General features: G+C 41.6%; 5 protein-coding genes across 7 annotated transcripts; 2 read left to right on the forward strand and 3 right to left on the reverse strand.

Annotated features, from left to right (window-relative positions):
- Positions 1 to 37,149: 37,149 nt before the first annotated feature.
- Positions 37,150 to 37,557, reverse strand: LOC134290694 (putative GATA zinc finger domain-containing protein 25). The gene has a single exon (XM_062857872.1). The coding sequence runs from the start codon at positions 37,555 to 37,557 to the stop codon at positions 37,150 to 37,152; it is 408 nt and encodes a 135-aa protein (XP_062713856.1).
- A 23,148-nt stretch (positions 37,558 to 60,705) lies between these two features.
- Positions 60,706 to 63,638, reverse strand: LOC109422259 (uncharacterized). 2 transcript variants are annotated; one of them, XM_019696871.3, is made up of 5 exons: positions 63,413 to 63,638; positions 62,603 to 63,337; positions 61,312 to 62,043; positions 61,050 to 61,253; positions 60,706 to 60,824 (listed from the first exon to the last, which is right to left on the reverse strand). In XM_019696871.3, the coding sequence occupies exons 1-4, from the start codon at positions 63,533 to 63,535 to the stop codon at positions 61,053 to 61,055; spliced, it is 1,791 nt and encodes a 596-aa protein (XP_019552416.3). In that variant the 5' UTR covers positions 63,536 to 63,638; the 3' UTR covers positions 60,706 to 60,824; positions 61,050 to 61,052. The 2 variants fall into 2 exon arrangements, with proteins under 2 accessions (XP_019552416.3, XP_019552415.3); XM_019696870.3 differs by having other exon boundaries at positions 60,706 to 61,253.
- Positions 63,639 to 67,664: 4,026 nt separating this feature from the next.
- Positions 67,665 to 70,439, forward strand: LOC109422260 (nischarin). Of its 2 annotated transcripts, none has more exons than XM_062860090.1 (5): positions 67,665 to 67,772; positions 67,849 to 68,746; positions 68,819 to 68,940; positions 69,499 to 69,901; positions 69,968 to 70,439. In XM_062860090.1, the coding sequence occupies exons 2-5, from the start codon at positions 67,996 to 67,998 to the stop codon at positions 70,183 to 70,185; spliced, it is 1,494 nt and encodes a 497-aa protein (XP_062716074.1). In that variant the 5' UTR covers positions 67,665 to 67,772; positions 67,849 to 67,995; the 3' UTR covers positions 70,186 to 70,439. The 2 variants fall into 2 exon arrangements, with proteins under 2 accessions (XP_062716074.1, XP_062716073.1); XM_062860089.1 differs by having other exon boundaries at positions 67,740 to 67,778.
- Positions 70,440 to 78,728: 8,289 nt separating this feature from the next.
- On the forward strand, positions 78,729 to 82,348 carry LOC134290695 (uncharacterized protein K02A2.6-like). Its single transcript, XM_062857873.1, has 3 exons — positions 78,729 to 79,933; positions 80,023 to 80,305; positions 80,477 to 82,348. Exons 1-3 carry the CDS (start codon positions 78,729 to 78,731, stop codon positions 82,346 to 82,348), a joined length of 3,360 nt encoding a protein of 1,119 aa, XP_062713857.1.
- Positions 82,349 to 91,335: 8,987 nt separating this feature from the next.
- Positions 91,336 to 180,940, reverse strand: LOC109422261 (protein patched). The gene is made up of 7 exons (XM_019696875.3): positions 179,544 to 180,940; positions 96,509 to 97,059; positions 95,960 to 96,440; positions 94,537 to 95,898; positions 94,256 to 94,463; positions 93,913 to 94,184; positions 91,336 to 93,834 (listed from the first exon to the last, which is right to left on the reverse strand). The coding sequence occupies exons 1-7, from the start codon at positions 179,679 to 179,681 to the stop codon at positions 93,115 to 93,117; spliced, it is 3,732 nt and encodes a 1,243-aa protein (XP_019552420.2). The 5' UTR covers positions 179,682 to 180,940; the 3' UTR covers positions 91,336 to 93,114.
- Positions 180,941 to 288,358: the final 107,418 nt, after the last annotated feature.

Here is a 288,358-nt window from a genome sequence, read left to right on the forward strand (position 1 = left end):
CACCATTTTCTTTTACCACTACATAACAATACAATTTCCCATGGTGTGATTTCTTGAAAAAAGCCCATTCCTCCCATACCCATGTGCATTGTATATAGCATATAGTATCTATACTATTTGGTCGTACCATTCTATCCATATGTTTATGAATAAATAGTAATCCATGTCGAGGGCAACATATACGACGTTCTTGCCCTATATGCGCTAGGCTGACTATGCAGGGAAAATGTAATCCCACCAACGCGCATAATAGTCAGTGCAGAGGTTTATTGCCTTGACACCATTACGGTGTGACTATATGTGTAAACACAATAGCTGACCTTTAAAATATTTTCCATTTATGGAAATGACTGTTTTGTACGTACATTACTCTGCAAACGTTTTGATCACTCCATCAAACTTATGGAAATGGTTTTCGATCGTAACTCAGTCTATATTCAATTCATATTCCTATGTGCTTATTAAAAATATTAAGAGTTAGTTTGTTGGTGCAAATCATATGTTTTTATCAAACATTTTCTGCTAAGAGTGCAGAAGTAGAGTGATAAAGTAATAAGAAAGGTTCAATAGAGAAGGCTCTACCCCATTTGGCATAATGCCATTTGGCATAATGACATTTGGCATAATGGCCATTTGGCATAACAAATATTATGCACATTCTTACCAAGAATGCTGTTCTTCGTGTTATGCCAAACGGCATTATGCCAAATGGCATTATGCCAAACGGCGATATACCAAATGGCCTTATGCCAAATGGAGTAGAGCTGTAGAGAAAAGTGAGGCAGATTCCTTTACATTTACCAATCTGCCAGTATACCTCTGCATTTTTGTAAAAGTTACTGAAAGAAAACATGGTAAATAGGGTCAATTACATGGATCATAAAATTATCTTTAAAGAAAATATCCATATAGGGCACTGCATTATTTTGATTTTGTAGTTGGAGAAAATTCCAATGCAGAACCCGTAGTTTCCGGGATGGTAAGCCCATTTCCCTGGGTTAATGGGTTGGTATCAGGCCCTGCGAGTCAGCCATAAAAAAGCGACGCCTGGAAGAAGCGGAGTGCGAGAAAATGGAACTGCTGTGCCGTTCACAAGAAAATACCAGAAGCTCAAAGCATCCCGCACAGTCTTCGTGCCGCATGCCGAATTCTGCAAGGATAAGGACGGGAGCCTCTTGGCGGACGGACGTGAGGTGATCGAAAGGTAGAAGCAGCACTTCGACGAGCACCTGTATGGCAAAGCGAATGTAGGCACGGGAGATCAAGGCAGCGTTGATGCAGCAGAGGACGGGAACGAATCAACTCCCACGCTGAGGGAAGTTAAGGGTGCCATCCACCAGCTCAAAAACAACAAAGCGGCTGGTAAGGACGGTATCACAGATCGGTATTAAGATGCAGGCCCGGAAAAGTTGGACATCTGTCTGCACCGGTGAGTAGTCAAGATCTGGGGAACCGAACAGCTACCGGAGGAATGGAAGCAAGGGATAATCTGCCCCATTCACAAGAAAGGCGATTTAGAATGTGAGTACTTCAGGGTGATCACTATTTTGAATGCTGCTTACAAAGTGCTATCCCAGATCATTTTCCGTCGTCTGTTACCTAAAACGAATGAGTTCGTGGGAAGTTATCAAGCCGGTTTCATCGACGGCCGGTCGACAACGGACCAGATCTTCACCGTACGGCAAATCCTCCAGAAATGCCGTGAATACTAGGTCCCAACGCATCACCTGTTCTTCGACTTCAAGGCGGCATACGACAGTATCGTCCGCGCAGAGTTATGGACGAAAACGGCTTTCTTGGGAAGCTGATTAGACTGATTAAAGCAACGTTGAACGGTGTGCAAAACTGCGTAAGGTTTTCGGGTGAACTATCTGGAAGGTGTGATGCGACGAGCCGGGCTCAACAGCCGGGAAACGATTTTCACAAAATCCGGTCAATCTGTGTGCTTTGCGGACGACATGGACATTATCGCCAGAACATTTGGAACGGTGGCAGAGCTGTACACCCGCCTGAAACGCGAAGCAGCAAAGGTCGGACCGGTGGTGAATGACTCAAAAACAAAGTACATGCTGGTAGGCGGAACCGAACACGACCGGATCCGTCTGGGTGGTAATGTAACGATAGAAGGGGATACTTTCGAGGTGTTGGAGGAATTCCCCGAGTAGAAGTAAAAATCAAAACAATATCATCATTTGATATTCCTCAGTGAAGTACTCAAGATCATAATTAGCTATTGGTTTGTTTGACATAAGAGATAAAAAATCATAAATAAGATCAAAAATTAGTATAGGGAAGAACATAATAATATCTCATTTTGATGTTATAAGATCAGACTAATATCTGGGGAGATCTGGGCTGTAGCACATCTAACCAATATCATAAAGTGATCTGACACATTGATTAGAGTGAAAAAAAAAAATGGGCACGACCAGAAGCAAACTTGTGATTTATGAGCAGTGACATTACCACTGCACTACGACTTATATCTGAAAATAGAAGGTAACAAGAGCATCAAGTTCTACGTTTTCCAAGGTGTTAGCGAGTCATGGTAGTTGTGTTGGTTTGGTCCCGCCATGTTGTAGATGAGTGTGTGAAAGAACTAATTATGATCTTGAATAGTAGTTTTCAGATCTTACAATTTTCGGATGTTATAGATGAATGTGTGAAAGAACTGATTTTGATCTTGGGCAGTATTTTTTAGATTTCCCTATGATAAATGTTCTATTGCAGAATATCAATACAGTTTCCACCCAAAGTTTGCAAACCGACGTGATAGTATGGAAAATAAAAATGAATTAAGGCTAAATTAGGAATTGCACATTTTCCTAAACTAAGAGAGCACTTTTCTCTAGATGATTTCACATTTTATGCTCTTTCTCTGAATTGTTAACAAAGCTAGTGGTCCAAACTTTAAAAACGACATGTGTAGAAACATGTTTGGTTTATTTTGCGCCTAAAACAGGACGAATTTCCACCAATAGGAAATAGGTCGCAATCAGTGAAGTACTAGATTGTAGTAATGAACTGAATTTTTGTATGGTGATGAGGTAAATTCTCAATCTCTGCAACGAAATGACGCAAAAACTCTGGCTATTATAATTCCTTGCCTAACCTAATGGTGTTTAAGCAAAACTTTGGGTAACTGTGTTATTGTTTTCTAAATTTCTTGCAACAAAGTTTTCCAAAGTTTTATTCCAACAGCACCAAATAAGGCAAGCAATCATAATACCCACGCCTCCTGCATAATTTCGTTGCAGAAACTTTTATGCCTTTTTTTAAAGAAAAGCAAATATCGATTATATGCATTTTTTTGTGCCGATTACTCTGTTTTTTTTTGGTGCAATTGCCGCATCCATAAACCCGCTTATTGAAAATGAAAGCCACATCTACTTCCTTTTTGTCCCAGTGCTCGTTTGTAAAATTTTTGTGGTGTACATAAGAGAACATCTATTTTTTATTATGTAACCCTATCTCCTGAAGCGTTACATTATTTGGGGACGGCGCATAATGAAAGTTGAAAACTTGAAATAGATTTTATGCGCAATGTTGGGAAATTTCAACATGTATACAGCGGGTTGCTCTAGGCTTTCCAAAGATCAAATTAAGAACTAATTTTGAAATCATATCACGATGAGATATTGAGCAGATATTTGGCAAAATTTGATCGTTCCAAGATATGATTATGATATTCACGTCTACCCGGGTCGTCTACCTCGGATCCTTACTGACGGCTGACAACAACGTGAGCCGTGAAATTCGGAGGCGCATCATCAGCGGATGTCGGGCCTACTACGGGCTGCAGAAGAAACTGCGGTCGAAAAAGATTCACCCACGCACCAAATGCATCTCTACAAAGCGCTAATAAAACCGGTGGTCCTCTACGGACACGAGATATGGACGATGCTCGAGGAGGACTTGCAAGCACTCGGAGTTTTCGAGCGACGCGTGCTAAGGACGATCTTCGGCGGTGTGCAGGAGAACGTTGTGTGGCGGAGAAGGATGAACCACGAGCTCGCTGCACTTTATGGCGAACCCAACATCCAGAAGGTGGCCAAAGCCGGAAGGATACGGTTGGCAGGGTATGTTGCATGAATGCCGGACAACAACCCAGCAAAGCTGGTGTTTGCAACTGATCCGGTTAGCACAAGATGGCGTGGAGCGTAGAGAGCACGATGGGCGGACCAGGTGAAGCGTGACCTGGCGAGCATTCGCCGCGACCGAGGATGGAGAGCGGCAGCCACAAACCGAGTATTGTGGCATACTATTGTTTATATCTTTTCTTGAATGTGATGTTGAACAAATAAATGTTTGTATGTAAATATGTATGAATTGTGTCGAAACTGGGCAGATTTAGGATTGTTATGAGAAAAGATGTCAAACATCACCCGAAAATTCATCAAGTTTCCACAATACAAAAATCTAACCGAACGTGGATTGTGTACTTGATTTCTAGGTATTTGTAGTTCGAGCTCAACGCCACACCACTCCCGGCGTCAGTCGAGTTTCATTCGTGGGACAGACTTTTGGCGGATCTGCATGAATGGTTGATAAAGTTTTTTTGGCCACCGTTCGACCGAGTAGTCGAGCTGCACCGGACATTGCTGGCACCCGTTCAAAGCGGTCGACGTTTGGTTGTGACGTACATGTTGAATTGTCGCAATTTCAAAACCCAGACCCTCGTACCACCTTCGTTCTGGGTGGCAGGTTCGATGCTGCCCGTCAGTGCATTTCAACGCGATGCTGTCGACGACGAGGACGGCTGGGCTGGCTGGTTGGTGTGAATGTGGTGAAAATTGTAATTTATGTCTGCCAAAATCTCACTAGATTAGTCATATTTCTGTCATATCCACATAGAAAATTGTGAATATTCCCGGAGGGCTGAGCTAGAGGTTTAGACGGACAGACGCATGGCGCAGCTGCCTTTTGTACTAAAATAAGAGCGCACTATTGTGAGAAATGTCGGATCATTTATTTTTCATCAGTCGTCATAATTCACGTTGTCCATTTTGATACTCATTAAGCAATAATTAGCTGTCGGGCGCAGACGTGTTAGGTGACCTTAGGACGGAATGTGCCTCATGAAGGACAATCGTTGATTTTCTGGGTCAGAACCTAATAGTTTAAAACGTTGTAAATTGTTGGCAGTCTCTGCCTGGACTGTGGCAAGTTCCAACCCAGCAGCACATCGCGTGACTTCATTGCCAGCATGGTCGACGTCAGCACTATGGTTTTTCCTTTTTCCTCGTCTGATCTGTTTCCGTTGGCAGAACGCCTCCCTTTCATGCGCACATCACATGCAGGCAGACAGGTGGCGTGGGAGTGCTCCTACATTTGATGTTTTCCCTTTTTTCTAGTGATTCATACCTCGATAAACCACAATCAAATCCGATTGGTTCAGAGTAATGGAGACATAAATCTTTGGAGGACGTTGGAACTGCCAGAGAAAAGTGTGTGCAGAGAAAATGAGACAACTCAGAAGGGATATTTCTGTGGATCTCCTATGTATGTGGGTTGCTGGCAAGGGCAACCGAACGGAAGTGATCAATTAGAATTTTAATGGGTGTTTCTGCTGGTTCAAAAGCTGTCGCACGAACAAAGTTGGCTGCAGGCCAAGTTTGGTTTCGGTGAATGAATTTACTATCAAAATCGATGAACTGCCAAAAGTGTGGGCTCAGAAACACCGTGCGAATATATTGAAGCACATTATTGTCGTTTTGTGGCAAAGAAGAATTATATTTAGTAAAAAATAGGTTTACGGTAAACGTACCAATTGGTTATAGCTCCCTGTAGTAAAATAATTGAATAAAATTGATAATGCCACAAAACTAAGACTTTTTTATAGAATGAGAAAATCTGCTGATCAGATACCCAAGAGGTGACTCCTCGGGTTATGTGGGTTTCGACCCACTAAAACTCATTCTCTTTCTTCCTTACCATATCTTACAGGCGTACCACTATTACGGATGACTTCGAGAAGGGGGGACCTTACATGAGTGCTCACTATTGGTTAGCGTTCCACCAGCTACCGTCTGAAGTTGTCCTCTCTCCCCTGGAAGCTTGGGCCCTTTCTAGTAGGTACTATAGACTACCCGTTGGACTCAAGTTCCCGGATGGGGAAGGGACCAACTCAACTTATTGTTGGTCGGCACGCTATTCTGGGCATGTGGGGGAGCATGTACCACTTAAAGCACCCATGGTCTGACAGAAATTGTGCCAATTGAAAGTTCACCTCGTCATGAGCCTGTGCGTTCATCTACCATTGCTGGAGGAATCCCATTTCCTCTGCCACTTCAACACAGACGATGTTCTGGTGATCTGTCTCGCGCTTCTTATGCCACGTCGCTCAAAACACTCTTCGTCATCTGAGTGTCGCGGACTGACTCAATATGCTTTCTCATCGGGAGCCAAACATCGGGAGCCAAACATTGAAGATGGAGGTTATGTTAAACCTTGTTGAACCTGTGTGATTGATTGAAGAGTATTGCTATCTAGGTGCTGCGGATATAATCAAAACTGTTGTCAGGATATCTCCATTTGCCGCTGTCAAGCCGTTGGAAAGCGAGGAGAAGGATAAGCCTATTTTAGCTAATTTTGTAACAACTATCCATTAAAATTTCCATCGCGAATGGAAAATAATAAACTTTGAACACGAGAACAAAATCGGAATAATGGTGGATTGATCATGTTTACTTTTTCCGAACAGCGTCGCGACGGCGTGTTTGACAACCACGCTGAGAGAAGTGGTTGCAAGAAAATTGAACGCTCGTGCGTGTTTACAAGCTGTGTGCCGGGAGTGTGTAGGTGTGTGTTAGCTAGCTTGAAAAATAAAACCGTTTCTATTCGCACCACCTAGTTCGTCATCAGTCACCACTATAGTGCTATGGGCATCGTGACCACTAGCACGCAAAACACGTCCTTGTGTGACCGTGCGGTATGCGCCGACCACTTTAAGACGTATCACCCTGTGGGTACTCTCGAGTCGCTTCACGTTTCGGTTCACCTCAGTTCGGTTAGCGTAGTTTTCTTTTTGTTGCCTACGTTCGCAACATCCAAGTTCAGTCTAGCCATAGCTTCGAGTAGAACCCAGCCTCTCACGTTAGTTAAGCGGCTACCCCATTCAATCGCCCGGGCGTTGAAGTCTCCACCGATGACCATGGGACTCAATCCCACTAGTGCGCTTATTAGCGAATCCAACACAGACAAGAACTGGTCTATCGGCCACCTGAGGGGAACATAACAACTGCAGTACTACACTCCGTTGATCTTCGCTATTACGAAGCCCTCATGTGACGTGGAAATTATTTCCTGGACCGGAAAACGACCGGTCGTACAGATCACCGCTTGCTTGGCCTTATACGCTACCCAGTTCTCGTTATCGGGAGGGATGCGGTATGGGTCCGATAGTAGGGCGATGTCTGACTCCGAGACTGTCTGCGACAGCAACTGTTGTGCGGCTTCACAGTGATTCAGGTATAGCTCTGTAACCTGCATTATCGTAGGTTGGTTCAACCCTGCCCGTCGTGTGATCCTTGTTCGTCGCGCAAATCAGCCATTTTGGTTGCATTCCCTGGTGATGTGATCTGCCACTCCGCACTTCCAACAGTTTGTTCCTGTCGGGACATTTACACTCCTACGACTTGTGTCTTTGCTCGAAGCACGCCGCTGGCGGCTCGTAAATGCTGAACGGGCACACTGACGAGCCTACCTTGATCTTGTCGACTACCGGGAGCTTGATTACCGCCCAGTGGTGAGACGTTTTTCGCCTCGTCTCGGCGTACGAGTCTGCCTCGGTTTTTAAGATCAGCACATCGCTCCTTTCGCGTTTGCGGGTTGACTTCACTTTTCTCACAACCTTCTTCTTTCCGATCATAATTCAAGGGTTCTCATTCCCTTGGTCCGGTTGGTCACCGTTTCTCTAAGGATTGACTTCTTGGGGCTTGGATTTCCTGCCCCTTGCGCGTTTCGTAACCGACTTGGCAGCCTGGTTACTCGCACTGGCCGTCCCCTTCTTCCTCTTCGGCTTCTCACGGCCGCTCCTCTGCAGGCCAATCCTCCTCGCTCGTCTAAAAACTTTAATTGGTAGTTTATCACTTATTTTTTTTTTAGGTAAAATAAAAAAAAACCATCGTTAATTTTATATTTTTGTAATAAACCTGCACTATCTATAGGTACATGGTTCCTATAATAGTGGTAAAATTTAACATTGATTCCTATAATGACACATCCCATTGAATTCTTATGGGACCCAACACTACAGCAACACTACCACCACTGTAGATGCAAAATAGGAAAAACAATTAAGGCGCCTCTGGTGTTTCTTCTTAAGCACGGTCGTCATCCAATCCGGCATCTGCGTGAACTCCTCGATCGGCCCACCGCGGAGGCGCATAACAGCTAGAGAAGAAGATCACACATCTGTGTTTTAATGCAGACTGAAACTTAACTGGATTATCCTTCAGAAACGCACTAGACTAGAACTCTCTTGAAATTCCCTTTGTTTCTTGATAGGGATCATTCCAAAATTCCGTAAATTTCCAATATTTGCCCTAAACAGACCAGATTTTATAAAACGCCCAGCGCGCCAGCGCTATCATGAATCTACCAGGATTAATAATCCCCATTATTCTTTGCTTTGCTATATATCCGGTTATATCATAACAGGTACCAAAAACTGACTTGTGCTCTTAATAAGTTTCAGGCGCTACTCTAAATCAGACTAATTTTTCCAGTCATCTATGCTCATGCCAATAACTTGCAGATCAAGAACTGTGAGAACGCCCGAAGAATAATAATATTGATTTACAGACGCGCCCAGCTCCAATGAAATTTTCGCGTTGCTGAAAAACAACGGATTCTTTCAATGGTGTATTTTTATGAAGCGAACTACCAATTAATTAGCGTTGTTGGTAAATATTGACTACAGATCTAGCGATCTCCCGCAGTCTAGACAGAACCGGAAACGCGAAAAAAAGCGGGAAAGCATGTTGTTAGATGATGAGTAAAGAACATGTTGAATGACCGGTAATATTTTTAGTGAACACGCGAGTGAAAGCAACCACCTACGCCCTTTATTTACATCGCCCGCGCACAAACGTGTGCTCTTCATGGAGGCCCATGACCACGCCAAAACCACGTTTCTGCTGGCTAACATCTGTTGGCTTGGCAGCCAAGTCACTAGAAGGCGGAATGTATCGGTTCCAGTTCATTGGCGGTTGCAATCAACACCATTCATCGGCCGGAGGAGAACTTTGACGTAGGTCATTATCCATCCATGTTGATGGATGTTGTGCACCACATCGATCGGTACCGAGAATTGCCATACAAATAAACACAATTAACCGGTTGTTTTCCATGGAATTATCATTTGGCGTTACGTTGCGATCAACCACGGCACGTCGACAGCTCATGTGTGTAGACATGTGTTTCAAATACGCTCTATAGGGGGTGCGCGACATGGTGGTCGACCACTCACAAAAGCGAAGTGGTGTTATTTGCATATAAAATTACAGCACGCGAATCTGTATTTTTACACCTTACTGAAAATAGGTTGATAAAATAAAGTCAAGATCACATGCTTCCAGGACTGATTGATGTGATAAAACACGTCACACGTTGGAGATATTAATTTAGAACTCGATACATATCAATAAACGGCGATGCGAAGAGTTTCGTGCGACAAGAAGCAGTGCTGTGAAATGTCGTTACATTCACCGAAGCAGGATTTTCTAACCAGCTTCTGTCGGGTTTCAATCTGTTGCTCATTTTCTGCTGACACACCACCATTTACGTTGTAGAATTTCTGTTGATAGAAGGTGCCATATACCGTTAAATTTAACGCTTGTGATCAGAGTTGTGCAATTTCAATATGGTCAATGCCTAAAGACACTCACTGTGACTCGCAATTCAAATGACAAACGCCGCACAGTGTAAAAATTCGAGCAAAAAAAACGGACGCAATTCAGTTCCGGCCGCTAAGCAAACGACAGATACCCATTCCTAAGCAAAAAAACTCCGGGGAATCGAATGGCGCCAACCCCTTTCCTGACAACCATCGTCAAGTGTCTCATTTTGGCCATTTTCCCCTAAATTTGTCAAAAATACTTGAATATATCAAACTTAAATCCAAAAAAGATGGGAGGAACAATGAATATTTCAAAAAAAAATCATGTAGCAATGTTAGACAACTTGGTTTAGTAAATGTTTTTCACTTTTGATCACAATAAGGACTGTTCATTAAAGAAAGTGGACATCTGTTTACCAATAGTTTAGAGTTAAAACTAAACAAAAAATTGTGAATTTTTGCTCAGTGTGTAAAAACATTGTTCACTTCGGCAATACACTCAAAGAAAACGGAAAAAGTAAGAAATTTCGAGCGATAGGTCGTATTAGCTTTGCGACTAGCAGATTAATTCTGCACAAATGGTGTTCCAAAAAGTTGTCGTTTCGAGAATTGGCTTACTAATACACTTCCGGGACCACAATTTTTTAACGCTAAGCAGGGACAGTTGTGCCGGATGATGTAGGGTACATCAGAACTGAAAAATTTGGGAAAAAGTTTTAGTGTGGCAAGCCAATTGTTCATGTGGCTTGAAGAGTTCTTCGTATTTCACAACGGGAACAATCAACGGTGAAAATAACAGAAAGGAATGCATCAAAAAACGACTTCTACTTATCTACCGAAAACATACGGACCCTCTTTTGTTTTAGGTGAATCTGGCATCCGCTTATTACGCTTCTTCTACACTAGAGATGCTCAATACGGAAAAAGTCGATTTTGTCGAAAAATGGCAAAATCCACAAAACTTCTCTGAACAGCGTCCTGTGGAAAGATACTGGACAATAATTTAGCGGCATCTTAAGAAAGATGGAAGAGAAGCAAGCTCTGTTGATTGGTTCAAAAAAATTTGGCCTGCGGCACAACGAAAAGTTACGGAGAAAGTTGTGCAGAATCTAATGGGAGGTGTCAAGAGGAAAGTCCGAGCGTTCTTCCGAAAAGCGAAGTAAATGTTCAAACTCACGTGAATTTGGCCACATGTATGTTGATTGTCATTTATAAAAAATAAACTTATGAATTTGTTCGAAAATACATATTTTCTATTGAAAAACAGGTGTCCACTTTCTTTAATGAATAGTCCTTAAGTGTCTCATTTTGCCCAATATCCCCTATAAATTTTATAATTATTTGAGAATTTCGGATGAATTGTAACAAAATACCATGCAAAGTCGTTAAAAGTCATGCTACTGCATGGAGAAACGCCAAACGGGTTGTGTCTTGTCCATCAAATTCAGCGATGATGTCTCATTTGATTGTATAACATTTCGCCGAAAACCATTTCGCGGAATTCCTTTTCGCGGTGTAACATTTCGCGGAATGTCATTTGGCGGAATGAACCATTTCGCGGAATGCACCGTTTCGCCGAAAACCATTTGGCGGAATGTACCATTTCGCGGAAAATCGTTAATAAGAGCAAACAATTTAATTTATCGAGAGACAACATCATGATGAGATTCAAAATTCAAATTAGCACATGAAAAATGGAATACTTCATATCAAAAATTCATTTTTGTAGCAGTATACTTTGAAAGAACAGCCTATGTATGAAAGAAGGGAAATTCTCTGGTAATATTAATTTAGCAGGTATGGCAAAATAAGTATAATGCATACAATTTATGAAAGAACAGTTTTGACCAGAAGAAGAAAAAGTTTCGTATTGAACATAGCATATTTGTTAAAACAGTGTTTGTTTGAAAGATGAAAAAACCATATATAATACAAAAATAAGATTTTTTCTAATATCTATTACAACAGTTTGAGTTAGTTAGAACATACAAACAATAAATAAATGAGAAATCTGGTAAAGTTATCACTAAGGAGTGTTACTTGGCTTAAGGGTTACGCGGTAACACTGTTTACAAATAGCATCATTTTGGCATATTTACAATGCTTTCAATCAATAAAGGTGAAAGTGATGAAGCTGATAAGCAGATTCAGTTCCTGAATTATGATTCTGGGTCATTAGACCGAAGGAGATTACACTGAATGGACGTTGGCCGAACAATCATTGGGCTGAATAGATGTTAGATCAATAAGATAATAGGCCTCGAAAGATCTAAAGAACATATCTCCCACAGAGTTAGCAATAAGACCGCCAATAGATAACTCCAGTGCAACTTGAATGAACAGCCCTTGTTTTAAAGAAGGATAAATCTCGAACGTCAGCAGCCTGGCCACCAAAAAACTCACCAGCAGTGTTACCATAGACAAACAGACGTCGCACTCTACTCACTTCTCATCGTTTCCTTTTTTAACGGATTATTCAAATATTCTGTAGTTCGCCAATCGCTTGCTCATGGCGCTTGCATCGTTTTTACTCCTGTTTGACGTTTACTAACTACCGCCATCTACTCAGTGGGTTTGCGAACCACAGCATAATTAACATTGGGCGATTATGTTTTCGTGACGATGATTTTTATCGCATTTTGTTGCAAATGATACGTCTGTTGTCTGTAGTATTACTCTAAAGATCACCCCATTTTTGACAGAATGAAAAATCTCAGATAAGTTATAAGTTCGGTCACTAGCCAACATTTTTAACAGTAAAATTGAAAGAACAGCCTATTATCAAAAGAAGGTCAAATATCCTATAGAGATATCAATTTGATCATTAAAAACTACACACCACATGAACAGCCGTTGAAGAGAAGAAGGTATGTAAATGATGAAAAATTTAACAATTCAGTCACCAAACAACAACGTTACTGGAAAGAACAGACTTGTTTTAAGGAAATCAAAAACTCTGAAAGAGTTAGCAATACTATAAGCGCTTGAAAGTACAACTTTTGTGACAACGATGGCTTGTTGGTCATTGCGCCTAATGTCTATTCGGCCGCATTTCCATTTGACCTAAAGACTTTCGGCCGAATGGCTTTTGGCCTGACGTTTAGAATTCTCAAGAACAGCCTACGAATCAAAGAAGGTAAATTTTTGTCCAGAAAAGTAACAGATTTAACATCAATTAGTACAATCGTAGAGCTGAGGTGATTATGATTGCGCATGAATCGGTGATGGATCTAGTAAAGTTTAGCAGAGAAAATAATGTGTTATTCCATTATTATTTGCAAAGTATTACATTCCGCGAAATGGTATTCCGCGAAACAGTACATTCCGCGAAAAGTCGTTCCGCGAAATGGTATTCGGCGAAATGGTGCATTCCGCGAAATGTTACACCGCGAAAAAAAATTCCGCGAAATGGTTTTCGGTGAAATGGTATACAACCGTCTCATTTTGTCCAATATCCCCTATAAATAAGGAATATTTGAGAATTTCGAATGAATTTCAACAAAAAACCATGCGAAGCCGACTTTTGAACGTGATACTGAGTGGAGAAACTCTAAACAAATCATCTCTTGTCCATCGCATTCAATGATGTTATCTCATTTTGCCCAACATCCCCTATAAATTAAGAATATTTAAGAATGTCAGATGAATTTTAATAAAAACCATACAAAGTCATTCAAAAATCTGATATTTTTTGTCTTTGAATATTTTTTTTGTATTTTTTAATTTGTAGGGGAAAAAGGACAGAATGAGACATCGTTTCTGAATATAATAAACAAGAGATGATCTGTTTGGGGTTTTACCATTAAGTAGCATGACTTTTCACGGTTTTTTTTTATGAAATTCATGTGTGAAGAATTAGCTTAAGTTAAAATTCACAAATAAAAAAATATGAAATTCATCTGAAATTCTCAAATATTTTTAATTTATAGGGGATATTAGATAAAATGAGACAACATCATTGAATGTGATGGACAAGACACGATTCGTTTGGGGGTTTACCATTAGGTAGAATGACTTTTGAACGACTTTGCATGGTTTTTATTGAAATTCATCAGAAATTCTCAAATATATTTTTAATTTATAGGGGATACTGGACAAAATGGAACAATGGAAATCATGACGAGACACGACCCGTCATCATTTCTGAATATAATAAACAAGAGATGATCTGTTTGGGGTTTTACCATTAAGTAGCACGACTTCTGAACGACTTTGCACGGTTTTTTGATGAAATTCATCTGAAATTCTCAATTTTTTTTAATTTATAGGGGATATTAGATAAAATGAGACAACATCATTGAATGTGATGGACAAGAGACGATCTGATTGGGGTTTCTCCATTCAGTATCACGACTTTTGAACGACTTCGCATGCTTTTCTATTGTAATTCATCAGAAATTCTCAAATATTCTTTATTTATAGGGGATATTGGACAAAATGGGACATCATCTCTGAATGTGATGCACAAGAGACGATCTGTTTGGCGTTTCTCCATACAGTAGCATAACTTTTGAACGGTTTACATGGTTTTCATTGAAAATCATCCGTACTTCTCAAATATTCTCATTTTATAGGGGATATTGGACAAAATGAGACACTTATTGTGATCAAAAGTGAAAAATATTTGCTAAACCAAGTTGCCTGTCATTGGTACATGAAGTTTTATGAAATATTCAGGGTTCCTCCCAACTTTTTTGGGTTCAAGTTTGATATGTTCAAGTATTTTTGACAAATTTAGGGGAAAATGGCCAAAATGAGACATTTGGCGACGTTTTTCTGGAAAGGGGTTGGCACCATTCGATTCCCCGGAGTTTTTTGCTTAGCAATGGGTATCTGTCGTTTGCTTAGCGGCCGGAACTGAATTGCGTCCGTTTTTTTGATCGAATTTGTACACTGTGCGCCGTTGTTAAAATACGAACCACGTCAAAGTTACTCAAACTAGCCCTCGTTCCAGGCAGCATCAACAACATTCAACAGCAACGAACGTCTCTTTGTCTTAAAACACACTATGAAACAAGACGCTCTGACTGCATGATTTTTTACGCCTTACATTTATTTTCACATGGCGTACTGTTTTTTGAATAGAATAACTAGCCACAGAAGTCCAATGTCGCGACTGTTTGCGTGACTAACATCCTCTACATCGTCAGGAGCGGTACTAGAAGTGTCAAATCAATTTTGTTTACCAAAATAAAAGCTGCTCTACAAGATGAGCACTTAAAAATAATCAATTAATTTAAATAAAACTATTAAAATATTTAAATAGAAAAAGTGACTACAGCGCCATTGGAGTTCTAGTGTATTTCTATTGTTTTTTTTTTGTGATTGTAGCGCCATGCATCAGTGGGCAGTGTTGGTAAAATCACACTCAAAGCACACTCATGAACCGCTCCTGCGTGAGCTAACTCGCGCGCGATTCTGAATCATTTTCTCACGCGCGAGATTTTCATGCAAAATCTCGCTCTCACGAGTCAAGCGCCGAAATCTCGTTCGCTTGTAAAACGAATCCAAAACAATTTGAATGACATCCAATGTTATTGTACGATAGGTTTGCTGTTGTTCTATCATATAATCCTAAAAACATCGATGTAAGTAATAAGAATACCAAGAAATGAAGCAATGAGTGAAATCGCGAGTCAACTCATGCATGATTTTTTCGGCGGTGAGTTTGGCAAGTCAAGAATCGCGCGTGAAACAACTCAAGCATGAGATTTGAGAATTTGAGTTTTTACCAACACTGTCAGTGGGAAGCTTGATGTGATTTTTCGTTTACATCAAACACATCGTTAGTGTGTTCGACTGTTTTATGAAACTGTTTCGTGGTGGCTTTGTCAGTCTTGACCAAAATAAAACAATATTCTGTTTTGTCCGACTTTTCGGTCCGTTTGAGACCTTCTTCAGGGATTTAATAGTTAGGGGCTGTTCATAAACCACGTAGACTTTTTTTAAGGAAAGGGGGGGGGGGGGGGTCTGGCCAAAGTCCACGCTCCATACAAATTTGAAAATTTTTGTATGGCCTAAAGTCTACGAGGGGGGTGGTCAGAGATGACCAAATTTTGGTCAACGTGGTTTATGAACAGGCCCTTACAGTGTTCTCGTCCAGTGTAGTTTGGTAGAATCTGTCGTTACAATTCGGGCTCAGTAGGAACGTAGCGTAAAGTGCAGCCGTATCTACAATTAATAATGTGCGAGAGACGAACCAGTCAAGGGCTGAAAGTCTCTATAATAAAGATAAATCAATCAATTAAATCAATAATGTGTTGGGGTAGGTTCTGAATAATAAAAAACAAAAACCAAAACAAGTTAATTAGAGTAGCAAGAAGAAAATACATCGTAGATACAACATCTATTCAGCTGCATCAGTAAATTACCAAATATTACACGTAAGCTCATAATAAACGTGATTTTCGTTCGAATCGCACCCAAAAGCTACCGCCCCTGATGGTTGGATATAGGAGCACGTCTCATATGAATAAAAATAGCGTATCTGCTACTATTTACAAAACACAACTCTCTTTCACTGGACCGTTAAAAATAGCTGCCAATTCGGGCGGGCGTCTCAAAAACTGCCACAAAGAGCACGTTATAAATGACCGGTGAAGTGTTTAGCGCGCCATACCGGTCCGGATGGAAACCACCGTCATTTCAGAACCTCAACATCAGTGGGTGTGCACCAGCGCACGAAAAGGCCTGTCCCAACAAGCCACATTGGTCGGGCTCCATACAAAGGGGCGGCCAAAACTCTCAAAAAACTAAATTGATATTTTTAAACTTTATTTCACCTTATAACAAAGTTAATGTATTGTACTTTTATGATTCTTAATTAAAAACATACCAGCTTTTGTATTTCAATGACATTTTCACTGCCAAAGTGGCCTAAGTCATAAAATTGAAAAATGAATTATTCGAAAATAGTATAATAATAATATTTTGAGAATGCAATATATGTTTTAAGTTATCCAGCATATGAAAGCTTGTTATTGGACTGTTTGAATGCACGTATGGTGCAAAATTAATATGTCACAAAACTTTTCTAATTTTCATATATTGTACCTTAGAAATTTTGGTAATTTTTAAGTTAAAAACCGGTTCGTGTCGTCACGTGTCGCCGCAATTTCGAATAGTACATCTTAAACATCATGCTTAGAGCTGCCTAAAAACGTTTAAATATTTTGCAGAAATTTGCAGTTTTTCAAATTAGAGCTATTTAAAAAAGTCATGTTTTTTCATATATTTTACGTTATTTTCCCATTTTTTTACTGAAATAAAATTTATCTTTCCACATTTTTCACACGTTTTGAACAAACTTGATTGGATTTGATCGAAAGATGATCATTTATTTAAATTCGAATTGATTTTTTAGCAAAAAAAACGCGAAAAATATGGGGTTTGCTGATGTTCACCGTTTTTGAAATTATTGAAATTACGTAATTTTTTAATGCCCCTTTTTAAATACTAAAAATACTATATAACATATCTAGGCAACCTATAACTTCGATTAAACACATAAAAAGAGTTTTGGCCGAACTTTATCTTTTTCCGACCATTGTGCAAGCGTCACAGGAAAACCCACAATTTTGTGAAACCGGTAAACTTGGGAGCACACATAAATTTAGTTATAAATACAGAAACTGTACAAATCAAAGTAAGAAACGACACACTGTCTAGCGCATTTCTGATAATGAGCGTTAATATTTACAAACGCTTCGAAACAGAACTCATGGAACTTTTAAAAATACTTCCAGCTATACAACACAACAACACGAATTATAATCAACAGGTGATTATTGAACTTGTTGTGTGGAAAATTTTGCCGTAAATATTTGTGGCTGCCAGACAATCACTGACTTCACTATCACGCGAAAGGTCATCGTCGTAGAAGAAGGCAACTGGTACCAGCGGCATTCGTGACTGTTTGGTCGCTCGCCCAATAACCAATGTGCGTAGTCTTTACACACAGTAACTTTCGTAATCGTTGTTCATTCATTTGCATTGTTACACGCGACACGATAAATATAAAACGAGACTTGCTGTGTATACTCATCCGTCGTATCCTCGGCAAATTTGTCAAACAAAGTAAAAATAGATCCTCGTGTTTGACAAAACGTCAGGCGAATATGCCATTCTTTTTATCAATCTGTTTTAGTCGCCTTTGCTCCCGTGTCTTTTCAAGAAACAGTACAGAAACATCACTAATCGCATAAATTCATAGATCTGGATAAGATCTGAAACTTTTTGTTTTGTTAACCTTTCTTAGTCCCTGAAAAAAAAAGTTACAAATAAGACCCTGGGGTCAGTGGTTTGTCCGATTTTGGATCTCTTTGTCTCAAATGAAAGGGGCACATGTCTAGTTTTTAAAACCACCGGGGAAATCCGGATTTGGCCACTGTGGCCACCGGGAACCTGCTTCAATTGAAAAGGTCGTCGTATACTCTCATGAAACCACTTTTTGATTGTAAACTACTGTTGGAGCCTAATGAATGGAAGAATATTCCAGAAATGAAAAACGCCAGAAAGTATACCGTAAAATGGGGTGTTAAGGGACGGAAAATTGTTTCGTCTCCATTAATTCATGGGTTCTACTTCTTAAAACTTTCAGGAAAAGCAGTCCAATCATTGTCTTGCTGCCTGCTACGCATATAGATTACAAAATTTGACGGATTTTTGATGAAATTGAAAATATTTAACAAAATGTGCGAATTTTTGAAAAATATGAAAATGGGGTATTAAGGAATTAGAGGGAATGAATGTAAAAGTTCTTATATTTCAAAGAAAGATAAAAATTGATTAATTGTAAACAGTGACTGTAATATTTCTTGAACATCGCCGAAAAAGATTATCACATTCCTGACAGTTTCATTATCATCTACTTTTGTATATGAGTTTTTTTTTGTTAAAGCCTCGAAATTTGAAAAAATACATACTGTAAATTGTACCTAAGTGGGTTTAGTTTTTACCAAACACATTATTCACAGTTACTATTTAGAGTAACCAAATTGAATAGTTCAGACTGACCAACAGGTTGTAACCTAAGCATGTGTATTTACAGTTTTTTGTTCACTTAAAAACTCATTTATATTGAAATGTTTTATATGCAAGCATCATTAGATTTAGATAGCCCAGGGTGTAAACTGTGTATCAATGCTGATATTTGTACTCTGGAGCATCACTGATGGGTCGTATTTTAGATTCTGAGATATTTCAGCAGCCATGAGTCATCTTAATAAATACTTTCTTTTGCAAGAGTTAGTGGCTGTCTGGTTTACATAATATATGGATTGAGCATATTCCACATTTTCAAAAAGCTGTCACGTTTTAGCGCCAATAAATACATACATACATTTATTTGTTCAACATCATTAAGACAAGACATTATCAACAATAGTACGCCACAATACTCGGTTTGTGGCTGCCGCTCTCCACCCTCGGACGCGCCCAATGCTCGCCAAGTCACGCTCCACCTGGTCCGCCCATCGTGCTCTCTGCGCTCCACGCCTTCTTGTGCCAACCGGATCCGTTGCAAACACCAGCTTTGCAGTGTTGTGGTGTTGTCTGGCATTCTTGCAACATGCCCTGCCCACCGTATCCTTCCGGCTTTGGCCACCTTCTGGATGCTGTGTTCGCCGTAAAGTGCAGCGAGCTCGTGGTTCATCCTTCTCCGCCACACACCGTTCTCCTGCACACCGCCGAAGATCGTTCTTAGCACGCGTCGCTCGAAAACTCCGAGTGCTTGTAGGTCCTCCTCGAGCATGGTCCATGTCTCGTGCCCGTAGAGGATCACCGGTCTTATTAGCGTTTTGTACATGGTGCATTTGGTGCGTGGGCGAATCTTTTTCGACCGCAGTTTCTTCTGGAGCCCGTAGTAGGCCCGACTTTCGCTGATGATGCGCCTCCGAATTTCACGGCTCACGTTGTTGTCAGCCGTCAGTAAGGATCCGAGGTAGACGAATTCCTCCACCACCTCGAAAGTATCCCCGTCTATCGTAACATTACTACCCAGACGGATCCGGTCGTGTTCGGTTCCGCCTACCAACATGTACTTTGTTTTTGAGGCATTCACCACCAGTCCGACCTTTGCTGCTTCGCGTTTCAGGCGGGTGTACAGTTCTGCCACCGTTCCAAATGTTCTAGCGATAATGTCCATGTCGTCCGCAAAGCACACAAATTGACCGGATTTTGTGAAAATCGTTCCCCCGCTGTTGAGCCCGGCTCGTCGCATCACACCTTCCAGCGCGATGTTGAAGAGTAGACATGAGAGTCCGTCACCTTGTCGCAGTCCCCGGCGAGATACGAATGAACTGGATAGTTCACCCGAAACCCTTACGCAGTTTTGCACACCGTCCATCGTTGCTTTAATCAGTCTAGTCAGCTTCCCAGGAAAGCCGTTTTCGTCCATGATTCTCCATAGCTCTGCGCGGTCGATACTATCGTATGCCGCTTTGAAGTCGATGAACAGGTGGTGCGTTGGGACCTGGTATTCACGGCATTTCTGGAGGATTTGCCGTACGGTAAAGATCTGGTCCGTTGTCGACCGGCCGTCGATGAAGCCGGTTTGATAACTTCCCACGAACTCATTTGTTTTAGGTGACAGACGACCGAAGATGATCTGGGATAGCACTTTGTAGGCAGCATTCAAAATAGTGATCGCCCTGAAGTTCTCACATTCCAAATGGTCGCCCTTCTTGTGAATGGGGCAGATTACCCCTTCCTTCCACTCCTCCGGTAGCTGTTCGGTTTCCCAGATCCTGACTATCAGCCGATGCAGACAGGTGGCCAACTTTTCTGGGCCCATCTTGATGAGTTCAGCTGCGATACCATCCTTACCAGCTGCTTTGTTGGTTTTGAGCTGGTGAATGGCATCCTTAACTTCCCTCAGCGTGGGAGTTGGTTCATTTCCGTCCTCCGCTGCACTGGCGTCGTCGTTCCTTCCGTTTCCGTGGGCTCCCGTGCCTACGTTCTCCACGCCGTTCAGGTGCTGATCGAAGTGCTGCTTCCACCTTTCGATCACCTCACGTCCGTCCGTCAAGAGGCCGCCGTCTTTATCCCTGCATATTTCGGCTCGCGGCACGAAGCCGTTGCGGGATGCGTTGAGCTTCTGAAAGAACTTGTTTCTTGGGAACGGCACAGCAGTTCCATTTCTTCACACTCCGCTTCTTCCAGGCGGCGCTTTTTCTCCCGAAAGAGGCGGGTCTGCTGTTTCCGCTTCTGTTTGTAACGTTCCACGTTCTGTCGAGTCCCTTGCTGCAGCATTACCGCCCTCGCTGCGTTCTTCTCCTCCAAAACCGTTCTGCACTCTTCGTCGAACCATTCGTTCCGTCGATTCCGTTCCACGTACCCGATGGTGCTCTCGGCTGCGTCGTTGATGGCTACTTTCACTGTACTCCAGCAGTCCTCTAGAGGGGCCTCATCGAGCTCGCCCTCGTCTGGCAACGCGGCTTCGAGATTCTGCGCGTATGCTGAGGCGACATCCGGTTGCTTCAGTCGCTCTAGGTTGTACCGTGGCGATCGCCGGTACCGTACATTGTTGATGACGGAAAGTTTTGGGCGCAGTTTGACCATCACCAGATAGTGGTCGGAGTCGATGTTGGCGCCACGATAGGTCCTGACGTCGATAATGTCGTAGAAGTGCCGTCCGTCAATCAGAACTTGGCAGGGTACGCAGAATATGACACCGCAAGCGAAAAATAGGCAACAAAGAAAGCACGGCAACAACGCTTTGTTTTTTCGTTAGCAGATAATGACAAAGATCGCTCCCGAGTTTGTTTGAAACAAAAACGGTAGGAATATTTGTCTCGTTCTGTTCACATCGTGATTTTCGCATTATTTTACAACTGAAACTCGACTTTAAGGTTTGCAAGAGTCTTAATCCGTCCAAATGCGTATGAATTTGATGATGTGGGTCGAAAATTTCCGCAGAAAAGCCGGAATACACGCACGGCAAGCGATGTTTGTTTTATTGCTCCCATCGCCTGACATGCGCTTGTTGCGGAGCGCCTTTGTTACCGACATACACCGTTTAGGACAAAGCGTTTGTTTTTCGGCGTGATCCGTTTTTCGTACCCTGGAACGTGGTCGATTTGAGATTCCGTCTGCTGTGGTGATCTCCAGGTGTAACGATAAGGGAGGCTGTGTTGGAAAAAGGTGCTACGTATGGCCATATTTTTGGAGGCGGCGAAATCAATGATTCGTAGGCCGTTTTCGTTCGTCTGCTGGTGGGCACTGAACTTACCAATCGTCGGTCTGAATTCCTCCTCCTGGCCTACCTGAGCGTTCAAATCTCCTATGATGATCTTGACGTCGTGGCTTGGGCAGCGATCGTACTCGCGTTCGAGCTGCGCGTAAAATGCGTCCTTGTCATCATCAGTACTTCCGGAGTGTGGGCTGTGCACGTTTATTATGCTGAAGTTGAAGAATCGGCCCTTGATCCTCAACCTGCAGATTCTTTCGTCGATCGGCCACCAACCGATCACGCGCCTCTGCATATCACCCATCACGATGAAAGCTGTTCCCAGCTCGCGTGTGTTGCCGCAGCTCTGGTAGATGGTATGATTACCTCTAAACGTTCGCACCATGGATCCTGTCCAACACACCTCCTGCAGCGCTACGATGCCGAACCCGCGGTCCTTCAGTAGATCGGCGAGTATGCGGGTGCTCCCAATGAAGTTGAGAGATCGGCAGTTCAACGTACCGAGTTTCCAATCGCAAGTCCTTTTTGTTCGCTGGGGTCGTTGCCGTTGGTCTCGGTTCGTATTATTCTGTTGCTGATTTTCCGTTACAATGGTTTTTTACGGCTGGCTCGTAGGGCCTGACACCAACCCCCTACTTTCCGGAGGACCATAGTGCACAGTTGAGCTTAGAGTCCTTCCCTGGCACTCGGACGTAGATCAGCCGCCCCTAACATGGGGATCAGACGCTGTTGTGAGCCGCTCCTCCTGGAGAACAGACGCTCAGGTTTGCCGAAGCAAACCCCCCTTCCCTGTCAGCCTACGACCAAAGTTCCCACCGGGGTTGGTTACCCGATCTTCCCTAAGGTTGCTCATAGTTTCCGGCCGGTACCGCGTGGAGGTAGGGATAGGAGTTGCTGGGCAGAGGCTAGTGGATCACAATGGAATCTGAATTGCGCAGCATACCCAGCCTTTACCGTGCCAGCGCCAATAAATAATAATATCCAAATAAAAGAACTGACGGAAAATCTATTTTGAAGAATACGCCTTCGTTAAGACATGACAAAACACATAAAGAACACAAACTTCTGTAAAGAGGGGACTAGTGTGGCATTCAGTAATAAATATTTGACCAATTTTCTAATTATATGTAATCTAACACTTGTTTCTTAAGATCTATATTGTATTAGTTGAAATTATCATCCATAGCAACTGTTGGGATGTCTATGACCCAAAATGAAATCCGATTTACGTCATTCAGAATAGTAACTGTTATATAATGAATCAATCACCTCAAAACTTCATGATTCAAATTAAAATGTTACATGAGAAATTTAATCCCCTAACACCCCACCAGTTTATGAAACTAAACTTTTTTCACAAAAAATGTCGGTGTTCGAAAACCACCTTAGTTACATCAAATATTTTACCCTAGTTTCGTTTGAAATGAGTTGTAGAACACCTTATGATTACTCACATATTTTTCTTAATAATATTACTGATCTCACAAATGAATGTTACAATGGTAGCGAAATTCAGAAAAGGCAATGCCGTTCTATTTTTGATGTCCAGTGTCCAGTTATAAACGTACTTTCATGAGTGGTAATCCTTATAGTATGCCTTTATTTCCAACACACATTTGAAGCGAATTTGGAATAAGTAAATCAATTTTTATACGGTTCGGCGATTTTTCAAAGTAGGGTAATTCGCTAATTGTTGAACACTACCCAAATGTTGAACAGTTTCTGAATATTTTATTATAAATCTTACTTAAGTAATTTTCATCCAAGGTAAACGTATGATGTAAATGCATATACATGTGGGTCACGATATTGCTCTAATTAATTTACAAAATTATACATATTTTATGTCAAAAAAAATCGATTGAAAATTTAGTACCGCTGATGACACGAAAACTACACGATTCTTAGGATTAATGTTAAGAAGTTGCTGTTACGAAATCAGCTTTGCGGGCAAATCAACCACAAATATCAAAGGCACACCATAGTTACAAGAACTATAAGGATGTCCTTAACAGCTTAACATTGTTAAAAATCACATTTTCATTGTAATTTAATTTGAAAAAAATATTTTTCTTATCACACAATCATTATGCATCCATGATCCAATTGTTGAACACTGGCATAACCTACGATGTTAGCATAACTGCTAAAACTTTTTTTTCACTTTACCTAACCGTGCATTTCATGGGGTTCCAAGGGCGTTCCAGGGATGTTCTAGGGTATTCCAGTGGGCTTTAGAAAGATTCCAGTGGGTTTCAAGGGCATTCCAGAGTTATTCAAGAGGAATTCAGAGTGTTAAGGGGGTCCCAGGAGTATTTCAATGCGTTCCAGGAGGTTCAGGAGCAACCCACGTGTTTTCAAAGGATTTCAGGGTAGTTCCACGAGTGTTCTTGGGGGTTGAGTGGGTCCCATGGGTTTCCAGAAGTGTTTCAAGGGCTTTTAAAGGCATACTTTTCTTATGTCGTTTTCGCTTCTAATCAAATCTTTTCAGCCATTTTTGCATCTAGTCATGTTTAAATCGATTTCAGTCCACTAGAGCTCTCTTCAAATGAGTGATTCTTTGTCATTTGAATAAATTGTCACTAGCTCGGACTAGCTGGGCACAAAACACCGCCAGAGTGAAAAAAATATCGGATGTCGGGTCAAAGTCGGGTCAAATTATATCAAATGTGTGACCACTGTTGGACTCACATCGGATAACTGTTGGATCTATATTGGGTTTGGTGGCCAAAATAAAAACAGGTTAATGATAGGTTGATGTCGGGTTATACGTCATCAATTACGAACAAAACTTCAACCGTTCAACAATTGGCGAGAACCGTCCAACATTAGGATGAGCTAGCTTAAGGAAGCGTTCAACATTTGGGTTACAGACTTCCCATACAAATGTTCTATTTTCTCTTAGAAAATGGAATTTAAGGGAAAACAAATTTAATGGGCAGTATACGGGATGAGTAGATCTAGACGTTCACTGGATATTTTTCAACTAAAGCGGAATTATACACGGAAAAACGAACGAAAACCAAAATGCCAGTACTAACCGTTCAACAATTGGCGAATTACCCTAGTGTGTGAAGATGAATCCCTTAACACCCCATGAGTTCTTAACACACCATTTTACGGTACTTCCAAGTAAACACCTATGACTCTTAAATGACTGTTCTAATCCCTCAAATTGAAAGAAACTTCTAGAAGCTTCTCAAGACTTCTTAGGAAAATAAATGTTTGGGGCGCATAGAGCGGAGCGGAAGCAGTAAACTCGCGGGTGTTTAGCAAAACCATGCTGAGGGGGACGGGTTCGATTTACGGTCGTCCCTGGAGCTTTTTCACAAATAAAATTTCGAATTTGGACGTTTTAGTTCTTCATCTTCTTTCTGCAGCGTCCAGAAACTTCTGGGAAGTTCTAAGAATATTCTTCTTTTTTCTGAAACTTTAAGTAAACTTTGGAATTTTGAAAATGTTAAAGTTTCAAAACATTCCAGAATGATCTTCTTTTTATTATTCCTGCAGAGTCCAATAACTTCCAGAAAGTTCTCGAACTTTTTAGAAGCTTGATATAACTATGGTGAAACAATTCAATGAAATATTTCAAAGCATTCCAGTGATCCAGTTCTTGAACACCGGTACAGTCTAAACTTTCCAAGATTTTTTTTTTTTTTTTTTTTATCAGGGGCTTTCAGGGGGTTTCTAGAAGCGTTTCAGAGGTGCTCTAAGGAGTCTTAAGAGGTTTCAGGAGGTTCTAGAGGGTTTCACTTCAGGGACGTTCCATGGGAATTAATGAAAAGGTAAAAGACAAAAAGCCAAGAAAACGAAAGAGCTGAGCGTAAAATTTGGAAGGCCAAAAGGTCGATGATTTATTTTCAAAGAAGGCTGCATTTCTCTGCATTATGTTTGAACTTTTTGTCTTTCGACATTTTGTTCTTCGATGTTTTGTCCCTAATCCGTTCTATAGGGTTTCAGAGGATATCATGATTGTTGCAGGGGTTCTCTGGGACATTCCACAGTTATTCCGGATGTGCTCCAGGAAATTTCAGGTGTGTCAGGGATATTACAGGGGCTCTCAGAGCGGTTTCTGAGGAGTTCCAGGTGGTTTCCAGGGAATTTCCAGAATCTCAGGGATGTTCCAGGAGGTTTCACGGGACTCAAAGGGCGTTAAAGGTTGTTTCAGGGGATTTCAGGGGCTTCAAAGCGGATTCATTAGGTCTTAGGGGCGTTCCAGGGATGCTTCAAGAGATTTCAGGAGTGATGTAGAGGGTTCTTCTTTTTAGCGTAACGTCTCAACGTTCAATATATTTTCAGGGGATCTCCGGGACGTTTCTATGGTGTTCAAGAGGCTTTCCAAGGGATACCAGAGGGTTTCGGCGACCCGTAGTGTTTCAGGGACGTTCCAGGGGTTTTCAGGGTTGTTCCAGAGGGTTTCAGGATTCTAGGGAAGTTCCAGGTGGTTGAAAGGATTTTAAGAGCAGTCTAGGGGTTTTCAGGGTGCTTCTTGAGCTTTTTTAGAGAGACTTGGGTAATTTCAAGGGAGTTCCGGTGGGTTTCAGGAGGTTTCTGGGGCTTTACAGCGAGTTTCAAGTAGTTTCATGGTTGTTCCAAGGGGCTTCAGGAGTGTTTCACGGAGTTTAAAAATTTTCAGACGAGATTGGAACCTCTAAAACAAATATGACACCACCTACAGACCCCTGGAGCCCCCCCTGAAACAAGGAACTCCGTCCTTTCACGCACCCCTGAAACTTCTTAAAAGTTTAAATTATGTTGGTTTTTACGTCGTTCAATCTTGATGATCAAGACATTCTGAGCTCCATTATATCGTTTTTCTTTGGAATGGCTAAATATGAAAAGGATTCTTCAAAAAATTTCGGCAGTTTCGAATGAAATTCTACTTGTGATTTCGTCGATACAACCGTAATAAATTCCTCTGAAAGTCCTTAAATTTCTGCTTGAAATTCATCCAAAAATTGTGTCCGTAAAAGATTTCTCTAAGAGTTTTCTCGGAAGACACTCGTCAAACTGGTACCATGAAGTCCTGAACTTCAAATTATTAGTCGAGACCAAGCGATTCAGGTGCGTTACTGTGGGACTTTAGACCGGCAAAATAAAAGTAACAACATCTCATTAAGCTGTTGTAACTGATTAATGGTTTGTCTATCGTTATCGCTTGCGGTCGGAGTTATTGCCTACAATATTAAATTCCCAAACGCAAACCACTAAATCCACTCGCATCACGCTAGACTTAACAAATGGCATGCATATGGTGCGCCGAATGCTGAGTGCGAAACCCGAAATGATTTATTATCGCGATTTATTTTTCTCTCCCTCAGGTGGCTCAGGCACATCCAACGGAGACGTTCTACGATTCAACTTGAGAAAAGAAAACATTGATTAACTGACAGGATTTTATTTTTACTTTCTTTTGCGTTCTTAATTGTATTTTTGGAATACCTTGCTCAGATTTAATAACGTCCAGTGTGACACCACTCTTTGAGCTACCGTCATGACCTCCGGGGGTTTGAGAAACTGAGTTTTTCGGCGTCAATAAACTTTGAATGGGCAATGGGATACATTTTGAATAATAAACATATAATTCCTAAGATTTTTTTTAGACGGTGCTTCTGTTCCCTTTGGTCCTCCGGAAGTTTATGGCGTTGATATTCGGCCCCCCGGCCCAACGAGCCAAAAAAAGTTCAACGCCTACCTGCTGATGATCGAAAATGATCTCCAGAGGACTGCTGGAGTACAGTCAAAGCTGTTGTTAACGACGTAAACCAATAGCTGTTACAGTCTGTTCGGGCTCGTTTAGAAATTGAACATCAATGTTATTTTTTTTCCTGATCAGCCTAGATAGTCTAGTAGCCTAATAGTGTTGGTAGCGGTTGCCTCAATTGGCTAAGAATAACACTACGGACAACCTGATCCAGCGGTATGAGTCCACTAAACCCAATTTATGGTGTAACGAGGCTTTATACTTACCATTCCAAGCAATGGATGGTTAGGGGGAGAAGGAGGTGTCTAACCAAAACCTAACCACAAACCTGAGGAAAATTAGGGCGTCCTCCACAGTACGCCCTTACTGCACTAACAGGAGCATTTTAGTAGGGTAACTTCTAAACATTTTAGTAGAGTAACTTCTGTAGAGGTTATCTTGTAAACCCTGTTTTGCTTCTTTCATTATATTTACTTGAAATGGTGAATTCGCGTGTAATGCCTCGAGTATGCTATATTAGCGTGGTTCAAAAAACCGTTTTTGCTCCACACCGCTTATTCGATTCCTAACCAGATTATATGCCTTCTCCGAAAATTTGTGCTCATTTGGTTGAAAATTTAAACTGCACAAGCCCGTCAAAGTTTGTATGGGAATTACTATGGGAAAACGATGTTTTTCATTCAATTGACCGTAGCATTTCCCCAAGTGCTCTAGTGGGTTAGTCGATCCTTGGTAATCGTAGGCTAGTCTATCAGCTACAACTTTGCCGAAGACCGCATTCAAATCAGACGCCTCATTAATTAGTTATCCATTTGTATCCAACTGGACAAACTTTAACAGTGATCCTCCAGCTTCCCAGCAGGCAACATTGCTGCATATGGCGCCAAAGATAGCATACGGAAATCATGGCTACTATGTTTCACTGCAAAATGCAGTGATGCCCACCAAATAGTTTAACCATCATGAGTAAAGATTTCGATTCTGAATAAAAATTGGTAACTAATTAATGATGCGTCCGATTTGAATGCGGTCTTCGGCAAAGTTGTAGCTGACAGAGTAGCCTAAAATTACCAAGGATCGACTAACCCACTAGGGCACTTGGGGAAATTCTACGGTCGATTGAATGAAAAACATCGTTTTCCCATAGTAATTCCCATACAAACTTTGACGGGCTTGTGCAGTCTCAATTTTCAACCAAATGAGCTCAAATTTTGGGAAAAGGCATATAATCTGGTTAGGAATCGAAAAAGCGGTGTGGAGCAAAAACGATTTTTTGAACCACGCTAATGCTATATGTACTTCAGGATAACGTCAACAGTAGGTTAAACCTTTCTTTATGGATGCTTTCAAACAAATGCTTGTCGGCTGTTCGAACTCGTATGAAGTTGATCATCAATATTAACATTTTGTATCGATCAACCTAGAGAGCTGTGTTGTGTCGGTAGTGGTTGTCACCATTGGCTACGAATAATACTACGTATCGCCTGTTCCGGTGGTAAGAGTCCAATAAATAGTTGACCCTTAATTCATGGTGTAAAGCGGCTATATGCTTACCGTGTCTAGGAATAAATGTTTCTGCCTTTCTCGTACACCAAGGTGTACCGAAAGGCTATATGTTCACTCCAAAAATTAAATTTCGATAGAGCCCCCGGAGGGGCAAGTCTTATATACCAATCGACTCAGCTCGACGAGTTGAGATGTCTGCGTGTGTGTGTGTGTGTGTGTGTGTGTGTGTGTGTGTGTGTGTGTGTGTGTGTGTGTGTGTGTGTGTGTGTGTGTGTGTGTGTGTGTGTGTGTGTGTGTGTGTGTGTGTGTGTGTGTGTGTGTGTGTGTGTGTGTGTGTGTGTGTGTGTGTGTGTGTGTGTGTGTTTTTTCCTCCCAACCTCCCAAGCAGAGAAAACCGATTGGAAAAACTCTGCTACACCTTGACGCCTCGATCCCCCTGGTACCACTGATATGCGACTGCTTCAGGGGGGGGGGGGGGGGGCAATGCGCTCATGCGCTCTTCTGCTATTGTGCTCATGCACTTTTTGTCGCTTCTAAATTTGTTATTCTAGTCGTCCTCGTTTGCGTACCTAACCTATCGCCATTCAGCGACACAGTTAGAACAAACATACACCAAATTTGTTATTCTAAAATTAAATTTGTTATTCTAGTCGTTCTCGTGTTCGTACCTAACCTATCGCCATTCAGCGACACAGTTAGCACAAACATACACCAAATTTGTTATTCTAATACCACCAGCAAGTACTTCGGATCATACTAAGTTTCTCCGAGGAACGGTGCCGTTTTAGCACTCCAGTTTTTCGCGCACGACTCGGATAGTCCCCGACGATGGATCTACCCTACGCCGACAAAGACTTCCCCGGCAGTGGAACATCTTCCGAAACCGTTTCTTCCCGGACAGGTGCCGAGGTCTCTCCTGCGATTCCGGTTGGAGACTGGCTTCCGGTTCACAGGCGCCCCGACGACCAAGTTCCGGTGCTTCTCCGCGATATACTCGGGCTAGTCCCCGGCGGTGGACCTAGCCTACTCCGACAAAGAAAAACCCCGGCGGTGGAAGTTCTCCCGACACCGATGTTTCTATCCCGACCAGTCAGGTGCCGAAGTCGATCCGACGATTCCGGTTGGTGGTGCACTTCCGGTTCACCGGCGCTCCGACGACCAAAAACCGGTACTACGCTACGGACGACTCAGTCATGTCCCCGGCGGTGGATCATGCCTACCCGGATCGCGTTCCGGCGCTCTCTGGTCTTCGCGCCACTTCCTTTGCAGCGCGGACAGCATCCTCGTTACCGCTCTGTCGACAGCGTTCCACGTAGCTTCGTCGCGACACATTTCTTCGACAATGTTGTCGACTGTCAGGCCGCGCATATCCCTGCGCATCTCCGAGAACCTAGGGCATTCGAAGACGACGTGCGCCGGTGTTTCCTCCACGTTCACACACTCCGGACACAGAGGGGAAGACGCGTGACCGAATCGAAACAGGTACTTCCGGAAACAGCCGTGCCCTGACAGAAACTGCGTCAGATAGAAGTTCACCTCTCCATGCTTCCTGTTCACCCACGCCGACACATTTGGGATCAGTCGGTGGGTCCACCTTCCGTTCGCCGCATTGTCCCACTCTTGTTGCCACTTCACCAGCGAGTCCATTCTAGCAGCTGCTCTCGCATTCCTTACGTTACTCCGCCGATAGCACTCGACGTCTTCCTCTAGGGTGATGCAGATGGGCATCATCCCAGCGATAACGCATACAGCCTCCGACGAGATCGTTCTGTAGGCACTCGCGACTCTCATAGCCATGAGCCGGAACACACTGCCCAGCCTTCCACGGTTTCTCTTCGTTTTTAGCGCCGGAGCCCAGGCTGACACTCCATATCTAAGTATTGAGGTTGCAACATTTGCCAAGAGGCGCCTCCTACTGCTTCTTGGACCGCCTGCGTTTGGCATAATCCTCGCTACTGTGTTAACCGCCTTCGCCGCCTTTTCGTGTGTGTGTGTGTGTGTGTGTGTGTGTGTGTGTGTGTGTGTGTGTGTGTGTGTGTGTGTGTGTGTGTGTGTGTGTGTGTGTGTGTGTGTGTGTGTGTGTGTGTGTGTGTGTGTGTGTGTGTGTGTGTGTGTGTGTGTGTGTGTGTGTGTGTGTTTTTTTCTAGGAGTCCAAAAATCTTCTAAAGACGCTGTGTGGGATTCGAATGTGCGCCTACCCACTAAAAACACTCTCCTAGTTCACCTCCACCTTAAATTCCCCTCCGGTACCACCATGCAGTATTTCTTCGGAGGGGAGGCGTTATGTGCCTTGTGCACCATCACCAATTTGTTATCCTAGTCTTCTTCATGCTATGCGCACCGCTTCGTTAGTACCCGGGTAGACGAGAATATCTAAATCATATCTCAAACCGAACACTTTTTGCTGTCATAGCTCGATGTGATTTTGATGAGTTATTCAAAAATCTAGTGAATACCTCACGAATAGCTCAAAGTGATATGATATCAGTTGTTGTTCTTGTCTAAATAGCTGAAAATTTCTACATAAGAACAAGTTTAGCTCTTCTGCGCGAAATGGAACACATACACCCATAGAGATGGCTCAATGTTAGTGAAATGCCATGTGCCTCTTTCTGAGCTGTGGATACGAAGAACCGCATGCTATTATTCTCATGTCATTTACAACAGCGAGCCACAGTTGAGTGGTAAGCATCGCCGCCTGTGAATCCTAAGGTCGTAGGTTCGATGCTGGATGCTGCCATTTTTTCATTTTTTTTTCTAGAAAAAAGTGACAAATCTTGCCTGCTATTGTTTTGATCTTGTAATATCTCAACGAGATATTATTGAGTAGTTTACCATATTAGATTTTGCTATTATTTCTGTTCTTTTACCTCTTATATCAATCAAACCAATATCAGTTTTTGCTCTTCAGTAATTCAATCAATCATAACTGAATATGCTATTCATCAGATTTTTCCACCTACTCGGGTATGCTGTTAATATTCCAGTATCGCCACTAAGCGACATACATGCTATTTTTCAAATTTGTTATTCTAATCGTTCTTAGCCGTTCGGCTCCGGTTAGCTTGTTATTGCTTAATGTGCCGCCATTGAGCGGTAAACTCTATGTTAGTACCACTTCCATCAAATTTGTTATTCTAAAGCCACGCTGAGTTCATCGGCTCCTACTAATTTGCCCCGAGAACGTTGCCCTCCCGGTGCCGCCCGAGTGCCAATCAGCACTCGAGGTTTCCGCGCACGACTCGGATAGTCCCCGACGGTGGATATATCCTACCCGACGAAGAGTTTCCCGACACTGAAACTTCTCCCGCAACCGACTTCCCGGGCAGATGCCAAGGTCGGTCCTGCGATTCCGGTTGGAGACGGCTTCCGGTTCACAGGCGCCCTGACGACCATGCTCCGGTGCTTCTTCCCGATCGCTCTACTCTGACAGTCCCCGGCGGTGGATCTGTATTACTCCGACAGAGAAGTCCCCGACGAAAGACGTTCTCCCGTTACCGCCCATGTGCCATTGAGCACAATGACTTCACGCGCACTACTCGGATACTCCCCGGCAGTGGATCTATCCTACTCCGACAGAGAGTTCCCCGACGTAGGAAGTTCTCCCGAATACCGACCGAGAGCCAGTAAGCTCCACACCTTAATCGCTCACGACACCGGTAGTCCCCGACGGCGGATCTACCATACGCGGACGGAACTACTACGCTTGTCCCGGATTGTCTCTACGATCATTCATTTGCTGCTCTCGCCATTTCCGCTGGAGAAACGACATTACCTTTACCACCGCAGCATTCACCGCGTTCCAGCAGGCTTCGTCGCGGCACATTCTAGTCACAATGTTGTCGGCCCTTATACCAGCACCGCAGATTGCTGTCATCTCGCTGCGCTCCACAGTGAAACGTGGACACTCGAAGACAACGTGTTCCGGCGATTCCTCGACATCTCCGCACTCAGGGCAGAACGGCGACCCTGCGTGTCCGAACCGATGCAGGTATTTCTTGAAGCAGCCATGACCTGACAAGAACTGCGTCAAATGGAAATTCACTTCCCCATGATCTCTGTTTACCCATTCTACCAAATTTGGAATAAGGCGGTGGGTCCATCTTCCCTTCGCTGTGGTATTCCACTCGTGTTGCCACTTCGCTATCGTGGCGACCCGCGCTGCCTTCCGAGCTCCTCTTGTGCCCCTGGCCTCGTAGCACTCTTTGTCCTCTTCTAGAACGAAGCCGATGGGAGCCATCCCGGCAATCACGCACACCGTATCCGATGATATCGTGCGATAGGCGCTTGCCACTCGCATGGCCATCAGTCTGTACATGCTGCAGAGCTGAGCGCGATTTCTCTTCGTTTTCGTTGCGGTCGCCCAAGCTGGACCAGCGTACCTTAGAATCGATGTAGACACGCTAGTTAGTAACCGCCTCTTGCTACTGCTGATTGCTGAGTTATTCGGCATGATCCTCGCCAATGCCGTGATCATCTTTGCTGCTTTCCCGCATGCATAATCGACGTGGCTGTTGAAGTTTAGCCGGTCGTCGATCATAACGCCGAGATGCTTCAACTCCCGCTTAGAGACTATGGCATGTTCCCCGACTGTAATGGCAGCCTTTTGCACCACCTTGCAGTTACTGATCAGCACCAGCTCCGTTTTCTGGTGGGCTATAGATCGTTTCTTCCCCTGCATCCAGTACTCAACAGCGTCTACCCCCTCCGTTGCGAGTATCTCCACTGCTTCTAAAGTCTCGCCAACTACCACCAACGTGATGTCGTCCACAAATCCAACGATTTTGACGCCTGTCGGTAGCTCCAGTGGCAGTACCCCGTTGTACATTGCGTTCCACAACGTCGGACCAAGGATAGACCCCTGTGGAACGCCCGCACATATCGTAACGTTCTTCTGACCTGCACTTGTATGGTAGCACAGGGTTCGGTTGTCAAAGTAGTCGCTGAGAATCCTACAGAGGTAGTCCGGGACCTTCATCTCGTGCAGCGCTGCTGCGATGGCTTCCCAGCTTGCGCTGTTGAATGCATTTTTCACATCAATTGTGACGATGGCACAGAAGCGGTTACCCCGTCGTTTTTTCGTCCTCGCTTTGTCGGCTGTAGCAACAACTGTCTGGATGGCATCTATCGTCGACTTCCTTCTTCGGAATCCGAATGGCATCTCCGAGAGACCCTGTTCTCCTTCTGTGAAAGCCGTGAGTCAATTGAGGATGAGTTTTTCCAGTAGCTTTCCTAGCGTATCCAACAAGCATATCGGCCGGAACGAGCTTGGTTCGCCAGGAGGCTTGCCTGGTTTCGGTAGCAGTACCAGTTTTTGTCTCTTCCATTGAGACGGAAAACGTCCCTCATCCAAACAGATCTGCAGAGATGTCCGGAATATGTCTGGGTTGGCCTCGATAGCAGTTCTCAGCGCTATGTTGGGAATACCATCCGGGCCAGGCGCCTTTTTGACCTTCATCTTCTTGGCCGCTGCTATGAGCTCGTCAATGGTGATACTCACTCTCTCTTCTCCTGCATGGCCGTACGGTGTCGGCGGCCAAACCGTAGGTTCGTGTTGAGGAAACAACCCTTCGACGATCACTCTTAGCTTCTCTGCACATGTTTCAGGGGGCACCGCTGGGCCACTGATTTTGGCCATCGCCACTCTATATGCGTCTCCCCAAGGGTTTGCATTCGCATCACGGCACAACTCCATGAAGCTCGTTTTCTTGCTCCGCTTGATCTCTTCCTTCAAAGCGGCTTTCGCAGCTCGCAGCACTACTCTTCGCGCTTCTCTCTCTTCGTCGGTTCTGGTTCTTTGCATTCGCCTCCTGGCTTTGAGGCATTTTTTTCCGGAGATCGTGGATCGCTTCATTCCACCAGTATGCAGGGCGACGTCTGTGGCTCGGCTCGACCTTCCTAGGCATGGTTGTGTCACATGCGCGCACTAGCGCTGCCGTTAACTCCTCGGGCCTCAAATCCGATCCCAGATCTTCTCTTCTGAGAGCTTCGATGAAAAGATCCTTGTTGAACTGCTTCGTCTTCCACATTCGATCGCGAGGTTGCCTTCCTGTCCATGTACTCCGTGACCGCACTCCAATCCTATACCGGACCTCCTGGTGGTCGCTGTTAGTGTATCCGTCGCAAACCCTCCAGTTCATGGTTCCCGCGAGCACGGGGCTACAGACCCAAGTAACACACTTGTCACCGAAGAGTCACGGCGGCGCAGGTTTTTGTTGCGCATAAGTTATTGTGACTTACTTCTAACAAATAAACACTTACTTGCTAGAAGTAAGTCACGGTAACTTCTGCGCAACAAAAACCTGCGCCGCCGTGACTCTTCGGTGACAAGTGTGTTACTTGGGGAAGGTGACGTCGATAATCGATTCTCGACCATCCCTTCGGTAGGTGCTGATGCTTCCTTCGTTAGCCAAGTCTACGTCGAGTTTTGCTAGTGCTTCTAGCAGAGCACGCCCTCTTGGGTTGGTGCAGCGGCTGCCCCACTCAACGGCCCAGGCGTTAAAGTCGCCAGCAATTACGACCGGTCTCCGATCGGCTAGCTCGTCGGTTAGCTCATCCAGCATCTGGTTGAACTGTTCTACTGTCCATCGAGGGGGTGCGTAGCAGCTACAAACAAAAACTCCATTGATTTTGGCGATCACGAAGCCTTCGTTGGCCTGATACACTACTTCCTGGATGGGATACTTTCCCATCGTCCAAATAGCAGCTGTCTTTGCCTTATCCGCGATCCAGTTGCCGTCTCCAGCTGGTATACGATACGGCTCAGAAATAATAGCCACATCGCACTTCGACTCTGATACGGATTGCCACAGCAATTGCTGTGCTGTGTCGCAGTGATTGAGGTTTAGTTGAGTTACCTCCACTGCGGTTTAGTACCTGTCGTCTGCTTGAAGGCCGGGCATCTGGGGCCTCCCATCGCGTGTCTGTTGCGACTTTTGTCGACACAAAACAGACATCTCTGTTCGTTGTTGCAGTCTTCCGCCTTGTGACCTTCCTGACCACACCACATGCACAGCTTACTTCTGTCGATTCCTTTGCAGTTCCGCGCCAGGTGGCCGTATTCTAGACACCTGTAGCACCCTTCCGGTCGCTGGGAGAATCTCAGTGGGCATACTGAACAACCGACTTTGATTTTTCCGATTGTCATCGCTTTGTTGGCTGCGTCAACTGGGAGCTTTATCGAGGCTGCCTGCGTTCCAAACGGTCCCCTTCTCAGGCGTACTGTCATGTCCACGCCTTCCAAGTCGCATTGCTCTCTCATGGCGAGTCTCACTTCTTCCTCTGTGGTAATCTCGTCCAAATCCTTGCATTGGATCGTCGCTTCGGGGCACATGGCTTTCACATGCACCTTTTCATTCATTACTCTCTCCGTCAGCTCTTTGTATGCTGAGCTTTTGTTTTTTGAGTCTTTTTTCAACTCAAAGATCATGTCTCCCGCCTGGGTTCGTCTGATCTTCTGGACGTCAGCACCAAACTCCTTGAGTTGTGGGTCTGTTCTCATGGCTCGCAGGACTTCGGCGTACGTATCTTCGCTGGTTTTCACGATGACCGCTTCCCCTTTCTTCCTCCTCCTGATAGGTTTTTGCGTTTTGACGTTAACCTTCCTGTTTCTGTCCTTCCTGTTCCGGACCTCGCGCCAGGGGGTGTCTCCTTTTCCGCCGGTAATCGCTTCGTTGGCCGGTCTGGCATCCACATTCTTTGGTTTTTTGTGTGCTGCCAACCTTTCATCTCCAGGTGATGATCTGGTTCTCTTTGGGGTGAATACCGGTGTGGTTTCCGTCCCCAATGACTTTTCCTTCGCCTTAGTACCTCTACCGGGAGCAGTACTGGTTTTCGCCTGCTGCAGTACCGCTGCCGCCAGGGCGTTCTTAGTCACCGTCAACTCAGATTCTGCGGCTTCCGCTCTCTGCATCAATCTTCTCCAGTCTTTGATGGCTGACCCAAGGCTTCCTTGAATTCTTGCACGAGATCCTTAATGTCCTTGTGCACGTTATGTCTCTTGTCGACGAACTCACGAAGCTCGTCCGCTTCAGTTTTCGCAGCTTCCACCTTCGACTGCCTTGGGAGTGAATTCCATGCGCTTCGCAGCTGCCGATGCTGCTGCTTCTCGCCTGGTTCATGCCCGCGCTGCTGCTGCTCGCACTGCTCCTGCTCTCGCTTCTGCTGCTCGTGCAGCTCTTTTTCCCGATCCTGCTGCTCCCGCTGCTGTTGTTGCTTCTGCTGGTTCTGTTCTGTCAGCGACCTCGCCAGACCGCTTCTTGCAAACGGGTTCTCCACACTTTCGTCGTTGATGTTGATGTTAACGTTATCTTCCTCCATGCTTTAAGGGTCCCCCCTCCGAGCCGCTATCTCCACTCGTCGTAAGTAGTCGTATGTGACAGGGAGGCCATGATAAGGTTGTCGTGATCCTTCATGGGGTACCGTGATCAGAGCCGATCGACGCTAGTCAGGAATCTTCAACTGAGCCTACTTTCCACCAGCAAAGGTGGCGAGTTTTGAACGTACTAGGAGGCCTGCCACGGTTTTAACGGGACGGGGGCAAGCGTACCATTAGCCCACCTGCCGTTTCAGAGTGGTGTCACCCATTCTTACTGAGGAGATGGAATAGTACGGATACCAGCTCCATAGCGTCGTGTTGATTGTGTCCTTGGGCGTGTCCTAATCCGTGCAGCCAGTATATCGTAATTAGGGCCTTACTGGTATCGGTCCTAATGTGCTCAGCGGCACGCCTTCTTTTGAGCCACCTATCGGGTTAGGCGCTCGGTCACTTTTCCGCCGCCTGTTGTGTGCTGGGGGCAGAAAAAGTGCCAAGTGTGTGTGTGTGTGTGTGTGTGTGTGTGTGTGTGTGTGTACAAAAAAGGTCATTTAACTTTTAGATAGTAAATATCAACCAATTTTAACGACCGAGGGCTTATTCGACGCGGAATCTGGTCCCATTGTTTCCTATTGAAAATGGTTCGAATCGGTCCAGCCGTTTCGGAGTTATGGCCATTAAAGTGTTCCGCACCGGTACCAGACATGAAAATACAATAATCCCATGCATGCGACACATCACACTGCGGCACTTTTGATCAACCATTCGCAAGAAAATAGTTTCAGGATATATCTGAACCGGTATTGTTCCCGAACCGATTCCGGGTGTCCCGCAGGAAGTGGCCAAACATAAAAGTGAACCAAACCCATGCATGCGACACATCAAAGCGCAGCTTTTTTGAAAACCTAATGAAAGGAAAGCAAGAAAATAGTCTGAACCGGTTCAGGTTGTCCTGCCGGATGTGGCCAAATATAAAAGTAAACATGACCCATACATGCGGCACATCAAATTGCGGCATTTTCGATAACCTGGTGAACGATTAGCAAGAAAATAGTCTCAGATCATATCTGAACCGGTAGTGTTTCAAAACCGATTTCGGGACTTCCGAAATTTAGTGTGAAATATGCTAGTAAAGATGTGAAAAAATAAGTGCCTTCTTCGAAATCGTTAATAAAACTAATAAAAACAATGTTTTTTATATGCTTGAAAAAAATCACAAAACAAGAAAATTTCAACAATTCAATATGTCGGTGGCGAAAATATCTATTTTTCTATGATGTCCAGTTTGCCTTCATAAAAGCATCATTTAAAAGTCGGAAGTCCAACTTTGATAAGGCATTTCTCGGCCGTTTTTCAACCGATTTTAAAACTTTTTTTGCGATGGAACCGGACAGGTTTCAAGAACAGCGTCCATCTTAAAGATTTCAAAATAGATGCGTCTACCCAAAGTTATTAATAACTTGATGATTTTGTGGCTATATCGGTCTCTTTCTACTCATAGTATAAGGGAGTAGAGATCAAAGTGGATAATGAAATGATAGATATGATAGAATTCGCTAGGTAGCGAACAAGTGTGAAATTTTTTATAGAAGGTGAAATTAGGCAAGTAGGCCATGTATTGAACGAATACATCGAATGCGTGAAACTTCTGCCGTGCGACCTGTGCTTTTAAACAGATCGGCTTGGTTGGTAGTTTTCATACCACCTTACCAAGACTGGCAAAAGTTTCAGGCACCCGACTGCCTAATGTATTGTTCTGTTTTCATCACAAATTCTATCGATCGGTAGCTTTTTCGGAATTCGCACTCCGTTCATAGGGGTATGCCTATATCGCGGCGTGTTCTTCCTATTAGCTTTTTCGATCTTATAGGATAGAACACTTTTCTTTTTTTTTTGAGCCAAACTTTTCATATCATATGCTGATTTATCGACCGTATTCTAAAAGCACAGGTCGCACGGCAGAAGTTTCACGCATTCGATGTATTCGTTCAATACATGGCCTACTTGCCTAATTTCACCTTCTATAAAAAATTTCACACTTGTTCGCTACCTAGCGAATTCTATCATATCTATCATTTCATTATCCACTTTGATCTCTACTCCCTTATACTATGAGTAGAAAGAGACCGATATAGCCACAAAATCATCAAGTTATTAATAGAATACGGTCGATAAATCAGCATATGATATGAAAAGTTTGGCTCAAAAAAAAAAGAAAAGTGTTCTATCCTATAAGATCGAAAAAGCTAATAGGAAGAACACGCCGCGATATAGGCATACCCCTATGAACGGAGTGCGAATTCCGAAAAAGCTACCGATCGATAGAATTTGTGATGAAAACAGAACAATACATTAGGCAGTCGGGTGCCTGAAACTTTTGCCAGTCTTGGTAAGGTGGTATGAAAACTACCAACCAAGCCGATCTGTTTAAAAGCACAGGTCGCACGGCAGAAGTTTCACGCATTCGATGTATTCGTTCAATACATGGCCTACTTGCCTAATTTCACCTTCTATAAAAAATTTCACACTTGTTCGCTACCTAGCGAATTCTATCATATCTATCATTTCATTATCCACTTTGATCTCTACTCCCTTATACTATGAGTAGAAAGAGACCGATATAGCCACAAAATCATCAAGTTATTAATAGAATACGGTCGATAAATCAGCATATGATATGAAAAGTTTGGCTCAAAAAAAAAAAAAAAAAAAAAAAGAAAAGTGTTCTATCCTATAAGATCGAAAAAGCTAATAGGAAGAACACGCCGCGATATAGGCATACCCCTATGAACGGAGTGCGAATTCCGAAAAAGCTACCGATCGATAGAATTTGTGATGAAAACAGAACAATACATTAGGCAGTCGGGTGCCTGAAACTTTTGCCAGTCTTGGTAAGGTGGTATGAAAACTACCAACCAAGCCGATCTGTTTAAAAGCACAGGTCGCACGGCAGAAGTTTCACGCATTCGATGTATTCGTTCAATACATGGCCTACTTGCCTAATTTCACCTTCTATAAAAAATTTCACACTTGTTCGCTACCTAGCGAATTCTATCATATCTATCATTTCATTATCCACTTTGATCTCTACTCCCTTATACTATGAGTAGAAAGAGACCGATATAGCCACAAAATCATCAAGTTATTAATAGAATACGGTCGATAAATCAGCATACAAAGTTATTAAGCAAAAGGCACTTCCTTGTTTTTTGAGAACGCCTTTTTTTGCATACTTTGATCAATAAAATAAAATTTAAAGCAATGTCATATGATTTTTTTCGACCCTAAATCATGCGTACAGCCGGAGTGAACATGTTTATGCAAAATAAGTGATTTTTCAGTACACTGATATTTTAAATTACTGAAAAAACTGCTAACATACCCTATTTTTCACATAAAATAAGCAACAAATCAGCGATGACATATCATTTTTTGGTCTCAAATTGTTCCTAGGATTGTACTGGACATTTTTGGTTAAAAAATAAAAATGTTTTAATTACACTCTTATTTTGTTTTACCCGAAGAACTATGAGAAATCCATTTTTTTTTACAAAAAGTAGTCAACAAAACTAAAATTAAAACGATAACTTGTAGTTTTTTTTTAGCCTTGAATTGTTTTAGTAGTTTGGGGGACATACTTGAAGAATAATAGTGATGTTTTTATTGCACTCATATTTTGATTTACTCAAAAACCACCGAAAACACCACATTTCTCACACAAAGTGGTTAACAAATAAAAATGGCTTACAATGCATTGCCGTTTTTTGCCTTAAAATTATCCGTGAAAGAGTTCAGGACATATTTGATGAACAATAGTCACGTTTTTATGACACTCTTAATTTATTTTACTCAAAAAGTTACAAAAATACCATAATTTTCATACAAAATAGTCAAAAAACCAAAATTTAAAGCCATAACATGTAGTTTTTTGGCTTTAATTATCCAATAGAATGTACTGGACACGATTTTGATAAAAATTTTAAGTTTAAATCTCACTAGTATTTTATTTTATAAAAAAAATGTACGAAAATATCACATTTTTACACAAAAAAGCCAAACATTTAATCAATGACATGTAGTTTTAATACTTTGAATTAATCGTAGTAGTTTAGTGGATTTGTTCGAACAATACTAGTGATGTTTTTATAACACTCATATCTTATTTAACTCGAAATACTAGAAAAATACCGCATTTTTCACACAAAGTTGTCAACAAATAAAAATTGGAGGCAATCAATGTCACGAAATTATTCGTAATAAAGTAATAGACTTGTTTGATAAACATCTTTCAATGCTACTCGTATTATATGTCACTAAAAAAAAACAGAAATACCATATATCTATAGAAATATAAATCATAATTTAATGCGATAGTATATAGTTTTTGGTCTTGAAATGTTCGTAAGAGTACACTTAATATTTTTAAGTGCATACTCACACTTAACGAAACAGTTAAAAACGGAAAAACATATTTTGCATTCTGGAAACATCCTTGTATGTACATGGAATTTACACCATCGTATCAAAATCAACAGCATACCGGAAATAGCTGCTAGAGTGCTAGATATAGGAGCCCTCTTCTTATTCCCCTAGCACGGTTGAACAGATTCTTTCTTCATTTAACTTGCTTTTCGAATAACACAAGTTTACAAAATAAAACGAAAGTCGTGAACTTCTGTCAACGACCAAAATTTTTGAAGCACAATTTAGTGCTGATTTCGAAACCGACCTTCAAAAAATTTAAAGTAGAACAGTTTTTGAGTTTTAGCTCAAAATCGAGTTTTGTAACTTTTCAAAATATGTAATTTACTAAAATTCAAATATATTGCGTTTAGTTCAACCAATTTTAAATCTTTTTCCATAAATTAAAAGCTGAATACAATACCATTTGATCATCTGAATACAGGTTTTGCGTCAGATTGATGAAATTCAAGATATTGGCGGGTTTTAGAGACAATCTTCTTAAATTTTAGCAAAATTCTTAAAAATTTTTGAAGAAATGTATTTTTTTCAATAATAAAAAAACAACTTAAAAATTCGTTCTCGACGTTTATTTGATATATCATATGTAGGCGAGTTACAGTAAAAATTTTAGCTCAATCGGAGCATTGATTACGGAGAATGAGATGTTTGAAGTGAGTGACTTTGCTTAAAAATAGAACAAAAATCGATTTCAAATCATCAACCTTGTATGGAAAGTCGAAAAAATTTCCGCTCTACTGGAATTTTTTTCCTTCGCGTTTTCAAACTCAGGGCATGATTCTACACCAAAAATGATCATCAGCTTACCGAGTTCAAAAATGCTGTAAACTAGTGTAATCATCCAGAAGAATCTTCAACTTCTTCACGGAACGACACGCTTCTAGTAAAAACCTTCAGCATTTCGGGAAAATATTTGTTTGACACTTCCTACTACAACAAAGTAGTAGTAGATGCTCATATTCGAAAGAAATGAACACTAGACAAACTTTTGAAAAGTAACAGATGGGACGGCCTCGAGCTGAAAATCTCTCAACTAAAGACAGATAACCTAACCTTAACTTTGGAAAACTTGTTTTATTCATACCAGTAAAGTTCGTAACTTTTTTTTTCATTTGTACGGGATTTCCGTGTATTTCTGGTGATTGCTACTTTAAGTTCAGGAGACGCAAATGGATGTCGACAATTTCGTCTCAAGAGTACTGGAACTTGTATAATTTAGTGAGCTTGTTTCTGTATATTCTTAATTGTGCCTAAACTTTGACCAATCATATTCTTTGGACCTTCCATTAACACCCGTGACCCCTAGCCCTAGAGAAACTACGTCAATCTTAAAATATAGTCAGTGATAAGCCCCAAATATCTGTGCTTTGGTAACGGACGGAAAGAAAGCAAATCTCATAACAGCGCAGAGTTAGCATTGTTAAAATTCACAAATTAAAAAAAGGTTTCCCTGTTAAATAAAATTCCCCGATTTCCGGTTTCCTTTGTATTTTTCCCAGTAATATAAAACCTAGAACTGGTACATAAAAAAACAAGAATACAATTCTGCATGTTTTTGCTTTGAATTTTGGAATATTGGCTATTTTGTGTGAAGATTTTTTGGGCACACTCGTGATTTTTTTAGTTGAACAAAATGTGAGTGTAATGTTAACATCAAAATTTTATCAAATGCATGCCTGGTACATTCTAACGGAAAATCAAAAGCCAATCAACTATATGTAATTGCTTTAAATTTTTGTAAAATATATTATGAGTGTCATGAAAACTTCACTATTGTTTATCAAATACGTCCAGTATTCTTTCACGAATAATTTAATAATAATTTTTAGAGCATTAGTTCTGGTATAACTAGAAAGAACCTATATGTTTGCTTACCAAGAGCACCAAAATCTACTTGAAAAAGGTAAACATTGTTGAGCGATCTACACATCACTCAAAATATATCATAGAACTTCACACATGGAATTTGATTGTCTGACTTGCGATCACTTCTGGAGCTCGATTTGAATAGGTCGTATGTGCTTTTGTCGATATAAAATTCGATCAGTTTATTTTAGTCATTGTAGCAATATGGCAGATATTTTGCAAACTTTCAATGACGGAACAGAAAGCCTGTTTTGTGAGGATTCTGCTGTTTGTATCAACTTTGCTCATTTTCAAAGGTTTTTGCTATAATAAGCGAATCCGACTGATCGAATTTTTAATCGACAAAAGCACATACGACCTATTCAAATCGAGCTCCAGACTTATATTATTAAAATATCGCAGCTAGCCACTTTTTGAGTCTTTCTTTGAACCGGTAAGCACAATCAATGTAAAATTATCAAAGTAACCCAATTATTTCTGAAAATCTTCAAAAATGTATACTTGCATAACATAACATGGCAAAAACTTGTTATTTGCTTTTTTTGCATGGTAGTCATAGAAACTAATGAACAAAAACAAATAACATAAGAAAATCCGATTTTTTTCATTGATTCTGTTATCATTAATATTTTTTGATTGAGTTTTCATGTATGGAACTATTGTTGCTAGGACCCCAATCTATCATTCTAAGGGTGAGCAAGTTAACTTTTTGACACTTTTTCTATTTTGGGACACCCTAATGCGCATCAATGTTTTGGTGGATCGTGGTGGATTCCTTGTGCAATATTGCATTTAAAAATATGATTATTGTTAACTTCCTCCCCGTTTTCTATATTAACCCTCAATCTGACTCTTGCACACTGAAGATTACTGTTATTCCAAAGTAAGAAAGAATTCTTCTTAAGGATCTTGAAAGATAACATCTGCGCCTTACCATGGCAGGACCAAAGTATAACAAAATCTGCTTACGGAATTATTGCTCGAATGGATATCAAATTTTTAAGATTTTTCTCGTGCTACTTTTGAAAGTGACCCACATGCTCTTGGATCCCACCAGAATCTAAGTTTTTTTAGTATACCGTAACTGGGTTTAGCATTTTCAATTTCATAAACCGTGACCATGATAGATAAACAAATTCACACACGATTTAGCCTTGGATTTAGCCCTCTGGTAATTTTGTGTACGCCTCACCATCACACGCCGCAAGGTTTTTCGCATCTCGCCCTGTTGGTGCTCTAGTGGCAGAGTAAACAATCCCGTGTTGGTGCAAGCTGAAACATATTTTGGCTAACTATTATTTTAAGATTCAAAAATAATAAACTGGTAATCTACACTACACTGCTGCACCGATGACCAGAGACGTCGAGAAGATGCATGCAGTGAGCAGTGAGTTGGCGGTTGCGCCGGTGATGCACTTGTTTGTGCACACAATTACGTACACGCTGTTGGAATTAGGAAGAGCAGACGTCTAACCGGCCAAATGGTTTCTGACATTATTTAGTGAGGGACACAACGTAACATCGGACTATCGTGGTTTGAGGCGGGAAGAGAACCGGTGACGATGTTCTTAGCGGAATAATTATTTTGCTTTGTTTCTGTTGCATGGATCGCGTCCCAAAGCCATTCGCGAAACAACATGGTGCCAAATTTTGCCATGCAGCTTGTCGCACTTTGGGAATGGCGTTTGAATTCAGTCCTAGGACCACATTCATACGAAAGATATAGTTATTTGTGAATCTCAGATGGTACACCGCACAATGATTGCCTGAATTAATGGTGTGGCTTGTTTATATTTATTACACTTAAGGTGATTATTGGATGTATTTTGAGAGCTTTACGACAACCAGATTTGCCGAAAAATATCTCTTCCTACAGCTACAGTTGTCAACGCTGAACTTTTTCTATTTGTAGTACGTTAGTAGCCACTTTTGAAGTTCTTGGGAAATATATGAGTCAACCGAAGAATTCTAGTTTTTTTTTCTATCAACTCAAAGTACACTCAGCCATATTGTTAAATAAACCTAAGATTATCATAAGGTCTAACTTATAAAATGGCCTTTAAACAATTCATAACGATTAGAGCGATTTTCATAAGGTCGCTTTATGACGCAGAATCGACTCACAGCTTGGCACTGCTACGCATTTAGCAACACGATATTCTCAAGCGTCGATAGCCGTGTGGGTTGTACACGAGCTCAGCGATCTCGACCTTCATGGGTCGATTCCAGACTGCATTATTTTACGATTTTTCTGCTCTTTGCATAAGTTTGTCTTATGTAATTAGGTCATAACAATTTTCATAAGGTATTCTTATCGCATCCATATTTTACATAATTACATATTTATGGTCAATAAATTGTATGAAAGTTAAGGAAATCTGCAATAATTAAACTTTTTTTTCCATTTCTATCATTAGTAATTCAGTGTTGGATGCATAAATTATTGTTTTGGAAAACGTTACCTGCGCTTTTCAGCTTTGCGTTAGTTCGTCAATATTATATTATAACTTTTCCAACTAAGCTATTTACCGAGCCAATTAACTACACGGCCTTGGCCAGGGCATTTTAGTAGTTGTAAGGCCATCCAAATCTCATCGATCATGCTTCATCATTCTTGAAGGGGTTATATATGTTGAAGTCGGAAAAAAAATGTTTTTAGTCTTTTATCTTAAAGTATGGGTTCTTATGAATGCTGTGTCAAATTTTCATAGAGATCCAAGCAGTAGAAGCAAAGATTTAGCGTTTTGCGCCTCGCTCCCTTATGGGCACGTAGTGTATATTTGGAAATTTAAACGCGATTATCTAGGAATTATGTTTTTCCAAAAACGACGATGCGATGATTACGAATGCGGAGAGTTCGCTTTTTACCTAGGACGTGTGAAAGTCTAGTGATTTTGCTAAATATAAAGGCGTTCCACACATATTGTAATGAGTGGAAAGGCCATCAAAAATAAAGTAATTTGAATGATACGTAATTTGTCAAACATACATTAGATAACACATTGTCTCAGTCATCAACTAATTGCCGAGAAGGACAACTTTTCTAAACTGGATGACCGAACACCTGAAAACTTTAACTTGTAGGGAATCGCGCCACTTGGGCGGTGGTTCTATATTCGTCTGTTTTCCACTATAACTCAGTCAAATTTGAACCGATTGGCACAACTTTTGGAATGTGGTGAGAGAGGTATAGTATCTACCCGTGTACAACATTTCAAGTCAATTGGTCCAAAATTGACTGAGTTATAGTGGCAAACAGACGAATATAGAACCACCGCCCAAGTGGCGCGATACCCTAGAAAAGTTGTTAGGGCACAAATCGAATCGAAACGAAATAATTTGGCGAAAAGTTGTTGAAACAAATCGAACCCACAACAATCTCATTGTGAAATAAACGTATAACAACCCAGATCACGGGAGGTCTCAACTTATTCTATTTATCTGTTTTCAGAGTACATTACATTGGCATGAATGTTTTTCCATGTTCCTAAAAGGAACTGGAGAGATGGATCTGACAGGTGGTCCAAAATATGTCCACATCTGATTATGTTGAACATATTTTGACCATACCTCAAACTACCATTTTAGTAAATATTATCGCTCCACCGAGGTTAAGAACAGTTTATATTGAGTTCTACATTTACATGAAATAAATATTTATTTGTAAAATTTAATACCTCTTCGAAGCCGACTACAAATTTGTCACCTTCTTTGTTTTTGGTGCTTTCCCGTGCGTTTTATTGAAAGTGAATACATTTTCTCCATTTTTGATATTGAACACCACATTTAACTGACATCCAAAATAAAGGTCATCACACAGTTGAATGCTTTTCGTGTTCAAATAAGAGTTTATGTGATAAATATCATAAAACTGCCTAGGTGGGCCAAAATACCTGCCCGGTCCAAAATACCTCCACTACCCTATGATACGTTTTTGTGTAATTGTCCAATAAAGATGATAGAAACGATTATATCGAACTAGCAGCTTAAGTCATAACAGCAAACTTTCTACGAAAATTATTACACCGTAATACAATCAAAACATGAAGATTATTTATATTTAAGAATGTGATGGAACAAATGTTGAAAAAAAAATGATTCATAAACGTTTCTTAAATATAACTGCACCAATAAATTAGCAAAAAAAAATATTGTTTTACATATTTCATATTTTAATTGATCATACCTAGAGAAATGCATGCCAATTACATTTTTATGGAACAAACCACAACAATGACAAGACTCGAACTCGGGACCTACTGCTTCACTGCTGTCTGGATATGCTTTTTTTCCAATCTGGATTACATGTATTGGAAGATTTAAAGCAGTATTTAAAGATAGAGCCGAATACATTTTCGTTCATGCGTTGCATAAACAGCGCTTAAGTATTCCTATTCAACTAGCTGATCAATGTTTGAATAATCTCTCTCTCTCTCTCTTCTTGGCGTAACGTCCTCCTGGGACAAAGCCTGCTTCTCAGCTTAGTGTTCTATGAGCAGTTATTAACTAAGAGCTTCCTCTGCCAATGACCATTTTGCATGCGTATATCGTGTGGCAGGCACGAAGATACTCTATGCCCAAGGAAGTCAAGGAAATTTCCTTTACGGACCGACCGGGAATCGAACCCGTCACCCTCAGCATGGTCATGCTGAATTACCGTGCGTTTACCGTCTCGGTTATATGGGCCCTCTTATGTTATGTTTGAATAATCATAACCGCTTATTCATCAGCAGAGCTACTGGAGCTTCCCGAGCGAAGTCTAATAACAAAATGATTCTTCTTCTTCTTCTTCTTCTTCTTCTTCTTCTTATGTATGGCTTCTCTCCAACTTAGTGTTCTTTAAGCACTTCCCCAGTTATTGATTGGAGGGCTTTCTTTGCCTGCCATTGCATGAATCTGTATATTGTGAGGCAAGTACAATGATACACTATGCCCAGGGAGTCGAGAAAATTTTCCCGACTGGAACGGGAATCGAACCCGCCGTCTCCGGATTGGCGATCCATAGCCTTAAGCACTAGGCTAACTGGAGACCCACAAACAAAAATGATAGCAAATCTAAAACTCGATTTGTATTCAGCAGTAAATTGATACCGTCCCTACACAGTTATGGATCACACACAGTTACGGATCACTTTGATGTTTAAAGTCGAATATCTTGCTCATTTTTAAAGTCGAATATCTTGCTTCATTTTTGTAGCATGACCCTATTTGTTTTCTGAGATAAAAAGTCATTTACAAGAGTTCAATCTAAAAATAAAATGTATTTTAATGCAACGATAGTGTTGTCCTCTTACATCTGCCAGTAAACAGCCGATTTTCATAAGAAGCTACTCCTGCAGCGGTAAGCTCTAAAAGTGTCGAAATCCATCAATTTTGATATAAAAATCGCTCGTACACGTTGGATAAGATATGTATGTATCTATTAAAAGAAGTTTTGTTTCATTTTGGGATTCAAATACTAAAATAATGTGACTTTCAACAGTGATCCATAATGTGACTCAAAAACTGATCGTTTGACGCTATTATGGATCACTTTAAACAAATATAGATTTTTGTTCCACTCAACGCTCTTGATACAATATTCTTACCTTAAAGTCTCAAAAGTATCATTAAAAAACATGTAACCTTGAAAACCAGGTGTCTTGAAACACAGAGTGGTAATAATAACACTTAAAATGGAGAGCATCACTGAACCCTAGTGGCGCACCTCTATCGAAGTAAATGGATTCGGAACTTTTTATTGTTTTCTCTTTATTCCTGTTGTAAAATCGGGTACGCCATCAGTAAAATAATGAATTTACTGCGTAGTTTAGCCTTACAAACGCAAATCTATTATTAGAGTTGGCAATTTTGCACTGATCCATAATATGGCAAAAATTGATCTATAATATGTGGGACTCTGTGAAGCTGATCCATAATAGGGCATTTTGTAAACAGTGAAATATTCCTTTTTTACGCGAAAATGACTTGCGATTATACTTCAAATGGATCGGTAATGAAAAGTTCGAATCAAAACATAGCCAACGGTGCTTTCAAAGTCGTAGTTTTTGTTTTCTTTTATTATTAATTGAATTTTGAAGGTCAAAAATACCACTAAGTGATCCATGACTGTGTACCCACGGTATCACATTTTGGTATCAGTTTGTCTTGACTAAATTTGATTTCAGTTTTCTGTCACGCCAATTATTATAAAGTTATTATGTTTTTATGTTATTTCAAAACTACAAGGCATCTCTGTATAATAACTCTTAGAATATACCATTAGTGCAATTATCTTATTGCATTGAGGGTTTTCTATCAATCGAAAAACCCTAATATTTAACGATTTTTCCATTTTTCGTACTGATATCAAAAACTGTTATCAATTTGCTATCTCTGATAGAGGGCATCCATTTAGTACGTCACGCCGAAAATGGGATTTTTCAACCCCCCCTCCCTCCCCCCTTCGTACGGGTTTTTCCTATACTTAATACCTTGCTTGTCACACTTTTCAGAAACCCCCCCCCCCCCTCATCCGTCTAAACGTGGCCAAAGTCTACGTTCCATACAAATTTCGAAATTTTTGTATGGACAAAAGCGTACGAGGAGGGAGGAGGGGGGGGGTCTGAGAAGGCCAAAATTTGGTCTACGTAGTTAATGAACAGCCCCTAGTTGCGCATCCCGTTGAATTCTACTGGAACCCACCACTATAGGCGCAAAGGAGCAAAACAATTAAGGAAAATATAGCGCATTTAGTTCACCACTGGACTATCACACGAGTTTTCAAGAGTGTGAAAACGAAAATAAAAGTGTGCGATTGCAACAAATCAACTCGGTGTGTTCAGAGCACTTATTCAGCATAAATCAAAGAAATAGTGCGCCGAAGACAACAACTGGATTTGATGCAATCGCGCACTTTTATTAACGGTTTCGCACTAGTGAATACTGAGTGCGCAGTCCAGTGGTGAACTAAATGCGCATTAATTGTTTAAAATAGGTTTTTCAACTATTTCTGAACATGTCATGAATTAGGTATGATGCATCTATTAAAAATATAATTTGCGAACTTTTTGGTCGAAATAGTGCTAAATTGCCACTACCACCCACCACTATTGGTACTACCTCCACTAAGGGAGAGTTTACCCTTACCCTAATGGCAAATTAACGAAATAGTGGGAGAACTACTCGTCGATGACAGCCAGAGCACATAACATAAGTGGAACTCTGGCTCAGAAAGTTGACGCCTTTTCGCTGGTATAGGGAACACCGAAATGTCAAATGCGTTATACCATTATCACCATACTGTTTCTAAACTGGTAGCACGTGGAAATAATAATAAAACATCAATTGTGAGGAAACTTTGTAAACTTTGGTCTAGAATACGTTATTCTAGGTATAGTTTCAAATAAAAACAAAATTTGATATGTAGTACATGGATGTGTTATTCCGTAGATTTTCATCATTTTATGACTTAAGGACAAACGTCTTGACATCCCGCTTCAACACTGCATCAAAACTTCAAACGCACAAATCTCAAGAAGAAAGCGTTACACAACAAAGCAGTTTATTATTCTGTTCTTGCTCACTTGTAATAAGCTTAAAATAAGAAGATCAGGTGCGCTGGTTTTGTTTACGAAGAGATTTGTGCCCTCGAAATCGTGAGTAGGTGCCAAAGTCGGCCATTGTGGCGGCCATGTTGGGATTCTAACAAGTCTGTCCTTAATGAGTAAGTGGGCTGCCAGCAGCAAATTTTGCGCATGTCCCAACTGCCAATCTTTATTTCTGTGGTCTTTATTAAAACTGGACTACTGCTTGGATCAGATGTTTTTAGTGTAGGTACCAATATCAATGACAGTTTGATGTTCTCTACACTAGATATAAGTAATGTGTGTTGGAAAAAGGGTGCCATTTTTTCCTTCGTTCTGACTATGGAGTTCCACTTATGTTATGTGGGCAGAGCAGAGTTTAAAATTTTCATTTTCGATGAGTGAAATTCAACGTGAATATTGAAAATTCTCAACTGAGGGATCAAAATAATATTCATTTTGGTGAATGAATTTTGACACTTGTTCATTCATTTTTCTGTCACTGACAATTTTCACTGAGAAATTAAACTGGACAGTAACTCCCGATTATACATCCAATCACCTCAAAACTTGTGTACCTATAGTGATTAATTACAATTTTGCTATCTGTATTAACGAGATTTTTAGCCCTAGGCTAGTTCATCTCGGGACCGATGCTTTGCTTCCCTTCCGATAGAAGAACTCATGTTTTGCGAGTTTGTCGGGAGTGGGATTCGATCCCAGGTCCTTGGCGTGATAGTCCAGTGTCCTAACCATCACACCAGGTCCGCTCAACAGTTAATTACAATACTAATTATCTGCTCTATTTGTCCATTAAGTCAAATTGTGCGTTTGTTAACAGAAATTGGACATTTTACGACGTGCAAAAAAAATACTCGTGACAGAGAATTTAATAAAAAAGAGAGGCATTCAGCTGACAATGAATGTGGCCAAATACGAATGAAAAAATGAGAATGCCAATCTTCACTTTCAATCTTCGATTTTTTTTACACTCTGGACCAGAGGATACTCTTCAGTTGCCGTTTTTTTTTTTGAAGCTCGGTGGTTTCCGTAGTTTCGCTGCTGTTGGTTAGTACATGAGTTGTGATGTTTTAAAAGTGTAATATATATCATTATATGCTGTTGCAAGGACCTTGTGTGCCTTGTGTGATGATCAATCCTGTGCAGCCGGGGATGCTCTTCTTAGACTGCTAATCAGCAATCATGTAAACAAATATAAACATGGCGAACAATGACAATTAAGTGATACTAGGGTATTGGTTTCCTTATTAAGCCACTTTGATCAACACTTGTTCAACTATAGGCGCTCTTGTAAAACATTGGTTAAACTGGCATGTTTATTAATGGTTCTGAATTGTTACTTGGGAGTCATGCCATGCCTCTTGAAAACACGTTTTACAGAAATTATTATCACTTTGGTAATAAATACTATTTTTTCATGTTCCCAAGCTGATCCCACATATAAATTTCCAAAAATATTTATGTCTACATAGTTTTACAAAAATTCAAATTATTACTTATTTGCTCGCAACTCAACATAATATATCCCCTTAAGGTAGTCCATGTTCCAGTGAGAACGTTTATCCAAAGATAAAATTTATCTTATTTTTTTTTATTATTATTATTTGGGTAATAATTGAAGAAGCTTGCTTTTATTTCATGAGTGTTATTATCGTCGCACCACCAAATCGAAGTCGTCGCTAGAAGCACATGCGAAGTTGCAGCTGCGAAGTAAATTTGAATCTATTTTTTCTGTTGCGCATCATTAAGCTAATTAAGAGCAATAATATGCACTAATCCAAATTGAGTTGCGACATTTCTAAGTAGGTTAAAAATCAATTTTCGCACGTTCGGTCACTTCGTATTTCGACCAAAAGCATAATATTTACTGAAAACGTAACGTAATTTATGAAAAGAACTTGCATGCAAGTAGCTGTATGTGTGGGAAAAAGCAAAAATTTGGATTTGCGTTGCATCTACCTACTTACCTTTACCGCTCGTACGCTTCGAAGTATTCGCTCATTTATTTTATGTACCAGGACACCAATTTTATCGAACAATGCTACATTCAATAGCAATATTTCGACAATCACTTTTTAAGAAAACAAAGCCAGACATATCTATTACACAAAAACAATCGATCTTCCTCGTTATTATTCGCTTTCCAATTGGATCAGTTGAGATCCCGTCCGTAAGCGCCCAGCTAGATACTGATTATTATCTTCAAAGGATATGCACAACAAACACTACGTAGCTTAGAGACTGTATTCACATTGATATCTACGTCTTGCTTGATTGCTTCTTTAAAACGCACTACAGTTTTAAAATATGACAATAAAACTTGTCTTGCACTCGGACAGAATTTTCCACCTTGTTGATAACACAGGATGCACTGAATGCACTGGCTGATTGAAACTTGGAGGCAGCGAATGCACGCACACCGGACCTGTAACGACGCGACGCCCGACACGACGACGCTGGTGCGGCGGACCGAAACGTGACTTTTGACAGGACGCTTTTTACCTCTTTTACCGACACAGTTAAGGTGGTGTTACTCTATAGTTTTACCACCTCGTTACCGTCAGGGATGCCAGTATTTTTAATATGAATTAACAGGAAATTTGATTGTTCGACTACAAGTTTGACTAGGATTATTAAATGATTACAGCGTCCGATCGCTTGTTGCAACGCTTTTTAGTTGCAAGTCCGCTAATTGCAAAATTTGACAAGTTTTCGCAATTAAAAAGCAAGCATGTGTCAAATTCGTGCTGTCAGTCATGCTGTCAGTGCATTCCGATGCACTTTAGTATCAAATTGACGTTGCAATTAGCGAATGGCATTCGCTCGTTGCAAAGTAAACGGCAGCGGCCGTTGCGCAATTCAGATCCCATTGTGATCCACTAGCCTCTGCCCAGCAACTCCTATCCCTACCTCCACGCGGTACCGACCGGAAACTATGAGCAACCTTAGGGAAGATCGGGTAACCAACCCCGGTGGGAACTTTGGTCGTAGGCTGACAGGGAAGGGGGGGTTTGCTTCGGCAAACCTGAGCGTCTGTTCTCCTGGAGGAGCGGCTCACAACAGCTTCTGATCCCCATGTTAGGGGCGGCTGATCTACGTCCGAGTGCCAGGGAAGGACTCTAAGCTCAACTGTGCACTATGGTCCTCCGGAAAGTAGGGGGTTGGTGTCAGGCCCTACGAACCAGCCGTAAAAAACCATTGTAACGGAAAATCAGCAACAGAATAATACGAACCGAGACCAACGGCAACGACCCCAGCGAACAAAAAGGACTTGCGATTGGAAACTCGGTACCGTCTACCCCCGTTGGTTTGACCTCATCTAATCTGAACACTTTTTAATTTGACCCCCTCTAATCTGCACATCGTTCAAACTAAAAATGGTTCAAACGTCATTCTGTTCATGGAACGGGGTGAAACGGAACGCAGAATCAAAACAAAAGGGTTACCATCAGTGTGTTTTTCGATGCTCACAGGGTTACTAGAAGGTCAAATTAAAAAATGAACCCCGTTGGTTTGCATGAGGTGTCGTTCAAACCAACAGGGGTAGACGGTACGTGGAACTGCCGATCTCTCAACTTCATTGGGAGCACCCGCATACTCGCCGATCTACTGAAGGACCGCGGGTTCGGCATCGTAGCGCTGCAGGAGGTGTGTTGGACAGGATCCATGGTGCGAACGTTTAGAGGTAATCATGCCATCTACCAGAGCTGCGGCAACACACGCGAGCTGGGAACAGCTTTCATCGTGATGGGTGATATGCAGAGGCGCGTGATCGGTTGGTGGCCGATCGACGAAAGAATGTGCAGGTTGAGGATCAAGGGCCGATTCTTCAACTTCAGCATAATAAACGTGCACAGCCCACACTCCGGAAGTACTGATGATGACAAGGACGCATTTTACGCGCAGCTCGAACGCGAGTACGACCGCTGCCCAAGCCACGACGTCAAGATCATCATAGGAGATTTGAACGCTCAGGTAGGCCAGGAGGAGGAATTCAGACCGACGATTGGTAAGTTTAGCGCCCACCAGCAAACGAACGAAAACGGCCTACGATTCATTGATTTCGCCGACTCCAAAAATATGGCCATACGTAGCACCTTTTTCCAACACAGCCTCCCTTATCGTTACACCTGGAGATCACCACAGCAGACGGAATCTCAAATCGACCACGTTCTGATTGACGGACGGCACTTCTCCGACATTATCGACGTCAGGACCTATCGTGGCGCCAACATCGACTCCGACCACTATCTGGTGATGGTCAAACTGCGCCCAAAACTCTCCGTCATCAACAATGTACGGTACCGGCGACCGCCACGGTACAACAACTGAAGCAACCGGATGTTGCCTCAGCATACGCGCAGAATCTCGAAGCCGCGTTGCCAGACGAGGGCGAGCTCGATGAGGCCCCTCTAGAGGACTGCTGGAGTACAGTGAAAGCAGCCATCAACGACGCAGCTGAGAGCACCATCGGGTACGTGGAACGGAATCGACGGAACGAATGGTTCGACGAAGAGTGCAGAACGGTTTTGGAGTAGAAGAACGCAGCGAGGGCGGTAATGCTGCAGCAAGGGACTCGACAGAACGTGGAACGTTACAAACAGAAGCGGAAACAGCAGACCCGCCTCTTTCGGGAGAAAAAGCGCCGCCTGGAAGAAGCGGAGTGTGAAGAAATGGAACTGCTGTGCCGTTCCCAAGAAACACGGAAGTTCTATCAGATGCTCAACGCATCCCGCAACGGCTTCGTGCCGCGAGCCGAAATATGCAGGGATAAAGACGGAGGCCTCTTGACGGACGGACGTGAGGTGATCAAAGGTGGAAGCAGCACTTCGATCAGTACCTGAACGGCGTGGAGAACGTAGGCACGGGAGCCCACGGCAACGGAAGAAACGATGACGCCAGTGCAGCGGAGGACGGAAATGAACCAACTCCCACGCTGAGGGAAGTTAAGGATGCCATTCACCAGCTCAAAACCAACAAAGCAGCTGGTAAGGATGGTATCGCAGCTGAACTCATCAAGATGGGCCCAGAAAAGTTGGCCACCTGTCTGCATCGGCTGATAGTCAGGATCTGGGAAACCGAACAGCTACCGGAGGAGTGGAAGGAAGGGGTAATCTGCCCCATTCACAAGAAAGGCGACCATTTGCAATGTGAGAACTTCAGGGCGATCACTATTTTGAATGCTGCTTACAAAGTGCTATCCCAGATCATCTTCCGTCGTCTGTCACCTAAAACAAATGAGTTCGTGGGAAGTTATCAAGCCGGTTTCATCGACGGCCGGTCGACAACGGACCAGATCTTTACCGTACGGCAAATCCTCCAGAAATGCCGTGAATACCAGGTCCCAACGCACCACCTGTTCATCGACTTCAAAGCGGCATACGATAGTATCGACCGCGCAGAGCTATGGAGAATCATGGACGAAAACGGCTTTCCTGGGAAGCTGACTAGACTGATTAAAGCAACGATGGACGGTGTGCAAAACTGCGTAAGGGTTTCGGGTGAACTATCCAGTTCATTCGTATCTCGCCGGGGACTGCGACAAGGTGACGGACTCTCATGTCTACTCTTCAACATCGCGCTGGAAGGTGTGATGCGACGAGCCGGGCTCAACAGCCGGGGAACGATTTTCACAAAATCCGGTCAATTTGTGTGCTTTGCGGACGACATGGACATTATCGCTAGAACATTTGGAACGGTGGCAGAACTGTACACCCGCCTGAAACGCGAAGCAGCAAAGGTCGGACTGGTGGTGAATGCCTCAAAAACAAAGTACATGCTGGTAGGCGGAACCGAACACGACCGGATCCGTCTGGGTAGTAATGTTAGGATAGACGGGGATACTTTCGAGGTGGTGGAGGAATTCGTCTACCTCGGATCCTTACTGACGGCTGACAACAACGTGAGCCGTGAAATTCGGAGGCGCATCATCAGCGGAAGTCGGGCCTACTACGGGCTCCAGAAGAAACTGCGGTCGAAAAAGATTCACCCACGCACCAAATGCACCATATACAAAACGCTAATAAGACCGGTGATCCTCTACGGGCACGAGACATGGACCATGCTCGAGGAGGACCTGCAAGCACTCGGAGTTTTCGAGCGACACGTGCTAAGAACGATCTTCGGCGGTGTGCAGGAGAACGGTGTGTGGCGGAGAAGGATGAACCACGAGCTCGCTGCACTTTACGGCGAACCCAGCATCCAGAAGGTGGCCAAAGCCGGAAGGATACGGTGGGCAGGGCATGTTGCAAGAATGCCGGACAACAACCCTGCAAAGCTGGTGTTTGCAACGGATCCGGTTGGCACAAGAAGGCGTGGAGCGCAGAGAGCACGATGGGCGGACCAGGTGGAGCGTGACTTGGCGAGCATTGGGCGCGACCGAGGATGGAGAGCGGCAGCCACAAACCGAGTATTGTGGCGTACTATTGTTGATTATGCTCATGTCTTAATGATGTTGAACAAATAAATATATGTATGTAACTTTTTAAATAGCGCCCAAAAATTTTCAAATTTTGACTGCTATTTTCTCAATTAGTCAAAACTTGTAGGAAACTTTTTGAGAAATTCTAATCATTTGCAAACTATTATAAACTTTTAATTAGCGTCGCCCAGAGGTGAAATCTCACGTCCAATGGTTAATCAGCTATAAGTCTTTGACTTATCAAACAACTTTGCCAAAGACACCAACTCTCTAAGTCATGGTTTCCCAAAATGTGGGTCGCGACCCCCCAGGGGGGTCGCCGGCCTTCATCAAGGGGGTCGCGAGGGGCAGTAGTATATTTTACTGTAACTGGCAACAAATGGCGGAATTTATATGGTGGGTCGCGAAGAGTACGTCTGCTGGCAAAAGGGGTCGCGAACATGAAAGTTTGGGAACCTATGCTTTAAGTAATTAAGATGTTTAGGTCTGTTAGGTCTATTTGTCTCTGAGATCACAGAAGTTGATCTTAGGGTCCTAAGTGTTATGCAGATCCTCTGGTATGCCTTTGGTTCAATAAATTCTCGCACACATCTTAAAGCGTTTTTACTTGAATTGATGACATTGCATAGATTATTGAAGAAATGTATATCTCGATGGCGTGATGAGTTCTATGCTGAAAAATCTAAATATCTGGTGGTGCAAAGTAACGGATCTCAGCGGTCTAGTCTTTGGGACAAAATTAGAAGAATATGGGTGGTACTAAGCTGAAGATGAGTGCCGGTGTGAAGGTTGATCATGAAGGAGTAGGTATTCATACTGCTGATAGCAATAACTTGGCCCTCTGAGCCATTTATCACAAAACGGATTTTTAATAGAATAAAGTTCCCCTTGAAGCAGTGAAGATAATGCAATAATATATTCACAAATTCGGGCAAATTCGGCTGATTATTCTGATTCTAACGTGATGTGCATTTTCGTGACGTTACAACGCGAGCAGGACCCTGTTTGGCACAGAACGAGCGTTGTAACGTCACGAAATGTAAAAGTCGATTATCCAAAAACAAATCCGGAATTTATATATTTTATTTCATTGAATTGAAGAACAAACCAATAAATTTCAATGGTGGAAAAAAAATTCAGAATAACATAAAAATCCGATCAGATTTTTTAAGATGTTGGTAGCGTGGAGGAGAAGGTCGGATTCTAGCGCGTTGTAACGTCACGCTACAAATACGCATTTTAAACACGTTTTTCTGTTCAATAGGTCAAATATATCAAAAATTTTACAAGGAATCCGAATATGAAAAAATATTTTGAGGTTTACAATCGTTTTCATGAGTTATAGTGGAGAATCTGACTACGAATGCGTCAAAACGTTGTAACGTCACGGTAGAATGTGTCTGCATCATTTAATATTCTGCAACGAATGGAAAATTGCGATACTTCCGACCGACTGGATGCAAGGCGTCTTAGTAAAGGTACCCAAAAAGGGTAACCCGACTGTATGCGATAATTGGCGGAGCATCATGCTACTGTGTATCGTTCTCAAAGTCCTCTGCAAAGCAATCCTTAACCGGATACAGGAGAAGATTGACGCAACTCTCCGGCGGTAGCAAGCAGGATTCCGTGGCGGACGATCCTGTGTGGACCATATTGTTACGCTCCGTATCATCTTGGAGCAAATCAACCTGCTGTTCAATGACTACGGAAAAGCTTACGACCGTCTCAATCACGAAAATATGTGGGTAGCCCTCAAGCGCAAGGGTGTCCCTGAGAAAACTATCGGCCTCATTGAAGCACAGTACAGGGCATTTTCGTGCAGAGTACTGCGCAACTGATCGTGAACCAAATCGTGGGTTGCTGTGGCAGCCCATTACCATGGAGCACCTAATTGACTTTGAGCTGGCTGATGACGTTGCTTTCCTAGCTCAACGGCGCCCTGAAATGCAGACATGTGTTGCCATCAACGTCAACAAGACATAATCGTTGGATGTGAACACGGTCAACCCTTCCAGCTTTACGATAGTTGGACAAGCAGTGGAGAATGTTGAAAGCCTTCAATATCTTGGTAATGTCGGCCGATTGTGGCACCTAGATCTACATAGGTGCACTGGTCAAGAAGGCGAGAACTGCTTTTGCGAGTCAGATTAGGCCGGAACAAATCTCATTTTCTTCTTTTGTCACTTTGCTCGTTGTCTCGTCAAGGGGGTGGATGATAAAAAATAAATGTATTTGATGAAAAATTACCCAAACAATTAGGCAAAATCGTAAAACTTATCGGATTTGTTAATAAATTTTCTCGAAGACTCTAATTTCACTTTAATTTTTTTTAAATTTCCTAAATAATTTATTTATGTCCCCCCTCAAGATGTCAAAAACCGACAAAAAATTTCCGAGGGGGGGGGGGGGGGGGTGACATTAGAGAAAATCGAAATTTGTGTCAGCCTTAGTCGACGCACCAAAATCCGAATTTTCAACTCAAACATGAAATCTGTGCTGTTGTACGCCAGTGAAACCTGTTGTGTATCAGTGGAGAACACTCAACGGTTGCAGGTATTCATCAATAGATGCGCTATACCTATAATTCGTGCAAAGGTGGCCTCACAATTGGATCTCGAATGTAGAGCTCCATCTTAGATGTCATCAAAAGTGATTGAGATTAACAGCAAACTGTGAAAGTGCAGAACTTCTCAAGACATGATTTTTTCTTAAAAAATTTAACACAGACGCGAGCTTATCTGCTGTCCGTTTTTATTCATATTTGATTTCGTTCAAACTATTCCTAATGAAAGGTTCTGTTTTATGATCTATCTTTTATTGTAAAATAATATGAAACACTTTAAATTAAAAGAAAGACTATGAAGTTAACTGTGTACAACTATTAACATGATTATAAAGTATACGATACCATGTTAACCTGCAAAGAAAATATTTGATGAAATCAAACCTCAACCAAAGACGAGCAGACATAGCAGATTATCGAAACATTACAATTTGAATTGGTACACATATATGCAATCACTGTGATACTTAGTGATACATGCGCAACCATTAAATCGTTGTTGGTCGGTAACCAAATTCGAATCTTATGCCTTTTGTAACTGTAGTTGAACTATCATATCATCAAATTTAGGATGTTTACCTCTTAATCTTCCTCAATCAGCTCCTCATACTCAAAGTCTTTGGTTGGCGTTCCTTCCTGGGCGCCAACATCGTCAACTATTTCAATTAGGTCATCCTCGTTTATGTCCATGCTATCGTTGTTTGTTGGTTGATCGTCCGAACTGTTGATTGAATTCAGGAATTGATACTTGTGCAGAAGTTTCTGACGCCTTTTTGCTCGATTCTAAAACGGGATAAAATGGTCAGTTTCAAAATGATGCCGCGAGTTGTACTGGCCTTACCTTGTGGACGATTTTCCGACAAGCCTCAAAAAGCTCCGGCAGAGCTTCCATCGGCGTGAACGCTTGCCCTTCCTTGTCCGGCAGCTCCGGATGGCTGTGTTCGTAGCGGCGTTCCAAGGTTTTGTAATCGTTGGTAACGCACACTTGCGCAGGGCAACGATACTTGCGGCGATGCCGGCACTGCCAGTAGGTGTAGCGTTCGGTGAACAGAGCAGAGTGGAACCGCTCGCCGTAATACACCAGGGTGAAATAGATGGAACGGGGACCCTTTTCGAAGAAGAAATAGTCCGGGTAGGAGTCCTGTAGGACAAGCATCTCCTCCAGAGTCGGACCACCGCTGGGTCGCTTCGGGACATTTAGGGCATCGCATTCTTGTTCGATTTGCTCCAGATCCAACTCCTGCTCTTCGTCTGGATCTAAATCAATGTCCTCATCGCATTTTGAGTCATCCTCTTTAGGCTTGACTGGTTTAGGTTCTTTCGCTGCTTGTTTCTTCTGTTGTACATTTTTACTGCTTGGCTTGGGCTTCTTCTTCGACTGAACCTCAGTATCTGAACCAGATTCTGCTTCAGAGTCCGATGAATAAATATCAGAATACTTTTTCTTTTTGACTTCTGGACTCGCAGTTTTATTTGCAGCATTGCGCATTGATTCCTCGGCAAACTCTTGAAATTGACTTTCAAAGGATTCCTCCTTTACGTCTTGTTTCATATTGTACTGTTTTATTTTTTTCTGCATATCAAAGTAAATAACGGTTGAAATTAATAAAATATAATGGGATAATTGAAATGAGAATTGATTCATACAAAATCAAACTTATCGAATCGAAGTTCTAATCAAAATCGAAGTCTTAATTATCGAACATGTCGTATTTCACCATGAGCTTATGGAAAAGCGGTATGGAAAAACTAGGCCAAAGATGTTAATTTGAAGAAAAGATTGATTTTTGCGTGACATATAATTTGTGTATCACCCCTTAAAAAACCGGAGAAAGTTCTTGAGGAGTTTCAGAAGATCTTAGATCTTAGAATCTAAGAAGGAATATATCTGGGAAAATGCTGAGAGGGCCTTATGTGTAAAATCCAGAATAATTCCCTTGAGGAATTGATAAGGAACATTAAATGTAAACATCTAAACATATTATGTTTAATTCTCATAAGGAGAAAAAACCTCAGATGTCAGCAGTTCTGACAGGTAGGTAGGTATCCAAACAAAAACTTCTTATGGAAATGTTGAACTTAAGTGAAATGAAAAACACATTGCAATCTTAACACTTCACATCCTCTCTTACCTGTTCCACGATTCTCTTGCAGATTTTGAAAAGTTCCGGCAGCGCTTCGTGCGGCGTAAACGCTTGGCCTTCCTTTTCGCGCAGCTGTTTGTGTGTGTGTTCGTAGAATCGCTCAAACGACTTGTAATCATTCGAAACCCTGACCTGGGCCGGGCACGTATACTTCCGCCGGTGAATACACTGCCAGTAGGTGGTCCGTTCCGCAAAAATTGCCGAATTGAACCGTTCACCGTAGTAAATCAGCGTGTAGTAGATCGAGCGGGAACCCTTCTCGAAGTAGAAGTAATCCGGATAGGACTCCTGCAAAACCTGCAACTCATCGAGGCTAGTTTTCGGAGACTTATCTTTGGCGGGTTGTTCCATCTTCGGTCTTTTGGCTTGTACCGGCGTTGTAGGTTTCTTAGCGGGAGTTTTCTTGGGACTTACATCTGCAGCCTTCCGCTTCGATTTTGCGGACTTTGCCGGGGGAGACGGTAGCGCATGAAACACCTCCTCAGCCTCGCTAAGTTCAAGACGATCTTCCTCTTCCATACCTTCATCGTCTTCGGCACCACTCTCTTCTCTATCGTCCTCTTCTTCTTCCCCGCCGGACGACCCGGAATTATCCGCCTTGGGCGGAATCGTTTTCACGAACTCATCATTAACATGGCACTGCTCCTTGAACTGATGAAATCCTTCCAATGTCACCACACAGTCATAACAGACCACGGCGTCCGGTTCGTCGTTTTCATCAATCTGTGAATAAGCGAAAACACCCATGAATGCCCCGCTTCCACATCCGCGTTAAAACCCTAAAGATGCCCAACTTACCTCAATTTCGATCAGCCTCAGCAGACTCTCCAGCAAGTTCCCTTCGGCAAACACCGGCACTTTGTCTTTCGTTTTCGACAGACAAAGGCGACAAAAGGACGCCAAACGGACTGGTTTGCTCATAGTGACCACAAGCTTCTACGGAAATTACATGTGAATACAAAAATCTTTCCAAAAAATTTCCGAGCAAGCGCGAAAACTGTTTACGTTTTGATGAAACTGAAAAAAAAAACTTCAGTTCGATGACAGTTGGAATTTTTATAGGGGTGCTCAAAATTTTGAAAGTCGATTATTTTTCTTGTTCGGGTTTACGAAATCGACAAAATTAATAATTATATTTTGATATCGGTTTTCACTAGTTTACGATGTGCTAAACCATTGGAACAGATTATATTTTCACATTTTCATGGTTCAAACCTATATGGTTTATAACAAAAAATGGCAATGTTGTTCATTAATAAAAATAAGAACGACAAAGAGTTGATCGACGAAAAAACCTTGCAGCACACCACTAATTCGTTTGCCCGCATCAGAATCGTTTGCCAGGGTTTGCCAGCGATAGCCAGTTTGAAAGGCTTTTTTAAGAGCTGCACAGTGCACACTGCGAACTTGGCATTACTCTTTAAAGTATATATAAAAAGTACCCTCTTTTTGCAGATGTATGAAATGTCAAAATAAAGGGTGATTTGAAATTTTGCAAAAAGAGTGATTTTCGCCCACTTTTAAGTTCGAGGTATGTACCCTTTAATAGGTGAAAAACTTGTTGAGCTTTTGCAGTTGAAACCTTTGCCGCAATTGATAGCAGAAATCAAATATCTTTAAATTAAATTATTGAATAATAATTAAAAGTGCAGGTGAGTACAATAAAATTCGATCATCATTGCGATCTAACATAGAATGCACTTTATTAGATTGGCTGGAATTCGTGATCGGCAATTGGAGTCACCTAGTCGAAGTCGATTCGTTTTTTGCAAGGCTGGCAGCTGTAGGTAAGAGCTATTTATTTAATCTTTTCTTGAACGGGTGAAAAAATCGAATCTTGTTAATTTACAGCCTTTTCATTGATGTAGGATGAAGTATGCCAAAGAACGAGTGAAGAGCAGAGAAAATAAGAAGCTTCCCTTCCATAACCAGAAAGAGGCATGAGAAGACGACTATTATGAAATTTAATGTTTTTAATACATTTTAGAATGATAATAACGAGGATAATAAATACAATTTTTACGTGAGAAACAGTTCATTTGTCAATTTTACATTATTGTCGCGCTTATCTTTTATTAGAGTCCTGCGGCGGTCGTACGCTCGCAAGGCATACCGCCGCATGACAGTCGCAAGGCAAAACAAAAGAAAAAGTGTTCCCGCCAAAAACAAAAGCACGTGGGTTTTGCGAAGTGACAGATGTTTTTGAATGTATTTGTGACGAACGGCAAGAGTGGCTCAGTTGAATGAGTGTTCTTGCTGTCAAACCCCATATAAGGGAAACATATACTTTTAAATCTGGTGACGCTGTTATGATTAGTGACTGTCGCGCTTATATCAGAAGCCAGAGGCAGATAATCGCCATATTCTGATTTTTCTTAAGAGGCATAATAATGAACCCAAAAATTCTGAAAACCGCCACGAGATAATAAAAGAGAGTAAATTTTACTCTTCTCCCAATATATGGGTAAAATTTGCTCCTTATTTTGACGTACACTCAGCGAAAAAAACTAGCGATATTCATCGAAATACCTTATGAAAATTTGCTATAACTAATTCTTATGGATGACATAAGAATACCTTATGAAAATTGATCGTGCTTGCTATGACAAATTTCATAAGATAGACTTATGAAAAGAACAAAAAAATCTTAAAATGATGCAGACTGGATTCGATCCATGAACGTCGGGATCACCGAACCCGTGTTTTATCCACACGGCTACCGACGCTTGAGAATTCCATGTTGCTAAACATGAATAAAAGCCACGCTGTGAGACGATTTTACGTCATAGAGTCCCGCATAATCACAAACAGTAAATGCATTGTTTCTCATACTGTATGTGATCATTAGCAATTGTCATTCAACCATTTCTCAGACTGCCGGAGATAACAGTAAGCTAACCATTCCATGTACAGATTTGCCTGTTTGACAAACGGTAATCCGCCAATTTACAGTATGTGGAATAGGCGGTTAAGATAGGTTACCATAAAAAATCGCCCATTTTCCCGAACAAATTTTTCGCAAAACAGTAAAGCATACGGTCAATTTATAATCCACTTTTTCAGACAATTCACTGCATAGCAAATGGTTAAAGAGCAGTTAAATAATAAACCATAAAAGAGAATGAACACTGTATGTGGTATTGTTGATTTATTGTCATCTATGGTATTTGAAATGTATGGTATATGGTTATATTGTATTGAAACCGTTAAAATAAAAAGCTAATTATTTCCAGTGATTTTTTTATTCAATCAAATTTTTCATATTTATTATCGATCTCATCCTCAAGATCTCGTCCAAAGCGCATTACTTTTGTCGAATGTCCTCAACGCATAAATCCAAGCGGTGGATCTTGTGTGCATGAAATCCTCCTCGAGCAGCTCGGGTGATTCCGATCGGATGGCCAATGATGATGTCCATGGTGATATCTGCTGGAGCTGGAACTATCCGACTTGCGAGGCATCCGTACCTGGACCCAGTAGCATCTATGGTGATTAAAGCCCACTGGGGATCTTCCTCCGATGGGAGCCGATTTCCCATACAATTTAAACATTCAGCAGGATGACTGTTTTTCATCTCTTTTTTGCGGAACCCCGCAAAGTTCGTGAACTCTGTAAAATAATTGATTCGATGAGTTATACATACCAACAAAAACAAAATAAAATAATCACGCAAAACCTACCTCTGTTTAATGCAGACCGCTCCGCAGGCGCTTCAAACCGTTAACCGCAGCAAACTCCAGATTGTTTTTCACTCAGCTGGCAAGCGACCTCACGAAAGATTTTGTATTTTTTTCCAACAAATCTGAAAACTCAAAGTCCGGACGTTACAAATACCAATGTATGCAACTATTTGGCAAACTGTCGAATGTATGTGGCATACAGTGAAATACATATGTGTAGGTGTGTTGCGCAAATATAATAACAAACCGTTTGAGAAAAGGTTATTCTATATTGCCACCATGCCTCCCGAGTTTTCATCCTTATATTATTTGACAATTTCTGCACAATAAGATATGTTGTTACAGATTGGAATGGATTGCATAAACCGTTCTTTATGATCGAACACTTCGAGTTTCATAGTTTCAACAGAAAATCAACAGTGCGTGGTACAGTAATAGTAACATATAAAGGAGACATACTGTGTGGACTGTAATACAAATTGTATTTCTCTATGCGGGGTGACCTTATGAAATTCATCTGAATCATTATGAATTATTTAAAGGCCGTTTCATAAGTTGGGCCTTATGGAAATCTTAAGGTTATTTGGCTGAGTGTACAAGTGATTTACTCTTTAATGAGTACACGTCGTTTACACGGAAAAAACAAACTACCTAAAAAATACGTTAAAAGAACGCAAAAATAAGTAAACCGCTTGAACTTTTTACCCAGCAGTGGGTTGTTTCCTCGCTCTCCCCTTCACAATGTTGTCAAAAACAAAGCGAGAAGCAGCTACCTAGCCGATAATGTCCGTGCGAGAAGCCAAATTTGGGTTTTTTGCCGTTTACCCAAAAGTGGGTTTATTTCAACCCACTAGGGTACTTTCGAAAGTCTACGATAGGTAGAAAGAACTTTGCGATGGGTTGCAATTTTCTGCCGGGATCAAAAGGAAACTACCCACTCAGAGCTTTACCGCGGTTTAGCCAAATTTGGGTTCTCGCACGGAAAAGCCGATATGAGTAAAAAGAACCTATATTTGGGTTGATTTCTGGTTCCGTGTACTCTTTTTAAGAGTTCACTTATGTCGTTTTCGTTTTTGATTCAGTTCCAACCTGGGTTCACAACCAGATCACAGTTTCAACCCCAATCCGACTTCGGTTTCGCTTGTACTAAACTTTGTTTGACGTTGTTTGTTTACACATTTTCCGCCGATCCAGTTCCAACCCAGGTTCAAAAACGAATTCGACATTAGTTACTCTCAGAATGGGTGAAAAAGTACTCTTTAGAGGGTACTTTAGTGTACGCACGAACCTGTCAACTGAAAAGGCCTTTACGAGATTTTCATCTATAAATCTGAATGTCCTAGATCTTCCTAGATGAGCGTGCCGAAGGCCTTTTCAAGTAAAAAGAAAATGTGAAATGCATTCCACGAATCAAAACAAAAAGTGAGAACTGCATCCAAGTGCATCGTCAGTCCAGTCGCACCTGAAACGTCAACATTGTACGAGTAAATTTGATGAATTAAATATTCAGTTTTAAGCGAATACTCTAAATAATCATTAAAATCCGATCCTTAGACCCAAATGGATTATAATAGTTGAAAAGATCACGGAGAAGTGGCGTGTCTGTGCGTAAAAATTGAATTCTTAGAACGGGCCCCTTGCATAACGCCCCGCGCCGTCCTGATTAGGTGGCTGACCTTGGCGCAGTTTTAAGATAACACAATGTCCAACTATCAGCTGCACTCGAACGAGACCAGTATTTCGATTCCGCGGATTATCACCGTGGACAGCGTCAACTACTATGAGGTGTTGGTAAAGTGTGGCCACGTCATGTGGACCGTCAACCGACGGTATCGGGACTTTGACGATCTTCACGCCAAATTGGTTCAGGAGCGCAGTGTAGCCAAGGACAAGCTTCCACCGAAGAAGGTGATAGGCAACAAAAGTCCCACCTTTCTGAAGAAGCGCCAGGAAGCGCTGGAACAGTATCTGAAAGAGATGCTCACATTCCTGAAGGTAACCATGCCCAGAGAATTTGTGGAATTCCTAGAGTTCCACCGATACGATATCATCTTTTTGTCGCAAAACCTGGCAAACTGCTTCTTCCTTCGTGGGGAAAGCTTTCTAGCCAAGTCGAAAAAGTATGGCTTCTCCGTGCTAGAGCTGCACGCCTTCAGTGAGAGACTGAAGATTCCCTGCCCTTCCACGGAAGCAGCTGACGGGGCGTTGAATTTTTCCCACATAATGGACTTCTGCTCCCAGCTGGAAACGGTCATAGTGCTACCGACCAAAAACAGCCTGCCGATGATTCTGTACGACGACGATTCCGATAAGTACATTCCGCACGCGCTGCACAAACCGATCGGCAGTAGCAATATTATTCCGTCCCAGTTGCGTTACGATCTGAGCGTGTTCCGAGGGCTGAAAAATCTCATAATTTATGGCATTTCAACGGAGAACATCGAGAACGTTGGTAAGTGTGTGGATATTTTCTGTTTATAGAATAATAAGAACAAGAGTTTAATCATATCTCTGTGAATTGTAGGTGGCCTTCGGGAAAGCTTGCTCCGGATTGAGATCTACAAAAGCGAAATCAAGCACATCCGGCAGATCACCTTGTGCGATGATATTCACCGGAACAGCACGGAGGAGTTGGATCGGTCGAAGGTAAGTTTTAATTGTAGGAATTCTAACATCTATGCAGGTTCGGATTCACAAGTGTGAAACCTGAGGGGCCCTCTTTTTTAAAGAAAATTGTTCGGGTTTTATAATCTTCAAACATCTTTTAGCATCATCCCGGTTTAAATAGCTTGTGGGTTTCGTATAGCGAATAAAAAGGAAACGATAGTTTTACTCACCGTCAAACGGGGTGACTTGCAACACTTTTCAGCTTCAATTAACAAAAATGTTAATTAAACTCAATTTTAAACTTCAAAGTATTTGTAACAAATAACGAGTTAATTTTTATTTCGTTCTAACTGAACCACGAGCTGTCAATGACTGACGTCTTCTTCTCTTGATGTGAGCGATCTGTGTGTACAGGAAAATAGAACATAGGCGTTTTTTTAATTTTAATGAGATTTGCCAAGTTATTTTTTTACTATTTTTCATAAACAATATTACCAAATCCGACAGATTGACATACCTTCATAATCGAGAAGCCTTTGCCCCTTCAAGTTCTCGTACGTCTGATCGGTATTGCACATTTCCATTTTTTTTTTTCAGATATGGAAAAACCTGCGACACGCTGTCTTCAAGGAAAATCAACTGATGGAAATCGATCACTCGATCCGATTGTTTCCCAATTTGAAAGACCTGGTATTGGACAAAAATCAAATAGAAAGTATAGCCCACCTAAGCCATTTGAACAACCTGCAAGCGCTGAGTTTACGTTGCAATCGAATAGCGGAATGTCGAGACTGGCACCTACAGCTGGGAAATTTAGTAAGCCTGAACTTGTCGCAGAATAAAATCCGACTGCTGGAGGGCCTATCCAAACTGTACTCGTTGGTCAATCTGGATCTGAGCTGCAATCAGATCGATGACATCAACGAAATCGATCACATAGGCAATCTACCGTTGTTGGAAAACTTGCGATTGATGGGAAACCCTGTCGCCGGTAGTGTTGGTAAGATTGTTCAGGATTATTTTGTGGTGTTTTGTAATTTGATCATTATACCTATTTTTTCCTTAGATTATCGAGCTCGCGTTTTGTCTCGATTCGGAGAACGCCTCCAGGAGATCTACCTGGATAATGAAAAGGGAAATCAGTTGGAATACGATACGGCGCTGGTGCTGTCGGCTTTGCGAATATCAGCGCAGAATTCTCAACGAAAGCTGCACAGTCTGCTGGATACGGCCTCCGCGGAGGACAAACTGCCCGGAACAAGTGGCTCCAGTGGGAGCAGATAGCCCTAGCATTTGCGGATGTATGCATGTAAGTTCCGGACTTTATTAGTCGAATGTTATATGTGCGTTTATGTATGATGCCAAGATAGGGCAGACGTATCGAGGCGGATAATGTTTTATGTTAGAAAGTTAGAAGCAATACGGCCTTCTGTATCTATTGATATGCATACGAATTAGGAACGTGATGTAAAGGCGTTTGTATGCATGTGATCTATATACCTACTGATGCTATTATATGACTCTGAAGATGAAACAAAGTATAAGTAGATATAAAAGAAATGCGTCAGTCTGTGCTGTGCATATCACTTCCCTTTATCTTTCAATATAATATTCTTGCTCGGGACATAATATCTAATTGTGTAACCAGGTTTTGTGAACGGTTCAGTGAAAGTCGTTATCGATTGCAACAATATTGCTATCTAGTTATGCTCCGAGTGATTTAGATTCTATAACATCCCCCAGAAAACCATTCCCCAGAAAACCAATCACCAGAATTCCATTCCCCAGAATGTACCATTCCCCAGAAAACCATTTCCCAGAAACCCATTCCCCAGAATGTACCATTCCCCAATATGTACCGTTCCCCAGAAATCCATTCCCCAGAATGTTTTTTTTAGTTTTTATTAATGTGTATTTTAAATTATACACTCTCCCCAGAATTTCATTTCCCAGAATGTACCATTCCCCAGAAAGAAAATAATACTATTGTTTTATTTCTGAATGGTTTATAATAATCGCTAAAAATCAAATATTTATTCGTAAAAAATCACCGGAAGAAACAACCTGCCAAAAGTTTTTTTTTGACAAGAAAAACTTTGGAAATAAGCATGATTTGCCTTTACTATTGAGGCTATTGGTATAATTATTGGCTTCGCAACTGCTTATTTTTTCAACATACATTTTTCCTTCTTTTCTGCATAGGCTGTTCTTTCGAATTCCACTTTTCAGTAAATTATCGGCATCAAAATTTCTTACATTTTCTACGTAGTTTTTTCTACAGAGATGTATGTCAAAAAAACACAGTAGGGTAGGACGGGGCAAGATGAGCACCCCTCCGCTTTACTACTTTTATGATGAATTTTGTTCAAACAACATCATAATCCGTTAGAATAAAGATCATCCTGTTTGTAAACCTGAAAAAAGGTACTTCATAATGAACAAATTGAAAAATATCGTCAAATTAGTCAATATCATGGAGTTTTAGCATTTTCTTATAAGAAATCATCAGAATAAAATAAGGTTTTTACGTCAGAATCAAATTTTTACCATAATTCTGGTTATCAGCCAACATTACTAGCATACTACAAAGCATTTTAAGTTATATTAGAAAATATTTTCTAACAACAAACATTACAATTTATTCAATTTTAGTTATTTCTCTATATTGGGGCAAGATGAGCACCCCTGATGGGAGTATAGAAAATATTTTGAAATTATTGTAATCCACTCAATAGTGCCAAACATAGGTTTCCGTATTCTCTGTAACTCAAGCTGTAACTATTTGGTTGCGTAAATCTCTAAAAATAAACCACTTAATAATCGTTCATTGTTTTTCGGGTCATTTCGTACAAAGTATAAAGTAGTATTATAAAACCGCATTTTGACGTAGGACTACGTCTCTCTTTTCTATACCGGGTGTCATTCTAAATTTTCAGAAATCGGCCGCGTTACGTTTGAAGTGGAGATTTTGAGCGTTAATAACTCAGCCATTTCTCGTTGAATTTTCAAAATTTTGGCTCCAATTGATTGGAAATCTTTACACCAATTATGTCCAATATTAACATTTACTGATTTTCAATAACAAACTATTGAAAAATTGGGAAAAGTGAACCTATGTTTATTCCAGCCAATCACGATCGAGCACATTTTGGATGCTCCCGTCGAATATAAAAGCTACTGCTTCTTCGCATCTTCCCTCATTTGTCTTTGTCGTCTCGAGGTGAACGCATCGAACGAGAGCTGCTCACTTTCTTTGTTTGCGTTTTCGCTCATTCTTCTTTGACGGCCGTGTCGGCTCGGTGTCGGTGCGGTGGTTGTCGGCAAGGGTGCTGTTGTGCATTCGCCTTCTAACCGTCTAACGCAACAGACCAAGGAAAGAATACTTTTCATCGATTGTTCGGCGGTGGTGGCAGAGGCAGCAGCAAAATCCGGAATCGCACCCACAGCAGCAAGCGGCGGGCCAATTTTCGACGGCTTCCAGCAAACAGCACGGAGAAATCCAACACGCATTGCATGGCATGATAAATTCATATCAATTTTCTGCCTGAAATCGTCCAATATTCAAACGGTTCTTTTCAGGACCATAGAAAATTATTCCTCAAGAGTTGTGAATCAGATAATTATTTCATTCCATCGCTCGGTAGAAGTGTGGTGCAACCGAAAAGTGAAAAAATTGTATGCTTGGTGACCCCGCAATAATAATGATGCTGGCCACTAATGATTCCACCAGGAATTTAGCAACGTTTTATCATACCCAGACCATTTTTCGTGAAACATTGTTTGATTTAACCATTTTTCGAATTTAAATTATCCAAATCTTCCAATATTTTGGTTACTTTATTCGTTAAATGAAAATTTCCTCATTTCTCGGTTGATTAACCGTCTCAAGCATCTGGTGCATGCGGGGCGGGGCATGCAATCGAAATAAACTGGAATCCAGTCAAATGGGAGGAGCTTCATCTGATAATCTAGGGACATAAAAGCTGTTCCCCCTGATTTCTTTCGTCATTTTCGTTGGATCAGTCAAGCAGGGTGGATGTCACCTCCACAGCTGAGCAGTGGCACATCAACCCAGCCGCAACTCTCGGCTATCGTGCGGATAGCACCAGGAATCTCATCCATGGCAGAAAGCGACGTACCAGTTTTCGGTGGCATCCTGTATTTAGCATTAAGGAGAAAACCAACACGCATTGCGTGACATGATGTTTTCATGCCATTTCGTTCCTTAAATCGTCAATTAATCGAACGGTCCTTTTCAGGACCACCGAAAATATTTCCTCAAGAGTTGTAAATCAGATAATTTCATTCCATCAATCGAGAAAAATGTGATTCAATCGAAAAATGAAAAATTGAATTCCGGCCACTAATCGTTCCACCCAGAATGTAGCAACGCATTGTCCTATCAGAACCATTTTTCGTGAAACACTGGGGAGCGTCCAGAAATTACGTCACGTTTAAAGGGGGGGGGGTCAGCAAAGTGTGACAATCCATACAAAAATTTCAGAGGTCCCATACAAAAAGTGTGACATAGGGATGAGGAGGGGTTGAAAATGACTAATTTTTGTGTGCCCTAATTTAAGGACGATCCCTTGTTTAATTCTAGCATTTTTCGAATTAAAATGATCTAAATCTTTTTATATTTTGGTTACTTTATTTTGTTAAATGAAATTTTCTCTCATTTCTTGGTTGAAAATCGTTAGAAGCGTCCGAAGCATGCGGGACGGGTCATGCAATCGAAACAAACTGGAAAGCCAGCCGAATGGGAGGAGCTTCATCTGCTATAGGGGCATAAAAGCTGTTTCCTCTGATTTCTTTCGTCATTTTCATTGGATCAGTCAGGGAGGGTGGAGGTGGATATCGTCGGTTTCCTGCAATAGGGGCACAACTCAAAATTTGTCATTTTTGAGATTTTGATGGCAAATGATGAAAAACTATGTAAAATTTCATCTCACAAAGACCCGTTCCAAAATTCGTTGTGAAACGCGAGATTTGGGCATTTTCACCAATTTTCCGCAATAAGGGCACAACTCAAAATCAGCCAACTTTTTCAATAGTCGTTGAAAAATAGTAGTCAAAAATTCATGAAACAGATAGTCTTTCAGCCCCTTTCAATGACACAACAATCAAAATTTGTTTACTTTTGTCAAATGATGAGAGAAATAAGTGAATTTGCAGGAGGTGCTTCATGATTGCCAATTTTCAAACGCTTATTCTGAAAATTCACATTTTTTGAGTTGTGCCCCTATTGCAGGAAACCGACGATATCACGTCCACGGCTGCGCAGCAGCACGTCAACTGCGACGAGTGATAGCACCAGAAATCTCATCCACTGATCACGGCTGCGGTGGGCCCGGCAATGGAAGTTACCTCCGCAGCTGGGTAGCTGCGCACCAACCCAGCGACGGCTCTAGGCTATCTATCTGATAGAACCAGGAATCTCATTCACGGCAGCAGGCGGCGGCAGTTTTCGATGGCTTCCCGCATTCAGTGCGGATAATTTTCAATTGTCTTTCTAAAATCAACCGATATTTGAACGGACCTTTTCAGGACCAGAGAAAATTATTCCTTAAGAGTTATGAATCGGATAATTTTTGGATATATTTCAACGATCGGTAAAAGTGTAGTGCATTCGAAAAGTGAATGGTTGAATGCTTGGTGGCTCAGAAACAGCAAAATCGATCACTAATCTTTCTACCCGTAATTTAGCAACGCGTTATCTTATTCGGAGAATTGTACCTGAAACATTGTTTCATTCTAATGTTTATCGAATTAAAATGATCTTAATTTTTCAATACTTCGATTAGTTTATCCGTTCGATTCGAAATTGTCTCAAAGAACGGTTGCAGTAGTTTTAAGCGTCTGACACAATGTGGGCGGGTCATGCAAACGGAATAAACTGGGAAGCCCGCCGAATGGGAGGAGCTTCATCTGCTAATCTAGGGGCATAAAAGCTGTTTCCTCAGACCATTTTCGTCATTTTCCATGGATCAGTCCAGGAGAGTGGAGATGCCACCTCCCAGCTAGGCAGCAGCACACTAACTCAGCGATGACTCTCGGCTATCGTGGTGGCAGCACCAGGAATTTCATCCACGACAGCAAACGGCCGCATTCAGTATGGGTAAAATCGCATTGCGTGATGAATTCATGCAATTGTCTTGCCAAAATCTTCCGTTTTATAAACGGTCTTTTCCAGGATCAGCGAAAATGATTCCTCAAGAGTTATGATTCGGATAATTAAAAGCGACAGATTGAAAGCTTGGTAGTTCAGCAATAGTGAAGTGGCTACTAATGTTCTTCCTAAATGAAAACAACGTATTGTCGAAAGAGTTTCACGTTAAACTTTCGTTGAAAAGATCTATTTAACGCCGTTCAATTATCTAATAATTTATCCGCTCGATGAAAATTCTCTCGTAGAACAGTAATTTAACCATTTCTCTTCAAAACGAAATAACTCTTGAACTAGTCAACATCTTCCCAAATAACAGAACCAGCTGAATAACAGCTTCTTGAGCTAAAGTTAGCTTAAGAGTGATTTGTTTTACTCTTATACAGCAAAAATGTGTGTCGGGTTGTGAATGCGTTCAGCGAAAGCGATCACACAACAACTTTACTCAACACATCAGTCCACCATTTGTATTATCATAACAACAAACATTGTATTAAGGAAATATAAAAGTCGGAATCTCGTTCCAGCCTTTGTCCTACGTCAACATTGCGGTTATGTCTCAGACATTACCCACTTCTAGTTTTTTAATAATCTAAACAGAAACTGATCATTTTGGAACGTGATACCATAGCTATAAACAAGATTTGCTATATCAATCACTGTATGGCCAATTTATAGTTTAAATATTGGGTTTTCAATGAAGTGCTCTTCTTGCCCCGTAGGGGTGCTCGTCTTGTCCCGCAGCATGTTCGAGCTGACCATAAAACATCTTTTTTGTTTAGTCAAATGAATCATCCTTATTGTGAATTTTGAACCCTACCATGTTTATGAGTGGTAGAAAACATGATATAGAAAAGAACTACTGAGATGTACCTTGCAAAATTGTATTCTCTTTCAATAAACTCAACGTTATCTTGCCCCGCCCTACCCTATACCCTATCTCTTCGTCTTCCAGCAATATTTTTTGCTGAAAGCATATCAGCAATGTACGTATTTACTGGACTTCAGCACTTACATTAGTGTTTCACTGATATTCAGCATTACTATTTGCTGAATTCATTTCAGCAATAATGTTTTTGCTGGTAATCAGCAAAAAATCTGACAATTAGCCATCGGTTTGAAATATCGCCGAAAATCAGCAAAACATATTGCTGAACGCATATCAGCAATGCATTGTCTTGCTGAAAATCAGTAAATCGCTTATCTGTCAAGTTGAAATGTCAACACCATTTTCACGTTGTGCCACGACTGCTGTGTAAAAGTTTGTTCCTCTACAAAGATTGTTCCTCGCAAAATTAATTAGAACCATAGCTCCATAGGGCGGAGTACACTGAAGTTTTTTTTTTACGACGGTAATGGTCCCGCGTAAAAAAAAACCGCGTTATTTCAAGACCCGTCGTAAAAAAAAACCGCGTTATTTCAAGACCCGTCGTAAAAAAAAACCGCGGTATTTCAAAAAACGTCGTAAAAAAAGTCAAGCCACGTTAGTTGTGGTGCTGACTATTTTACGCGTGTTTTTGAAAAAACGCGGATTTTTTTTACGACGGTTTTTGAAATAACGCGGTTTTTTTTACGACGGGTCTTGAAATAACGCGGTTTTTTTTTAGGACGGACCGCGTAAAAAAAAACCGCGTAAAAAGAAACCGCGTAAAAAAAAACTTCAGTGTAGTTTAATGGTAAGTACAAAAAACTTTCGAATTGTATACGGAGTGTTTATAATTGTTGCCGTTATTGCAGGAATGGCATGAGGTACGATATTCCTTCGGTGATGAAACGGCGAACCTGCCCATGATATTTTTCTGAGGTTACGGTAAAGTCTGCAATTGTTTTTATTTTTATAAATATAAATTAACAAAATACATTTGTTTCTGTTGATTAATTCATTTTGAGATAAGACTCTGGGTTTTATTTCATATCTTTCTGGATATTTGCAGTAATTAAAGTTGCTGTAATACAGCAATATTTTTTGATAATCAGTTGCTGGTTGATCAGCAAACACGATTCCGTTTTGCTGATCTATCAGCACAACATCTGTCAAATTTTGAAAACTCTACATTGCTGGATGATCAGCAAATTTTACTTTGCTGAATGGATTGCTGAAAGAACAGCACAAAAAAATCAGCAAAATTTTGCTGACTTCCAGCAATAAAAATTTGGTGTGAGGCAGGCAGAACGACGTTTGCCGGGACAGCTAGTATTAAATAAATAATTTAGCTATTTTAACACCGGTGAAGGCTGCAATGCCCATAATTTCCTGAAAAGTGCAACTCGAAAGAACAGCCTATGCAAAAGAAGGGGAAATTATTGATGAACATATAAGCAGTTGTAATGCCAACAATTCTTATAAATAACGATTCAAACATTTTTTTAACAAAGAAAGAAACGTAACACTGGTAACTGCCATCGTACATCGGTTTAACGGTTTTGTTGGTTACTGACCAACGGTACTTTAAGGGTCGATTCCGCAATTACAATCCCCGTATTAAAACACGTCAACAGAGTGTAGTTTAACGATTGATAGTAATTTTCCTGTTTAATGTACATGAAATTGGATGTTTTAGCATGTTGTATAGTAAATTAGCATAAGTTGTGTTGTGTTGCATGTTTGTTTTGTACATAGCTATAGTCATGTCAATTCTTGTGTTTTTCGTATCGTTAATTTACGTTTAGTGCCTTAGATAGTCGGTTGTCGGATTGTCTACCTTCGGTTGTAGTTTAGTCGCTAGATGTAACTTAGAAGAAATTCAATTAATAGTTTTCTTACCGTGATTATGCACAATTCTAATTCCAGGTTCACGGCAGTTGTAGGTTATACCTGTAGGTGTAGTGTCGGTGTAATGACCAGGGGTTTAAAGTACGGCGATGCTACGAACATATCACACATACATTCAAGATTGTAAAAGAGGTACAGAGAATAAAGAAGCCAAGAGGGCAGTTGAGTACAGACTATCAATCGAGTCGGACGTGGTTCTATGTGTATCCGAGTTCTTATACGTTTAGTTGTCCGGGGGCCGATATCACAATTCTGGTGACGAGAAAAAGCGAGGAGTGAATTCTTAAACGGTGAAGAATAATTGTGGAGAAGGTGAGCGATTCTGGGTGTTTCATGAAAAGTTTATATTATTCACGTCGGCTACCGCAAAAAAAAAACTTTTTGTCTTATTTCTTTAGGATGGACGTAAGACGCGTGCGGCCGTTTGAGATCGTAGCTGATAGATCTCGGCTGCCAGTTGAATGGCAAAAGTTGAAACGCGAGTTAGAACGGTATTTTGATGCCTGTGGAATAACGGCCCAATGGGAAAAACGATCACAGCTGTTGCACTTAGCCGGCCCTGATCTTCAAGAAATTTTTGATCATTTGCCGGGGGTTGAGGATATTCCTCTTGTTGTTCGGGATCCTCCTTACTACGATGTGGCAGTTCAGAAACTCGATGAACATTTCGAGCCCATGCGTAGGCGTAATTATGAACGGCACTTATTTCGGCAGATTTCACAGAAGATGGACGAAAGGTTTGCCGATTTTGTTTTGCGACTCAGAATCCAGGCAAAACGGTGCGAATTCGACCGTTTTAACCCGCAGGAAGTGGAGGACAGATTGATTGAGCAAATTGTGGAGGGCTGCCAGTCAAAGGAATTGCGACGGCGAATTTTGGCAAAGGATATGGCTCTGGCCGACATTGTAACATTGGGCACTACCTTGGCCGATGTGCAGCAGCAAATGAAGGAGTTGGATCGGTCTCATGCGGAAGCTAAGCAGGAGGTTGTCAGCCGAGTGGTTCGACGTCCGCCGGCTCCAAAAGCAAGATTTCAGCCTGATCGCCGTTACAACAACTCCAAATGGAGCTCGACTGAGTGGGTTAACAGATCTTGCTTCGCTTGCGGTAAGAAGGGCCATTTGAAGAGTAATGCTAATTGCAAAGCGAGGAATGCTAAATGTTTGAAATGCGGAGAAGTTGGACACTTTATGAACCGTTGTCTGAAGCGCACAGTTGGAAATGACCAGGTAGGTCCACCGTCAAAACGGATTCGCTTAATCGAGGACGAGCAGCTGGAGAACGAGAAAGAGGAAGCAATTTTTTTCGCAATGGGGAAAAACAACTTCGAGTTTGTCGTCGGAGGAATCAAGATTCCCATGGTGATCGATTCGGGAGCAGATGCCAACATAATTGGAGAATCTACATGGGATCAAGTCAAAGCGATGGGAATTAAGGCAACGGGAATCACAACAGATGTGAACCGAAAACTTGTTGCATATGCAACAAAACAGCCAATGCAAATCAGGTGTATGTTTTGGGCAGAGATCAACGCCGGCAATAATCATTCAACCGCGAAATTCTACGTAGTAAAAGGGGGTCAACAGAATTTGCTGGGGGACGCGACGGCGAAGGAACTCAAAGTCTTGAAGATTGGATTCGATATAGCATCAGTTGAAGCGATGCGTGATTCGGGTTTTCCGAAGATCAAGGGAGTTGTGGTAGAGCTACCCATAGATAAAACGGTACAACCAGTGCGTCAACCCTATCGCCGAGCACCAATTGCGTTGGAGGAGAAAATACACGATAAGTTAAAATACCTGCTTGAGAAGGATATCATCGAGAAAGTTAATGGGCCATCATCGTGGGTTTCTCCGGTGGTACCGATTCTCAAACAGTCTGGGGAGATAAGGCTGTGTGTAGATATGCGCCGGGCCAACCAGGCTGTACTTCGAGAACCGCATCCACTTCCGCTTATTGAGGAACTGCTGGCGGGAGTGAATGGTGCAGTGAAGTTCTCCAAACTCGATGTGAAGGACGCGTACCATCAGTTGGAGATCTTCGAGGAGTCACGGGTTATTACGACGTTCATTACAAAATATGGACTATTCAGGTAAAATTACGAAGATTGTTTGGGCATTCGATTTTGGGGCAATAAAAGATCTAACCAACTAACATGTTTTTTTTAAGTTTCAAAATCAGATACAAACGACTAATGTTTGGCATCAGTTGTGCACCAGAGGCCTTCCAAAAAGTAATGGATGAAATAGTAGCGGGTTTGGAAGGAGTGATTGTTTACCTCGATGATGCTATGGTTTGGGGAAGATCGCAGGAAGAACATGACACTCGTCTGGAAAACCTGTTGAACCGTTTGAAGGAGTACAACGTGCTTCTGAATGAGGATAAATGCCAGTATAATGTAGATGAGTTGGAATTTCTAGGGCATAACCTATCGTCAGACGGGGTAAAACCAACAGATAGTCGGGTGAGAGCTGTAGAACAATTTCGCAGGCCAGAAAATATTGCTGAGGTTAGGAGTTTCCTAGGGTTAATTACCTATGTGAGCAGATTCATTCCTCATTTGGCATCCAAAACTGAGATGTTGCGGGCGCTTTTGAAAAAGGAAACAAAATTTCAATGGACTTCTGCGCATCAGTCGACATTTGAGGAAATCAAAGAAGCAGTGTCGAATATTGGCTATCTGGGGTTTTTCAATCCAAAAGATAAAACAATCTTGGTGGCCGATGCAAGTCCCGGTGGATTAGGAGCCGTATTGATGCAGGAGAATAGCAGTAAACAGGGACGGATCATTGCGTACGCCAGTAAGGCGCTGACAGAGCTTGAACGCAAATACTTCCAAACGGAAAGAGAAGCACTAGCGTTGGTGTGGGCGGTGGATCGTTTTAAGCTGTATTTGCAGGGCACTACGTTTGTGTTGATCACGGATTGCAAACCGCTACAATTCCTGTTCAGTCCAAGGTCGAAACCGTGTGCCAGGTTGGAACGCTGGTTATTGCGTTTGCAATCCTATAGCTATCGAATTGTTTATCAGCCTGGACCAACAAATTTGGCAGATGCGCTATCACGGCTATCAGTTTCGGATGAGGCTAGGGAAAGTTTCGATCCTGAAAATGAGAAGTACGTTCAAATTTTGACTACGCTGTCAGCACCTGTGGCAATTACGGTAGCGGAAATCCAAAAAGAGTCGACCAGCGATGAAGAAGTACGAGGCGTCATTGAGGCTCTTGGTCATGGAGACTGGACAGGAAAAGCCAAACCGTACAAGCCGTATGAGACAGAACTTTGTGTTTCTTCTGAAATACTGTTGCGTGGAGAGAGGATCATCATCCCCATAAGGCTGCGTCGTCGAACATTGGAACTGGCACATGAAGGGCATCCAGGGATGGTAGTCATGAAACGACGACTCCGCCAGAAAGTTTGGTGGCCGGGTTTGGACGTGGAGGTCGAGAAATTCGTCAAATCTTGCAGGGATTGTACGCTGGTGTCGAACGCTACTGCTCCGGAACCCTTGATTCGCTCTGAAATGCCCGACAGACCATGGGTTCACGTGGCGGTAGACTTTATGGGTCCACTGCCGTCAGGTCATAATCTGTTGGTTATAGTGGACTACTACAGCCGTTTTGTAGAAGTGGTTGTGATGAAGGAAATATCCGCAAAAAGTACAATCCAAGCGTTACATGAAACGTTTTGCCGTTACGGAATTCCGGAGAGTATGAAGTCCGACAATGGACCTCAATTTGTGAGCGATGCTTTACAAGAATTCTGTAAGGAATATGGAATCCAACTGCGAAAAGTCACACCCTATTGGCCACAGGCCAATGGGGAGGTGGAAAGGGCAAACAGGGCGCTCAAGAAACGGTTGCAGATCAGCCAGACGACAAAATCTGATTGGAAATGGGACCTACGTATGTACTTGTTGATGTACAATTCAACGCCGCATTCGACGACTGGAGTAGCTCCGTCCGCGCTCATGTTTGGAAGAGTGCTTCGAGATAAGCTACCTGGGTTTCCATCGGCTGGAATGAAAACAGTTGAAGAAGTTCGAGATAAAGATCGGGAGAAGAAACTTAAAGAAAAGGAGTACGCGGACAACAAACGGAAGGCCAAGCTAAACCCGTTGAAGGAAGGAGACATAGTAGTGGCAAAGCGAATGACGAAGGAGAATAAGTTGGCGTCGAACTTCAGTCCAGAAGAACTGATTATACTTAGTCGAGGGGGATCAGATGTCACGCTAAAATCTATGGAATCTGGAAAAATATTTCATAGAAACGTGGCACATTTAAAGCTAGTCGTTCCAAGAACTCAAGTGGATGTGGAGAACAGAGAAGGCATGCATTTGGACGTAAATGATTCCGGAGATCCAGAAGCACAACAAAGCATCGTACCAACACGTAACCCGGAGATTGTTCCAGAGTCGATCAACAAGGAACGACCGCGACGAGAAACAAAAAGACCGGAATATCTGGGGGACTATCTTTTGTGGGCAGAACCAGAGAAGTTGTTATAGAGAAGCGCGAAGAGAATTTTGGTTATGTTTATTTACATCACGCCCAATAACAATCAATTTTTGCGGTGAACAAAATTATATTTTCGCGTGCGTGTTAGTTAGACCTGTCCATAAGATGTCAAGCAAACAAGTGACGTCATGCTTTGCACTAACACGCTTTCATGTGCTTTCATGTTGCGCTTTGTTTCCTATGTTTTTCTATTTCCTTGAATTTGCTCGATTGGGACCGCGTTTGACGGTTCAATTGGAACCTTTGGTTTCAGTCTTCGCGCATCTCTATAACAACTTCTCTGGGCAGAACAACACTATTGAGAAAAGGGGGAGTGTAGTGTCGGTGTAATGACCAGGGGTTTAAAGTACGGCGATGCTACGAACATATCACACATACATTCAAGATTGTAAAAGAGGTACAGAGAATAAAGAAGCCAAGAGGGCAGTTGAGTACAGACTATCAATCGAGTCGGACGTGGTTCTATGTGTATCCGAGTTCTTATACGTTTAGTTGTCCGGGGGCCGATATCACAGTAGGTATTTCAATTACAAACCTAGTTGCAAGCACGAATTCATTATTTTAAATGCGCATGATACAAGTAATTCACTCTAGATTTAAGTATTTACCTAGGAGATAGTTTAGATGTAGGAAATATCACTTAATTTAGGAATAATTGTTCAGCAATAAGCTACACGTTTGTCTACTTTGTTTATCGTCGAATTTTTTCCTTCTACTCACCGATTGACAGTCAGTGAGCGCTACATGTCATCGCAATGAACGCTGATGGTGTTTGTGGTCCACGGTGTACATATTAAAGGTACGCGCTGGCAGTGCCAACAGGTTTATTTGAAAATTTGAGGTTCGACCGACTGCCAATCCACGGCACTCGCATCGTTTTTGTTCGAGTTTGACGTTTGCTCACTACTGCCACCTAGTTGATGGTTGGCCAAATTCAGTCCTTTTAGAATTAAGCGAAACTGTTTCCGAGACTAAAATTTGAATCGAAAAATGTTCGAAGTGTTTACATCTGTTTGTCTGAAGTGACATTGTTTTCCTTTCGGCATTCAAAAACCCAACACTGTTCCTTTTTTTCAAACAAGCTTTTTTTTAGAATTTAGGTAATTGGTACAATTAATGGAATTATAACTGCATTTTCAACATTCCAAATGATCGGCATCACAACTGCTTACTTTTTCAACATAGATTTTCCCTTCTTTTCTATGTTACTATGTTTAGGTAATTATCGGTACCACAAGCACAGGTGTTTAGAATTTTGAAAAAGTATATAATGAATAATAACAGCAATTTAACACCGGTTGTTGTAATAATGCCCATAATTTCATGAAAAGTGCAATTAGAAAGAACAGCCTATGTAGAAAAGAAGGGAGAATCTATGTTGTAAATGTAAGCAGTTATAGCGCATTTAGTTCACCACTGGACTATCGCACTAGTTTTCACGAGTGCGAATACGCTAATAAAAGTGCGCGATTGCATCAAATCAACTCGGTGTCTTCAGAGCACTTGTTCACCATAGATTGAAGAAATAGTGCGCCGAAGACATCAACCTGATTTGATGCAATCGCGCACTTTTATTAGCGTATTCGCACTCGTGAAAACTAGAAAAATATTGTTTAAAAAGAAGGAACATTGTTGGGGTTTTGAATGCCGAAACAAAAAAAATAATAATACTGTTTTTCTTTCTTCATTAAAAATATTTTTGAGTTGTTATAAAAATTTTTGGCATTTAAACTGCTTATATGTTAACTTTTTCTATTCCATAGTATTGGAATAATGATAAAAGCCCTTCTCATACCGCATGAATGAAAGGCCTTTGAAGCGAATAATTAGGAACAGTCATTGGGATGGATCCCTTCAACCATTTGCGTACACTCAGGCAAATAAACCTATGATTATCATAAGGTCTAAGTTATGAAATGGTCTTTAAACAATTCATAACGGCTAGAATGAATTTCATAAGGTCGGTTTATGACGCAGAATCGATTCACAGTTTGGCTTTTATACACATTTAGCACCATGATATTCTATTATTCTTAAGCGTCGATAGCCGCGTGGGTTGGTAACGAGCTCAGTGATCTCGACGTTCATGGATCGATTCCAGTCTGCATCATTTTACGATTTTTCTGCTCTTTTCATAAGTTTATCTTATGTAATTAGGTCATTTACGGTTAATTTACAAAAATATAACAGTGGAGAACGTATCACAATTTAATACTTTTTTCTATTTCAGATTTACAAGCAGGCAATCAGCGATCAAAACGACGAAGTATCTCTTTCTTTAGAAAGGTCAAGATTACCGTACGATACAGTGACAAGTAGACCACGTTTTCCGCGTCGATTTATTCGTGCCGAGTTCCATAATTTCGATTTCTTTTTCGAACATTTACGATAATGTATTTTTGTTCATCACACCTTGTGTGTGTGTGTGTGTGATCCAACTAACACCCACTGTCCGGCAGTGATATTATGGAAGAAAGTTTTCTGCAATATCATTTTGATGTTACTGCAAAAAGCTTTAGTCCGGGAGTTAGAAGGTGATAGCTCTATTGCAGATTCAGAGACCCATTTCAGAATGGCTGGAGAGACACGTCCATTCAGAAGTCTCCTTCACTTACAATAAGCCCCGCATGTGTACATTACCGTTATCATTTGGATAATGATAATGCAAACACACTTCCTGATTCAAAGAAAATCTTCGAAACTGGCGCGTATTTAGTTCATTTTGTTGTAGTAATAGTAATCAGAACATTCTCACCGGAATCCATCCAAGGTAGCGCTGCCATCACCATGGAAACGTCTTCATTGCGCAGTCAGGCTTTCTCCTCGTCTCGCCACCGTTGCGCATGCAGCGCGGCTTGCAGTCAGTCATCATTTGAACACACGTCACTTTAGATTCCACGCAATTATGAATGTTAAACCACAGGGGATGATTCTGTAATAACTCGCGAATCATTGATGGCATGGCGGTAGTTTAATAACCACATATTTACGTAAAAAGAACACGAAAAAACAGCAGTAAATTACTTTACAATGGAGAACTACCGGAAGGCGTAGCGCCATTGACCGTTCTATGAGAAAACGCGTAATATGCGGCACATTTCTACACTCCCGAAACGAATTTCAGCACCGTATGCGAACCCGAACTACTTTAGCAGCGGCATTCAAACACACACAATCCTTGAAACCTTCCGCTATTGCACGATTCGTATGGAAATTATTAAATTTTGCGAAATCAATCAATCCATTTCTTTCTATTAAAATTTTCACCGGACAAGCACTCTTTCACACGCGGAAGCTATCCGGATGGCGTAGCACCGGCCAAACCGTCAGCAGAATCACAAAAAATTGGCGAACGCGAAAGAAACGTGACGAGCAAAACCATATTTTTGTTCATCACACCTTCAACTTATATTACGCGTTGCGAACATTCGCGGATAATGAATATGTACAACGGTTTTATTATCCGCAATCTTATTAACACGGGAACGCGAAAAAAAAAATAGAAGAACATAGATGAAACTCAAAAGCAACGATTCTAGTTGTTTAGTTTTCTCGTAAAGCTACGGCGCGGGTTTCGGTTTTACAGCATTGGCAGTAACACTAAACGAAATTGCATACAGTTTATTTTCTGACTGAGAAACGATAAGCTTAAAACGTGCGAGTTGATCCGACATAAGCGTGGTTTAAAAATTATTCATACCCGGTATATAATTAAATTTAATACACAAACATACAATAAAATTATTGTATTCTTCCGACAGCCGGCTGGCGGAAGACTAAATCATATCAAGGGTTGCATAGCTCACATCACTTACCAATGTGAATCCAGATCTATGTAACTTTCTATCCCTTCCCTTCCCACTAACAAACTTCCTTCCTGTGACAACCGTGGGGATGCGGAGGTACACACGGTCTCTAGTAGCAACGGATGTCACACCAACATTCCTTCCCTTCCCCGATGACCGTAAGGACGTGGCCGGCGCCGGTACTGACAATTTAAAGTTTTGAACCTTCAAAATTGCACATTGAGGATGGAAAGCTACACCCAGGCCCCATCCATTTGGTTCCCTGTGCAATGTTGACTGTTCTGGTCAGTAACGGAGTAGCAACTACGAATTGTACGGTCATCTCATGCTCATGCTCATGCTCATGTAATTAGGTCATAAGCATGTTTAATTTTCATAAGGTATTCTTATGGCATCTATGCTTTACAGTTATGGCTAAATTTCATAAGGTATTTTGATGAATTTCGGTAGTTTACTTTGCTGAATGTAGAAAAACGTGGTCAGTTGAGTCTTTCCGAATAACTCAAAGTTTTTGACAGAAATTTTTTTTAATATAAACCGGCCATAAACTGGTCCATTAGCATCTTGTACATTGGACAACATCAAAAGAAAATGCGTTTTCTCTGTAAATTTTGCACATCACAATTAAAACGTTATTCATCGTGAAACAAGTGCTGCACAATTTTCACAAATCTGTCAAGAACAAAACATTTTATAGCAACTGGAATGATGACAGTTTGTGAACTTTCAAGATAGGTTTAAAGATCAACATGCAACTGTATATAATGGTAACACTAGTAGTTTACAGCATTTTTGAACTCGGTAAGTTGATGATTGTTTTTGGTGTAGAATCATGCCCTGAGTTCGAAAACGCGAAGGAAAAAAATTACAGTAGAGCGGAAATTTTTTCGACTTTCCATACAAGGTTGATGATTTGAAATCGATTTTTGTTCTATTTTTAAGCATCGTCGCTCACTTCACACATCTCATTCTCCGTAATCAATGCTCCGATTGAGCTGAATTTTTTACTGTAACTCTTTTTAAATTATTTTATTTTCTTATTGAAAAAAATACATTTCTTCATATAATTTTGGAAATTTTGCTAAAATTTAAGGAGATCGTCCCCAAAACTCGCCAATATCTTGAATTTCATCAATCTGACGCAAAACCTGTATTCAGATGATCGAATTGTATTATATTCAGCTTTTAATTTATGGAAAAATATTTAAAATTGGATGAACAAAACGCAAGATATTTGAATTTTATTAAATTCCATATTTTAAAAAGTTGTAAAACTCGTTATTGAGCTAAAACTCAGAAACTGTTCTACTTTAAATTTTTTGAAGTACGGTTTCGAAATCAGCGCTAAATTATGCTTCAAAAATTTTGGTTGTTGACAGAAGTTCACGACTTTCGTTTTATTTTGTAAACTAGTGTAATTAAACGTTTGAACCATTGTAGAACATTTATATTATTTATATGGATATGTATGTATGCATACATTTTTTACCTTAATTTGTTACATACCCGGGCAGAAAAGAATTACAAAACAATTGCAAGTTTTACCATTCAAAAAGAATTACTGAATGGTAAAAATTGTCATTGGTTTGTTTGAAATAAGTGACAAAAGGGCAAAAATAATAACTGACATTGTTAGATAAAATAACTAAAAAATGTCAAATTTTGACATTACAATGGCAAACCAAGAACAAAAAAATTAGGATTGAGAATTGCAAAATATACCATTATAAAGTTATTGAAAATAGAACAACATCAAAATTAATTATTCCCTTGTCATATAAAAGAAGGGTATATTAAGTTGTTTATCCCAAAAATGAAAACTTTTTGAAAACTTTTTTTTTCTTGAACTTGAAGTTTTTTGGATGGAAAGTAATTGCAAACAAATATCAAAATTTACCATTAGAATAACCAAAATTCAAATTTTGTCATCATGTTGTTCTTGATAAGTGCCAAAACTGCGAGTTCATCAAACTCGCAAAAAGTCAACAATATCTCACCAATTGCAAAATTTGTTATGATAGCAAAATAAGACATTCAGTAGTTATTCTTCCAAATTTTAAAATGACAAGCGAATGGCATATTTTGATATGATATTATGCTATTCACATGTTGTTTTAAGCTCTTCATGAAGAACTCATGAATGACAAAATAAGTTATGACAATAAAATTTGTTATTCTTTTGTTTTTGGTTTGCCATTCACCTCTACCCGGGTATACCGTATACGAAATAGATATTTGTGCGTAATAAAACTATAATGTTAAAACCATTGCCTATGACATGTCATTATGATCAACATTGTACTGTTTGTGTATCGAATTATACTTTTTAGCAGAGTATTTTAAGCTTTTCTGGAGAATGGCACATTCTGGGGAGTGGATTTCTGGGGAATGGATTTCTGGGAAATGATACATTCTGGCGAATGGTACATCCTGGGAAATGGTTTTCTGGGGAATGGAATTCTGGGGATTGGTATTCTGGGGAATGGTTTTCTGAGGAATGTGATAGGATCAGGGTTTCAGTAACAATCGTTACCGATTGCATACTTCAACGATATGGCTATCTAGTCATACTGCGTGTGCTTCAACCAGTAGGATGTAATCAGGATCTTATTGTATGAAGTAGGGTTTTTTGCGAGTGGCACAAATTCGCTGTGGCTCCAGATAACGAATACGAGCTGCGAATCATTCTACCGTTGCATTCACAAAATCATCTCCTGTGTCCGCAAAATCGTTAAATTCTCAAAAAATGTTGTACAGCAATCTAGCTAGGTTTACTAGTGACATTGGAAAACAAAAAATATCGACATTTCGCATCTAGACGAGTGTACGAGCTGTTTTTGAGAATGTGTAACTGTAACACATTTTTGTGTGGTCTGGAAATTATGCACTTATGAGTAGGGCTTACACATTTTAGTGCTGAGCGGTTTTACTGTGTAGTCCAGACAAACAGACGTAACACTCTGATAATTCCCATCGTCCACCGGTTTAACAATATATTTAAGAGATTCAGTGGGCTTTCACTAAGGAGGAGTGTTGAAGTGGAGTAGTGGCAACCCCCTAGTAACATATGAAAAAGTGAGATAGTGTCAACCCCTTGCACAACTGACAGTTGACTGGCTGCTTAAGTGTGTTTGTGTGAGCTAGCGACGAAGCATTTTGCCGATGAACTTTGTTTTTGTTTATGTATCTTTAGTCCGTACTACTCACCATTTGTAAATAGATGTTGTCGCGAACGCAATCGTAGTTTGTGAATAATTTGATGAATCACGAAAATCCCGGGACGGGTTTCGGTCGGTCGGTTCGATTGTGAGACCATACGCTGGGATTCCAACAGGAATTACTTCAATGATTCCGTCTGGGATTTCTTCAGGGATTAAGGGACAAACGTCTTGAATCTCGCTTCAACAGTGCATCAGAACTTCAAACGCACTAATCTCGAGAAGCAAACTTCAAACAACAGTGCATTTGATTATTCTGTTCTTTCTCACTTTTAATAAGCTTAAAATAAGAAGATCAGCTGCGCTGGTTTTGTTTACAAAGAGATTTGTGCGCTCGAAATCGTGAGTAGGTGCCAAAGCCGGCCATTGTGGCGGCCATTTTGGGATCCTAACAATTCTGTCCTTAAGGTTCCTGCTAGGATTTCTTCTGAGAAGCTTGCGGGTATTATTTCGAAGATTCCTTCAGGCAATTTTGTTAGGATTCTTTCCCAAGGAACATTCACTCATTTAACTAACATTGCAATGACATTTTTATTCCACATTTGATTGAATTACAGTTTAACATTATTTCATCACAGCTTGTAATCAAGCGTTGTTCAAACAAAAGTGGAGAAGTTATTCAGCAATCTTTTCTGCAAGCGCGATACAGGCTTTACAGTCGGAAGTAATCTGTGTCATATCAGCCTCATATTAAACTTGTATTCAGCTATAATAACCTGCTGCGAAAACAAAAACAATTTGAAGTGCGAGGTGCAATTATAGTCCAATCATGTTTATTTGTCGCACCTCAACGCATTTATAACTCACAAGCTCTTCTAAAAATTTCTCAACTTGGGATTTGAACTCGTGATCTCCCAATCACCCGTCGCATGCCTTGCCGACAACGCCATCCTGGAATTGGTAAGTTGCTCGCTGAGAGTGTAACATCTTCACAATGCTGTGAAAGATCAAATTGGAATGTTTTGAAAGTGTTATGGAAGGTTGTAAATATTTATTTAAAAAAAGTTGTGAAGATGACTGCAACTTTGAAATTGCTACGAAAATTATCAAATGTTTCGAATATTTTGCATTGGTGTGCAACAAACATCAATAAATATTTAATAATGAGGAACGTTCCAGTACTGCTCTATTGTAATCACTTTGACCTGTTGTTCAATCGAAAAGTGATAATCGAACAAATAAATCATAAACCCGTTTAAACAGCTTACTGTTAAGTCATTATTCAACGTTCCCACAATAGCTGAAGTATTAACATCGCAAGCATTTGTTCAACTTATGTAGACCACAATAATCAGCTATCGGAAACTGTGGAACATAAGCTTTTTAACGTGTAGAAAAAAGTTCTTCTTCAGCTTATATTAAAGCTAGTACGGGCAAATCGAACAAACAAAAATTGCTGACGTTTGTTAAGCTTATAATTAAATTGCTGTTCACATACGTGCCAAATGTTGCATTTTGGCTTATTTACAATGTAATTAGCATCATTTCAGCTTATCATTCAGCATTTGGTATTGTTCAGCTGCGAATGTTATAAACCAACAATAGTTCGACATGTATGCTTATTAATGACTTTGAATTGTTCCTTGGGTTTAGTTATTCGTGCCAGGATTTTTGCTAGGGTCCATTTCGCGGTTGTTCGGCATTCAACAAGCGATTTCTCCAATATTTCCTTCTGAGATTTCTTCATTGTTTCTTTCAAGGATTCCTGCCGATCTTACAGCCGGGATTCCTTCCGTGATTTTATTAAGATTCCTATTAGGGCTTCTGTACTGGACTTCTTCCGAGATTACTGCAGGGATTTCTTTTGTGACTTCCAGGGATTCCTCCAGGGAGTTCTAGAGGGGATATTCCTTTAGCGCAGTGAGAGAGTAAGAGAAAAAAAGAGAAACAACTGAATCGGGCAAATGGAACGCTGTGATATGATCCAAGATTGTTAATCACAAACACAATTGCTTTTATTTAGTGACAGGTATTACCATGCATTTATTTTGCAGCATTTTCTTGTTTTATTTGGAAACACGTTACCGTACACAAGTATAAAACTCAAATAATATTAACCTACTAGACTCGTTAAGAATTTTCCGTTTTTGTTTCTTACCTAGCGTACACTTTGTTACTACCGACCACTTCTTACTACATCTCAGTCGTGCATCATCCAATCAGTCCGATCGTTCAAAATTTTATTCTTTACACGTTTGGAATCACACGGATGTAACTACACTACAGTGATACAATGGTTAGTTACATCAGCATGATTCAAAACGTGAGAACCTTTCAATCAACCAATCACTCAATCCCCCATACCTAAATAAAACCAATTTGTTTCGTTTAAACCTGTTTCACTGCACCTAATTACAGCAAATATCATCCTTCTGATCAGAAGTTTATGTACTGTGGTTCCATGGTCCATGGATGCCTTCTCCAATTAGCTCGATCAACAAAAAATAATGGTTTTCATTTTATTTTTAAGTTACTACCTTACTTTTGCGCCTGAGCAACGGGCAGAAAATAAATAAATAAGAGTTCTTAAGAGTTTGTTTCAGGGTAATAATGTTTGTTTGCCTTAACGTTTCTTGTTTTTCGTAATAATAATAGTAAAAAACGATTTTGCATTCTGTTTGCTTTTTTAAATGGACAAGAGTAACACCCCAAAACATTCGATTTTCCGCGTTTTTTTCTGTTTCGATCATTAAGTTTCTACTGTTGCTTGTTTAGGTGTTGTTCAAAATTGGTAACATCCTTAATTATGATAGAAATATGTTTTCATTGTACACTTAATTTTTTGTTTTACCTTTTAGTGTTCCTTTATAATATATTAGTTACTATCTTTTTTTAGAAGATATAATTTTGAAAGAATAGAAGCCAAACAATCTCAGAATTATGTAACAATAATTTGTAAGGTTTGATTTGTTTTTGTTGTATTTTTTCGTTTCGTTTTTGTAACAATTGGATAATTGCTGATGAAATGCGTTTGGTTTCTGTCTTTAGTTCATTTTCGGTATACATTAATTGGGTTTTTATTTAAAGTTAAGTTTGCCTTGCAGTAGATATGGTACAGGGTAAACGGCTACGCTTAAGTACATCTTTTGTCAGGAAAAATATACTTTCTATTTTGCTGTTTTATGGGAATTGTACACGTTTTTAAAATCTTGGTTTCTATTTACACATACATAGTTTTAGTGCAGTTTAACGGCAAAATAAGCTATAGGAGTAAAATTTCGTTTATAAAACTGAAAATATTTGGCCTTAAAGCATGCATCTTCGTGTCTCGAACCCGCAATTGAATATAGATAATATAGTTAGGATTTGTTTTATACATGATTAGAATTTTTTGAGAAACAACATTTTGATTCTCTGTTTCTATACTGCAGAAGATACGAGTCTTACGAGTTACAGTCGTACTAACACTAGTTTATTCAGTTCGTCGTTGCTTTCTTTTGATCTTTCTCTTCGAATAAAGTGGGAGGAACAAATTTCAAGCTGCTATACAAATTACACAATCGATTCGCTTTCATGCTATTAACACTAGACACGTTGTTCAATCTTTTAGTGAGTATTGGCGTAAATAGACAAAAAACTTCCTTGCTACTCTAGTAGTAAAATAATACTTCTTCTTTTGAGGGAGGGAAAACAAATAAATAAATTGTAGCGTATGATATTATTTAGAGTTGTAGAAGGAATTGTCCTATTTACAAATGCATACATACTTATCTAATAAAAGCTACCAACTGGTTAACTGCTGCTGTTCCCACTACTGCTGCTGGTGCTACTGGTCCGGACCATTCGGGGTGCTCCCCGACCCGGTGTTACCAGTTCGACCTTGATGTTGGCAGTGGCAGTTACCTTCGTATTCTGGTGTTCACCTCCGTGGTGGTGAGTTTCGACGGTGACCTCCGGCTGGAGGACGATACTCTGCAGTTCCGGAGCCTGGTGATTGCCATAGTTGACGTTCAGGTTGCTCTTCTCGTGGATGGACGGTATGGACGAGGCCGAGCTCTTCCAGGACTGCGGTTCCTCCGTGATGGTGGTCAGCGAGGGTTCGTTGTTGACGTTGACGTTGTTGTGCTTATGGTGGTGGTGCGATTTCGAGCAATTCCTCGACGAGGATCGTTTGTTGTTCAGGATGAAGGCTTTGTTCGAAATTTTGTTGATTCGTTTCGGTGGAGGCGATGGCGTCGATATCCGGTTGGCGTACTGCAAAGGAATGATTTCTGCTCCCGGACCTACCAGGCTCAGTAGGATTGGGAAGAAGAACAGACCATTGATGGCGCCGATGACGAGCACGGACAGCAACAGCCAGAAGAAGTGTCGAACTACAAACTCGAACGATGAGGTGGACAGCATAAGGACGGCCAGCATTGAAGTCATGACCGCGTGGATGACCGGGGCAAGTGAGTGCTCCAGCGCCAGTTTGATTCGTCGATCGCGGTTGCCGATCGCTGTGATGAAACCCTGTGGGGAATAGAGATCAATGTTTTGGATCAAATTTTGTCACGCTGTTCTCTGCACAAAGCAACAATGAGTACTTACCAGCGACACGTGCACGGTGAAGCAAACGCCCAGCCCAATGCTGGCTATCAGTATGACAGCCGGAATGGCCGACAGGTTGATTCCTAGCAGAATCATAACCCCCAACAGCTGGATCAGCATGGTGACGATACTGAACACGATCAGGATCGAAGCCCATACGGACAGCAGCAGTAGTGCTACCAGACAGAAGGCAGCCACTAAAGCGCACCCGATCGCCTTCAGCAGACACGGCCTGAGGTTCATGTACTGTTCCCAGAAGAGGAATGGGATTCCTGCGAAAATAGATCGAAAAAAGATCAGTTAGTTCTAATAATCTTCAATAAGGAAGCTAAAGCGATCTTACCTGACGGATAGTTGGGCAGACCACGGGCTTCGAACCGTCGACTCAGTTCGCGAATCTGACCGATCATAATCTTGATGTCCTGGGTGTCGCTCAGTCCGTGCAGGTAGAACGGAAGCTGCGTGTAGGTCAGCGGGGCGCTCTTGGGAATCTTCAGCTCAAAATCACTCGGCGAATGGAACCATTCCCGCGGTTCGGGGCGCAAGTTTCCCTGTTGGAGCAGAAGAAAAACGACGTGGTTAGTTAACATCATTCGTGAATGTGTCGGCATTCTCAAAACCTACCTGTGACGCGCCATACGCAAGTACATCGTTCCAGGCCCATGCCGATAGATAGTTGTAGAACGCCCGCGGGTTGATTACGCCTTCCGAGTCAACCAGACGAACCTGCGCCACCAGACTTTTGTCGATAGGGTTGTCCACGTGGCCGGTTTGCACCAGCAGCTTGTAGGCCAGTATCGCGTCGTCGCTGGCGTTGGAAAACCACCGTTCCTGCGTTATCCGCCCTTCCCGGTAGTCTCGATCGAACGCCTTCTGCAGGTTGATCAACCAGTCGCGGAACAGGCTCAGCCAAAACTCGGGCAGGCCTCCGTTGTCGTTCTTGATCACGTGGGATACCCTTACGAACGCCTCGTGGTATTCGTGCAGCAGCTTCTGATTGGTCGGGTATTCGAAGTCTCCCTGCGTTACGGCGAACATGCTGTAGAATCCGAACAGTTTGCCTTGCACGCTGAGGAACTTGTGCTCGTTGGTGTTCTGTGGGACGAGGTCGGTTAACTCTAGGCCGTCGGGAAGCTTCATAGAGGCAAACAGTGAAACGCCAATGATTCCCGTTAGCATTAGCATGGACAGAACTTTGATCGAGCTCTTGGTGATAAAGGGTGCGTAGTGCTTGACGGCGAACTTCGAGATGGAGAAGCTAAAACATGCTTTTGTAGGACAGTCGATGAGGGAGTCATCAGCGTTAGCGTTTTGTTGTTGCGATCGTTGCTTGAGGTCGTTGTTCGTTGTCGGAAGTGCTGGTAGGCAGCAGCAGAGAATGTCGGAACGTCCAGCGCGTCTTCGTCGTAGATCTAGGGACACCATAGCGGGGAACACTAGAAGAACAGCGGCAAGGTTGAAAACGAGCAAGACCGCTCCTTGGAAGCAGAATACGCGAAGTGCTGGAACGGGGATCATAGCAGCTGCGAAGAACGAACCGGCAGTTGATGCACCGCTGAAGAGAATACTTAAACCAGCTTTCTTGAGTACTTGGCCGGTTTGTTCGTTGTTATCTCGTTCGGCGTAAGCGTGGGTCAGTACGAAGATATGGTCTACACCGAGTCCGAGGGCAAGGAACGGAATTACTTGCGTAGTTGCGGCGTTGAAAGCGATTCCGAGCAGGGCGCAGAATCCCAATCCAGCGGCGGTGGTAACTCCGATGAGTAGAACACCCGCAGCACCCACTCCGCTTTGCCCGTTGACTGGATCTTTCCACCGAAGAAGCGTGATTGCTGCGTAGACCAGTATGACGACAATTCCGATCCCCAGGCTGATTGGGTTCGGGTTGGAGTACTTGCCGAGGATGTCGTCCAGAGCTGCCGAGGAGAAGGCGAACACCTCGTAGTAGGAGAGAGGTTTGACCTCCGTCTGCATGATCTTGTTGACCTGTGTGGAATTTGAGAGGGATTAGATTTATGGAGTGGCACGATTGGAAAGCCTAACTTACCTCAGCGGAGAACTTCTTCTGCCAGGCATTGAGCACTTCGGCGGCCTTCTCCGGGTTCCATCCGATGTGGTGCACCTTGTAGTGGTTGTTCCAGTAGTCGTACATTTCTCGTTCGCCCATGAGCTGGATAACGGTTTGCAGCGCTTTGGCGGTTTTCAAGTGCTGGGATCGGTTGCGCGTGGCGCCACCAACGATCAGTTCTTCGGGCCAGTGCATGTACTTTGCCGCGAAACCGTAGCATCCTCCGGTTAGGGTTGACGCAACATCTGGGGTTTGTTGGTTTTTCTTGTTGGGAGCAGTTTCCGGACATTGCTTGTCCTTTGGATTGAGACAAGGTTTTTCGGTGTAGCCGGTTCCGATGCCCGCACGCTTCATGTACTGCTCCAAGGTGTCGAATGGGAACTGGTAGTTTTGAGCTTTGATGTCCTTGAGTAGATTCTGCGGATTCAACGAAGTCCATTGTACCTTGTTTGCCAGATGTCTGTTGAAAAAAGGGATAGAACGTTGGTGAGAATCGTGAAATTGTCAAATTGGGGTGAGAGGACTTACGGTATTACAACGGGGTATTCCGGTCCAAGTAGCTTGCTGCCCTCCCAGAAGCAATCCAGAGGGGTAATGATTGCGCACGGTATGATGTTCTCGAAGATCTGTTCAATGAAATGCGTATCGAAGTTCGGTATGTTCGGCGAGTAGCACATGTCCTTCAGGCTCCATTCGATGTCGTACATGTGTACCCGGACCGATATCGCTTGTTTGACCACTTCCAGGTGCGTTAGCAGTGCGTTCGCGTGCAGTATCGAGGCTTCCATGTCCTTGGGGGTTTGTATCAATAGCTGGTGCGTCGAGGAGTCCATTTCACCGAGGGATTTCTGCGTGTAGGCTAGTTCGTGTTCTAACGTGCCGCCCTCCTGTATCCACAGTTGGTGCACCTTGGAGTGCACCGTCGCAGATTTGAGGCCTACGCAGAAGGTACTTAGAACTAATATTGCTACGAATAACACCTTGCCCGCATGTTTCTGTATCGAACAGCCGAGGTTGTAGAGATGGGACTGGAACAGGGATCGCATGTAGACGGCTGACCTTCTCCCCCGCGCCTTGCCCTGTGGAAGATAGGAAATCAGAAAACATTGCTGTTAGTGCTGTCGAGAGCTTGAAGGAAATGCGATCTAAAAGTAATTCGAAGTGATCATTTGAGTACCCAGTTATGGTCCGTCCAAAAAAATCGGTGAACAATTGGAAGGATCCGTTGCTATCTCTGCCTGAGGAAGGTCTTGGTGTTAGTAGGCTAAAGAAGTCACCTATGAAGCACTACCGAAGCCGTCGGTTTCTTCATCATTTGAATATTGAAATCAACCTGAAATATTGGAAAGATCTGAAGAACTTACAGCATAGCGAGCAACAGAAATGCAAATGCCATGAACGACCATGCATAAGAGGTTCGTCGCCTGTCATACGCAAGCCATTTCAATCTTTTATTTCCGCTGTCCGCGCTTCAGAGACTAGGAACGCAGCCATGTCGTGCCGCATTTACGCACTTCTCCTCCATCATTATTGGTGAGAAGTTAAATTGAGCGTTAAAACTAAAGTACCGCAAAATGAACTGCGCCGTGTCGTCGCCTGCCCCTAAGTGCAACCACTACCGCAAGGTGAGGCAGAACATTCTCAAATTACAGAGGATCGTTCCCCTGCTCGACCGCCGCGCCGGCTGCCTTCACCTCGGTGGGTCGAATTCCTACTCGCTACGAGCTCTCTCAAAGGGGGAAAATAACACAAATTCCGTGATTGAGTTTACTCGACCGGAAAATCGACCCGAGCTCGGTAACATATGGTTTTGTGCGGTAGGAGGACCCCACAAGGCAGCAGCACCCTCCGGAGATTGTGACCGCTCTGTGGGAAAAAGGGAAGGGGTGGCGGAAAAGTGGGTAGCTATCAAATTACCCGCACCGCCACTGCCGGCCACCTTTGCCGCTAGCTGGGACGGGGAATGTTTGCGCCACATGATGGGTAGCGTTGGGGAAGAAGCTTGGGACAGAGGGGAAAAGAAGCGATCGGATTACAACACGCACCCACCACTCAGAGCCGACCACCAAGGGTTAGACCTGAATAGTTTATATACTTCTTATGCTTGAGAATGGTAGTTAAATTGAGCTATGAATCAATAACTAGGTTCGAGATCCTCACTTGAGCGTTTTTGAAGTTCAGAAAACTAAAGTCATCGCCCAAGACGTGAATTCTTCTTCCCTTTTCTTCGCTGCATTACATTTCCAATGATATAATTGCATCGGGATAAGGTAGATTTCGCCTTAAAAAAATGAATTTCAGACCCAACTAACATTTTTGCTGTATAAGAGCTTAAGCGAGCTTTCTTCCAAGGGAGTTTGCTCCATAAGCTCTTATGCAGCTACTTTTGTTAGTAGGGGAGTCAGTCAATATGAGGTTGTTACACATTTGTTACATTGTATTTTTCTGAAGCAATGGTAGGGCATATAGCTGTGACAACTGGACCTCTCAGTGCAACCGGTTGTAAACAAAAGATCAACGATGGGGAGATGGAAATTCTCCTGTAGGTAAGTTGACGTGATAAAAAGCAGACCAGTTATGTATCGCATCTCAGGCGGAACTAGTCTGAATCCAAAACATCTGCCATTGCCTTATTTCACATCGCGAACGCTTCTGGCAACGTTTGACCTGGGATACAAGCTCCAGCGATACAATCTTCCAGTGACTTGGCGTGAAAATCACTGAAAACTATCTGTTTTATAGGACCTTCCATGTTCGTTGAGGCAGAGGCTTTGTGCCACAAGCCGACATGTGCCGAGATAATCACGGGAATATTCTCACGAGCGAGCGTGAGGTGGTCGAGAGGTGGCGGCAGCATTACGATGAGCACCTCAATGGCGACGTTGCAAGTACCGAAGGTGGCGTGGTAACAGATCTAGGAGTATGTGCACAGGACGAAAGACTTCCGGCCCCTGACCTTCAAGAGATTGAGGAGGAGGTTGGCCGGTTGAAAAACAACAAAGCCGCTGGAGCAGATCAACTACCAAGCGAGCTTCTAAAATACGGTGGAGAAGCACTGGTGAGAGCACTACACTGGGTCATTACCAAGATTTGGGAGGAGGAAGTATTACCGGAGGAATGGATGGAAGGTATCGTGTGTCCCATCTACAAAAAGGGCGACAAGTTGGATTGCGGGAACTACCGCGCGATCACACTACTGAGCGCTGCCTACAAGATACTCTCTCAAATTTTATGCCGCCGTCTATCACCGATTGCAAGAGAGTTCGTGGGGCAATATCAGGCTGGATTTATGGGTGAACGCGCTACAACGGACCAGATGTTCGCCATCCGCCAGGTGTTGCAGAAATGCCGCGAATACAACGTGCCCACACATCACTTGTTCATCGATTTCAAATCGGCGTATGATACAATCGATCGAGAACAGCTATGGCAGATTATGCACGAATACGGATTCCCGGATAAACTGATACGGTTGATCAAGGCGACGATGGATCGAGTGATGTGCGTAGTTCGAGTATCAGGGACACTCTCGAGTCCCTTCGAATCTCGCAGAGGGTTACGGCAAGGTGATGGTCTTTCGTGCTTGCTGTTCAACATTGCTTTGGAGGGTGTAATAAGAAGAGCGGGGATAAACACGAGTGGGACGATTTTCACGAAGTCCGTTCAGCTGCTTGGTTTCGCCGATGATATTGATATTATTGCTCGTAAATTTGAGACGATGGCGGAAACGTACATCCGACTAAAGAGTGAAGCCAGGCGAATCGGATTAGTCATTAATGTGTCGAAAACAAAGTACTTGATGGCAAAGGGCTCCAGGGAGGAATCACCGCGCCCGCCACCCCGAATTCATATCGACGGTGATGAAATCGAGGCGGTTGAAGAATTCGTGTACTTGGGCTCACTGGTGACCGCCGACAACGACACCAGCAGAGAAATTCAGAGGCGCATTGTGGCAGGAAATCGTTCTTACTTTGGACTCCGCAGAACTCTACGATCGAATAAAGTTCGCCGTAACACGAAGTTAACCATCTACAAAACGCTGATTAGACCGGTCGTCCTCTATGGGCACGAAACATGGACCCTACGTGCAGAGGACCAACGCGCCCTTGGAGTTTTCGAACGGAAGGTGTTGCGTACCATCTACGGCGGAGTGCAGATGGAAGACGGGACTTGGAGACGGCGAATGAACCACGAGCTGCATCAGCTGCTGAGAGAACCAACCATCGTCCATACCGCGAAAATCGGGAGGCTACGGTGGGCGGGTCACGTCATCAGGATGTCGGATAGCAACCCGACTAAAATGGTTCTCGAGAGTCATCCGACCGGTACAAGAAGACGTGGAGCGCAGCGAGCTAGGTGGATCGACCAAGTGGAGGACGATCTGCGGACCCTACGCAGAGTGCGGAACTGGAGGCAAACAGCCATGGACCGAGTGGAATGGAGGCGGCTACTATGTACAGCAGAGGCCACCCCGGCCTTAGCCTGACCGGTAAGGTAAGGTATGTTCGTTGAATATTGCAGTCTCTGAAGTTGACAGGAGTTCAACCTGCTCACTTAGGACATACTCAAATTACCTGGAAACGGATATCTGTCGTTGTTCATCGATGATACAGCAGTCATCCCCAATGGTAGAGTAATACGAGCGCTCACGTAGAGCCTACACTGAAGTATGAATGTCCCTACAGATTACCTGACCTGCTGGACATCAAATGCGAGCGCACACGTCGGTCGAGGTTTCAGGAAACCCTGAACGTTCTGGCAGATTGCTTCACCAGTTGGTAGATTTGCGTGAATGCTGCTATGACCCAGGCCGTCCCAGACTAAAGTGTCTCGAGTATACCAAAGTGGAGAATCCTTGTCGTTTTGACAGGTCTCCTGCTCGATTGCAACTATGGGGATGACACTAGATCGACTGTTCCAATTTTGACGTTTCTCCTCTTTGTTTTATCCAGGCTCGTTATCCCAGACTTGTTCCGACTGAGGATTGCCAAGTCACCCTTAGTGATTCAGAGGTAGAATGGTCCAAAGTGGTCGATTATCGTGGCTTAACCGTGGATAGCAGTCAAGTTGACACGTTGTACTCAAAATGTAACTTATTCTTCAAAGGTTCTTTATCCTGCCTTCAACCGGAACTAAACATTGTCCCAAAAAGAACAAGAGATCATCCTTCCAGTGATTGAATATGGCCAGCCATTCTAAGAGAGTTGCGCCAAAACCCACCATCTGAAAGTCCAAAGAGTTCAAGACACGTTTCTACGGATGATTCTCAACGCTCCTCCGAGAATGAAAACATCCGAGGCACACCAAGGTACTCGGTGAGCGATTTGTCTAATCTATAGATTGCTACAGAGATCTTTGCCACAACTAGGACCAAGTGGTCTTCCGTGACATTGTTCCCAATTCCTAAATACTACCAGAGATCTAAGGAGCTGATATGTTAAAAATGAAGATTTAAATTCTGAACACAATTGTAAGTATCGGGTCAGCCAATCGGGAGCGTCTTAGAGACTCCTCGACTCAACTGCCTCAGGGTCGGCACGCCTTCCCCTAATTTACCGCGGGACAGGGAAATTTCGCACTAGACCCAGGAAAACCACAAGCACTTCACTTTTCAAAAAACTCCCACTTTATTCTATCTTTCTTAACTTTTATTCTGACACAAGTTTGGCCTACTCCTTAACCTTCACTTCTTCCCACTTTCTTACACGCTAATCTGACCTTTTCTTCGTCGGGGCCCCTCTGCTCCTCACCAACCACCTGACCACACTTTCCTCGCAGCCTGGTAATGGCCGCCGATGTCCTCCTCTCGTTCTCTACGGCTTCGGCCACGTCTGGCCACTTTCTGCTTCCGCGATGGCTCTAGGGGTTCTCGCTGCAGCTTCCAGGGACCTTCCTACGGGTCCTAGGATACCGATATTGCCGGATCGGTCTTCGGCCAACAACGATGCCGGAATTCGCCCGAAATGGGGCACTAGGACAGCGTAGGGGTGGTAATAGAAATGTGGTGGTTTCTATACCAAAACGGCGGGGTCCTGTTGTGAATGGAATGGTCAAACCACGGTAATAGAAAAATAGTGGTCCATGGCCGTTACCTGATGTCCAATTTCCGCTCACTTCTTTCTCCTCTTCCTCTCGTATTTCCACTCTTTCCACTATAGCTTTCGTGTAACTAAATTAGCTCACAATTTTTAACTTTTCCTCGAACTAGTCTCTTCAACTGTGTTTAGGCAAGTGAGCGAGTGGAATTTCAGTCTCTGCCTTCGGGGTTCTTGACCTGAGGCATCGGTCATTGCCCTTTCATTCGGGGTTCTTGCAATGGCTCCAAATTCGCCCTCCTTATGGCCGCCTGAATGATACCCTTCAAGACATCTGGTGGTGGGTTTCTGAAGCTCCTTCGGTGGTAGCCAGGAGATAGGTGGTGGTAGTCAGGGTGGTTTCGCCTACTAACGCCCTACTTCTATGTCAGGTGGGTCTGCTAGGGAAAAACCTGCACTAGAGCAAAGTCTACCTGTCCTATATCCTTTTTCGCATAATTAAACACAAAATCACTTCGACACAACCAATTAACAAACCAAACACTTACACAATTCTGCGATTAGTTCATTGCTAAGAAGGTTCCGTCAACTCCAAAAGTGACCTAGCTCCCCACAGTCCTCCCTTTAGGTAGGTAGATCCATATTGTTATGATGTTGTCGCCTCGTGGTGCGGTCGGATTGGCCGTGTTTTGTCTGCTGTGCCTGTGCCTGGTGCTCTGATGTGCACTGATCGTATAATTATTATTGCTTCCAAGCATCCGACCTCGGGAAACATGGACCGCCAGGAAAAACAAAAAAAAAACATGCTGACGAAGATATGATGAAGACAATGATGACAACCTACAGCAGCAGCATCGGGCAGCCGCTACACAAAATGTTGCAAATTTTCGGAGTTTCGGAGCAGAGAGAGATCCCATCAGGATCAGAAAGAAAGCAGAAAAACAACATCTGGAAGGCGACGGACGATGGGGATGATGATGATGATGATGTGGGTATAGGTCCTCACCGATGTTTTGGCTTTGCTGCGGTTTTGAACGCGGATCATTTTTTTTTGCGCTCTGGTTTTTGAAGTTTCTGTTTAAGCAATAACCAGAAGCAGTGTACCCGCGTAACTCAGGGGGCGATCTTTTTTTTTTTTGTTTCTCGGTTGCAAAGGGTTGCGGTTTTGTTTTAGAGATATTTTTTACTCTGCGTTTAGAAGGCATCTGGTTTCACGGTCAAATCTTAACTTTGAAGCAACATGTGCTCATGAGCTTGGGGTAAAAAGGATATTCGAACCGTTGCGATTGCGAGGGATGCTTGGTTTTGCTCTACAGAAAAGCTAAGCTCCGGGAGCACTGATGATGACATGGACGTAGTTCACACGCAATTTGGCCACGAGTGTAATCACTGTCACGACATCAAGATCACCGCAGATGACTTCAAATCGCTCAATATTCTGAAAAAGATACTCTGGTCGATTGAAGTGTTGACCAGCAGACGACTTTGAACACTACCTAATGATGTTGAAAATGCGTCAAAGAGTATCTTATGTACGGTACGGACGACCGCCGAGATATATCCTAGACTAGGGTTACTGAATCAACCGAATGTCGACATGGCGTACCCACAAAAGCTCCAGGTAGCGTTGTTCGAAGAAAGTAAGCTCAGTAATATATCTTATGAAAATTACTTAAATTCAGTCAACGCATAGTGCCAACGATACAGCCTAGAAAATCGTTAGATAATCGAAAGGAGTTGATGGAATGATGGTCTGGGCAATGAGTGTTGGACAGAGTAATCACTGGAGAAATCCTTGGAGAAATTATTGTTGAAATTTCTGGAGGAATACCTGGAAAAATAGTGGAGAAATTACATGAGGAATTACAGGACGCAAACCTTCAGAAATTCCTGAAAAAATCTCGTATTTAATTTCTTTAGAAACCTCTAGAGGAGTTCCCGGATAAATCCCTTGAGTAATTTCTGAAAGAATCTCTATTGCAATTTTCAGAGAAATCCTTAGAGACATCCCTAGAGGAAATTCCTAAATAAATCCCTGTTAGGATTCCAGATGAAATTCCTGGAGAAATCCACGGAGGAATTTCTGAAACAAAGTACTGGGGGGAATATCTGGAGGAATTCCAGCAGAAATTGCTTGAGAAATTCTACTTGGCATGAATTCCAGGAGAATTCTCAGCAAGAAATTATAGGAGAATTTATGCAGCAATTCCGGAGCAAATTATAAGAAAAATTCTTCAAGCAATAGCAAGAGATATTCCTGTAAGAATACAACGAGGAAATCCTAGAGGAATCCCAGGAGGAACCCATAGAAGCACTTAAGGAAAATATGTAGAGGAACCCAGGAGAAATCCCCTGAGATAAATTGTCTGAAGAATTTCTGGAGACACCCAGACATTTTTTTTCAACCCCTAGAGGGATCTTTGCAGAAATTCCTGGGTGAATCCCCGATAGAATTTCTGGAATAATTCCTGAAAAAATCCTGAAAGGAAAATAGCTAGATAAATACCTGGATGAATCTACGGAATACCAACGAGAATTTCTTAAGGAGTTTTTGAAGGAATCCCAAGAAAAACTTTCGGAAGTAGGGAACCGAGCTACTTGGACAGTGGCTTCTAATTTTGAGCACTTTCCGCCATAACTCAGTCAAACCCAGATTCGTGATGGAAGCCTTGATTCGTAATAGAGATCCAGATTCGTGATGGAAGCCAAGATTTATTAATGAAGCCAGAGATTTGAGATGCAAGCCCAGGTTTGTGATATAAAACCCGATGTCGAGCTTAGAGCGCGATGGAGATCCAAATTAGTGCTAATTTTTTATGGGAACCCATAATCGTGATGGAGGCCTAGATATGTTGTGCAAGTGGGCGTCTTTATTCGTGATAGAATCCTGGATTCGTTATGGGCGCTTAGCTTAGTGATGGGAATCCGGATTCGTGATAAAAGCCCAGATTCTTGATGGAGTCCCAAATTGGTGATCAAAGTGGGTAATAATAACGGTAACTGTGGCAACGGCGACCAGTCGGGCGTTTATAGGGAAGAGCAAAGGGAAATTGCAGGAGCGTTTAAGAGGGTTCCAAAGGGTTTCAGAGGGATACCCAGAGATCCCAGGGGCATTTCAAGAGAGTTTCATGGGGTATCAGAAGGTCTCAATGGCGTTTAAGGGGGTCTCAGGGCCATTTCAATGGGTCTCATGGGGGTTGTAGGGGGCCTCAGGGGCGCTTCACGGCGTCTCAGGAGCTTCCAAAGGAGTTCCAGTGAGTCTCATGCACGTTTTAGGGAGTTTCAAGGGATGTCTCAGGGGCATTCAGGGGGGTCTCTATGGCGTGTAAAAGGCTCCCAAGAGATTCCAGCGAGCATTATGAGGTCTCTGGAGTGCTTCAGGTGATCTGTAAGGTCTAGCTCGAATCCAAAGTAAGATTCAATAAATCACGATCAGATGATTAACAGAAAATACCTAATTCTACAATTACTCGTGCTCTGAAAAAGCGACTTTATATCACCACGTCTCAGCCAATTCTCCCTTCCTAGATGGTTCCCGACTACTATGACCGTTTCTTCTCGTTGTCCCTAACAACGAGCACATGTCTCGAAACACTGAAGCCAATCATCTAGTCATTATTTTATAATAACATTATCAATTTCTTACAGGGTCTGAGGGGGTTTCAGAGGCGTCTCGGGCAGGGATGCCGGATGAATTAAAAAAAAAATCTGTATCACTCTTTTCAAAAATCTATATGCCATACAAAATTTGGGAGAGAAATATGTATCCCATACAAAAATAAAATAACCTCTCTTGCTCAGAAATTTGTATTTCATATTATACGCAATCTGTACGGATGCTCAAAAATCTGTATAATACAGATAAATCTGTATATATGGCATCGTTGGTCTCAGGTTCGTTACATGAGGACCGAGGGGGTTTTCTGGAGGTTTCGGAGGCATTTAGGGAAGTTTCTAAACTTCTTCGGCGGCTTTCAGAGGCGTTACGGAGGCGTTTACGGGGGTTCGGAAGGTCTCAGATGCGTTGCATAGGGTCTAAGGGGACGTTACAGATGCGTTTTCGGGGGTTTTGGACGGTCTCAGGTGCAGAACATGGAATTTGTAGAGGTTTTAGGGGGATTTCGGAGGCATTTCAGAAAGTTTCAGAGGATTATTAGAGGCCCCTTCACAAAAACCTTTTAAACCCCCTGAAATGCCTTGAAACTCTCCTGAAACCTTCGTAATCCCTTTACAATGCCCTTGAAATCCCCGTTATCCATTTGAAAATCCTGCAAATCCTTTGATTTAAGGGTGTTCCTCAAATCCGAGATAAAGCCCTCCTGATAATCCAATTGAAACGCCTTTGAAATCATCATAATTTATTCAAATAAATGTCCCAGAAAGCCCTTGGAACGCCTTTAAAATACTCCAGAAACCCCCTGAAAACCCCTTGAAACGCCTCTGAAATGTTATCAAACACTTCTAAAACCTCTAGGAACGTTTTAGAAACGTTTCTGAAACACCATGAAACTCTCTGAAATGTATTAAATGTCTCTAAAATGCCTTGAAACGCTCCTTTAAACGAAACCTCACGGAAAGCCCTCAAAAGGCTCCTAAAATCCTCTCTAACTTCCCTGAAGCCCCTTAGAACCCCCTCTTTTTGAAGTCTTCGGGAACATCATGCGTACCCCCCTTCCGCCCCATCTCAAATGCCAAGGGGAAAGACATGTTTTCGCGAAGTGGATCCCCTCATTTTTTCCCCCACATTTATAATATATGCACCCCCCGCCAATGGCATAAAAAGAGTACACTGGAACTGGATTATAGTCTCGGAATGAAAAGTACGCAACAAAATTAGCTTCTGTTTTTTCGTCAATAAAATTCTTCGAAATCATGATGTGATTGATATTGTCATTATCTTTACAAGTTGAGATAAATAGCCTCCTTTGTCGTTTGTTTTAAGTTTCTTTTATCCGACAATCCTCTTTCTGGACCCGACTATTTCCGAATACTTTCATGCTAGTACCAAAGTGAAAATGTGGGGAAGGAGGAGGAAATGATAATGCAATTGTGCATCGTATATACCGCATAAACAACCATTCGCATTGGAACTTGTCCTGCCTCTCTTCAACTTAGTGTTCTTAGACCACTTCCACACTTCCACAGATATTAATTGAAGGGTTTTCTTTGCCTGCTATTGCATGAATTTGTACATTGTGTGGCACGTACAATGATATCACAGACAAACAGACGTAACTCTTAAAGGAAACGACTCAAAAACTTTTGGCCGGTGTCTTTTTCATGAGCACACTGCCACCTGTTGGAACCGCGCACGACACTGCGGCCATGATGGATTTCGATTTGACGTTCAATGCATGTGCCAAATCGTTTTGAAGAGCATTACGTTTGTTTGTCTGTGATACAACTATGCGTACTACGGCAGTACACCACTACTTTTGCGCAAGATTAAGCGATGATTCGAGCTTCGAGGGTTTGGGAAATGATTATTTGGCAGTGGTTTACGTTGGTACTTGGATTGCTGTTTGGTAGCGTAAGGTGGTAAATTTGCGGATTGCAGATTTGTAAGCATAACAAAATAGATTTAGGAAGATAAGTATGGGTCAGTGATTAAACCCAAGACCTTTTTCATACGAATACGAACCGGTAGTCATAAAACTTTCTATCTACCAATGCTATTAAAAGTGAGGAATGCACATGACTACTCTTGGATAAATGTAAAGGGTGATACGGTCAAAATTTGGTCACACAATTTGTTTCATAACTTGAGACTGCGTACACCAAAACAGCTGATTTTTGGACCAGTAATGGTACATTATATGTAGCTTATACCATAAAATTTTCATCAAAATCGGTTTAGTATTTGTGGAGATATTGTGAATCCTGAAAACTGCAATTTTAAATGTCAAGTCAAGTCAAATTTTGGTCACACAATTTTTTTCATAACTTTAGACTGCGTACACCAAAACAGCTGATTTTTGGATCAGTAATGGTACATTATATGTAGCTTGTACCATAAAATTTTCATCAAAATCGGTCTAGTAATTGCGGAGATATTGTTGAACCCTGAGATCTGCAATTTTAAAATTTTGTGCAAAGAGGATTCACAATTAAGAACACATTTTTACTGTTTTATTTATAGAGCCAGAGATACTTATCCGACTTCAATGAAAATTTTTCTGTATGTAAAGTATGCATATCAAAATGTTGTGTCATTCAATTTGATCCAGCTGTTACAAAGTTATATTTGCTTAAATGGCTCCCGGTCAGTTTTTTCATATTCAAACTGCAACAACTTTGAAAGTATTCATACAAAATGGCTTAAAAATTTTAATAAGAACATATTTTCATAATAGTATTATACTGTAAAATTTTGATAAAAATCGGAGCAGTATTGGTAGTTCCATAATCAAAATTGTGCTTTACTGACCTTAAATTTCCGAAAATTTACTATGGAGCGCCTTTGTACAAAATTTTGAAAAGGTAGGTCGATGGTTTTATCTATATATCAACCAATACTTAATCGATTTTGATGAAATTTTTATGGCATACACACTTAATTCAGATTGCCGGGATATCAGCATTTTTCCATTGTTTTGCCGAGATTTGCACAGCCGAGTAATCAGCAAACAACAATTTTGCTGAGATCTCAGCAATTTTGACAGTTCATTGCTGAGCTTCGGCAATCGTTTTGCTGAGAGTCAGCTAACAAATGTCACTTTTTGCTGGGATATCAGCTGATAGTTTTACTGAGCAGACGGCTGTGCGCGTTTTTGCCGAGCCCGCAAATCTATTTTGAGTGTGTAAGCTATCTAAAGTTGTGAAACAAATTGTGTGACCAAATTTTGACCGTATCACCCTTTAAGAGTCAGGATTCTTATGAAATTCGGTAAAGTTACTCGTATTGCGAACCTTTCTTCTTATATCTCACATAAGCTTTGTGATTGGCGATCCTGGCTAAAATACTCATAATATGAAAACATCAGATATTATTGAGTTGTAGAAACGGTCATAAAGCACATTATAATTCCTAAACCGTGCTTGATGTGTGTGGCACTATATGTCCCCGTTTATGTTACCGATCGCCCCCACAACCACCAAACTCAAAAGAAGATGAACGACCCAGCCAGATGGTTCCCCCAAAAGCGGTGAAATATAGAGTTTAGAGCAGATTCTACCTCCCCGCGAGATTTCTCGCGGGAGGGAGTTGCGCATTACTTCATAAATATTAACATGCTTACTCAATTAACATAAAAATGCTAAAGCTTCTCCAGCTTCTCCAACTCCTCCGGTGCGGTGTGATGGTGATCTCTGGTTGACTGCCTGCCTTCAGCAAACGGGCGGCGATAATGTCTTCTTTAGAATCCACCGCGGCAGCGGTCTCTAAGACCTCGCGGGAGGCCCACGAAATGCGATCGTTGGCTGTTGGGCTGTTAGTTTTTTAGATCGAGCTTTTGGATCTTTATTTCGGGTTGTTGTTGTGTTTAGGACCCGGTTAAGCCTCCTACTCAAAAAATGCAATAAATCATTAGCGCGCTCGGCTTTGGGCAGGAGCAAGAAAAAAAAAACTACAGAAAATATGGGGGTTGAGGTTACGTCTGTTTTTTTTCCTGGATATCGTCGTTTCATCGCACTGCTGGAATGCTGGAGGCTGCGTCGAAAGTGAGTTATCGCTCCGCGGGCATCTTGCTTTGGGGCGGTTTCAAATTGACAGTATTTTTTCTTCTTGCGGAGAAAAGGATCGAGAGACTCTCGTCAATCAATACTCTGCAGAATTTGGGGTGGCGAATTCGATCCGAACTGGTCTATTGGCCAAATCTCGACAGATCTGCTGATCAACAAACGGTTCAGGAGAATAACGTTACATAGTCAGCCAGTCAGCCAGCCAGCTCGCAGACCAAGCACGCTGGGTGGTTCTTGATTAATGGCGTACGATTGTGTCAGTATTTTATGTATTCGATGAAAACGGCTCGAAGGCGTCAGTTTCATTTGGGGTCGTATTTCAACGACGATTGCGCTTAGTCGAAAGGAAAAAAATGTGTGCTGACAAAAAATGACAACTTTATGGTGTTTCTAACGCTATAAACATTGGCCTGCCAGGAGCGACATTTCCTTGATTTTTTTATGGATTAGATGATTGTGATTTTTTAGTTTTGCATATTTTTAGTTTCTTAGCTTCTTTACATGACTTTTTAGAAACTATGGAAAAGCTTCAAAAACTGTAGCACATGCAGCACTCAAAGAAAAAGGCATTAATTTCTCCTGTAAACACTGTCGTTTACTTCTGCCAATGTTTCAAAAGCGATCGAGAGTGTTCGAACGAAGTATGAAACATAAGCCTTAAATGGGGTCCTAAAGTAATAACCGTAAAATGCAACAGGAGTGTTTTAGTCGTGAAACCCTAGACCTTGCACCGTTCTACAATCGAGTTGTGCCACACAGTATAGGTACGCTCTCGTGTCAGCCTTCGACAAAGCGAGCCTCCTAGGTGGCCTTGGAGACGTCCACTCGGTCTAGGTTATCGGCACTAAAACCGTCTCTAATACGGGCGAGAATTTTAATGGTTTTATAGCCCCCTCGTCTCTCTCGCCTACCGTACTAGGTACCTATGATCGATCGAAGCGAGGCGAAAGTGCGATGCCAGAGCAGTGACCCTCATGGTGCGTGTCTGTCCGACCCGTTAGAGAACATTCGAATGACTCTCCCTGAAGGTCGCCGTTCATTTTCTTCGAGTTCGAGTTTGCCACCGCCGCCATCGAAGCGTGCGGTGCAACAACTCCACGTGTGACTGAAACGCACAAAACCGCGCGACCAGCAATCAAAGTCGTCTCTTCTCAGCTCGTCCCGGATTGCAGTTCTCCTCATTCCTGCCTAGATAAGGTGAAAAGCTCGAAACGATTTATAGCGATCTCGCCGTGCCATCCGGCATCATGTCAGAGTCAGAGCCATCAGGCTGGAAACTCTGAAACTCTCTGAACAGCATCGTTGGAGGTCGTCCAATGGCGCGGCGGCAGCGGCGCGGCAAGTTTCCTTCCAACTTCTTGATTAATGAAATAAATCATTTACGAGACATTCTTCAGCGCTGCGGCGGCGATGGCACAAGGCTACACCGACCTGAGTGAGATGAAGTCGTCAACAGGTGAAGAACAGGCGGGGAATTCATTGTGTGCGGTGATCCTCACCGCCGACGAAGACGACTGTGTGCCGACTGCGATCCATGTGCGGAGGTGCGGAATGATATTAATTTCTTATTTATTGCTCTTATAATGTCTCAATCAACGACCAACTCCAACTCTGGGTGTGCGGCGGCTTTAGCGGTGCTGGATTTTCCCGCGCCGTGCCGCACCATTTGGGTGCGGGAGAATACCGAACGAACGCGAACAGCCAGCCTAGACCTGCTGCTGTGTGGCGTCATTGTTGGGGAACATTAAAAGGAAGGTGCTCGCAATCTTCGCGAGATCATCTTTGGGTGATGCGAAATGTTCCAACGTCTTCGTCGGTGTTGCTCTTGCTTCGTTCTTCTATACGATGAATGGCTTGGGAATCTGCAGATCATGCCATTACAGCCAATGACTTCTGGAGACAAAGTTTGCAATTCAATTTAGATGTCTAATTAGTACATATTTACATTTAGTTCTTTCAACTAACGAAAACTATTTTCATCTCATTGATTACCCAGTTTACATGGTAGCTGTCTTCGGGAAAGTTGTGTGGTTATTTAAAAAATATGCTGTTAAGTGGCTCTACCCCATTTGGCATAATGCCATTTGGCATAACGCCGTTTGGCATAATGCCGTTTGCCATAATGCCATTTGGTATAAAGGCCGTTTGGCATAATGGCCATTTGGCATAATGCCGTTTGGTATAATAGGAAGAACAGCCTTCTTGATAAGAATGTGCATAATCCTTGCTATGCCAAATGGTCATTATGCTAAATAGCCGTTATGCCAAATGCTTTTATGCCAAATGGCATTATGCCAAACGGCGTTATGCCAAATGTAATTATGCCAAATGGGGTAGAGCCCTGTTAAGTTGATTGGATGGCTAAGACACAGACTATCAAACTGACGTAACACTGGCAAAATTTCCATCGACCACGCTTTTAACGATCATTTTAAATCTTCATAGTTGTGGTTTTCACAACGCGCGCACACCATTTTTCTTTGTGTTTGACGTTTTACACTAGCGACTTCTGTTGAGGTTGTTGCACAACGCAGTGTTTCGTGCAACAAGTCTACCAGGTGATGGTAGTATGAGTTGGTCGATGGAATTTCATGAAAATTATTCTACATATTGCGTCTGCTGTTTGTCTGTGGTTAAGAGATGGGCCGTTTAAAGCAATATTCTGCCACTAGACGGTGGTAGTATTCGTGCTCATGCACATTTTAATCCTGATTTACATCAGGATCCCGATTGCTTAGAGTGATGATGTCTTCGACAAATGGTTAGCCATTAGCTTACAGATTATAGACGATCTGGATTCAAGGGATTCCATGGGGGTTTTAAAGGTTTTTCAAGGGGCTTAAACCCTTCTCGTGCATTGGGGTCATTGTTGACCCAAACCGTACTCTACGTTAGTGAGCTGTTCCCAACGTGATGCATTAGGTAGATTGAGGAAGTTTCAGGGCGTCTCAGAGGGTTTCAAGAGTTTGTTTGGGATGTTTCAGGGGTTATGGGAAAGTTCTAGAGGATTTTAGAAATGTTTCAGAGCGGCTCAAGGTGTTAGGAGCATTTTAGAAAGCTCTTAGGGGCATTTCAGGAGGGTGTTTCAGAGACGTTTAAGGAGGTCTCAGGGATGGTTCTAGGGAAATTTCAGAGGTTGCGGTGGATTTGAATGGGCTACATGGCTTTGAAATGCCATGACTTCCTCGAAAACTCTCCTGAAATCCCTTAAAAAGCTTCTGAAATCAACCTGAGGCCGCCTTGAAACCCCCTGAAGCATTCCTGAAACCGGCCTGAACCATCTGAAAATTCCTGAAATGCTTCTGAAACTTCCAAAACTCCTGAAATATCACTACAACTCACTGAAGCGCACTAGAGCCCCCCAAATTCTCCCTTGAAACCAGCTGAAACAATCTTGAAACACCCCTGAAACGCTCACAAAACCCCTGGAAATCCTTTGGAATGTCCCTAAAACGCCTTGAATCGCCCTGAAACCTCGTAGAAAAAGTGATAGTGGCGCTTCAGGATGTTCCAGGAAGCTTAAGCGATGTCTAAGGAAGTATCAGGGATGGTACCAGGGGTAGCAGTGGATTTAAATGGGATTCAGAGCCAGAGAGCACCAAAACTGTCTTGAAACAAATTGAAACGCCAAATTCATGAAACAACAGCCATGAAACCACTTGCACCGCCCTAAAATTCCCTAAAAACACCTTAGAAAGCCTTTGAAAACTCTCTCCACTGAAACCCCTTCAAGATTCTGAAACATCACTAAAACTCTTGAAATGCCATGAATTCCCTCCTCGCCATGAAAACTCTTTTGAAAACCATCACAAAGCTTTTGAAACCAACCTGAACCCCCCTTGAAACCCCTTAAAGCGCTCCTGATACCCCCAGGAATCCCCTGAAAATTCCTGAGACGCTTCCGAAACTCCCAAACTCCCTAGGCCTAGAACAATCTTGAAGCCCCATGTGAAACCCCTCTAAACGCTTCAAAAAACCCCTTTCCAACCCCAAAAGTGCTCCTGAAAACTAATTTTTTGATGCTTTATTGATTGTGGTTGAAACTATATATATATTTTTTTTATTTTTGATCTTTTGCTCCACCCCTAGCTTTAAACTCATGATTTGAGTGAACATTTGTTACCGTGTACGTCAGATAGCAAAATTTTTGAATCCTTAGTGCGAAAAATGTCAAACTCCATCACGTCAAGGAAGACCTCAAAAGTAACTTGAATTGTTTACTATTTTACTTATTTTGAGTTTTTTAATTATTCTTCCGTTTTATGAGTTGGAAAAAAGTACTTTTGCGATGACAATACTAGGCTTAGTCGTGCTATTCAATAAAAAATGGGATTTTGTCCTTAATTTTAGGCCGCACTCGTTACTACCGAGTAACTGTTAACCCAGCTCTCGAACTTCATATAGGTTATGGGCCCACTTGGAAAAGATAGGAGTCCAATTATGAAAACTGGCATTTTCGGGTCAAGCTGTTTCTGGTTGCGGCCGAAGTCTCGTCGATATTAAAGAAAGACGTTCAGGCTTTGGAGGACACATTTGCTAAACGCTTCGTATACAGTCAGACCCTGCTGGGGAAGCAGTTAGCAAGACTACGGTCGGATAAGAGAAGGATCGTCGGTGCTAATCCACTTTCAAGCATTCATGATCTCGTTCGTCAGTTAAAGTCTGTGGCTGCCAAAATGGAAGAAAGTTCTAAAAGTTCATCGGGTACTGGCCAAATACGTTTTAACGTGGACTCGGGAAGCAGTAATCATTTTATCAACAATGTGAGCTGTCTACAGGATGTACGGAGGCTGATGGATCCAATCCTGGTAGATGTGGCCAAATACAATGTCGAGGACAGCGTATTGTTGAACGGTGAGTAAATCCGAGAGTTCACCGGTGTATCAAAAAGAGGCGCTGGATCCCAATTTCAAGGAATGAAGGATGTGATCGTCGTTCTGAAATTGCGAGGGATGCTGCTATCTGGACGACGTACATAGTTCAAGCCCCTGGTGAACAAATCAGCGGCAGCATAGGCTTCTAATTACAAGAAGTTTTCAAGAACGGAAAATGCTAACTGATCTAGAGAAGAAAATTCAAGAAATTTTTGTAGGACGGCATATTAAATACCCTGGTGAAAAATCGTTGAAGAAAGTGCGCCAATTGGAACGATAGAAGAAGAAAGAAACCCCGAAAGAGCTCCCTTCGCAGAGAAGACGTGTTGACTGCTTGCAGTCAAACACGAGGCGTAGCGAACGGAAACGCGTGCCTCTAGCCGGGTAGCAGAGTAACGGTATGAAATATCGGTTTGGACAGGAACCTGGACCGAAAGAGATGTTCGCCGAATTGCTCCCGAACTTCCAATAGCCTGAAATCATTAAATCTCCCCTGAAAACTGCCTAACGTTCTTGAAATCCTTGAAGCTCCTTGAAACAACCTAAAACACTATCGAAGTGCCACTAAAACGCTCTCGAAACACTTTAAAATCCATTATAAACTCACTGGAACCTCTCGAAACGCCCTGAAACATCCCCAAACACCCTTTAAACCCGCCACAATGGCCCTGAAACACCCTAGAGCTCGTTGAAACGCCCTGTAATGATCTCGAACTCCCTAGTCTCTTTGGTTATGAAACGCTCTGAAACACTCCTCAACTATAATAAGTTCGAGTTGGTTGTGCTGTCTCGTAGCAGTGTGTGCAGTATGCAAAGAGTTTCGAGTCACATGCTATCCCTGCATAGAACAGTGCAGTAACAACAACAGCACCCGAAGTTCGCGGAAAATGCTGACAGCAGTCAAATGCTAGTAGTTGATACCAGTATCGAACGAGGGCGATACATGGTGGTAAGAGTAGATGAGAAACGAACTCACTGCAACAACAAAAGGCAACGCAAAGAAAGTGTGATTACTGAAGCGCAATAAGCATTAATCGAAAAGTCGTGCGGAAGCTTTAGGCTTTAGGCAACTGTCGATGGTGCGCGGCGCTAGGCTCCGTGCTCCCTAATTCGGCGTACAGGATTCTGCCGCTTGTCCAATTAAACAGACTAAGCTCACTTGAGGAGCCCATGCTAGTTTTCGTGAGCAGCGACGGATCAGGTGTCTGGAGCATGGTTTTTCAGCGAAAAACTAGGCTGATATGAGTACCTAACATAAACATTGAGCTGTGACAAAGCAACCTCGACGTACTAAATGCTACCGACGGAAGCTGGAAAGTACTTACAGGCTTATGTGCGTGAGGTTTGCGAGCGCGTACCGTACCGTGTCACACGACGCTCTCTGCGTCATTACTGGTATGGTGCCTATCAGCATTCTTATCAGTGAGGACATGGAGTGCTTCGAAATGCGCGGCACAAGAGGCATACGCAGGATTGCCAGGATGGCCTCTATGGCGCGCGCATGGGACAGTTCCACCAAAGGAAGGTGGACCCATAGGTTGATACCAAGGGTAGATAGTTGGATTAATAGGCACCATGGGGAAGTTACATTCCACCTGACACAGGTCCTTACAGGTCATGGTTGCTTCCGACAGTATCTACACCGTTTCGGGCATGCGGATTCACCCGAATGCCCTGTGTGCAATGCTTTAGAGGAAACGGCGGAACACGTTTTGTTCGTGTGCCCGCGTTTTCGCACAATGCGTGACCGCATGCTTACCACATGCGGGGAGGACACAAACCCGGATAACTTGGTCCAGAGGATGTGTAGGGATGAGTTTGGCTGGAACGCCGTTTCAACGGCTATCACTCATATCGTCTGGGAGCTACAGAGGAGGTGGCGCGTGGACTCGGAGAATGGCTAGTCCAGATGCAGTACAAGAGGTGGTCCAGGGGTTCGGAGTCGGCTTCGTAGGTCATACCGGTGCCCTGCGAGATCGACCCTTACAGCTATTAAGTGGCCGCGGAGAGGAACTCCCGGTAGCGGTGCTGTCGTGGCGTCAGTCTACTGAGTTGGATCCGAGCCCGCGGTTGGAAAGGGGTCTCCGGCAAGGGTCGGGGCAGGTGGAGACCCTGCTGTCAGCAACCTTCTGGTGCAGCTGATAGGGCCTGAAGGGTAGTGATACCCTTGCCTTCAGCAGGTCAGATCGGGTTGCACGTGGGCATCAGTTCTTGATGTCTGCAAAGCAGTTGGGCGCGGGCGGGGTTGACCCTGTTTGCCTTCCGAGGACAAAGGGAGTGGCGAGGACTACTCGGGAAACTGGCTAAGCGCCAGCATGTTACCGTGGTGGACTCTCCAGGGCGAGTCATCGATGTTCGTTGCTGCTTGGCTACGCAGCTAACCTTGAGGGTGCGATGTGCACTAGCCCCTCTCTGAAGCAATACCTTCTTGGTGGTTCCGGAGAGACGTAGGGTTTGGCGACCATAGGAATGGTTTAGTGGGTGCGAGGAGAGAGTAGTCCTGGCTTTTAGGTTAAGTGTCGAATGTGGTGCCTAAAAGGGAACCAAATCTCGAAGAAGGAGTGTAGGAGTATTTGAATGGAGCGGCTGACAGTGAAGTTGTCATTCGGAGGTTTCAAAAACTTTTGACAAGAGTAGCCTCGGTAGGCCAGTATGAACATATCCGATGGCTGCAGTGTCCCAGAAATGCGTTAATCCGAGCGTTTCTTGTGGGAAGCCACAACCTTTCAGTACAAACACCCAACTACAACAAAAGTAAAACCGACATCCACTGACCGAGCGCGAGAGAGAGAATCGCAGCTTTATAAAGACATTATCCAGTGCGGCAAGAATCTGTCCGTTTCCGACCAGAAAAGTGCACGAACCACATCCGTACTGAAGATGTTCAGCAACAAGCAAACAGGAAAACGGTGGTGGTATTCGAAACCGCGCGCGCATGTTATGAGCGTTCGAAATTTATTTAAATTATATCTCCTGATGAGTTATTCTTAATGATCCATGTCATGGAAGCCCAAGTCTGTGCGGGATGTGCGGACTGGAGGCTGCCGGTCGATCGGTTTTGGTAGGTAGTACTGCGTGCGTTCTGCGTTCGTGCGGTCATGTTGCATGTTTCCCTTCCATCAGAGCCCCGAAAAGAAAAGAAAGAAAAAATCGTCTGCATTGTTGTAGAGATGCATGCCGGCCGCCGCGCTGCCACGCCGCCGAGATGAGGAAACGAACAAAATATGACGCTTGGATGACTCACTTGAGCCCTCCGATGCTGAAAAGAAAAACATGGAACCGCGCCGGAGACCGAGACCGGAGCTGAAATGTACCCAAGGATAATAAATCAGTTTATTGATAATTATCATTCATTATGGCGCGCCGCGACGTGCAGCAGGCGGCAGGGCGGTATATGGTACCGTCGTCTTCAAGAGGTCGAACCGGGTCTTTGCCTAAATGCTCCGCTCCGGACAGTATCGATTCATGTTGCGCGGGTTCTAAACTGATAAAGTTGTCATTTTCTTGGTACATTACCCCTGAGTCTGCTGAGTGAGGGGTACTACCTTGCGGTCTGGGTAATACGGATTCAAACCTCTTACGGTGGTACCAGGAGGACTACTTCTGTCTGATCATACAAATGCGACGATCAGTTAATTAAGCCAGTCTCAATCAACCATGCAATACAATCCGCGACTGTCCGTGAGTGTGAGTGTGTGGAATCGCGAAGAGAAAATGAAGGACAATTACGTGTGCATAAGTAATGACAGGTTACGATCGTAAAAATTTGGTACAACCCATGGACACCGATCGTCTCTCTCGGGGAATTGAGGTCTCTTCCGCAGAAGCCTCAACCTGAGCTAATAGTGCTGCTGCATATCTGTGGGAACGGAAATAGTCTAGCTACGAATTTGGCTTGGGAAGCCGGTATGATTCCGTTTCTTTTCCAAAATTGTAGTATCGTACACACGGTATCTCTTGTACCCCGCGTCTCTGATGGACGCGGAGATAAGCAGTACACGACGAGCAGTGGGATCATTCTAAAAAAAGACGATCGAAACCTCTAAGAGCCGTTAGATGACATTTTAGCACATAGGTGTCTTTGGAAGATATGTTCAGAAAAATCTTCTCTATTTTTATGCATATTCACTGTATGGTAAAACTGTAGGGTGAACCCGAGCAAAAAAATATTTTTTCAAAATAATTTTTTAGAGGGTAGATGTCTTCAGCAAAGTTGTAGAACAAGTAATTTCAAGTAACTTTGCTGAAGACACCATATAGCTTGGACTTCATTTTTAGGGAGAAAATATGAAAGTTTAAAAAACAACCTAAAAATCAGTTTTTTGAACTTTTCCATGATTATATCGTAAAATTTCAACGTGATGTGTTCTACAAGTTTGTAGATACAACTGGAATACACTATCTTGCTGAAGACACCAACTCTGTAAAATTGAAAATTGCTCCAGTAAACCAATTTTTTGGAAAATTTTTCACTATTTTCACTATTGAATGTTTTTTGAATAGGCACTTTTTGGCAGCCGTGCTGTCAAAATTTCAATGATTTATCATGTCCAGAATAGACCAAAAGTGACTTAACAATCGGGTCTGATAAGGCACTTTGATTTCTGATGCTATTTCAATAGTCATTTTTCAAAGAAAATATTCACAAATTTCATACAAATCATTTAATACAAACTGAAAACTCACGAAAACTTTTCGGCATTAATATTTGTTAATCAAAATAGTATTCTTGTTGAAATAGTCAACATTTCTAACACTGTGGTTGACTTTACATTGAATACCCGACAAAAAATATCGCTTTTTAAATGTTTAGATGAGTTAAAATTTCACTTTTGAATAACGACATTTCTGAACACATCTTCCAAAGACACCTATATGATAAAATGTCATCTAACGGCTCTTAAAGGTTTTGATCGTCTTTTTTCAGAATGATCCCACTGTGCGACGCGCCAACCATATAAATGATCAACGTGTTTTGAGAATCCCAAACAAGTAAGATTAGGAAACGAGCGGTAATCTGTGATTTATATCTAACTGAAAGCGAAACAGATATCCGATAAGCCGGTCGTAAGTTATTAGCTGTACACAACCGCGGTCGTCAGTTATTCTAAGCCTAAACAATCCGTGTCACAAAGCAGTAGTCCCCGTCGTACGAAACCGAAGACGACACCCGCGGGTGACCTTAGACACCAATAGAGTGATCGCGTACCTACAGCCCCGATCCTCGCCACCGGGCTCGAAAACTACGTTTAGGAACTGGCGCGTAACCCAAGACCCGTGTGGCAAGCCGTGATTCGATTCCATCCCGACTCGCCGCCCCCGAGGCACGATCGCTGACTTGTTTATTTACATTTTTCTCCGTCCATTGCTTTCACGCTTTCTTCAACGACGACGGCGCGGCGATGTCGTTCGTTGACGATTCGGAGGCGATCAACGGACTCTACCGCGGGCTACACACCTCTTCCGTGCCCGCTCGCAAGATCGGAGACGAGCGGCGGGAAGGTGTGTACGATCAACGACGACGCGCAACACGCGGATCCATCGTCGTCGTAACTTTATTTATAGTTATGTCTTTATTTTCCTTCGCCTGCCTCCGTCCCGTGTGTGTGTGGTTTCCTTTAATTCGATTAATCTCCATATGAAGAAGCTCCTAACTCAACAAGGGAGTGCGCATCCTCGGTCCATCCGCGGATACGTACTCTACCTTGCGTGGAGCGACGACCATACGATACGGGGAACTTACAGTGGTCCCCCGAAAATTGCGGTCAAGGTTCAGTTGGGCAACTGGTGCTTTTCTGCAGAATTCTGAATTTCAAATCGTTGAGCATTGCTGTTTAACTGATTCACGGAGGAAGAACTGTATCCACTAGTGTGAAGAAAAGTGAGGAGAAATGGAACCGCTAATCATTCTCAAGCAAATTCGGCAGTTTATCCAAATCCTTTATGTACCCCGCAAGGGCGTACTGCATGCAACGAGCCGAAGTAGGCATGGAAAAGATTGACTTGTTGTGATTGAAAGGTGGAAGTAGCACGTTAACGAGCACATGCACTGAGGGCAAAGACATCGGAGGAAATAACGGTCGAGTTGAGGTTCCAATCATCTCACTTGCTGAATGAAGCATGTATACACGCTAGTTCGGAAATACCCATTAAATGGATTCCAAGTACCCATTTTTTGCAACAGTACTGAGCTGTCAAAAAATGGGTATTTTACTAAAAATAAATAATGGGTATTTAAACCACATTATGAAGTTGGCTTTCTGAAGTTCATAATGGGTAAATAGTACGCATATTAGTTTATCAAATTTCATCGCCGCCGCACCGCCATTTTTGTGTTGTTTTGCTGAATCGACGGGCATCAAGTGGAACAATTTAAATTCAAGTTGAAAATTACACCAGAAAGCAGTAGAAATAACATCGAATACAAATATTCAGCACGTAAGTAATAATGCTTACTGTTTTAGTAATAAAATTATCGAGATGCTTATTTTTTTTTCCTTTGTAGGCCGCCAAGTAGACCGCAACGTCTTGAAGAGATTCTGAAGAGATCTGTACGGCTTTTTGGGAACGAGCTTACATGAAGCAATCGGACTACAGATGAGGAGAATACATTACAAAAAAGTGTACAAAGCAGACAAATACAATAAATTTGTTCTATACAGTATATAATTTGATTGTTTTTATGTTATACTATTTTCAATATTTTTCGAATCTCTCCTAACCTCAATCTGAGAATCGTTCCAATAATAATGGGGTATTTTTACCCATTTTCAGTAGAAAAACGGGGGGTAAAAAATACCCATTTTTTGAAGTTCGGGGCGAATACCCATTAATGGGTAAATGGACTTAACCCATTAAATGGGTTAAGCCACTTTAGTTAAAAATGGGTACTAAAATACCCATTAATGGGTATTTCCAAACTAGCGTGTAGGATCCTCTGAATTCTGTGTACGACAAGGCTACTGATTGCCGAGCATATTGATCACCATTGCGCTGGAATGTATCACACGAACAGTCAAATGCACTAAAGTAATCGAGGTGCAACAGATCCTGTCAATTTATCTGCTTCACTGTTGCACCTTCGTTGTGTATTCTTTGCATACAGTGTATGAATAAATGATTGACTAAATCGCAGATTCTCATCGATGGCACAACTAGATAACTTACTGTACCTTCATTCCTACTTGGAATTTACCCCGGATGGAGGTTGCCATCGCGGACTCAGCCGAGTTCCACACACGTTCATGATAGATTGAGTGAGCAAAACTCGGACGAACGGGAAATCACAACAACGCCGCCGTGACCACTGACCAACAACAACGGGACAACCGATGACGATGATGATGAAGACCGCACGATGATATGTGTTGTCGGCTGAGGCAGATGTTTGTTTACCGAGGAGCGGATCAATTTGTGAACGGTCGGTGTGCGGGTTAAGATTGAGCAGTAAACATTTGTTTTAATTAAGATGTCTTTGGAATCGGCTCACCCGTGCGTCGTTCCGATGGGAATGACGGGTGGTGATTTTTGGCGGATAATGAATGAGAGGCATGATTGTGATGAGTTGAGATGTTCTTTGAATGGATAACGTTCTTTTCAATGAACTAAGAAAGATCTTAATAATCTTTTAGACAAACGTCAGGTAGACTAGGACGTAGACAAATATTATGTTCGATTTTTAGACATGTTATTCATCAAATAGGTAAAAATAACGAACGAGAATGGCCTACGAATGATTGATTGCGTCGCCTCCAAGAACATGGACCGTAGGAGGATCTACGGAGATTTTGGAAGAGAAGAAGGCAGCGATGGCGGTCATGCTGCAGCACGGGACTTGGCAGAACGTGGGAAGATATAAAAGAACGCGGAAACAGCAGACCCACCTCTTCCGGGAGATAAAGCGCCACCTGAAAGAAAGGGAGTGCAAAAAATGGAACTGCTATGCCTTTCACAAGAAACACGGAAGTTCTACCGGAAGCTCAACGCAAAAGCTTCGTGCCGCCAGCCGAAATGGGCAGGGATAAGGACGGGAGAATCTTCACGGACAGACGTGAGATGATCAACATATGGGAGCAGCATTACGACGAACACCTGAATGGTGTTTAGAACGCTGGAGGACATGCAGACATGGAGAACCAAGGTAGTGGAAGAAATGACTACGTCAGTACAGTAGGGAGCAACAATAAGCGAACGTTGAGGGAAGTTAAGACGCTATCCAGTAGGTAGCTCAAGAACAGTTAATCAGCTGGTAAGGATAGTATCGGAACTGAACTTATGAGGATGGTCCCACAAAGCTGACTAACGGCAATAATGGTGATAAACCTACTTTCTCAAATGCAATCAGACAAGAGGTCTTGGTTCTAACACTGTGCAATGCTGCGATCTTTGATAAGATCACAAACTGGCACGTGTTAGAGGAGATTTCTCTACCTGATCACAAACACCCAGGCTTGTCCGCACTGAGCGCATGAAAATTCTGCTCTTTGGATTTACACCATAAAGCTCATCATAAATTAGAAATCGTTTCATCCTATCAGATAGAAGGATGTTGAAATATCCTAATTGTCATTTCGAACTGTCAAAAAACCGCACCGCAGAGCCACACCGAGCGCGCAAAGAGATTTTCACCCGGGTGAAAACACTCCAGTGAATTTCACTTTGAACGGCCCGTGTGGCTCTGCGGTGCGGTTTTTTGACAGTTTGAAATGACATTTAGAATATTTCAACATTCTTCTATCTGAAAGGATGAAATGGTTCCTAATTTATTATGTGCTTGATGGTGTAAATCCAAAGAGCAGAATCTTCATGCGCTCAGTGCGGACAAGCCTGCAAACACCCAATCTTCAATTGGTGTGGTGGAGATTATTCTAGAAGAACATTTAGAAATCCAGGAAGACAAACTGAGATCAATATGTAGAATTGTTGAATTCGCTTTCAATAACAATGGAAGAACATATCAATTCAACCCAATATTTAGAATCATTTTCTCAAAGGGTAAATGAAAGTATCATCAATTCCTTTAACAGCAGCTATCCCACCATACAATCGTCTTCTACTAGAGACGTGCCATGGTGGAACTTTAAACTGGATCACCTTAGTTAATTTTCTGGTAAAATGTTCAATAGAGCAAAACAAACGGGAGAGTGGACTCAGTACAGGAAAACCCTGACTGAATACTGAAATTCGAAAATCCATTTTTTTGTTGATGACATGTGCAAACATAAACAGTACTCCTGTAGTTGCAAGACTACAAAAAACGCTTGCAAAAGATCATGCAAATGAATTGGGTAATCTAAAGCATGACGATGGAGCTTTTACCAAAACTCCTCGTGAAGCTTTGGATTTAATGATGGAAACCAATTTTTCAAGTTCGTTTCTAAATGTGGATTCCAATGATTCTATAACTCTGGAGGGTGAAGGATGTCCTAGTATAAACTCTACGGAGTCAAATAATACAGTAAACACCGCCTCAGATTTAGCTGATGAAATCTTTACGAAGGCCAGAGTGAAAAATTAGATCTTTTCATACATTGGACCTGAACTGTGCTTGCAAAAAGAGAAATCACATCTGAGCTGGGAACTTCTTCTATAACAGTAAGGGTAAAGAAGGGTTGCCCTTAAGGAGGAGTCCTCTCCCCACTAAGTGGTCCTTAGTTGTAGACGATCTTTTAAGAAGCTTGAAGGAAAGAAGTTTCGAAGTTGTGGGCTTTGCAGACGATATCATCATTATAGTGAGAGGAAAATATGACGAAACTGTTTCGGAAAGAATGCAAAGGGCCCTAAACTATACACATTCAAGGAGGGCCTTAGCATCAACCCGTCAAAAGTCTTAATTGTCCCTTTCACTAGGAGAAGGAAGATCAACCTAAGAGCTTTTCGGCTTGGAGGGATACAAGTTCATCCTAGTGATCGAGTCAAATACTTAGGTTTGATTCTGGACTGAACTGGAATGCTCAAATTGAGTTCGTGATCAGTAAGGCAATAAGGGGGCATCCATTAAGTACGTCACGCTCATAGGGGGGAGGGGGGTTCAGGAAAGTGTGACAAGTAATGCATTAGGTATACAAAAAAACCGTACGAAGGGGGGAGTGGGGTCGAAAATTCCCAAATTTTGCGTGACGTACTAAATGGATGCCCCCTAAGTTCGTTTTGGTTATGCTCCAAAACTATTGGCAGAAAGTGGCCAAAAACAAAAGAGGCTACCACGCAATCAAAGCTTGCGAAAATTCAACGTCTTGCGTCCATTGCTATTATAGGAGCGATGCGCAGCTCTCCCTTCAAAAGCTTTAGATGCGATTCTCAATCTGCTACCTTTACACGAGTACATGCAATTAGAAGCAGAAAAGGAATTACTGAAACTTAAACGAGTTGAAAAGTTAATGCCAGGTGATCTTGTAGGTCACCTGAGCATTTCACAAAACTTCCAAAATAGGCCAGTAATGAAAATGATTAAAGACTGGATGAAACCTGTGACAAACCATGATGTTCCCTACAAGTTTCACGAAACAACTCGCACATATTGAGAAGTCGGAGATCCCACTGTTCGTCAAGGATCAATCAAATTCTATACACACACTTAATTTTGAATACCGTGTTCGGTAATTTTTTTACGAAAATAGAACAGCTGAATACAGCAATAACGAATTGTTTACCTTTTGCACCCGTTTTTGACAGTTGGTGTACTGAGCTTCAGTAAAAGTACCGAACAGGCAATTCAGGATTGAGTGTGCAGATGGCTCAAAAGTTGGGATAAAACAGGAGCAGGAATCTACGGCCATGGAATACAAATCTCAGAGGCGATCGGACATTATCCTACGGTGTTTCAAGCAGAGATTATTGCTAATTTGAAATGTGTAAATATCTGCCTTGAGAGGAAATACAGATATGCAAATTTTTCTATTTTCTGAAATAGTCAAGCTGCACTAAAGGCATTGTGCGCTTACAAATGCGCTTCAAAGCTTATCTGGGAATGCATTCTTTCACTGCGCAAGTTGTGCCAAGGCAACTCAGTATACTTACACTCCCGTGCAAAAGTTTGGGGTCACTCCCTCAAAAATATGGAAATGTTTTTCGGTCATATCTCAGTCATCTTTCATTTAATCCAGTCGTTCTCAGACACTATCGAAAGATGAAGAGTTATAATTGATTCGTAGGTACTTTTCACAAATTTTATATGAAGTTTTTAGTATAAAAAAATTACCTAAACTTAAATGTTTTTCCTAAATCTGTACGAAAAATTGTTTTCCGTGTAATTCAAAATAGGGTCGGCCAAATTTGAAAATCAAAGTAGGGTATCGCGCCACTTGGGCGGTGGCTTCTATATTCGTCTGTTTTCCACTATAACTCAGTCAATTTTGAACCAATTGACTTGAAATGTTGTACACGGGTAGATACTATACCTATCTCACCACATTCCAAAAGTTGTGTCAATTGGTTCAAGTTTGACTGAGTTATAGTGGAAAACAGACGAATATAGAAGCCACCGCCCAAGTGGCGCGATTCCCTAGCATTAGAACCCTATTTCTATCCTCTTTGAGAGCCATTCATTAGATTTTAGCGGAAAAATTCAGAACATAATTGGAATTATCGTGTTAGGTTTACAAGTCACCGTGCAAAAGTTTGGGGTCACCTTCCAAATGAAGTCTGAGTCGGATTTTGTTCCAAAGAGGATAGAAGTGAGATAAAAGCCACTAATTCGTGTATTCTACCCAATCTAACTGTAAGTGTTTAAACCACAAATACACCAATGCCCCAAAAACCATTACAACGAATGTCATTTCTCCGAATGTACTATTACATTCGAGATTTTGGGTTTTGGTGCAAAGCAAAGAGATAACTTTATGATGAAAATGCCATTTAAATCAAAATAGGGTATTGTATCATTAGGGTAGGTGTACCTATTTTGGGCACTTGCCGCTATAACTGAGTCAATTTAAACCGATTGACTTGAATTTTTGCATAGAGTTAGGCACGTACAGCATCTAACTCTGTACAAAAATTCAAATCAATCGGTTTGAAGTTGACCTAGTAATAGCTGCAAGTGCCTAAAATAGGTACACTTGCCCAAATGGTACAAGACCCTATGTAACTTTCCTGAAACTTATGGATTTTGGGGTAATGGTATGTTTGTGGTTATAACACTTACAGTTATATAGGGTAGAATTCACGAATCAGTCATTTTTGTTTCACTTTCATCCTCTTTCGCACTTTATATAACATACTTAGCTGATTTATTATGGATTTTATATACCATTTTCTACCTTAAGTTAGTCTAGAACTTAGTTTATGAACATTTCATAACCATTTCTGTGTCTTGCCATTCGACTATCAAAGAAAGAATTGAAGATGCACAAAAAAAATGACGATTTGAACAAAAATCCGACTCAGACTTGATTTGGAAAGTGACCCCAAACTTTTGCACGGGAGTGTATACTGGGTTCCAGGTCACTGTGGCATTGAAGGGAATGAAATGGCAGACGAGCTGGCTAAAAGTGGCTCCAATTTTGCTGACCCATAACCATTCTGCGGTATATCAAACTGTACAATAAAAATGGATCTGAAATGCTGGGCTGAGCAGAGGGTGATATACAATTAGATGGATGTCTAAACTTGTAATCAGTCAAAACACCAAATGCTTATATAACCAATAAGCTCTTAGAGCTCAACATGAGAGCTCTATGTACATACACTGGCCTAGTAACTGGATACTGTCCGAGCAGGTATCACTTGAAAAATATTGGCCGGATTCAGAGTGATATCTGTCGTTTCTGTAATACGTGAAACCTCGGAACATCTCCTTTCAACTGCAAAGCTGGTGCTTTATACACGCGCAGGCAAGGATTTCTAAATAGTGGTTGCTTACAACTCAGTGAGATCTGGTCTGTAGAACCTGGGAAGGTCTTGGGGTTCATTAATTCCATTGCACCTGACTAGGAGAGGATGCGTCGTGGCAGAAGCTGATTACTTGACATATGGTAATTAGCTAGCTAGATGCGAATATCAAAACGGGCATGCCACAAAAGTTCCGCTTATTGGACGCAAAGGCTTAATTTCCCCAACAGGGGAGGAAAAAAAGGCCTGTTCCAGCTAATATTCCGAATCTGCGGGGCGAAACAACTACCGGAGTAGTGGAAGGAAGGGGTCACTTGCTCAATCTACAATAAAGGGGACAAGTTGGAGTGTGAGAACTACCGAGCAATCACCATTCTGAATGCCGCCTACAAAGTGCTATCACAGACCATCTTTCGTCGTCTGTCACCTGAAACGAATGAGTTTGTTGGCAGTTATCAAACCGGATTCATCGACGACCGGTCTATGGAAAACCATTGACGAAAACGACTTTCCATGGGAAACTGACCAGACTTTATCAATGCATTGATGGACGGTGTGCACAACTGCGTAAGGGTTTCGGGTGAACTATACAGTTCATTCGGATCTCGCCGGTGACTGCGACAAGATGACGGACTCTCATACCTACTTTTCAACATCGCTCTGGAAGGTGCAATGGGACTAGCTGAGCGGTACGCTGGACAGACCAGGTGGAATATGATCTAGCGAGAATTGGGCGTGGCCGAGGATGTAGAGCGGCCAGCCACAACACAACCCAAGTATTGTGGCGTACTTTTGTTGATTATATGTAATCCTAACTGTGATGTAGTGCAAGTAAATGTATGTCAGTATAGCCGAAGCGTTCGTCGATATTTGAAGCATTATCTTCCAATGCACAAAAAATCAACCAAATTTACAAATCACCAGGACCCAGAAGGAAACCACAACCGCTGCGGATCGCATTGCAGTCTCTCACACATCGCATCAAATGCACCTGCTCTGATTTCAAAGGATCCAAAAGAGGAATTTTGTATCCCGTTTTCGATCTCCTTTTTAGTGCGCCCATTCGATACCCGCGGCCATCTGTGTGATGATTCAATAATTCATAGCAAGACATTCCGTTTTTTTTTGTCCTTTTTGTTGTTCGAATCGGATGCCAATCCTAACGCTCGGCCGCCGACTTCTTCGAAGGAATCCTCCGATCGAGCCGACCGGCAAAGAACAAATGGAGAGTCATGAAATAAAGACATTCAAACGCTGCCGTGTGTCGGGACCCGGGTCCGGGTCCGGGTAGAGCCCGGATCGCAGAAAGAGAAATTATACCCTAGAATCAGCCCGAACTAATGTACTTTTGTTCCCTCGGGCTTTGGGTGCGCTGCTCGGACGGACGATTGGCTGCCGGAAAGTGCGGTCGTCACCGCCGTCGAAGGAAGTGATCCTCTACCTCTCGTTCTCTCTCTAATGCCCTTTCTACCAACACCAGCCTGCTCGCCCATGGCCCATTCGTCATCCATGTGCCCGCCTGGGTCCGACCGCAGGCATCGATCGTGCGTTTGGTCGCCGACGTCGTCGTTTTTTCCTCTGTTTTCGGTGGGAGGGCGGAAGATTTGGCTGGGGTCGGCACGACTGCCTTTAAATTATGTTCTGATAATTTCTTAATATAATTTCTGTGTTTGGCTGGCTGGCTGGGTGCACTCGCTCGCGATGCCCCCGATTCGGACGTTTTGCTCCGTTTGTGCGTGGTTCTGTTTCTCGGAGGTATTTTTTACGTTTTTGTGATTAGCTGCTGTGCTGGCGTCTCATAATTTTCGGTATTATAATTATGTTGTTTTTCCTCCTTGCGGACGGCTCTATTAGGGGGAATCGGAGTAAAACAGCACGATTCAACTACCTGATAATTAGAATCATGTAACACGTTTGAGACAGCTACAAACAGAAAACGATTTTCAATAGGTCCAGTCGGCTAGCTTGCTTCGCAGAAAGCGTGAACTTTGTCAGTTGCCTTACTTCGAAGCTAAATTCTCGTCATTTCTTAGGAGAACGCATTCCACTCCGACTCCCCCCCACATCGCACGGCGGTAAACCATGTGTGCGGGCTCACTTACGGCCGAGGTTGGTTTGTGGCCAACGGTGCAGAACCCACAAGCACGAGCGGTGAACGGTGGTGGCCAGCGGCAGCGGGCGGACGATTATTTATGTTTACTCTGAAATTTTACGCTAATGATCGTCAAAGTCAGTGCTTTGTGCGATAGAGACCAGGGTACGCCGCGTCGACCGATCGACCGTCGTCAGTCCGCAGTCGATCGTGGCCCTCGACCGAAAACAACGGCGGCGCGGCCGACGGACAGGTCAGGACGTTTAATTAAATGTGAGCACCTTTGGACTTCCCACACATTCGTCAACTAGGTACGTTTGCGAGCGCGCTCGGGTTCGATGGCTTCATTTGTCACGCGGCGAGGATTTAGTTAATTAACTACACACCTACGAAGTGTGTGCCAGAATTGGTGTTGACAAGATCGGTTACATGCGGCGTGGTTATAATTGGATGCGAAAAACAAACGAGTCGAATGTCGTGTCGTCATTTTTGTCATGTGATCTATCTGTCAATCACGGTTGGCGATCCCGAGTAATCTGCATTCGAGGCCACGAAGGATAAGAAGAATCGATACTTTTGCTTAATGATTCAAACTATCGCATGTCGAAATACGTATTTCCCTAAGGAAAGTAAGTAAGCACTACACGGTGGTTACATGATAAGATTGTCAGGAATATCTTGATCGCAGGAATCTTTTGTAATCGCCATGTCTTATTAAAATTCCTAAAGGATCTCTAAAGATTTCTTTCAGATAATGTTTTGATTTGCAAAATCAGCATATCCAATACTCATCCATGGGTCGGACGACATGCACCGTCGCTTGCATCAAAGACCTCGATGTCAAAGCGTTTGGCATCACGCCATAGCTGTTTCATGATCTCCCATTTCTCAAAGTAACCAAGATCCGCTCGTACCGACGAGACCCATCAATATGCGCACAGCTTTGAAATCTCACTTCCCTTCGCCATCATAATTCATGCTGCGTACTTCCTGGCCGTCCGAATTGCACCCATTTTAGTCGGTCGTCCGTCCTGGTCCTGGTCCTCAACTCGCCCGCCTGACTTGATGCACATGCAACACCATCACCACGACGACGATGCACCGCAAATATGGGCCCACAACGACAGGAAGCCGTTTGAAATTTGATCAGCTTTACTGCGTGAAAACTGCCATCACAGCCGTCAGCTCGGTTCTGCCTTCGGTGTTTCGGCGGGCCAGGCACAGGTCCCGTCCTCTGCCTACGCGAAAACTATCATAAAGCGACTAATTAGTGAGAATCCGAAGCAAAACAAACAAAAATGCATAATGCACAATATTTTGCCTTTTGGTCGACGCGCCAACGTTGCAACGGACGGACGGCCCAAGTAACCACAAGCATTATATCATTGCACGAATCAGACTGCATATCAACCGTTGCAATGCGAAATGCAGTAATTCTACACTTATCATGCAATAATCCTTTAGATTGGCATTATCAATGTTTTGATGCATTACATTTTTTCTTTACATTAGGGTGCATTAAAAGGTGATATACGATAATTCAATAATTCAACACTGCAGAAACTGAATAAATGCAATGTACAAACTAGCAAAGGTTGCTCTAACAATACAATTATAAAAGCTTGACTCTAATGGTAAACAAATGAAATCAAGAAGAGCTAACAACTTCACGGTCAACAATAGCGGTCTTCAACACTTTTGGTTCGACTCCCGACCAACTTAATCCTCGTTTGAACCACCGATCGGCGACTTTCTTCAGCAACACCATTTTAAAGATGACCTTTTCTCTTTTCTGATGATCATATGCCAATAATGATGGAAACCGCAATTAGCATAATGTTATGAGCAGTGTACGAAGGGTGTTTTAATTTTCTTATATTATCTTCTGGAATGCATTATGTATTTATCAGTGGTTTATCAGAATGTGACTACAGGGATTCTATTACATATGCCATAGTCGTTTTGCCCTCTACTGCAATGGTTGAGGCACAAGAACAGTTTTCTTTTAGTTAATGAAATATCTCTTGTTACCACTGTAGCAGAAACGGTCTACGGCACCAGCGCGTATGGAACTCATCTAGCGGTCTTCAACACTTCTGGTTCGACTCCCGACTCGGCAACAAAAAAAAAAATGGTTAAAACATTCATGTGGAGGGGGGGGGGTCATTAGTACCGTCGATAACGAAACGGTGCTAAAAATAGATTTTTGTTTTGGTTTTTCGTGTTGCACGTATTAAACTGTGCTAATGCAAATGTACAGCACATGCATTTATGTCACTTTAGCAATGGCTGTCAACGTGCTGCAATATGTGGTACTAATTTAATTTTAGTGGGGCCCTTTTCGACTTTAATATTGCTTCAATGAGGTGTTTAAAGTAGTGCAGCATTATTTACACAATTTTAAATATAAATATATGACCAAATTGATGCACTTATATACAGCTTCGTGGTTACTTGGGGGTTGGATCATATCGTGACGTCGGCGTTCGGTTGGGTCGGGTCGGGAGAAACTCTGATGGGTACGAAGGCACGGCATACGCGGGATACCCAGAGGGGTACGCTTGATCGCCGCACTACGATTCAAGTCAGTTAAATCGGCTTGTTTATTTATTTTAAGACTCTTTTACTTCTGACTTGATGGCTTTCTTCACTCTTTCTGCTGGCTGCTGAGCTGATGTGTTTGTTCAACGAGTAATCCGAGGATGGTTGAATGGTGCGGGAGCAACAGATTTGCCGGGGATCTCTGAGCTACTTTATCATTGACTGCCGACTTCTTCAAATGAACGGACTCCGCCAGCGTATATAATCGTTAGTGGAATGAATTGCAGTGTTAGTGCTACCGAATCGACCGCACGCACGACATCATTTTCAATTGGAAGTTGAAATATACTATAATACCAAATGTGTAGAACCCCAAGGAAATTTTTCCAATGCTACGATTTAGGGAAGGATAGGGTCGTACTGTTCTACAAGAAAAGGCACAAAACTAAAAAGAGCCATTTACAGAGGGATTACCTTTTTTAAAAATAGATGTTCACGATATCCCAGTACAACAGACTGGGATCTCTTGAGGAGTTCTTTGTCGGCGAATATCAGCCTGGTTTTCGTGATGGTCGATCAACGACGGATATAAAGTTTGCGAATGATCGTGGACCAACTTCCGGGAGTATAACTTGCAGTCCCAACCAAGGCAGAGCGCTTAGCGGGATGGGGGTAAACCGGACCCCACCACCACTCCTGAGCACCAACCTTTGATTATTGATTATAAAGTAGCTTTGTTGAAAGTATTTTTTGGCTTTTCAGTCCGATTGTGAGATCAAAAACACCTTATGCTCTCTTAATTAATTTTATTAACGACATTTTACACCGAGGTGCATTCATGTCGAGGGAATCCACAATAAAATTACAATAAATTCTAAACTTTGGTTACTGAATTACGGTCTAGCGCAGCTATCAATTTTTTGTGCCGCTTTGCTTGCTTCCGAAACTTAACAAGCCATCCATCGACGTCATCCTTTGCGGGATCCGGACCTGAATCGTCTGTGTCAGTGTCTTCATTCTCAGCTATTCCAAATCCATTTTCATCATTATCGAACGAACGAGCCGCGGTGATCGGGTCCTTTGTTATCATTGTGACTTCTGCTTTTTTACAAGGTGGTGCGTTGCTGTCCGTTGGGCTCGTTTGACGAATGTCTCGTTTTGACTGCTGCCGGTGATGTTCAGCTATTGCGCTTGCTTCAATATTATTATTCTCCACTGCGAAGTCCATCGGTACGGGTATGTCAGCCACACTGTGTTCGTTTGTTGGTTGGATGTCGTATGTGTTTGGTGCCGCTACATGGCGCGCTTTATTTTTGGTTGCTGCTTCCGAGCACTTAAGCTTGGGATGTGCTTTTGTTCGCATCGCATACAAGTGGGTACCTGCGATCGATACGATACAGCGGTGAGCTGATCTTGTATTCGGACGAACGATGGAATATGTTTGGGCAGTTCAATGCGTACTACTCGTACGCCGTTCGGAATTCCTCGAAAAAATTTTTTCCACAACTCGCGGGCCACTGATATTACCTTTCCATACTGTTTCATGTGCTCGGCGACGGCTGAATTGGGTACACTTGGCGGGAGATCGTGTACACGGACGTTGATGGCTGTATCCTCCACGTACACCGGGATGTTGAAGTTATTCTTCCCTGCTTGCATGGAGTGTTTTAGGTGGTGTGCAGAAGCCAACCGTTCTGCAGCTTCTATGGTGCGGATCTCAATGAGGGCACAATTCCGAATGGTATGTAGTTGGAGATTTTTGACGGATGCCATCTCAATCTCAAGTGATTTACTCAGAAACTTCTCGATGTCTCCTGCACTTGGTCGCACTGGGAGTACATTGAAATCGACGACCAATGTATTTTTGCGTATAGAAGCCATTGTCAGTAAAATGAACAATGGTAGTTCTATTGCAAAAAACGAAACCGATACGATGGTTTGCTCTGTCGCAAAGAGTCGACCGATCCGATCGCGCGTTGGCTGACAACTGATGCTCTCTTACTCCGACGTTTCTATTCGTATTGGATCTTTCTCAAGGATTAGAGTTTTTGATCGAAACGTCGGAGTAAGAGAACATAAGGTGTTTTTGATCTCACAATCGGACTGAAAAGCCAAGAAATACTCCTAAAAATACACCAAGAACAGTCGTAACCAATCAGCAAACCTTATAAAGTAGGGTAAAATTCAGAAAAAGGAAAACAGAAACCTTTGGCAGATAATGTCAGAACATGAACATGGCTGAACAGCACATCAAGTATTCGCAATTCACATTCTCATCAACATTACACTTGAAGAAGCGACTAGGGGGTTTGATATGCAGAGGCATGACACTATAGCTACGCGGTCGCACATAGGGGAACCAACATATTTTGGACACAGCAACGCAAAAACAAATGGAAGTGTTCAAAATATATTGACGTAACGCTGTGTCCAAAATACGTTGGTTCACCTACTTCTCGGCTTTGCGGGCGACATAGATCTCAGCGACATCGATTATAGCCCTTTCGTGACGAATCAGCACAATTGTGCTGTTGAGCGGTAACAGTTTTACATATTTTTTTCATCTGTGTAGACTTTGTTTTATGTGATGTAAACTGTTTCGATAATTCAGCCATTACTTATACTTGTATGTGTGCAAGCAAACTTTTGTTTAAGTTGCCTGTGAGATCTACCACAACAAGGTAAACAAAAAGTGGACGAAAACCGAAAATGGAAAAGTTTTATCTGTCGCATATTTTTATTTCCGATTTATCTAAGATTCCGAAAGATAAATAGTAGTTCTTTCAAATGAGGATAAATAATTGTTGTTTTGTTGGAAAATCTATTTATCTATTATCTATTAGAGCCATTTGTATGAAGATTTCACATTTTTGTGCTCCGTCCCGATTGGGATAGAGCAGTGCAGGAAGTTTATGCTCACTCTGAAGAGGGCGAAACTGAGGATAGGCTTGACGATTAACTCTGCCAAAGTAAAGTACATGATAGCGGCTAGAAACAGAGGCAGGGTTGGTGGTGTTAGTACTGAGATAGTGATGGATGGGAATGTGTTTGAAGTTGTTGAGGATTTTTTGACACTTGAGGTCTATTCAAGAGTTCCCAAAAACTTTCTTGACCGTAAGTCATTGGAGCTATAGGTTCAATGACTGTCTAAGAGTATCCGTGAACTCCCTGGAGTATAGGCCATCGAATCTACAGGCGTAATCAATACTCTTTTGGAGCATTTTGAATCCCATAACACAGTCTTATGCAACTATGTGCTGTCAATCGGTGAGTTCATTGTATCTTCTAGGATTTCCAAAAACTCCCTTGAGTATAGTTCATCTTAACTATTTTCTTCTAAAACTTTAAAGTTAAGATTCACACTCACATAGCACACCTGAAGCCCTTGAAACCTCCAGGAACGCCGGACTACATGTTAAGGCGAATCACCCTGAAGCGCCGTTCAACGCCCTGAAAAGTATAGTAACTTTGTTGAAACCCCCCGAAGCGTCCTTGTAGATCACCCAGTATTGTTAGTGATCACAGTTTTTTGACACCTTTTCGTCGATATTTGGCTGCCTTTGTCTCCAACATTCACAATCACAGCACAATCAAATTACCGTACGGAACATAAATGTCAAATGAATGCCCTTGACCACGATAGCGATCTCGGGAGATGGTGCGGTTTTTGTTACTCCTGTCTTTTCCCATAACGAGAACTGTTTGGGCCATAATGAACTAAAAGTTACATAAAGCATTAAAGCACTGATTTTTTTTCTACATAAAATTCCATCTTTTCATGCCCTGTTATAATTTATGCACATTTTCAATTAATGCACCACAGTTCATAACAAAAACTCAGTTTCCAAGTGTACTCTTTAAGTCTAATAATTTGAGTAACACTTTGAAATTCTCGATATATTCTTCCTCGTCTTGTTTCTGGCCTTGCGTTCCAACTGGATGTAAATTATTGAGTTTGGCAAAACCGAAGCGATCGTAAATTGACGTTCCAGTGCATACAATTCTCGCATAGTTTAGAGTGGAAAGGCCGTTCGATCACGATCCACTCCTTGTGCTGTGCGTCGCCGAGCGTTGTTCGTGCGTTCTGCAGAGTCCAAGGTAGGCTCGAGTTCCTGCGAATTTCCGTTCATGAGCATCAGCTATCAATACTGCTGATTAGGTATGAGAAGTGATGTTCACTGGGAAACCCCATTTTAAACAGATAAAGCAAACGGAGATCAAAACCAAATCAATATAACTGACAATATTCATTCCTGATGCGGTTAACCCTCATTTAGCATTAGGGTAATTTTTGACCCAATCCGTATACTACGTCAGCGAGCTGCTGACAACGTGACGCAAAAGGAAGGTTAAATGGGAACAAGTAGGCTACACTTTGTCATCCAATGCAACAAAATATATGACTTAATGTTAACTGGTTATGAATTGGTGAGCTCGTTCCATTTTTATTGTCATTTTGAATTTACAGTTCAAATATTTTTATGTATTTCCAAGAAACAAAACTAACTGAACTGAAGACTCTTTCGGTAATAAAATAGACAAGAAATCATAATACCTACGCTTTATGCACCGTTTCATTGTAGAAACGGAGAATTTACCTTCTCGCCATACAAAAACTGTGCTCATTACTACAACTCTTGTACTCCACCGAGCGTGTCCTATTTTGCAAAATTGTTGTTATTTTTAACGAAATCCAATATATCCGTAGTGCTTCAAGCAATACGTTTTCTTTTTGTTTGGAATATCATAAGTATGGGATTCCAAACAAAGCTGGAACCAGCGATTACACAAGAGCCTTTTTCATGGCAATTATCCCCGCGTATACATTGTATCACATTTGAGCACCCAAACCAAACCCCGAACTGTGTGGTCCATATTTTGCCATATTTTGGAGACAAAACCGTTCATCTGCACGCACGAAACTTCAAGAGTCCGTCGTCAAACAATCTTCCACGCAACATCCAAGACTTGTTTTGACGTAGGACTACGTCTCTCTTTTCTATACCGGGTGTCATTCTAAATTTTCAGAAATCAGCCGCGTTACGTTTAAAGTGGAGATTTTGAGCGTTAATAGCTCAGCCATTTCTTGTTGAATTTTCAAAATTTTGGCACCAATCGATTGCAAATCTTTACACCAATTATGTCCAATAATAATATTTGCTGTTTTTCAATAACAAACTATTGAAAAATTGGGAAAAGTGAACCCATGTTTATTCTAGCCAATCACGATCGAGCACATTTTGGAGCACATTTTGGATGGTCCCGTCGAATATAAAAGCTACTGCTTCTTCGCATCTTCCCTCATTTGCCTTTGTCGTCTCGAGGTGAACGCATCGAACGAGAGCTGCCCACTTTCTTCGTTTGCGTTTTCGCTCATTATTCTTTGACGGCCGTGTTGGCTCGGCGTCGGTGGTTGTCGGCAAGGGTGCTGTTGCACATTCGCCTTCTAACCGTCTAACGCGGCAGACGAAGGAAAGAATACGTTTCATCGATTGCTCGGCGGTGGTGGCAGAGGCAGCAAAATCCACAGAAAGATCAGCGACATACGAATTTGCGAGTTGCGTCGCTGTCCTCGGGGCTCGGTCCTTTCGCCGATTGATTGGCGGTGGCGCATTGATGATAGCATCAGGAACATCCAGGGCAACAAGCGGCGGGCCAATTTTCGACGGCGTTCAGCATTCAGCACGGAGGAATCCAACACGCATTGCGTGGCATGATAAATTCATGTCATTTTTTGTCTAAAATCGTCCAATATTCAATCGGTTCTTTTCAGGACCATAGAAAATTATTCATCAAGAGTTGTGAATCAGATAATTATTTCATTCCATCGTGGATCGGTAAAAGTGTGGTGCAACCGAAAAGTGAAAGATTGAATGCTTGGTGGCCCCGCAAGAATGATGATGCCGGCCACTAATGGTTCCATCCGGAATTTATCAACCCTATCCGAACCATTTTTCGTGAAACATCGATAAATTATAACGTTGTTCGAGTTAAAATGATCTTAACCTTACAATATTTTGATTACTTTATTCGTTAAATGGAAATTTTCTCATTTCTCGGTTGATTAACCGTTTCAAGCGTCTGGTGCATGCGGGGCGGGTCATGCAAATAAAATATACTGAAAAGCCAGCCGAATGGGAGGAGCTTCATCTGCTAATCTAGGGCATAAAAGCTGCTCCCTCTGATTTCTTTCGTCATTTTCGTTGGATCAGTCAAGCAGAGTGGATGTCACCTCCACACCTGAGCACTACCCATCGGCGACTCTCGGCTATCGTGCTGATAGCGTCATGAATCTTATCCACGGCAGAAAGCGGCCTACCAATTTCTGGTGGCATCCTGCAGGATTAGCACGGAGAAAACCAACACGCATTGCGTGGCAAGGCGGTTTCATGCCATTTTCTTCCTGAAATCGTTACTTTATCAAACGGTCCTTATCAGGATCACCAAAAAATGATTCTTCAAGAGTTGTAAATCAGATAATTTTACTCCATCAATCGAGAAAAGTGTGAAACATGAATGATTGAATTCCGGCCACTAATGGTTCCACCCAGAATTCAGCAACGCATTACCCTATCAGAACTATTTTCCGTAACACATTGTTTAACTCTAACAATTTTCGAATTAAAATGATCTAAATCATCCAATATTTTGTTTACTTTAACGCTTAATGAAATTTTTTTCCATTTCTGGGTTGATTAATCGTTTGAAGCGTCTGAAGCAGGCGGGGCGGGCCATGCAAATGAAATATTCAGGAAAGCCAGCCGAATGGGAGGAGCTGCATCTGCTAATCTAGGGGTATAAAAGCTGTTCCCTCTGATTTCTTTCTGGATTCCGCCAGACTGAAAAAATGTCGAATGTCGGGTTAAAGTCGGGTCAATTTTTATCGAATGTTGGGCCACTGTTGGACCAACATCGATCAACTATTGGGTCTATGTTAGGTTTGGTGGCTAAAATCAAAATAGGTGAATGATAGGTTGATGTCGGGTTTGACGTCATCAACTATGGTAAAAGCTTTAAACCTACAACACCACAAATTTATGCTTTCTAGCTGGGGCTCAATTGAATGATGTGCCTTGACTGAGCTGAAAATTAGTAAAAGCTCGAGATCAGTCTTACCCAACCAATCACAATCAAGCATAGTTCTGTGAGGCGACACGACGAAACTTATATAAGTGGTGCACACACTCATTTCGATCATTTCATCGGCACACACAGCAGCGGACGGACAGCACCGAGCGGCAGCAAGATCCCAAAAAAGATCCGCTTCAACGGATGAGCAAGCGGGTGGCACCGCCCTCTGTCCAATGAAGCCTCGATTCTTTTCGGATCCATCGGCGGTGGAGGCAGCAGCGGAAGCAACATCCAAAGAAAAATCCGCCTCGGCAAACGAAAATTCGATTGGCGTCACTTTTCGTTTGCCGGGGCCCCGATTCTTTCATGGATTGTCGGCGGCAGCAGCAGCGAGATCCCAAAAAAGATCCGCTTCAACGGATGAGCAAGCGGGTGGCACCGCCCTCTGTCCAATGAAGCCTCGATTCTTTTCGGATCCATCGGCAGTGGAGGCAGCAGCGGAAGCAACATCCAAAGAAAAATCCGCCTCGGCAAACGAAAATTCGATTGGCGTCACTTTTCGTTTGCCGGGGCCCCGATTCTTTCATGGATTGTCGGCGGCAGCAGCAGCGAGATCCCAAAAAAGATCCGCTTCAACGGATGAGCAAGCGGGTGGCACCGCCCTCTGTCCAATGAAGCCTCGATTCTTTTCGGATCCATCGGCAGTGGAGGCAGTAGCGGAAGCAACATCCAAAGAAAAATCCGCCTCGGCAAACGAAAATTCGATTGGCGTCACTTTTCGTTTGCCGGGGCCCCGATTCTTTCATGGATTGTCGGCGGCAGCAGCAGCGAGATCCCAAAAAAGATCCGCTTCAACGGATGAGCAAGCGGGTGGCACCGCCCTCTGTCCAATGAAGCCTCGATTCTTTTCGGATCCATCGGCAGTGGAGGCAGTAGCGGAAGCAACATCCAAAGAAAAATCCGCCTCGGCAAACGAAAATTCGATTGGCGTCACTTTTCGTTTGCCGGGGCCCCGATTCTTTCATGGATTGTCGGCGGCAGCAGCAGCGAGATCCCAAAAAAGATCCGCTTCAACGGATGAGCAAGCGGGTGGCACCGCCCTCTGTCCAATGAAGCCTCGATTCTTTTCGGATCAATCGGTGGTGGCGGCATGGGTGGCAATGAATTATACCAAAATGGTACTTTTAAGGGCCCCAAAGCTTCCGAAAGAGTTATTTGGAGCATTATTCAATTATTTCTAAAAATTCAACTAATTCTAATTTTTTATAGTTTAGTTTATCGATAAAGTTTAATTTTTATACTAAATATACACCGCTGTATATTTGGTATTTGAAATTCCAAATTTACTGTCAATGTCATTCCAATCGAGTAGGATACCTGTCAAATGCGCTTTAACCCTTTATAAGGCCGAGAAAACTAGAAGAGTTGTCAACGCATACTATTATGGAAATGATTATATACATGATTACATGTACAAAACAATTTTTGTTTGAAAGAAACTATCAAAAACCTAGGTGGCAATATAGTTGCCACTGCCCGTTTAGGCCAAAAACGCTGGTGGCAACATAGTTGCCACTGCCCGTTAACCCCAAAAACGAGCTTTTGAGGTGGCAATATAGTTGCCACTGCCCGTTTAGACCACCAGCGCTGGTGGCAATATTCTTGCCACTGCCCGTTTAGGGTACTTTTCTTCTTTTGACTTCGACAAAAAGCCGGAAAAGAGATTTTAGAATGGATTGGGGCTTAACTCATAATATAAACTGTGTAGTTCAGCTCATGTCAACCCAGAATTTGATTATTTCTTAAAATATTACCAAATCTATAAATTTTACAATAAGTTTAAGCTAATTTTCTTCACGCGGTCAAAATTAGCCATTTTTGAGACTACAAATGGCTCCTAAATTGTTGTCAAAGCTTTGTTTAGTACCAAAAACACTAGGGGTGGGTAATGTCTGAGACATAACCGCAATGTTGACGTAGGACAAAGGCGGGAATGAGGCTCCGACTTTTATATATTTAAATGTGCCCTTTCATTTCGCGCCCTTAATGCTAGAGCTAGGTAACTCGTTTTGGAAAGTGCGGATAAAAATGGCTGGTAAAACTCATCCTGGTATAAAACAAACTCTTTATTGGTCTAAAATGTTGAATTAATATGTGTTTTCGGATTTTCAATTGACAAACTTGTGTTTATTGTGGTATACGTTCAGATATAAACAAATTTCTTGCGATTTCGCAAAACCAGTTACCTAGTTCTAGCATTAAGGGGACGATTTGAAGTCTTAAATCAGCTGATTTTTTCGGTTCATTGTTGTCCGACCTTCGTAAATAAATGCATAACGGACCTATCACATAAAAGGCCTATACAATGTATGCTGGCAAAATTCAAATTGGCGGAGTGATGTGTTGATTAAAGTTGTTATGTGATCCATTTCACTGAACGCATTCATAAGATGTTAATTAGTTTAACCTTCCGTGACTCGCGCGGCCATCACTTGAGGGTTGAGCATTATTTCATTTTGAAGATAAATGTTCAACCGTTGTTTGAAAGAATTTTCGTCGAAAGGATAAAATGATTATAATATAGAAAGGCGTTAAGCCATAGCTTCCCAAACATCATATTGCGATCGCAACAATCATTAAAATAACTAAAATTGCCGCTATGAAATGAACAGATAGCGCCACCGTAGCCATGTCTATTTGACACAACTCAATTGCTGTTAACGAAATTTTAGATAATTTTGATTGGAATTTCGTGAAATATTCTAGATTTGGCAATAATTTGAATAATTTTCACTGATCCTGAAAGAAACTTTTAAATAACAGAAGATTTCGGCAAGATAATTGAAAATTATCCACACTGAATGCTGGAAGCCATTGAAAACGGTCACCGCTTACTGCCGTGAATGAGATTCCTGGTTCTATCAGCTAAATAGCGTAGAGTCGTCGCAGGATAGGTGCGCAGCTGTGGAGGTGACATCCACTCCATTTGTTTGACTGAACCAATGAAAATGACGGAAGAAAACAGTGGTCACTGCTTTTATTCCCCAAGATTAGCAGATTAGGCTCCTCCCATTTGGCTGGCTTTCCAGGTTATTTCATTTGCATGACCCTCCCCGAATGCTCCAGATGCATCCATCAACTAATCAACCGAGAAATGATAAATTGGCCATTGAACGGATAGAGTAAACAAAATATTGGATAATTTCGATCAGTTTAATTCCAAAAATGTTTAAACCTAATTTTAGTCCGGATAGAATAATGCGTTGTTAAATTCTGGGTGGAACCATTAGGCCATTAGTGACCGGCTACATCATTATTGCTGGGCCACCAAGTATTCAATCTTTCACTTTTTAGTTGCACCACACTTTTCTCGTTCAATGGAATTAAATTAGCTGATTCACAAACTCTTAAGAAATAAATTACAGTGGTCCTGAACAAGCCCGTTTGATTAATTGACGATTTTAGAAACGAAATGGCATGAATTCACCATGTCACGCAATGCGTGTTGGTTTTCTCCGTGCTGAATGATAAACGCCACCGAAAACTGGACCGCCGCTTGCTGCCGTGGATTAGAATAATGACCAGTTTCACTATTGCTGGCAACGATGCTCTGTCTTTTGCTTTTTGGTTGTACTACATCTCGATCGATGTAGGAAATTATCCAATTAACTCTTGAGGAATCATTTTCGATGGTCCTGAAAAGGACCGGTTTGAATAATGGACGATTTTGATGCATTCACCATGCCATGCAATGCGTGTTTTCTCTGCGGCGTGCGGAGAATGCTGGACGCCGTCGAAAATTTGCCCACTGCTCCGCTGCCACGGATGCGATTCCAGGCGCCTTCATCAGCACGATAGCCGAGAGTAGTCGCTGGATTGTTGTGCTGCTGCCTTGCTGGAGGTGACATCCACCTCCAACCTCCTTGACTGATCCAACGAAAATGACGAAAGAAAACAGAGAACACTGCTTTTATACCCCTAGATTAGCAGATGAAGCTCCTCCCATTTGGCTGGCTTTGCAGTTTATTCCGTTTGCATGCCCCGCCTACATGCACCCAGACGCTTCAAACGATTAATCAACCCAGAAACGAGTAAATTTTCATCGAAAAGAGCACCAAGCATTCATTCTTTCACTTTTTGGTTGCATCACGGTTTTCCTGACCGATGGAATGAAACCTGTTTAAGGAATCTGGACGATTTAACAAAGAAAACTACATTAATTCACCATTTCACGCAATGTGTGTTGGATTTCTCCGCTCTGAATGCTGGATACCGTCGAAAATTGCCCCATCGCTTGCTACCGTGGATAAGATTTAGTAACCGGCTTCACTGTTGCTTAGGCACGAGTATTCAATCTGTACTATTTGGTTCCACTACATCTTTACTATTTGGTTTCTCGATCGATTGATGAAAATTATCCGCTCATGAGTTATCATTTTCGGTGGTCCTGATAAGGATCGTTTGGTTATGAATTCACCATGCCAAGCAATGCGTGTTGGTTTTCTCCGCGCTTAATGCTGGGCCACCGAAAACTGACCTGCTGCTTACTGCCGTGGATAAAATTAGTAGTCGATTTCACTCTTGCTGACAAACGGAGCTGTCTTCCACTTTTCGGTTACAACACTGTTCTCGATCGATGGAGGTATAATTATTCTTAACTCTTTTGGAAAGACTTTCTGTGGTCCTGAAAAGGACCGTTGGAATAATGGACAATTTTGATGAATTCACCATGCCACGCAATGCGTGTTGGTTTTCTTCGCGCTCAATGCTAGGTGCCTCCGAAAACTAGTCTGCCGCTTGCTGCTGTGCTCAGTGGATGAGATTCCTGGTACTAACAGCCGAGATTTGACGCAGTTGATGTGCAGCTGCCAGCTGTGGAAGTGACATCCACCTCCATCCTCCTTGATTGATCCAACGAAACTGACGAAAGAAAATAGAGGGCAAAGCTTTTATACCCCTAGATTAGCAGATGAAGCTCCTCCCATTTGGCTGGCTCTCCAGTTTATTTCGTTTGCATGCCCCGCCTGCACGCACTCAGACGCACCAAACGATTAATCAACCCAGAAATGAGTAAATTTTCTTTGAACGGATAAAGTTACCGAAATATTAATTCGAAAAATGTTAGAATTAAACAATGTTTCACTCAAAATGGTCTTAATAGGAAAATGCGTTGCTAAATTCCAGGTGGAATCATTAGTGACCGGCTTCGTAACTGTTGCTGAGCCATGAAGCATTCAATCTTTCACTTTTTGGTTGCACCACACTTTTCTCGATCGATGGAGGAAAATTATCCGAATCATAACTCTTATGGAAATAGTTTCGAAAATCCTGAAAAGGACCGGGACGTATGATGGGCAAATAATTTGCATTATTTCACTCCGCCACGCAATGCTTGTGGGATTTATCTGCGCTGAATGCTAGACGCCGTCGCGAATAGGCCCGCCGCTTGCTGCCGTAGCTGAGATTTATGACCGGCTTCACCGTAGCTGAACAACCACCAAGCATTCAATTTATCACTATTTGCTTTCACTTTCACTGGAGGAAATTTATCTAATTAACTCTCTAGGAATCATTTTCGATGGTCCTGAAAAGAACCGTTTGAATAATGGACGATTTTAGGAAGGAAATGAAATGAATTCACCATGCCACGCACGGTATTCTCCGCGCTGAATGCTGGATGCCGTCGAAAACTGGCCCGCCGCTTGTTGCCCTGGATGCGATTCCTGGTGCTATCGATAGTCGAGCGTCGTCGCTGGGTTGATGTGTCGCTGCTCAGCTGGAGGTGACATTTACCTTTGTTGGTTGTTCCAACGAAATCAACGAACTGCGAACTGCTCTCTCCTCGACGGTGGTCGAAATGGAACTGACAATCGGCTCTCGCATGATCGCATTCCTTCCTGCGTCGTAGCTCCACCGCACGATGTGCACCAATCAGAGAGCGTTGGTAGACTGAACGAGAAAATTTGTCCGCTACCCATATTTATAGATTTCAGCGATTTCAATGTCTGACTTTAAAACAACTTTTCAACTATTTATCAATGATTTTTAGGTTCACCGAATATTACAAATTGAACGCGGGAGTTTCATCTCTCGGATAACGGGATTTGTTTATCATTTCGTTCAGTGGCAAAGATACAGTGAGCGTTTAAAATCTTTCACTCAAACGTAACGCTCTTGGGTTCATAAATTTTGAAATGACACCGGGTATAGAAAACAGAGACGTAGTCCTACGTCAAAATACCAGGCGTTGTTAGTAGTCCCAATTTTGCGTAAACCAAAAAAAAAGTTCGAAATAAATTGTTATAAAACAGAAAAAAATACAAACAGTAGGTGGCAATATAGTTGCCACTGCCTTATAAAGGGTTAAGGTTGAAGGATTCGTCATTGACATAATCGTCATCATTGAAAGTTCGAAAGCAGTTTTCTCATTCTAAACTGAAATTTCTGCAGTGAAAGTAAGTTCACTTTACTCCAATCTTCAGCCGCAATACAGTGAATACATTTTCACTGCGGAAATTTCAACTTTGTACGAGAAAACTGCTTTCGAATTTTCAATGATGACGATTATTTCAATGACGAATCCTTCAACTTTAAAGGCATTGCTCGGCAGCATCATCGTCATGATACGGGAATCATCATTACCAGCAACAATCGCCAGATTTCGAGTCTTTAGCATATAGTGATTTTACTCTGGCCGTTATTTTTGCTGAATAGATACACGTTAACTTCATCTGTGAGCCCCAAATTCTTTATTATGCGTTAAAAATTAGTCCTACGTCAACATTGCGGTTATGTCTCAGACATTACACACTCCTAGTTTTTTTTTGTCTGACATCACTAAGACGCCAAAACGAACGTTCGACTCGTCTAGACGTTCTCAATTTGCGGAGTACTGTCGTCGTCCATGGGATTCTTGAACACAAATATTTAATGAACGCCAGGTACATTTCTAATAAGTATCCCTAGGCTTCGAATTACAGTAAATCTCTACTGCCTCCATTTGCACCACTTGACTCCTTCCATCACATAAGAACACCCGTACCTTAATTCTGGACGAAAGACACGGATAAATCGTGATCTATTTTTATTTGACGGTCCCGCTACTTTCATCAGTCTGTGTCTCTCCCCCTCCATGCTAAACATGTCATCATCAGCCTCATCATCATCAGCATCGTCGTCGTTCTAAAAACCCCGAAGTGGGAGGAACCACAGAGACCAGGAAATGTGATATTCTCCATCAACCTTCCATCTCGATGACGTAGTAATTAGTGCACGTCTTCAGTTTCCTTCCCGCTCGCAACCACCGAAGCAACCGTCCCTCTCGAAGTGCTTTCGGAAATCTACCGTGTCGAATTGGTAAAACGAGAAAGGTTCCAATTTTTCTTTTCACCAGCTCACGTTTTCTCTGTCGGGTTTTGTTATGTTACCTCTCTTATATAGATGTTTGTGTTTAGGACACGAGGGAAGAAGATCACGCTCAAACAATGCGGGATATTCAAACATCGTCTGTCCGTCCGTACGCCTTGCTTACCGAAAAGGAAGGCTTGTGAGTTGTGGATCGATCGTGCGTACCGGATGAATGTTTGCCACATTATGATGATGCGGGTATCCTTCGTCCACGTGGTTCCCGCTTCGGGTGACTCGTTGCCTTCTAACCGGCTGCCATGTTGACCTCCAAGATTTCCTGGACATTCGAAAGATCGAACCAAACATTACAAGTGGAGTCGCTCAAATTCTTCAAATTCCTCCGAGAAAGACAAATACACAACCACGCCACTGTGCGGTGGGTGATGCGTACTGCTCTTGAATTAGTGGGTTTGTCGAGTGAACTGGAGCATCCTTCGTCGGCCGACCGGTTGTCGTAGTCGGTTAGTTAACCTGGGGAATGATGGTAGTAGGTATGCCACAACCGCATGCCAACGACGACGGTGCGGTGATGGCTGTTGAACGGCGGAAAGCAAACAGTAGCCGGACGTCAAATTGCCGGTGCTCCCGCCGTTAGCTGTGTAAATATGACCACACCGGCTGGCCGGCCGGCAGGCAGCTAGATTTGACTGCGACGCGTCTTCGGGCCAAACAGAAGAGATGCGATGTGCCTCAACCTGTGGAGATGTTTACTTGTTCATTATGAACTTTCGTAGTTTTTGCCTTTCTGCTTGTCTCTACCGTCTTTCGACATCGACAGGGCATCTCCACTGTAGCCAGAGAACGGGTGGGGTAATGCAGCAGTGACAACTGCACTTCGGCTGATGGTTGAGTCAAAGTTGGACTGTTCGTTTGGACGTATGTAATTTGAACGAAAACATATGTGCTCTTAACTGGAAAGCGTTCCACTACTGGTGCATGCCAAATTCACAGCTGGTTTGAATACCTTCTGATGGCTGCGGTTGAATTCCAGGATGGAAAAGGCCCATAGAGCTCCATTCCAAATTATTCTCTTATAAATTTATGTAATTCTACCGTGGAGTGGATCTGGTGTGATGGTTAAAGCACGTGACAATCACGCCGAGGAGTTCTAGGATAGAATCCTAGGTCGAATCCAACTCCCGACAAACTCACAAAATGTGAGTTCTTCTTTCAGAAGGGAAGTAAAGTATGGGTGCCGAGATGAACTAGCCTAGGGCTAAAATCTCGTTAAAAAAAAATGTCTACCATCATTCTCCTTTTTGGGACTAAACTTTTAAACTTTTAGAAGCGTTACGTTTCACTTTAGTTAATTTAACGAATTTCGAGAATGTTGGACTCAAAAGTATAAGAATGTCAAAAAAAGATTGTTCATACATTTGTTTTGGGGTGTGCCAGGTAACCAAACTAAAATAAAGAAAATACAGTTATTGGTGTAACTTATTTCACCCTAACAAATTGTGATCGATATTCTACCACATTAAATGATTTGCTTAATCTCACAAAACATTAGAAGCAGTGTTGGTAAAATCACACTCATAGCACACTCATGAACCGCTCCTGCGTGAGCAAGCTCGCGCACGATTCTGAATCATTTTCTCACGCGCGAGATTTTCATGCAAAATCTCGCTCTCACGAGTCAAGCGCCGAAATCTCGTTCGCTTGTAAAATGAACCCAAATCAATTTTAACGGCATCCCATGTTGTTGTACGATAGGTTTGCTTTTGTTCTATCATATAATCCTAAAAACATCGAAGTAAGTAATAAGAATACCAAGAAATAAAGCAATGAGTGAAATCGCGAGTCAACTCATGCATGATTTTTTCGGCGGTGAGTTTGGCGAGTCAAGAATCGCGCGTGAAACAACTCAAGCATGAGATTTGAGAATTTGAGTTTTTACCAACACTGATTAGAAGACATGTTTCGAACCCTTTAAGCAGAATACTCTCTTCGAATGAGTGAAATCAGTTTTGTACCTTTTAATTCCGCCCTATTAATCTTATCTTTTGCATTGGCGGAGCCAGCATTTTCTATTATATTACTCACTCTTCTAACCCTTTATAAGGCCGAGAGAACCAGGCACGGAATCCACTCGTTCTGCATTGGAATATAAAGTACATGTGGTGTAATGAACAAAAACCTTTTTATTTTCGAAAAATTCGATAGTCGATTTTGTATGAAAAAAATTGGTCTAAATTTCAACTTTTTGTCAACAAAGTTTAAAATGTTGTTATTTTGTGATGCGCTTATCAATCATGCTGATTTTTTGACAGGTTATAGCCCTAATATTCATGAATTACTTGTGTGGATTTGAACTCGATTGGTCAATTATTTTGGACGATATGGCAATTTTAGTACATGCCCATTTATTATAGTACATTTTTTCAAAAGGCCGAGTTTCTAAAAGTAATGAAGCAATCAAGTTGAAATTTTGTCCACAAGTAAAAGGTTCATGGGCCTTTCTTTCCCCATCATTCGATTTTCATTTCGCTCACCACAACAGAAGTTCGAGCTTATAAACCTTTATGCACTCAAAAATGGCGGTTTTTGGAGAGACATTTTGTTCTAAAAACTCCCATTCATATTTGTTATGGCTCAAAAAAATCATGAGTGCTCACAAAGGCCTAATGTGTCCATCAGTTAAAACAGAAGTTGTAAAAATATTCTAAACGAACAGAAAAAAATATGTGTATAAGGTGGCAATATAGTTGCCACTGCCTTATAAAGGGCTAAACATATGTACACGTAGAAGAAAAAGATAGAAGAGTAGACAGCTTGCCTCCAAGGAATCGACGTCACGTCAATCTCCACTTCAGAACTCATGTTGGTTTCACCTGAACTGCTAGCAGCGGCATCCAAACACACACAAGACACGGAAACCTTACCGGATGAGCCGGATAACGACGTAGCGCTACCAATCGTTTCACAATTCGTCTAGAGCTGGCTAGAGATAATGAAAGCAACCCGGAATCTAGCTTAAAAAGAATTCTTAATACTTCCTTTCAAAGCAATAATGCATTGTCTCACTATTAAAATTCACAAGAACAAACACTCTTTCACACGTGGAAGAACTTTCCGGATGGCGTAGCACCGGCCAAATCGTCAGCGTAATGACGAAAAAATAAGTTGCCGAACGCAAATGAAATGTGACAAGTATTTCAAAACACGTAACATGAGTATGAAAAGGACGACAACAATATCGATAAAGTAGAATATGTGATCCGTCTTTTTCGTGCATGTGTGTGGTCTGTCAAAATGACCTCAGAAGTGTCAAACATTTTCATGGCTAGCTTTGTTGGTGTAATGAAGAATTGTGGATTTACCGGCTACTTTTTTCTACCGGTCGCTTCAATATTGCCTCCAAAGTAGCCGTTTAATAAAAAGAGTTACTCAAAAATGATTTTAAACATTTTTATTGTATGCGCTATTCCTCGTTGTCACTATAGCTATCCAGTGACATTCATTTTTTTGACAATCAAGTTGATTTTTATATGAAAACGGCTACTTTGTAACGGCTACTTAAGTAACCGGTAGAATACAAGTAGCCGGTAAATCCACAATACCTAAGCTAAAACAGCTAAAAACTGTAAAGACTACCTTCCGGACTTCGATTATGCTTGTAAATCCTTGCGCAATCAAAAGAATTCTGAGTTTTCCAAAAGGAGTTGAAATCAATTCTTGTACAAACTTAGTTCCTCTGACCATCACTTACGATTATGGTCAAATACAAAGTTTATTTTTCGTTTTTTTTCTTTGCTCGTACTTGTACTTGTTGGTTCTACTTGCTATTCTATACAAAGAAGATTAAGAATAGAAACGTCCAATAAACTCCAAAGGTTGTCTCCTTGGTCTCTTAAGCTGGAAGTTGCCTCTACACTATTATGTCCATTTCAAAAACCCTCAACAGCGGATCGTAAAAGAAAGGAAAAGTCACACGGCGACATTGTGTGGTGACGAGTCCATCGCCGTCGTCATCGAGGACACACCGCGCGGCAATGATTTATGTTGATAACGGCAAATTAAGATGTTCACGCGCGCGCTCTCGATCGTTCGTTTGCCCGTTTCTCCCAAAATAAGAAATAAATAAGCCCCTGTCGCTCCCACTCCCCGCAATGTCCACCAAACCGTGTTCCCCCAAAACCCGCATCCGTCCATCAGTAGTGTCATCAGCATCAATCCACAGCTCTCCTCCAAAACGTGCGACACGGGGCGGTTGACTGACTGATGGCCGGGGCTTGATGGAATGCCTGTTCGGTGGATCATCAACCGCCACACTCGGTTGCGGCGGCGGCGGCGCAGCACTGCCGAAAAGGAGGTCACAGCAATTAAAGGGGCAATAAAATTGAAAATTGACGAAAAAGACACGGCCGAGCCCCAAGTCTGTGAGTGCTTGCTGCTGCGTGTGACAAAAGTGTCGTGCCTGATGGGAGGCCACGAACCGGTCCAATCACGGAACGCTCCGTTGAAGAAGAGCATGCGCAGCGCATCTTTGGCGGAAGAAGTGCGTGGAAGTGCAACTAGCTGCGCTAGCGCTGGTGGAAGGTTTCGGAGATGTGTGTAGGGACGCGCGGGGGAACCAAAATACCAGTGACAAATAAAACATTTTTAGCACGCTTGGCTATAAATTTCATTCCCACTGTAAGGTTCATTAGGCATTCATAAATTATCGGTGAGAAATAAAAAATGTTTGTCGCGCGCTATTTGTCTACGTGGTCTGCGATTGACTGGCGAACGCAGGACGTGTATCTTGGAATAGACAAATGGCGAGACGGTTGTTAGGTGACAATTGCGCTCATTGGTTTGATTTTCAACTGCGAAGCTCATGCCTTCGGTCGTTACAGCTGCCGCCAGTTGAAGCCGGGGAAGATTCACTGCAAGTGAGCACTACGGGGGACTGCATTCCACAGGAATTGGCACCGCCGTCGCCGTCATCGCCGTAAGGCCGACGACTGTCCGTCCGTCACAAGCGGCCGAGTTTTATGGCTTTTCGTGTGAAAATGTCCGCCAGGCCAATCACTTGGAGTAGGTGTCAAAAGCATGCTTTACGGATCGTTATGATCGATTCGGCACTACCCATATCTAGAGAAGTTAATTATCGCGCCAGTTTTCAGCAAGGAAAGGGGACCTCCCGTGGTTGCCCATAGCGGTGCGCGGTGTGCTTTCTATGCATGGGGAGCCGGCAATCGAATTGAGACATTAAATCTGCAATGAAACGATTGACCAACCGCACGCTCGAGCGCCCAAGCCTAATGAAAGGGGCGCATTTATAGCCAGCTGAGTTGAGCCGAGGCAGTGAACCGGATTCCTACCCTCAACCGTCACCGCCAGTCAGTCAGTCAGCAGCGCTCATAATAGACCTGGCTGGCCTGGCTGGTTGGGTGGCGGCCGAGTGCGGTGTAGGTCGCGATGTTGCTTGACGTCGTGCGTTGCAGCAGCCCAGCGGGACCTACAACCGAGCCTGCCTAGGTACAACTCCATCGGCAATGATGAGGCGAAAGAGAAATCCAAACAGCGACAGTAACAACAACAACAACTTCAACATCAACTACCAGTACCCTGTGTGGCGGCTTGGCTGCCACTGCCGACTCCTATTGGCGGGCGGGCGGCCTGCTGCAAGTTTGCGGCGCGCAGATGAAGTTATTATTTCACGGCGATTCCGACGATTTCGAGTGGGATCGACCGAGGTGGCTGGGATGCTGGCGAGGAAGGGAGAGACAGTGACGTAGGTGGGAGATTGTGGTGCCTCATTTCGGAAGAATCAACGATGTATCTTTCTAACACTGAGTGACCCACTATCGAGTTTAGTTTTCAACGTTTAATCGTGTATGCAGCATAGTTCCATAAGGTTTCATAAAGTTACGTATAAGACGCTTGTAGTAATTTATGGTGCAATCTGGTACTCCTGTGTGGTAGACAAAAGGTGTAGAAATTAGGCTTATGCAACTTCGACTTCACGGACGTGCGTCTAACAGCATCAGTCGATTAGACGTATTGTGAGAAATCCTTCACTAGGTTCTGTGAATATTGTGTAACTCACCGGAACAATCCGTTCCCAGCCATCTTAGCAAACTACCGTAGAATCACTTGGCAGGATACGGGACTCGCGATGCAAGCGACTTGCTCCATCAAAGCGCCACTCCACAATGAGGTAGCATCACACTGCCCAGCCCATCTCTTCATGATGCTTGCTGTCATCGACGCTTGCTAGGGGAAGGACACCGCAGGGGAATGCCACTAATTATTGTTCACACCACAAAGGTTCAGTCTGTGGGACCGCTGGTTGACATTGAAGACTTTGCCCAAGTAACCACAAGCATTATATGATAACATTAATTCAATCGTATTATAGTTTAGCTAATGCAAGATAACTTTTGTTCTACATCTGTCAAGTAATGAAGCGTTTAATCTACATTTTGAAAGCATTGAAGCATTATGGGATTTTGACAGCTCGGTAATAGTTCTATAGAGTAGTTATTTAATGCTTCATTGCATTACCATGTTAAAAGCTTTATGACAATCAATAATGCAAGCATTTTTTACTTTACATATGCTTTTACTAAAGCTTCCATCGTTGTAAACAGAAAAAAAACTCTCAGATAGATTATCATGCTCAGATGTTGCTGTTTGAAAATTGATATTATGTATGGTTTCTGAATGGGTCATGAAAACAAACAGATGCTAAAAATGTATATGGGGTATTGCTTTCCTTTGAAGTGCTGTTTGTATTGTTTCTTCTTTATCGTATTTTTAGTAGAAGTGAGCCCGTATGAAAACAGAAAAATAACAGAATCAGCAGACGAATTTATATCTTTAAATTATCTTCGTTTGTGGAATCAATCGGTTCTGTAATCACTTGCTTTCCAATGAATATGGAAGAGTAAGATAACTGATGGCAATCAGACCCCAGCACAACTTTTAAGATCTGCTAAAACACAACTCAATAAGACACGAGCTGAGTATACGTTACTTTATGTTGCACATTTTTCCAGGTGCAAAATACATGGTATTCGTAGCGCGCGCGTCCGAGTCTCATCGTGGTCCAGCTGCAGCAGTCTAGGTTCAATTCCCGAAATAGAATAAAAAAACATCAGAGTGAGAGTATCGGAACAGCTATGAGAAGATAAAAAAAGATGCAAAAAGGAAAAAAAAAACTTTTTTGTTTTGTTGACATGATGTCTTAAATATGCATTCCATACGATTTCATTGCATTAGCTATATGGTACAAGCATTTTATATGCTTTAGCAATCACCACAGTAAAGCTTGCTTTAAATCAACAATAGTAGCGCCACTTTCGACATTAAACCTACTTTAATGGAACCTATATGAAAAAACAACTTTATACCGCATGTCATATAATGCACTATAAAGCGAAATTAATGCTCTATATCCAGCGTCATGGTTACTTGGGTGTAGTGTTTTTAGAAAAACTTCTGGTTTTCGCGAAATTTCACCTCGCGAGGCTAGCGGATTCAGAAGATTCTTTACCGGGATTGATTTGTTTGACTCAAAGTGAACAAAATTTTATTTAATGTAATGCCACCGTCTATCACCGATTACAAGAAAGTTCGTGGGGCAATATCAGGCTGGATTTATGGGTGAACGCGCTACAGCGGATCAGATGTTCGCCATCCGCCAGGTGTTGCAGAAATGCCGCGAATACAACGTGTCCAGCCCACGCATCACTTGTTCATCGATTTAATCTATCGGGACCAGCTATGGCAGATTACTTTCCAGATAAACTGATACGATTAATCAAGGCGACGATGGATCGAGTGATGTGCGTAGCTTGAGTATCAGGGAAACTCTCGAGTCTCTTCGAATCTCGCAGAGTACTTTAACGGGTCTTACTTCCGTAAAAGAAAAGTTCCGATAACTGATGACACAACAACTCTGTCATTTCAAGAAAAGTACAATCCAAACCCGCGCCCATCAACCCCCCTTTCTCCTTAGGAGCTCCACCACTGCCTCGGCTGTGTGTGTGTGTGCGCTGTACAATCGCCAAGCAACACCGAAAGCACCCGGGGAAAACAGAAACCCGCAGACGAAGAAACTCTACTACTAGGGAGAAGGAAGATAAAAGGCAACAGATACTCAGAGCCATTCCAGAGCCGTCGATCGCGCCGCGTTTTGGTTGCGGGTCGGGACGGGGAGCCGTGCACGCTCCAAGCACTCCGAAACTAATGTCTCAATTGAAAAGTATAAAGCTCAAATTGAGACATTACAATGAAGGGGAAACCCGCACCGCAGTCAGTAGGTAGATGATTATTATTGGTTCTTATGAAGTTTAAATTTGCGGGCTTGGAGTTGCGGAATGTTTCTCGTAGGAGAAGATTGGACGGATAGATTTGAGGGTTTACGGTGCATTGGAATTGAGTCGGCTAGCGGTTCGAAGCTTTCTACCTTTCCGCGAAGGTTTCTAATCGAGTGAGATCTCAACGGGTCGAGCAAAGGTCCGATTTCCCACGAAACGATCCATTACGGTGGATGCATTCCGGGAATTCCTCAGGAGCTCTGTGAGTCATCTGTGCTGGCCGGGTCATAGTATCCGTGGCTTAGGTGAACGAAGGTTATCGCGCGGCTTTTCTACCGTCAAAAGAGCGCACGCGAATCTCCTCTCCAAAGTTGCGGTCAACAGAAGATGAAGCAACCGCAGCCGCTTCAAGCAGCCGTGCGGAGATTGACTTGAATTGTCGTTGTGAAGCGAGGAGAAAACGAAATGACGAAAGAAGAAATAAAACATAATTAAGATGTTTGGTTTGTTTTGAAGCGTTTTTGCTGGATCTCGATCTCAGCATCCCACCTCGATTGCCGCCGTGTATAGCAGGGAGTCGCCACCGTCGTTGTCGTCTTGTGCGACTATCTCAAAGGCTTCCAGTGAATGCAGGGCACGGCGAGCGAGCGTACGGAGACAGCGATAGACGGAGACGCCAAAAGAAAAGGCTCAACCAAGAAGTGAATAATAATAAATCTGTTATTATAGTGGGTTTTGTTTTTCTCCTACCGACTTCGTTGCCGCGTCCGTGAGCTCCTCGATTTGCTTAATTCGCCTCGATGTAAATTAAGAAATCATAGTTTTTCTTCCTCTCTGCTATGTACCACTGTTCCTCGGTTGATTGCCGCACCTTTGCTCTCGTTCGCGCCATCCTCTCAGTGCGCTCCCTCCACGGATTCCCCGTATAAAGTTTTGCCGTTTTTATTATTTTCCTTTCAATCTTTTTTACTCTCGGTTGCCTTTTTATTGCAATCCACCACGATTGCCTACGATAATGACTTCTTTAGAAAAGATAGCCGCCCTGCTTGCACTCCCTGTCGATCGTTTCTTCAACAGCTGCCGGGTCGTCGGAAATTGAAGTCGCCGGTAACCACACCAGCAACACGATCACGATCGATCGACTGTGTGCCGGGCGCATGAGAGCACACGTCACATGGGCCCCTTTTATGCTGCTCGCTTGGGCCGCTCTGTGTACCAGCCAGCGGCGGCAGCCCCACAGTTGATTGAGAAACCCACTCACCTCGCGATTTCTAGCCCGGCTAGTTCGCCGCGCGCTGTGAGGCATGTTATGGGCTGAATTATGGCCCGTTCGTTAGCTGGGTCGTAAGCAGACAAGAAAAGCGCCACACCACGCGAGTGAATTCGATTACGGCAGCTCCCCTCGGCCGCTGTGCGGTTCTTCCCTGGTCGGAGGTTCGACTTCGTTGGAGGTGGTCTACATATTTCTTCTTCTTCTTGGCGAGGCGGCGCAATCTCCTCATTGAACGGACGTATCCACGCGATATTAGAGGTATGTACGGATGAAGCCTTGACAAGGTTACATGTGGAAGGGCAGGCGTGTAGAGCTCTACGGCTGCGCAGGTCATCCTTCGTACACGGAAGAAGAAAAAATGTCAAGGTCATCTGTTGAGCATAAACGGGTTCCGCACATGCCGTAGCCAAGCGATCGCTTACGCGAAGCCCAGCCAGCCGTAGAATGTGTGGATAAAGGAGAGATACGATAAGCGTGTGGCATTCGTTTGATCCGTTTTATATGGAGGGATTTTCTGGTTGACGCTTTTGGACCTCGCTGGTCTTAACTGTTCAGAAAACCCATAAACTGTTACATAATGGCTTAAGTCGTCCACTTTAGAACGATCTTCAACGTACCGATCGCCGGGTCACAAATCTCAGTTCAACTTCGTGCGGTAATTTATGGCTTACAAGCTGAACCTCTCCCAGCTAAGGCACTCAATTAATAATACCAAAAATATCGTATAATTTATAGGGCTCCGTGGTTGAATCCCTCGACAGTTGTGCGACGGCGATGTGAAAAGTCGATTTCTTCTTTGCGTCGTCAACGCTGTCTTCAACGCGTGACCGAGCGCGCGCGGATATGTGGAATTGTTTAATCTGATATTTAGACCTACCGCATCGGCACAGTTGCCGCGACGTGTACCCCGCCTCGCCAGATGTCTTCCTTACGTCTACGATCGCCCCAAACAATCTCAGAGAGAAAGATGCAGAACGTGATCGTAAGCATACAGACTTGTGCGGTAACGTTTTCTACCACTACCAGTGCAGCGATCACTCACGCGAGAGGCGAGTGATCATCTGAGAGAAACATTCGGCATGTCCGGAGAGACCGGACATCGCACGCATACATCTAGAGGAATACATGATCCGCGATCGAAGGCTGTGTTGAGCTGGGCCTGTAGTGGAACGGGTTCTCTGTATTTTACCTCTCTTCGGTTCCTCTGATTCCGTCCTCAACGGAAAATGTCTTTATTATTGTAGTAAATTCAGAACGAGAAAGAATTATGAACCAGGGTGGTCCACTGTGCCAAATATGGACAGCGCTCTGAAGACGGAGCGGCACGGTGAAGTGCGCAGGGGCCGCACGAGCGCAGTCAACTCTCCGGAGGAAATCCCGCTCTACAACTATATGCATAGTAATAACAATAATAATAATAAGGCAATATTAATATAAACCAAACATTTTTGTCTTCTTCTTGGAAGGAGATCTTACTCGTCTTCACCTTCCATTCAGTTTTGCTCGCACTCTCTTCGCGGTGTGTTGTCTCGCTGTGCGGTAGACTACTCCCCGCGCGCCAACGACTTGCAACCGGTTACAGGAAGCCTCGTTGCCCTTCTCCGGTGTGTAGCGCAAACCGAAGCAATAAGGTTTGTCGTCCCTTCCTGCCGCATTCGACTGCTGCTGCTGCTGCTGCTGCAGCGCAGACAGTGAGATCTGAATAATTACATAATAAATATTTATTTTAATTATAGTCCATTCATTTCTATTACTGTCTTGCTATTGTCGTCAAGTCCCGGCTGCCACTGCAGCTTCCTCGATCCTCCCTGCGCATGCCTTCGAGTCTCCACCGACCGTATCACTGCTGGCCGGGCGACGACGACGGTACTGTTGTTGACTGTTTGCGCCGCGGTTTGTGTACAGAACTAATTGTCTGTATCGATGTGACGACGATCACTGACCTTTTTCAGCGCATGAAGCGAGAGGAGATCGTCGCGTCGCGAACCTCGTCGTCGCGCGTCGTAGCGTACGTGCGCATTTGACAGTTTGCATGCGCGTGTGTGGTCTGATTCGACGGCGAACGAAGGAGACAGCGGCAGGCAAATCGCGCGCATAATCGGCAATAGCGCCAGCGGGTGACATTTCGGAGTGACCTGTTTGTTGATAGCCGTGCGCCGCCACCGTGATCGCACAGTGAGCTCGTTTCTTGGTATGCTTACGGCTCTCTGGTGTAACAAAGTAACTGTTATCACTTGCGGCGACCTTTTCCCATCTATCGGAGGATGCCGACGACTGAATTAGCTCTCATTAGGAGAATTAACATACCTTTCGTTTTTGGAATTCCGGGCCGTATTTTTAAGCTTCATTGATCTACGATGATCCGTTCATTACTTATAGTAAGCTCTTTTAGTGGGTGCATCGCTTGGATTATCTTGTCGGAAGATTCGTTTTACGAAAATGTTGTTTGCCCTCATTACTTTCTGCAAGATTAACTCGAGCTACGTAAGCTGTAATTGCCCGTTGTGATCTTGATGATGTACGGTTTGTTCTTTACCCTTTTGATCTAAAATGCACTAATGCACGGTACTGACGCCTGCCTCATACAGATATAATAGATGCTCCTTCCAGTTCAATCAAGACTAAATGGTAGTGCCCAAAACAAGCAATTTCATCAGCCTAGACATTTCAACATTAATAACAGCGTTGGCCACGTCCTCACAACCATCTAAGAGAAAGAACGAAAGGTTAGTCAGACTAGCGTTGCTGGGAAATCCAGGATACCTCTGCATTTTTACAGCTGCTGTTCAACAAATTCCGTCATCTCGTGGTTCATTTTGACCACAAAGTATGTAACTTGATCTCACAGTTCGCTTCGCTACAATCCAACATAGTCTATACGCCAGTTCTAATGAAAATTAATTAAAGAGCCCCTCACCCCCCGTTCATCCACAACTATTCCAGCACGCATCATCCATACTGCTCCGGTGGCAATATGGGAGCCGGTATGAGTGAATCAACTTGGGCCAAATAACGATCGTGTGATCATAAATTTATGCGCCGCCGCACAAATTCTGCCAGCTACTGTGGACGTGCCGCCATTCGAGCTCTGCCGTCGTCGTCATCGTCGCCTGCATGCAATCGTCGGTATCGATTCACCGTCGTCTACGACGATCGCTAATAAACACATAACGGTAGCGGGAAAGTAAACATAAATATCCGCCAAAGTTCAAATAAACTAACCGAACCCCCGCCATGGAGGCGCGGGTTTGGAGCTGGAGACAATAAAACAAAATGGTCTTGGCTGGATATTTGGCATGTGCGGATCAATATTGATAAATTTTAACAGTAGAGCCTCTGGAATGGCGATTAGAGTAGGTGTTTATCCTAGTATGCATCTCAAATTTTAGATCGAGAAGAGATCGCAGCAAGCCACGCGCGCGAATGGTTGTTGTCTTGGTTGTTGTTTAATTCCGCTGTCACGTTTTTTCTCCACATTTCGAGCAAAAAAGATAAATTTGGCTAGAGGTCATAGTCATAGTCATTGAATCCCGTGAAACTTGCGATTGTGAAGATGCCTATTCGGGTTAGTGACAGTGCCAACCTTAGTGCGACGGAATGCCCATGTCGTAATGCAGCTTCCAATAATTGTTCCTAAGTGAGGCCCGCCCACCGTGTGGTGTGCAAAGTGCTGATTGCATCCTTAAAAGTCGTGAAAAATAAGTTACATATCTGATGAAACCTTGTGAAAACGTGCTAGCCGAAATCACCGCTGCGTTTCTGGAAATATGAGAACGATCCATTGCACCTTTTAGGATCTATGGAACAGCTAGATGGAGCAAGACATTGACCTGGTAAGATCTTTCTGATTTACATATTAATTTTAATATTATAAATTCCTGAAATGAAAAAAAAAATCTCAAAATTAAAGTTATAATGTCCCTTTTTATCCTCAAATAGATCATATGTTCAAATAATATATTTCAAAATAACTACACTAAATGAATTTCATAATAATTCAGTCCCATAATTTAATCATACCCGTCCTTTCCCGTACCAAAATCCCTTCTCCTTTCTATTTACAAGAGCGTCGGTGAGTCTCTGGCATCTCGATAAATAGATATCATCCCTTCCCTATTATCCTTTCCCATCCACATAACGTGTTTCTTATCGTTTCAGAGAGCGATCAATGGCGCTTAAGCCTAGGCTTGTTAGCCAGGACACATGGTCCAAATGCCTGTGCCCCATCCCGGAAGCAAAAAGGCCCATGGAGTGACAAATTTCTTAGCTCTGTCACTCCCTACGTTGGTGTTAAAAAAATCAGTTACACTCACATCAACACATCTACATGATCAACTCAAATACACTTACACAATCTGAATCTTGCCGTATCACTCGCTTATAGTGAATCCCCAATCAACCCATTCCTAATATCCAACTCCTTGACACCTATTGGGGCGCCGGTGAGTCGCTGGTCTTTCATAAAGTAGGTGTCATATCATCACATCCTTTCCTTTCCTCGTAACGGAGAAGATGGGCGTGGCCGGCAGTGAAGGTTTTCATGTCTTTTTTACTTCAACCTCTGATTGGATAGCTGTTTCTTCCTAAACAGCATTCCATAAGCAATTAGAATAGGAGTATTAAAGTTTTAACATGACAACTTTCAGTATGCAATCTACGAATTACTCCGTTACAACGCAACGCAACGCAACGCAACGTATGCATCTCAAATTTTAGATCTCTTGATCAGTATGTATGCTTGAAAAGATTTACAATAGATTTTATATGAACTAACAAATCAGACGGACATGGTGTCCTAACGGCTAGCGCTTCGGAGTAGTATGCAGAACGGTCCTGATTTCAATCCTTGGTCTGTCCCTTTCCTCGTTCTTGTTTTTTTTAACTTCTCCCGTGATTCAACGTTTACTACTTATGCATCCATGTCCTCTGTTAGTGCAAAGCAGTTATCTCATTGGTTCCTTGTGTAAGTGTAACTGATCTTTCGATACTGGAGAAGCAACTACGGGCGATCAATCAAGTAAGTTCAATAAGGCGTTTCTTGAACTACCAAACACATGCAGCTATTTTTGTCTTTTCAAAATATTTACGAACACGGTGAACTCTTTCGAACATCCTTGGCAATGTAACAAATTCGGATCGAAAAACCGCACTATTGGTGACAAAACTGTAGGTAAACATTTCTGCAAGCGCAGATGATCGCTGCCGGTGGTAGCTAGCCTTTGGCCACTAGGTACGGCAGAGAGGACGGCCACGCCATAACAGTGAACGTATACAAATTTGCGATTGAGAAATCCGGTAGCAATTTACGAGATGGCAGAATTTAGATAACGCAAATGACTTATTTTTTCGCTGCCTTGCTTTGCTCCTGGTCGGCAGTTTTATGCGTTCGATCGTTTGTGGGTCCACGTTTACTGTCGCGTCAATTGCCGTCATCGTCATCGTTGTCGCCGCCACAGAAGAAAACTACTGCCATCATTTGGCTGGCGGCGCAGACCCCGGTGCTGTGTTGAGCCTGATGGAGGAGCCGCGCCAGTCGTCATATTTGAGGGCAAGGCAGACTTCATGCCACACGACATACTGGAGCGAGCGAGTTGCCTGTGTGACGGCAGCGAACTTCTCATATCTACCACCACACCACTTGTTGTTTACGTGGAAAACTGTGGATTGAAGCCACCGCGGGCTACAAAGGCTCCATGGGTAATGCAATAGAGGCATATTCGTAACGTAGAAAGGCTGTTGGTACTCTGACGCCAGTATTTAAATAACGTTTGTAAGATGTTCAGACTTTTGGGTCATAATTTTATTCGATAGATAAACCTAGGCATCGCTGTTAATCGTCATATAATGCTCATAATATGCTTATTAGGCTTTATAGGCGACCACTTTTCATGTCAACAATTAAAACAGCAGGAGGCGTTAATCGAACAGTTTGTGCTAGGCCATCCAAATTCTCTTTGAATCTACATCAAGAAGTCAACTTGTGTAACAGTATGTAACTTACGACATACAAAAATACGGTAAGTAATAGACGGGCTTAGTGGTCTAGTGGCTACCAGTTCTGATTCATTTGCAGAAGTCCTGGGTTCAATCCCGGGCAAGTTTTTTTAATCCTTCTTTGTATATTTGTATCTCTTTCTCTTCTCTGCATATGCAATTCATGTATATTCATAAGTTCATAGCCATCACTAGAACAGAAACGGGGAAGAGACGTTTTCCTTCCTTCCAACTTTACTAGCCCAGTGTCAATCTATCATATAACACCTACGAGTTATGCAATCAAGCGAACTGTGCCGCAATATTTTCAGAGTAATAAATACACTAATATATCACCTTACGCCTGGCATCCACGCACCAATGTGTGAACCCATTGCCGACCATATCCCACCAAAACTCCGACACTCACAAGAGTTTGTGCAGACGCAGGGGTATATTGGGTCTGATGTGGATACAAACGATTGCAATCATCACTTCCTTCTCCTTTCCCAAATTGATCTGCAACCTAACGTAGCAGGCGCCATTGTCGTCTAAAATAGAAGATTACCAACCACTGAAGATGCCTGCTTAGTCTCCGGCAGATGTGTGTGAGTGTAGCTGGTCTGGCGGTACTGGAGTAGCATCCACGGGCGGTCAATCAAGCTCAAGCTCAAGCTTATACAAAAGTACGGTATGTAATCTGCTGTGTCTAATGAATATTTTGAAAGTTCAGCAAATATTAAAAGAAGAGTTGCGATGTTCTGGATACCCAATAGTAGCTTAGTATATTGGATCTGCTGTGGCTAGATTTTCATAACTTATATTGAGTTATGTTACACGATCAACTGGGGTCATTGGATCTCTGCAGTATCAACAAAAACTATGAGATACTTTAGAAATATTCAGGATTATTCAGCTTATTAACCTTTACAGCTGTAATAAACCCGTGATATCATGCCAAAAAATTTCAGCTTATTGGACGCAGTGGCTTAATTTCCCCAACAGCGGAGGAAAAAAAAAGTGATAAAACCCTATAAAACCTGAAAGGGCCCACCCTACAGGAGGTTGTTCAAATCATTCCTTAAAACGTTATGTATGCTACTAGGTTTTGTGACCCGTTCTTGTAGTGGACTATACAGCATAGATAAGACCTGTTGGGTAGGTTGCGAGAAGAGCAATATGCCGTATTGAAGTTCGGAAACTATCTTAAATGAGAGATTAAAACCACAGCCTAAAAATCAATCTGAAACTAAAATCATTACATAAACTGACAGTAAATTACAAATTATTCATAATGATAAAACGAAAACCATATCGATCATCCATGTTAATAAAATATAGATGGATATTTCTCCGAAAAGGAATTCGGTTACTAAGACAAAGAAATTCATGCCGAAAAAAATTACTGGCATAATCCCATAAATTATTTCTGAATAAAGCGAAGCGCCACGTCATTAACCTCACATGACATATTAAAAATATCAATTTTGATCTCGCTTGCAAAACTATGCATTCAAGCCACAATCCAAACATCAACATGGTGCACAAGTTGCTAGCAAGAATTGATTATCGCGATGAAAAACATGGATTCCTTTAAGTTAAATCCTCCTGGTTTTGTTTGTAATTGTTTAAGATCATTTAGAGTAAAAGCAGCATGTTCTAAAGTTGTTATTCTTTATCGGTACGGTGCAAAGGCTGACATACACCTTCTTATTCTTAACGCATGATTATATGCGCTACTCAAACACTGTTTGAGATTTTAGTTATTTTTCGGGGTTTTCGTGGTCGCTTTATCTGCTGGAGTGTTTGGTAAGTAGATATAATTAATCAGAATCTTCCTCCATCGGCTGTGGCTGTGTGCAAATGAAAGTGTGATGCCGAAGCAAGAGTAAACGATACGATCCCTACCACCCATATCTTGTTTGGGAAACCCCAGTCACAATCGGACTCTAGCGGGGGAAGCTTAGTTAGATCGTCTAGCCAGACAAATTTTGCCCGCTGAAGATTGTTTTAATTACATTTCCTTTATATAAAATGAAAAAAAAAATATGCTTGATTGATTACTTTTTCATTTGGGTAACATATTACATCTATTCACCAAAAGTAGATCGCATTGCTGTGCCATTCTCAAGCCAGCTTTAATATGTCTGATGTTAAATCCAAAAAAGTTTATAACTACTTTATCACGACTTTATACAATCTATCAGGTTTTAGGACCGTTAAGATATGCCAAATTTTATGATCATGTTTTAATACGCACTTAACAGTTCGTTTACAATGAAATTTTTGCTCGGCAAACAGGCATAGGCTTGAAAATATCTACAAACTGCTTTAAAGTTGCTTGTGTTGTTAAAGCTGTTTTACAATATGACCTGCTTCATTAAACCAAAAAGGTTTTACCAAATCTGTAACAAAACCCTAATGAATATTATCTAAGAGCAGAAGGTATAGAAATTGTTACTTGGGCATCTAGTGTTGCTCGGCCAAGCACAGCGGTTATCTTGTATAGAATTTTCGAACCCTCTAAGCAGAATACCCTGACACTGAGGAAGATTACAAGTGGTAGTCGAAATATTGGTATTGGTCGTAAATACTTAACGTAGCGGAAAAGATATTGTTGCTAATGTGGATCTGAGGTAAAACATAGGAAAGGTACAATTCCATGGGGTGTTAGATTATAATTGCAATGGCTGTAGATGTCAGAGATTAAACTCCAGTACAGTTTGGAGGGCCCTGAATGCCTCAGAAGAATATAGTAACATCTACTAGCCTTTAAGTAGATCCAGTAACTGTGTGGTACTGAATCTGCATAGTTATTTGACTAGACTTCCAATGCACGCGAGTAGCACATGGTGGCGACAGTAAAACAGTCCACAGCGCGTCCGGATGACCGCACCCTTACTTATGTAAGAAATTTTGTCTAATAGCGACAGTAACAACAGTCCACAGCACGTCCGGATGACCGCACCCTTACTTTTGTAAGAAATTCTGTCTCTGGTCTCAATTGATCTATCATATGGTCTGACGTTCAAACTTCTAAACTTTTGTTTGTTGTATACAGGGGATAGACAAAATGATCGGGACAGGCAAAATTTTCACTTTTCAAAAAATGTTCAACTAGCTGTAACTTTTCGAAAAGTGCATCGAATATTCTCAAATTTTTACAGTAAATTCATCAACTAGTTGAGTATCAGTGGTCCAAATTTGAAAAAGATCGGGCTATTATCCACGAAGTTATAAAGATTCTTGGAAAAGGTAAAATTATCCGATAGCCAACTTTGAGCTGTTATATCTCCGTATTCAATGAACTGATTTCAATGAATTTTTGACCATTCATGACTTATATAATGAACTCTAAAAAACATTTGACTTAACTTGAAAATTTTAACAAGAGAAAAAGTTATAGCGATTTCATTTAGTTCACGATTTTTTAGTAGATTGATCTATTTTTAATATGCACCCCATTACTTTCTCAATTTATTGTCAGCTATGTTGTTACTTTCCTTCAAAACACATTTATATATAAGTCATTTAGAGGGGAATTAAATGAACTATAATTTTCATCTTGAATTTTGAAACGATATTGATGTTTTGGATAATTTGGTGTTTTATTAGAAAAATAATCTAACCGTTATAATTTTCTTTCGTGTTAAGAATTTTAAGTTAAGGCAAAAGTTTTTCATAGCTCATTATGTAAGTCATAATTGGTCAAAATTTCATTTCATTCGGTTCATTGAATCCGGAGATATAACAGCTCAAAGTTGGCTATCGCATAAATATTCCTTTTTCTTAGAATCTTTATAACTTCGTGCAGAATAGCCCGATCTTTTCCAAAATTGGACCACTAATACACAACTAAATGATCAACTTACAGTAAAAATTTGAGAATATTTGCTGCACTTTTAGAAAGGTACAGCTACTTGAAATTTTTTTGAGAGGTGGAAATTTTGCCTGTCCCGATCATTTTGTCTATCCCCTGTAATTGCTGTTCCATCAGAATCTGACCGAAGAGGTAATGAGACATTTTTGACGATTCACGCCGAGGACCGAGGACCAACAAACTCACAAAGCGTGAGTTCTTCCTTTGGAAGTAAAGCGTGGGTCCCGAGATGAACTAGCCTAGGGCTGAAAATCTCGTTATTACAGATAAAAAAAATATATTCCTAGAAGATGCTGTAATTTAAGAATATTTCATGCAGAAGATACGCATAAGAGAAGAAGTATGAATCTCCGATATACATATTTTGGTTTGATAAGCATTCATAGTAAAAGCATAACAAAACTAGCAAAATTTAATATTTGTTTAGTACTACCACGGGGGTGCTACGGTGTTCTGATTTTGTTGCCGCTTATCATGCGCAACCGGAGCTCACTAATACCAACATTCAATAAATACAGCAGCGGGAGAAAATAAAGAAAAACGCACTTTGGCGAACAAAGTTTGCGAAAATAGGTGTTGTGTGTCTTTTCACAAACAATTCCCACTCTCTGTAGGAACTTTACCTAAACATTGACACTCTCAAATTGAAAATTATCAAATAATGCCGCTTTCTTATGATCAATACTTTTATGAGATCCAATGTGATGCAAGCGTTTTGCACCAATGTCCCTCGTAAAAAGGTAAACATTCATATTTCAAGACTGTGTTGGTGAATATTTTGGCTGGAGCATAAATTTATGCTTCGCGTAAGGAGGCACAATCCAACCTGTCAACCCAAGCAACACACATGTTATATTAGAGTTACGACAGCGCAAGTTTTGGTTGTATAGAAGTTTATTTTACGTAATTCTAACATTGTGTTGAAATAACGTAAAAAAACTTCTATACAACCAAAACTTGCGCTGTCGTAACTTTTATATAACATGTGTGTTACTTGGGAAACTCCATAGTAAAAAAATAACTTGCCGTCTCCTTGGTAACTACAGTTGGTTACTCTCTATAGATATAACTGATCAGCTCTATGGTCCACTGCACGAATATATGCTGGCCTGCTTACTCCCACAGAAAATTTGACGTTTGAGCGGTGCCGACACCTCTCAAACGTTAAATTTCGTGTGGGAGTGAGCAGGCCGGTATAAATTCGTGCAGTAATCCATAGCTGTTATGCCTACTGTTATGAATGTCTACTGTTAAGAATGTGATCTGAAGTCCTGCTCTTCGGAATAGTTTGGTTTGGTTTGGAGCTGGAGACAATAAAACAAAACGGTCTTGACTGGATATTTGGCATGTGCGGATCAATATTGATAAATTTTAACAGTAGAGCCTCTTGACTGGCGATTACAGTAATTGTTTATCCTAGTGTGCACCTCAACTTTTGGTTCTCTTGTTAAGCATATTGAAAAGATTTACAAAATATTTTATATGAACTAACTAATCAGACGGGCATAGTGGTCTAATGGCTAGCGCTTCGGAGTAGTATGCAGAACGGGCATGGGTTCATCCTTGGTCTGTCTGTCCCTTTCCTCGGTATTGTTTTTTTTTAACTTCTCCCGTGCTTCAACGTATACTACTCATGCATCCATGTCCTCTCCACAGTACAGCACAGTGTAGTGACAGTAAACTTTAGGGATACTTACAGGTAATCCACACACCAACGTGAATCTGTGCCATAACAACCGTTTCCTAAACAAAAAAATTGACGTTTGAGCGGTGCCGACACCTCTCAAACGTTAAATTTCGTGTGGGAGTGAGCAGGCCGGTATAAATTCGTGCAGTAATCCATAGCTGTTATGCCTACTGTTATGAATGTCTACTGTTAAGAATGTGATCTGAAGTCCTGCTCTTCGGAATAGTTTGGTTGGTATGGAATACCCGAAAAAAATTGTAATGTTTATTAAAATTCCAAGGGAACCATAGCTTACTGCTAGATAACAGTTCAAAGTCGAAAAAAAACACTGTCGATGTCATGGACCAAACTCCAGGACAGTTTGGATGACCCTGAATATCTCAAAAGTATGTAAGTTATATCGCAGTTTTGACTACTATTACGAGTATAGACCTGAATTTCTGATCTACAAGTTAGTTTAGATGACATTAAATACAGTGAAGAGGATGACTACATATTTTTTGGTGGAATCCCTAGAGAAACTTCTAAGAAATCCCAAGAAGAGTCACTATTTCTCCTTGTTGGAATTCCTGGAAAAATTTGTGTAGAAAATTTCATAGAAACCCCTATAAGAGTTCCCGGAGTTCCCTTGAGTAATTTCTAAAAGAATCCCTATTACTATTTCAGAAGGAATTCTAGGAAAGAGGCAACCCTAGAGGAAATCCGGAAAAAAATGAAGTAAGTCCTAGAAATCATTGGAGGACTTTCTGTAATACCTGTTAGGATTCTAGAAATTCTGGGGGAATATCTGTAGCAATTCCAGTATAAATGGCTCGACAAATTCTAGCATGAATTCCAGGAGAACTCCCAGCAAGAAATTCTAGAAGAATCTCTGAAAGAATTCCGAAAGAAATTAAACGAGAAATCCCTGAAAGAATAATAAAAGATGTTCATGTAGAAATTTCACAAAGAAATCTTGTATGAACCCCCCGGAAATCCATAGAAGAATCCCTATAGGAAAATCTATACCGGAATCCTGGAGAAATCGCCTGAGGAATTCCTGGATAAATTGTTTGAGTAAACACTGGTGAATAAAAAAACTGAGAAATTCCCGAAGGAGTCCTGAAAGGAAATTCCTTCTGAAAATTCTGAAATTCCTAGAGGATTTACTGCTGAAATTCTTGGGAAAAGTCCTGCAAGAATACCAGCAAGAATTTCTTGAGGATTTCTAGAAGGAGTTTTTGAAGGAATACCAAGAAAAACTTCTGGTGTGTGATACCTGGAAAGTTCTTAAGGACACTCCTGAAGAGATTCCTACAAAATTCCCTGAAAGAATTCCAGGAGGCTTGAAGGATTTCCAACAGAGCATCTGGAAAAAGTCTCTACAAGAATGGCGGAATTCATTTAATATTGATTGCTGGAAATCCAGCAAGATCCAGACTGATTTGAGTTTCTCAGGTCCTTCAAAACTATACACGAAAGGTCTGTCTCATTCTTTAAAACCTGTCACAAACAGAAACGTATGCCTCGCAGAGAAGTTAATCAGTCCAAAACTGCGGGGTGTTTAACGAACAGCAGGGCCATCCGTGCTGACTGACTGACTGACGGCTCTGCCCCTGGTTGATTATCCGGTTGGACCGACCGCCTAGCAAGACCGCCGAGACACAGACAGTGGAGAGAGAGAGCAAGATAGACACACATGACCCATTTGCAAAAAAAAGTGATCGTTTCGCTCCGCAGTAGGTACCTACATCGATCGCATCCAATATGCAATGCCACACACCACGTTCGATATGCGTTGCTGTGCTGGTTGGCCCTCTAGGGTTTTTTTGGCGCACAGTATGGTAGGAGTCGTCAGCTGAGTGAGAACGAAGGAAATGGAATTCCAGCAACCCTGCTGCAGTTGCTTCCTGGAAACGCAAATTCCACAGCCGCCACATCAACTCTCCATCCAGCCAGCCATCAGGGTAAAAAGGAAAAGTCACGTAATCATGTTCGTTTGTTTGTTTAGTGGTTTCCTTGCGGTTCGAGTGAGGTGGACCACCGTGATCGTGAGGGCCAGCCATGCCAGAAGGAAAAACAGTACAGAAATATGACATGTGATTACAACCCTCTGTGAAAGGAGCCGTTGCTGTTATCTCGGTATGAATGAAAACGACTAGCAATATCAATGGGCGTTGAATTCATGAATGAGTGATCTTGTGCCTTCCTCCGATCGATCGGTTCGCTTCTATTGGGGTTGATCGGGGTTAAATGCGCCATGAAAATGCAAATTATTTGTGTTTAGCCTACGTTAAGCGTAGACATATTTAGTTCCAGGAAAAGGAACTACAATAGTAACGTGTAACCTAATTGCAGTTATCGCATCGTTAGACGTCAAAGTAAAACATTAAAAGCAATATGATGTTTTTCAAGTCTACTTTTGTGGCATTGCAATGTGTTTCAAACGCAACCCGACCTTGATGTCTGTCAAACATTGCAATGAATCTCGGTTAGTGAAACGTGAACATCGTTTACTTGCACTAAAGCAAGTTATTCCACCCCAATGAGTCCCTTCACGACGATTTCCCCTTTTTGGTTGGCGATTGTTGTTTGCTGCCCGTCAGTGAGTCTCGTCTGGTTTGTTGCTGATAATAATCGTATTCCGCTGTGAAAACAATGACATTTCGGCAGCACTCCGATGTCGGTCTAGAAACGTGAGCTGCGTACGAAATTCCAGCCTGGTAAAACCAACCCAGCCTGGCGCAACATCATCACCTCAGACTAACCGTTGCCTGACCCGGGTGGAGGAGAATCACAAAAGGAGATCGCATTTTGTCATGGATGTGGGACAGTTAGTTTTAAAAATGTGCCATTGGTTTGTTCGTAATAAAGGCTTCCAAACAAGAACCGAAGAGAATCGGAAGGTGGAAGCAGTATTTCAACAAACATGAACGAATGAGTGTTTATCATGCAACTATCTCACGGATGGAAACTACAAATGTCATTCAGATATTTAAAAACAAGCAGGTTGTTGGTAAATCGGTATTGTTTTACCAATAAAGATGTAGCCGAACACGCCAATAAGGTTGGAGTGATATCGCGGTTACGCGATCGACCTCAAGGGAAGCTAATAGCACAGTAATAAAAGCAATTTGATCAGATGATGTCGCAATTACGCTAATGAAAACTTCAACAATGGAATACGAACATTCGGTATTTCTTTATTTTCATTCAGTTATCCACTTGCACCCGAGTCCCAAGGCTTGCACTTGGCAACGCGTAGCGTACCTGAAAGCTTACAAAGTGCTGGATCAAGGTGACGAATGACGTGCGATTCGTCCGGTGTGGCTAGACAAACACACCCTGTTGTCGAAAATGGAACTCCGTTGTTGGGTGCGGTCCCGCCCCGCCACCGAGAGAAGAAGGTGACCGACGACAACAGGACAGGAATCGTTTGCGCCGGTAGGCACGTCCGACTGTTTCCACTTTTGGCCGTGCGCTTTTAATTGGACCTCCATCGACGATTTACAGTTGAGGGCCCATTTACGTCCAACCGCAAAGCTCGCGCAAGGTGGTTGGTTATGCTATTCGTCGGAACAGCTACTGTACCGAGCGAGCGCTGATTGACCGCCCCCGTAGCAATAAAATTTGATCGCTCATTGATCTTGGCCGTCCCAGGTCCTCTGACAGCCACTAACGCAGTAGCTTTCGTCAAAAAAATATGTATATAGATATGTTGTTCACCCTCTTTGCGTTTAATGGCGTGAAATGTGCCACGCCGGGTGGTCCCCGGCAACGTTTAATGCGTTGGCAGCACATTTCTCGTTTCCCTTCCTTCTTCTGATATTTGAGATTTCTCCGCGCCGGCCGCGGTTGCCTCACGCCGCATGGCCCAAGTAATTCAGGTAGCCGGTTGCGTTGCGCAGTTCGAAACTTGTTTCGCTGTGTCTTCCGTGCGATCCTGCCTGCCCAGTTGCCCGCGCGGTTCTCCGATCGCGATTAAGCATTCACATATGGAATCGCAAAGTCCCGAGAGGCGGTTGGCTTGATTTTGACGAATCAATTATAGCTATATCGAATGGGGAGAGAATATGCACGTCTAGTACGGATGTCCCTCAAGAATGTTCTGTAGGACTTCATCCAAATTCCAATTTCAAGAATTACTTTGGGAGTCCTTTTTTGTGTTTGCAAGAAAAAAGTTAAAGCTGTCTATGCTAGTGCTTCTGATTACAACAGAGTACAATAGTACAAATGTTCCGACTCCTTTGGGCGTATTTTACTTGCCTTTTTGGTCACAGCCATTGTTGCTGCATTTATAACCAATTTTGCTTAGATACATATTCTTATCGTAAATCTCGTTTGGCCATTTGAGCTCTTCAATTTGATGTCGTTACCATGTCACTCACTTTAATGGAAGCTAAGAATAAGGAGTCTTTCCTATTATTTTCGATCAATCCATTTCATTCCACCCGTGATAGCTAAAATTGTCCTCAGACAGGCCATACGAAGGTACCGTAAACCTGGGTCAAATTGGCCAGGCGAAATTGATCAGACGTTTTTCCGTTAGATAAAACATACTTCAGATCAGTGTTGCAATTTTTCGACAGGCCTTTGTGATAGCGATATTTTGCTTTTTTCATTTTCTCCGTTTTTGTTTTCCTGTCAATGGGGCTTTCCGATCAGCAACACGGGAGCGAAATGAAATAGGTACTCACACTCGCACGCAGCGTGCTGAAAGCGAGAGCTGACAGGGCTAAATTTCCATTCAATTTACTGTAGTTGAGTGTTTTCACCCGTGCTAACGTATAGGGCACTCACTCTCACAAGCCACCGCTTGAGACGAACGGCCTTTCAGCATGAGTAGTGTGTGGATGATTGGGAATTGATCTTGTTGGGTCGCTCACGAATGGAGCTCTCGGACTCTGTCAGTTCTCACATCGAGGAACTGAAAACGACTGCCGCAGTCATTCATTTTCGGCTGAAAAACACGCATTGAGACTGATATTTTGCAGGACTGCTTCAGATATTAGACGGGCTTGGTGGTCTAGTGGCGACCGCTTCTGATTCGTATGCATAAGGTCATGGGTTCAATCCGTGGTCCGTCCCTTTCCTCCTACTTTGTATCTTTCTATCTACCTTCTCATGTATATTCATATGTTCATAGCCATCGCTAGAACCAGAAACGAGTTGAAGAAAAGTCGTTTCTCTTCCTTCCAATGTCCACAGTACAGTGTATATAACGCCTACAAGTTATGCAACCAAAGCGAACTGTGCCGCTTGATCTTCATAGTATTCGTCCGTGCAGGTTGTGGAGACGCAGAGGTGCTCTCGGTCTCTAGTAGCAACAACCAGTACACTCTAACTTTCCTTTCCCTTCCCAGCTGACTATAGGGACTTGACCGGTGCCGGTATTGATAAAAAATGTATGAGCTGCTGAAATTGCACTTTGAGAATAAGTGGAGTGTTCTAGCCCCTTATTCAGTTGGATCTCAGTGCAAATAGTACCAATTCAGCTCAATCACGGAGGAGTAACCATTGACATGTACCTATAGTCAGAATTGTTCGTTTTTAGATAAAACATACTTCAAATATATTTTCCTTGCAAATATGTGTAGCTTAGTATCTGAATCCAACAGCACAATACTTGCAAGGGTAAAACGTCTGATCAATTTTGATCCGGAGATCAATTTAACCCCAGTTTACTGTACGTTGCATTACAACACATCCTTTGAAATAGCATATTCTACCGTTCTGAACAATTCGTTTTAACTCCAACAATCAGCATGCAAATAGCGTGCATTTCAAAGCTAATTATTCCCAAAAAAAAAACAGGTTGAAAATCGTTCCCATTCTCCTTATTTACATTTGCGCATCTGCTGTAATTACTGTCGCGACGTGTCCCCGGCCCCGCAAACCGTTCCGCGCCGCACCGTTGTAGTGACCTTTGGAGACCAAAGTGAAACCGCGCCACACACATGACTAACGGCTGCGCGCCACCACGCCGCGTGATCCTCTCCGTTTGCTGCCTGCACGCGAATCCCACCCGGAATATCATCGGTATGTTGTTTTCCTTTCACGACCGACCGGCCGACATTTCTCCAACGAAAGAGGTAGGCCCTCTGCGTACGTACCGAACCCACCAACACCGCGCTCGCGCGCGCGATCGTCCGGGGGAAGATCAACGAGTGCAGATATCTTCTTCCTGAACATCATCATCAACAACAGCAGCAGCAGCAACAACAACGGGATCGCCGTCGGTCCATTTCAATCTTTCCGTGCCGCCCGTCGTCGTCGTCGTCGTCATCGTCTTCGCTTTCGTCATCATCAGTTCACCCAGTGTCCGGGCCCAGCCAGAGAGCTCCGCCAGCCAAGCACCGCCGATATTATTCCATTAGCCATTACAACTCAATCTACGAGACCAAACGTCGAAGGCCGAGTCGGGCCGGGTACGGACGACGGACCGAGAGTGGAAGAAGTGTGTGGGACAAAAAGCAGAAACCTCCTGTGGTTCCTCGAGATGAGGCAAACCGAACCAACGAAGGAGCAGCAGGCAGAACAACAAACATTCAAAGAAGGGGCAAAAAGCGAAAAATTAAAGCGAACCGAACGGAACGGTCCCAGCTGAATTGAACTGTAAACTCCGGGAAGGCCGACGGACGACAACAGCGACGGCGCGGGGAGAGGGAATAGAAGCAGCAATTGTAGATCGCTTTCTCGCTGACTCTCTGTGCGAGCGGTGGCAGTCCGTCATGGTCGATAGTGACCGAGCGAACTTTCTTTGGTTGATGCAAGCCCTTCAGGACGATTGCGACAGCTAATGCCCTGGTTCTGGCGGCATGCTGCTAATGGGACGTCATTCCACGAGGTCGACGGTTGTGGGATCCGGTACTCAAAGCCCACTCAGTATTTATGATAAACTCTAAATATCCAGAAGCAACACGGCCATAGACAAAATGCGGACAGAAGTGTCGATTGAAACTATATTCTGGTTGTTCAAATTTGAGGCTAAATAAGGGCGGGGTTGTTGTTAATTAGCTTACATTACTACCTATATGAGTTCACTCAATGCGTTTTCGCCATTGGCGTTTTTCAATTGATACTGATTTGGTTCGTCGTTGATGTTTCCTTTTTGTGCTGTGATTGTGAAGAGTGTAATCCTGTCTAGTTTGAGTAGTGGCTACGGATAGAAAACCTCAGATCAATTTTCAGCGTAAAAAGCGTGTGTAGCCCAAGTGGCTCTACTTCAAAAACTTCATTTTCGTAGGGTAACTTCTATATAGGTTACCTGGTGAACCCAGTTTTGCTCCTTTCATTATAAATTAAGTGTCGTGCCTCGAGCATGCTATATCTTAGAATAACGTTAACAGTATAGTTCAACCTTTCCTTATGGATGCCTTCAAGCAGGCTCTTGTATTGAGTATCTTTTCGCTGGAATTTTTCAGTATTAATACTGAATACAATTGCTACGATGATTACATCATCTGAAGTAGCCCAAAGATTAATTTGAGATGCTTCAGTTTGATGGAATACTTAGGTAGTACAGTTCATGGATAACTTGACATAGAATTGCGCCTAATCCAACTCTGCATGAGCAGAATTTGTCATGAGTTGACTGATTGGCATGTGTCAGATGAGGAGTCTCCATTTGACCTTCTTTGCAGTTTTGAGTGTTTCTTCGCAAACTTTACGTATTTAGGCGTCGCTGCGTAACAAACTAGGAAACCTGTAATAATTGGTTGCGACCACATTTTATGGATAACTCGCTTCCATTGCTACTCCAAGAGAGTTTCTTTGTGGTTTTGTTACTACAATGCCCTTAATTGTGGTATACCATAGCTATTGCTTTGAGAGAAGCTTGCCCTCTGCGGTCTGTGCGGACCACAAAACGTATTCCTGAATGGAACTTGGACCTGTTCAAGTTCTAAATATCTTCGGATAAACCAGTCTTTTGTATAGCTACGAAACTTTTGCTTCTGCCCCGAGGATTGTAGCTATAGAATCGATTGAGTGGGCGCTAAAAAGCTCTGCTTACTTCAAATCTCCAGGAGCAAATGGGGCTTTGTCCTATTTTTCTTCAAAGGGATTTGAGTTTTTCAAACATGTTTTGAACTCTTGTAGTTTTCAATTGGGTATTTTCATGGCGTGAAATTACTCCACAGTTTTATCCCGAAAGGGTGCGTGCGTTGTATAAAGATGGAATGAGTTTCAGATTTATCTGGTTACCTCGTTTTTTTTTTTTTTGAAATGTTTGAGACGCATTGTCGATTATCACATCTGTGATGTTCGTCTGGCTAACATGCCTGTTCATGTGAACTCACATGCCTCCCAATTTAGGATGTCCACAGTGACGACTGTTTTACACAAAGTTGTATACGTTTTCAAGAAAGCACCCGCTCAAACGTGGTTTTTGCTTGGGTGATTTCTTGAATATTGAGGATGCTTTTGATGACGTGCCTTTCAATGTCATATTGAAAGTCGCATGACGTCACAAGCTACCATCAATGAGCTATAGGCTCTCTTTACGCTTATGCGTTTTACAGTGTTCTTTTCAGGGCACTGATTAACCCCGTTGTGGTATGGGCTATGAGCTCTCGTTGCGCTTATGCGTTCATTCCCTCTTCTAGGGCACCCCTTCCTATTTCATCACCTTTCCCAATTCCCATCCCTTGTCCCATTCTCCCTCAGGTAAATGATGAAATAGGCTTATATTTATGGCGATGGCACAAATGTCCCGAAAGGAGGATAACGTGCCTCTGGAGCCGGCCTTCTGATATCTGATACATTAACCCTAAACTGCCTAAAGAGCGCTTTGCATCAGGTCGAAAAGGGAGCTGATGTACATATAAACTAAAAATGTTAGGTAGTTATCGGCAAAATCACAGATTGGAAAACCGCTATTATTTAGTTACCTCGATAACGTATCTGCTCCGAGATTCCACAAAAGTTGTTGCAAAACTGGGGGCATCAACAAACACTCAATTTTCTAATTATTGCTTGATGTAATATCGTGAACAGATGTCGGATTTTGAGTGAATGCAGAGTGAATAATATAAATTCAGCTTATTCAAAATACATGATTTATCCTAACCGGTTCCGGGTCATTTGGCAGAACGCCATTTGGCCGAAAGGGTCATTTGGCCGAGTGCCGTTTGGCCGAGAAATGGATATATATATATATATATATATATATATATATATATATATATATATATATATATATATATATATATATATATATATACTCAAGTGACCATACCATTGTTCCCAGCCTCAGTATAACTTGAAAGAAATGCCTATGAGTCAAAGAAGGAAAAATGTGTGATAAAATTTAGGCAGTTTCAAAGCCAACTAATCTTTGAATGCCAAAACTAGAAAGAATAGCCTATGATCAAAAGAATGTAATATTTCTGATGATCATGTTGGCAGTTAGAATGTCAAAAACTTCTTCTGAATTCTCTTGATCGCGCTTCGGCCAAACGGCGTTCGACCAAATGGCCGGACACCATCCCAATCATTGGAGAAAAACCATGACTCCGTGCGGCTTCCAATATGCTAAAACGTTGTCAAAAACTCAAAAGCACCCTTAATATCAAAGAAAACAAAGTGAATGCATTTTCGATATTGTCAACAGCTTTGCGTAGACGAATCACATTATACCTAGATTGGTAAGCATGTTGGTGCTCACATTACATGAAGAGGCATGTTAGGTAAAAGTACATCACGGATGTGATGATCGACAATGCGTTCTAAGCATTTCAGAAGAAAAAAGGTTAAACTGATTTATTTTTGCTTCTTCCTACGATGTAGACCCGCTTTCAGAATAATTTCCCCCAAAAATTTGGGAATATACCTTTCCTTCAGAAAAAGTTTTAAATAACCTAATCTCTTCTGAAGCGAAATAGGATAAATCCCATCTACTTCTGTAGATTTGAGAGGAGAAAGTTATTTATTCACCGGGTTCACAGGGTTAACTAGATAGAAATTCCCCACTACGAACGTAAGGGTTTTGAACATAAGCCAAAGTGGCTGTTTGATTTTCCATCGTTGCTGTTCTATCATGCTTAAGATTAACCTGAACTCCTGGTGAAAGTCCTAACGAAAGTGCCAGCTGTTCTCGAACCTATCATTCTGGATGTCTTGAAGGTACTTCCGAGGATTTTCACCGAATGCATTGAAATATTTATTTTATTCCTTTAGAAATTCAGGAAGTTATCTAGGAATTTATTCAGAAAGGATTCCTCCTGATATTTCTTTACGGATTTAATTAGATAATCTTTCATAGTTTCGTCAAGGAATTGCGGCAGATATTCTTTCAAACATCTTTCAGTGATGATTTTGTAGATTTTCTCCAATGATACTTTCCTCAATTCCTTCACAGATCCCTTCACAGATCCCTTCAAACATTCTTCATGCTCAATACCTCTTTTTTTCCTGCGTTTTTTCTGAAATATCTTCAATATGTTTTTTTGAAATCTTCAAGAGTTTCCTTCAGAGTTTCCTGCAAAAATATCTTTAAGGATTACTTTGAAAACCTTTTATAAACTTCCTCAGTAATTCCTTCATGGTTTCCTATAGAAAAACCTCCAGTGATTCCTTTAGAAATTCTGAGAATTCCGTCAGAAATTCTTTCAGGTATTTTTTTTTAGAAAATCATCTAGGCGCTGTCCATAAACTACGTAGACTCATTTTTGGCCATCTCAGACCCCTCTTTCCCATCGTTGACTTTTGTCCATGCAAAATTTTTAAAATTTGTATGGAGCGTAGACTTTAGCCAGACCACCTTTCACCACCCGCCCCCCCATAGATTTCTTAAGAAAGAAAAAAGCTCTAATATCGCTTAGAAAACCTTCCATTGATTCCCTCCGAAATTATTTCATGTTCACTAGAGATTGCTCCATAAACTAAAGGGCGAACACGATGAAATTGACACATAGAAAATATTGTATAACTTTTGATTGCGTTCGCCAAAATAGCTAATTTTTTTACCATGAATAGTATATTATGTGTAGCTAATACCATAAAATTTTCATTTTTTGTCGGAGCTTACTTCGAGTAAAATGCTTGTTCGACCTGTCATCCCAGGTATCCAGGAATCCCATAAGGATGCACACATTACATTATATAAAGTACTATTATTTCAGAATACTATCGCAAATTCCAAGTCACATTTTGATAACGAATTAGTCTTGTAGAGGTTTTGAGGACCACCCTAAAACCTAGTACCTTTTTGGTTTTATGATGGTTCTAAGAACCTCTTCTAGTCTATAAAATTAATTCATATTAAAATTCAGATTGAACTCGGTATACTCGGTAGGGTATCATAAAGTATGACTACATCGCAGAAAAGGCATTGCAATGAACATAACTTCCGCTTAAGCGAAGCGTGCGAGTGAACTCACAAAGGGCAAAACAAATTCGCATAACAACTTACTGCGATGATTATACCAACTTGGTACTCAATATGAAAGCTTAAATAGCAGAGGTGTATGAATAAAGTCGCATAAATGTAAAGATAAACACGTTAAAGTATACATACAAACTCGCATAAGCGTGAATCGTTTATGTTAAATACGATCTAACTTACTCCGTTAGTTTGACACTGAGGTGACAAAAATAGTTTTTTTTTGACAATATTATTAAGTCGTATAAGACACTGCATTATTTCGCATTAGTGCACACTGTAAATCAAGTCATATAGCGTACTTATTGTCACATCAATGAACGCATTGCCTCCACTTTTACTATATATCTTGTCTGTATAAAAGTACGTATAACACGGTCATAAATTTCATTATACGTGCGAATTGGTTATCTGGGATATTTTTGCTAGAGTTGCTTCTAAATTGTGGGGTAAAAAACAAAATTATGTAATTGTAATTAAAAAAAAAATACATAAGTAACTATCAGCTTTGTATGTATGTATAAGTATTGAGTGGAATTTGTAAAAATGTAAACAGTATTCCACTGATAGATCGATTCATCGTTTTAATATGCATCAACGTCACCTACCTTTTCGATTTGATCCAGCGCGATCGACGCATCGAACCAGCTAGTCCTAATGTACAGGTCGGAGAACACCTTCTCGTCGACGGTGTCCCCGTGGGTGTCAGGTACTCGCGGCAGACTATCCATCGTTGGCACTACCATACTTTTTTTTCCCGAAGCCCAAAAAATATTCTTCTTCTCAGCACACTATCCGCTGCTCCCTTGGGCTGATAAGGCCTTTGCTATCGAAACCCGTTCGGCCCGTTGCAGCATCCACACTTGGGGTTTTCTATCCTGTCGGGTTGTGATTGGTAACACTCGCGGCGGCTATTTCACTGAAACATTTGACCCGATTTTGAGCTCCATTTCCAGTTGGATCTAGATGGTATGTTATTTTCCCTTTTTCGTTTACTATATTATTTCTTGATCAACTAACATATTTTTCTTCGGATTGCTTTTCGTAAAGCACTTCTTCGAACAGAAGCAGAAGCATAGATCAACAAGGACCAGGCAAAAGACGAAAGAAACAAAATCGATACTCCCACTCACTTCGGCTTTGACACTATTTCTAGTTTTGAAGCCTTCCCAGTCGTCACTTCCCCTCTGTGCTGCACAAGCTTCAGAAGAAGAGAAAAACTCGCCCTACTATGTTGCCGTACAATTCACTTCACACTACTTCTCTTGGGTTTGTTTTTCCTAATAACATATACGAGGATCAGCATGTGCGGGATTTACAACACTCAGCTTTCTCGGATCACCGCACTCTTCCAGGAACGAGCCACTTTTGCCTCTGGCAAGCAGAACTGCTGTAGGTCGACTTTTGACCAGGCAGTTGGAGAATAACTTACGCCACTGAAACACTCCGCCAAAACTTTTATGTTTCATGACATCTTGTTTCTTGTATTCTTCCCTTTACGCTGCTTGCGTATTTGCATAGCTTGCACTTGCGGGTTCGGTACAACAGAGCTGATTATTCAAATCGATCTAGCGATCGATAAAACTCACAGAACACTTCTTGATCCTTTCACTTCGACAGATTCGACTTTTTGTAATCATCGAAACTTGCGTTATTTTCTGTCACTGAACTCATTAAGGAAAAAAAATAGTGATCTCTGCACACTCACGATCACTTGATCTTAGCGCAGAGCCAAGTTCGACTGTCCCAGAGTGTATTCCGCGAACACAACCGATAAGCCTAAACACTTGCGCCTGGACGAGAGTTGACGATTCGGATTCGAGACCGCCGCCGTATTGTATGCACGGGTACTACTGGTGCTCTAGTGCGAGCTGGTGTTCCCTCTCTACTTGGGTGGTTTTTCTCTACTGTCAGGTCTGTGGGCCCGAGGAGGATCGCACTCGACTTTGCGTCCGCACTTCGCGATTGTTTTCGATCAAATAAAGTCGGCCATCTTAGTCTTATGCTGTGTACGTATACAACACGGCACTGTGTTGCGGCTACGGAGCGACCATGAGAGTGAGAGGCACTCCGGACCGGGTCGGGAGATTTCGCTCTCGCACCTATACCAACGATCGGGGTATGGCCTGGCCACCACTCCGCCACCTCCCATGCTGGGGTTCACTTCATGTTTTATGCTTTCGCCATGCTAGGTTGGTTTGAATGTGAATGTAGGAGGATCGCGCGCAGCTTAACATGGACTTCCGAGGCAGGGAAGGTGGTACAAAATGTATTCCTGAACCTTCTCAATAAACGAATAAGTGAGCAATTATCACTTTCATGCATATCCTTAGCAATAGTTTATTTTAAAAATATAATATAAAGCAATAATAATAGGTTTTATAAATGTAAGGTGAAATATTATTTTTAATGCATTTACTTATTTTACATATAACAATTCAATAGTTAATTATGTAACGAGTTGCAAAAAGTTGATTTTTTTTTCAGCACGAGTCGTACATTTATCGAACGAGGCTTGCCGAAGAGTGCTGAACAAATCGAGTTTTGCAACGAGTTCCATACAAAATTTTATGCAATGATTTGTTTTTCATTATATGTACAATAGGCTGGGTCAACAAAGTCGATTTTTTCGGAACAAGGCTTTTTCGATTCCTTTTAGCGTCCAAAACAACTGTGCAATATTTGGGAGCGATTAGATGCTTCCCCGTATTCCGCATTGCGATTGAAATTTGTATGGAATTTACTATGGGAAAATGTGTTTTTTTTAATCTACTTGATATTTTTGTATACTATTCCTTTTTATGTGAGAAACCATTTTTTCATATCAAAAGTTCATATTTTGTCTCGACTAACTTTCAATTAGGGCCTATGAAAAAATGGAACACATGCAAATGAAAAATCATATCTCTGAAACTGCTTGTTTGATCGGCAAAGTTGTAGATTAATAAATGGTGGCTTTCAGAAAAATACACATTGAAAAATTTATTTTGTTTTTCTTCTAAAAAAACTGAATTTTGTTACTAAAAATTAAATATCTCAAAAAGCTATTTTTTTTACCTTCGTGTTTTTTTGTGAGAATAAAGTTCATTCTGTTAGCTATCATTTTTAAAATTTTTATAGTGGTAAAAAAATGTACAAAAAAGTTATGGCACTTTGAACATTTTTGGTTGCGTGTTTTTTTAGAGTGCATGACGAATTTCCCGCAAACTAGATTTTGGGGTAGGCAGCACCCTCTCAGATTTCAATGGCATTGTGTAGGTATGAAGACTATGTACTTTAAAACAACGTTGCATACTTTGTTTTTTTTTTTAAATTTATCTACACTAATATTTGAAAAGGGCTTAAGTTTTTGACCATTTTTTTATACCAATGTAACTTAAAAATAACATGACCTACAAAAAAGTGTAGTATGTGTGACTTTAAGAAATTTGTGTGAACTTTCAAGTAAAAAATTGGAATATTGAAAAAACGATCACGCTAAAAAGTTAAAAAATAAATTGAAGTCAATTTGGAATACATGCCCATTTGCGAAATTAAATTAATCCTATTTCGGAGAACCAAACCCCACACCAACCGTTATGAATAGAATTCAAAATGGATCAAAGTAATTAAATTGCTATTATCTGAATCCAACCCAACACAAAATGTCTTTTTTTTTTGAGTCAAACCAATTTTTGGGTATTTTTATACGTGGATTTTCACATATTAATATTGAACATAGCTTTATATGTTTCAATTATAAATCTATCCAATACAAAGAATATAATTTAGGATTTTCTTTTGAACCAGAACACCAGATCTGTTACACAGAAATTCAGAATATCAACCAGAAGTCGAATTTCAACTTAAAAGTTCCATTATTCATAGGAGAATAAAATAAATACTTTGCATTAGATAGACTTGTGAGTCAAACATATGGAGCTATGATTAATTTAATGTATGAAAATATCTGTAAAAAACGCCCTGGATAAAAACATTTTTTTCTACCGGAGAGAAACACGCAAAATGATGACATGAAGTATTTGTTGTTAGGAACCGTCCATTAAAGATGTAGCATTTTAGGGGAAGTTTATGATATTGCTAGGAGCCTTCTATTAGGTAGTGGAGCGGACCTGGTGTGATGGTTAGAACACTTGACTATCACGCCGAGGACCTGGGATCGAATCCCACTCCCGAAAAACTCACAAAATGTGAGTTCTTCCTTCGGAAGAGAAGTAAAGCGTAAGTCCCGAGATGAACTAGCCTAGGGCTAAAAAATCTCGTTAATACAGATAAAAAAATGTATTAGGTATGGGAGAATATACTTTAAGAGGGGAGGAGCTGTCAAAAATTTTCCACTAACGCTACCGTGATTTAGAATGCAGCGATATGGTCAAACTCAAACATAACAGAATCCTTGAAAAAGGTCCAATAAGGACCGAAACGTCGAGTTAAGAAAACATATAGTTGTTTTTGATTGACCAAATTAGATTGAAATGCCAATTGAAGATATCATCCAACGTACAGTCGATCACCCAAAGAAAGTAAAACTCAAAGCAATAAAACAAGTACGACCACGATTCTCATCAGTCAACGAGATTGAAACTTTTATTACAAATCATTTTATTGCAATAGGTAAATATCATTTAAAATAAAAAATCAATAATTTTGCTTTCCGGATGAAATTGATCAGTAAATGAAATACCTTTGCATGTGCCAAAAATATGTTTTCCACCTGAATTAACCACCCCAGAATGCTACGCAAAACTTTTAGGAGTTTTTCAATTTTTAATTATTTAAGTTTTAAATTTAGTAAATTTTATGAAAACGCCTTGAAGTATGCACTTTTCATACTGAAAAAGTGATTACTTCCGGAAAAGTGCAATTTTATGTATAAATTTGAATATTTATAAAATTTTTGATGATGAAATCGTGTTTAGCAAATACTTGGCAGCTAAACCCGAGCAGGAGAAAATAGCTGAAGAATAACTAACTCAGGTATGGAAAACCGAATACCTGCAACCTGAATGAGGTATTAAGTAGCCCTGCATAAGAGGTAAAATACCTAAAATAATAACTGATGTGTATTCTGTGCATAACGCGTGAATAATGACATCAGGTATGACAATACCTAAATAATAATCGGCGATTTTTCCATACAAATAGCGATTTTTCCATAATTGAATAATACCTCAAGCAGTCCTCAACACCAAACCAATAACTCGTTGAGGTATTCCATCAATACCTACAAAATACCAAAATAAGTTATTTCCAATACCTGGATAACCGACCAATACTTTGTCTTGGTATGATACCTGACTTTGGTATGCTCCAGTTATGTGGCAGTTATTCATTCCTGCTCGGGAAAGCATCCATTCGAATATTCATTACATGTGCGATACAGCCACGGTAACAAAAGTTTGAAAGGGTATTTGAGATTCGCAAAACACGCAATTACGGAAAATAGTGAATTTAATACAGAAATATGTGACTAATTGACTGTAAAACATGTAACTCATCATTCAATAATCCTTTAGCCGGATGATGGTCATTTTATACAAATTGTTTTAAGTTTAAAGCAATATTTTTAACAAATGAAAATGACCCTCACATCGCTCAATTTCGCCCCACTGATCAATTTCACCCAAAATCACGGTACCTCAGAAATGCTTTTCTTCAAAAGTGCCCATCTTGCGATATATGGCAAAATTTTCAATAATTACAAAAATGTCAACGGTCGCCCAACTCAACGCAACGGAAGACGAGAAGCAGCGAAGGACACCACAGGACAGATGGAAGAGAAGGTGTAGTAGTGGAACCAGAAGAAGGGGCCCCGCCAAAAGTGAAGAAGAAGAGAGAGTAAGGTAGGAGGTAGACAGTAAGAAAGTGGGTGGAAAAGTATTTAAATAAAGGTACCTGTAGTGCAAAAACTAGACTAAAGTGGGTTTGTGTTCAAGCAAAGTGTTTAAGTGTTTCCTTGGCCGCGATAGTCAAGCGCGTACGCCGACCCTGAGGCAGTTGAAGGAGGGGGGGGGGGTCTCACCAGTGCTGGGCAGAGATCGCCCATCATAACATGCCATAACTTTTTTGTACATTTTTTTACCATTATGAAATTTCTACAGATGGTAGTAACAGAATGAACTTTATTCTCACAAAATATCACGAAGGTAAAAAATAGCTTTTTGAGATATTTAATTTTTAGTAACAAAATTCAGTTTTTTAGAAGAAAAACTAAATAAATTTTTCAATGTGTATTTTTCTGAGAGCCACCATTTATTAATCTACAACTTTGCCGAAGACAGTTTTCCAATCAAACAAGCAGTTTCGGAGATATGATTTTTCATTTGCATGTGTTCCATTTTTTCATAGACCCTATTTGAAAGTTAATCGAGACTCAATAAAAAGAGTTTTAATATGAAAAAATGGTTATTTATATTGATTAGAACAGCTGTGCAAAACTATATGCAAATCAAAAATGTAAAATTAAAAAAATGGATTTTTTCGTGCTGCTTCGTGGAAAGCCTCATATGCCGAAAAACTTTGCCGAAAACCGCAAAGTGATCTGACACTTGTGACAAAAGTTATAATGTACAGACTTAACATTTAACATGTAAAGGAATAACATCAATAATAAAATCTAAATTTTTGGCCTAAGTTTCCAGGCGAATGACTTTTTTCACAAGCGTCGGATCACTTTGCGGTCTTCGGCAAAGTTTTTCGGCATACCCTAGGCTATACTTTAACGTCATTAGTTACATGGTATTAGACAAACGAATTCAATTTATGAGTGAAATGTAAAAAAGCACGTTTTCCCGTACTAACTTCCATACAAATTTGAATCGCAATGCGGAATACGGGGACGCAACCAATTGTTCCCAAATTTTGCACAGTTGTTTTGGACGCTAATATAGGGTATCGCGCTACTTGGGCGGTGGTTTTCTTCGTCTGTTATTTTCGTCTGTTTTCCACTGTAACTCGGTCAATTTTGAACCGATTGACTTGAAATTTTGTACACGGGTAGATACTATACCTATCTCACCGCATTCCAAGAATTGTGTCAATTGGTTCAAGATTGACTGAGTTATAGTGGAAAACAGACGAATATAGAAGCCACCGCCCAAGTAGCGCGATTCCCTAGATTGAAAAAGCTTTGTTCCGGGTTGAAATGAACAAATTTAAAATTTCTCCATACAACGTTGTACAACTCATTTGAGTTGCATGGAGGCGCATGGCTGATTATATGTGCTAAAAGGTTTGAGTACCGTCGTTGGGGGCAAGAATGGGTCAAATAAGAATACTATTGAAATGGGATTAACCGAATCTGATCATGGATTGGTCCTACAAATGATTGTGGTTGAACCTAGCCGTTACCATGCTGATTGCTACGTTCAAATTAGTTTGTTTACAGTTCCCTTCGCGTGTTGACATCTTCTTCTTCTTCTTTATGGCTCTACGTTCCTAACTGGGACTTGGCCTGCCTGGCTTCAACTTAGTGTTCTTTGAGCACTTCCACAGTTATTAATTGAAGGGCATTCTTTGCCTGCCTTGCATCAATGGGAGCAGGCCGTTAGGCCGAATGCCATTAGGCCAAATACCGTTAGGCCGAAAGGGTCGTTAGGGCGAAAGCGTCGTTAGACCGAAAGAGTCGTTAAGCCGAAAGGGTCGTTAGGCCGAACAGGTCACTAGGACAAATGGGTTGTTAGGTTGAACGATTTGCTAGGGCAACTGGATGGTAAGAAACTGTTTAATGTTTGAGGGAAACGTTCTTCGACTTTAACGTTTGGGTGACCACTGACCATTTAAGTTAATTGAATAACACAGTAATATTTTTTCGTGCTTCAAAGTCTCAATAATGCTTATACCGAGCATAAATTCAAGGTTCCAGTACGAACATGATTAGCTTGATTAAATTCAATTAAGTCGAGTGCTCCTAAACGTAGAAAGAATATCCTATGTTCAGAAGAAGGAAAAATCTCCGATGAAATAATTATTAGCTGTAATGCATATAACATAACAGGTAAACTAGGAAAAAGACAATGTTTAAAAGAAGGAAAAATCGCCGATGAAAGATATGATGACTGTAATAGAAAAACAGTTAAATTAGAAAAACAGTCTATGTTCAGAAGAATGAATAACTCCTATGATAAAGTTAGTGGATGTAATACAAGGCTGTGATACTTTTAAATCAACAGCTAAACTAGGAAGAACAGCCTATGTTTAAAAGAAGGAATAATCTCGTGTGAAAAAGTTAATAGCTATAATTAGTTTAATAGTTGAACTTGAAAGAACAGCCTGTGTTTAGAAGAAGGAAAAATCTTCAATGAAAAATTCAATAGCTGTAATACTTATAGTGAGTATAACAATTAAGCTAGAAATAAGAGCCTATGTTTTAAAAGAAGGAAAATATCCTATGTGAAATTTAATAGCTCTAATGCTTTTTTATTCTCAAAAACTTAAACTAATTTAGAACAGTCTATGTTCAGAAGAAGGAAAAAGCTCCTATAAAAAATTGCTTATATAAGTAAAACAGAAAAATTTGAAAAACAGCCTATGTTCAGAAGAAGGAAACACTCTGATGAAAAAGTTAATGGCTGTAATACTTAAACTGAGTAGATCAGTTAAACTAGAAAGACTAGCCTATGTTTTAAAGAAGGAAAAATCTCCTATGAAAAATTTAATTGCTGTTATGCTTGTTAATATTCCTAACCACTTAATCTAATTCAAAACTCTTTTGTCCACTAGGGCACTACGAAGCGATTCCAATTGACAACTGCACTTATACTTTGTACAGCACTCAAATGTATTCTAATTCTACTATATCGAACTAGTTATGCCCTAGTGATGCTTTTACTTTTCTATCCTGCTAATGGTAGAACGAGTGGACGATGATGTTGATGCTTTTAGGTTAGGTAGAATAGCAATGTTTCTGAATGGAATATATTTTTACTGTAGTGAAGAATGACGTGCATTTGCAGATACTAAATCTTTTATTCTTACATAACTTGCAAGCTACATAAATCACAGCCTGCTATAGTTCGGCCATCTTGACGTAATACGTCCTCCTCGGTGTGATTTACCAGCTAATGTCAGTTTCCATATTGCTTTTTCATAAAATTCTAACTGGGTGGCATATATTCGGATGTTGTAACGCTGTCTCTTCCATGAAAGTACGCTTGAGTTTCTTATTTGCGTCACAGCTAGACATTTGCATAAATTAACTCCTTTCGTACAAATTCAAGCTCGAGAGTAATGAGCGGTAATGATGGTATGACAATGATGATAATGACACTTAAGAGCTCCTTTCCGAACATCAGCTTTTGTCTTCGACAATCAGTTTAGATTTTGTATATATTGGTCCTTCAACAATCCTCTCTAAGTTGGAACTTCATTTTGCGATTATCTCCTCTCACGATTTCTTTAATTGACTCCATAACTCCTTTATATGATGATTAGTTTGAGCGTAATATGCTACCCCAAGTTCACTACCAGGTGTTCTTGTTGACTATTCGGCCTAACGACCCTTTCGGCCTAGCGACCCTTTCGGCCTAACGACCCTTTCGGCCTAACGGCATTTGGACTAATGGCATTCGGCCTTACGGCCTGCTCCCGTAGAGAACTCGGTAGAAAGTTGATGAAAATACGGAGCTGATCTTAGTGTGTAAGGCAGCCGAAAAATCGCGGTAAAGTACCACCCACCGTGTATAACGAATCCTGACTGTAAAGAGGTTTTTTTTATATTTGGGAGAGGGACGTAAGGATGGATACCAGCTTGCTTCAATCGCTGTTGTTTTTCACTGAATCAATGGGCACGCAGGGTTTTTCACTGCACCACTCATTACTTTTTTTTTGAACTGCAGGGTTCGTCACTTATGTATTGGAGTCTTCTAGCTACTTTGTACCGTTAAATGGGGACGCACTATTACGCAACACGTACGGAATCGCACTTCTCAAGGGGCTGTCCATTTGTTACGTAATGCAATTTTCACGATTTTTTCGACACTCCCAACCCCTAGTAAGATTTTTTGTATGAAAGCCCAAATATTTTTCTATGGCGCGTAAGATTTCTCAAATCCCCTCTCCCCCATAAACCCTTGCGTAATTAATGGTGGCCTCCAAGTACATTTGTTACCCTGGTATCGGCCTCACTTCGAACAATAACTTTTTTCTCGTCGACAAAGTTTACTATTGAAAATGATGAGGGTGACGGGTTCGATTTCCAGTCGGTCCGGGAACTTTTCGTAAAGGAAATTTCTATGATGAAAAAGCTCTCAGTTAATAACTGTGAAAGTGCACATCCCAAGCAACCAAAAGTTCGGATAAAATAGCATGTTTGGGCTTAATCAGCTATTCGAAGGTATATGAATAGCATTCTATTCAGCTCACTTTTTAAGTAATTAACCGAACTTCAGTTCACAAAAAGTACACTTGTGTCGCTGAAAGGAAAGCTATTCAGCTTAAAAATAAACTTCGAAAAAATGAAAAAAAAAAATGTTTAGTCCTCAAAAGTAATTTATTATTAAGAACCATTAGTTCATGTGGAATCCAAATTGACTAATACCTTGAAATAATGTTTGATGTTTTTTACTTACTGAGATTTGAACTCGGGATCTCCTCGTTGAAAGTCGGTGCCTAACCACTACTCCATGTATGTGTTGTTATGCACTGTGGGATTTTACTCAATGTGCTGATATCATATAGTAGAGCTCAATCAGGTTCGCGTGTGAACTTTCCCTGAACTTGGAATAGTTTTTGAAGTCGAAAGTTCGAAAGAAGTTCACGTGGAACTTCTTGTGAACTTACGCAGTTTGACATTTTCAGTTTGTTGTGGTTCGCAGTGCAAAGCAATAAATTAAGGCCAGTGTATCCAATGAGATATAATAGTGTATCGACTTCAAGAAAAAATTATAAGTTTTCAGCTTGGTTTTCAGTGAATACGATTGCGTCGATTACCGGTGCGCTGCAGTGACAAGTGAGACGGGTGTGAAAACATCCAGCAAAGCTGGAAAATTTTTGTGCGCAGCCGAAAAACCCCCGGCGGCATCCTGGGGGGAACAGTTTTCTGCTGCGGGAGCAGCCTTTGATCCACACAATACGGCTCCTTTGCGTTGATTACAAGTAAGTACGTTCAAATATTATAGTGGAACAAAGTGTACTTGTGGAATTAACACAAGCTGTGGCTGCTGGGCTCGATTTCCGAGTGATTTAATTGAATGAGAACTTCTCCCCGGCCCCGCTGTCGCCGAAGTTCAAGTGAAGTTCACTTTTGGTACGGTTAATATTTATCCGAACTTTCAGTAGTAAGTTCAAAACAAGTTCGGAACAAGTTCGGAACGGATGATTTCAAGTTGTTGGAATACGTTCAAATGAACTATATTTGAATTTTAAAGGCACGCAAAAGTTCAACATGAGTTCGGTTAATATTTGATTGAACTCTGTTTTAAAGTTCAACATAAGTTCTTTTTGAACCTTTTTTCGACTTTAATGTCGTTTTGAAGAGAAGTCAAAAGCTTGTACATGTACTTCCAAGTTTATAAACAATACAAGAGTAACTTTTTGGAGAATTAAGTTCAACGAAACCTGGAATTAAACCGAACTTGAACTTCTGAGTTCGTTCTTCAAGTGGAATCCGAACTTTTGGTTGCTTGGGATAGAACACTAAACGGAGAAGTAGGCTTTGTTTCAGTAAGGACATTACGCCAAGAAGAAGAAGAAGAAGAAGAGAAAGAGTCAAGGTCAAGGTCTAGGTCGCTGACAGAGCCACGGTGTGCCAAATACCGTTATTAACAAATAAAAATGTCCACCCAAATGGCACCCGGCAAATTTTCAGAGGAGATACTAACAGTTTATCTTTCGAATGCCGGATGCCATTTGGGTGGACATTTTTATTTGTTAATAACGGTTTTTGGCACACCGTGTTTGCAGATTTGGAGCAGAGTTTTACCCGTCAAACTTTCGAAGAATCTACCAGCTTTTACCTAAGGGAAAATTCCGGTCGCGGTTTTTCAAGATCCGAACTTTACTAGTGTACCGGTGACGTATTCACGCTAAAACCGCTCAGCACTAAAATGTGTCAGACCTACTCATAGGTGCATATTTTCCGGACCACTAAAAAAATGTGTAAGAGTTACACATCCACAAAATCAGCTCTTAAGTTCACAAAATCGTATAATTTGCAACAATTCTTGCACTGCAATCTGTCTAGGTTTATCAGTGACCATCGCGAATAAAAAAAAATGGACATTTTAAATCCTGAAAGCGTAAGAGCTGATTTTGTGAATGTGTTACACATTTTTTACGTGGTCTGGAAATTATGCACTTATGAGTTACTGCCGTTTTACGCCCAATTGTCCCATGTTATATGGGAATCTCATATAACATGTGACAATTATGCGTAGAATAGGACACATTTTTGTGTTGAGCGGTTTGAAGGTGTTCGAAAGGCAAACATGCAGACCGGCCGCAGAGAGGGGTACACTGTGAACAGGCTGGGGGAGGGCACCCTGGATAGTTTCTCCAATCAGCTGTGCATCTTATAGAAGTGTGGGTGGTACTTCACTTTCCCAATCCTCAAACCGGTCTTGTACATAGCTTTGGTGCGAGGTATGCTTGGTCGTGGAATTGCGACTAGAGTTAGGCGTATTATTGTCGTCGTGATGATCCAGGTTTGTGGTTGCGAAATCACCCATCGTTCTCTATTTCAGAGTCTGATAAAACCATAACCTGTACGGTAGCTTCGCTTGCCATTCTCCTCGTTTGAATCGGACTTCTCTTGCTCGTTGTTGCCTTTTTGGGTGGTTGTGACATCTTGGCTTGTTGATGTTGTTGAGAGGTAGCTCTTCTCAATTTCCATTGGCTTTCTTCTGCTCCTGATTCGCTGTGCAACGAATTTTGTCTCTTTCTAGAACTCGTCTTAACAACTCGTTGATTGTTTCTTGTTTGCGATTATTAATCTCGATGATCATACTGAGTTGGTCCTTAATCGACTCCTTCTTTGTAAGTTCCTTCTCTAACCTTCCGATGTGATTTTGTTTCTTGCTTTCATTTGGTTTATTAGACTGCTACCTATGCGTAGCTTCCGTTATCGGATTCAACCCTTTTACGTGCGTCATCGTTTGAAAGGTTGAAATCAATCCTGGTGCGAATTATGTCAGCTTCCGTTTTCTACACCTCGCACTGCTGACTTGTGGGTCGAAGTGATTCTCCAAAGTTGCGACGAAACGGTTCGTCATTGCATGCTTGCATGTCTTCGTGATTTTTAGAGCAAACGTGACGCAATTTCGAGTTTGGACTGTTTGACTGTTTCGGGGAAGATGGGACGGTTTTAGATTAGGATTATTTCTCGAGATAATTCCTTGTTCGTTATAAGAATTCGTCGTGTCGCAGTAACTCCTTGAAGATGTAGTTGTTGTACGATGTGCTGTTCTTTCATCAGGTCGAGAGATATTATAACACAACGACTCTAATAATTCTAAGGGTTGGGTGAAGCTTGATTTCTATTTTCTTACCATCATAGAGTTTGGACATCTTCAGCAGTTTTTCCAGCTGAAGCGGTTTATTCGTACGTAGCACATAACGACTACACTGGGTTTCACTTGTAGCAGACTCGATTGGTCCAACAAGGTCTTCAATGCTCTTTCCGATGATGAAAGACTTTGGTTGGTAGGTTTAGTCTACCTTTTCCTATCATGAGCAAAGTGGTGAGAGTTCCAAACTCATTTATTGGGTCAAGATTCGCGGGAAACGCTCTACCGTTAGACCCACCTGGATCTCCCCCACTTGTAGAGGCCATATGCCGCTGTTCTATCTCAGTGCACGCTGATCATATGGCTGGTCACCCTAAACGCCAATGGTTACCGCGTATAGTGGTAGTCGTCACCTGCTGTCTATCCCGGTGGGAGAGGGAAGTAAGGATGGACACTAGCTTGTTTCAATCGCTGGGTTTTTCACTGAATCAATGGGGACGCACGGTTTTTCAATTCACCAATTATTGCTGTTTTCTTTGAACTGCAGGGTTCGTCACTTTTAACTAAAGTCTTCTCGCTACTTTGTACCGTCAGATGAGGACGCACTATTCCGCATCACGTGCGGAATCGCACTTCTGAAGTATGATACATACTCTGGTAGGGGAAAGTGGGGCAAGATGCCATTTTTCAATCTTTCATCGTTTTCATTGACAAATAGCCTCATTTCTTAGGATAACAGCAACTAGACAATAGGGGAGACTGGGTAGATTTGATCTCATTTTCTTAATTTGCCTGTAGTTTTAAAGAAAACATAAAATGGATCCGATTTTCACACAGAACGGTAAGTAAACATCTATTGCAAGTTTATGCAGAATTAAATTATTGTTAAGGTTAACAAAACTGCGTTTTATGGAGGCGTGTTATATGATGTTTCATTTATTTAGGGTAAGTGTACCAATTATGGCTATAGTACCAATCATTCGCCATAGTTGATTTTTACCCTTTAACGATGTAAATCAACAAGAAAAAAATTGTGAACAACAGATCACGTTCACAAAAGACGGTTGCACACATTTTAACTTCACATTTTGCTCGATTTATGGTAGAAATAAATAATTTTCCTCAAAATTACGGCTTCCTTGTACTCTTTTTCGCCATAGTGTACCAGTTATGGCTAATCCCATAAGGAATGCATGGAAATAGTGCGGAAAGGAACCAATGTTAAAAAATGTAACCACAACTGGTACAGGGTTCCTATCATTGGCACACGCTGTAATAAATACTAAAAGAGTTTCGGCTTCATTTTTATATTTTTCCTTTTTTTATCTGTATTAACGATATTTTTAGCCCTTGGCTAGTTCATCTCGGGACCCACGCTTTACTTCCCTTCCGAAGGAAGAACTCACATTTTTGCGAGTTTGTCGGGAGTGGGATTTGATCCCAGGTCCTCGGCGTGATAGTCACGTGCTTTAACCATCACACCAGATCCGCTTCACTATATTTTTCCTGTACAGTATGGAAACTAAGCTATCTTTTAACATATTGATGACATTCGTTGGTCTTCTCTTTATTTTTCTACAAATAGTTTTCCTTAGGTAGTTCCATAATTGGAACAGGCACTCTAGTTAACATCAAATTCATGATAATACTGAATCTACAATTTGCTGCCATAATACTCGATTTGCAGCTGCAGCTCTCCAACGTCGGTCACGCCCAACACTCGCCAGATCACGCTCCACCTGGTCCGCTCATCGTGCTCTCTGCGCTCCACGCCTTCTTGTACTAACCGGATGGTTAGCAAACACCAACTTTGCAGGGTTGTTGTCCGGCATTCTTGCAACATGCCCTGCCCTTCGTATCCTTCCGGCTTTGGCTACTTTCTGGATGCTGGGCTCGCCGTAAAGTGCAGCGAGCTCGTGGTTCATCCTTCTCCGCCACACACCGTTCTCCTGCACGCCGCCGAAGATCGTCCTTAGCACCCGTCGCTCGAAAACTCCGAGTGCTTGCAGGTCCTCCTCGAGCATCGTCCATGTCTCGTGTCCGTAGAGAACCACCGGTCTTATTAACGTCTTGTACATGGTACATTTGTTTCTTCTGGAGCCCATAGTAGGCACAACTTCCACTAAAAATGCGCCTTCGTATTTCACGGCTCACGTTGTTGTCAGCCGTTAGCAAGGAACCGAGGTAGACGAATTCTTCTACCACCTCAAAAGTATCCCCGTCTATCGTAACATTGCTGTAATGGCTTGTCCTGTCTCGCTCAGTCCCACCTACCAGCATGTACTTTGTCTTAGCCGCATTCACCACCTGTCCGACCTTTGCTGCTTCACGTTTCAGGCGGGTGTACTGTATGCCACCGTTCCAAATGTTCTAGCAATAATATCCATGCCCTCCGCAAAACAGACAAATTGGCCGGATTTCGTGAAGATCGTACCCCAGCTGTTGAACCCGGCTCGTCGCATCACACCTTCCAGGGCGATGTTGAATAGTAGGCAGGAAAGTCCATCACCTTGTCGTAGTCCCCGTCGAGATTCGAATGAACTGAATAGTTCACCAGAAATCCTTACGTTGTTCTGCACACCGTCCATCGTTGCTCTTATCAGTCTAGTCAGCCTCCCGGGAAAGCTGTTCTCGTCTTATGATGTATTTATCAAAAAATGGATAACACTTGATCATTTTTGGACATATGATTCATTTAAAAGGAAAATAACTTAAGAGGCTTCCCATTTATTTTCTGTTCAAGTTTTCTTGTATCGTGTTTGAAATTGTTAAATTTCCTTATATATGTAAAAATATCCTGAATTTTTAAAATGAGGAGACTTGATCCCCCTTTTCATGATGTGTACTACAATAATAAATATCTGACGTATGTTATCATTGAATATGATAGAATGCCAAGTAAATAGAGGCTTCCGAATGGAATTTCATTCTTCGTACATATAATGTGTGTGTTATCCTCGAGGGATCAAGTTTCCCCATGTCACCGTTGAGCACACTTAGGTGCATTAAGTAAGAATAAAAATATGACAACCTTATTTGGATAAACACGATTAATAGTATTTTGTTTAAACTATTTGTTGTCAAATTTTGACACGATTTGGTTCAACTTTCACAAAGTTATTAGGATTCTTCGGAATCGCCTAAAAGATTTCCGAAGCACTGAAAACTAACCATCAGCCGTTATAAAGTATTGCGATGCATAAACGAAATCACTTATAGCTTAAACACAGTCTTATGTCCAAAAGTAGTTTTGAAAAAAATATGCTAGAAAAAAACTGTTTTTGATTCCGAGAAAACATGGGGAAACAAGTCTCCCCAGGGATCAAGTCTCCTCAGTCTACCCTATTTACTTGATATTTCAGCAACCATGTTCACTTAACTACAGTAGACGTTCGATAACTGCAACATGTTTATGTTTCACCTACCGAATGAAATTCACTAACTACAACGACTGACAGACGTCAAAGGCTTGCCAGTTTGTCTGAAAGTGATCTACAACGCATCGCTATGCAGCTGTCGTCTGCGCTGACAGATATTTGACGGATAGCGGTACGATAACTGCAAAACTGTTGCACTTACCGGACTTGTAGTTAAAAAGCATTGCAGTTAAAGCGTTTGCACCGAGCGAACGTCTACTGTAGTGGATTTTCATCGATTTTTAGCGATTTTGAAAACTGGTTTAAAATCATCCAAAAATTACGTCTAACATTTTTTGGGCATTTCCGACTACTTTTCCCCCTCTGTCACCCTTTTATTGTACATGTATTCATTACATGGAGTGTCACCCCCCCTCCCCGCTGAACGGTGGTCGTCATATTTGAATGACTCTTTACATGGATATCGTAGATATCAACAACCATGCGCCTCCATGTGTGTCTCAATCTCCTTAGAAACATATGACTGGCAATAGAATTACACCAGAAAACTTTAATTGCAAGCACGAAAAACTGGAAGTTGCCCATTTTTATTGGGAAATAGAAGATTTTCCGTAGGTTTGGTGGCCTAACTTCTAGAAGAATGTTTTATGCAAACATATCTTGACACCATTTATCTATAAATAGTAATGATCAAATCACATTCAGAAATGATTTTATGAGTTGGGCCATTTTACCCCATCTAGCATTTTGGACTTTGTTCCACTAGATGCCAGCGGGCGTTATGCTTCACCTTAATCCAAACAACACGCATGCCATACTTATAAGAGACTAGCTGTCCCGGCTGCAAAACGGTGAGTCGATAAGGAGAGCGTCCAATATAGCTCTGGTCCTCACAAGTTCCTACCTCATGCTTCCACGGGTCAAGCGATGACAAAGACCGCCAGCTAAGAGTTGTGTGCTTAGCTGGTAGTGCAGCCTGGGCACTGTTGTCCTTCTGACTTCAGCTAGATTGAGGAGGTACGATCCGAGTGTCTGTTCACCAAGGAGGTGCGGCTCAAACAGCGTCTGTTCTGGCATCCAGCGGCTGAGTAAGAAACGCTGCACCACGCCCAGATAGATCCAAGGTGGTAGCCCCATCAGCGTGGTCGTCCTAGTGTTGGTTGGGACGTTAAACAGAACTGGCACGATGGCCCTCCGGCGAGACACGAGTGTTGGCGTAGGCCCAATAAGCCACCTGTAAAAATCCCCATTGCGAATAACATAGGAGAAAATACGACTCGATACAATCGGCAAAGACCCACGCGACGAAATAAGGACTACCCGAGCAGAAGAGAAAAACAACAGCATAACAAAATGCGTTATTTTGGCAAAATAACTGCATAATGGAATTAGTAATTTTCATGTTATTAACATAACATATTGAGTTATAAACTTGTCTGTCATAAGCGGCAAAATAACAAGTCACATAACAAAAATTTGTTCCTGAAAAATCAATTTAATAACATGTTTTGTTAGTGGCAATAACAACTTAATAACAGTGAATTTGGGAAATATTTCAATAACAAATTTTGATATTAAAGGGTTATGGATAGAAAGCAAAATTAGGGTAAAAACTAACTTTTTTTACTCATTTTTGGGTAATTATTTTAAGTGTGTTATTCTATTTTTAGAAAATAACAGGTCACATAAAAAAAAACTCGAATTCATTATAAAACTTACAAACATGGACGGGATTTGAACCTCCAATCCTGCTATCGTAAATTTTCAGTCGCCTTTACCAATGAGGCTATCACAGCACTTGCAGTGAGGGACGATAGAAGCTTTACTGGTTCTACGTATTGCCAGTCTCCCCATTCCCCCATTTCATGTTTGCCAGTCGCAGGACAAAAATAGACAGAGATTTGAATGCAAGATCAAACAATGAACCTCTCTCTCTTACCAACAGCGCTATCGCGGTGCGCAGACATGTGCACTGTAACACTAATAACAGTGGTGGCGTTCGCATGGCCCGTCATCGGCTGTTTCGGAACAAAGAGAACGACGAAAAAGTTGCTAGTCGACTATTTATGATTGAGCTTCGTCATGGGGTGCATTTTGGCGGCGACAAAAATTCTTTCCAGACGGAGATGATTTTTTTTTATTTTTTGTTTTGTTCGCGTTGTGAGAACGGCGATTATACACGTACCTACGTGAGCGAAGTTAAAAGGTAATTATATCATATGCCGATAAGATTACTTCTGCAGATGCTGTTTAGTTTAATTCTGTTTTAGATTATTTTTAGTAATGAAAAAAGATATTTATGACATAATGTCAAACAATATATGATCGAATAATAATAGATCGAAAGAAAAAAGTTATAATAGACAAATGCAATCATCAATTGAGCAGAATTGTCTGTATATTCATTCATTTATTTAGTTAACATCAAATTCATGATAATACTGAATCAACAATTTGCCGCCATAATACTCGATTTGCAGCTGCAGCTCTCCAACGTCGGTCACGCCCAACACTCGCCAGATCACGCTCCACCTGGTCCGCCCATCGTGCTCTCTGCGCTCCACGCCTTCTTGTACCAACCGGATGGTTAGCAAACACCAACTTTGCAGGGTTGTTGTCCGGCATTCTTGCAACATGCCCTGCCCACCGTATCCTTCCGTCTTTGGCTACCTTCTGGTTGCTGGGTTCGCCATAAAGTGCAGCGAGCTCGTGGTTCATCCTTCTCCGCCACACACCGTTCTCCTGCACGCCGCCGAAGATCGTCCTTAGCACCCGTCGCTCGAAAACTCCGAGTGCTTGCATGTCCTCCTCGAGCGTCGTCCACGTCTCGTGCCCGTAGAGAACCACCGGTCTTATTAACGTCTTGTACATGGTACATTTGGTGCGGGGGTGAATCTTTTTTGACCGCAGTTTCTTCTGGAGCCCATAATAGGCACGACTTCCACTGATGATGCGCCTTCGTATTTCACGGCTCACGTTATTGTCAGCCGTTAGCAAGGAACCGAGGTAGACGAATTCTTCTACCACCTCGAAAGTATCCCCGTCTATCGTAACATTGCTGCCAAGGCTTGTCCTGTCTCGATCAGTCCCACCTACCAGCATGTACTTTGTCTGTATAGTTGACATTTTTATTGATTAGAATTATTTAGTAGGTACCATATTTGCTATCTCCACTCTCACTAACATTCATTACTTCGTAATACATAGTCTGTTCGGTACTTTTTGACGTTATAATTAGAGGTTAGAATAGCAGTACTGTTAAAATGACATATAAATTCAACTAAGTTTACTCAATTTTGAGATAAAAAAAAACTCATTTGCAGATGTATCACTTTTTGAAGGTCAAATTTTACTTAACCTATAAGAATTGGGAATCGTAGAAAAGTGATAGGAATTTGGCACCGTAACGGGACTGGGATATTGAAAGAAGGAAATTAACACAAAGATAAACATATCAATAGCTATGATGCTATATTTACCCAAAACTCAAATTATAGCAATGAATAAAATAAAAAATACGGAAGAGTCTGATGAAATTTCTAGAAGTTGCAATGCCTTTATTTTTTACTTCATAATATGAAACAGCAGACAATAAAATAAAGAAGGTAAACTATGTAATGGTTATATCTGCGATAAATTTTCTCCGATTTTGACAATATTGATCTCATTTGATCCAGATTTATTTTTTCCATCAAAAACAAATCCGACTGAACCGATCTGGTCATCGTGAGTTAAGAAAAAACCCGAATTGCCATACACGTGGAATTTTCCATAGACCAGCTGCAATTGGCTTCTTTAGTGGTGTTGAGATAATTCCATATTCACAATCTACATGCCAAACTGAGCCGAAATCCAAATTTTCATGAACTTTGGTGCCCGGGAACCTATTTAAAAATCGATTTAAAGTTTGTATGGGAGCGATTTGTCGAATCACCCCTCGTCGCATTTCGTACTGGGCGGAGCTGTCAAGCAGTTGCCCAGCTGTCAAAAGGTGATTTCAAAAAATCTTTTTGTAATTGAATTTAGGTATCAAAATAAAGTTTTAAAAATCTGAAAAAAATCATACTGGCTTAAAAAAAGGTGCTCTTTCGAATAAAATCAAAAAATCAATATATTATTCTTAATTTGAAAACCCAATTGGTGATTGGTACAAATTAAGTACCTTACCAAGAAAAAAAAATGTTAAATTTAAATTTATACGTTCAATATGTAGTCCGTCCAAAGTCTTACACCGTACATCAAACCGTTTTTAATTAGATTTTGTTTTAGATTTTATAGAGGCATTTTAAAATCTTCTCCTGTGTGGTAGGGATAGGATTTTTCGAAACACCATCGTTCTTCTTCTTCATACACCATCAAATCACCAATAGCATATCTGCCCAGCCTAGGCCCAAAGTAGGGGGATTAGGGGCATAAAGGACACCCTAAGCAAATGAGTATGTTAGGCCTGTATAACAGACAAAAACTTAACATATTATCAGTTGGCTTACAACTTTAACTTGTTTCCTACGTATTTCAATCATTTACAGCAAGAAGAATGTCATTATTGCGAAGAAATAATGAATTGTAAACCGTGTGTTTTTTTGGGGCTGGCAGGAAAGGTACGGGGCGAAATGGACACCCATCGGGGCATAATGGACACCCCTGCATATTTTATGCTGTATCTTTGATAATATCGACCAGTTAAGTAATTTGCCTACGGAGATCAATACCACAGATATAAAACTCCATTTTAGACGAGTTTACATAACATCAAAGTAAATTAAATGAATTTTAGGCTAAAATAATCGGATTGATTGTTTCCACACTCTCTAAAACGCCTAACAGTATGCAACGCGCATACATCCATTCAGAATTGCCAGTGTTCATTTCGCCCCGAATCGACTACAAAATTGAAATTGCTATTTTGAGTAAGTTCTGATAAAAAATATAATACTTCAACCATTGCTAAATCTGCGTGTACATGTAGATATGTTAACATTTTATTTGTTTTATGGTGAACACATTCAAACACGCGTAGTACCTTATTTACTGCTGCTTCGAAATTATAAGAAATCCACCATATGAAAGACATACTTAAATTTCAATGATATTTTGGTTATTTTGAAGGAATATAAATGATACTTTTGAAAAATAGAACAATGACTTGTTCCTTTACACTTGTGCATTAAAAGTTTTACATAAAAGTCAACGGTTTCGACAAAAACAGGGGTGTCCATTTCGCCCCGGGTGTCCATTATGCCCCTAATCCCCCTATTGACTTCAAAGTAATCATTACGAAGCATAAATGTCAATTTCTTGATTTTGCTTTGGCTGACCAAGCCAAGGTTGACCGTAGCATTTTCATAATTCAAATCTCAATTTGTTCATCGAGCACATGTTCTGTTGTGCTGCACGTGGATGTCAAAGCGTTTTCAACAGTGTAATTACGAAGCATGTTTCAAGAGAGACCATATATTTTCAATACGCTAACTCCACAACAACGCCGATATTACTGCGCCACTTGGGCAGTGGCTGGTATTTTGGGTACTTTTCAGCTACAACTCAGTCAATTTCAGAAATTTAGCAAAACCTCGCGCCGCCCAGCAGGGACTTTGTTTTGTACACATTACAGCACCTCCATGTCACGTAATATACCACACCTCTTATCAAATGTGATACCGTAAGCGTACCATACTTTGCGCACCTAGGGCCTAACTTTGCGCACTTTTCAAAAAATCGCTAAACAGTTTTTCTGGTGCATTATGCAAACTTTTTCCCACGGAATACTAGCTAGTGATATGGGGCATGCACTTTGCCTCAGTTTGGATGTAATGATAAATGGAAGAGGAAGACAAATTGATGAGTGAATATGCAGTTGCTTTCCCTAAAATGCTGTAAATAACGTTGTAGAATGACGTAGGTTTTGTTTCAAAATTTGTTTTAGTTTAGATAGCAATACCATAAAGTATTTGTGCACTCTCAATAATACAATAATAACCAAACTTGTTCCACAACAGAATGTAATATTGAAATGTTATTTAAGGGCTGCATACTAATTGCTTGGTCATAACAAAATAAGATTGTCCAACAATACATGTTATGGAAACGTAATGCCTTGATAATTCAATAATAACAAAACAAGATATAAAAACAGGTTTTGTGATTTCGTAGTTATTAATTTGATATTCCCCTCTGCTCGGGTACGATTGGAAACTTGGAACATGGAATTGCAAGTCACTAGGTTTTGCAGCATGTGACAGGATAATCTACGACGAACTACATCCCCGCAACTTCGACATCGTGGCGTTGCAGGAACTTTGTTGGACTGGACAGAAAGTGTGGAAAAGCGGGCATCGAGCGGCTACCTTCTACCAAAGCTGTGGCACCACCAATGAACTGGGAACAGGATTTATTGTGTTGAGCAAGATGCGACAACGTGTGATCGGGTGGCAGCCGATCAACGCAAGGATGTGCATGTTGAGAGTTAAGGGCCGTTTCTTCAACTACAGCATCATCAACGTCCACTGCCCACACGAAGGGAGACCCGATGACGAGAAAGAAGCGTTCTACGCGCAGTTAGAGCAAACATACGATGGTTGCTCGCCGCGTGACGTGAAAATCGTTGTCGGCGACATGAACGCGCAGGTAGGAAGGGAGGAAATGTACAGACCGGTAATCGGGCGAAACAGCCTGCACGTCGTATCGAATGATAACGCCCAAGTAACAATTTCAATTTTATCAAAGTTTTTTAGCGATTCAAAAATCCTAAACATAAAACCATTGATGGCGACTTGAAAATGCTCTCGAGTTCTTGTATGCCTCAATAAGCCCACGTTCTGGCTAGTTGGCCCAGTCTTATTAGGGTCTACAGGACTTCCTATGCAAACCGGCTTAGGATTTCGGGTTGTATCATAGTTTTATCAATCTTCTAAATAAAACCATCTTCTGACTTGTCAAATAATTGTTTTGATTATTTTTCACTCTCAATGTTCGATCGTCAGAATAAATAATGCTTGGTTATTTATCCAGCCATCAATTGGAAAGATACAGATATGGAATTCAGATTTGTTTTCCAATTTAATACGTGTCAGGAGACATGCCACGGAAAATTTGTGGTGAATGTGACTGTGATAATGACAAAAACTAAGTGCGCCACACAAACTATGCTTAATTTGGAAGTTAAATGCATTTAATTTATTCGGTGGAATTGGGTGCAAAAAAGGTTTTTTTTTCAACACAGCGGAGTTTAAAAGACATTATGTAATTTTTCTGACAAAATAAAATGACGGAAACGTGTTGTATGGTTTAATTTGATCTTAAGCTGTATGTGAAATCATAAAATTGAGTAATAATTTTTCTGTATTTACATGATTTATCCCGGCTAGACGACATATTTTTCTGATAAAACTCTGTGTTCCTGATAATTCCTCCAATAGGGCTAACCCTCCTGAGGTAGTCATAACTGAGCTCATAATAGAACTAGCGGTTTTATCACAGCATTTTTTTGGTTTATGTTACGGCTACGAAATCTTTTGTTGGTTTTATGCATTGCCTCACAGTTTTGTGTATTTGTTTACAAAAAAATCTCTCCGACAACACCCGCAAATGCAAGTTTTATTGAAATGGTATATAATAAGTGATAAAACCAATTCATGTCTACTTGCAAGTCTTTAATTGAAGATGTTTATAGCAGAAGTTATATGATAGTTTTATGGAACGCCAAAGGTTCAAAGTAAAAAACTACTACATAAAACTAATTTAGAACAACTAGTTTTTTGACATGCTCGTGTAAAACCAGGATAAAACATGAATAAACCTTTAAGGCATGCTGATTGTTACTTGGGCGGCCAGCGATGCGTAAACTTTGCAGTCTCCTGTGGTATGGTAGTCCGAAGCACCTTTTTCCCCGCAAAGATATCCACAAAGCCACCTGGAGATCACCCGACCATCAAACAGAAAACCAAATCGACCACGTTCTAATCGACGGTAAATTCTTCTCAGATATAACCAACGTTCGCACATACCGCAGTGCGAATATAGATTCGGATCACTACTTAGTCGCTGTATGCATGCGCTCAAAACTTTCGACAGTTATCACCACGCGTCGAAGTCGAACGCCGCGGCTCAACATAGAGCAACTTCGTAACGTAGAAGTGGCTCAAGACTACGCGCAGCAGTTAGCAGTGGCCCTACCAACGGAAGAGCAGCTTGGCGCAGCTACACTTGAAGATGGCTGGAAGGACATTCGATCCGCCATAGGTAGTACCTCGGCTACAGCACTAGGCTTCGCGACTCCGAATCACAGAATCGACTGGTACGACGACGAATGTGAACAGTTGAAAAACGAGAAGAATGCAGCATGGGCGAGAATGCTGCAACACCGTACGAGAGCGAATGAGGCACGTTACAAACAGGCGCGGAACAGGCAGAACTCAGTCTTCCGGATGAAGAAGCGCCAGCAGGAAGAACGAGATCGCGAAGCGATGGAAGAGCTGTACCGCGCTAAGGACACACGAAAGTTCTACGAGAAGCTGAACCGCTCGCGCAGAGGCTTTGTGCCACAAGCCGACATGTGCCGAGATAATCACGGGAATATTCTCACGAGCGAGCGTGAGGTGGTCGAGAGGTGGCGGCAGCATTACGATGAGCACCTCAATGGCGACGTTGCAAGTACCGAAGGTGATGTGGTAACAGATCTAGGAGTATGTGCACAGGACAAAAGACTTCCGGCCCCTGACCTTCAAGAGATTGAGCAGGAGGTTGGCCGGTTGAAAAACAACAGAGCCGCTGGAGCAGATCAACTACCAAGCGAGCTTCTAAAATACGGTGGAGAAGCACTGGTGAGAGCACTACACTGGGTCATTACCAAGATTTGGGAGGAGGAAGTATTACCGGAGGAATGGATGGAAGGTATCGTGTATCCCATCTACAAAAAGGGCGACAAGTTGGATTGCTGGAACTACCGCGCGATCACACTACTGAGCGCTGCCTACAAGATACTCTCTCAAATTTTATGCCGCCGTCTATCACCGATTGCAAGAGAGTTCGTGGGGCAATATCAGGCTGGATTTATGGGTGAACGCACTGCAACGGACCAGATGTTCGCCATCCGCCTGGTGTTGCAGAAATGCCGCGAATACAACGTTCCCACAAATCATTTGTTCATCGATTTCAAATCGGCGTATGATACAATCGATCGAGAACAGCTATGGCAGATTATGCACGAATACGGATTCCCGGATAAACTGATACGGTTGATCAAGGCGACGATGGATCGAGTGATGTGCGTAGTTCGAGTATCAGGGACACTCTCGAGTCCCTTCAAATCTCGCAGAGGGTTACGGCAAGGTGATGGTCTTTCGTGCTTGCTGTTCAACATTGCTTTGGAGGCTTGCTTATTACACGAAGAGCGGGAATAAACACGAGTGGGACGATTTTCACGAAGTCCGTTCAGCTGCTTGGTTTCGCCGATGATATTGATATTATTGCTCGTAAATTTGAGACGATGGCGGAAACGTACATCCGACTAAAGAGTGAAGCCAGGCGAATCGGATTATAGTCAGTAATGTGTCGAAGACAAAGTACATGATGGCAAAGGGCTCCAGGGAGGAATCACCGCGCCCGCCACCCCGAATTCATATCGACGGTGATGAAATCGAGGCGGTTAAAGAATTCGTGTACTTGGGCTCACTGGTGACCGACGACAACGAATTCAGAGGCGCATTGTGGCAGGAAATCGTGCCTACTTTGGACTCCGCAGAACTCTACGATCGAATAAAGTTCGCCGTAACACGAAGTTAACCATCTCCAAATGTTGATTAGACCGGTCGTCCTCTATGGGCACGAAACATGGACCCTACGTGCAGAGGACCAACGCGCCCTTGGAGTTTTCGAACGGAAGGTGTTGCGTACCATCTACGCCGGAGTGCAGATGGAAGACGGGACTTGGAGAAGGCGAATGAACCACGAGCTGCATCAGCTGCTGGGAGAACCAACCATCGTCCATACCGCGAAAATCGGGAGGCTACGGTAGGCGTAGCAACCCGACTAAAATGGTTCTCGAGAGTCATCCGACCGGTACAAGAAGACGTGGAGCGCAGCGAGTTAGGTGGGTCGACCAAGTGGAGGACGATCTGCGGACCCTACGCAGAGTGCGAAACTGGAGACAAACAGCCATGGACCGAGTGGAATGGAGGCGGCTACTTTGTACAGCAGAGGCCACCCCGGCCTTAGCCTGACCGGTAAGGTAAGTAAGCTGTCCCGGCAGACGTCGTTCTGCCTGCCTACTGTGTTTTTTGACATGCAGCTCCATAGGGCCGTCCCGGCGAAGTCATCTGTATGGGAGCCCCCCGTTCCAGAGACCGGAGAGGTCCCGCACCAAGCTAAGAACCTTCCCCGGCCCCGACAGCACCCACATACAAAATTTCACACCGATCGGTCCAGTAATTTTCGAATCCATAGCGGTCAGACAGACAGACAGACAGACAGAAATTCATTTTTATATATATATAGATAGATAGATAGATAGATAGATACCTATATAGATACGGCAGATTTTTATTGTATAGAAGTAAATATTGCGTAATTTAAACACAATGCTAAAAATACGTCAAATTCTATGCAACCAAACTCAACGTTGCCATAACTCTTCTATGATGAATTTTTGAAATGTTTGTTTGATTGGGAAGTGCTGTTCAGAGATGAGACAAAAGCTGCTGGCCATGGCGAAATAGACACTTAAAATCAGTATAAGTTGAGGTTATGGCTCGGTTTGGTTGGCAATATTACCCCTAGAAGAGTATATAATTTCGTGGATTCCGTCTAAGTGGAACCGATTTGAGTGTAAAGTAAAAGAAATATTGTTTCACAAGAATTTGTTTTCTTTGAGACATTCGAGTTTCTATGTGACTGGTTTTATGTCTTACCCAGTGGATGCATTTGGCCCCACGATCTTCACGTACATGCTGGAGGACAGGCTTGATTGTGAATGAGCATGCCTCAAATCCATCTGACTAGAGAAAACTGACAAACTCAGCACTGAATATGAGAAAGATCACTCCAAGAGTAAACCTACAGAAACCGTCCTCCTACATGTGTAGGTATATGCGAAGGATGTCAATAGAGCACGCAGAGCGGCGGACAGGCCGTGGAGCGACCTGCGAGAGCAAAGTGAGGAGGCGTTGTTGGTCGTGTTGGGTGGCGAATGAGTGTGAGCGGTGAAAGGGGCGAATTGAAAGAAACTTTTATGTTGAACTGTTTTTTTTTCTGCTTGTGTTGCTACTTTACCCTCGCGGCAGCAGGATCACCAACGAAGCTGCTGACTCTCGAGATTCAGTTGAAAACAACACAACCGGGTTGCCGGATAATATTTGATGATTGTAAATTTTTACGCATTTGTTTTCAGTTGGCCATGTCAATCATGAAGCAAACAAATTGACTAGGATCTTTGAAGGGGATACTACGGGAGGTTTCAGGTGAATTTCAGGGCGTTTTAGGGGGCTTCAAGAAGGCTCCAGAGTTCAGGGTATTTCAAGATGTTTTAGTGAGATTTCAGGAAGTTTTGGGAGGTTTCAGTGATACTGAATTCTATTTAAATGGTTTGAGTGTATTTAATATCTACTAGTGTTTGCCTGTTTACACCTAACTAGGTTTATTCAGAGACTTGGCATTCCTAACCCTGCCTGTACGATGTTGCCGTAGCAGCATAGTTAGGCACAAGCTTATCATCTCAAGCAAACAGCCTGTCTCATAGCTCAATAGCATAGTTTTAATGCGGGGTAAGAAAACAAAATTTCAGTCCCCTGGTTTGTTTTGAATAGCCCTACAAGCATACATGGAGACGCACGGTAGCCTAATTTTCAACGAAATGACATCGATTACATCTAAGCTCAAGATGATGTTTTTCTCTAACTCACATACATTTTGATCCTTTTAAAATGTATAATTCAACATCAAACTTTCAAAAGAAGGTAGTATTTCCAAAAGGGCGTAACTGGGTTTGGATATAGTAACTTCTTTCAAAGCAGTAGTTCATAGTTCATCCCACGCAAACCACCTTATTTGTTGAAAAGAGGAACTTTTTTCCTGTAATACTAGTGATAGAATAAAAGGGAAGGACAAAATACGATCCAATTTTCAAATTCCTAAAACATTTTTCAACTGATCTTCCTTGGTGTCTTGAAGATCTTCCAACACTGCAGCCTTCCTCTGCTGCAATCGACACTTCAAGGCGACCGTTGTAGTCGTTGCTATGAAACCATGATCGCTCTGATCGCACACTCACATATATTTCCAGCACCTACCGTGAGCGGAGAGCACGAAATGGAAACCCACTGCAGCATAACTGTGTGTGGGTTGCGGAGCATACCTTACAACTCTCGGCTATCTCAGTCAGCCCACCACCAGCGTCCATCCATAACTAGTATGCGGTAGCCTTAGCCCGTCTTGAACGTAACGAACTCGTATGGCAGGGTCACTCGCTCGCGCACCCAAGCCTCCAGCATCCTCCAGCATGTGGAAATCTCCGCTCTCGATGCATGTGTGCAGCTCGCACAGCACAGAGTAGAGTGAGCGATCGATGTTGGTTAGTGGCTCACGTTCAGCTTGTGTCAGCTCCGTCCGCGCGCAAGAGGAATACCTATCCTATCCAGCAAACAGGGCGACGATTGTGTTTACTTCTTGTGAAGCGAACATGTGTGTATTTGGGAGCTACAACCGACTGTCGTCTTCATCGCCGTCGTCGTCGTCGTCGTCATCGTCGTCAATTCGGAGAGCACAAGAAGACAAAAACGACTACCAAGAGAAAAACAACTCACAGGCACATTTTTACGTTATGGGACCACCCGCATGCTTCCGCCGAGATCGCTTCGTTGCCGTTGATGATTACGAATGATGACGACGACGGCGGCGGCGACGACGAGGACGAGAACGACGTCGTCGTCGATGATGATCGTGCCGCGGCCACATCTACTCTGCCAGCTGAAATTGATGCTGCTCGGTTACAGGCGTAGCTAGAATGTTCAAGTCGAGGGGCTTGGATCAGTTTTACTGAATTTAATATGTCGATACATACTTGGAAATTTAGACTTTTAAATCACGCAGAAAAAGGATTTGTACACTTAAACGAATATTGAATTGATTGAATTGGAAGTTCGTATTGTTTTAAGCAAAAATTACTTATTAATTTTGCTAACTGCGCTAGTTAAATTTTACTAATTCACGAAAACAAATATAAGTAAACACAAACAAATTTTGGTTTGATTCAACCGGAAGTCCGGAAATTCGGGTTGAATCGGGCACAAACGGAATATTAGTTTGATTTTACTAACTCCGGTAGTTGAAACAAACTAAAAAAAATGTTTGTTCTATCGGAGCTTCAGTGGTTAAATTCTCAAACATCCGGTTGGAGTTGGATTTTGACATCTACAAAAAAAATGGCTCCGTTAGTTGTTTTACCCTTCTTACACCTATAAGAAGGGTATTCTCAGCCGTCTGTTGACCGATTTGAGTTCTCTTGGAAGCAAATGAAAGCTACTACATCCTAGTAGAACGCTATTGAATTTTATTTTGATTGAACGTTCGGTTACCGAGATATTTTTCAAAGAGTGCTAGGGAGTAGTACAACTTAATTATTTTAGAGATTTTTGACAAAGTGTATCACCATAAATTTTTCAGCCGTCTATCAACCGATTTGGATTCTTAAGGCCCCAAACGAAAGCTACTGCATCCTAGAAGAACGCTTTTGAATTTCATTCCTATTGGACATTTTGTAACCGAGATATCTTGCGAGTAGTGCTTTGTAGTAATACAACTTAACTTTTTAAGATGTCTTTGAAAAATTCTTCATTATAAAAGAACCAGCCGTGTGTCAATCGATTTGAGTTCTCTCATCAGCAAATGAAAGGTGCAGCATCCTAGTAGTATGCTATTGATTTTCATTCCGTTTGGACATTTTGTTTCCGAGATATCTTTTGAGGAGTACTTAGGTTTAATAAAATTTACGCTATTGAAGGATTTTTGATAAAATGTATCATAACAAATTTCTCAGCCGTCTGTCAACCGATTCGGTTTCTTTCAGCATCAAATGATAGCTACAACATCCTCTTCCATTTTTTTGAATTTTATTTTGATTGGACAATTAGTTACCGAGATTTCTTTTGAAGAGTATTTGGGAGTAGTCTCAATAAATTCCTTTTTTTTATTATTATACTAGCTGTCCCAGCTAACGTCGTACTGCCTGCCTACTGTGTTTTTGGCATAGAGCTCTATAGGGACGTTCCCCGCAAAGTCACCTGTATGGGAGCCCCCCGTTCCAGAGGCTGGAGAGGTCTCACACCAAGCTAAGAACCTTCCCGGCCCCAGCAGCATCCACATACAAAATTTCACGCCAATCGGTTCAGTACCCAACAAACATTTTTGCTGTACAAGAGTGGAACAAACCATTCTTAAGCTAACTTTAGCTTAAGAAACTGTTGTTCAGCTGGTTCTGTTACTTGGGTAGTTTGACAGACAGACAGACATATACTTATATATAGATATATAGATTTGCTTGCCTGCATTTCTGGTAGTTTAGTCCATGTTCGATGATTCTATTATGGAAAGCAATCAACTTGATGCCAAATTTACAATATTTTCCAGAATGACCAAAAATCACAATCATACATACGAATAATACAACAATAATTTTAATAAGTGTAAGAAGGGTTCTGTTCACCATAGGTGGATTAATTCAGGTTTTTCATATAATATTTTTGGTTTGTTAGTAACAGTTATTACAGTGATTTTTCGATTTTATCACGGTCAAAAAAAAATTTACCGTGAATTCAGCGAAACCGTGAACTTGGCGAAATGAAAAATAAATGAAAATTTTCTGTTAAAAATCAATAAACTGCAAAATGTTTGAATCGTAATTCACAGCTTTAGTAATCTGTCAATGAATGTATTGTTCAGGCGCTGTCCATGCACTACTGAGACCCATTTCAGGTAATATCCAACAACCACCTCCCCCTGTAGACTTTCGTTCTAATAAAATTGTGAATGTTTTATGGACCGAAGACTTTATCCAGATCTCCCCCCCTGAAGTCTACGTAGTTTATGTACGGACCAACCGTGTTTCGGAGTCAAAACTTACAAGAACATTGTACTATTCTCGCGCTTAGTATCATACAGACGTTTATACAATGATTGATTTGTTCTTCGATTTTCTCCTTTGTTAATAACTTAGCTGGCAAATTATTTTCGGTTGTTTTCGTTGTTCTAGAAGCTTGTCCTAGTCGTCCATCACCGAAACATACCAAGATATTATCCAAACATTGAACGTATTTCTCGGGATAATCCGAAGAGAAAATCGATGAAGAAAAAACGATCATTGTAGATATGCCCGTATGATACTAAGCGCGAGAATTAAAGAAGCTTTTTAAGTAGATTATCGAAAGTCCCTTTTATATATGTAGCTGTAAGAAATTATCAGAAAATTTACTAAATGGAATTGCATTTATTTCAATGAACGAGGTAATGGAAACTGAAGCAGCAATCATGAACGTGAAGAAATAACAAATGGTAATCTTGTCAAATTTATTGTGAATTGTCTTATGAAGTTTATTCGTCAAATCTTCTAAGTTTCCATAATCTAAACTAATCGTTTTTGTATGAATTGCTTCCCTTCCGGTTTTCATTAATAAGACATTTACAATCTTTATTTTTGAAATGGTAAATGTGCAATGACCAAGCCTGTCATAAACTACGTAGATTCTTAGGAGAGCAGGGTTCCTGACCAAAGTCTACGCTTCATACAAATTTCGATAATTTTGTATGAATAAAAATCTACGAGGGGGGGGAGTCTCAGATGGCCAAACATTAGTCTACGCAGATTATGGACAACACCTAATATTTTTATGTTGATTTCGCTATGTTTTAGAAAAGGCATGATAAAAACGGGGCCCATATAGCCGAGGCGGTAAACGCACGGGTATTCAGCATGACCATGCTGAGAGTGGCGGGTTCGATTCCCGGTCGGTCCAGGATCTTTTCGTAAAGGAAATTTCCTTGACTTCCTTGGGCATAGAGTATCTTCGTGCCTGCCACACGATATACGCATGCAAAATGGTCATTGGCAGAGGAAGCTCTCAGTTAATAACTGTGGAAGTGCTCATAGAACACTAAGCTGAGAAGCAGGTTTTGTCCCAATGAGGACGTTACGCCAAGAAGAGAGAGAGAAAGATGATAAAAACGAAACGAAAAGCGTGATAAAATCGAGAGTGAATTTGGCGAGTAGTGAATAAAATGACTAGTGATAAAACCGAAACGCCACTGTAGTTTGAAATATATGGACTAAATTGTTGAAAATACTATTCGTTCTGGTTGAAATTCCCTGTTTTTTTCTTTTTTTCTTTTGGAATACTTTTATTTGTTAATAATAAATATAACAAATTCATTGGTTTTCGGGGTTTATTGCACATATAGTTCATTTGTCATTATTTACAAAACAATTTTATCTTGATTATAAGCTTTCGATGAGCTGCCCGGTGTGCGAATGTGGCATCATAGTCGAAGCTTCATTTCCCTAGATATTGTTCTTGCAAGGCGAGCGGGAGATTTTTAACCCAAGGAATTTATTTTTCTCTTGTTGAATTCCGGTATGATTTTCTTGACGACATAGAATGTCTTCAAAATCTTTCCTATCTGATGTATAGGGAATAGACAAAAAGATCGGGACAGGAGAAATTTTCACTTTTAAAACAATGTTCAAGTAGTTGTAACATTGCGAAAAGTGCATCAAATATTCTCAAATTTTCATTGAAAATTGATCAACTAGTTGTGTATTCTTCTTCTTCTTCTTCTTCTTCATGGCTCTACATCCCCACTGGAACTTGGCCTGCCTCGCTTCAACTTAGTGTTATTTGAGCACTTCCACAGTTATTAATTGAAGGGATTTCTTTGCCATGAGTTTGTATATTGCAAGGCAAGTCCAATAATGATACATTATGCCCAGGGAATCGAGAAAATTTTCCCGATCGGAACGGGAACTGAACCCGCCGTCTCCGGATTGGCGATCCATAGCCTTTGTTCGAATAGCGCAGGGTTTCAGCAGACGTGATGTTTCATCAACGGAAATGAATTTTCCTTTTGTGGTCCGTTTTTCTACTATCAACAGATCACCACTTTATTGAATTAATAATGCAGATGCTGGGTCATTAGGCCGAAGGCCATTAGGCCGAAGGTCATTAGGCCGAATGGTCATTAGGCCGAATGGTCACTAGGCCGAATGGTCATCAGGACGAATTGAAAATCAGCCGTTATGAGCCTGTAAAGAGATCTGTTGTTTTAACTTTTTCCAAAATTTTTTTGCCGAAAACTACTTTAACAATGAAACTAGAAAGAATAGCCTATGTTTTAAAGAAGGAAAAATTTATGAATTGGATATCAGCAGTTTCTGCGCTAAAAACTATTTTAGCAATGATACTAGAAAGAACAGCCTTTGTTTAAAAGAAGGAAAAATTCATGGGTAAAATATCAGTAGATTCAGCATCAATAAAGTATCTTCGTGCCTGTCACACGATATACACATGCAAAATGGTCATTTGCCGAGGAAGCTCTCAGTTAATAACTGTGGAAGTGTTCATAGAACACTAAGCTGAGAAGCAGGCTTTGTCTCAGTGGGGACGTAACGGCATGAATAAGACCCAATGATCATTCGGCCTGATGACCATTCGGCCTAATGACCATTCGGCCTAATGACCTTCGGCCTAATGACCTTCGGCCGAATGGCCTGACACCAATAATGCATTTATTCTTAAACTAACGTCACTTTAATCTAATTATACACATAGTCATTGGGTCAAATTACAAAACGAAAAGTAACACGCAACGAAAAACGATTAAAGATCTAATGTTAAAAACGATTGGCGATAGATCCTCTCCTCTTCTTGGCGTAACGTCCTCACTGGGACAAAGCCTGCTTCTCAGCTTAGTGTTCTATGAGCACTTCCACAGTTATTAACTGAGAGCTTCCTCTGCCAATGACCATTTTGCATGTGTATATCGTGTGGCAGGCACGAAGATACTCTATGCCCAAGGAAGTCAAGGAAATTTCCTTTACGAAAAGATCCTGGACCGACCGGGAATCGAACCCGTCACCCTCAGCATGGTCATGCTGAATACCCGTGCGTTTACCGCCTCGGCTATATGGGCCCTATAGATATCGGCGATGTAAATGGCTCAGCACCCGAATGCTGTGGTGGATCGATTTGCACTGTCGAATGATGACGATGGCGATTTGGAAGCGGGAGCGCCGAAGCTGATGAGTATTTGCACGTTGAGTGTCGTTATGATCAAACAGCCTTAACCACTAGGCTAACTGGAGACTCCACACGTAAATAAAAATGAAAAAAGAATCTAGTTCCTGTTGTACTATTGTTGATAAGCTGATCGGTATAACAACAATAACAAAACTTGTACTTCAACAAAACAAGTTATTGAAATGTAATTTAGTGAATCTACATCATACTTACCTTGCCGATCAGGCTTAGGCCGGGCTGGCCTCTGCTGTACATAGTAGCCGTCTCCATTCCACTCGGTCCATGGCTGTTTGTCTCCAGTTTCGCACTCTGCGTAGGGTCCGCAGATCGTCCGCAACTTGGTCGACCTACCTAGCTCGCTGCGCTAGGAGAACCATTTTAGTCGGATTGCTATCCGACATCCTGATGACGCGACCCGTCCAACGTAGCCTCCCGATTTTCGCGGTATGGACGATGGTTGGTTCTCTCAGCAGCTGATGCAGCTCGTGGTTCATTCGCCTTCTCCAAGTCCCGTCTTCCATCTGCACTCCGCCGTAGATGATACGCAACACCTTCAATTCGAAAACTCCAAGAGCGCGTTGGTCCTCTGCACGAAGGGTTCATGTTCCGTGCCCATAGAGGACGACCGGTCTAATCAGCATTTTGTAGAGAGTTAACTTCGTGTTACGGCGAACTTTATTCGATCGTAGAGTTCTGCGGAGTCCAAAGTAAGCATGATTACCTGCCACAATGCGCCTCTGAATTTTTCTGCTGGTGTCGTTGTCGGCGGTCACCAGTGAGCCCAAGTACACGAATTCTTCAACCGCCTCGATTTCATCACCGTCGATATATGTAAATTCGGGGTGATTCCTCGGGCGCGGTGATTCCTCCCTGGAGCCCTTTGCCATCATGTACTTTGTCTTCGACACATAAATGACTAATCCGATTCGCCTGGCTTTACTCTTTAGTCGGATGTACGTTTCCGCCATCGTCTCAAGTTTACGAGCAATAAAATCAATATCACCAGCGACACCAAGCAGCTGAACGGACTTCGTGAAAATCGATCCACTCCCGTTTATCCCCGCTCTCCTAATTGCACCCTCTAAAGCAATGTTGAACAGCAAGCAAGAAAGACCATCACCATGCCGTAACCCTCTGCGAGATTCGAAGGGACTCGAGAGTGTCCCTGATACTCGAACTACGCACATCACTCGATCCATTCGCGGCATTTCTGCAACACCTGGCGGATGGCGAACATCTGGTCCGTTGTAGCGCGTTCGCTTATAAATTCAGCCTGATATTGCCCCACGAACTCTCTTGCAATCGGTGATAGACGGCGGCATAAAATTTGAGAGAGTACCTTGTAGGCAGCGGTCAGTAGTGTGATCGCGCGATAGTTCCCGCCATCCAACTTGTCGCCGTTTTTGTAGATGGGAACACGATACCTTTCATCTATTTCTCCGTCAATACTTCCTCCTCCCAAATCTTGGTAATGACCCAGTGTAGGGCTCTCACCAGTGCTTCTCCACCGTATTTTAGAAGCTCGCTTGGTAGTTGATCTGCTCCAGCGGCTTTGTTGTTTTTTCAACCGGCCAACCTCCTCCTCAATCTCTTGGAGGACAGGGGCAGGAAGTTTTTCGTCTTGTGCACATACTCCTAGATCTGTTACCACGCCACCTTCGGTTCTTGCAACGTCGCCATTGAGGTGCTCATCGTAATGCTGCCGCCACCTCTCGACCGCCTCACGCTCGCTCGTGAGAATAGTCCCGTGATTATCTCGGCACATGTCGGCACATGTGGCACAAAGCCTCTGCGCGAGCGGTTCAGGTTCTCGTAGAACTCTCGTGTGTACTTACAGTTCTTTCATCGCTTCGCGATCTTGTTCTTCCTGCTGGCTCTTCTTCATCCGGAAGACTGAGTTCTGCCTGTTCCGCACCTGTCTGTAACGTGCCTCATTCGCTCTCGTACGGTGTTGCAGCATTCTCGCTCATGCTGCATTCTTCTCGTTTCTCAACTGTTCACATTCGCCGTCGTACCAGTCATTTCTGTGATTCGGACTCGCGAAGCCTAGTGCTGTAGCCGAGGTACTACATATGGCGGATCGGATGTTCCTGCAGCCATCTTCAAGTGTAGCTGCGCTAAGCTGCTCTTCCGTTGGTAGGGACACTGCTAACTGCTGCGCGAAGTCTTGAGCCACTTCTACGTTACGAAGTTGCTCGATGTTGAGCCGCGGCGTTCGACTTCGACGCGTGGTGATAACTGTCGAAAGTTTTGAGCGCATGCATACAGCGACTAAGTAGTGATCCGAATCTATATTTGCACTACACGCAAAAAAATTCGTTCCGATATACGTGCACTCCCAATCACGGCAACGAGAACAAACGGAAACTATGCATAGCAACGATAACAACAATAAGAAATGTACACCGTGAACTAGATGTCACGGTATCGAGAACGCCCATATTGACAGCTGGAACTAGTTCCAAGTTTACGGTGTATACACGGGTAAAATTCTGCTCCCAAAAATCATAAAAACGACTCATGATTTCATGAGCCTAGTGCATTTTCGTTTTATAAAAATACACCATGATTTGTAATCATGATAGTATGATCCATTGTCTCGTAACGCTACCAATGCGTTACTTTTTTCTAAAATCATAAAGTTAAATCATATCTTTGAGATTTCGAATCACGGTTTTGGGAGCGCATCGCTTATGAGTCTGGTGGATTTCATAGGGCCATGAATCTAAATCATGTTATTGAGATTTCGAATCATGGTTTCGGATGCGCATCGCTTATGAATCTGGTGGATTTTCTAGGACCATGAAGCTAAATCATGGTATTGAGGTTTCGAATCATGGTTTCGGGTGCGCATCGCTTATGAGTCTGGTGGATTTCATAGGACCATGAAGCTAAATCATGTTATTGAGATTTCGAATCATGTTTCTGGGTGCGCATCGCTTATTAATCTGGTGGATTTTCTAGGACCATGAAGCTAAATCATGGTATTGAGATTTTGAATCATGGTTTCGGATGCGCATCGCGGACATATATGAGCGAATCCAAAGATGGCCGTCACAATGGCTGCCTTGCAAATACCGAAAGCACGGATCTCGTCATCCAAGCAACAAACAGAACTGAAAAAGCAATGAGTAGCCTTGCTCACTCGCGGTAAACATTGAGTAGCATTTTAGTTTTCGGGCATTTTGTGGTTGACGAGATCAGTGCTCTCAAAAACGCGAGTGAAAAATGCACCTGGACGCGCTCCCATTTCACCTTATGAGTCTGGTGGATTTTCTAGGACCATGAAGTTAAATCATGTTATTGAGAATTCGAATCATGGTTTCGGGTGCTCATCGCTTATAAGTCTGGTGGATTTCATTTTCTAGGACCATGAAGTTAAATCATGTTATTGAGAATTCGAATCATGGTTTCGGGTGCTCATCGCTTATAAGTCTGGTGGATTTCATAGGACCATGAAACTAAATCATGTTATTGTGATTTCCAATCATGGTTTCGGGTGCGCATCACTTATGAGTCTGGGGAATTTTCTACGATCATGAAGCTAAATCATTGGAACTGTAATTTACTATTTTATTGTGTTGTTTCACTTCAGCTCAAACATGAGTGAGTGGTGTTACCGTGCATACTTTCTTTACAATACTTGATGCAAAACTAGATTCCTGTCAAATTAGCAGCCATTTTGGAAGTGATTTAGTTGTGACACAATTACTACGGAGAATCGGACACTGTCAAAACGGTGCCTGCGTCGTTTGATGATGCCGAAAAAAGAACAGAAGGATGCGGTCGGGACGGTGCTGGTGTTGGAACAGGAATGAAGCCGTAACGGGATTGGACGGATCCGGGTGAGGATTGACAACCGCAGCCGTTTGAGCTAGAATGAGAAGGATGGTGCGCAATCGGATGTCAATTAGAAATGTTTTTTTCATTCTCATTTGAAAGTCATTTTAAAAACTTATTTTTTACTCACGCGTCGCTAAACGGAGCCGGAACAATAATTGAAACGGATACTGTCGGGACGGTGCCTGCGCCGTTTTATGCAGCCGACAAGAACGGCAACATGTAGTCGGGATGGGGCTGGTGTCATTTGACGGCGGCGGAACTCGAATAAACGAAGCTGGAACAGAATTGGACGGAGCTGAAACGAGAACGATGGCGTGCAATCGACTTTAAGAATGAGTGAAGAAAAAACATAAGAAAACATTTTCGGCACATATTTTACTTACCAGTTTCTTTGGCAGAATGTTTTCAGTAGGAACATATTAGATTAGGGGCCCATATAGCCGAGGCGGTAAACGCACGGGTATTCAGCATGACCATGCTGAGGGTGACGGGTTCGATTCCCGGTCGGTCCAGGATCTTTTCGTAAAGGAAATTTCCTTGACTTCCTTGGGCATAGAGTATCATCGTGCCTGCCACACGACATACACATGCAAAATGGTCATTGGCAGAGGAAGCTCTCAGTTAATAACTGTGGAAGTGCTTATAGAACACTAAGCTGAGAAGCAGGCTTTGTCCCAATGAGGACGTTACGCCAAGAAGAGAGAGAGATATTAGATCGCTAAGAACACAAAAACTAATAATACAATAATCACTGAAAACTGTATTCCCATTAAAATAATTACATTTTTTCACCATTCACCAGCGATGCCACACACTGAATGACAACGTTTTATAAGGAGTGCGGAGTGCGCGTAACGCTTGATAATTTTCATGAGTTCAAGTTCATAAAAATGGTTGTAACGAATCATGATATTGGTTGCTCGGATAATGATCATGAGTTCGAGCTCAGAAAAATAGTTGCAACGAATCATGATATTAGCTGCTCAGTTTATGGAATTATGATTCGTGATCATGATTTCATAAAATGACAAACCTTTATGTTTTATGATTTGTGAATCATAAAAACAGGATCGGATTTGTTTCCGTGTATTTGCTTGTTCTTATATTCGTGATTGTTTGTTCACGTTTATCAGAACGGTTTTCTGAGCGTGTACGGTATGTGCGGACATTGGTTATATCCGAGAAGAATTTACCATCGATTGGAACGTGGTCGATTTGGTTTTCTGTTTGATAGTCGGGTGATCTCCATGTGGCTTTGTGGATATCTTTGCGGGAAAAGAAGGTGCTTCGGACTACCATACCACGGGAGGCTGCAAAGTTTACGCATCGCTGGCCGTTATCATTCGATACGGCGTGCAGGCTGTTTCGCCCGATTACCGGTCTGTATATTTCCTCCCTTCCTACCTGCGCGTTCATGTCGCCAACAACGATTTTCACGTCACGCGGCGAGCAACCATCGTATGTTTGCTCTAACTGCGCGTAGAACGCTTCTTTATCGTCATCAGGTCTCCCTTCGTGTGGGCAGTGGACGTAGATGATGCTGTAGTTGAAGGAACGGCCCTTAACTCTTAGCATACACATCCTTGCGTTGATCGGCTGCCACCCAATCAGACGTTGTCGTATCTTACCCAACACTATAAATCCTGTTCCCAGTTCATTGGTGATGCCACAGCTTTGGTAGAAGGTAGCCGCTCGATGCCCGCTTTTCCACACTTTCTGTCCAGTCCAACAAAGTTCCTGCAACGCCACGATGTCGAAGTTGCGGGGATGTAGTTCATCGTAAATTATCCTGTCACATCCTGCGAAACCTAGTGACTTGCAATTCCATGTTCCAAGTTTCCAATCGTAGTCCTTATTTCGTCGCGTGGGTCTTTGCCGATTGTATCGAGTCGTATTTTCTCCTATTTTTTTCGCAATGGGGATTTTTACGGGTGGCTTATTGGCCCTACGCCAACACTCCTGTCTCGCCGGAGGGCCATCGTGCCAGTTCTGTTTAACGTCCCAACCAACACTGGGACGACCACGCTGATGGGGCCTTGAATCTAGCTGGGCGTGGTACAGCGTTTCTTACTCAGCCACTGGATGCCAGAACAGACGCTGTTTGAGCCGCACCTCCTTGGTGAACAGACACTCGGATCGTACCTCCTCAATCTAGCTGAAGTCAGAAGGACAACAGTGCCCAGGCTGCACTACCAGCTAAGCACACAACTCTTAGCTGGCGGTCTTTGTCATCGCTTGACCCGTGGAAGCCAGACAACAATAAAGAATATATACTCCATAGATTTTGCTGGAGGAAATTTTGTGAAAGCATTTGTTGAAATTGCTAATACTGAATGTACTTTCATACTAGATACAGCCGCAGATATTTCAATACTAAAAGCAGATTTAGTCGATCAAAATTACTTAATAGATCCCTCAACAAGATGTATTATTCGTGGTGTTACAGACGGAACCGTCAATACAGTTGGAATTGCAACAACTAATTTAAATTTTGATGGTAATATTTTAACTAACTTTCCTTTCCAATTAATTGAAACAAATTTTCCCATACCGTCGGATGGTATCCTGGGAAAAGATTTTTTGAACAATTATAAATGCAGTATACATTTTGATTCATACGTATTAGAAGTGCGGACCAGAGAAAAAGTTTTTGAAATTCCAATGGAAGACACTATTCACAACCAAATTGTTATACCTTCCCGTTGTGAAGTCATAAGGAAATTTAAAATAGACAATATCAAAGAAGATTGTGTAATTAAATCAAAGGAATTGATTCCTGGAGTATTCATTGCCAATTCTATTGTGAACAAAGACAATACTTACGTCAAAATTGTCAATTCTAATTCATATTCTGTAACTATTCCGGAAAATCCACAAGTTGATTTTGAAAGTTTAAATGATTATTCAATATTGAACATAACAAAAACCAAAAATGTTGAAGACAGGTCAAAAGAAATTTTTCAAAAAATTGATACAGACAATATTCCGATCAATGAAAAAGTAAAACTTACTCAACTGATTGAGGAGTTTTCTGATATCTTTGCACTAGATAATGAGAAATTATCTGAAAATAATTTTTATCAACAAAAAATTTCTGTAACGGACGATACACCGGTTTACATTAAACCTTATCGTACCCCGCATAGTCAGAAAGAGGAAATTAATAAGCAAGTGAAAAAATTATTAGATAACGATTTAATCGAAACATCTACTTCCAGTTACAACTCTCCTATTTTACTTGTTCCGAAAAAAGGTACAAATAGCGAGAAGAAATGGCGTTTAGTTGTCGATTTCCGACAGCTGAACAAACAAATACTTGCCGATAAATTTCCGTTAACCCGTATTGATGACATTCTTGATCAATTGGGTCGAGCAAAATGGTTTTCCACATTGGACTTAATGTCCGGATTTTTGCAAATTCCTCTTGATGAAAAATCAAGACAATATACAGCTTTCAGTACTGAAAATGGACGTTACCAGTATAAACGTTTACCTTTTGGTCTAAAAATTTCACCCAATAGCTTTCAAAGGATGATGACCATTGCGATGACAGGTCTGAATCCGGAAGTTGCATTTTTGTATATTGACGATATCATCGTCATAGGTTGTTCTACAGAGCACCATCTGAATAATTTGCGTAAAGTTTTTGAACGATTACGTAAATATAATTTGAAACTGAACCCAAGTAAATGCAATTTTTTCAAGAAGGAAGTAACCTATTTAGGGCACAATATTTCCGATAAAGGCATCCTCCCTGATTCTTCAAAGTTTGAAGCAATTATTAACTATCCAGTTTGCAAAACTGCAGATGATGTGAGACGATTTGTTGCATTTTGCAACTATTATCGTAAATTTATTAAAAATTTTGCGCAAATAGCAGCACCTTTAAATAAATTATTAAGAAAAAACGTTAAATTTGAATGGACGGAAGAATGCCAAAGTTCATTCGACAAGTTGAAGAGATCACTTACTGAACCAAATATCTTGCAATATCCTGATCTCAAACAACCTTTCATTCTAACTACAGACGCTTTGGATAAAGCGTGTGGAGCCGTACTTTCACAGAAACATGGTGAAGATGAGTTGCCAATTGCTTTCGCCAGTAAGTCATTTACTAAAGGTGAAGCACATAAACCAGTAATTGAAAAAGAATTAACTGCAATTCATTGGGCAGTTAATCATTTCCAGCCATATTTGTTTGGCACACGTTTTACAATTAAAACTCGACACTGATTTTTCATTTGGGCCTAACTGACATTTGCGAGTTCTCTTCATCGATCCTCTCTTTGTGTTATCACAGAATGTGTATTGAGTTTTCCAAAGATTTTTTGGTTGAAATGCGAAGAAGACGACTACATGTTGCTGTAGCAACAAAAAGAATAATGATTTTGTTTGTTTTGATCAAGTTATTAGCGAAAGAGAGAGTCGACGAAGAGAAATCGATCAAGTCAGTTAGGCCCTTATGAAAAATCATTGTCGAACTGATCATAAACCTCTAACGTATTTGTACACCAAAAAGAACCCGAGTCAAAAGTTAACTAGAATGCGACTTGACTTGGATGAATATGATTTCGATATAGAATTTATCAAGGATCAATCAAATGTTTGTGCGGATGCTTTATCCAGAATCAATCTAAGCTCAGATGATCTTAAACAAGTAGCTATCATGGCAGTACAAACCAGAGCGATGACCAACTCAAGTGAAAACGGAATGGCCAACCGTATTTACGAAGTTGTTAATCCCGAAGAAACGCATAACCTGCCTAAGCTAATAACGAGTACTTCAAAAAGGGGAAAAAACTATGAAATTAATTTCAAACTGACGTCAAAGAATCGAAAAAAGTTAATTAAAGAAATGACTAGTCATATCAATCCAAAAGAGGACTTAGCATTCGAGCTAATGTTTTCAGGATTAGAATCGATGCTATGGGACTGCAGCCCGAAAGTAGCATTAACAGATAGTAACCTCATATTTGAAATTATTCCATTACCAACTTTCAAAGAAATAGGAACAAAATTTCTCGAGAAAGTTGAAATATTGATTTATAAAGCGCCCAAAACAATTGAGCATGACAATGAAATTCAAGAAATATTGTTTAACAATCACAATACAAAAATCGCAGGACATCCTGGACAACTGAAATTGTGTAAAAAACTAAAACCTTTTTACTATTGGAAAAACATGCGACAAAGTATACGAGAATATGTACAGAATTGTTCATTCTGTCAACAAAACAAAACTTTCAAAAATCCAAAAGAACAATTAATAAAAACTGATACACCTCCACAACCTTTTCATACAGTTGAAATAGATACTGTAGGACCATTACCAATCACAAACAATGGTAATAGATATTTATTATCGCTACAGTGTGAATTTAGTAAATACATCATTCTAATACCAATGATGGATAAGAAAGCTTCGACAATAGCTAAAAAATTTGTTGATAGCTTATTTCTTATATATGGACCCATACAGTCTATTAAAACAGACATGGGCACAGAATTTAAAAATGAAATTTTCAAAGATGTATCAACATTCCTGAATATCGAACACAAATGTTCAACAGCATATCATCCTCAAACTATTGGTATGCTTGAGAGGAACCACAGAACATTAAACGAATATCTAAGAACATTTTTGAACGAATCCAAAAATGACTGGGATGAAATAATCCAATATTATGCTTTTGCTTATAATACGCTTCCAAGTATTGACACAATATTCTCACCTTTTGAATTGATTTTTGGTAAACCATGTCCAATGCCAAATTCTGTACAAAACAAACCAACACCAATATATAATCCAGAACATTATTACAAAGAATTACATTTCAAACTTAGCAGAGCTTATCAACTGGCACAATCTTGTATTGAAAAAAGTAAAAAGAAACGAGTGAATAATTACAATGTTAACACAAAACCACTACAGTTAGCAGTAGGAGATTTAGTATGGTTAGAGAATAATGCACATCATAAATTAGGAAATTTAAGAATAGGACCATATGAAGTTACAAAAATAAATACACCAAATGCAACCATACGAGATTTGAAAAGTCCTAATAAAGAACAGACAGTTCATAAGAACCGATTGAGAAAATATTGTGGAACAACATTTTTGTGAGGAAGGAGGATGATATCCATCTATATAAATTAAAAATTACATTCCTAAAAGTTATAATTTTATATTTTTATTCCAATTTATTATCTCTTATAGAACTATTTGTTGTATTACCTATGATTCAATTTTATCCAATTATTGTTTATCTAACTTCTGTGTAAGGAACTATTTTATAAAAATATCGAATACATTTATAATCATTTAAATAATATATAAAATACAATACATTGTAACATATATAATAAGAGAGGTTTGGACGACAACTTAATAATAAAATGACTACTGTACCATCCATCATTTTCATAAGGGGGAAGGTGTGGTATATCCAGTATTCCTGACAACACTTGCCATGCCATGCTGCTGCGATAAGCATTCGATGGAGTTGAATGTTTATGAACTGATCGAGTTTCGTCGTGTCAGCATTGCATGTGCGGTGCGGTCCCACGGTCTGGACTGACCGCAGTTCTAAGACACATCGATCGTATGATCGTCCAAGCCCCTCCCCAATCCAACTTTGTATGTGTTAGTAATTAAGTAGGTCTAAGAAATATCATGAATAAAGCACAAGCCATTATGGTCAGAACCAACGTAGAGTGAAGTCCGATTCTTCAAGAGAACTCCCGTGGAAAACGTAAACTACCTCACATGAGATACGATTATGTGGTTTCGTAGTTATTAGTTTGCTATTCTTCTCTGCTCGGATAAGACATATATTTATGGATTTTGGATGGTTACAATGAAAATTCAGTGTATATTTATTGGAGTGGGTCAACGTTGTATAGAGAAAATTTAAATTTGATCGCACCGACCCGGGAATTTTTTTTTCAATCTATATTAGCGTCCAAAACAACTGTGCAAAATTTGGAAGAGATTGGTTGCGTCCCCGTATTGTGATTGAAATTGTATGGAAATTAGTATGGGAAAACGTACTTTTTTGCTTTTAACTCATAAGTTGAAATCGTTTGTCTAATAGCACGTAATGACGTTATTATTATTGATGTTATTCCTTTACATGTTAAACGTTAAGCACCACCGGGCAATCTGTACGTTATAACTTTTTTCGCAAGTGTTGGTTCACTTTGCGGTCTTCGGCAAAGTTTTTCGGCATATCCTAGGCTATATTTTAACGTCCTTAGGGCCGATTTCTTCACCCGGGCTTAAATATTAAACCAGGCTTAGCAACATTTTAAGCCGGGCTTAACTTTTTTTCAATTTCTTCACCTCGGCTTAACCACTAAACCCGGTTTAATAAAGCTACGGTTTACGTTAAGTGTGGCTTATTTTAAGCGGTGCTCTGAGGTGGCTTAGCAGCGCTAAGCCAGGCTTAAACCGCAAATTGCAGAGTTTGGGTTTCTTCACCTGCTTCATAAATAAATTTTTGAAACGGCAGAAAATACTTTTTTAAGAAACATGTACACTTATGAACGATAAAATTGTAAAACGTTTGGTTACGGATGGAGACGATGATAAAGAAAATGATAATCTATAGCCGGTGGATCGTCAATATAAAATCATAAAATATTCACATCGGGTTTGGGACAATCAAGTTTTTACATTAGATTGAAAGCCTTCAAAAAGGCACCGTGTTGATATTTTTGGAAATTTGTCATACTGATTTGAAAGTCGAAAGTACGTTTGCATCGAAGTTTCTATTTATTTTAACCCTGTCCTTCCATAACTTCAGGTCACAATAAACATTTTCGTCTCTTATGGTTCAAGAGATATTATTTTTTTTACAAACAAACATAGGATGACACTGAAAAAAAACCTTCTAATACCTTTTTATACACAGATTTTTTTTTTATAAAAACTTAGTTCAAAGCACGTTTAGCCCATCGAATATTCAACATTTTGACTCATAATTCTGAATATAAAAAGTTTTATTCGTGGTGTACTTCTAAACATGACTTATTTTGAATACCTAATAGGGTGACGTTGGATATTATTGGCAGGTTTGTCCTCTGCGCCGTGGGAGTTTTTTGTCGGCTAAAATGCCTGATAAATTGCCATATCATTCAGCTTACTTTGGAAGGATTTTAGGCCAACTTTAAGTTCAATAGGTTTCTAAAAACCTCCCGTGACGAAGAGAACAGAACTGCCAAAAACACGACGCAAATGGATTTTAAATATCTTTTTGCAACTCAGCACTATGAAATTTTATTTATACTTGCCGTATCACAACGGACTAGTTTATCGTACTATACCAAACAATTGCAATATGATTCATAATGCAACTGATTTCGGTTGTATTATGAATCATAATGCACTTGTCTGATCCACAACCCGAGTTGTCACGGCAAGAGCTTGCCAAATTGTCACGGTTATGGTACAGCTTGCTTGATCAAAATTTAGTGTCTAGCATGATAGAAGACATGACTGTTCCCGTCGAACCACCGCGAAGCATGATGGTACTGATAGAAATGATCATATTCTAGTGATTTGTTTTGCATTGCAAAAATATTTTGCAACTCGTTGCAAAACTCGATTTTTAAAGCGCACATTTAACCCCATTTTTTTCATGATGAATATTAATGGGGCACGTTCGGTGTAGTACTAGATTTGTAGTAATGAGCTGAATTTTAGTATGGTGAAAAGGACAATTCTCCGTTTCTGCAATAAAATGGTGCAAAAAGCGTGGGTATTATGATTGCTTGCCTAATTTGATGCTGTTTGAGCAAAACTTTGGATAACTATGTTGTTTATGTTGCAAGAAATGGAGAAAACAAAAACACTGTTGCCCAAAGTTTTGCTCAAACAGCATCAAATTAGGCAAGCAATCATAATACCCACGCTTTTTGCACCATTTCATTGCAGAATCGGAGAATTGACTATCTCACCATACTAAAATTCAGCTCATTACTACAAATCTAGTACTTCACCGACCTGTCCTATAGGACACGATCGGTGAAGTACTAGATTTACTACAAATCTGCTGAATTTTTGTATGGTGAGAAGGTGGATTCTCCGTTTCTGCAAGGAAATCGTGCAAAAAGCGTGGGTTCTCCCTATAAGCCATTTTACGAGACGTTTCAGAACAGCTGATCGCAGCAGCGGCGTCAACTGACAGAATTCCACGCACGATTGTTTTGCTGGAATATCGTGTAATTTTTGAAAAGCTACTTGTTCGACAAATTGGAGATATGAGAAATTTGAGCCAAAGTAGGCTCAAAAACTGTCGAAGAAGCAATACAAAACTCAATAATTAATCAGGTGTTTTTTTCGTTGCAATTGCGAAAAAAAAAAATAAATAAAAATTTCTAATTATGGTTTTAGCCAGTTTCAAAAACTACACTTGACTTGCGCGCAGTCATTAACCATCATCAACCGGATGATGATTGAAAACGTAAACATCAGAGCGCGTACTTCTGTCGTTTGACTAGCCTCATAAAATAGACTATTGAGCGTTGTGAACGGCACCTAAACATTTTTAAAATAAAGTATTAAAAACACCAACGAATGGAATAAAGGTAGAATAAACTGTTTCTATTAAGGGATTTCAGTTTCTAGTGTAACTTGAACTTTGCTGTGGCTTTCATTGAATGTGCACAGTTCATAATTTTAAACATATTCGAAAATGGTCTAAGCTCTGGAGCATCTCACGACAAACACATTTTCAAAAACTCACTATCGAAATGCAACTTTATTCGAAGGCGATTATGGATATCACAACATAAAATCAACATTGCAACGCCTTTTCTGCAATGTGGCACTCCAACTTTGTATCATGAGAGGCAAATTCGAACACCAAATGTTGTGGAACGATCATATGTAATAGGTACTAAATCGTAGATCATCGATACTAGCGTTGGGTAAAACATCAACAGTCTAGGTAGATCATTATTGTTAATTTCCTTCTGTATCCGAAAAAATTACCGAGCGATTCCGCTTTTCCTGCTAAAATTTCAACGGATGTTTTGTTGTTGTTACTCCATACTGCATAGAACGGGCGTTTCAAAATATCGGCGGCTTAAAATGACGTTTCCATTGGAAAGTCACTGGAATGATATGGGAAATTTCGTTAAGCTTGGCTTAGCGTAAGCCATCGCCTTCATTTGCTAAGCCGGTGTGAAGAAATGCAAATATTTAAACCTGGCTTAAGAATTTGGCTTAACTTTAAGTGTGGTTTAAGATAAACCAGGCTTACGTCGTTAAGCCGGGTAGGTGAAGAAATCGGCCCTTAGTTAGATTGTTTTAGACAAAAAAAATCAATTTTTGAGAAAAATGCATAAAAGCACGATTTTTCACACGAAATTCCATACATATTTCAATTGCAATGCGGAATACGGGGATGCAACCAATTGCTCCCAAATTTTGCACAGTTGTTTTGAACGTTAAATGAAATTGAAAAAGCTTTGTTCCAAAAAATCGACTTTGTTGTCCAAGACTAATAATTATCCTACGAATACAACTATGTGTGAGTGTTGTTTAGCTCTAGTGATTAGTTAGATAATCTAATATCTAATAGTACAAGTCTAATTAAGCCGTATGTTTCGTATTCAATCGCTTGAAAACTGCCAATGGAACTGATTTCTGCAATCGGCTACAATTTTTGATTGCATTCATGCAAGTTGTCTGGAAGATTCCATTCAGTACATACACAGATAATGGTACTTCACCTGCCAACCAGCCAAGCCTCCACATCCGCAGTCTCATGCTGATGCATCCAAAGCTGGACTGGACTGGCAGGAAAACACGAGACCAACATCATCGTTGTTGATGTTTTGCTTTGGTCATCATCCAGTACGAGGGACAAGTGCAGTGGAAGCCGATCGGTGTTGCGGTGGCGATCAGTTCTGGTCGAATTGGCCTTCGGATGTTCTCTGGTTCAAGTTGTTGTTTGTTTGGACGGTCACCGTTGGCGCACCGCCGCCAACTGGTCAGTCCTTACGGGATAATCAATATCTTCGACGGTGGTATCCATTAAGCATCATCAATACCCGCTAATAATAATAAGGTGGAAACGTTCAGAGTTCAGTTGGGAGTTCCGTCCTTTCAAGGAGCTTCACTTTGCGTGTTACGCGCATGGGAGCGAAGGCAGCGATGATGCTTCACGGAGCCATGAGTTTCGGCAATTTGAACTGGTGCACGTATCACGAATTAAGGTTATATTCACAACGAATGTACTTTGGATATTGTCCTACGGAAACAATGTTTCGGATCGGACCATAGCTTCAGAACCTGTATATCTTTAAATATTGAAAAAGGAAGGATTTTGTTTTTTTAGGGTTTCGCTAATCATTAATTTATTAGGCTCAAGATTTTTTACATAGGTGAAACTACGTCCACTAAACTACGCCCCAAATTCCGTTTCGCTGCTGCTCTTCTACAGCCTCGGAAACGTGCTACATTCGCCAAATCATTCTCGATCTGGTCAGCCAACCTTGTTCGCTTCACGTCGTCTAGTATTATCCGAATTCTTGGGGACACAATCTTTGCAGGGTTGCAATCCAGTGTTCTTGCAACATACCCTGTCCACCGAATCATTCCGGCTTTCCATAATACCGACTATCAACAAGCCGTGCAGGCAGGTGGCCATGGCCAACATTTCTGGGTCCATCTGAACTCATCAAAGCTGCGAAAACCATCCTTACCTACTGATTTGTTGGTTTGGCCTGATGTATGGTATCCTTGAGTTCTCTCGGTTTCCGATCATTTAGCAGAATGCCATTTGGTCGAATGTTGTTTGGCCAAACGCCATTTGGCCAAATGCCATCTGACTGAATGGGTCGTTTGGTCAAATGCCGTTCGTCGATCGTTCACAAACCGATCACGTGTCCCTGCATATCGTCCATCTAGATGAAAGCTACTCCCAGCTCCTTAATGCATATTTCAACTACAGAAACCTTTTCTTACTGTATGTAGTGAACATCATTTTTGGGAACGACAAGTAAAGAGAAAAATACAACCAAGGTAAATTCATTCCACACCGAATGAAATACGGTTTCAATTGAAGCAAGCAAAAACAGATTTTAATTTAGTCAATACAAATCTTTGAAGCCGTTTTTATCACTTCAGCGAAAATTGCCTCCGTATTAAATCCCATCTGTCTCGAATTACACGCTCGATCGTAGTCGGTCGTCTGCCGGCTTCTGCAGCGCCTCATGGGTGGACGATGAGGACGACGACGACGACACTAGTCTGGTATGGTTGCATTTGCGCCGCGTTTGTTGTTGAAAGGCTTAGCCTACCGGATTTACGTGCCTTAGCCGATTCGAACCGATTCTGCTCGGTTGGCTCCTGCTGTTTTCGGCTAAACTGTCCGTCCGCCATATAGGTATGGATGAAGCAATCACTCTGCGGCCAACGCTGCGCGCTGCTGGGGTTTGGCTGGCTGCAATGCTGACTGCGCGCTCGGCAAATGAAAAACGACAACTCTGCACGAGTCGAGTGAAAGGAGGAGAGCGAAGGAGGAGACATAATAATCCCTTTATTTATCGCAAAGATATGCAATTAATTAGTTTACGTTAATTAATATGCACAATTTGTGCAGCGCTGTGCGTTCAAACGGCTCCCGGCTTGTAACTATAAACACTGGTAGTCGCTGAAAGGGATAATAAAGACGCTTTTATTAGTCGTTGGCGGTGTGGAAGCCGGTAGCCGGACAAACCAAACCACAGCGAGTGATGCACTCACATACCACCCCGGTTGAGCCGAGGAAAGTGAGCAAAAACAAAAACAAAAACTGCAGGAACAATATCATCACTCTTGGAACGATCACAAATAAACTTGTCTTGGTTTTAGCTTGGACACCTAAAAGGGAGGTCTGAATGGACTGAAGATAGATATAGGTTACCCGATAGATAACTGTTTGAATGTCTGCCATTGCCAGGTTAAAATTACAGACAATGACAGTGTCCATCTGGATACCCGATCCGCAACCTGGAACGGAGGCGTCATTGAGACCCCAAGTGACACGGCCACTGCCAACCGCTCCAGAACCTCCATAAACGCCCACGAATGGATCCCGGCTTTCAGCACCATCTTCTTAGCCTAGACGTGGCGGGGGATCAGCCGTGGGCTCTGCTGGTCCTCTTCAGAAATTCCACACATCCGGAAGCTACTCTGTACAAGCGGCATGGCACCACTTCCAAAGTGTCACAGCCCAGCCAGGAGTGCCTCGGGCACATCAGGAACGATACCAGTAAGTTCCTGATTATGGTATACTGGTCATGTATGATAATTGGCAACTGAGATGGTACACGCTTAGGTAACTATGCATAAGTTAGCTGTAGATGGCATTCTATCCTCTTAGTAAGGTCGGGCACTGACTGGCTAATATCGACGCTGTCTTCCGTCCCGTAAAACCGTGGCATGGCCTTAAAGTACGTTCCTGATCTGTGCCTAGCTTAGACAACTAACTGGGTGAAAGTAGGTTCAAATGAACCCTCCTGATTAGCGCTGATCCGGCTTTGAGCCTAGTCCCCATAAGGGTCTGGGTCAATTTTCATAATCGCACCAATACACTCTTACACTTTTGCACAAAGGTACCACCTTAGCTCACCAGGGGGCAGTGCTGTCGGTGACGCTTGCCGTTAGTATGGGAAAATAACAGAGTTGCATATCTTCTTGATAAAGTAGTCTTCGGTATGATCTCCTGGTCGAGGAGCAAAGTGCGGCAGACGCAAGCAAGGAGGAACAATCTACTCAAACGGACAGCAGCTCACCGGGGTCGTATCGGAGAGGTCAAACTGCCCTACGACTCGAGCTGCATGGTCGAAGCCTGCTGAAGAGACGCGGTCCAAGGAGCGTTCGGCAGAGACGGGTGTAAAGCCGAAGAGGGAGGAGGAGGAGGTGGAGGTGGCCTGCGCGAGTAACCAGGCTTCCAAGCCGGTTGCGAAACGCGCAAGGGGCAGGTAAACTATGGAGAACTCTTAGATTACGGTAGGGAAAAAGAAAAGGACAGCGATAGGCTGGGCTTCAAAACCGAGGCGGACACGTACGCCGAGGTTCTAAGGTCCATGCGAGGTGAAAATTGCCGCTCACCGCTGGGCGCAGATGTAAAAAGCATCCGGCATCCGGGAGAGATGGAGCTAGTGCTAAAAATGGAGGCGGCCAAGGAAGGGACCTCCTACTAGCACTAGCCCAAGAAGTACAAGGGAAAATGAGCAGATAAGAGCCCTAACGGTAGAGGCCAGGACGAGATTGCAGACGCAGAAGAGCTCGCAGCCGCACTTAAACAGCAGTGCGAGATACATAGATGTACCAAGTGCATCGATCCGCCTGCCTCTGGAGTGACCTATCAAGTATCAGGTATCAGAAGGCCGGCTCGAGAGGCACGTTATCCTCCATTTGGGACATTTGTGCCATCGCCATACATATAAGCCTATTTCATCATTTACCTGAGGAAGAATGGAATAAGGGATGGGAATTAGGACAGGGAAAGGTGATGAAATAGGAAGGGGTGCCCTAGAAGAGGGAATGAACGCATAAGCGCAACGAGAGCTCATAGGCCATACCACAACGGGTTTAATCAGTGCCCTGAAAAGGACACTGTAAAACGCATAAGCATAAAGAGAGCCCATATCTCATTGTAGGTAGATTGTGACGCCATGCGGCTTTCAATATGACATTGAAAGGCACGTCGCCGAAAGCACCCTCAATATTCAAGAAAACACCCAAGCAAAAACTACGTATACAACATTGTGTAAAAGAGTCACTGTGGACATCCCAAATTGGGAGGCATGTGAGTTCACATGAATAGCCATGTAAGCCAGACGAACATCACAGATGTGATAATCGACTATGCGTCTCAAGCATTTCAGAAAGAACGAGGTAACCAAATAAATCTGCAACTCATTCCGTCTTCATACAACGCACGCACCCTTTCGGGATAAAACTATCAAGTAATTTCACACCATGAAAATACCCAATAGAAAACTACAGGAGTTCAAAACATGTTTGAAATACTTAAATCCCGCTGGAGAAAAATAGGACAAAACCCCATTTTCCCCTGTAGATTTGAAGTAAGCAGAGCTTTTTAGTGCCCTCAAAATCGATTCTATAGCTACAATCCTCGGAGCTGGAGCTGGAGATTCGTAGCTATACAAAAGACTGGTTTATCCGAAGATATTTTGATCTTGAACAGATCAGAGTTCCGTTCAGAAATATCTCTTGCGGTCCGCACAGACCGCAGAGGACAAGCTTCTTTCAAAGCAATAGTTATGGTATACCACAATGGAGGGCGTTGTAGTAACAAAACCACAATGAAACTCTCTTGGGGTAGCAATGGAAGCGAGTTTTCCATAAAATGTGGTCGCAACCAATTAGCACAGGTTACCCAACTTGTTGAACATGGACGCCTGAATACGCAAAGTTTGCGAAGGAACACTCAAAAGTGTAAAGAAGGTCAAAATCTGACACATGTCAATCAGTCAACTCATGACAAATTCTGCTCATGCAGAGTTGGATTAGGTGCAATTCTATGTTAAGTCACGGTACTACCTAAGTAATCTATCAAACTGAAGCATCTCAAATTAATGTTTGAGCTACTTCAGATGATGTAATCATCGTAGCAATACTGTAAATATCAGTGAAAAGATGCTGAATGCAAGAACTTGCTTGAAGGCATCCATAAGGAAAGATTGAATTATACTGTTAACGTTATTCTAATATATAGCAATGCATGCTCGAGGCACGACACTTCGTTTATAATGAAAGAATCAAAACTGGGTTCACAAGGTAACCTATACAGAAGGTATCTTATGAAAATGGACTTTTTGAAGTAGAGCCACTTGGGCTACGCACGCTTTTTACGCTGAAAATTGATCTGAGGTTTCCTAGTCGTAGTCACTACCCAAACTAGACAGGATTACACTCTTCACAATTACAGCACGAAAAGGAAACATCAACGACAAACCAAATCAGTGTCAATTGAAAAATGCCGATGGCGAAACCGCATTAGGCGAACCCATATAGGTAGTAATGTAAGCTAATTTACAATATTTGAATAAGAAGGGCAACTGATTATCTCGGAGAAACGCAATGTCCACTGCACCATTGCTCCGGTTAGCGCAGTAAGGGCGAAATACTGTGGAGGACGCCCTTATTCTCCGCAGGCTCCGTTTGTACTTACTTACCGATCAGGCTAAGGTCGGGGTGGCCTCTGCTGTACATAGTAGCCGTCTCCATTCCACTCGATCCATGGCTGTTGGTCTCCAGTTCCGCACTCTGCGTAGGGTCCGCAGATCGTCCTCCACTTGGTCAACCCACCTAGCTCGCTGCGCTCCACGTCTTCTTGTACCGGTCGGATGACTCTCGAGAACCATTTTAGTCGGGTTGCTCTCCGACATCCTGATGACGTGACGCGCCCACCTTAGCCTCCCGATTTTTGCGGTACCAAGGGCGCGTTGGTCCTCTGCACGTAGTAGTGTGATCGCGTGGTAGTTCCCGCAATCCAACTTGTCGCCCTTTTTGTAGATGGGACACACGATACCTTCCATCCATTCCTCCGGTAATGCTTCCTCCTCCCAAATGTTGGTTATGACCCAGTGTAGTGCTCTCACCAGTGCTTCTCCACCGTATTTCAGAAGCTCGCTTGGTAGTTGGTCTGCTCCAGCGGCTTTGTTGTTTTTCAACCGGCCAACCTCCTCCTCAATCTCTTGGAGGACAGGGGCTGGAAGTCTTTCGTCCTGTGCACATACTCCTAGATCTGTTACCACGCCACCTTCGGTACTTGCAACGTCGCCATTGAGGTTCTCATCGTAATGCTGCCGCCATCTCTCGACCACCTCACGCTCGCTCGTGAGAATATTCCCGTGATTATCTCGGCACATGTCGGCTTGTGGCACAAAGCCTCTGCGCGAGCGGTTCAGCTTCTCGTAGAACTTTCGTGTGTCCTTAGCGCGGTACAGCTCTTCCATCGCTTCGCGATCTCGTTCTTCTTGCTGGCGCTTCTTCATCCGGAAGACTGAGTTCTGCCTGTTCCGCGCCTGTTTGTAACGTGCCTCATTCGCTCTCGTACGGTGTTGCAGCATTCTCGCCCATGCTGCATTCTTCTCGTTTTTCAACTGTTCACATTCGCCGTCATACCAGTCATTTCTGTGATTCGGAGTCGCGAAGCCTAGTGCTGTAGCCGAGCAATGAGATATATACTCTCATTGGTAGCCGAGGTACTACCTATGGCGGATCGGATGTCCCTCCAGCCATCTTCAAGTGTAGCTGCGCCAAGCTGCTCTTCCGTTGGTAGGGCCACTGCTAACTGCTGCGCGTAGTCTTGAGCCACTTCTACGTTACGCAGCTGCTCGATATTGAGCCGCTGCGTTCGACTTCGACGCGTGGTGATTACTGTCGAAAGTTTTGAGCGCATGCATACAGTATAGATAGTAGAGTAAACATAGATCCGCGGACACCGCTGACTAAAATGTTTTTTTTTTTTTTTAATTTCTTTGTATTTGTGAATTTTAACTTATTGCTAATTCTTCACACAGACTAAAATGTTTCAAGCGTGTAAGTAGTAATTTTCAAAAGTGCGACGATTGAATATGACGTCATGCGCTCCATTGATGTAGTCCAAATCGTGACGTCATGCTCGTTTGGATACAGATTTTGACAGTTCGTTTGGATACAACGGATTCATCTTAGCGGATCTATGTTTACTCTACTATCTATAGCATACAGCTACTAAGACCAAGCCCACCCGTGGGCTTAATACTACACACGCAACAGCACGTCGTTAACGATTTTTAATTTCGTTATCAACCCATTTTCGCACCGGTCGTTCGTTTCCATGTGAGTAAAATAATGATCGGTCCCCTTTGCGCACCGGTGGTCTCTATTCTCTCCGTACCATCGGTTTTTTGCACTTCAGTAAATCATCGCAATATTTTGTGTATTTCTTTGGGGTTATTGCAAATCTTATTCAGTATAATAATTTGTGCTCATATTATGAAAGACGGGGTTTTGGATAAGACTGAAAACTATTAGTAAAAATTGAATTCAAATAAATAATTCCCTTGGAGATTTGTACCAGTTTTGGTGCGTTTAAAGATATCATTTTCTCAATAATTTATGATTGTAGGGGTATTAGGGGCATAATGGACACCCTAAGCAAATGAGTATGTTAGGCCTGTGTAACAGACACAAACTCAATATATTATCAGTTGGCTTACAACTTTAACTTGTTTCCTACGTATTTCAATCATTTACAGCTGGTAGAATGTCATTATTGTGAAGAAATAATGAATTGAAAACCGTGTGTTTTTTGGGGCTGGCAGGAAAGGTACGGGGCGAAATGGACACCCATCGGGGCATAATGGACACCCCTGCATATTTTATGCTGTATCTTTGAGAATATCGCCCAGTTGAGTAATTTGCCAACGGAGATCAATACCACAGATATGATACTCCATTTAAGACGAGTTTACATAACTTCAAAGTTAATTAAATAAATTTTAGGCTAAAATAATCGGATTGATTTTTTTCAAACACTCTAAAACGCCTAACAGTATGCAACGCGCGTACATCCATTCATAATTTCCAGTGTTCATTTCGCCCCGAATAGACCCAAAATAGACCACAACATTGAAATTGCTATTTTGAGTAAGTTCTGATCAAAAATAGAATACTTCATCCATTGCTTAATCTGCATATACATGTAGATAAGCTAACAATTCACTGGTTTTAATGGTGGACACTCTTAAACACTCGTTATACCTTATTTGCTGCTGCTTCGAAATTATAAGAAATCCACCATATGAAAAACATACTTCAATTTCAATAATATTTTGGTTATTCTGAAGGAATATAAATGGTACTTTTGATAAATAGAACAATAACTTGTTCCTTTACACTTATGCATTTAAAGTTTTACATAAAAGTCAACGGTTTCGGAAAAAAAAACAGGGGTGTCCATTTCGCCCCGGGTGTCCATTATACCCTTAATCCCCCTATTTAATCCCGGAATTCAAGCAATCTTTTTTTAAATTATATGTTTGTTGCTTACTGTATGACTTGTAGGTTGAATTTTTATCTAAAATAATATCCATCTCTTCAATATTCATGTTGCCTTTCTCGCAAGAAATTTATCTGAATTTGAGATTATGAGCATCTTTTTTAATAATTAGGTTTATTGAATAATTACATCCCTTGCATTTGCAACACATTTATAACGTAGTTGTCTCCTTTACAACTTCGCGTAGGTCAAGATTCTTGAATCCTGGTCATAGTAGAAGCTGTCTTCTAACAGTCTGCGATAAGTTTGCGCAACCTTTTTTCATTAACGTGTATTTTAACATCAGCTAATTCTATACTCAGTCACAACCTTTTAGTCACAAAGCATCAATCGGAAATCTTAATATATGTTGCGATCTTTTGGATGCTGGTATATGAATATTTTGTTGGAAGCAGATTCTATGCGCTTGAAGTAGACTGCGTATTTGTCAAAGTACATAATGAGCCCACTCTCCTTTTTGGCACTTCATACAACAATTGTTGTATTTTAACATCCAACGCCTTGCTTTTTCTATAACGAGGAACCTACAATATGGCAGTCCTGCACACCGCCTATTTTAATTGGTGAAACTTGGCAGCTCGACTACATTTTTGCCTTTCTCGTACACCAAGGTGTACCGAAAGGCTATATGTTCACTCCAAAAATGAAATTTTGATAGAGCCCCCGGAGGGGCAAGTTTCATATACCAATCGACTCAGCTCGACGAGTTGAGATGATGTCTGTGTGTGTGTATGTGTGTGTGTGTGTATGTATGTGTGTGTGTATGTGTACAAAAAAAGGTCACCTCACTTTTAGATAGTAAATATCAACCGATTTTAACGATCGACGGCTCATTCGACGCGGAATCTGGTCCCATTGTTTCCTATTGAAAATGGTTCGGATCGGTCAAGCCGTTCCGGAGATATGGCCATTTAGGTGTTCCGGAACCGGTACCCCTGTAAGGGGCCAGACATGAAAATGCACCAAACCCATGCATGCGACCCATCAAACCACGCATTTACGGTTATCTGATGAAAGGTAAGCAGGAAAATAGTCTCAGACCACATCTGAACCGGTAGTGTTCCGGAACCGGTTCTGGGTGCCCCGCCGGAAGTGGCCAAATAACAAATTGAACATAACTCATGCATGCGACACATCAAACAGCGGCTTTTTCGATACTCCGATGAACGATTAGCAGAAAAACAGTATCAGACCACATCTGAACCGGTAGTGTTCCGGAACCGGTTCCGGATGTCCCACCGGAAGTGACCAAATATAGAAGAGTACCAAACCCATGCATGCGACACATCAAACAGTGGCATTTTCGATAACCTGATGAACGATTAGCAGGAAAACAATTTCAGACCATATCTGAACCAGTAGTGTTCCGGAACCGGTTCTGGGGGTTTCGACGGATGTGGCCAAATATAAAAGAGTACCAAACCCATGCATGCGATACAACAAATAACGGCTTTTCTGATAACCTGATAACTGGTTATCAAATAAATAGGTTAGGACCACATTAGAGACAGCTGGTTGAATTGCGGAACCAGTTCCGGGTGTCTCACCGGAAATGGCCAGTATAAAAGTGAACCAAACCCATGCATGCGACACATCAAACAGCGGCATTTCCGATAACCTGATGAACGGTAAGCAGGAAAACAGTATCAGACCATATCTAAACCGGTAGTGTTCCGAATGTCCCACCGGAAGTGGCCAAATATAAAAGTGAACCAAACCCATGCATGCGACACATCAAACAGCGGCATTTTGGATAACCTGATGAACGGTTAGCAGGAAAACCGTATCAGACCATAAGTGAACCGGTAGTTGTCCGGGACCGGTTCCGGGGGTCCCGAAGGATGTGGCTAAATATAAAATAGCCTGATGCCTGGTTTTTAAAGAAATAGGTTAGGACCACATTAGGGACAGCCGGTAGTGCCGTAAACAGTTCTGGATGTCCCTCCGAAAGCAACTAAATATAAAACTGAACTGAACCTATGTATGCTACACAGCAAAGCTAGGATTTTTTGATAACCTTATGAACGATAGCAAGCAAACAGGTTCAGACCGGTGAAAAAAATGTTTTACGCATATGGTCAAATCTCAACTGTTACGTAGTAATTGAACTTTACATGTTTTTGACTTTGCTTGTCTCAAACTAGCTATAACTTGAAAATCGTCAAACTTATCGCATTTGAAAGATTATTAAATTTGCTACCAAAAAGATTTTGGAATCTATAGGTTTAGTTAGATAACTAAAGCAAAAAAGCTCGAAAGTTGCGTTTTACCTTTCTCGCACACTTAGTGATCTAAAAAACTATATGTTCACTCAAAAACGATTTTTCGAAAAAAGGCTCGGTGGATCAAGTCGCATATACCAATCAACTCAGTTCAACGAATTGAGATTATGTCTGTATGGCCAGTAGTACACAGGGTCAAATATTTGATAAGGAAAGAACTCAAGAAACAACATCAGTTTGACACTAATGAAAATTTGATCGAGTCAAACAAGATGTTTGAGCATTGGTTTCTTTTCGGACAAATATTTGACCCTGTGTACTAGCAGCTTATGTATTGAGATGTATGGGCGCAAAATAAGTTCACTCACTTTTAAGGCACTTCATATTGGCCGATTTTTCAGATTATAGCTTGAATCGAGCCGGAATTGTTTGCTATCAAAAGTGGTCCAGATCGGCCAAGGCGTTCCGGAGTTATGGCCATTTCAGTGATCCGGACCAGCACCGGTAGAACTGGCCGTATATAAAACTGAACTAGTCCCATCATGCGATACATCAAACTGCGGCGATTTTTGTAACTGGAGACCAGAATCTCCACGATATCGGCCCAAAATTCAAGATGGCAGCCAAATGTTCAAGGTGGCGGCTCAAAATTCAAGATGGCGGCTGTTTAATAGAGATTTAGGCTCTTAAAGCAAGCTATATGTTATACAGTGTACGTAGAATATGGCACCGCAAGCGAAAAATAGGCAACAAAGAAGGCACGGCAACAACGCTTTGTTTTTTCGTTAGCAGATAATGACAAAATCGCTCCCGACAAAACCGCTCACAACAAAAACGGTAGGAACTTTTGTCTCGTTCTATTCACATCGTGATTTTCGCATTGTTTTACAACTGAAACTCGACTCTGAGGATGGCAAGAGTCTTAATTCGTCCAAATGCTTATGAGTTCGATGATGTGGGTCGAAAATTTCAGCAGAAAAGCCGAAATATCGGCACACGCACGGCAAGCGATATTTGTTTTATTGCTCTCATCGCTTGACATGCGTTTGTTGCAGAGCGCCTTTGTTACCGACATGCACCGCTTAGGACAAAGCGTTTGTTTTTCGGCGTGATCCGATTTTCGTACCCTGATGCTATATGATGTCTGGACTCCTAAAATGGCGACTAGAATATCCAAGATGGCAGTCTGAAATCCAAGATGGTGGCTTCAAATTCAAGATGGCGTCTGTTGAAAGAAATTTAAGGTTCTAAAACAATGCAATATGGGCACAGACAAACAGACGTAACACACTGATAAATCACATCGTACACCGATTTAACGGTCTTTTTCAAAATTTGATAGTTGGCCAACTGCCCAACCGTGGCGCTCGCATTGTTTTTGTTCGAGTTTGACGTTTGCTCACTACCGCCACCTAGTTGGTGGTCGGCCAAACATAGGCCTTTTAGCATTGGGCGAATATGTTTTCGTGACTATGATTTGAATCGAAAAATGTTCGAAGTGTTCCGTCTGTTTGTCTGTGATATGGGTATATTTGGTATGGGGAAAATGTCCGGAGTCAAAAATTGGCGACCAGAGTGTACAAGATGGCGATCCAAAATCCAAGATGGCGGCTTCAGTTTCAAGATGGCAGGTGTTTGATTGAGATTTAGGCTCTAACGGCTGTTTAATGAAGTTTTAGGCTCTAAAACCATGCAATATTGGTATAATTGATATGGGGGAAGACTTCCAGAGTCCAAAATGGCGATCAGGATATCCAAGATGGCGATCTAAAATTTAAGAATTTGGCTCCGAATACAATATCGCGGCTGTTTATTGGAGTCTTAGGGTCCGAAACAATGCATTATTGGTATATTTGGTATGGGGATGATGCCTGGATTCCAAAAATGGCGACCAGAACATCCAACATGGCAATCTTAAATCCTAAATGGCGGCTTCAAATTCAAGATAGCGTCTTTTTCTTAAGAGTTTGAGGCTCAAACATTAAAAGCCAGATATGATTTCTGGTATCATGAAATGGATTTCTGTTAATTGTATGAAAGTGCGATGTACATCAAAATTTCTCTTGAGTTTTATTGAAATGGGGTTTCGAAGGCACGAGAAAGGCGCCATCACCGCTAGGTGGATTAATTAGGGTTTTTAAGATTTTTATCGGTATGGTTTTAACAAAGCAGCTGGTAAGGATGGTATCGCAGCTGAACTCATCAAGATGGGCCAAGAAAAGTTGGCCACCTGTCTGCATCGGATGATAGTCAGGATCTGGGAAACCGAACAGCTACCGGAGGAGTGGAAGGAAGGGGTAATCTGCCCCATTCACAAGAAAGGCGACCATTTGGAATGTGAGAACTTCAGGGCGATCACTATTTTGAATGCTGCCTACAAAGTGCTATCCCAGATCATCTTCCGTCGTCTGTCACCTAAAACAAATGAGTTCGTGGGAAGTTATCAAGCCGGTTTCATCGACGGCCGGTCGACAACGGACCAGATCTTTACCGTACGGCAAATCCTCCAGAAATGCCGTGAATACCAGGTCCCAACGCATCACCTGTTCATCGACTTCAAAGCGGCATACGACAGTATCGACCGCGCAGAGCTATGGAGAATCATGGACGAAAACGGCTTTCCTGGGAAGCTGACTAGACTGATTAAAGCAACGATGGACGGTGTGCAAAACTGCGTAAGGGTTTCGGGTGAACTATCCAGCTCATTCGAATCTCGCCGGGGACTGCGACAAGGTGATGGACTCTCATGTCTACTCTTCAACATCGCTCTGGAAGGTGTGATGCGACGAGCCGGGCTGAACAGCCGGGGAACGATTTTCACAAAATCCGGTCAATTTGTGTGCTTTGCGGACGACATTATAGCTAGAACATTTGGAACGGTGGCAGAACTGTACACCCGCCTGAAACGCGAAGCAGCAAAGGTCGGACTGGTGGTGAATGCCTCAAAAACAAAGTACATGCTGGTAGGCGGAACCGAACACGACCGGATCCGTCTGGGTAGGAATGTTACGATAGACGGGGATACTTTCGAGGTGGTGGAGGAATTCGTCTACCTCGGATCCTTACTGACGGCTGACAACAACGTGAGCCGTGAAATTCGGAGGTGCATCATCAGCGGAAGTTGGGCCTACTACGGGCTCCAGAAGAAACTGCGGTCGAAAAAGATTCACCCACGCACCAAATGCACCATGTACAAAACGCTAATAAGACCGGTGATCCTCTACGGGCACGAGACATGGACCATGCTCGAGGAGGACCTACAAGCACTCGGAGTTTTCGAGCGACGCGTGCTAAGAACGATCTTCGGCGGTTTGCAGGAGAACGGTGTGTGGCGGAGAAGGATGAACCACGAGCTCGCTGCACTTTACGGCGAACCCAGCATCCAGAAGGTGGCCAAAGCCGGAAGGATACGGTGGGCAGGGCATGTTGCAAGAATGCCGGACAACAACCCTGCAAAGCTGGTGTTTGCAACTGATCCGGTAGGCACAAGAAGGCGTGGAGCGCAGAGAGCACGATGGGCGGACTAGGTGGAGCGTGACTTGTCGAGTATCGGGCGCGATCGAGGATGGAGAGCGGCAGCCGCGAACCGAGTATTGTGGCGTACTATTGTTGATTATGTCTTGTCTTAATGATGTTGAACAAATAAATGTATGTATGTATCGGTATGGTTTAGTTTTAACAAAAAGAAATAACTGTAGTGTTTCTATGATATCTGAGTTGAGTTAGGTACAGCTAGGTACAGTGCATCTTTGAAAAATCGTAACTACTCTTATCTAATCTCATACATACGCGGAATCACCCTGGAAAGCAGTCGTGTTACTTTTCTTGTCAATACTGATGCTTGCAGCATATCAGATATATGACACATGCATCAAAGCGGCCTGGTCTACTGCGTTGTATTTACGCGCAAAGATGATTCTTCGAAATACTTGGAGTACAGAATATTTTATTTCGGCAAGGTACTTCTCGAATTTACACGGGAGGAAGGATGCGTGGACGGTGAAGTTACCCATTTCGCACACTTTCTTCCTAATGTCTCGTTTATTTAATTTATATTTTTAAATTTATATTTAATAAACCACCCACTGACGACCACCATTTTCAAAAACAGCAATCAAACCAAAACTCTTTTGCCTTTTTGAATTATACACGACAAAACGAAACGCGAGGCACAGCTCTTTCAAAGCGGAGGATCTCAGCCCGGAAAGTGAAGAAAGAAAACCTTGTGGTCACTTATTACCGTCAAATAGTTTCTTTCCGGGTTAGAAAATACGCACATCTTCTCACCGGAATCTGCGTCGGATGACGATAATTTTGAAACTTGTCGGAACGAACTTCACGAGTTATTTATTTGGACATTTTTCTAAATGTGCGAAACTAAGCTTTACTTGCTGCGTAGAAAACCCGGCTCAAACATGTACGTGTTAAAACCGCAAAACTCACTGAATCACTATACATTTCTTCAAATATTAGTTTCGAAACGATCGGCCGAATCAAAAACTAAAGGTGCGATTATGAGCAATCATAACTATTTTTAAAAGAAAATCAATACATTTTCGATATGCATGATCCTAAAATTGGCGAAGAAACGAAAACTTTATTCATAACATACTTAAGCAAAGCTTGTCAATTTAAACCTATTATTTTTCTGCGTTTGTATTGTCACTCTATCACAATTCTATGTCAGACAATTTGTTGTGTTATTCGTGTAACGATCTATGATATTGATTGGTTGAAAATTTCAAATATTTGATGCAAACTAAAATAAATTCCTACCTATACAAAACAAGAAAATCATTCTCTAGAAACTATATATCTGGTAACAAATCCATACTCCTGTTCTTTCGTCTCCTCTTTACGCTACCCAGAGAGCTAAACGCGAGAGAGCGCACGAGCCTACGGATAGAGACCGTACTTTGCGTGTCTCTATATTCTAAGCCCTGCTACGAACCGTACGTAAACTTTTCGCTTTCGAGCCCTACTTAGCAGCGACCGGTGCGGTTCGCTTCTTTGTTCGGGGCTCTACTTAACGTTAAAACGCTTGATTGAGCCCATGAGTGGGCTTGGTCTAAGTAGTGATCTGAATCTATATTCGCACTGCGGTATGTGCGGACATTGGTTATATCCGAGAAGAATTTACTGTCGATTAGAACGTGGTCGATTTGATTTTCTGTTTGTTTGTCGAGTGATCTCCAGATGGCATTGTGGACATCTTTGCGGGGGAATTTGTGCAGACGCAGAGGTATATTCGGTCTGTTGTGGATACAAACGATTGAAATAATCACTTCCCTCCCCTTTCCCACATTGACGTGCAACCTGACGTGGCAGTAAGCTTGTATCTAACGTCTTTGTCTTTGTAGATTATCATTTGGGACACCCTTGTTCTTACCAGATTTCATCGAGCACACATTTGAAAACTTTTAGAGTTCTCTCCGATGAAAATCAGAATTATTTTGCACTGCCTTGAATAGTTAGAACGAAATGCAAATTTCACAATATTGACACAATACCGATTCTGATTCCAATATTAACCAACTGCATCAACACGCCAATCAGCAAGCTCTATTGTGATGTAAAACATCCCTGAAAGAATGGTGATTGCTGATTTAGTGCCCACATTCCATCCATATCTGCCCACTGCTGCACCATTGAATAACGCTTTGAGGTGACAATGCCGGTCGGGTGATGGATAGTTGAGCTGACGGACCCGTCAAACGAAACAAAACCGGGACGACGACGACGTTCATGAAAAACGATTGTCGGACGACTTTTGCACGGGTTCGCCATCATAGACCGGTCGCTGGGTATTGGCTGCCCGCCGCCCACCGCGCCGTCGCCGTCATTTACAATGACTAGCAGTTCATCACTTCCGATCGTACGAGTCGCAAAACGATCGCCAACGCTGCGGTAGGTAAACGGAGCGCAATAAACCACCCATAATCACCTCTGAGAATGTAAAGTTGGTTGGTGGTCGGAATCGGATGATCATGAGCTGCATTGTAAGAGGATCTATACCAACTAGGTTAACATGTGCATGCAGTGGTGCAATTGCAGTCGAATATGCTTAATTCCTTATTTATTTTTTTATTCCTTGACCAGGTGAATTATTGCCTTCTTGTCTTCCTGTCTTCCTGTCTCCCTGTCTTCCTGTCTTCCTGTCTTCCTGTCTTCCTGTCTTCCTGTCTTCCTGTCATCCTGTCATCCTGTCTTCCTGTCTTCCTGTCTTCCTGTCTTCCTGTCTTCCTGTCTTCCTGTCTTCCTGTCTTCCTGTCTTCCTGTCTTCCTGTCTTCCTGTCTTCCTGTCTTTCTGTCCTCCTGTCCTCCTGTCCTCCTGTCCTCCTGTCCTCCTGTCCTCCTGTCCTCCTGTCCTCCTGTCCTCCTGTCCTCCTGTCCTCCTGTCCTCCTGTCCTCCTGTCCTCCTGTCCTCCTGTCCTCCTGTCCTCCTGTCCTCCTGTCCTCCTGTCCTCCTGTCCTCCTGTCCTCCTGTCCTCCTGTCCTCCTGTCCTCCTGTCCTCCTGTCCTCCTGTCCTCCTGTCCTCCTGTCCTCCTGTCCTCCTGTCCTCCTGTCCTCCTGTCCTCCTGTCCTCCTGTCCTCCTGTCCTCCTGTCCTCCTGTCCTCCTGTCCTCCTGTCCTCCTGTCCTCCTGTCCTCCTGTCCTCCTGTCCTCCTGTCCTCCTGTCCTCCTGTCCTCCTGTCCTCCTGTCCTCCTGTCCTCCTGTCCTCCTGTCCTCCTGTCCTCCTGTCCTCCTGTCCTCCTGTCCTCCTGTCCTCCTGTCCTCCTGTCCTCCTGTCCTCCTGTCCTCCTGTCCTCCTGTCCTCCTGTCCTCCTGTCCTCCTGTCCTCCTGTCCTCCTGTCCTCCTGTCCTCCTGTCCTCCTGTCTTCCTGTCTTCCTGTCTTCCTGTCTTCCTGTCTTCCTGTCTTCCTGTCTTCCTGTCTTCCTGTCTTCCTGTCTTCCTGTCTTCCTGTCTTCCTGTCTTCCTGTCTTCCTGTCTTCCTGTCTTCCTGTCTTCTTGTCTTTTTGTCTTCTTCACGTTTAGTGCACCATTCAATTTCTTCTTAAGATTTACAGCAACTATAATGCCTGCAATAAATAAATGCATTGGGATTCGTTACTTCTTTCGATAGGTTTTTAGGATAGAGACGAACCAGCCAAAGGCTGAAAGTCTCTTAAATAAAGACACATCAATCAATCAATTAGATAGACTTCTGCTTTCAACAATTTTATGTTAATTATGTAAAGATGTATGTAAAGCTTTCTTTTAGTTACACACTTAGAAAAATTCATGTAAATTTGCGTTATTTTGGATGCACATATGCAAGCGACACATATGACGTAAATTTAAACGCCCAAGTGACGTAATTTTCTGTCACATTTAACTGGATTTTACGTCATATGAAACGTAATGACTCATGCTTCACAAATTGTTTACGTCACCTTGAACTCAATTTTGGGTAATTCTCGCTGAGACCGGCCCACTATTTACACCTTATCTTCAAAAATGTTTAAGGTGCCGATTTTCTGAAAGCCCTTGCCTAAAAAGTAAGAAAAATGCATTTGGTTACTCAAATTGATGGACCGGCGCAGTATCATAACGTCCGAGGCCATAAAGTCCCAGGACTTTATGGCGCATTTTTTCGGGGCATAACGTCCGAACTTGCAGATACGCCACGAAGTCCAAGGAAAGAAGGCACATAGGATATTATGACACATCTAAACTTTTGGACGTTATTTCTCAAAAAAACGCGACTTAATGTCCGGGACTGTATGGCCTCGGACGTTGTGATCCGGCCCCTGATGGACCCCCCGTTAGTTAGCGCCACAAAAATTTTGGCAGACCCCTCGATTTTGGGCAAATGATGGCTCACTTAAACCGTTATAACTCGAAAGTTTCTCCAACAACTACCTCAAAACGAATTGTTGTTGAACAGAGGAAAGATAGAGCTACTATTTACAATAATAAAAAGTTGGGTCGGCCATATTGATTTTGGCCGCCATCTTGGATTTTTATACCAAAACATTTTTTTCACCATGAGGGCAACCACCGATTTTCAAAATTTTTGCATCAATTGAAAGCTAGGACATTTATACATAACATATCAAAAAATTAGAGATGTCTTTTTCTTCTTTCAAAAGTTATCTGCCGATTTGTAAATCATGCCACTTTTGCGCACTGGGCCCGGTGCCGGCCGTTTACATAAATGCAGTGTTATTTCACAGTGTTTACGAACACGAATTTCAATTCTGAACCCACTAATGGAAAGCTGAAGATTTAACCTTTTCAAAACGCTAAAAAAGTTATAAAATTAAGGCTCGCATCATTGAGAAACAGTCAGAAACGGAAACGAACTTCCGATTTGGCCAAATTTTGCGGCACGCATGTATACATGCAGGCGTAAAATCGGATGCTGTTGCATGTCGTTGCCGGTGCGCATGGAAATGTATGGAGAAAACGTGGCTTAATTTACAAAACTGCAGATAACTTTTGAATGAAGAAAAAGACATCTCTAATTTTTTGATATGTTATGTATAAATGTCGCAGCTTTCAATTGATGAAAAAATTTTGAAAATCGGTGGTTGCCCTCATAGTGAAAAAAATGTTTTGGTATAAAAATCCAAGATGGCGGCCACCCAAGCAACACACATGTTATAATAGAGTTACGACAGCGCAAGTTTTGGTTGTATAGAAGTTTATTTTACGTAATTCTAACATTGTGTTGAAATAACGTAAAATAATCTTCTATACAACCAAAACTTGCGCTGTCGTAACTTTTATATAACATGTGTGTTACTTGGGCATAATCAATATGGACGACCCAACTTTTTATTATTGTAAATAGTAGCTCTATCTTTCCTCTTTTCAACAACAATTCGTTTTGAGGTGGTTGTTGGAGAAACTTTCGAGCCACCATTTGCCCAAAATCGAGGGGTCTGCCAAAATTTTTGTGGCTCTAACTAACGGGGGGTCCATCAATTTGAGTAACCATTTGCATTTCCATTGCATTTTTCTTGCTTTTTAGACGAGGGCATTCAGAAAATCGGCACCTTAAACATTTTTGAAGACAAGGTGTAAATAGTGGGCCGGTCTCAGCGAGAATGACCCTTTTACAAGAATAACGTATTATTAAGTCAAAAGACCTCTAAATTTACGAAATTAAACTGTCATTAAATTTACGTCGCGAGTAATTTTGATTTTTTCGTAGTGTGTACAAAAATTCTACAATACCAAACTCATGACGCACCCATCCCAATAAAGTTACGCGTTCCTTCAAAAACATTCTCAGAGACCACCCCTGCGATCAGATTCATATTCATTTGGCGATATTAGCCTAGAGTACGTGGAAGTCTTGCGCGATTACCATGCGATTATTGCCAATGGGAGCACGCACGCCCATTTTTCGCGGGAATTGCGGTCATAATAGGCGACATAACACGTTTGCTTTGGTTTAGAAATGAACTGCACACTGATTGACGTAAGCACACATTTGATGGACCTTGGGTGTAATTCTGAGCAAGTTTCTTTCTCATTTCTTTGCTCGATGGGATGCTATGCAATGCATGCATATAATTTTCTAGTTATTGTTTTTTTTTTTTATTATAAACGTACATTATACTTACATTCTTTATTTAAAATAAAAAAAAACATGTTTCAAATGTTGAAGACTGTATATCAGCAGTGAACAAAGAACGACATATTTTCAGATGCTGTATCAGTCAAGCTTCCGCTTCAGCAGAGTCTATTTACATAAGTACAACCACCTGCCTTCCCAAACTCCCCTAAAACTCACCTAAAACTTAGTGAAGTACAAAAAAAAACAATATTTATGTGTAATTCAAATCTCAAATTCCATTCCGCAGGACGCTTCGTTGCATCAGAAGATGGGTAGTATTTATACAGGCTCTCGTTCTGTTCCACATCCCCACAGGTGCTAATAGACAGCACACTCTGCCACCACCGTATAGGAAACTTTGAATAAATAATACAAATATCATTCGTGAGTTAGCTACCGGTCTTGCGGGTGATCCTTTTCGATGCTCTTACCTGCTTCCTGTTGTTTATTCAAACCGATCGTAAAAGCATTATTTGATTGGCACTTATAGCTAGAAGCACCCTCATCGTCAGCCCTTTCGATGATGCAGGTGCATCTGGAAATGATGCATTTTTGAGCGGCAGATGATGATGAATATGGAAATATTCCGAGGGACTTGACTCAAGCTCTTTCTCCTATACTGGAGATGTTCTTTGGAGTTTTTAGTGACTTTACTCTCCAATTAAAACTATGTGAATACACTTATAGAACCGCCGGAGAAATTCAACCTTCATTTCCAAGCCTTATTTATCAAGGTCCAACACATAAGCATGTTATAATTTTTCATAAAAAAATCTACATAAAAAACTGTTCATAGCACCAAGTGCAGTCGAATATGCTTAATTCCTTATTTATTTTTTTATTCCTTGACCAGGTGAATTATTGCCTTCTTGTCTTCCTGTCTTCCTGTCTCCCTGTCTTCCTGTCTTCCTGTCTTCCTGTCTTCCTGTCTTCCTGTCTTCCTGTCATCCTGTCATCCTGTCTTCCTGTCTTCCTGTCTTCCTGTCTTCCTGTCTTCCTGTCTTCCTGTCTTCCTGTCTTCCTGTCTTCCTGTCTTCCTGTCTTCCTGTCTTCCTGTCTTTCTGTCCTCCTGTCCTCCTGTCCTCCTGTCCTCCTGTCCTCCTGTCCTCCTGTCCTCCTGTCCTCCTGTCCTCCTGTCCTCCTGTCCTCCTGTCCTCCTGTCCTCCTGTCCTCCTGTCCTCCTGTCCTCCTGTCCTCCTGTCCTCCTGTCCTCCTGTCCTCCTGTCCTCCTGTCCTCCTGTCCTCCTGTCCTCCTGTCCTCCTGTCCTCCTGTCCTCCTGTCCTCCTGTCCTCCTGTCCTCCTGTCCTCCTGTCCTCCTGTCCTCCTGTCCTCCTGTCCTCCTGTCCTCCTGTCCTCCTGTCCTCCTGTCCTCCTGTCCTCCTGTCCTCCTGTCCTCCTGTCCTCCTGTCCTCCTGTCCTCCTGTCCTCCTGTCCTCCTGTCCTCCTGTCCTCCTGTCCTCCTGTCCTCCTGTCCTCCTGTCCTCCTGTCCTCCTGTCCTCCTGTCCTCCTGTCCTCCTGTCCTCCTGTCCTCCTGTCCTCCTGTCCTCCTGTCCTCCTGTCCTCCTGTCCTCCTGTCCTCCTGTCCTCCTGTCCTCCTGTCCTCCTGTCCTCCTGTCCTCCTGTCCTCCTGTCCTCCTGTCCTCCTGTCCTCCTGTCCTCCTGTCTTCCTGTCTTCCTGTCTTCCTGTCTTCCTGTCTTCCTGTCTTCCTGTCTTCCTGTCTTCCTGTCTTCCTGTCTTCCTGTCTTCCTGTCTTCCTGTCTTCCTGTCTTCCTGTCTTCCTGTCTTCCTGTCTTCCTGTCTTCCTGTCTTCTTGTCTTTTTGTCTTCTTCACGTTTAGTGCACCATTCAATTTCTTCTTAAGATTTACAGCAACTATAATGCCTGCAATAAATAAATGCATTGGGATTCGTTACTTCTTTCGATAGGTTTTTAGGATAGAGACGAACCAGCCAAAGGCTGAAAGTCTCTTAAATAAAGACACATCAATCAATCAATTAGATAGACTTCTGCTTTCAACAATTTTATGTTAATTATGTAAAGATGTATGTAAAGCTTTCTTTTAGTTACACACTTAGAAAAATTCATGTAAATTTGCGTTATTTTGGATGCACATATGCAAGCGACACATATGACGTAAATTTAAACGCCCAAGTGACGTAATTTTCTGTCACATTTAACTGGATTTTACGTCATATGAAACGTAATGACTCATGCTTCACAAATTGTTTACGTCACCTTGAACTCAATTTTGGGTAATTCTCGCTGAGACCGGCCCACTATTTACACCTTATCTTCAAAAATGTTTAAGGTGCCGATTTTCTGAAAGCCCTTGCCTAAAAAGTAAGAAAAATGCATTTGGTTACTCAAATTGATGGACCGGCGCAGTATCATAACGTCCGAGGCCATAAAGTCCCAGGACTTTATGGCGCATTTTTTCGGGGCATAACGTCCGAACTTGCAGATACGCCACGAAGTCCAAGGAAAGAAGGCACATAGGATATTATGACACATCTAAACTTTTGGACGTTATTTCTCAAAAAAACGCGACTTAATGTCCGGGACTGTATGGCCTCGGACGTTGTGATCCGGCCCCTGATGGACCCCCCGTTAGTTAGCGCCACAAAAATTTTGGCAGACCCCTCGATTTTGGGCAAATGATGGCTCACTTAAACCGTTATAACTCGAAAGTTTCTCCAACAACTACCTCAAAACGAATTGTTGTTGAACAGAGGAAAGATAGAGCTACTATTTACAATAATAAAAAGTTGGGTCGGCCATATTGATTTTGGCCGCCATCTTGGATTTTTATACCAAAACATTTTTTTCACCATGAGGGCAACCACCGATTTTCAAAATTTTTGCATCAATTGAAAGCTAGGACATTTATACATAACATATCAAAAAATTAGAGATGTCTTTTTCTTCTTTCAAAAGTTATCTGCCGATTTGTAAATCATGCCACTTTTGCGCACTGGGCCCGGTGCCGGCCGTTTACATAAATGCAGTGTTATTTCACAGTGTTTACGAACACGAATTTCAATTCTGAACCCACTAATGGAAAGCTGAAGATTTAACCTTTTCAAAACGCTAAAAAAGTTATAAAATTAAGGCTCGCATCATTGAGAAACAGTCAGAAACGGAAACGAACTTCCGATTTGGCCAAATTTTGCGGCACGCATGTATACATGCAGGCGTAAAATCGGATGCTGTTGCATGTCGTTGCCGGTGCGCATGGAAATGTATGGAGAAAACGTGGCTTAATTTACAAAACTGCAGATAACTTTTGAATGAAGAAAAAGACATCTCTAATTTTTTGATATGTTATGTATAAATGTCGCAGCTTTCAATTGATGAAAAAATTTTGAAAATCGGTGGTTGCCCTCATAGTGAAAAAAATGTTTTGGTATAAAAATCCAAGATGGCGGCCACCCAAGCAACACACATGTTATAATAGAGTTACGACAGCGCAAGTTTTGGTTGTATAGAAGTTTATTTTACGTAATTCTAACATTGTGTTGAAATAACGTAAAATAATCTTCTATACAACCAAAACTTGCGCTGTCGTAACTTTTATATAACATGTGTGTTACTTGGGCATAATCAATATGGACGACCCAACTTTTTATTATTGTAAATAGTAGCTCTATCTTTCCTCTTTTCAACAACAATTCGTTTTGAGGTGGTTGTTGGAGAAACTTTCGAGCCACCATTTGCCCAAAATCGAGGGGTCTGCCAAAATTTTTGTGGCTCTAACTAACGGGGGGTCCATCAATTTGAGTAACCATTTGCATTTCCATTGCATTTTTCTTGCTTTTTAGACGAGGGCATTCAGAAAATCGGCACCTTAAACATTTTTGAAGACAAGGTGTAAATAGTGGGCCGGTCTCAGCGAGAATGACCCTTTTACAAGAATAACGTATTATTAAGTCAAAAGACCTCTAAATTTACGAAATTAAACTGTCATTAAATTTACGTCGCGAGTAATTTTGATTTTTTCGTAGTGTGTACAAAAATTCTACAATACCAAACTCATGACGCACCCATCCCAATAAAGTTACGCGTTCCTTCAAAAACATTCTCAGAGACCACCCCTGCGATCAGATTCATATTCATTTGGCGATATTAGCCTAGAGTACGTGGAAGTCTTGCGCGATTACCATGCGATTATTGCCAATGGGAGCACGCACGCCCATTTTTCGCGGGAATTGCGGTCATAATAGGCGACATAACACGTTTGCTTTGGTTTAGAAATGAACTGCACACTGATTGACGTAAGCACACATTTGATGGACCTTGGGTGTAATTCTGAGCAAGTTTCTTTCTCATTTCTTTGCTCGATGGGATGCTATGCAATGCATGCATATAATTTTCTAGTTATTGTTTTTTTTTTTTATTATAAACGTACATTATACTTACATTCTTTATTTAAAATAAAAAAAAACATGTTTCAAATGTTGAAGACTGTATATCAGCAGTGAACAAAGAACGACATATTTTCAGATGCTGTATCAGTCAAGCTTCCGCTTCAGCAGAGTCTATTTACATAAGTACAACCACCTGCCTTCCCAAACTCCCCTAAAACTCACCTAAAACTTAGTGAAGTACAAAAAAAAACAATATTTATGTGTAATTCAAATCTCAAATTCCATTCCGCAGGACGCTTCGTTGCATCAGAAGATGGACGCTTCGTTGCATCAGAAGATGGGTAGTATTTATACAGGCTCTCGTTCTGTTCCACATCCCCACAGGTGCTAATAGACAGCACACTCTGCCACCACCGTATAGGAAACTTTGAATAAATAATACAAATATCATTCGTGAGTTAGCTACCGGTCTTGCGGGTGATCCTTTTCGATGCTCTTACCTGCTTCCTGTTGTTTATTCAAACCGATCGTAAAAGCATTATTTGATTGGCACTTATAGCTAGAAGCACCCTCATCGTCAGCCCTTTCGATGATGCAGGTGCATCTGGAAATGATGCATTTTTGAGCGGCAGATGATGATGAATATGGAAATATTCCGAGGGACTTGACTCAAGCTCTTTCTCCTATACTGGAGATGTTCTTTGGAGTTTTTAGTGACTTTACTCTCCAATTAAAACTATGTGAATACACTTATAGAACCGCCGGAGAAATTCAACCTTCATTTCCAAGCCTTATTTATCAAGGTCCAACACATAAGCATGTTATAATTTTTCATAAAAAAATCTACATAAAAAACTGTTCATAGCACCAAGTGAACGGCAGACCATAAATTTCCAAGAAGACAAGAAGACGAGAAGACAAGAAGACAAGAAGACAAGAAGACAAGAAGACAAGAAGACAAGAAGACAAGAAGACAAGAAGACAAGAAGACAAGAAGACAAGAAGACAAGAAGACAAGAAGACAAGAAGACAAGAAGACAAGAAGACAAGAAGACAAGAAGACAAGAAGACAAGAAGACAAGAAGACAAGAAGACAAGAAGACAAGAAGACAAGAAGACAAGAAGACAAGAAGACAAGAAGACAAGAAGACAAGAAGACAAGAAGACAAGAAGACAAGAAGACAAGAAGACAAGAAGACAAGAAGACAAGAAGACAAGAAGACAAGAAGACAAGAAGACAAGAAGACAAGAAGACAAGAAGACAAGAAGACAAGAAGACAAGAAGACAAGAAGACAAGAAGACAAGAAGACAAGAAGACAAGAAGACAAGAAGACAAGAAGACAAGAAGACAAGAAGACAAGAAGACAAGAAGACAAGAAGACAAGAAGACAAGAAGACAAGAAGACAAGAAGACAAGAAGACAAGAAGACAAGAAGACAAGAAGACAAGAAGACAAGAAGACAAGAAGACAAGAAGACAAGAAGACAAGAAGACAAGAAGACAAGAAGACAAGAAGACAAGAAGACAAGAAGACAAGAAGACAAGAAGACAAGAAGACAAGAAGACAAGAAGACAAGAAGACAAGAAGACAAGAAGACAAGAAGACAAGAAGACAAGAAGACAAGAAGACAAGAAGACAAGAAGACAAGAAGACAAGAAGACAAGAAGACAAGAAGACAAGAAGACAAGAAGACAAGAAGACAAGAAGACAAGAAGACAAGAAGACAAGAAGACAAGAAGACAAGAAGACAAGAAGACAAGAAGACAAGAAGACAAGAAGACAAGAAGACAAGAAGACAAGAAGACAAGAAGACAAGAAGACAAGAAGACAAGAAGACAAGAAGACAAGAAGACAAGAAGACAAGAAGACAAGAAGACAAGAAGACAAGAAGACAAGAAGACAAGAAGACAAGAAGACAAGAAGACAAGAAGACAAGAAGACAAGAAGACAAGAAGACAAGAAGACAAGAAGACAAGAAGACAAGAAGACAAGAAGACAAGAAGACAAGAAGACAAGAAGACAAGAAGACAAGAAGACAAGAAGACAAGAAGACAAGAAGACAAGAAGACAAGAAGACAAGAAGACAAGAAGACAAGAAGACAAGAAGACAAGAAGACAAGAAGACAAGAAGACAAGAAGACAAGAAGACAAGAAGACAAGAAGACAAGAAGACAAGAAGACAAGAAGACAAGAAGACAAGAAGACAAGAAGACAAGAAGACAAGAAGACAAGAAGACAAGAAGACAAGAAGACAAGAAGACAAGAAGACAAGAAGACAAGAAGACAAGAAGACAAGAAGACAAGAAGACAAGAAGACAAGAAGACAAGAAGACAAGAAGACAAGAAGACAGGAAGACAAGAAGACATGAAGACATGAAGACATGAAGACAAGAAGACATGAAGACAAGAAGACAAGAAGACAAGAAGACAAGAAGACGAGAAGACAAAAAGACAAAAAGACAAGAAAAATAAAAAAATAGTCATGTAGAAAAGCTACCCATTTGTGTCCCTGATGAATGCCATAATAATTTATGAAACCCGTATTAGTTCGCTAATCTTAAATAAATGGCAACGTTACACAGCCTACGTTTGTTCAGCCCAACTGGATTTCTACTGAAAAATGTTATCACGAGCCGAAACAATTAAGGCTTATAAATAAATTAGCACTAAATCACCCTCGCGATGTGTAAAAAGTCGGAAAATATGCAACCACTCAACTTTCGGTGGCGCTTCGACCGGCTCCAATCAATCCGTCCTTCTTTAGCTCAGCACACCAAGGCAGCTTCCGCGCACCTAGTCGTTTTCTTGATGATGATGATCATCGCCGCCAGCAGCCAGCCAGGGCAGAAATCAACCACATGTAGGGTACCCTACCTACCGGGATGGAACCAACCCAAGCAACACAACAAGCTATATAAGTGTTTAAAGTTCACTATTCATACAAAACGTAGTGTATTTTTCTTGTATTATTTACTTAATTTTGAACACTTGTACAATCAAAACAGCGCAAAAAATGGCGGCTTATAAAACATCTTACATTTAATATAAGATGTATCTCAACATATTTATATCGCCTAAAAATGATATATAGAACATACCTTCCAACTTCCAAATATGTATCCAAATATTTATCAATAATATCACTTGAAAAATACACATATAAAACAATAACATTCATAAGCTCAAATAATACATTTTGGTAGTAAAATAACGTGTAAAAAACATTTATATTACACATTATTTGCACAGGTTGGAATTTAGCTATCCTTAAGCTATATAACTGATAGAAAGCATTTATACTACATAAATAATATATCCAACAATAGATGTGTACATATGTAGCGTGAAAAATGTCAGAACACAGAAACAAAACTAATTAATTTATAAATATATCTGGCTTCTTCAACCACATGAACATGAAATTTGAAAAAGGTTATGAAGTCAATAATTTTTGTAGATTATTTGAATAGCTAATTAAGACATGGTTTATGCTCAATGATGGTAGCGCTATTTCACATGCGAATCGAAATTTATGGTGAAATTGCCGATTTTGCTCAACCAAATTTCAAGCGCTGCAGGGTTCAATTAAAAAAGCCAACCATGATCATTAAAATAAGCCAACCAAATTGTGCTGTTCTATCAATTTCTTGACTCAACATGAAGAATCAATATGGCTGATTCTCTATGAAGCTTACAGTGTCGTACATAAATATAAACAACTATCCAAATTATAATAATTATTGTCTTTGAGCATAAGATTTAACACTGTTTATAACACACGTGAGCTTAGAGAAATATGAAATCAATAAATTGTTTCGTTTCCAAATTTATAATGAATAGAATAAAAAAATATCCAATTGGTTTCCATATTTTTATTGATGCATGCACTTTTTTGACAGGTACTGTAATTTGGATGAATTTGCTTTGGAAAAGACGCTATATGTGAAGACCTTGCATTCAAATTACGTTAGTAATACAAACTAAAAACATTCTTACAACAAACGCTTTATTGAGCTATAATTATGTTTCGAGGTCTAAATTTAAACTCTGAAATAACTATACTACAACTTAATATCAGCATGGTTGAATCTGTCAAAATGTAAACGTAAACATTGTCATTGTTCTCTTCGCTCTGCTGTTGGTGCTGAATCTGAGTTGTTTTTTGGAAATTCGGGAATCGTAATCTGATTTGGAATAATTCCAGCTGCTGCCGAGAGGTCTTAGGATCGTACTTGAAGATGTCTAGAACGATATGTGAGCAGCTACTATTCGGCCGTACACAGGAGTTAATAACCCATATCAAACTTTTCTGTGGTAGTCATCGTCGACGCCCTGTATGAACTCGACAGAAAACACAAATCTATCTCGGTACATGTTTCGACATCATCGTCCTCGTCGGAGATCTTTCTGCCCACTACCGACCTAAATATGGGCCATAAAAACTATGGTTTAATCTGTGTTGAATTGTGCGGTTATGAAAATTCGGCAAACCCAAAATGAGATGCTTTTGTAAAATAAAACATTGTTGCTTTCATGAGTGATTTCCATGATGTTGTATTATTGTTATATATTAGTAAAATGTAGTTATTTAATATTTGATGCAATCTTCGATATTTTTTTGCTGTTTGTATTTGGCTAACATTATAAAAGCCTAATAATAACACAATATGCTTCATAATACACTTATATTACAGCTATAGAACATCTGTTGAAGTTTTGATTTTGAAAGATGTTTTATGTGTTACTTGGGAAGCCATCACTCATGTCGCCGTCTTTCTCTTTCACTCTCGTCGTAGTCGTCGCCGTCGCCGCCGTTGAGTGCCGGCTGGGTGGTTCTGTTGTGTTGTTATTTGTCGGCAAAACTCCTTTGATCTTCCACCGAGAAATCGTTTGTGCGAGGCGAAGTAGGACTTTACGAAAACTGATGGCTGTTGGCTATTCCAGCAGCGGCCGAGCGTGGTTCCCGTCCTAAACATTTCCATTTCGCTTTATCCCAAAACGTCCATTAATTCACCGTGTGATGACGACTGACCACGCTTTAATGAGGGGAAAGAGCATATTGCTAGCTAATCTGGTGTAGGACCTTATCGTATCGGAGACGAAACAGGGAACGATATCGAAATATATGCCACCGGAAAATTTGGCATTACTAAGTCTCAAGTCTCAAGCGTACAGTTTGTAAAAAAAAAGAGTGGATCAAATGAGCCTAAACGAATTTTAGGTGTAATTAGCCAAACTTGGGCCTACTAATTAAAAATAAATCTGAAGAACGGATACTTACGTGCAACGCGATTTGACCTGCTGAAGGCTCAGGCCCCATCAGCTAGCGCCAGAAGGCTAATAGTGGGGCCGATCCAACCGCGGGCTCGGGTCCAACGCCATGACAGCAACGCTACAAGGGTGTTCTTCCAGCGGCCATTTAATCGCTGTAAGGGTCAATTTCGACCGCAGGGCACCGGTATGACCTACGAAGGGGACTCAGAACCCTTGGACCATCTCTTGATTAGCTTTTAATGTGACCATTCTCCGAGTCCACGCGTCACTTCCTCTGTAGCTACAATAAGATATGGGTGATAGCCTATAAATACTTTCCTGCATACCACGGTAGCTTCCGGTACTTTTGCGGACATCATCCGGGACAATGCCAATACAACTGTGAAGGCTCTCTTAGCATAGCATAGCATAGCATGAATACTTGCACAAATCTTGGATGGAGCTGCAAAGTTGAATATATCCATTGACATTACTGATGTCGCTACTATCTACAATGTTATAGACCCGCTCAACTCCACACACCTGGCCAAGTTCTTGCAAGCATTTTAATTTCCAATCATCAACTTAGAAAGAGCCCAGAACTGAAGCAGCTTCCAATAGATGAAAGGATGATGAAAATAGCGAATTTTCAATAAGTATATATGTATGTAGTCATATAATAATATAGGTTAAAACAGTGCAATCAGAAAGGTCTCACCTGGTTTCAGCTCGTCGGGTGTTGGCTCTTCAGTAAAAAATCTATGGCTGATCAACTTACTGCGTAGTCCACTGGTTCTGTGCGTTACACCATAGATTATTATTATTACCCCCGGTCACCCCCAAGTGTTTGACGGAGCGCTTCGAAGTGATAGTGCGATCGCCTATAGGGCACTGCATTGTTTTGATTTTGTATGGGATTTTGACGTTTCTTGGCCTTGTTGTTTACAAACTCTCTGTAAGAGTGAAAAAGAAGGAGAGAATTTCATGCAGTGCCCTATACTAATCACCGCTTGCTGATCCAACTGTCGGTTGCTCACAACCAATTTCCAGTTTCCTGGAGCTCATCCACTCCTCCACAATTGCGATCTAGTGGGCTCCATTTAATTGCATGTTTTCGATCGATTCACCCTAGAACTCCAGCGTAATGCCGCCAGCGAAGCCGACGATTGTCACTTCCAACATGAACTTTAACCTCAAAACCTCGTTGTACATGACATTCCATAACACTGGACCCAGGAACGAAGCGGCGGTCTTTGTAACCGACATGATAGCGTCTATGGTCGACCTCCCATTCTGGATGCCGAACTGGTTGCTCGAGAGACCATTAACACACTTGGTGTGCCTCAACAGTCTGTTGAAGATGAATCCTCGCCGTGTCGATCAAGCATATTGGGAAAAATCCCTTGTCTTTGTAGGCATATCTGCATAGCTGATCAGAACATCTCGGGAGCCTCTGAAATAGCTACTTTTAAGGCAAGGATCGGAACTCTGGCCGGACATGGGGCTTAACTACTAAGGGACTTTGCAATCCCCGCAAGTTCCTCATCGGTGACCCTACCCTGATTGTCAGCCCGAGGAAGCCCGGGACTAGGTCCATGACGCGAAAACAGTTCCTCGATGATCCTCTCCAACATCTCTGAAGACTACTCTATAGGAGCCATTACACCTCTTGTTTTGGCCATCACGATACAGTAGGAATCACCCCACGAATTAGCATTGGCACTCTCACAGAGACCCTCTAAACAGGCCTTTGTTTTTGACCTTATCTCGGCCAAAGACTCTTTGGCAGCGGCGAACACCACCCGTTGTTCGTTTCGCTCTTCCTCAATTCGTGATCAGTGCATTCAACGCCTATCCCGTAGCCAGGCGCAGGTCCACAATCGCTTGAGTTAACCAGTAAGCATGTGGTCACCCAATTCCGGGGAACCTGAATTGCGGACCCATACCGAGTACCTGTCGGCAACGGCAATTGGGTCTCTGATGGGTTCAGAAAAATGGCGTGCGAAAGACGGGTAAATACCCCGTCCAGAAGTTGGTGTCTACTACTTATGAGGGCTTCGTGGTCGCCAAAGTAAACGGGGTCTTATTCTGTAGCTGTTATGATGTGCCTCCGTGGTGGTCGATCGAGCAGTTCACGCGGATGTTGAGCTGTACGGGACGAAGGCCGATGCTAATAAAGCGAGTGACTTCAATGCCTGGGCCGTGGAATGGGGAAGGCGTTGTACGAACCAGTGGGGTCAGATCCTGCTAGAGGCACTGGTCATGCTAGATGTCGATCTGGCTAATGTTGGTACCAAAAGGACCTTTAGTCGGAACGGAGCGGAGTCGATCATCGATGTTACTTTTTGTAGTCCTGGCTTAACGTGAGCGTTACCTAGTCAGTTTAAGGTAGCAGTACTCTCGTGTGCGTGCGGCCCCAGCAACACTATGATGCTGATTCGGTTACTGCTGGGTGAAAACACGGGAGAGCACGCGAGAGCGATGCGCGTGAAAGAGTGAGCCTCACTCGACCCAAGGCGAACGAGTTGGTCATACTGACCAACCCACCTTAATCTACTTTAACGGACTTGTTTACGTCCTACCCGTGTACCCGTGTCGCTACCCGTGTCCCTGTCGGCCCCTTCCGTAGATAACGGCAGCGGTGGCCACCTGCACCTCACACTGTAGCCGCAGTGCAGTGATGAGCACTTCCGCTGCAGTGACCTCGTTTCACCGTCAGAGTCGCTTCTGCTGTAAGCCCTCAACCCCTTCGCCAAGGACCTCATCCGCCGGACTTTTGTAGTCGACACCCTTGCCTTCCTTGTCACGCTTAAGCTCTGCGATCATTACACCTGTACGAATTCGTCTAATACTGCCCAAGTAGCACCTGCAACTAAAATGGAAATGATCATTGTTGCAAACATGTTGCAACTGAGTTTTCATGAAACAAACCAAATTAAAACCTATTAAAATCCTGTTGTTAATGTCAAACTGAAGTGTAACAGTTTTATAACAACTAGCAAAATAAAAACAAACGTCATCATTAGTCGAAAATTGCGAAACCAATTTGTAACTGAAGTATAATCTGATTGTTTTAACGAATTTTAGTTACACCCGTTTACAAACCAAATCAACCACAACATTTGTTGTAGTGAAAACGTTGCGTGAAACTGGCAACACGAACTGATGAGTGTAGATAGTAGTAGTGAAAAATAACACTGTTGATAGGAAGTCGTCTTCAAGAAGAGCGCTATATAAAAACCAAAACGTATGTAAATATTAATTAGGAAATAAGATGTATTTAATAAAAAGATTTGAATTACAGCATTGAAGCTGCTAGCATAAAAAGCATGCTTTCAATAATTGGTCCAACGCGTGAAAGATGACTGTCCTCCTCAACATACTTCAATGGTTTTGATTCCTGGAACAAGTGTATCATGGATCCAAAACAAAGGCTCGTCCAGTTAGAGCAAGAAAAAAGGCAATGGCAGAAATATTACGAGGATGAGGAACGGCGCATCGAGGAAGAATATGTCCGTCGTGAAGCGGAGATCGATGAAGAACTCAAGGAAGGTCTGGGTAAAATTCGGCTGGAATTCTTCGAAAGGAGAGAAGCGTTAAAAAGACAATACAGCGAAGACAGTTCGTGTGAAAAAACATGTAACAAATCTTCGATGCAATATGTCTGCACTAACGACCAACAAAGTAGCGCGCCTAGGGTATTTGCTCCATCCATAGAGCAAATTACCATTGCAAGACCGTTACACGATAAAGAAATCTTTATACCACCAAATGTATTGGTAGTGTCTAATCGGCATAAACGAGTTTTTCGTATCAACTGCACAGATTACCGAAGTGCAAATGTGTTCCATATATACTCGGTTGGGATAAACGGACTTCAAGCGCAATCGGCTATCCAATTTCTATTGTGCAATTTAATTAACGAATGTGGATTGTGCCTAGCAGTGATGTTAACAAAAGAGAGAATGTGTGTGGTGTTCGATCCCGGTGGGAGCCGGACAGTAGAGATCAACCTATGTCTAATAGGTAACAGTGCGCACTACGATAATTGTTTTGCTATTTTGGGCGAGTTTGAACTCCAGTAATTCCATGCAAATGCGGTAATAAAATTAATCAGACCTGTTACCATTTTCACGGGTGGGAGATTGTTGTAGTGAAAACGTTGCGTGAAACTGGCAACACGGACTGATGAGTGTAGATAGTAGTAGTTAAAAATAACACTGTTGATAGGAAGTCGTCTTCAAGAAGAGCGCTATATAAAAACGAAAACGTATGTAAATATTAATTAGGAAATAAGATGTATTTAATAAAAAGATTTGAATTACAGCATTGAAGCTGCTAGCATAAAAAGCATGCTTTCAATAATTGGTCCAACGCGTGAAAGATGACTGTCCTCCTCAACATGATTGTTATAAACATGTTGCACCTGGAACTTATTTAGAACATAACGAACAATTTTGACAGGAGAGGTAGAAGTTCCAAAATGTGTGGCAAAATGTTTTTTTGATCATGAAACACATAAAATGCACTATAAAAAACCAAAATGTTTCAAAAATAACGAAATCATGTACAAATAAAATGTAACCTTTTCTTCATAAATTTATCGACATATTCCAAATTTTGTAAAATTAAAGTGGTAAAATAGAAAAAAAAAAATCTGATTGGAAGTATAACATTGACCCAATAAAAAATCCCGTCCCAAAAACCCAAAACCCAATAAAAAAATACGTCAAAATCCCATACAAAATCAAAACAATGCAGTGCCCTATATGGAGTTTTGAGAAATCTAACGTAACGTACAATAATTTTAGGAGTTTCCCAAGAAAAAAATTACAATGGGTTTACTTTTTTTTTTACAAAAAACCTGAAATTTTCGTTACGTAATAAATGGACAGCCTCTTGTCGACGTAAATGGGAAGTATTGAACGTGTCTGCTTTTTTGGTTATTTATGTTCTACACGGAAAACTCAAGCTACCTTATTTTGGGTCGATTTTACCCTAAATGAATATAGCAAATTGATTAGTTACCCAAAATTAGGTTGTTTTTCCTCTCTCTCCCACAGATGTTGTCGTAAATAAACAGAGATGCGTCTATCCAACGGGGGTCCTTGAGGCCAATAATCCAATTTTGGGTAAATGTAGATTTACCCAAATTTGGGTTGAATGAAGGGGGTCTTGGGTTGAATTTATCTACTCTTGAGTATATTTTTAGCTGGAAGTAAAGGCAATTTACCTTGCGTGAGTTTAATCGATTCACTCAAATGTTGTCTTATTGGGCCGAACTATGGGATTGCGTCAGAAGAATCCAATTTTGGGTAGTTTGGCAATTCCGTGTACCGCGTGCAGCATTGTTGTACTTTGTCAATACGGAATCCATCCGTAGACATGATTTAGCAAATAGGATTTTTCTAAATTCTAAAATAAATTTTCAGCATTTTAGGGGTGCATTAGGGTAGGTAATCAAAATTTGAACCAAATTGCGGCTTTCTGAAGCAGTGCAAATTTAAAGTGATTTTTTCTCCCACATGGAAATAATTTACTACGGCAAAATCGTATGTACATGAAAGCCACGGGTATAAGCTTTCTGTTAAATGGTAAAAAGTTTGTATTTGCACCGAATTTCATTGAAATATTTGATGTTTCATCAACAATGATTTTAATCTTAATTTGAACCATCGTAATCATAATTTGAACCAATTTTAATCTTAATTTGAACTACTGGCGGCAGCAGCTCGAGCAACTCACAGAACAGCCAATTCCATGCTAAACAATGAAAAATCACATGAATCTGCTAATTCTCATACCTATTTTTCATTAGGCAGTGGAATCCCAACTCAGAATGTTCGAAATTCTTTAGGAATTTGGAAACTAAATTTGGAATTTTTCATCCCCCAAGAGTAAACAAAGCAACCACTAGCGCAATCTACAGGCCAACACTAGAAGCTCACCCCCGTTTACTAGTTCAAATTAAAGTGTCTCGAGTATACCAAAGTAGCGAGTCCTGGTCGTTTTGACAGGTCTCCTGCTCGATTGGAACTATGGGGATGACAGCAAATCGGCTGTTCCAATTTTGACGTTTCTCCTCTTTGTTATTCCAGACTCGTTAGTTCAAATTTAGATTACAAATGGTTCAAATTAAGATAACATTCTCCAAGTAAGAATCACTTAAATTTGATAATTTTATGACAAATTATTCGGAATATTATTCGGTTGGTCGATTCTACGATAAATAAGCTTTCATTTGACGTGTTCACATATTGCGTGTGATACAATGCATGAGCTGTACGAGTGCACCGAAAATGTGCTTTCTGTTGGGGGAAATGGGTGAAATCACAGTGTTTTTTCAATTGCCTGTTTTCCATGACAATAACGCTTTTTTTAATGCTTTTAAAGTCCATGTTATAAGGTTATATTACTGAAAGCTATTTAACATCTTTTTCGGGACAACATTTGCCTGAAAAGTACTTCGTTTTAATGAATTTTGAAATGGTTCAAATTAAGATTACAATTTGACTAGTTCAAAGTTTGATTTCTTACCCTAAATAAGCTGCTGAAATGCACTCCGTCAAAGCAATATGGCGAGTTAAGTTTTACCACAAATGCCTAAATTTACACTCACAAAATGATAGGTAGACTGAGACGCGTTGGGAATACGGAGCTAAAATGTGTAACTTGCCGATAAATCTGGAACGGCACACAAATTGAGGTTCTCGGGCAACCTTATTTGCGGCATATTTATGCCCCGTAACGTGGGTAGATCACCTTATAATGGTGCGTTACGGTGTAAGATCTACCATACCAAATTCTGATCTTGTAATTTTTAACTTTGTTAATTTAAATGCAAGAAAATTCCAAGATCATAATTTGTTCTACTTTTTTTTGTATTATGTTTTCATTGTTAATAAACCATTTGTTTCAGGAGGATTCAGGTAATTTTTGTCTATGTATAGAGAGATTTATTTCCGAAAATTATGTAACTGTTGTGAGACTATCACCATTTAATACTATTTTCTATTTCAGATGTACAAGCGGGCAACCCTGCAGTCGGGACGCGAAACATCCTTCTTATTTTTTTTTTTGAAGGGTCAAGATCGCCATATCATTCGGTTGCGGGTAGACCACGTTGTCCGCGTCGTTTTTCTTTGAGCCTTGTGTCGTAATGTCGCGGGTGTGGATGCGTTTTTTTTAGAAAAAATGTTTTTTTTTCGGATTGCCAATCATGGTTTTTTACTCGTTTTACGCGATCTTGTTTTATTTTATTTTTTTTTTAGATAAATTGAGATGTTCTTTGTTGTTGTGTAACGCGATTTTTTGTTTATTTTTTTTCGAGTCACCAATTTTTTTTTCCTTGCGTTTTAATCGGTTCTGCTTGTGCCTTACACTTAGCCGAAACATACAATTATACAATAAATAGAAAAAATATCTTTACATTTTATTTTTTTTAACTCGTTTTACGTATTTTTTTTTTAATAAATTGAAATGTTTTTTTCGTTGTTTTCGCGTTTTTTATTTAAATTGAGTTTTTTTTTCTCGGTTCGCCATTTTTTTTTTTTCACGCGTTTCAAACATTTATTGTAATGTTCCGATGACCCTGGAGGGATCGGTTCTGCTTGGGCCTCTTACTGAGCAGAAACATAATTATTTAAACAATAAATAGAAAAAAAATCTCTTTAGATTGCCGGCTTTCAAAAGATTTATTTTTAACCAACTAAACAACCAATGCCGTGGGTCCATCGTCAGCTTTTCAGGCGAATCCTTGACCTACATAATACATCTCCCAACCACCCACTCCGTAGTACTTATGGGAGTGTCACTGAGTCGGAGGCCTCTTATATAAGTGCTACATCAACATTTCCTTCCCCTATCCCAAGATACGGTAAAGATGGGCGTGGCCGGGAATAATGACATTTGTGCTTTTGGTATTCTTGCATAAGATTGGAGCGAAGTTAACTCCCCAGCTTTGTTCCGAAAAGCAATCCGAGCAAGATTAGCAAAAGGTACATGAATGTTGTTAGTATCCAATCTACGAAGTATACCGTAACTACGCTAACGCTAACGCTAACGCTAACGCTAACCTTATTTGCGGCATATTTATGCACACAATTTATTGCTGACTGCACCCCAAATTGGACTATCACACTATTGGTACGCCTAAAAAGTGTGATAAAAGTGCACAATTGCCTCGGATCGTCTCGACGTCTTCGGTGCACTTATTCCTTGATTCACAAGGAATAAGTGCACCGAAGACCCCAACTCGATCCGACGTGGTCCTGCGCAGCAATCACACTTTGAAGGTGTGTGCACACTATTGTGTCAGTCCAATTTGGGGTGCAGTCAGCAATATTAATCACATGAACGAAACTGTTGAAGCATAATTACTGGCAGTGACGAATGTGGTGACTAGCTGACTAGTTGTCGAATCGGTCACAATTTGTAAGTCGACTATAATAAGTTGTATCTTGGTTATAATTCGCTTGCGTATTAAAACCGTTTATATCTTGAATGGATATTTTATTATCGTCGCACCACCAAATCGAAGTCGTCGCTAGAAGCACATGCGAAGTTGCAGCTGCGAAGTAAATTTGAATCTATTTTTTCTGTTGCGCATCATTAAGATAATTAAGAGCAACAATATGCACTAATCCAAATTGAGTTGCGACATTTCTAAGTAGGTTAAAAGTCAATTTTCGCACGTTCGGTCACTTTGTATCTCGACCAAAAGCATAATATATTGGCTCCACCTCTTGCGCTTTTTTGGTTGCAATTTAGTCGTTAATAAGACGATTGGTTTAAATGGCATAACTTTCAATATAGTTGCATACAAATTACAGGAATTTATAATTGTCCAAGTGTGATGCTTGGGTGCGCACGTCGGCTCCCAGATCCACGAGCTTGGTGTCGCTTCGCACAGTCCTCAAGACGTCCGAGTACTTGAACTGTTCGGTCTTAATAACAAGCGCGTCGCCTATCACGCGCTTAACAGTATTCCCCTTGTCTTGCGGGCACCGCCAGGCAGCTCCTCACCTAACGGTTGCCTCACCCGATTCTTCGAGTGCTTATCACGAGCAGTCGCATCCGCCACACCGTTTGGGCTTCCTGCGGCAGCGAAGGCCTCCATCTGGGTGGACTTCGTATCCTTAGCTTTCACCGGTTCTGCCGCTGCTGCAGCAGTCTTCACGAGTTTCTCGTGGTCTTGCTTGGCATCGTCTATCGACTTACGAAGTCGCAACAGGGCCGTGTTAAGGTTGGACTTCGTGGACGCAAAATCGACGATCTTGCCAAGCTTCTGCTCACGATTCCACCACGCTAGAGCCCTGCATTAACGCGGTAAGGGACGAAATACTGTGGGGAGTGCCCAAGTATCCTGCAGGCACTATTAATGATCGAGCATCATTTTCCCTCCCTCGATCACTCATTCCTCAGCACGGGTCGCTTGCCACCTTGAATTAGGATTGGTACTCATATTCTTAGCCGGCGACTGCGCAGCTGATTCGCAAGCGGGGAACGTTCGTCTGGTTCCGGTTATTCCCTGTGCCCTTTCTAGAGGACTACTGGTGTATTGTAAAAGCAGTCATAATCAATGCAGCCGAGTGCACCATCGGGTCCGCGGAAAGGAGTTGACAGAACGAATGGTTAAATGATGATTACAAAGCTATTTAGGAGGAGAAGAATGCAGTACGGGCGATAATGCTGCAGCATGGAACCCGACAGAGCGTACAACGATACAAAGAGAAGCGGAAACAATAGACCGGCATCTTTCGGGAGAAAACTGCCGCCTGGAAGAAGCGGAGTGCGAAACAAAGGAATAACTGTGCCGTTCTCAAGAAACACAGAAGTTATACCAGAAGCTCAACGCATCCCACAACGGCTTCGTGACGTGACGTGACGTGAAGTATTCAAGCGGCGCGTGCGAAGGACGATTTTCGATGATGTGCAGGAAACCGGTGTGTGACAGCGAAAGATAAACCACAAGCACGCTATATACTTTTCGGCGAAGCTATTGTTATGTTGACCAAAGCCGGAAGGATATGGTGGGCAGGGCAGATATGATGCAAGAATGCCAGACAACAACTCCACAAAGTTGGTGTTCGCCTCCTGTCTAGTTGACACAAGAAGGCGAGGAACGCAGATAGCAGCACGATGGGCGTACCAGAACGAGCATTGGGCGTGACCGAGGATGGATAGCGGCAGCCGTAAAACAAGTATTGTGTTGTGTGATGTTTTTTTTTTTTTTAAAGTGTGTAACAATTCGCTGTAGCTGAAAATTAAACAATTGATAATTTGCTTGGTAAATGAAAAATAAAAAAAAACAACATTGAATCTAAAATTTCATTAAAACTACTAACATACCAGCACATAAAGTATGTAAACATCCATTAAAACTTTCTTTACTTCAACCAATATAATATTTATTCTATTTCCACTAGTTTCTTAGTATTCATATACACTGCTTGGAGAGCAGGCAACGCAGCGGCCACCAGACTTCTTAATGACCCTGCCCGTCCAATTACCATCCATGATTAGCAATTAAATGCGTTTATCGATCCTTAATAGATAATTTAATTATTTTATTGTAGTCCCACATCCGCTGGCTTCTGTTCCCCGGCCGGAGGGCACTTTCCAGCATCTCATCATGCAGAAGAGTGGTTGCTGCTGGCTGGTTCCTCTCGATCGACGCTAGTTTCTACGCTATGATCACTATACGTACAAACACCACCATCACCGGTGATGATTTTCGCCGGGGTAAACCTAAGGAAAGGCCGATTATACCGTACATCTTCATATTCCGGGAGGTCACGATAGAGTGCTCACGATTTATTAAAACATTTTTTTTTTTAATTTTCTTACTTAATGTAAATATTTGTGTTCCTAAGGTTTATGTGTACAAATAATTAGCTGATTCCTTCTAAACTCCTCCAAGGCAGCATTGGTCTTTGTGGTCGTTCGGTTAGGTGCGTCAGTCGTCTGGCGGTTTCGTAAGCCTTGAGTGTGGGTTCGGTTCCCACTCCAGTCGATGAAAACTTTTCGTCAAACAGAAAATTCTCCACTGGATTACTGATTGTTTCGTGTGTTGTCCGTTGTCTCGTTCAGTCTGTGCAACCTCTAGTTGAAGACGGTCTAGTGTCTTTTTTCTGGGACCCTAAATTTCCATAATAAGACCCAGAACGGTACCAACCAGACGCACACGACGAGGACGGCCAACATCGACAACGACGACGACGGCGACGCACAACGCAACGGGGTGAACTTAATGGAATTCAGAAAAAAAAAATGAAGATGTTCAAACGGCTAGTCGTGTCGCGGTGGACCACGCAGCATGGGGTTCCGAGAATTAACCGGTCCCCGCGCGCGGACCGACCCACCATCACGTGCATTGGGTTGGGGCTGCTGCCGAGTTGGGCGGTAGTCGGTAGTCGTTAATGTGCGTGGTTAATGATAGTTTCAGATTATACAGATTTTAGAATTTTCTCTATTGATTAGCCTCTTCTCTGGGTGTGGGAAGGTCCGATGCCTCCTAATGGACCGTTGCGGGTCCGCGCGGGGTGGTCCCGTCACCATCGTCGTCGTCGTCGTTGCTTTCCTGTGTCTGAATAGTAACCGATTGCGCCGCCGTCCGCCGAAGATGGGCGAGATGGTTTTCTTGCGCAACCAATTTCGTTAGTTTCGGATGCTGCTGCGTTAAACTAAATCAGTCCATTTGGGATCGGTTTTTCTATTATTGAGATAGAACTCGGAGCGTGTCGAGCAATGACAAAGTGTCACCGAAGAAAATGTACAAAATTAATGGCTTCGGTGGCTTAATTATAATAGTGAAAACTTAAGCAATGTGAGAAAATTAAAAACATGAGAAATGAAATAATCGTAAATAAAACAACAAGCTTAACATTACTCTTCATAAAGTTTAGGTAATTTGTAATCACCGACAAGAACAAACAGAGTCATTCTAATGGACGGTTTATTTATTCCATTTATTCCATTATTTTGTCGGCTGTTCGAGTCCGTATGAAGTTGATCATCAATATTAACTTCTTTTCTCGATCAGCCTAGATAGCTGTGTAGTGTCGGTAGCGATTGTCTCAATTGGCTAAGAATAACAAAAACAAAAGGCCTTCCGCTAATTGTTGGCAGTGATGCTAATGCTCACCATATCATCTGGGGCAGCTCAGATATTAACTTGAGAGGCTCCAGTTTGATGGAGTACTTAAGTAGTACAGATCTTGCATTACTTAACATAGGCAACCGCCCAACCTTCATGGTATCTGCTAGAGAGGAAGTGTTAGATATAACGCTTTGCTCTAGCAGAATTAGTCACGAGCTGACCAATTGGCATGTGTCAGATGAAGAATCTTTATCTGACCATCGCTATATCTTTTTTGAACATTTAAATGTTACTTCGCAAACATTGCGTTTCAGGAATCCTCGGTCAACAAACTGGGATCTTTATACTGATTTGGTTGCAGCCAAATTTCATGGATATTCACCATCCATTGACACTCCAAGTGATTTAGATGATGCCGTTGATACTACAACGACCTTCATCATGGAAGCTTTTGAAGAAGCATGCCCTCTACGGTCTGTGAAGATCACAAGAGGAACCCCTTGGTGGAACTCTGATCTGGCGAAACTCAGGAAACAATGTAGAAAGAGTTGGAACAGACGACGTTCGGCTGGTTCGGAGGCTTTCAGGTCGGCTCGCAAGGCCTACAGGAAAGCTCTCCGGTCTGCTGAACGATCCGGCTGGAAAAACCTTTGTACAAATGTTTCCAGCTTGAGTGAAGTCAGTCGGTTAAACAAAATCCTTGCAAAATCTAAGGATTTCCGGGTGAACGAACTTTGCCAAATGGCGATCTGACTTCCTCTGATGAGGAAGTTCTGGAATGCTTATTCAGCACACACTTCCCTGGATGTGTGGATATTACATCTTCGGATGATCCTGATGTCTTTTCTTGTAGTTATGATTCTTTAGCTTCGGCTCGGAGTATTGTAACTATAGAATCGATTGAGTGGGCTCTTAATAGCTTTGCTCCTTTCAAATCTCCTGGGCAGATGGGATTTATCCTATTTTGCTTCAGAAGGGATTTGATTATTTCAAACATGTTTTGAAAAAACTACTTGTTTGCAGTTTTGCTACAGGGTATATTCCCAAATCCTGGAGGGATATTACTGTAAAGTTTATTCCGAAAGTGGGTCGTGCGTCGTATGAAGAAGGAAAGAGTTTCAGACCTATCAGTTTGACCTCTTTTCTTCTGAAATGCTTAGAACGCATTGTGGATCATCATATCCGTGATGTTCATCTGGCCAACGTGCCTCTTCATGTGAACCAACATGCCTACCAATCTGGTAAGTCCACTGTGACTCTTTTACACAAGGTTGTTTACGATATCGAGAAAGCATTCGCTCAAAAGCAATCTTGTTTGGGTGTTTTCTTAGATATCGAGGGTGCCTTTGACAACGTGCCTTTCGATGCCATATTGGAAGCCGCACGGAGTCATGGTATATCTCCAATGATTTCCAATTGGATTCACCAAATGCTCAAAAACCGATATCTCTTCTCGACATTGCGTCTAGCAGGGATTAGGAAATTGAGTGTTTGTGGATGCCCCCAAGGGGGAGTCTTATCACCGCTTTTGTGGAATCTCGTAGCAGATACGTTATTGAGGCAACTCAATAATAGCGGTTTTCCTACTTATGGTTTTGCCGACGACTACCTAACATTGTTAGTTGGTATGTGCATCAGCACCCTTTTCGACCTGATGCAAAACGCCCTTCAGGTAGTTGAGGGTTGGTGTCGCCAATATGGCCTTTCGGTTAATCCGAGTAAAACATCTATTGTTCTTTTCATGGAAAGGCGAAACCGTATTGGCGTTCGACCTTTGCGTCTCTTTGATTCTGAAATCGATGTGACTGAACAGGTAAAGTACGTTGGAGTCATTCTTGATTCCAAGCTTTCCTGGACACCTCACATTGAGTTCAGAATCAAGAAAGCTTGTATGGCCTTCGGGCAATGCCGGCGTACTTTTGGTACAACTTGGGGTCTAAAACCCAAGTATATCAAATGGATTTACACAACTGTGGTTCGGCCAATATTGGCTTATGGATGTCTTGTGTGGTGGCAAAAGGGTGAAGTGAGAACGGTCCAATCAAAATTAGGCCATCTCCAAAGGATGTGCTTAATGGCGATGTCTGGAGCGTTCTCTTCAACTCCTACGGCAGCGCTAGAAGTTCTCTTTGACGTTGCCCCACTACACATTCATCTCAAACAAGAAGCCCTTTCTTGCACTTACCGGTTACGGGTACTCGGTCTACTAGAGGAAACTCCTGTGAACCGCAGTTCAACACACACCTCGTTGTTTCCACTTTTGGTGAATTGGGACAAAATTGTCCTTGCTCCAAGTGATCTTACAATTGCTTGTAATTTTCCATATAGGACATTTTCCACGAAATTCCCTTCCCGGGAAGAGTGGACATCTGGTTATCTGGAAAGAAGTATTTCAGACGGCATCGTATGTTACACTGATGGCTCCCTTCTCGAAGGTCGAGCAGGTGCTGGTGTTTATTCTCGTGAGCTAAGGCTGTATCAGTCTTATTCACTTGGTAGACACTGTACCGTTTTTCAGGCCGAAATCTTTGCTCTTATGTGCGGAGTGCAATCAGCACTTCAGCAGCACGTAATGGGCAAAGTAATATACTTCTGTTCAGATAGCCAGGCTGCTATTAAAGCACTTGCTTCGGCCAACTCCAGGTCGAAGATAGTTATCGCTTGTCGAACTCAAATCGAGGAGCTGAATTCAGCAAACGCTGTTCACCTTGTATGGGTACCTGGTCATTCTTCCATCGCTGGAAATGAATTGGCTGATGAGTTAGCTCGCTCTGGAGCATCACATGACTTCATTGGCCCTGAGCCAGCTATTCCGATATCGAAGTGTTGGATTAAGCTTCAGATTCACACCTGGGCTGTCACTCAACACAGACAATATTGGAATAGTTTGGAGTCATGTCGTCAAACCAAATTGTATAGTGCTGAGCCATCTCTACGGGTGGCGAAGTATCTAACTAATCTGTCTAAGCAGAATTGCAGCATGCTGGTCAAAGCATTGACTGGCCACTGCCGACTCAGCTATCACATGGCGAATATTCAGCAAGCTGATTCATTTGCCTGTGATAGCTGTGAATCCGATTATGGAACTTCGTATCATTTGATATGTAACTGTCCAGTTTTCGCGCAACTGCGTTTCCGAGTATTCGGTAAACACTTATTAAGTGAAACTGACTTCAGAAACCTGAATCTTCAGGATATTCTGTTGTTCTTAACCCGCTGTGGTAAAGAGCTATAGGCTCTCTTTCGCTTTATGCGTTATTACAGTGCCCTTTTCAGGGCGCTATTTGAACCCATTGTGGTACGCTTGTGCGTTAGTACCCTCTTCCAGGGTATTTTTCCTATTTCCCTACCTGTCCCTATCCCCATCCAAATCCTTTTTCCTTTCTTTTCCCTCAGGTAGATGATGAAATAGGCTGTTATTTTGGCGATGGCACAAATGTCCCAAATGGAGGATAACGTGCCTCTGGAGCCGGCCTTCTGATACCTGATATAGAACTCGGAGCGTGTCGAGCAATGACAAAGTGTCACCGAAGAAAATGTACAAAATTAATGGCTTCGGTGGCTTAATTATAATAGTGAAAACTTAAGCAATGTGAGAAAATTAAAAACATGAGAAATGAAATAATCGTAAATAAAACAACAAGCTTAACATTATTCTTCATAAAGTTTAGGTAATTTGTAATCACCGACAAGAACAAACAGAGTCATTCTTATGGACGGTTTATTTATTCCATTGATTCAGTTATTAAAAGCATTCAAAAAGGTTGATTTGGTAACTGCTATAATTCTGTATCATGGTCCCATCCCTCTCGAGCAATCCACTAGCACAAATTGAAAGATAAAATCCTCCTCTTTTGATTAATGGATGTGAATTGCGTGAGATGAATGAAATACGACCCACAGCTTTGTGAGAAGGCATTGGTTGCAAAAGCAGTTACGCCCTTTTAAAATGTTGGTGCCGAAATAAACTGTTATATATTTCAAGTAGACAGCAATAGGTAATTATCGTCAAATACAGTAATTCTGCCCTGCCGTGATATATTTTTTTGTGATCGCAAAAATGTCACGTGTGCTTGTGGCATGTTTTTCGGTATCGCATGAATATTTTTTGTTTCATTATTGTAGCAGGGGTCAGAACGCGATTGTCACACAAACTACAGTTTTCTACAGTACATTTTCGATCACTGATCATGGGGATGTTTTGGCCAAATTATACGTTCCATTTAATTTTTTTTTTGTCTGAACAAAGTCAACAAAGGGGAGGGGGGGGGGGGGGTATCCTCTAAGATGATATAAATTTTATCCACTTGGTTTATGAACGAAAATTATGAGTTCACCTTAAATAAGAGATCGAAACAGAGTTGAAACGTCGGGATAAATCTAAAATAATCGTTTTTGATTGCGGTGTCGACAGAAGCAACTCCAATTCTACATCTTAAGTACCTTAGCCTATTTGAATCACATCTTTACCACCTAGACCTCCAGCGTAATGTCGTCAGCAAAGCCGACGAACTTCACCACTCCCACCGGGTACTCAAACCTCAACATCTCATCCTACATGACATTCCATAACACCGGACCTTGCGGGACTCCTGAGGTTAGTTTACAGCACTACCGACCGACAACCCCCCCCCCCCCCTTTACTAGTAGTCGATTCTGGAAATAACTGCCGAGAATCTTAGACGCAGGAGCGCATAGGCAATAGCCGACCAACTGGCACTATTGTACGCTTTCCTTACATCCAGACAGAGTCACTTCTGCACAGTAGCGAATCCCCTTCCTCTTACGCTGGAGCCCTATCTCGGCGATTTTTGTAACCGAGAGGATAGCGTCTACGGTCGACCTTCCCTTCCGGAAGCCGAAAAGGTTGCTCGAGAGACCATTTACACCCTCGATGTGCCTCAACATTCTATTGGATGATCTTTTCGAGCACCTTCCTCGCCGCGCCGTGTCGATCAATCATATTAGCCTATATGCCGACAGGTCTCCGGGTGGTTTCCCCACCTTTGGCAATAGACCCACGCTGTGCCGCTCCCAAATCTCTGGGAATATTCCCTCGTCCAAATTATGCAGAAATGCAGACCAGTATATCTTGGCAGCGCCTGCAATAGCTACTTTTAAGGCCAGGTTCAGAGCTCCGTCCGGAAGATCCACATCAGTAACCCTCTCCTTATAGCCAGCCACAGTCTTCGGCTGGCCTACGAAAAGGAGGCCAAGGACTAGGATCATGACGCGGAAGAAGCCCCCCGATGATCCCCTCCAACACTGTGGAAATTACTCTGTAGGATCCATTACACCTCTCGTCTTGGTCATCACGATCATGTTGGCATCACCCCACGGATTAAAATTGGCACTCTGATATAGACCCTCAAAACAGGCCTTTTCGCTTGCCCTTATCTCGGTCTTCAGCGCGACTTTGTCAGCGACGAACACCACCCGCCGATCGTTTCGCTCATCCTCAGTGCTCACTGCATCCGCCGCCTAGCCGCAATCGCTTGAGTCCACCTGTAGATCGGTGGTCTCCCATTTCTAGGGTGGACTTGCCACCCTAGATACCCGAGCAGAAGAGAATAACAACAGCATAACAAAATGCGTTATTTTGGCAAAATAACTGCATAATGGAATTAGTAATTTTCATGTTATTAACATAACATATTGAGTTATAAACTTGTCTGTCATAAGCGGCAAAAGAACAAGTCACATAACAAAAATTTGTTCCTGAAAAATCAATTTAATAACATGTTTTGTTAGTGGCAATAACAACTTAATAACAGTGAATTTGGGAAATATTTCAATAACAAATTTTGATATTAAAGAGTTATTGATAACATTCCGAAAGCAAAAATAGGGTAAAAACTAACTTTTTTTACTCATTTTTGGGTAATGATTTTAAGTGTGTTATTCTATTTTTAGAAAATAATAGGTCACATAAAAAAAATTCGATTTCATTATAAAACTTACAAACATGGACGGGATTTGAACCTCCGGATTGCTATCGTTAATTTTCAGTCGCCTTTACCAATGAGGCTATCACAGCACTTGCAGTGAGGGACGATAGAAGCTTTACTGGTTCTACGTATTGCCAGTTTCCCCATTCCCCCATTTCATGTTTGCCAGTCGCAGGACAAAAATAGACAGAGATTTGAATGCAAGATCAAACAATGAACCTCTCTCTCTTACCAACAGCGCTACCCGAGCAGGAGAAAATAGCTGAAGAATAACAAACTCAGGTATGGAAAACCCAATACCTACAACCTGAATGAGTTATCAATTAGCCCTGCATAAGAGGTAAAATACCTCAAATAATAACTGGAGTGTATTCTGTGCATAACTAGTGAATAATGACATCAGGTGTTGCAATACCTAAATAATAATCGGCGAATTTTCTATACAAATAGCGTTTTTTCCATAATTGCATAATACCTCAAGCAGCCCTCAACATCAAACCAATAACTCGTTGAGGTATTCCATCAATACCTACAACATACTAAAGTAAGTTATTTTCAATACCTGGGTAACCGACCAATACCTTATCTTGGTATGATACCTGACTTTGGTATGCTGCAGTTATGTGTCAGTTATTCGTTCCTGCTCGGGTATCGCGGTGCGCAGACATGCGCACTGAAACACTAATAACAGTGGTGGCATGGCCCGTCGTCGGCTATTTCCAAGGAGTAAAGAGAACGATGAAAAAGTTCTAGGTAGTCGACTATTTATGATTGAGCTTCGTCATGGGGTTTATTTTGGCGGCGACAAAGATTCTTTCCGGACGGAGATGATTTTTATTTTATTTTTTGTTTTGTTCGCGTTGTGAGAACGGCGATTATACACGTGCCTACGTGAGCGAAGGTAAAAGGTAATTATATCATATGCCGATATGATTACTTCTGCAGATGCTGTTTAGTTTTATTCTTTTTAGGATTATTTTTAGTAATGAAAAAAGATATTTATGACATAATGTCAAACAATATATGATCGAATAATAATAGATCGAAAGGAAAAAGTTATAATAGACAAATGCAATCACCAATTGAGCAGAATTGTCTGTATAGTTGACATTTTTATTGATTAGAATTATTTAGTAGGTACCATATTTGCTATCTCCACTCTCACTAACATTCATTACTTCGTAATACATAGTCTGTTCGGTACTTTTTGACGTTATAATTAGAGGCTAGAATAGCAGTACTGTTAAAATGACATATAAATTCAACTAAGTTTACTCAATTTTGAGATAAAAAAAAACTCATTTGCAGATGTATCACTTTTTGAAGCTAAAATTATACTTAACCTATAAGAATTGGGAATCGTAGAAAAGTGATAGGAATTTGGCACCGTAACGGGACTGGGATATTGAAAGAAGGAAATTAATACAAAGATAAACATATCAATAGCTATGATGCTATATTTACCCAAAACTCAAATTATAGCAATGAATAAAATAAAAAATACGGAAGAGTCTGATGAAATTTCTAGATATTGCAATGCCTTTATTTTTTACTTCATAATATGAAACAGCAGACAATAAAATAAAGCAGGTAAACTATGTAATGGTTATATCTGCGATAAATTTTCTCCGATTTTGACAATATTGATCTCATTTGATCCAGATTTATTTTTTCCATCAAAAACAAATCCGACTGAACCGATCTGGTCATCGTGAGTTAAGAAAAAACCTGAATTCAGTAACAAATTTTGAAAACGACGTATAATCAATGGTGTAGCATTGATTATACGTCGTTTTCAAAATTTGTTACTGAATTGCCATACACGTAGAATTTTCCATAAACCAGCTGCAATTGGCTTCTTTAGTGGTGTTGAGATAATTCCATATTCACAATCTACATGCCAAACTGAGCCGAAATCCAAATTTTCATGAACTTTGGTACCCGGGAACCTATTTAAAAATCGATTTAAAGTTTGTATGGGAGCGATTTGTCGAATCACTCCTCGTCGCATTTCGTACTGGGCGGAGCTGTCAAGCAGTTGCCCAGCTGTCAAAAGGTGATTTCAAAAAATCTTTTTGTAATTGAATTTAGGTATCAAAATTAAGTTTTAAAAATCTGAAAAAAATCATACTGGCTTATAAAAAGGTGCTCTTTCGAATAAAATCAAAAAATCAATATATTATTCTTAATTTAAAAACCCAATTGGTGATTGGTACAATTTAAGTACCTTACCAAGAAAAAAATTTTAAATTTAAATTTATACGTTCAATATGTAGTCCGTCCAAAGTCTTACACCGTACATGAAACCGTTTTTAATTAGATTTTGTTTTAGATTTTATAAAGGCATTTTAAAATCTTCTCCTGTGTGATAGGGATAGGATTTTTCAAAACACCATCGTTCTTCTTCTGCTATGTTCTGCTATGTTCTCGTTTAGATGTATGCAGGGTACTGCGCCACTTGGGCAGTGGCTGGTATTTTGGGTACTTTTCAGCTACAACTCAGTCAATTTCAGAAATTTAGCAAAACCTCGCGCCGCCCAGCAGGGACTTTGTTTTGTACACATTACAGCACCTCCATGTCACGTAATATACCACACCTCTTATCAAATGTGATACCGTAAGCGTACCATACTTTGCGCACCTAGGGCCTAACTTTGCGCACTTTTCAAAAAATCGTTAAACAGTTTTTCTGGTGCATTATGCAAACTTTTTCCCACGGAATACTAGTTAGTGATATGGGGTATGCACTGTGTCTCAGTTTGGATGTAATGATAAATGGAAGAGGAAGACAAATTGATGAGTGAATATGCAGTTGCTTTCCCTCAAATGCTGTAAATAACGTTATAGAATGACGTAGGTTTTGTTTCAAAATTTGTTTTAGTTTAGATAGCAATACCATAAAGTATTTGTTCACTCTCAATAATACAATAATAACCAAACTTGTTCCACAACAGAATGTAATATTGAAATGTTATTTAAGGGCTGCATACCAATTGCTTGGTCATAACAAAATAAGATTGTCCAACAAAACATGTTATGGAAACGTAATGCCTTGATAATTCAATAATAACAAAACAAGATATAAAAACAGGTTTTGTGATTTCGTAGTTATTAATTTGATATTCCCCTCTGCTCGGGTAGGCATGGTCGCATCGAACGCACGCGAGAGCACCGCTACCAGCTCGTCACCGCTTAAACCAAGTAGGTTTCGCTCACGGCGGCGCGCCTCCCGCTTCGAGAGCTTGGCCTTGGCCTAGCCGCTTCTGCCTCTAACCACTGCCTGCTGTTGTTGTAGTCGATACTGCAGTGAATCGCCAGATGATCGCTGTAAGTGTAGCCATGGTCTACTCTCCAGTTCGAACTACTTGCTAGACCAGGACTACAAAAAGTACCGTAAACCGGGGTCAAATTGATCTTCGGGTCGAAATTGATCACACGTTTTTCGGTTAGATTCAGCATATTTTAAATAATTTGCTTTCAAGTATCGTGCAGTTGGGAACCGATACTACACGAATTTTACTTGTAAACTATTTGAAGTATGCCTTATCTAACGGAAAATAGTCTGATCAATTTCGACCCGGAGATCAATTTGACCCCGGTTTACGGTAACGTCAATAATCGACTCCGTACCGTTCCGACTAACTCTTGGTACCGACATTAGCCAGGTCGAAGTCTAGCAATGTCTTTAACAGGATGGGACTTCCCGAGCAGAAGGGAATAACAACAGCATAAGGACCTGTGTTATTAGAATAAAATAACTGAATAATAGAATCGATTATTTTTAAGTTATTAACATAACAGATTATGTTATAAACTTGTCTGTCATAAGCGGCAAAATAACAAATATCATAACAAAAAAATGTTATTGGAAAACCATTTTAATAACTTGTTTTGTTAGTTTTAATAACAACTTAATAACAGAGCATTTGGAAAATATTTCAAAAACAAATTTTAATATTAATTTGTTATTGATAATAATCGGAAAGCAAAATTTGGTATTATATCAAAATTGTAACTAAGTAAATTATGATACTTATTATACAAAATTATTCACTTTGTCTCACGAACGCACAAATAACATGAGTAACAATACTGTAAAAAATGATCGAAAAATACTACTTCCAGAGATTTCTCCGAGAGTTCTTCCACGAAATCATTCACAGATTTTCAAAGACTTCTCTAGAAATTCCTTCAGAATTATGAACAGAATCCCTTCACGGATTTCTTCAGAATTCTCCGTGATAATTTGTCCCGAATTTCATCTTGAGATTTCTCTGAAAATTTCTTTGAGAATTTCACCAGGAGTTTTGTTCCAAAGAATTCACCTAGAGTTTTTCAAAAGATTTAGCCAAGATTTCCAATAATTGATCAGAAGTATTACTTTTGAATTGCATGAAAATTGTGCCAGGAGTTCTTTTGAAGACTTCTCCAGGGTATTGAAAGGTTCCTCCAGATCTGCCAAATGTTTTCCCAAATAATATTTAAGGAATTTTCACAGGATTCGTTCGGAAATTTTCTTCTTAACTGAATACAAAAGTGGAACAAAATAAAAGGACAGATCAATATTATCAAATTGTCGCTTTGATTTCAATACTTGTTACTGTTGTGTTATTGTTGATAAGTTGATCAATAGTACAACAATAACAAAACTTGTACTTCAACAAAACATGTTATTGAAACGTAATTGAGTGAATGTATATCAATAGCTTGATTATAACTAAATGAGATTGGCCAACAAAATTTGTCATGGAAAAGCTATACCTTGATAGTTAAATAATAACAAAACAAGATATAAAAACAGGTTATGTGATTTCGTAGTTATTAATTTGATATTCTCCTCTGCTCGGGTTCGGTCCCTGTTCCGGGACACCTGGCTGGGGTCCGACTTGCCGGCATTACTGCCGACATTCGGGGCTAGTTTCCGCCTAGCCTTGCGGGCACCCCCAGACAGCTCCTCATCTGACGGCTGTTTCATCTGCTTCTGCGAGTGCCTATCAAAAGAAATCGCATTCGTCACACCTTTTGGGCTTCCTGCGAAAGCGAAGGCCTCCGTCTGGGTAGACTTCGTAACCTTTGATTTCGCCGGTTCTGCCGCTGCTGCAGTTTTCTTGACAGTCGCTTGACACCTTGAATGGGGGTTAATAGTCGTTAGTTGGCGACTACGCAGTAGGTTGTCCCAAAATTGCACATGGTCAAAAAGCTTGGGGGCTCATCCTGCAAATGATAGCTAAGGGTGTTAGAAACAAACTTTTGTATGACGGCAACTTTCAGAAATCACGTTTAGAGGTCGCCCCGGCGAGATTTTTGAAAAATGGCCATTTTTCATAAAAAATTTCATACAAATATTTTTTACCGTAGAAAAATTGGCAATACCCCCTATTTTTATATTTTTTACAGCTTGATATGGATCCAAACTTCTTGGGAAAAATAATTAACGACATGTTTTGCAGGTAACTTTTTGATACTGAATTTTTGTATTTACTAAAATTTGTCATTTTTTGATATACTGTGCATTTTACCTATCATAAAAAGTATCTGAACCTTATGATAATTTAAAACAATTTCCATAAAAAGATCGAAAATTTTATAAGGAAAAACTTTGTCGAAGACAGCATGACGTTTTTTCTATCCGTTTTAGAGTTATTCACAATTTGCTATCTGATAAAATTTGAATTTTTAGGTATTTTTCTAAAAATGTCACATAAGAACTTCTCAAAAACACATACAAAGTAAAAAATCACGTATGTTCAACAACTTTTTGTCCTGATTGTGTAATGGAATTATGGTGACATCATTGATTGATTTTGATTTTTTGTTATTCAATCCCTCAATATAGAAATTAACTAGCAAAGATTTTAAAAAAGCTAGCTCTATTGACAAGCTTCGTACTGCCTATTGATTTTTAAAAGATATTCTCCACAAAATGTTAAATATATTTTTGCGTTTATCTTACTTTCCTGTCGATATTCTCAATTATTTTTCTACACGAAGACGTATGAGTCCTGGACCAGTGAAACAGCCCAGGAAACAGTGGCAAAGTGAATAAAGGCGAATACGTTGCTCCATACCAAATTCAAATCGCGATTACGAACATCTTACGTAAGAATACCAATATGTATACCAATTCAAGACATTATAAAAAACAGAGCATGTCTTTTTCAACATTTACTGATTTGAACTATCTTATCAACACCGAAAATAAGATACACCGAGGCAAATTGAAACGGGTGGGATGAGATGAACCAGTGAGTTAACGTAATGTTATCCAAGGTTAGAACAAATTGATTATCATAACACATACACGGCATACAATAAGACAAGGTGGCTATTATTGGTAAACAACAGTTTTGAACATAAACAAGTGATGTCATTTGATCGTCTTATATGTTGATCAAAATGATAGGGACCACTAGAAGGTTTTATTAATGTCTTTGAACGATTGGAACAACATCATTGAACAATAAAATCAGCATGTTTTGCGGAATGTATCACCTTCTTAATGGTATAGAAAATACAGTTTGCGGCAGGAAAAAATGCGAAAGTGTTTTTCAACTTCAACCCTCATTTTCGTCCATTTGACATTAAACAATCTATGTTCCCACGTTCGATGATCTATAATAGGCTAGTTTTCTGAAAAGTTAATTAAAAAATTTCCCATTTTGGTCACTAACCTTTACAGGGCGGCGCCTGAAGATGAAGACAACCAGAATTTTCAAAACGCAGAAAATCGCACAGGTCGCTAAATTTCGCATCTGATAAAACAAAATTTTTGATTTTCTCTACAATACCATCAAATATATGTACTTATTTCAACTGGTATGTGAAACTACATGGCTCTGGATCAGTGTGGTCTGGTTGTTCATCGAATTTGAGCTAATTTTGTTACTGTTATAGTCATTTTGCTTAATGACCATTGGGCGCGCAGTTTATTGATATCCGCTTATTAGGCCTACATTATCACATGTTAATCATCAAATGTGTTCATTTTTATTTTTCAGTGCTAGAATATAGACATTGACTGATACACTGTCATGAAAAAATAGTCATATATATATCCCATATTTAGCGTGTAATAGTGCCTTGAACTTTTCGCATTTTTTCCTGCCGCACCCTGTATGCCGTGCGTTTCATTGTGTATTATGCTCGTATAAACCATTGTCAGTACATAACCGTTAAAAATGTCATGGCCTTCTAAGGTATCTCAAAATGCGCCTAATGATAAAGTTTCTCGCTAGTAGGTATCTTTCTGTATCAAAGAAAATGGATTTGTCAACGGAAACGAAAATTCAATAAATGATGCCACCATAATTCCTAAACACAATCAAAACAAAAACTTGTTGAGCATACGTGATTTTTTACTTTGTATGTGTTAGGGGTAGTTCTTTTGTGATTTTTTTAAATACCTAAAAATCCCAATTTCACTAAATAGTAAATCGTGAATAACTCTAAAACGGATAGAAAAAACGCAATGCTGTCTTCGACAAAGTTTTTCCTCATAAAATGATCTTTTTATGGAAATTGTTTCAAATTAGCATTAAGTTCAGATATGTTTTATGATGGGTAACAGGCACAGTATATCAAAAAATGACAAATTATAGTAAATTCAAAAATTCAGTATCAAAAAGTTACCTGCAAAACATATCGTTAATTATTTTTCCCAAGTAGTTTGGATCCATATCAAGCTGCAAAAAATATAAAAATAGTGGGTATTGCCAATTTTTGTACGAAGAAAAATATTTGTATGAAATTTATTATGAAAAATGGGCATTTTTCAAAAATCTCGCCGGGGCGACCTCTAAACGTGATTTCTGAAAGTTGCCGTCATATGAAAGTTTGTTTCTAACACCCTTAGCTATCATTTGCAGAATGAGCTCCCAAGCTTTTTGACCATGTGCAATTTTTGGGACAACCTACAACGCAGCTGACTTGCAAGCGGGGGGTTCGTCAATCCCTGCTACCCCAAAGTTTTATCATTACAGGTCGGACTCGATTATCCGGAGACTCGATTATCCGGGGTTCGATTATCCGGAATTTTAGACTCGATTATCCGGAGTATTTTTTATTGAGATTTTTTTTGATCTTTAATGCAGAAATTCAAAATCGTTCAATATTATAATAGGGTAAAAGCTCCCTTAGTGGAGGTAGTACCAATAGTGGTTGTAGTGCCAATTTAGCACTATTTCGAACAAAAAGCTTGCAAATGACATTTTTAATAGATGCATCATAACTAATTAATAACATTAATTCAGTTTTGTGTTCAGGATTTGCCGAAAAACCTATTTTAAACAATTATTTTCCTTAAATTTTTTGCTCCTTTGCACCTATAGTGGTGGTAGTGTTCCTATAGTGGTGGGTCCCATAAGAATTCAATGGGATGCGCCACTATAGGAACCAATGTTAAATTTTACCTCCATAATAGGAACCGTGTACCAATAGTTGGTGCAAATGATCTATTAGCAAAAACTGAAATAAACAATGGTTTTTACATTTTTCCTAGCAAATTTAAGTGAAAAACTACCGATTAACGTTTTCAGACTTTTTATTTTGTGGTATTATCAATTTTATTCAATTATTTTTCTACAAGGAGCTACTAATAGCACCACTATTGGTACATTTACCCTACTGTGCTGACCCGATTTTGGGAAGACTCGATTGCGTTTTCTACAGATATTATCGATTTTCTGATCCGATTGTGTTGCATTTTTTTTAACAAGAAAAAGTGTTTTACATTCGGCATACCGTTTTACAATCAATCTTAATATCAGTTGATATATTTTGGAATCATATACAAATTACGTAACAAACAAATCTCAAGTTATATTTGAAAATGGCCAAACCATTTAAAATTACGTTTCAGCTAAAAAAATGCTGACTATGCGACTGTTTTCAAAATATAGTTTACGGTAACAGACGTCAATTCAGGAATTTCCTAAACAATGCCTGTAGAGATTCCTTCGGATATTACTGCTGGGATTCCTCTAGAATTTCAATGGAAAAAACCTCCAGAGATTTTTTCAATGATGAATTCCCGATACAAACATCCAGCAGTTGGAAGCATTCAAATAAGATGCCTCTTGGTATCAAAAAAGATTCCTCCTCAAAAAAGAGGAAAAAAGATTCCTCTTGGTATCAATTGGTATTCCTCCAAGAATTCCGTATGGAAACCTTTAGTCCGCCTGGGATTTCTTTTGGAATTACTACTGCCGATTCTTCCTTTCTACCTTTCTTTACCTACAATACCACCCGGGTTTTCTCTTTAAATTTCCTAAGAATTATTCTTGCGGTTCTTGGAAAGATTTCTCCAAGGATTTTTTTTAGTTCCTCCAGAATTTTCTGTTCGTGGAGCATAAGAAGTCCTTTAGGGAGGAAGTCCCAAAAGTAATGCTGGAGTTTCTCCACGAATTATTCCAGGAGCTCCTTTTCCTTGGATTTCTGCAGAGTTTCTGCCATATATTCCTCAGGATATTTTTAGAGATTTCTCCAGGAACTTCTATATACCCGAGCAGGAGAGAATAGGTGTAGAATATTAACTGAGATATGCAAAACCTAAATCAATAAATGGTGCGTGTTCTATAATTCAATAAAACCTCAAGCTGTCCTCAATACCAAACTAATAACTCGTTGAGGTATTTTTGTCGATGACTCAATACCTTATCTTGGTATGATATCTAATTCGTTCCTGCTCAGGAATAGACCTTCAGGATGTTGTCCATGGATGCCTCTGGGGATTTTTCAAGAATTTTTTACAGAAACCTTCTATGAATTACAGTAATTCTCGTAGTAATTCAGAAACTTCTTTGAAACTTCTCTAAAGATTTCTCCAGTGATTTTTCCAGGGACAAATCAAGAAATTCTTTTAAAGATTTCTACAAGTATTCCTTTAGCGAGATTGTGATCGTTTTCGTATTAAGCGTGTTTTTGCGGAATTGATATCACCGCTCTTAGTGCTACGTGTGTATCATAGACTTAGTGCAGAAGCTCTGGGTTAGAATACTTTGTAATATAACCCGGAAAGGCAACGAAAACGGATCCTGAACGAAAATGGATGATCTGAAATGGGAAATGTTTTTTGTGATGTTTATTTTTATTTGCCGCTCAATTATGAATTATGATTCAAGCTGTCTACACCTGTTCTACTTTACCTATAAAAATGTATTGATTTTGATTTTTGGCTCTGTTTGACGTGCAGATTCAGAATATCGGATTATCTCAACATCGTTGAAGAAGCTATTTATTATAAGCTCCGAGAAAACTGTGTTGAAGGAGGCATATCATGCCAACAAAAATTAGAAGATAAAATTGTTCCGCTATAAATAGCAAAAGTACATTTCTAATACTACAGCCCTATTCATTACATTTTTTTCTCGTTCATCAAAACTGACAAAAATTAACATAAACCACATCCCTTCACTATCCCCCTTAAACTGTATTGTTTCCTTTAATAGAATCAGAACCTTTTTATAGAGTTCAAAATTCACAAAAAAAACTATGTCAATTTTGTCAGCCTAAAATACAATCAAGATCCCACTGTATACAGTATTCTAAAGGAACGCCTATAACTTACATCACGCTTTACGAGGAGAAGAGGAATTGAACATTGTGTGATGACCAATACGAAAACTTCAGAGGTCTCATTAAAGCAGTATAACTAGGAGGAAAGAAAAAATAAAAAAATGTATTACGTAATTTATGGACGTCCCCTAATTTAAATTTCTGGCAACGTCACAGCTTCATGCACATGAAATAGCAAAAACATATACTTTTTAAATTAAAATTAATTTTTTTTTTTCATGATTCGATTATCCGGAGAATTCGATTATCCGGAGTGAAATAAAAATCAATACTCCGGATAATCGAGTCCGACCTGTATATTAATATTTGTTATATTAAAGTTGTAACAATTTGTAGTTGCGTATTTCTAAGACTTATATGTAGTCCACAATTGCCAGGTCAAACCCAGTCCACGGAGAAAGAGACGTCACAATCCGCCCGCTTCCCTTCGCTCAACTTTTAAACGGTTGATTCAAATTTTCAGTAGTTGGTCAATTGACCATTCGCGGCGTTTGCATCGTTTTTGCTCCTGTTTGACGTTTGCTCACTTACTTACCTTACCGGTCAGACTGAGGCCGGAGTGGCCTCTGCTGTACATAGGAGTCGTCTCCATTCTGCTCGGTTCGTGGCTGTGTGTCTCCAGTTCCGCACTCTGCGAAGGGTCCGCAAATCGTCTTCCACTTGATCGACCTAGCTTGCTGCGCACCACGTCTTCTTGTACCGGCCGTATGACTCTCGAGAACCATTTTAGTCGGGTTGCTATCCAATATCCTGATGACGTGACCCGCCCACCGTAGCCTCTCGATTTTCGCGGTGTGGACGATGGATGGTTCTCTCAACATCTGATTCAGTTTATGATTCATTCGCCTTCTACAATTCCCGTCTTCTATCTGCACTCCACCGTAGATGGTACGCAGCGGCAGCACCTTCCGTTCGAAAACTCCTAGGGCGCATTGGAATTCTGCAACGTTTGCTCACTACTGCTACCTATTGATAGCCTGGCCAAACATAATATGTTTAGCTTTGGGCGGTAACGTTACCACGATGATAGGGTATATGTACCATTCCTTGGCCTAATTTGCAAGCCGCATTGACAATTTTGACCATAACTCATGAATTAATAGCACTAGAAATAATATGTTGACCTTATTACACACTCTAGGTAATGCATGTTTCCCCAATTGAAAATAAACTAACGTAAATATTCAAGAATTTACTTTATAAGGTTGAAAAGACTCGATGCGATGGTATGCAACGTTGGTCTATGGTACAAAAATTGGCCTATTAGTGGATACAACGTTGGCCTATTGCGTTCCATGCATTAGAACCACTTATTATCTCATTTTTTTAATATTTCTGC

The sequence above is a fragment of the Aedes albopictus genome, chromosome 3, assembly GCF_035046485.1.
Source record: "Aedes albopictus strain Foshan chromosome 3, AalbF5, whole genome shotgun sequence".
Lineage (NCBI taxonomy): Eukaryota > Metazoa > Arthropoda > Insecta > Diptera > Culicidae > Aedes > Aedes albopictus.

Excerpts from the sequence above, each read along its gene's own strand:
- LOC134290694 (XM_062857872.1), bottom strand. The coding sequence starts at position 37,557 with ATGGAGGAAGATAACGTTAACATCAACATCAACGACGAAAGTGTGGAG.
- LOC109422259 (XM_019696871.3), bottom strand. The coding sequence starts at position 63,535 with ATGAGCAAACCAGTCCGTTTGGCGTCCTTTTGTCGCCTTTGTCTGTCG. Across the intron at positions 63,338-63,412 it reads TGAGGCTGATCGAAATTGAG|ATTGATGAAAACGACGAACC; the intron begins GTAAGTTGGGCA and ends GCTTATTCACAG. Across the intron at positions 61,254-61,311 it reads GTCGGAAAATCGTCCACAAG|AATCGAGCAAAAAGGCGTCA; the intron begins GTAAGGCCAGTA and ends ATCCCGTTTTAG.
- LOC109422260 (XM_062860090.1), top strand. The coding sequence starts at position 67,996 with ATGTCCAACTATCAGCTGCACTCGAACGAGACCAGTATTTCGATTCCG. Across the intron at positions 68,747-68,818 it reads GGAGAACATCGAGAACGTTG|GTGGCCTTCGGGAAAGCTTG; the intron begins GTAAGTGTGTGG and ends TGTGAATTGTAG. Across the intron at positions 69,902-69,967 it reads CCCTGTCGCCGGTAGTGTTG|ATTATCGAGCTCGCGTTTTG; the intron begins GTAAGATTGTTC and ends TTTTTTCCTTAG.
- LOC134290695 (XM_062857873.1), top strand. The coding sequence starts at position 78,729 with ATGGCTCTGGCCGACATTGTAACATTGGGCACTACCTTGGCCGATGTG. Across the intron at positions 79,934-80,022 it reads ACAAAATATGGACTATTCAG|ATACAAACGACTAATGTTTG; the intron begins GTAAAATTACGA and ends TTTCAAAATCAG. Across the intron at positions 80,306-80,476 it reads TAAAACCAACAGATAGTCGG|TCGACATTTGAGGAAATCAA; the intron begins GTGAGAGCTGTA and ends TCTGCGCATCAG.
- LOC109422261 (XM_019696875.3), bottom strand. The coding sequence starts at position 179,681 with ATGGTAGTGCCAACGATGGATAGTCTGCCGCGAGTACCTGACACCCAC. Across the intron at positions 94,464-94,536 it reads TTGCGTATGGCGCGTCACAG|GGAAACTTGCGCCCCGAACC; the intron begins GTAGGTTTTGAG and ends CTGCTCCAACAG. Across the intron at positions 94,185-94,255 it reads TCTGCCCAACTATCCGTCAG|GAATCCCATTCCTCTTCTGG; the intron begins GTAAGATCGCTT and ends CTATTTTCGCAG.